This window comes from Sciurus carolinensis, chromosome 15, assembly GCF_902686445.1.
Source record: "Sciurus carolinensis chromosome 15, mSciCar1.2, whole genome shotgun sequence".
NCBI classification, from domain to species: Eukaryota; Metazoa; Chordata; class Mammalia; order Rodentia; family Sciuridae; genus Sciurus; species Sciurus carolinensis.
Window position 1 is genome coordinate 20,911,665 of NC_062227.1, and position 288,358 is coordinate 21,200,022.

At 37.7% G+C, this 288,358-nt stretch overlaps 2 protein-coding genes and 1 pseudogene across 4 annotated transcripts; 2 read left to right on the plus strand and 1 right to left on the minus strand.

Moving 5' to 3' along the window:
• Nucleotides 1-12,261: 12,261 nt before the first annotated feature.
• Nucleotides 12,262-12,931, minus strand: LOC124965333 (U11/U12 small nuclear ribonucleoprotein 35 kDa protein-like; annotated as a pseudogene).
• Nucleotides 12,932-14,092: 1,161 nt separating this feature from the next.
• On the plus strand, nt 14,093-228,186 carry LOC124965505 (contactin-associated protein-like 3). Of its 3 annotated transcripts, none has more exons than XM_047526489.1 (24): nt 14,093-14,252; nt 35,352-35,462; nt 48,999-49,192; nt 89,009-89,156; nt 108,583-108,786; nt 109,400-109,584; nt 110,785-110,928; nt 130,392-130,653; nt 134,919-135,065; nt 147,516-147,687; nt 160,669-160,775; nt 164,179-164,298; nt 176,381-176,581; nt 180,369-180,525; nt 185,576-185,703; nt 191,283-191,453; nt 192,941-193,159; nt 195,468-195,707; nt 196,265-196,495; nt 197,719-197,852; nt 198,526-198,613; nt 221,929-222,159; nt 222,381-222,452; nt 226,524-228,186. In XM_047526489.1, the coding sequence occupies exons 1-24, from the start codon at nt 14,168-14,170 to the stop codon at nt 226,712-226,714; spliced, it is 3,942 nt and encodes a 1,313-aa protein (XP_047382445.1). In that variant the 5' UTR covers nt 14,093-14,167; the 3' UTR covers nt 226,715-228,186. The 3 variants fall into 3 exon arrangements, with proteins under 3 accessions (XP_047382445.1, XP_047382446.1, XP_047382447.1); XM_047526490.1 differs by having other exon boundaries at nt 180,369-180,387; XM_047526491.1 differs by lacking the exon at nt 195,468-195,707.
• Nucleotides 228,187-281,671: 53,485 nt separating this feature from the next.
• Nucleotides 281,672-283,052, plus strand: LOC124965577 (alpha-1,3-mannosyl-glycoprotein 2-beta-N-acetylglucosaminyltransferase-like). The gene has a single exon (XM_047526616.1). The coding sequence runs from the start codon at nt 281,687-281,689 to the stop codon at nt 283,028-283,030; it is 1,344 nt and encodes a 447-aa protein (XP_047382572.1). The 5' UTR covers nt 281,672-281,686; the 3' UTR covers nt 283,031-283,052.
• The last annotated feature ends 5,306 nt before the right edge of the window (nt 283,053-288,358 follow it).

Here is a 288,358-nt window from a genome sequence, read left to right on the forward strand (position 1 = left end):
ATACCCTATCCAGCTTCTTTGAGTTAAGGCATGAAAAATTTTTATACCAGTTTATTTATCACATAACATTAGGAAGTCTCTCCATGTGCGCTTTGATTTCTAGCATTGATTTTATCCATGGCATTGGTAGTGCAAGGAATAGAAAGCCCCGTGGTCCATTTTCAGAATATATCTTAAATTGGATCCAATTATAGCCATTTAATTGTAGCCCTTCCATTGCCCACCTGATTTTAAAATCAACCAAATAGATTATAACTGTAAGGTCAGATGCCGGTGACCAGAAAGGAGTCAGACCACACGCGGCTGAACAAGGCTTTATTGGGGTTTGGCCCTCAGGCAAGATTCACTAGTCCCCCAGAGGGAAAGGTCAGGGTGGAGGGTCGGGGGAATCCCTGCGACTCCTGGGACCTTTACAGTCAGAAATTGGTGGGGGAAGGCTTGAGGGTTTAGTGTCCCCCTGGGGTTGGCTAGGGACTCCTTTGATTGAGGGGCGGTTGCAAGAAGCCACTAGGGTTTATCTGCTGGCATCTGATTGGTTGTTCTTTGACGTGCGTGGGGCTGTCTGATGCCCCGCCCCCATATAGCTGCTCAGACCGCCCTAACAATAACCTTGAACTCCTCCAATCAGAGTGAAGGACAGCACTGCAGGTAGGTTAAAGATGTAAGTAGGACTTCTGGCACAGGTGCTCTTGCTAGTCCAGTTTCTCTTTTGGCAGGAGTAAAATTGCCTTGCACACCCACCCACTCACCTACTTTCCAGCCGGGTTTGATTTTTTTTTTCCCCTTTCTTTGTGTGGCGTGTGTGCGTGTGTGTGTGTGTGTGTGTGTGTGTGTGTGTGTGTGTGTGTGGTACCTCGGTATTTCTAACAATTGGAATATTCTGGAATCATCCCCACACTGCTAATCATCAGGAGCCAATCTGTAGAGTTTTGGAAGCTGAATGTAGTCGACAACACCAAGCCTTTCTTGTTCAATTCTTTATTCTTAATTCTGAAAATTAAATGAACATCTTATAAGTAGATTGCAAGTAAATTTGCTTTCTCTGTACTAGGGTCTGAAGACTTGTGTTGCTGTGTGAACTTTGTCTTGTCTTTGCCAGCTGCCTCATATAAGCTTTGTAGGATGATGTTTTTCCCCTGACCAGTATCCACCTGGGGTCAACCCAGGGCTCCAGGCTGTATTGGTTACCCTTGAATAAAACCCTACCTTCTAACTGAGTGCTTACTCCCAGCTACCAGTGATACTGCCAGTTATCAGTGATGAGTTCTGCTTCCTCAAATGTTGAAGTTTGAACATTAGGGAAGCATGCTGAGGCAAGCCTAGAAAGCAAGTTTTATTTTAAAAATAGTAACACAGATTTCTCCTGAGAGGGAGAAGGGAGCCATAGCAGGTGTCCTGGTATCCCAAGAAGTGGGAGTGTCCTGTGCCTTTTATACATTTTAGGTTTTCTTTGTTGACCTGTCCTCTTCCCCCTTATCTCTCCGCTTTCTGCTTAAGCGGCTAGGCCCAGGAGATGCTGGTGGGATGGCCAAAAGTAAGAAGAAGATGGGCAGGGGGAAGGGCCAAATGGAGTGGTCCAGGCAGGCAGCAGCCCAGGGGCAGTAATTAACAACTTTTATAACTCTCTGCAGGGAGGAACAATTCTTGGGACAGGTTACCTTAGCAACAGGTTGAAGTCAGAGCAGTTTATCTTGGTAAGGGTGGAGGAAGGGCTCTGGAGGCATTAACATTCAATCCCCAGAGGCAGCCTTCAACTTCCCAGACCCAAACCAGCCTCCATCTTTGTGATCTGACCTGATTACCTATCTACGTTAAATGCCTGTCTTTAATTCTTGTTTCACCAGTTTGCACATTATAATTTACAAACCCAGCTTTGCTTCTTCCTAGTTGGAGATTAATTCTAGGATTTCCTTAGTCTGCCAGAACCATCGTAATCTACATGAAAGTTCCACAATTACTTCCTTAAGAAACTTCGAAGCACTTCTGATAGCAAACATTGGGCTAACAATTAGAAGACTTTGTTGTTGGGGTATGTAATTTCCTTGACTCTTTCATAGTATTATCTGGTTCATTGTACTGAGAGATGAAAGTTTGCCTTGGGGTTATCTGGTGTTCTGAACCAAATGTTTGTTGTCTTTGTCCCTTATGCCAATCCAATAATGAGGACAAGGTTTTGAAAAAGAAAAAAGAAAAAGGCTTACTGCTTTTTTTGCAAAGGAAAAACACAAGGGACTCCTCTCCCAAAGGCTGTTATTCTGCCCACCAGCAGGAACAGGGGACTTTTAAAGAGGTCATTCAATGTGTTCTCTGTTGGAGTTGTAATTCACTTGTTAATTTAGGAGACAGTCATTTCTGAGATCCTCTGGTACCATCCCCAAAGTATGGATTACTTTGTCCCCATGTGGGTGTGTGTTTAGGGACAGGTAATCCTGCTTCCCCTGAGATTAGGGATGGGGAGAGATTAGGGAGAAGCAGGGAGAGAGGAAGAGAAAGAAACATGTCAATTAAAAAAAAAAAAAATTAACTGTAGATGGACACAATACCTTTATTTTATTTTATTTATTTATGTGGTGCTGAGGATCGAACCCAGTGCCTCACGCATGCCAGGCAAGTGCTGTACCACCAAGACACAACCCCAACCCAAAGAAACATGTCCTTTTAATAAATAAGTTGCAGTTGCAGACAAATAAGGGCTACATTCAAAGCATAAAGTGGACCACCATTGCATTATGTTACAATAGAGATAAGAGAGGAGAGAATCTCCGTAGTACAAGATAATACATTAGGTGGTTAGGTATGTGAGAAATAGAAAGTGAAGGGTTAAGGAAAATAATATTCCTACAAGACAGCTCCCAGGGAAAAACAGAAGAACAGTGTGGCTCTGGAGGTGGGAGGAAAATTAGTCAAATGTTAAACCTTTCCCAGTAAATCCTTTTCCAGGAACAATAGGCCCTAAAAGGAGGCAAATGCTGAATGCTGGGCTCTGGACTTTGACCTTCCCCCATTGCAAATTAGTCCTGAATGGAGACACCATAAATAGTGAAACACTGGGAAACACTGAATCCCAGAGGAAGAAGAAAAGCAATGGGTGGGATTTGAGTATTCATCCCTCCGAATCTGAGCTCCCATCTCTCCCAATAACAAACTTTTTACAACTACCTTCCCGAGTTAAAAATGTTAACCTGCACAACTAGTTCCCTGACTGTCCAAATGGGATGTCTGCAGTCTCCAATGATTAATTCATCCTTATTGTAAACTACAAAACTCGGACTCTTTCGGCAACCTAAGGGCCATTTCCATACCCAGAAAATGAGCCCTTCTGTGCCTGATTGATTGACTCCACTGCAGAATAAAGATCATTTGAGGTCTGCTTCTGTCCCAGTTATTTGTATTTTCATTATGGTGCCAAAACCATGTTGGTTATTTTTGCTTACAGAAAGTCTAGGTGGTCCATTTTCAAAATACCTGTATTTAGCTTTAACTGTAAAATGACTTGGAATGTAAGAAAGGCAGTTACAACCAGTTAACACCAGTGTGTAAAAATTCACAGCACCGCCCCCCCCAACAAACGAGATTAGAAGGTAGCATCCCTTCCCTTGCTGCCCCCCATCGCCTGACAGGCAGAAAAAACTGTGTATGTGCCAAAAGGCACTCAAGCCAAGGGGACTTTATCACCACAAGAGAACAACAAGAGGTGGGACAATGGAAGGTATATTTCTTTAAATAACCCAATAGGACACAGTAAAACCTAGGTGACAGGAAGATTGTGTACCCTATAGTATTAGCCAATGAGGAACCAGCGGAGGGATCTTGAGCTCTAGGAGATAAAATGCAGTTGTACCCAATCTGTGTGTCCCTGGTTACCAGACACCTGACATTGCAAGACTATCATTAAAGCAGTCTTGATTTTTGCTATACTTGTGTCTCTTTGGGATTCGACAGGTGAGCATGTTTCTCACCTTATTCATGATTAATCTCTATTCTTTAAGCAACCCAATTCTTCCTATTAACTTAGCATACAGAATTCAAAGAACATCTCTACGTGTTTACTGCTTGCTTGAACAGTAAATAAACATTGTTAGAGACAAATGCTAGAAGAATGTGGCTATATAAGACAGTTTGCTGCTTTCACAAGACTAAGTCTTCATAGAACTCATTTTAAAGGATAGTTTGCTTTGTGTTCAAGTTCAAATTACACTCAAGCTGGTTCTGAAAGGGGAAGAATTGTTTTCCAGAAAATACAGTGGAAGTTCTGATAGACAGAAAATCAGTTCTCATTTTTTCTGGTGTGTCAGAGAACATTGTGTCTTTCTCAGTCAACAGGGAGGGAAAGCAGACTAGCTCAAGGGACTTACTAATGCTGAGAATAATGAAAGTCCCTCTCAGAACCTCTGCTGCTCAGCACCATTATCTTCCTAACAATTGAAAGGGGGGATATTTGAGAGGCAACGCTCTGGGCAGTTTCTGGCAAGCACAATGACTGAGCCTGAAAATAAAGGAGGGACTTCTTCCCATTTCAATTCACCACTCTTAAATCATTCCTTGAAAAATAGACCACAGCAACAACTTTAAAAAAAAAAATCTGATTGTATAATAATTTTTTCTTTTGATTTATATCAGAAGGTTAAAAATCAACATTATAGGGAAGGCATTTATTTAATTAGTACAACCAATACTCACAGTATATGGGGTAGACAATATTGCAATTTAAAGGGAGATCTACAAAGTCCTCTTCTAAGAGATCCATTTAGGATTCAAAGTAAGTAGGCTGACCAGTAAAATAGGATTTCATTTTGTACACATGAACCTACTCTGGAAATGAAAAATACAACCCCAAAAGGTTAACCTAAAACATATTGCAGAATAGCATCATATAGTAGTTACTGTAAACCTAATCCTGTATATGTATGAACAAGAAAGAAAGTCATCAATAATGACATCAGTGGAGCAGTGAATCAGTAGGGGGGGGGCAGGAGATTGAGTAGAGGGTAGTTATTAACATTTTCCTGTGCCAGTTGATACTTTAAAACACAAACATGCATTTCTGTGATAAGCTAAGAACCTCTTAAAGAGCATTTTTAAAAGCAATTATCTTTGCAAATGCTAAAACTTCTTACAATTAAAAAGCAAATAATTGGGCTTATGTCACATTTACAGTATTATCCACTGTCATTTGCAGGATAATTTGCCATTACAAAATAGATTCCATTTGCTTTTAAATCTGCTTGCATTATGCAACCATTATTCAAACTAAAATATAAAAATTTTAAGTATTTCTGTTCTCTAAGTCAAGACTAAACTTTACAAAAGCACAATGTTTCAAAGTTGCAGATAGAATTCTATATAAATGAAGATATGAGGAAAGTCGAAATGCAAGATGGACCCTTGAGATCTGTCCTCTTGAGTATTTTCCATGGCACACACCCTGTGCTAGTCCCTAAACTTTGCAGGAGACTGAAGCATTAATGTATTCCACTCCCTTGTCCTCCTCAGTTCAACCTCTTTTCAGGAGACAGTTCCATTCCTCCATTGAAGAGGCAGAGAGTTTCTCCCTGACTTACTCTGAGTAGAGCCATGTGGTTTGTTTTGGTCAATGGAATGCCAGTGGGTGTGACACAGGAAGAGATGCAGGTGGCCTTGAGTTTTTCTCCTAGGGCATGCTCAGGCTTACCTGCTGTATGGTGAGGCACAAGCTCAATCATTGCAAATAGGGCCATCTTGAGTCAGTTAACAACACACTATCCCTGGATGGTATGCGGGATGGAACTCCTGAGCGACCCTGGCTGAGCCAAGAGTAGGGTCTGCAGACCTGTGTACTAGTGAAGCCAGAATTAAGAACAGGTAGTTAGTGTAGAAATAGGGGATCGGGTCAAATAGGGGATCGGGTCAAATCGGGGAAATGGAGGCCATAAAGCCATCTGCCTGTGGAAGTTGGAGACTGCCCCTGGAAGAATGGAATGTCACCAAATTTACCTGCCTTTATCAAGGACTGCAAGCAAGGAGCTGCTAATTGGTGCCCCATGGGCCCTTATCTGCCTGAATCACCCTGGCCCTCCCCCTGCCCATGGTTTCTCACTTAATGAAAAACCAGGCCTAGTCACATAGGCAGGAAGGAGAGAGAAGGGGGGAGAGAACTGGAGAACAAAAGAGACTTTAATCTATAAAAGATGTAGGGTGAGCACACTTCTTGGGACTTTAGAACATCAGCCATGGCTCCCTTCTTCCTGCTGGGAGAAGTCTGTATTATTACCTTTAAATAAAACCTGCTTAATATGCTTGCCTTGGCGTGCTTCTCTAGTGTTCAATCTTCAACATTAGAAGGAGCAGAACTCATCACCGATAAACGGCGGTATCACTAGTTCCTTGTTTTGTTGCACTTAGAAGTTTGTGGTTGTTTCAAAGCATCACTGTGGTAGTACAGAAGTAGTGGATGTAGCTGGCTATAATTTTAAACTGTTGTTTGTCAGTAAAGTTTCTATTTTGGAATAATTGTGGTATTAGATGTTAACATATTTTTAGAGTCTCTGTCGTCTTCTCCTTCTTTTTTAAAGGCTTTAAGATGTAATTCATCTACCATACAGTTTGCCTACTTAAAGTGTACAATTCATTAGTTATCCATGTACTCAAAGTTGTGCATTCATCAACACCATCAATTTCAGAACACTTTCATTACTCCAAAAAGAGACCTCTCTCTCCTTAGCCACGTTCCTCCATCCCTTCCATTCTCTTTAACCCAGACAGTTACTGGTCAACTTCCTGTCTAACAATTTATCTTTTCTGAAAAGTTCATGTAAATGGAATCATGCAATATCTGGTCCTTTATGACTGGCTACATTCACATGTTTACAAGGCTTCTTTGGTGTGGAATTTGTCTCAGTACTATATTAGTTCCCCCATCAACACTTTAACAACTGAAACTAACCTTAAGATTTATAAATCCAAAATGATAGCTTTGCATCTAAAAGACTATTGTAAAACTTTTTTAGTGGTAATGTATGCATTAACATGAAATGTATCATTGTAATTCCTTCTAGATAAAATTTATGAGCATTAAGCACATTCACAGCATTGTACAACTTTCTCCACTATATCTTTCTACAACTTGTTCATCATCCCATTTATACCTTCTGTTCCCATTAAACAACAACCCCTGTTCCTTCTATTCCCAAGTCCCAATTGTTCTACTTTCTGCCTCTATGAGTTTGACTCATAGATATCTTCTGTAAGTGCAATCATAAGATGTTTTATTTTTCTTTTTGTGTCTGGCTTATTTTACTTAGCATAAAGTTTTCAATGTTGATTCATGTTACATTGCTTGTGGCAAGTGTCAGAATTCCCTTCCTTTCTAAAACTCATCACATATCTTATTGCATGAACAGACCACATTTTGTTTACCCACAAATATGTTGATGGTAGACTTTTGGTTTGGATCCACCTTCTGGTGATTGCAAATAATGCTGCTGTGAACAGTATTGCGTAAGTTTTTGTGGGGACATGTTTTCATTTTTCTATATAAAATAATTAGAAATACTTGAATGTTGATCTCTGCCCTCATTCTTGATACAGAGCTTCTAAAACCTAAAACCCTTATAGGTAAGAATTCCAGGAGAATCTTTTGTCTTTGACCCCATTTCCTGACACAGAACTTCTAAATTCCTTGGAATTTTCTGGGTGATAGAAATGTCTTATTTATTTATTTTATTATTTATTTATTTATTTATTTATCTGTTTAACAGGATTCTTGGTGGGCTCCTGGATAGGGGCTGGTCACCAGAAACACTGAGCTATGAATAGAAGTTTGGAATTTTTAGCTCCCTTGCCATTCTTTGAAATGGGAGAAGGGGCTAGAAATGGAGTTAATAATCTATTATGTCCATATGATGAAGTCTCCACAAAAATCCCTGAAGAAACCAGGCTTAGTGGCACATACCTTTAATCTCAGCATTTAGGGAGGCTGAAGCAGGAAGATGGCAAGTTTGAGGCCAACCTCAACAAATTAGCAAGACCTTGTTTTTGGAAAACAAAACAAAACAAAACAAAACAGTGTTGGGACTGGAGAGTGCTGTTTTTTAATTAAAATTAATTTTTAATTAATTAGTAAATTAATTGGTAATGAGGGTTGAACCCAATTAATTAAAAATCCCTAAAGAATGGGGGCCAGAGAGCTTTCCAGTTCGTGAACACATCCATGTGCCAGGAGGGTGGCATACCCCAGTACCACAGGGACAGAAACTTCTGCATTTAGGGCCCTTCTTGACTTCTCTCTATATGTCTCTTCATCTGGCTATTTATCTGTATCCAGTACCGTATCCTTTAATATTTGGTAATCATAAGTATTTCTGTAGGTTCTGAAAACCATCCAAGCCAATCATTAAATACAAGAAGAGGGTCATGGAAACTTGACCTATATAGCTGTTTGGTAAGAAGCACAGCTCAAAATCTGGGGTTTAGAATTGTTGTCTGAAGGGAGGAGAAGCCTTGTGGGACTAAGCCCTCAACTTGGGGGGCCCAAACCAGTTGGAAGGAGATGGTGTCAGAGTTCAGTTTAGTTGTGGAATATGCAACTGTGTTCACCAAAGAATGTGTTGCTGGTGGGGAGATGTCCCGTTACGCTTTGATTCTAGGAACGTTGGGTGTTGAGCGTGACAGATTGGAAACCCAGTTTGGGCTTTTCTATGTTCCTAAGAATAAAGTCTTTGGATTATATAGTAATCTTATAGTTAGCCATTTGAGGAACTGCCAGATTTTGACCCAGAGGACTTCACCATTTCATTCCCACCAGCAATAGTTGAGGGTTCCATTTTCTTCACATCTTTACCAATATTTATTATTCTCTCTCTCTCTCTCTCTCTCTCTCTCTCTCTCTCTCTCTCTCTCTCTCTCTCTCTCTCTCTCATGTCCTAGCATCCTTGTGGCCATTATCTCATTGTGGTAAGCTTCAATTTTCTTAAATTACAATTGGAGGATACACTACTGTCAAAGTGAGGTTCCAATGTAATTTAATAACAATGACAACAGTTCTCTAACAGTAATTACATTTAATTACATAGAGAGAAGTCATTTTATTTCACAGCACTTTGAGCCCTTTAACCAAAACCAGGAAAATGAAATTAATATAAATATAGTATTAAAATAAGTTGAGGCTGTTATATCAAATAACTGTATGTTGGGCAGCTAGTACGTAATAGGAAGGCATTGCTCCCAGTTCTGGAGGCTGGGGAGTTCAAGATCAAGGACTGCCAGATTCAGGGTCTGATTCAGGTCTGCTTCCTGGTTGATAGATGGTGTCTTTTAGCTCACATGGCACTTGATTTTGTTCATAAGGGTGGCACCAGCAGACAAAGTCAACTTGCAGAGGCCACACCTTGTAAGACCATCATGCTGGGGCTAGGATTCCAACATAGGCATTTGGGAAAACACAAACATTCAGCCCATAATAATATCCAAGTAGTAACTTAAAAGGAGGAAAAAATGCAAAAAAAAAAAAAAAAAAGTAAAAAGAAAAGAAAAAGAAAACAAAACCCCAGCAACTATTTTCTTGCTTTTAGTCTCTGCAGAATAAAAGCTTTGTTTAGTAGTAATTATAGCCTAATCAAATATTGTGTGTATTCAGTATATTTGAATCATGCCGTGTATTCCAGGTAAATTACACATCCAAACTAAACTCAATATTTTCTCAACCAAATTTTGAAAATACGTTTTGTATCTAGAGGAATACTGAAGATGATATCATTGCTAATTTCATACAGTAATAAAACAGACTCCACACTACATTTTTCAAGTTGTTTGAAAAGGCCAGTAAAAATAGAATATATACTTCTGGGAAAAAAGTTATTAGCTTTCCACCAGTAAGCCTGAGGATTTCAACAGATAGACTCAACGTTTTAAACTTCCTTTCAGTTGCTACTCAAACTGGTGTGACTGGTGCAGTGTGTAGACTGACATTTCATTTGTATACTAATTGCTCCATTTGGTAAATGAGATTTTCAATCCAAACTTATTTGGTGGTATTTCTCAAAATTTCTATATTGAAAGGCTTACCACTTATATTCTTCATCTATAAAATTACATTTAGAAACCTTTCCTCTTTAAGATGACTCAATATTCTATTTGTCAAGATTAGATTTTTATTTCATTTTGAATAAAAAGTAAGAACTTTTAAGGATGAACTCAACTCTTCTCCCTTCTCCCTACTTCCAAAGGAGTGAAAAAAAGAATCAGAGTCACCTTTTATGTCTTTCATACACTAGAATCTTACCCCTGGAATCTCCTGTGGTCATGTCAGTGACACTCTTTGTTCTGTGGTTGTTTAGAAGGAGGTTCTGTGTCTCCCTCCTTCTCTGGTGGACCTGGCTGAGCACTCAGTAAAGGCCAGTGGCTCTCATAGGTGGACACCATCAAGGACCACACTGGGGATGAGGTAGTGTTTGAGTGGAGTGCAGTGTTGGCCTGCCAACTCTGAGGTCCATTTAAATCCTAAGTATCCCTGATTCTATTCCTGCAGAATGACAAGAAACCTGCCACGTGTCTGTCTTCACATAGTCAAGCAAAATGTTTCTGTAAGCACTTTTCAAAATATCCATGCGGTATTGTTTGTATGCTTCAGGTTCTCAGTATGGGTTTAGCCTACTTATCTGAGACACCAGTGTCGATTACAGAAGGTCTTCCTGGGCTGGGTAGAATGGATTTGAAATAAAGGTGAGGTTAACTCTTCTCAGAACTGAGATTTATGTAATTGGATGCATCATCTGTTGGCTGTTAAAGCCCCAGCTTCCAAGGACTAATTATAGAGAACACAGCTCATCAGAGAGAACCCAAATAGATGTTGAACTGTGTGTTCCCTATCACGAAGGTGACTTTATTCTTTCTGGAGTCTGTCTATTGGTAACTATTCCCCAGGATTTGTTGCTCAAGGGCTTATAGGTAAAATTACTCTTAATAGAAATAATACTATATTTTATTTGCAGTATTTTCACTTTGAGAAGATTTAATAGCAAATTTTTTTCCCATTGTGAGAGTAAACTTAAATGCAGTTTCAGATTTAAATAAGACATGCAGAAATAAGAATCTATAGGAATAAAATTACTAAAGAAGAAGGAAAATGAGTGGAATCATGTTTAAACTGTGGAGAACCTTAAGAAAGTGCTTCACTGCAGTTGGTCAAGTTGATCCTTATTCCTCTCAGGGGCAGGTCCTCAAACCTCCTGGTGCCCAACTGTGTAAAGAGAACTGGAGACATTGGCCAGGAAATGCCACGTCTTCAGTTTCACTTGGGCAGACTGCATCTATAGTTCTCCTTATGAGTGACACTCAGTTCCAAGCATCAGCTTTCTTTTATTGGAGGCTCATGCCAATTTCAAATTCTTTCCCCCATTTGGTGTACATCTGACTTCCTGTGTGTGCGTGTGTGTGTGCGTGCGCGCACACACACACACACAAACACACATGCAGAGCTTGGTATATAGGTTTAAAAAAGTTAGACTTTAAATGCAAATCATTAATTTATGTTTGCTGCAAAAAGTTAAAAATAAAATATTCAGGTACTAGGACACAGAAGACACTGCAGAAGCATCTGATTAATGAATGAAACTCCTGGACTCTCCCAGGGATATTCTTGTCAGTTTTTTCCCCATGACTGCATATCACTCGTGTGGGGAACTTTCCCGATTCCAGGGCTGCTCTCTGAAACCCTGAGTAGCAGTTAAAGCAGATGGAAAGTTGGGATCAGAAGCTACATGTTTTGACTAAGCTCTCAGCATACCTGGTGTTAACTCTGTGGCCTTGGCAGTTTATTAAATCATCTTGTCCTGTGTTATTATTATTGTTATTTGACTACAAAATAACAATAATAAAAATACCTTTTCTGATTTGTTGTTGGGCAAGTATGATCCTGGTAAAATTTTAAAATCTTTTGAATTCTCTGCCCCCCCCCCCCATTATTAGTAAGTCTTATTCAACCATTAGACAAATGGTATGCATAAAGACCCAGCCATTCTTACTTAGTTGTCCCTTCTTTTGGGGGACTACTATTGCTGGGCCTCTACTTGCTTCCCACTCTGTCCTCTCTAAGGTCCTACTCTCTTTGCCAGTCATTTTCATGTCACACCTTGGCTGGTTGTCTTTCTTGACATCTCCTTCTGACTGACATCTGTCCTGGTCTGGATCCCTTGTCTAGGAGTCCTGGGTCTTTCAGAATCAGGATCACTTCCTCCTTTACCTTTTTCCCTCCTCTATAGAGGTTGTACTTAAGAACCAGCAAATTCATAGATTTTCAAAAAGGTCAACTGTTCCCTCAAAACTCTGCTGCCCAGGTTTCTCCTTCCCTAGTAGTTCCCACCCCAGATGTGGAGGGATCCACCCTTGGAGAATCCACCCCAGTTCACAGTCCATTAATATCTTGTGCAGGTCGACACCAGGCCATCAGCATCCAGGGAGGCTTTCAGCATCTCAAGCTCTTCCTTGTACTCTCTGAAGGTATAGCCCTTGGAGAAGCCCATGACCAAGTCCCTCACCACCTGGAGCTGCCAGATGTCACCACAGAGGAAAAAGACTTCCTTTAACCTCTCTTTTTAGTCTGCAAGTTTAGACTTGCCCCAAACAGGGTGAGGAGGGGTTCTCTTGTGACGTTTTTACTGGGGGCATATTGTGCCAGCATGGCCCTCCATACTGTGGTGGTGTGGCCTTCATCAAGGCTATCAATGCTGCTGGCTTTAAAAAGCAGGTCATGGGCTGGGGAGATCGCTCAGTTGGTAGAGTGCTTGCCTTGTAAGCACAAGGCCCTGAGTTCGATCCCCAGCACCCCAAAAAAAAAAAAAAAAAAAAAAAGCAGGTCATACTCCCGGGCAATGGGCATTCAGTCGTTCCTGTACTCATCGTGCTTGGGCTCGCAGAGACCCACCAGACATGCAGATAGATGCCCAAGATCTTTCATATTTTGATCACTGTGTATGCAGCAAGAGTGGATACATAGATATGAGGTGTCCCCCAAAAGCTCATGTGTGAGAGAATGCAAGAATTTTCAGAGGTGAGATGATTGGGTTCTGAGAGCCTTTATGTTATGGTTTGGATGTGAAGTGTTCCCCAAAAGTTCACCTGTGAACTTGTAGAATGAATCGAAATCCATTCTGCTATCACATATAACTGATCAGAACAAATAAAAACAAAAAACAAAACCACACCACTCCATTTCAACTGTAGGGTAAGAATTTTATTGGGTATACTCCTACTTGGTGACTTGATAGTGACGGTCAGTATACATCTAAAAAAATTACAAAATGGTATCCTGGGAGGAGGACTCTTAATCCAAATTCCACAACAGAATTGTACACTCTGTAGGCTCTCTCTTCACATTATTGTTTTCTTTGCCGAGAAGAAACTTTTTACTTTGTATCCATCCTGTTTATTGATTCTCGATTTTATTTCTTGTGCTTTAGGAGTCTTGTTAAGGAAATCAAGTCCTAAGCCAACATGATGAAGATTTTTGCCTACTCTTTCTTCTATTAGGCGCAGGGTCTTTGGTCTAATTCCTAGGTCCTTGATCAATGAAGTGGAGTGTTTTTTTAAAAACCTGGACCATGAAATGAACTGAGAAGATGAAATATTCTTCTCTGAAAGTTTTATCAAATGTAATAATTTTCTTCAAACCTCTTTAGTTATTTCTGTTCCAACCTCTTTTCAACTTAAAATATTTACAGACTTACTACCATCCATGCTCAATACTGGGTGGGACATAACGCTCCTGAACAAACACCACTCATCATACTTGGCCCCTTTAAATTGAAGAATATCGAACTGTTCTTCCTTTGAGAGTGGGAAACTCAAGATAAACTAGACAAGAAAGCGGGTCTGTAGCCATCCCTCCCAAGCAACACCAGCAGCCAGTTAGGTGTGATTTGCGGTCCCTGCCTGCACTTCCCTGAATCACCACCAGGAGTGCCAGCGGCACGCTGGGATCGCGGGTCCTGAGCAGCCTGGACCGCGATGCTCCGCAGGCGTCTGGGGCGAGGAGCGCCTGGCGGTGGATGGGTGGGTGAGGCTGCAGGTTCTACCTCCGCGCCGCGTCAGGCTGCGCGTGCTGGTGAAAAAGAGGAAAGGAAGGCGCCCGCTAGAAGACCTCAGCACCGAGCGGGATTTTGAGTGTGGGGTGGGGGAGCCCCAGAAAGTGGTCATGGACCCTGTGGCCGGAGCCTTGCTCAGGATGCTTGCTCTTTTGTCTGCGCAGACCTGCAGCACAGTGGTGGCGGGGAATACTTGTGAGTACAGCAGATCTTTTAAAACTTATATTGAAAACTTAGAAATTGTGTTGTTATTGTTAATAAATATTTACAAATGTAATCGCAGACCTGCGATTTAACGTTTCTGAAAACGAAGCGTTAAAAATATCTCCAAGTCCCGTCGCTAAGATAGGATGGTTTAAATTTGTTTTTTCTCTTGTGGCATCTGAAGCATGTTTTGACTTTTGTGAACCCAAACCTAGGCTGCTGTTTTGCGTCGTCTTTGAGTAAGCGCAAGTTCTAGTAAAACCTAAAATTAACCTGAGAATATTGAGAGGTGAGCGAACATGAGAGGAGCTTGCAAGTGCAGTCACTTATGTCGTTTCATTTTAAGTGCGTTTTCTAACTATGTTAGAAAAGGAAACAGTAGATGAACTGACTCTGTCCTGCATAGCGTACATCCTTTCAGTTGGCACTCTGCGGAGTAGGTCGGACCAGAGAACTCTGGCGCGGCGCTGGCAGGCACAACAGCAGGGTACAGGGGTAAATCTGGATTTTCCTGCCATGTTCTGGGAGACATCCAGCTCCTCTCCGAAGAGGGCTTTTGCTTAGCGGAAAAACGGTTTGTCATTGAGGTTGTTTTAAATGTTCAAATGCTTGTGTTTTGTGATTTGTTCTGCTTCTGATTTTTGTGGGTTCAGTGCAGTCATGTTGATCGTTCTGCTCTGCATTAATGCTATGATATGCTAGTCAAATGGATTAGCAGATCTCAAGGCATTTTAATCTGACAATTAAAAACAAAAGTTTAAAAAGTTTAAAAATTTTCATCACAGGACTTTTCTTTTCTTGAGGGATTTTTAAAAAGCCCCTCGTGTCCTTCACTCCCTCCTGCCATCGATCCTCAAAAATTTTTTAAAAAATATCGAGTTGTGGGCAGGAGGACAAATTGATGTGACTTTCAAGAGAGTGCTGGTAGGCATGTTCAGAAATTGACCTTGCTGCCACTTATACAGATTTAGCTTTGTCATCACCGGAAAGTTTAGCCTGAAGGGAAAAGCATTGCAAAGTTACCCTTCCACCTTTCATCCCTCTGCCAAATGGATTAACGATTTCATATTCACACATTTAAGGCCATAGTGTATGGGAGTCCCTGCAACAAATGAACATGCAAATACCGACCTGCATTTCAGACACTATTTTAACTTGGCATTGTGTAACCACCTCCGTTAATTAATTATAATGGAGCATTTACATAAAGCCCAATCTTTAGGTCCTGCAAGAAAGCATTTGTCATTTTGCTAATAAATTTAAAAAGAACCACAGTAATTAATTTACTTGTTGAAATGAAATGTCAGATAGTTCCACACACAGTCACTGAAGTACAGTTAAAAAGTAAGTCACTGGAGGTCACTATCACTTGGAGGAAATGTGGCTTCAGAAACCTTTGCCGTGAGAGGTCTTTGCTGCCTTTCCTGTTTCCTTAGTTTTAATTGTGTGATATTGACATTGTTAGTTTGTTTTTTTTACTCATTCTTTGTTTTTCACTGGTATTGCATCCCCTGGAACCCAAGAGGGTGCCCCCTCTGACGCTGAGCATTCTTGCTGAGGAGTCACATGAGCAGGTGCTCTGTGGGGAGGGCAGTACACCTGCCTGCAGTGAATGTGTTTCTAAGCTCAGCTCCCTGTGGCTGTCTGGCTGACTCTGTAAATATCAATGCTAGCTTTCATGTATCACCCTATTTTTATTTAGATGTATTTAATACTCAAACTAAATGTTAAAAAATAAATTTGCATTGCCACAAACATTTTAGATAATAAGGTTGATCACCACAGGGAAGAGAGGGCTACTAATGGTTCTTCAAATGTCAAGATTATATTTAAATGACTTGTGGTTTTAAAAGGTTCACAGAGACTAGAAAAAGTACATTTGATAATTCCTTAGGGCTCTCATTCTGATAGTATGATTTGTCGGAGTAGAAAAAATGGCAAATGAATGTTATTTATCTCACTACATAAGCTAATTAGATAAGCTAATAATTCTTCATTTTCGGAGTATTTGGGAAATATTTGTGTGTGTGTGTGTGTGTGTGTGTGTGTACAAGTAAAGCACTTAAAACTTGTGTTTGAAATCTGTTATTACCAAATCACGATAGATTATTCTCATGTCTGTGCCATTATGTGACAAGTTAAATTAAATTAGTTAATTAATTAATTAATTTTGCTGTACTGGGCATTGAGTCCCAGGGCATTTTACCAGAGCTGTGTCTCCAGCCCTTTTTATTTTACTTTTTTTTTTTTGAGATATCATCTCCCTAAGTTGATTTGTGCCTTGCTAATTTGCTGAGGCTGGCCTCAAACTTTTGATCCTCCTGCCTCAGGCTCCTGTGAGAAATTTTAAGGAGGAGTTTGCTGTCAGGGTGGGATTTCAGGTTCCAATATTAAGTCATGAACCTCAGTGTTGCTCAACATTTTCCTAAGAAGTGCTTTTCCTGTAGACTTTATGACTAAACTGAAATGTTCTCGAGCACCAACATGAAAGTAATGAAAAGTGCATATAAATGTAAAAAATGCATATATCTTCTTCCCACACAGACCAAATGCCATTTTTCCTCCATTCATAGCTGGTTCTCAGGAGGAAACCATTCTTCCTTGTGGGTCAGCTTGCATGAGGTTTGGTCATGAGAGAAGCTCTTCCAGAAAAGGACTTGCTGGAATTTGTGCTCACAGGGATCATGCACATTTTGACATGATCAGTTATTTATTTATTGATTTATTTAGGTACTGGGGGTTTAACTCAGGGGTGCTCAACCACTGAGCCACATCCCCAGCCCTTTTTAAATATTTTTATTAGAGACAAGTTCTCACCGAGTTGCTAAGTGCTTTGCTGAGTTGCTGAGGCTGGTTTTGAATTCATGATCCTCTGCTTCAGCCTCCTGAGCCACTGGGATTACAGGCAAGTGCCACTGCACCCAGCTTGATATGATACTTTTTAGTCAGTGGGCGATTTTGAGTCAGGAGAATTGTGCACAGGAAATAAAATGTTTCTAGGTAACCTGTACCATTAGCTTGTGCTTCACTTTTTCCTCCCCTCCCTTCTTCTTCACTCCCCTTCCTTTTTCTCTTTTATTTTTGTCTATATTGTGTCTGTCCCTGAGGATAAACAAAGTTGAGTGGGCTGCAACCAATAGTCTATGACATAAGATCTGATATTTTAAAAACATGAGCAACTGTCTGGGCTGCCTTCTAAAACTCTTTTAGTCAAGATGAGACTGTTTTATTTGGAGCTATGCTCTTGAAGGGAACTTCAGAGGAAATTTGAACACAGATTCTGAGTTCTGTTTTCTGTTTTCTGAAGAGGAAGTTGTCATTTACTTTACTTGCTCCTGGGAGACAGAAGTGGAGGAAGGCAGTAGCTCTCTGTTTTATCGTTTTCCCTTTGAATCTACCATTTCATTGTTAATTTGAGGGCATTTTGGAGAAAGAAGAAGGAAAATAATAAAATGTGCACATTTGATTGCTTGTCCAGCATTGTAAATCTGTCTCATGGATTGTCACTCTGAAGAATAGTGTTCACCCTGCCCCCATGTAGCAACTACACAGTTGGAATCTAACTCACAGCTGAATCATTGGCTCCATGTAGGTAAGCATAAGATCTAGTTGACAGCTGCTGCACCCCCATTACCCCAAAGAGGACTGAAGTACATGTTAACAATTTCATTCCTTAATGGTGATATTTGTTGAATGACCACTCACAGATCCAGGGAGTCAATTCAGTGGGTAGGTCTGATAATCGCCACACTTGTAATTTTTCTCCAGAAGCTTCCTTTTGCTTTTTCTGCCAGTCAAAAGTGCCCTTCATATTCCAAGAAAAAAAAAAAAAATTCTGACCCACTACAGGTAGGACATAACACTTTGAGTGATATCTCTAAGAGTGATAATGTTTTCATTCATTGATGTCTCCCCTCCTCCCCATGAAGTCCAAAAATCCACTCATGGAAATGTCCCTGCCCATAACTAGGGGTCCAGACCAAGTCTATTTTGTTGACCAACATGGGAAACAAATCTGTTTATGTAATAACTCAGTGCTTGACCTGAAGAATTAATATTAATACCTTGACTTGAAGATTTGTACCCTTTCTTCATTGAAGCCTTGGGTCTCTTCAGTGGAAAGCATTACCTTATATCATCTTTGATGACAGTATATTAATCCTATAAGTTCTTGCACAATATTACCAGTTTCAAGTGTAAATATCTACAGTGCATATAATAGTGAGACAACTGTAGTGTGTAAGTTATTCTTACCTGAGAACATGATCAACCTTAAATACTTGGTGTAAATCATGGGCATGCAGACTGGAAGCACTGAATAGAGCCTCCCACTGCTAGAAGTATAAAGTCATGAGCATTTATTTACATAGATGCCCAATATTGTCTTTGTCATACATCTTCTCCAAGATTTTACTTTTAGGAGTCGTCTCATTTAGTGGACATGGATTGTTTGTCCTTATTTGATAAGTACTGTCAACACTCTTTATTGCAAAAGGAACATGTCAATCTCAAGTAACACCTAAGAGTGCTAAGAGGATCAATGTAGTCTATAAAGAAATTATTGCCTTGGCTAACAGAGACTAAGGTTCTGCTGATGTTTTAACTGAGTCAGGCTCTTCTTGCCTTGGTACAATGTTAATGTTTGCCTACAGTGAGTTTGATCTGTCCAGTGAATCAAGCTGGTGTGTGTAGGAAGGCTCCCTGTGAATGGGAAGCCATGCTTTGACACAGGCTTTGGGAAAATCGCCTGGGACACAGGGATCAATGTTTTTATGGACATTTGAACTTGAAGTTTTTTAAAAAGAACTTTTGACAAACTAGTAAGCAGGCCCTTATTCATAGTACGTGAATGCATTTCTCAGAAATATGAAGGCTGGGATGTGTTAACAAAAGCATGTTCTCTAATAAAAGTCTGACTGCTCAACCCAGAACATTAGGTGAGGAGAGAGCCAGGTTTGGTGTGGTCTGAAGCTTGTGGTATTGTGCGAGACTCTTTAAGCAAAAGCAAACAAAATGCGTATAAGAACACATTCTCAGTGCCCCTGCCAGGCCTGGAGGGTGTTATGAGGAGAACCCAAGTTTCATGGGCCTTAAGGAAAATCTACTTCTCTGTGTGGGTTGTTTAGGAAGAGGAAGACCAAATCACTCCAAAGTACCTTATAAAGGACGGAAAACTCCTTAAATGAGTAATTGTTATGGTGAATTTTCTCCTTTAAATCAAAAACAGTTTGAATATAAAAATGTAAAATAGCTTAAACAATTTGGAAGTAAATGATCCAGGGTTTAGCTTCAGGTTTCTAAATAACAAAGATGAAATGAACTTTAGGATATTCCCCTCACTTATTTTTTTAGAACTTTTGAAGGGTTATTTCAACACACAAAGTTCTTTAGTGTGTCTTCTAAATTCTACCTATTTCTACCTGCCTCTGGGACCCACTGATAAGACGATTGCCTTAGGCCTCTGCTTTTGGTATTGAATAACTTTTTAAAAGCTGCATTATACATTTCTGCATATTTCTGAAAGGCATAAAACCAAATATAATATGTTTCTCTAAATTATAGATATGCATTTTTCCTAGTTTGAATTCTAAGGCATAAAATTATATGCTTTAATTTTTTTTTTTTTTAAATCATGTGTTAAGAAAAATTCTGTACCACTTGTAAATACTGTCAAAGAGTGTGGAATAGTGTGACCTCTCAGTTTTCTACAAGGGCATTGTTTAATAGGTATCTGTGATTGCTTAATTATCTAGGAGAATGCTCCCACAGCTGCCTTACTCATTTACTATTTGATGATAATTGAGACACTGAGATGTTACCTGCTAAATTGATGAGTGCATTTTTGCAGTATGAAAGATAACTATAAAGATATTAGTGTCCTATAGGACATTAATTAGCTTTTATGTAATCTAGCAATATCTTTTTCTTTTTACATCCTTTCAGAAATGTCTGTAAATTTCCAGTTTCTCAAAATGCTCTTCCCTGGATCATTTGCTAATAAGCTTACAAACCTTTCTATATTTGCTTAAGAATCAAACACTTTAAGTGTTTTTAACTGTTTAAAAGCTGTGCTCTGATGTGGGCAGTACATGTATCATTGTGTGATCGTAAGGGTGCTAAGTTCAGTTTGTTCCTGTACACTGTATATCCTTTCTTGTCCATTAGAAACTTTAATCTTCAATAATGCAATAGAGATCTGACTTGGAATAGAGGTAAAAATATTAGGTTCCAAATACTGGGTATTTTCAGTGTATTAGAATGAACACTAACAGAAGCATGAAACATTTGACTTTTAAAAATTGTTTCTATTTATATTGGTATATTATAATTATATTAGTGGAATTCATTGTGCCATATTCATATGCACACATATCATGATTTGATCAGTATTATTCTCAGTACCTTTTCCTCCATTCTTCCCTCCCCCATCCACTTACTCTATTCTACTGATCCCTCTTCATTATTTTTCAATTAGTGCATTATAACTGAGATTCATTGTGATTTATTTACAGAGGGATATAACATAATTTGGTAAATCTGTTCCCCAGAACTTCCCCATGCTCTCTTCTCTTCTCTCCCTCTCCTTCCCTTTCCTCTACTCTATTAGTCTCCCTTCTATTTTTTTTCACAAGATCCCTTTTTTATTTCTTTATCCCCCTCTCTAGCTCCATATGAGAGTCTGACTGATTTCATTTAGCACAGTGTTCTCCAGTTCCATCCATTATTTGACAAATGACATAATTTCATTTTCTTTATGGCTAAGTAAAACTGCATTGTGTACATACACCGCAGTTTATTCATTCATTCTTCTGTTGATGAGCACTTGGGCTGATTCCGCAACTTGAACTAAATCAGTGTACTATAGTGATACGTGAATACCAATGATTATAGCAGTGCAAAACATTTGGCATTTTAATTAGCTTAAAATTAGAAACTACCTACTTATTATATGCTCATTAATAGCACAGCAATAAAAAAGTTTCCTCCAAGATTTAAATCACAAAGTGGGGAAAAAGGTGTACTATCTCTTATCTGTGCTTTCATTAAATTTTTCCTGTTTACGTTTTAGGATAAGATATACTTGCACATAAGATGTGCATAGAGGCAGTGTCGGTTATATCTAACTTATGAAGAGAAACTTGGATAATGTTTAGTTTTTGACTAACAAACAACATTTTTGTATTTCTTTTGGGAGAATATTATGAATGTATCTGATATTTAAATTTATGAACCTTTCTAAATTCTTTTAGGATGTGACTTTCAGAAACTGTGTTGCTTATGGTTCCATCATCTGACTTAATGGTTATGTTCTCTGGAGAAGGAATTTGTAATACCATGTGATTCTTGGGGCTGGTAGACCTTGAACTCATCTCAGTTTCCATAGCCCTGTGTGGTCCCTGGAACTCTGGCTGAGGCTTAAATCTTCTTTGTAATGTCCCATTACTTGGGGTATTTAAGACCGAACAGAAAATTACTCTAATGAGTAAGCAAGCAGTGTAAGCCCTGCGTGGTGACCTGCTGCCTGAAGGCTTAGAGGGGGTGCTGCCTGCAGGACTCAGACTTAAGTCATTTGTTATGTTAACATCTAAGTCTCTGGGTAGCCTGAGAACCTGTTAAAGTTAAATTGAATATAGTATTTCTAGGAGTGGTGACTGATGGGCAAAGTGGTGAAATTATCACTGTTGTCAACAGAAATTAACAGGGGGAGAGTTCAAGATTAAAAGGGAGGCTTGTAGCTCATTGGTTAGTCCAAGCAGGAAAAAAAATAAAATAAAATAAAAAATAAAAAATTAAGAACTTTTGGTACTATTAATGCATTTTGGCATCTGGGGCCGTGACACGGTGTCCAGGTGAAGGCCACCAAGTTTAACTGGGGCCCTTTCAGGAATATGCAGACCCAGTGTGCCACCCCACAGTCAGCAAATGGTTCTCAGGCTGGGTTCTGAGTTCAGGTCCAGTTTGCTAGTGGGATCCTTGGGGATTCTGCTGTGTACCTGTGCACCTGTGTGTCTGTCTGTGTGTACTGAGGAGATGATGGGTGAAGAATGCTGTAGAGGGAAGCACAGCAGTCCACAGAGAGATCAGGTGTAACCTAGTTGAGTTCAGTAAGATTGTTAGTTCTCAATATATATTTGCTGAGGAAGTAAAAATGTGAATGATTGTCTCTCCTAAAATATCTAGCAAAGTTCCAAGATCTGACTTTCCTCGTCTGTGCTGTGTTGTGTATTCTTACCCAATAATTGTGACTAGAGGGTTTAGGCTTTCAACGCCCAGGGGTGGAGCCAGAAACTAATTTGTAATTTGAACCTTGACCAGGTGCTCACCTGAATCACCTTGCCAATAAATCAAAAGGCACCAACTCTTTATCCAATTAGTTTAATATCTATTATTAAAAGTATTTTGTTTCATATGACAGACATTTTGTTGTGTGTCTGTCACTCATGTTAAATGTAAACTTTCTGAAAATGGAACTGCATTTCTTTTTGTGGTGGTCTGCTGTTAGCATGAAGTAAGAGCTTATCAAATATCTTGAAGAAATTAGTATAATCATGTGCCCATAATAATGTTTTGGTTTATGATAAGCATATGTGCTGGTCCCAAAAGACTTTATTTGAACCCAAAATATTGCTATTGTGCACTATTTTACTGTACTTTTTCTGTGTTTACATACACAATTATTGTGTTAAAATTGGCTATTCAGTACAGTAACATGCTGTATAGGTGTGCATCCTAGGAGCATAGTATATGACTTAGGTGTGCAGTAGGCTAGGCAATCTAGGTTTGTGTTGATGTACTCTATGATGTTCACACAATGTTGAAATCTCCTAGCATCTCTCAGAATGTGTACCTATTGTTAAGTGATGCTGATTGATCCTTAAATATGCTCATTTGAAATTATATGGGAGATGGAGTTTCCATGTGTATTTCATAAACATTTAGGTTGTCTACTAAGAATCAAATTTCATATGAGTATCCCTCAGCCCTCCAGCTGCTGACTCATTTCCCTTGGAAATGTCAATTGACTGATTTTGAGGGTTTTATTTACTTCTGGGAGTGAAATGCATGACATGATTTCTGTTCTAAGAGCCTTTCTGTGGTAAAACTGAAAAAGGACAATGTCTGTTAAACCACCGCAGATCAAAAGGCAGGAAAGAGGAAGCCTTTGGGCAGGGATTATTAGTTGTATTGAGGGGGACTGAGGGTCCAAGTCTGAGCTGAGCCGGGTTGTATGCTCTGCATACTCTGACAAGGCCGCCTGGGATCGCTGTGTAACCAGAGCTCTCCAGGAGCCTGGTTTATAGTGTCTAGTTGGTACTCCAAGCAGCATCTAATCTAAGAAGGGAAAGCCTGAGAAGAACCAGGCTAGGACTGGGGACTGGAAAGGAAAATATATCTCAGGGCAGGGGTTATGCAGGTAGACAGAGGACCCATATAGTTCAGCATGGAGATGGTGTCCAGTATTGTCCTTGATACCCAGGAGGCTAAGTTCATTTGAGTCATGACCACCTCTGGGCATGGGAGCTGTGGACTTTGTTTCCAGTAGCCTGTCACAGCATGAAGAAGCTCAATTGTGTTACAGACATGACCCTGGGTGGGGGATTCTGAGTTTTCTTCTTTGCTGGTCATTGTCCACAAAACCATCACTGGCATGATTACATGCCTATGCTATTGCTTTCAGAATATCTATTTCCCAGTGTCTCTAATTTTATTTTCAGAATTGCATAGAATAAGCATAGTGGTGGTTGTAAAAATGATGATCCTATCAGTCTTCTTTGGAAATATGTTAACATAAGCAATGTACCATACTTGCCAATAGGTAGTAGGCTGGTGGAATTCTGGTTCCACAGTTTGTGCCAACTGTGTGCTCTCAGGTAACATGCTTTCCCTCTCTGTGTCTGTTTCTTCATCTCTAAAAATATAGAATATAATAGTAACCTCCCTCACAGACGTGTCAAGAAGGTTAAATTAATATGTAAACCCTCAGATTTTAGTTGTTTGGATCAACTTGTCATTATTGCTTAAATCTTCTTTCAACTTCACATACTTTTCTGTGAGCTGTGGGTCTTGCCAGGCCATTGTCCAGGTGTCTGTGTGAGGATAATAGGCCCTGGATACATGGACTGTTTGTTTTACCACTGGTATTTATAAAATCTTCAAAAGAACATATGGTATTTGGCCACCACGTGCTCACAGTAGAAACAAAACATTAAATGCATAAAGAAACAAACTACTTCACAGGAGAACTACAGGACGAGATCAAAATGGATGTAAATATTGGAAACAGATTTAGAATGCAAAATGTTTTATATGTCTAAAGAAATACAAGATAGGAATAATGAAAAGAAGAAATTTTTGTTTTACATAGTTTCCTTCTTATAAAGAAACAATCTTTATATGAAAATGATCAAGCAGAATTGAAAAAGAGCACTTTCTAGACATGAAAACATGAATTATTGAAATAAGGAATTCAGCAGATTCTGAAACAGCAGATTAGACATAGGTGGAAAACAGCTGATTGGAAGACAGATCTGAAATAAATAGCCAACATACACCCCAAAGAGACAAAGGAAAATATGAAAGATGGGTTAGGGGCAGGGTGGAGAGTGACAAGATCCATGCATCTTATTTGGGTTCTGGGGGAGTGTTATGGGGTAGAACTTAAGAACAGACTGATCACCCCTGAGAAGTCCAAATTTGAGAGTCTTTATTAGCCAGCTGGCTGACTGTCTCACACAATGCCTCAAAAATGGCTATTGGGAGAACAACACAGACCATAGGGTTGGAGGGGTTTTTAGACCATAAGTCAGTCAGTACATCAATCATAAGTGTCTGTTGCTATGATTTAAAATTAAAAACATCATGAGATCTGAAATCATTAGCAGAAGGGAGAAGTGGCTCAAAATGACCTTACTTAGATACAAATTAAAGAATGGTTACTAACATCTAGACAATCCCTGTTGACATCACTGTTGACATGATACATTGTTTAGGAAAATAGGAATCAAAAAGAGAACAAATTTTTTTTTTTTTTTTTTTTTTCCGGTACTGGGGATTGAACCCAGGGCTTTGTGCTTGCAAGGCAAGCACTCTACCAACTGAGCTATATCCCCAGCCCTGAGAACAATTTTTTATTATACAAGAATTGCCATTTCGTCATTTTGTATTGCCAACCATGTCATACTAAGCAACTGTTACAGGTACAGAGGCAGAGGATTCTCATGGGAGAAGCATTTCCTACGTAACATGGAGTCTCAGAACAAAATGAAGTTTATTTAGTCATTGCCCATATAGCCTGGCCTATAACTTTTCCATGGAGTCAAATCAGTCTGTCACAGGGAGGAGGAAAGACTTAATAGATGATCTATGGGAATTCTCATGATTCAAGTGGGTCACCAATCTTGAGAGTGAGGAAGGCTTTGGAATAAAAAGAAAACAGTGCATGCCACCAACACCACCATATGGGAATGATCCAAAACCAGAATACAAAGAAACTGTAGAAAGCAGCTTGAGGAAGGAATAACAAACACTGAAACACCCAGATCCATGAGCTCACAGAATTCTGAGAAGGAATAAATACCAAGGATTACAGACTTAGCTTTCAAGAGGGGTGGGAAGATAGTCATTCTCAGAAAAGTAAAATCTTTAAGACTTGAGAGGATGCAAGACCACCACCAGCCCTTCACAAAGGAAGTGCTAATGGATGGGAGTGGGCAGGAGGAAGCAATTACAGGGGCAGGTGTGTGTAGTTAGAATCCAGCAGCTGTTACACAAATGATACTCCTGAAAATCCAATTGCAAAGTTGCAACAATAGTAAAAGTGGATATACAACATCTGTGTGTAGTTGGTGGAATTAAAGGAAAGAAGACAAGACAAATCTAAGTGAACAACTGGAAATAAATGTGGAAAGGTAGTCAGAATGGAAGCATTTATGGTTCTTACATTATTTGGTGAAGGGAGTTGAAATTTGTTTGATTTTATGCTTTAATTGTTAGGCAGAATCAGCATACACTTTCAAGGAGGACCACTGAATAGAAGTAAAAAGAAAAAAAATTGAGGGGGGAGATTAAGGTCTATTCAAAGAAGGAAGAGAGCAGAAGGAAAATAACTGGTTAAGCTGGATGTGGTGGCACACACCTGTATCAAAGCAAGCCTCAGCAATTTAGCGAGGCCCTAAGCAACTCAGTGAGATCCTGTCTTTAAATAAAATACAAAAAAGGGCTGGGAATGTGGCTCAGTGGTTGAGAACCCCTGAGTTTAATCCCAAGTACCAAACAAACAAACAAATTTTAAAAAAATGGTTAAAATCGCCAGATAGGAAACAATTAAAATGAAAGAATAAGAATATTTTATATATAACAATTGATAAATATTATGCAGCCTCAATTACTTATGAAATGTTTATATCTAGACTTGACCATAAAGTTATTTCCATAAATTGCAAAGAATTAGGAACATTAAAATCCTAGAAAAACTTCCTGAAACTGGTAAGAGATAACGTGTAGTGATTGAAAAAGCTCTTGTTATGCTGAAATAGGTAAATGGAAAAAAAAACCCAACAAACAAAAAATACATGTAGAAACATCAAGGTCACATTTTAAACCAAAGATAGTGATCTAAACCTGTTTGCTATGAGAGAATGAGAGCTAAGTTTGACTTTAGCAGAGCAGTGATACCAGAAGCAAAAAGAAATGCAGAAACAGTAAATAGTAAGGGAAGATAACTTTGTAACTTACAGTCAAACTATTTATAATCAGCCAAACTATTATTTATAGTCAGTCAACTTATTATTAAGACCCCATGAACTGCTGGGGGTGGCTTAGTGATAGATCGCTTGCCTGACATGCATAAAGCCCTGGGTTCGATCCCCAGCACCGCCATAAGGGAAATGAAAACCCAAACCATAATGTCACTGGAGGGCATCTGAGGAGATCCTGAAAAGGGGGACCTTAATTCAGGATGACTGAGTCCTTGACAAACTTTGCAGAAAAGAATTTCAAAACATGTCATAGAGGGAGGAGCAGAGATTTATTCAGGAAAGCAAGGAATCCTTATTCAGGGGAGAATGCGGCTGTCAAGGGAGTGAGATGCACCTGTGGGATCTCAGGCTCTTCAACAGGAAACTTTGCGTGGGGTGGTATAGGAAGAAGGTATGTGAGGTGTGGCTGTCCTGGGATATTTATGTTGATATTGTCTCAATACATAACATTTTAAATGTATGAGTTTCTTAAAATATTGAATCTCCCTTTGCTTAATCTATTCTAAAAGGTACTTTCCATAAGTGAGTGAATTTCCCAGGAACCCTAAGATGTGTAGATTTCCTAGAATGACAGTTCTGGGGGAAAAAAAGCTGACTTGGGAAGTGACGAACCTGGGAGGAAAACTGACCTGGGGAGAGAAGGTATGAAGAAATTTACCACAAGGCATTGGGATTAAAGTAGTCTCCCTTTTCTTCCTTTTGTCTGCTTTCTATCTTTTATTTCTTCTATCTCAATTAGACGTTATTCAGAAATGCTACCCACTCATTACCCATAAATTTAATGGAAAAGAAAAGGGAGGGTGTACTGTAGAAAGAAGAGAGAATGAATCCAAAGAAAATGAAGTGGAAAAAAAACTTCTAATCAATAGTAGGCAAAATAAATTAATAAAACATAGTAAAATTTGATTAGGCCTAAATTAGTAGATATTTAACAGATATCTGAAAATCTCAGTTTTTATAAAAATAGGGTGTGAGATCACCCGGTGGGGAAGATAAGGAAGGAAAATAAAAGTTTATTAATATTCTTTGAGAACAGAGTAGATTTTACCCTTAGACATTTGTTTTAAAAAATTGAGATTTGAAAAAAAAAAAAAAGAAAAAAAATTGAGATTCAGCTTTGTGTCAAAAAAAGAAGAATGCTCAATAGAAAATAAATAAATGTGATATTTTGCATGCTGTTAAAAATCATACAAGACTTGTTTCCTGTTTAGGAAAAAAGTCATGTTTTGTTTCAATGAGTGCTTGTTGGTTCGTTTATTGTTCTTAAACCCTGAAATTGTGTTCATGTTGTAGAATGGGTGGATGAGGTCATTCAAGCGTGTGGATTTTTCCCAATCTACTTTTTTCTTTTTTTTTAATGGGGGGTGGGTAACTACAGATTGAACCCTCACTTAATCACTGAGTGACATCCCCAGACATTTTTATTTTTATTTTTTATTTTTGAGGCAGGGTTGCTGAGGCCTGCTTTGATCCTCCTACCTCAGCCTCCCAGAGCTTCTGGGATTACAGCCCTGCACCCCATGCCAGGCCCACAATCCACTTTCTATGAGGCCTATTGTAGCCAGGGAGGCTCAGCTATGGTAGTGGAACAACCCTGGGTGGATCTGTGGGATGCTTTTAATTTATGCTTCTACAGTCCTACTAGTGTGTTTAAGAAATTTCAATAATTACTATTGCTGGTAAATTACTAGAACAAGCACTTTTTTCTGTGAGTGATTCAAATATTTAATATATCATATTTATATAATATATTTAGTCTTTCATATAGTATTTAATATTTAGCATACTATAATATTTGAATATACATAATTATTATATTTAGTATGACATTATACTAAATTTAGCATAATTTAGTATAATTTTTATATTTTAAAAAATGGAATGAAATGCTAGATTATATCCTGCATTTTTCTGTAAAATACTGGAAGTCTCTTGAGGTTAGCAGATTTGTCAATATTTATACAGTAATTTTAAGGTTTCTTGCATTAGTAGTGCTTATAGGGTGTAGATTTACCTTTGAATATATTAAAGAAAAGGCAGTATCCACACATGGTGTTGCTAGGACAAAGGGACATTTCTACTGGGCCCTCTCAAGGTTCACTGGTATGCCCTGACAGATATTAAATGGAAAAAAGCCATACAAATTTATTAAGGTGCAAAAAGCGAAAACCACAGCATGGAGGTGGGGGGTGGTGTGGGGTAGGAATTGGGGAGGGAGTTGGGGGATCACAGGTGGGTGATTGTGTGATTATTCCCCTTCTTAATATCAAGCACAAAGGTATACACCCCTTTCTCTATGGAAGGTGGGATGCACACAGTCAGCAAGGATGTCTTGTGATGCAGATGGGGTCTTCCAGGCAACAACCACCTGTGTCCATCTGTCTGGGTCAGGTCTTAGAATCCCAATCTCTTCTTGCTGTGTGTAGAGACCTCCTAGGCAGAAAGGAGGTGGGAGATATAAAATGGAAAAATGTCTATGCACATCTGCTATTTACTAATGTAGATAGATACTTTTCTTTTTACAAAAGAATCACCTTTCAGAGTCATTCCTGTGATTGCAGAACCTGAAGTTTCTCTGAATATCCAATTTGAAATATGCCAAAGAAATGTTTTTTGGGGTGGGGTATTTTATTCTCCTGAGGGTCACTAAATACCTCTTGTGAATTTTTTTTCAGTGTTGTGGTGAACCCATGGCCTTTCCCATGCATTTACCCTTGGAGTTGTACCCCAGACCTGAATTTTAAAAATTTTCTTGTTACTGAGTTTAAACATTCAACCTGACAATGCCTTATTCAATATTAATCTAATTAATATTTATTTGGTATATATACACACAAATAAACATACGCTCCTTAAACATGAGTGCTTCCACTATCAATAGTGGACCATACTTTTGAATAAATATGAACAATTAAAGGAAATTATTGTTTTATGGAAATTTTTAGGCACGGACTCAAGTTTTTAGTAAGTCGCTAATATTTAAATAAAAATAATTTTAGGTAAATATTACCTGAAAGAACAATGTTAAAATCATTCATGCCTATGAAACAACAAAAAAAGAACAATGCTATAATATAATTATACCCAGTGACTAATGAATTAAAGCAGAAGATTCCCTAATGAATTAGATTGTATTAAAACTTTCAGTGTCATCTGAATCCAGATTTTGTAACATAAAATAAGTATGCTTTTTTTTTTTTTTTTTTTAAATTCCTTGCTTGAACACTTCAAAGAAATTACTCTCTTTTGTTGGAAAAGAATTCCCCTCCCCAGGAAGCCTAGGATGTAGGTCAGTGGTCAACTACTTGCCTGTCGTGCATGAGACCCTGGGTTCAGGTCCCAGCACCACAAAAATAAATAAATAAAAAGTTCTCTCCCTAACATAATGGGGAAAAGGGCATTTTATGGAGATTTGTTTTTATAAATACTTTTACTTGATATGTGGATTGATTGTACTTGCTGTAGGCAGGTGACACAAAAGCATACCATGGCCTCAGATTCAGCTTTTCCTTCCCTGGAAGAGAGTGACCAACCACCAAGACAGCCCCCAGGAAAAGCAAACACCTCATAAGAAACCAGAGCCTGCCCAGGCCCAGCCCAAGCTCAGCTCCTCAGAGGGGAGCCAGTTCTCCAGGAACTTGCTGAGATTTTGCAGCCAACTATCCCTGGCCTACTTGATCAGAGAAAAGAAGGAGGGAGTAAGGGCAAAACAAATGAAAAGTACTTCTACCTTGTAGATCAGTGTATATAAATAGCATATATATAGGTAGTCAGGAAATCTTTTGGAATCTCACCATTGTTTGTCTTTGCAATGGCATTTCATTCTGCTTTCCTATTTTATCATAAAGTGGTCTTTAGCTTTGGAAATTTTTAATGTTTCTTTAAATTCTCCTCAATTGCAAATGTTCAAATTACCAAATTATTTTTTCTAAGGCAGTGAAAAAAATTCTCCTACATCCTAAGTCTTGTCCTGAAAACCTGAAAATCCAACAGATGTTATTATATTTATGGATCCAATGTGACAGCACAGTTGTTAAATTTTTGTAAGTTTTCAAAGTCACTGGGATTTTTCTGAAGAAACACTTCTCTAAATAGAAGTGACTATCTGAATTTTCATATTATCCCTAGGGTTTAAAAAATCGCACAGCAATTTTCAATTATTCGGCAACAATGTAATAGAGAACTAGTTAATAATTTTGTCTTCAATTTTCCATGGAGAAAATTGAGGTACTCATGATATAAAAACTTTGTATAAAGTTACAGCGTAAGTTATTTCTTCACTAAAAAAAAATTCATGTAAACAAATATATGGAAAAGAATTAAAATTATATACTTGATTGCTTTGTGATCATTTTAATAATTTGAGTAAAGAATTTGAGAATTTCGTAGAATTCTACAAAAACTACAAACCATTTGTTTAAAATAGATTTTACCTCTTGAAATGATATTTAATAGTTAAATATTAATATTTAAGAGTTACATAGCAGGCATTTCTCCTGCTAGCAAGGTATGGATAGTTAAAATCTTTTGAAACTGAGTATTAAGGGCAAAATCATTACTAATATGAGTCAACAGCCAAACATCTCAGTTGTTTCCCAAGCATTAGCTTGATTGGGCTTTAGGGTTTTGCGTTTTGTCTTCACACTGCCCCACTCTACAGTGGTGGTGCCACCCCACAACCACAGAGCAGAAGACACCAGTATTATTATCTCTGTGCAAATGCACTGTAGGACATACCCTGGGGTTCACAGGGTGTTCCCCTGCACAGTCCAGGATCCATCAGTGCAGAGAAGTGGGGCTGCTAATCTGCATTTCCTTCTTTGGAGTTCATAGTCTGACTTCCTTGAGTGCACAAATACCCTGCAATCTATCCTAAGTGCTCTGGTTTGGTTGGGGCTCAGGGTAAGCTGCAGTTAGGAAGTCAGAATTTCAGATGAGGAGGTGAGGAGTTGTTAGTTTTTAAAATGTCCCAGGGAATTTATATTTGTTTCCAAGTTTGAGGACTATTGCTTTACTTGCAGGGTTTCCAGATCAATGAAAGGGTTAGACAAGTCAGAGGGCCCTGGGAGAGACTGAGCAAGTGCAGCCTCGGGACCCTCCCACCCTTAGCCAGAAGGTCTCTTGAATTCTGACTTGGGGAGCAGCATGATTTGCTGTATGGAAAAGGGTTCCTTGACTGTATGTGTCTGAGGAACTCCAGCTGGGTCTGTTTCCATGAATTTTCCTCCATAGAATTATGCAATCTTGACAGATCTGGAGGTGTTACTTTCTTGCCCTAAACATTCAATTTGTGGATTCCTTCTGAAAACTATCCCCGAGTATGGTGGGTTCTTGAATTTTACTGATATGGTTATTTAAGCAGGGTCAGGGAGTGTCTTTGGACACGAGTGCTCATGGGGCAATCTCTCCTGGTAACAAAAGAGAAGCCCTTTTCTTAAGTCTGTTCTACTGCCTTCTGCTGTCACTTACCCACCTGGAAAATTTAGACCTCCTGGTTCTCCTCTTATTATGATTTGGTGTTTTTTTTTGAAACTGGAGTTTGAACCCAGGGGTGCTTAACCACTGAGCCACATCCCCATCCCTTTTCATTTTTTATTTTGAGACAGGGTCTTGCTCAGTTGCTGAGGGCTTCATTCACTTGCTGAAGCTGGCCTTGGAACTTGCGAACCTCCTGCTTCAGCTGGGAAGCAGCCTATGAGTACTTATCTCTGGTTTCCAGCTGGAGCCATAGGGTGACCTTACAGTATTAAAAACTATGTCAGGGTGACATCCAATTTTAAATATAAGCAGGTGCTTCTGGTGTGAAAGTTAAACTTACATTTAAAATTGGATGTCAAGGCTACATAAAATTATAAGCACTCACTACCTGAGGAAACTGTCCTCACAGGATAATTTGTAGGATCTTAATATATGATGACTTGTTTCACCATAAAGAAAATAAACAACACAAATGCTTTTCATCCTTACAGCAACCATGTTAGTTGTGTGATCTTATTGTCTCCATTGTACAGATGAGAAAGTTGAGGCTAAGGCTGAAGGACATCCCATGATCAGACATTTGGGACATGCTCCCCAAACAGTGTCTGTGTGATCTGCTTCTGGAATCCGTGGTTGGTCCTCAGCAAGCAAAGGATTGTGGGGGGAGGGGCACCAAAGTGGTGAGAAGAAGAGGGAGGTGGGGTCCATGACTGTCAAAGGGATACTCATAAAGGAAGGCCTGCTGGAGCCCAGGCTGGGAAAGGGAACAGGCCTCTCATGTTAACCGGTTCATAAGTTAATCCTCATATGCCCCCCACCAAATGGTGTGATTTCCACTGGAGAGACCCCTTTGCATACAATAGGAATGACTCTGACTGGACTGATAATCTTGTACTGGAGAAATTTCCATGGTAACACTCCAGCCCACATGTAACCTTCCAGAATTCATTGAAATGCCCATAATGTCCCAGTAACATAATGACCCAGTAACACCCCAACCACTATCTGACTTCTTAACTGTTTTTTGTGCCAAGAATAAATCCATTCTCTATGAGCATTTTCTCAGAGTAATGCTTGTAAATGCTGAACATTTGCAACTGGCATTATATTACGGAGTAAAGCAATTATTGAAGTACATCCATGAGGATACTAGAAATTTTAATATGATAGGCATCCTTGGTTATTAATTAGCACATAAAATAACAAAATCTGGTAGTGAGCTTAATAACTACTGTTATTTTGAAGAGACCAGAGACAAACAATATTTCCAACCACAGTGATTGCTATAAAAATATGTGTAGTTTATGTTGATAACAAATGCGCAGGGCATGCTGAACCTTTGTGGCCTACTTCTGTGATTGAAGTAAATGTTGAGTTTAGTTAGAGGTTAGTGAAAATAAAGGTGCAATTGTTTTCTAGTAATGTTTGCAGAGCCCCTACATGGTGTCTGCCTCCTGTATTAAGAACCCTGAGCCATGTGGGGCACTCCTTCAAGTCCTATGAACAACCTCCTGGACTTTTGATTGGCATTCTAATGAATCTTTAGCTTAAGTTAGGGAAAATGATACCCTAAAATTATGGACTCTTCCTGCTTGTGGTTTTTGCAGATTGCATTCACGTAGGGGTTCCCCCCCCTATTTTTCAACACAGTGTTTATAATGATCCCCATAAAGACCTTTCATCATTTTGTAGAATGAATTCTTAGAAACCAATATATTTTGTTACCATTTGATATTCTTTCTTATTTTCTAAGTATGGCTGGTGTTTAGCTACAGCATTAGTTTTTGAATATTGAGCTACGGAACCATTTTTTGGACGTTTCTACTTAGGCAGTCACATCATCTGGAAGTGCTGACAGTAGCTTTTTGTTCTTTTCAGTTGATAATGCTCTTCATTTTCAAATTTTCTTCTGTTTACTGCTAGGGCTTTCAGTACTGAAAGCACCCAGAAAACCCACTCCTGATGCAGGAACTCACACAAGAGATTTTAATAAGCAGACGAACAGAGCGTCTGCCCTTAAGGGCGAAAGAGAAAGAAAGTGAGAGAGTGAGAGTCAGAGAGAGAGTGAGTGAAAGTGAGAGAGAGAAAAAGAGAGCAAATAGAAAGGGAGTTACCCTTAGATAGTGAAAGCCCGTGGGCTAATTGGACCAATGACTGACAAGAAAGTTAACATTCTAGATTACAAAATAGTGTGTGGGCAGAGAGCAGAATCAGGGGAGAAATAGCTGCAGCCTTGTTCCTTACAGGTACAATGATAACAGAAGCAGTGATGCCTGTGAGTCTTCCTGATTTTAAAGGGAATCCTTCTAATACATCACCATTGAGTCATGTGGGGACTAGCTAGCAAGAGCCAACCACTAACTTTTCATGAATTTTGCAAACTAGTGTTAAAATATAGTCATTATTTAAAATTAAATTACATAAATGTGAAACTAAAGCCAATCCTATTAAAAACACAGGTAATCAATTATCAAAACTCCCCTCTTACTACTTCTTTTGGGCTGTCTTGCTATTACCCTGTTCTTCAGTCTGTTTCCATATCTTCAGTGTGCATGGTGGAAATGCTACGTGGTGGGTGATTACATGCCTCCCCAGCCATGAGTTCAATAACATTACGCTGCAGGCTTTGAATTGGCCTTGTTGGGAATACTTACACTATGGACAATGACAAAGGCTGGAACCCAAGACTTTTATTTTTCTCATCAGCTTTTTGTTAAATATAGGCTAATGCACTTATGAGCAAGTCTGTGCAAATTCTAGCCTCTTAACTAAAAAAGAAAGGAGAGAAGAAAGAGGAGAAAGGAGAGCTTCTACCAGTGTTTAACCTGCATGTATGTTTTGCTTTTCCCTGCAGACAACTGTGATGCTCCGCTGTCTTCTGCCTTGTCCCGGGCATCCTTCAGCAGCTCCTCAGAGCTGTCCAGCAGCCATGGCCCTGGGTTTGCAAGTCTAAATCGGAGAGATGGTGAGTTAGCTGTTGTTTCTGCTCCTTCCTCAGAGAGACCTTTCATCCTTAGTTATTTTCCATTCCTGTAGTTCAAAAATTAATATTTGCATTTTAATGAATTTGAAGAAATTAGATTTTTCATGTTATCATTTGTTTGCTTTATTTTTGCTATAAGTTTATTTTTATGTTGTTTCAATAGCTTTCTTCCTTATTAAGGAAATTAAGTCAGAAGGGAATTATTTGGGGCTCTTCATTATTTCCATTTATACCATCTCTTTTTAGTTTGAGAACAGGCTATGGAAAGTTACTAGTCCAGTGAGCTGATCATGAAAAACTGAAATATATAAATAAGTAAATGAGTTCATATCAGAGCCACTGGGGGAAGTCAGCAGGCCACCACACAATGTCTCTGTGATAGGAAGAGTCCAGGGCCACTGTTGGGCAATGACCATCATCCTGGGACATCATATGGGAGACCAGGGGAAGGCTGTGCTGATAGTAGGGATTCCCTCCTTATGCAGTGTGAAGGAAGCAGCAGGCTTGCTTTTTGAAGGTGTATTGTTCCATCGTAGGACTCCAGTGTCATTGAGTAAATTATCTTTTCTGTTGCATGAGTAGTAGTTCAGAGGATTAAATCAGTGAATATAATTAAAAATAAAGTACTCTACAACCTTCTAAAGAGGTAGACTGATTTTTCTGTGAAAGGTGAGCTAATTCATTTAGGAAATACACCTTAAAATTAACTCTGCCCCTCAAAGTGTAAATGTTGATGATGTAGCCTTGGAGTTGAGTATTTGCTGCCTTTATGCAATATTTCAAAGATATGGGTTTAAGTATAGCTTGAGTTTCTTTATCCCTTAAATATCAAACATAGTACTTAGTTATCAGATACGTTGATGAGAAAGAGTTGACACAAGAGGAAAACCCAGAGAGTGAAGGTTGGACAGCATACCCATGATTGTCCACATTCATCTTTTTTTTTTTTCAATATGAAGAAGCATTCTGTGGCCTGAGAGTTGGGCTTGAAATATCATTCAAATAATTCTAGCATGACAGTAATAATATATTCTCATTGAAACCAGATTTCACCTATTATTTACATGATCAAATTACCATTTTTGGTCTTGTGGTTACTCTAATATCAGGTTAATATCTAAACTTTTCAGTGGTTGCAAAGATTATAATAACCAAATAAACACTCAGTTTAATTATTTTAAAGAAGCACAATGGTCTTGCATGTTTGTTTCTTATCTGTGGAGACACAAACCCATTATGATTTAGGCTCCACTGTTATGGATACTGTGAAGTTTATAAACATATGGAAGGAAAAGTCTCTAAGTTTAGGATCCACTTATTTCCATTGTATTTAATTTAAAAAGTTATTAGCTCAGAATTGTGAAATGGTAGTACAAAATTCATCTTGTAAATTCAAACTACTTCTATTACTTATTTAAACTAATTTTTTTGTAAGAGAGTAGCAATCAACTGATGAGATTTAGTGTTTATGGTTGCTCCTCTGATTGCATATAATGTGTGTTTCAATAAATATTCCTTGATAAAGCTAGCAGAGTTCAAACTCATTCCCGAAGTATGATTTACAAAGCTTAATATATCAACATTTCTTCTGAAGGATTATCTGTATTTTCTGTTTTATGTGTATAATTTTATTTTTTAAATTCATGCATTTTATGTATTCAGTTGTTTTCTACTGATTTATGAAAAGTAATAAAATATTTCTTAGCAACATTTTGTGACACATAAAGGAAAGGGGTCTTATGAAGGGTACTGAGAGACTGAATAGAGGTCTGGGCAGGTTCAGGTGTTTCCAGGGTCCAAAGGCAGAGAGGCAGCTCCCAAGGGGGTGAGCATCATAGCCAGTGATCTTGTGTCCACACTTGAGTCAGTGATTTTTATGAGCTCCCTATTGGAAGCACAAATTGTTAGAGATAGTAATGGATTAGCATTACCATACAACATAGAATTAAATACTCTTAGAGTTCATTTACTTTTTTATTTGTTCTTTTTAATTGTACATGACAATAGAATGTATTTTTTTTTTTTTTTTTGTGGTACTGGGGATTGAACCTCCAGGGCCTTGTGCTTACAAGGCAAGCATGCTACCAACTGAGCTATATCCCCAGCCCAATATAGTACAATGTATTTTGACATATTATACATACAGGGATAACTGTCGCCGCCCACAGCAATAATTGCGCGGGTATTTATCGGAGGTGGACTGAAAATAAACTACTTTTCCTATATTTACTAATTTATAGAGGAAGAGAGACTTTGAGAAGAAGAGATGCTTTGCTTAGAGGAAGAGAAACTTTGCTTAGAGGAAGAGAAACTTTGAGAGAAAGATAGGCTTTGCTTATAGAAAGAGAGACTGTGCTTATCAGGAAGTTTTGAGAGGAAGGGAGGCTTCTACGCTTATCAGAGATCTATTTCTTCTTAGAATTGCGTCCCACATCCTTCGAACTAGGTGCTATCTATCAGAGGGCTAGCTGCTTCTTCTAGCTGCTTCTGCTTACTGCTGCTCTTGCCTTCTGCCTACCGCCCGCTTATATTCACTCCAGGAGGTGGAGGGCGGGGCCTCGCCAGTTGAGATCAGGCGAGGAGCCAGCTGCCCTATCACGGCAAAGGTTAAAATGAGCAGGCCTGAGCAGGAGCACTTGGGAACACCTGTGCACTCGTTGTGTGCATGAACTTAATTGAGTACGACCAATGACAAACCTGAGTGTGCTTATGTTAATCAACTTCCTCACTGCCAATGTGATCAAAGCAACCTCTGGCTAGCTCCCAGGCGCCATCCCGGTGCTGTCCGCGCTGCATAGCCCCCAACAGATAACAACTTACCATTCTTCTGGTTGTACATTATGTGGGATTACATTGGTTGTGTATTCATATATGAACATAGGAAAGTTATGTCTGATTCATTCTACTGTCTTTCCCATTCCCCTTTGTCTAATCCAGAGTACTTCTATTCTTCCCTACCCGCCCCTCCCCTTATTGTGAATTAGCATCTGCATATCAGAGAGAACATTTGGCCTTTGTGTTTTGGTATTGGCTTTTTCACTTGAATGAATGTCCAATTCCATTCATTTGCAGGAAAATTCCATAACTTCATTCTCCTTTATGGCTGAGTAACATTCCATTGTGTGTGTATGTGTGTGTGTGTGTGTGTGTGTGTGTGTGTGTGTACACACCATATTTCTGGAGTCTATTTTAAAAATCTCTGCTCATGGTGATTCTTCTGGAATTCCCATTTAAAAGCCTGAGGTTGGGTTCTGAGTATACATTTAACACAGTGACCCTGACATAATATGCTTTACCTTTTTAAAAAAAATTTTTTTAGTTGTACATAGACCTTTATTTTTATTTATTTATTTATATATGATGCTAAGAATGGAACCCAGTGCCACACATGCTAGGCAAGCGCTCTACCACTGACTTACAACCCTAGCTCTGCTTTAGCTTTTTATACCAAGAAACATAAACTGTTGAAAAGTGAATACCTCAAAATGCCTGTACTAAATTTTTTTAAATTAATAGATTTTTAAGAAGTCAAACTTATGACTAATTAAGAAAATTCATGTCATTAGATATGGATGTAAATTTATAAAAAATTGGATTTGTACACTTTGTTGCCATCAAAATTAAATTTATATTTTCTAAAATCAAAAGAGTTAATGTCTCATATAAAAGCAGATTGCTGAAATTTGCATTCTAAATAAGAACATGCTATAATATTAATTTTCACTTTTTTCTTCTCAATAAGCTTCTTACAAAACTTTGTACTCCAAATTTATCCAAAAATTAAAAAGTAAAAAATAAAAAATAAACACCCAGAAAACTATCTCCAAAAGTAGCCTTGTGAGCCTTTCATTCCACATTTTGCTTGTGCAGGGCGTCTAGGGACCTTGGATGAAGCTGGCTCATAGCATTCCGGATGCTGCTGCCTTCCAACCTCAGTACCACCTCATCCTGTCAGTCATGGGGGCTTTAGGTACAGGCTTGGAGACCAGAGCCATGATCTTGGCAGAGGTGGTTGAAATTGAGTAGGAAGAAGCATATTCAGGTTTTTTCTTTTGTGCTTCCCCAAAATGCTTGCATAAATGCTCCTTTCCAGGAAAAGACTGCTCTGTTCACAACTCAGATGCTGAGATTATGGGCTCTAAAGCTGAAAATGGCCACCTGCATGGGAGACCCCATTGGAGACAGTGGAAATTGTCTATCAAAAGTGGCAGTGAGAATGCAGTATCATTTATTGTACAACAAAAGTAGATGGAGATAAATGGAACTGATTGGCTTGTTCCTTTTTTCCTTGTAATTCTCAGCCTTACCAATGCTGAGCCATTGAGCACATTTCCACCCAACATGGACTGTGCTCATCTGTGAGTGGAGTCAGGAAAATATTTGCCTAATACTTCCAATGCTATTCATTGCTGAGCATTGTGGAAACTCTTGGTAACACTTAGATACTTATTTCTCACTTCCATACAGTTAGTAATATACATTTATATTATGGGGCTCAGGAAGATAAATAAGAAAATAAAAGTGATTAGATTGGGGAAAATGTTTAGATTTGTCCTTAAGATTCTAAATAGCTCCTTACAATATGGGATTTGACTATTTGAATTCTGCAAACAGCTTATGATATAAAATTCATTGACTTTTAATCCAAGAATGTTTAAATAAACTTGAAAGAGTAAATAATAGTTTAAAATATCTGAAGTATGTCAACTCCTGATACAAATCAGAATGTTACTGAATATTCAATGCAAATCTTTCTCTAACATTTTTTCATATAACCTAGTTTTTTTTTAATATAGGATTTTTTTTTACCTTTCCACATCAGATGCTTAGTTCTGTTTATTTGTTCTTCCTGAAAATTTTAGACCTACAAGGGCCAAGAGATTTCCTATTTTTAAGTTATCATTTTTTTTTCCTGAAAAAAATTTTTTTTTAAACCCTGCAGATGCACTATGGGTATGAAGTGCTGTAGACAGGCCAAAGGTAAAAGCATGTGTGTTAAATATGTCCATGTGCTGGTGCACAGAGTCCTGTGTTGGCAGCTACATAGCTTTATTTATTCAGTTTTTATGAAATGCTAGATGGTGGCACCTGGGAGGAAAAACTCTGAAACAACAAGGATTGAACAGAATCTGCCCTGGAGTCATCACATGGAAGGGAAACACTCACCTGCTCAGGTTCTTTTCTGCTCCTTTTCTAGCTTCAGAGCCTCCATATTCTCCAAAGCCTAAGTTACCAGAGGAGACAAACAATGAACCAGACATGTTTTGTTTTCAGTGTTGTCAGCATCCTTCAGGGAGGTTGTGTTAGTTGTGGTTTTTGTCTACCAACTATGCCTAATTATAAAATTACCCCCAGAATCAAGTTCTGCTGGATTCAATTGCTTCTTTTGGATGGTTGAGCATCTTCTGGGAATGCTCAGATTTCTTAGTGCTGTTCCTTCTTTGCAAGATGGTATTTGGATGCACAGTACAATCTCCTGTGCTTGTGGAACTGTATGGTAGGAAACGTCCTGGTGTGTGTCACCTCCTCATGTTAGTCCTTGACTCTTGCTGTGTGCTGAGGAAGTTTGTCTGGCTTTAACCTTGAAGACAAGTTGACTTCTGCTCCTGAAGTCTGTGGTGGACTTCCTAAGTGTTCCCAGGGAACAGTCATCATCCTGTGCTGAATGTGTCCCCTGTCACTTTACTTCTTGCTAATGGTGTAGCCTCCCTGAAGTCTGTGAGTCTCATTTCTGGCCTGAGCAGCAAATCAGGACCTTGATTATGTGTATTTTGCCCCTGTCAAGTTGATCTTTTGTATAGATTCAGTTAGACTCAGCTCATTTCTTTGGCTCCTTTTGATGACCTATTAGGAATTCTGGGTTACTGTGAGGAAGGGAAAGAACATATTGATGGATTTGTCCTGACAGCTTAGGCTCAGAACTGAACTATTACTTCCACCCACAGCTCAGCTGCCATGACTAGTCTCTTTGCCCTGTGAAACCACAGGGGACATGGAAGAAGGATGTTTTATGTGGCCAAGGAGTAGGAAACGAGGATCTGCAGACTCTCTTGACTTGGCATTGTCCAACTTATGATTTTGCTATTTTACTGTGGTGTGAAAGTGATATGTGTTCTGTAGAAATAGTACTTTGAATTTTGTATTTCATTTTTTCTCTGGGCCATGTGATCAAACTATGAGGGTGAACAACCATACCCTACAGTATGTTCTGATATTTGGTAGATTAGGTGTATTCAATGCATTTTCTATTTACAGTATTTTCAAATGACAGGTTTATCAGGATATAATGCCATGGTAAGTTGAAGAGTACCAGTATTTAGCAAAGGGTGGTAATGGCTGATGACTACCTTAACCCCTACAAGGTGTTATCCCTAAATTCCACATGGAAGCAAAGCAAAAGCCTGCCTATGTTTTTAAGATATTCCTCTCACTTTTTTGATCCTCTGATCCTTTGTTCCTGAGCAAGGATTGTGGATTATTGTCCCACTATGTGCTTGTCATCACATCCTATTTTCCTCTTCTCTGGGTTGTTCTTTACTCTCCCTGGCTTCTCTTGGGCTTAAAAGTATAATGATCTCTGGAAAGTAGCATTAACTAAAGGAGAGGAATGAAAAATAGAGCAGCTTATTTCAAAGTTTTTTCTGTGTATATACTCTGCTTGATCAGTTTATGATGGTGGCCACAATTTTGCCATGAAAGTTTTCCATTTATGTGAAAGCAAGTAGTACCTAAGGCTTACTTGGTACCTTCCCAAACGGTGTCTGGAGCCCTTCTTAGGGGCAACCAAAATTTATCCTATTATATTTTAACTTTTTTTCATGGTACACTCTGAGGTACATTGAATACCAGGTCAACACAGATCTTGGAGATGTCATTGTTTCTCTCTAGCCTCTTCCTTTACCACTTGTTCAGGAGTGCACATAAGAAAAATGGATCAACACATAGTAGTAACAGGTGTTTGTGTAGAAAGAGCTACAGAAACAAATGTCAGATGCTGAAAGGGCACTGAAAGTTGTCCCTGGGGATGCTGCACACAAAACTTCAGGGAGCCAGTGGTGACCTCTCACGATGTGATCACAAGCCAGGTTCCTTTTGCCCACCACACAACATACCAGTCACCGAAATGAGTTTTGGAAAACAGCAAAAGTTTATCCACAATTTGGCCAAGCATGGAGGTAGAATACCTAAGTCTTAAATCTGCCTCCTGGAGGATAGGGTTTGGGGATATTTATGGGATAAAGAAGCAGGATATTTAAGGTGTGGGTGACGGTGATTGGAGTCCCAAGTAATCAGTGGTTTTCACTGGTATAATCAAGCTTCATGGCTCCTCCTGGGATGCAGGCTCAGAAAATGGCAGCATTAACATGTTCTGAGGGTGGAGGTTTGCCCTCCTGACATTAATAGGCAACCCACTGCACACATGTACAGGCCTCTGGGTAGAGTCCTTGATTTTAACACAAATAAACTTCACATGCCTGAAAAGTAACCTTGGTAGCCATTATCATCATAACTCCTATGTCTGAGGTGCTAGTTACAGCAGGGGTAGTGGGAGACTTAATAGTATTTTGCTAAGCTGAGTATCTTCCAGAATTAGTGATTTTTAAAAGTTAACTAAGAAAGTAACTAAGCAGGGAGTACAGGTTCTCAGAGTCAGAGAAATACAAGGGTTGATTAGTATAAATGAGACTGGGTCACCTGTGTTTATTGTTGGCTAGTAATTGTCAAAATCAGGATTCTTTCTTCGCTGGGAGTCTTTGTGACAAACTCTTTGAATGATCAAATTTTTGAGAATGATGGGGTAAAGGGTAGGAAGTGGTCTTTAATGGAGCCTTTGGCGCTTCAGAAGATATGTATTTACCATCTTAAACTCTTCTTTTAGTACATGCCCAGAGGGTGATTATGGCCCACTTACCAAAGACTTGGTTTTAAATGTACTTACATATCTTTAATATTACTGACATTTAATGAACATCTCAGATTGACCAATATAAAGTTATTTTGAATTTATTTTTGAGTTGCTTAATTGCAGAGCCACTGCAGAGTGCATCTGCACTTCATAAGGAATTGTTTTACAACTAGGTGTCTGGGAAACTGCAAACCAGCTGGGCTTCTGGAAAATTGTTGGAAGCATGGAAGAAGTGAGTCAGAGCACACCTATATGGATCCAGAGGAAGGATTCTGCGTTTTCTATACCCTCACAGCCAGAAAGGCTGCATGTAGATAACTGGAATTGTTTCCTAAGGAATCAAAGCTAAAGCAAATGCTTTAGTAAATTCCCCTCAGCAAAGTAGGCAGGGTCATGTGCAAAAACCTCAAGGTGTAAAACCCAGAGATCTCTGAGGTTTTGAGCAGGGAGCATCACAGTGCTGCTTAAGTCTTCCCGGGGAACATTTCCCACTTCCCTTATCTTTTTCCAACTCACCCTGGTCATCTAGAACCCCTAATGAGACACCTGTGAATTCAGGTGCAGTTAAGTGAGGAAAAGAAACAATGTTAACAGTGACCTGCTGGGAAACTTACCTTGGCAGTAATGACAAATTAGCATTTATTTGCGTGACCTCTGGATGCCCTGAAGATGGGCAGGTCTTTCACTTCACATTAGCCACTTGGCATTTCTCCCTTTGGATATCTCTCTGCTCTGCCTTGTTAAAATTTGAGGAAGGCATGCCCTAATTTTCACCTTTCACCTGAGCATTCCCCTCTTCACAAAACTGACACTCTGACTTGTTAGGGCAGTGTATGCCTAAATGCCACCAGAGCAATGGTTAGTGTCATTACTATTTGTGGCCTGGGTAATGAAGGCAGGGAGGCTCCTGGGCTTGTTACATGTTTGGGCTAGTTTTGTTTTCTTTATTTTCTCATCTTCTCCAAATTAGTCAGCACATTTGAGTCAGCTCTTGAGGACTCTCTAGTAAAAGTGGCAGGTGATTGATGACTAAGTCATGAAATGGCTGCAGATCACAGCATTTGGTGTGACCTCTTGATGTAATTGCAGCAAGGGCAGCAATACCTGCAGCAGGCAGCCTGTCTTCCATCAGGTGATGACACCTGAAGGAAAATTACCAGGCACTTCATACATCTATTGAATCTTCATCCCAATCCCAAAATAAACATCCCTTTTTTCTTATTGGGGGAAGGATGTTTTTGTAGTGGGTGACTTCCCAACATTGAGGACCTTGCTTTGTGCAATTGGGGCCCTGTGGACATGTTTTTATTTGCATAGATAGTGAGGTTTTTGTTGTTATTGCTTTTGTTTTGCTTTGTTTATTCAGCCAAGCTTTCTGTGAAGGGACTGAAACTAGAGAATAAGGAGCAGTGGACAAGCAGCCTGTGCTGTGGGAAATGGGAGAGCTGTGGTAAGGAGCACCTTTCTTGTGGGTTCAGGATTAGTCACTGTGAAATGGTAATTGAGAAATGCTGGTCTCCATTTCAGGGGCTACTGGTTGTTCCTTTGTGGTCTTCACTGAAGAGTTCCAGTGTTTGGTAATGCAGGCTGATAAGTTTAAGAACTATTGATGTTAACATCCCTAGTCCTCTTCATTTTTTATTTTGAGACAGTCTCGCTAAGTTACTGAGGCTGGCCTTGAACCTGTGATCCTCCACCTCAGCCACCCCTCCCCACAAACAATCTATTGATACTTGTTAGTAAGGGGGCTTCCCTCAAGCCCAGTCCTTCTAATTTTGAATTAATGTTTCGGTTTTTTTTGTTGGGCAAGAGTAGTTTCCAGTACTGTCTCAAGCTCCCTAGTATTCCTCAGGTCAGAGTTTGTATATTCTCCACTCACTCTCTTTAACACTTTATTGAATTTTAGAAAAAGCACCAACTGCCCCGCTACTGTGGACAGTGGGTGTTTTAGTCAACTTTTTCACTGTTGTGACTAAATGACCTGACCAGCACAACTGTAAAGGAGGAAGGGTTTATTTGAGGGCTCATGCTTTCAGAGGTCCTAGTCCATAGAAGGCTGGCTCTGTTCCTCAGGGCTCAAGGTGAAGTTGAACATTATGGTGGAAGAGAATGGCAGAAGGAAGCTGCTCACATCATCAGGAAGCAGAGAGAGAGAGAGTCTCCACTCTCCAGATACAAAATATATACCCCAAAGCCATGCCCCAATTCCAGTCTCCTCCAGCCACATCCTACCACTTGAATTAATCCCTAATGGGTCTCTTACAACCCAATCATTTCTCCTCTGAAACTTCCTGTATTGTCTCACTTGTGAACTTCTGGGACCCCTCACATCCAAACCATAACACCGGGCATGCACAGAAGTCCAGCAGTTCAGCATCATTGCCTGCAGGAATCTGGGGTTTACCTGGGACTGTGTTTTCCTGCTGACATGATTGCCTTTTGGCAGGGGGGGTGTTCTGAAGTTTCAATACTTTATCAGGGAACCCCCATGATCAAGTTGCTTAATTTGGATACCAGCAACACCTCCTCCCCACAGGTAAGGGATGTGAAATGTTCAAGGTAGATTCCGTGCAGATGTTGAAAGCTGGCCTGCAGGGATGGGGCTGCGTTTGGGGGAGAAGCTGGTCCCAGGGCTGCATGCTGGGAACATGCTGATATTTTTCATTTGGCTGTGCTATTCTACATGGTTTCCCATGTTAATTATATTTCCTGGCTTCCAGAGGGAGAATAAAAAGGACAAAAAGATGGTGAAGTGAAAAAAAGAACTGTATCCTTAATATGTTCTTGAGAACTTTATTACTAACTAGTATAAACTAGAATACAGGAAAGTTAATAGTTTTTTAGAGGTCAGACTAAGTCATCTAAAATTTCAAGTGTAGAAATTTTTAACATAAAAGAATCAATACCTAATTTCTAACATTTAAAAAAAATAGCTATAAAATCAGAAACTGTTGCAGTAGGAATGTTACCCAGGATTGTCAGTTAACTCTCAGATACAACCAGACAGACTTCACATTTACCAAAAGTTTTATCAGAAAGTTTGGACAGACAGTAGGAGTAGGCAGAAAGGCAATGAGTGATGACTCACCTTGTCATGAAAAGCAAAGACTGAGAACTCATCATGGGTTGGAGGACTCTAAGGAGACTCGATGATGGCATTTAATGTAGGATCCTGGAGTAGAGCCTGGACCAGAGAGAGGGAATGAGTTGAAAACTCAGGCAACCAAAATAATTTGAGGTCTTGTTAATGGCATTGTCCTGCTGATCTCCTGAACATAATTATTCCATCATGTGACTGTTGCTGAGAGTAGATTTTAAGTCTTCTTACCACAAAAGAGTTAGTATTTTGGTTATATGTATGTACCACAAAAGACTTAGTATTTTGGTTGTGTATATGCTAATTTTATGATGTAGCCTCTCTACCATGTATGAATATGTCAAAATGTGTGGGACACCATAAGTAAATGTAACTTTTATTTTTCAGTAAAAAATAATAATATTGTCCTAATGTTAGTATCTTAGTTTTGATCAAAGTGTTCTGGGGAAGGTAGTTAGTTAATAAGGATATGGAAATTGCCTATACAATCTTTGTAATTTTTCTGTAAATCTGAAGTTATTTCAAAGTAAAAATATAGAAAATGCACTAACTACAGAACAACCATAATTACAGCTGGGAGATTAAGGATCAAAGAAAAAGACATTTTGCTTAGGAACATTTTAAATATTTGAAGAAAGATTTATTGCTGCAAATGAGGAAATCTTAGAAGGAACCTGGGTTTAACAATCTGTAAGCTTTATATTTTCCTGGAGGAATAGCAGCACATGCATGTAGCGCTGTGCACGGAGGATGCAGTCAAGAGGCAGGGCTCTGCATGTTCCCACCTGCTCCTCCAGGAGTCCTGATGCAGGTGCCAGATAATCCCAACTTCTGCCTCATAAGCACATTTACTTATAAACAGGGCATGGGTGTCAGCGCTAGCAGTTGGTGAACTGACACATCTCAAAAATAAATTAAGAATGAATGTAATCTAAAACTGTCAGTTAATATCAGAGCCTTGACTTAGGTATGAGTATTGGGAGAAAATTAGAAAAAAAAAAAAAGCATTTTTTTCTATTAGGGGTCATTGACAAGACATTGCTAGTTTCTAGACATTATTAGAAAGATGATTTTCAAGCTTATTTCCACATTTTTATAATTACATACTAATTTGAAAATCATAAAATTTAGTAAGAAAAATCTGAGTCTAAATCCATGGATTCCTTAACTATAGATTCAAGCAACCTCCAGTCAAAAATTGAAAAAAATAGTCCCGTATATGTATAGACATTTTTTCTTATGATTTCCCCTCAACAATACTGTGTTCATAGCATTGCATTGTATTAGGTATTGCAAGTGACCCAGAGATGATGTCAGTGATGTAGAGGATTTAAAGGATATAGAGAGTGGTTTATATGCAAATACGACATTATTTTATATAATGGACTTGAGCATCCTTGGAATTTGGTATTCAAGAGGTCCTGGACCAAGTCCCTGGTGGTATTGATGGACAACTGTGTACACCTCATATTTGTGTTAAAATGGAAGAATAAAATACATCAACAGTATATGCTTGGGCACCCCTAATTCTTCTATTTTAGCAGGTACTGGACACAACATAGCACAGTCATTTCTGTTCTGTTCTATTGTCTTGAATGCCTGGGAAACACTATCCTTCCAGAGAGGGAAGGCACCACTTGCCTGGTGGGGCTCTCTCTAAACCTTGTGAATCGCCCCTCAGAACTCTTCCTTTTCTGCACAGAAATCTCCTTCACTCATGCACCCTCTACCCTCCACTGCACTTTATTTCCACTGTTTGTCCCATGAGTTTGCAAGCATCTGAGTGCTTCATGCTATCACCATCTAACTATCCCAGCCATCAGTATTGTGCTTCCTAATACTGGGAATCCAGGATTAAGATTTTTTAGCTGTACTGTGGTCTGGATATTTTTCTTCATGTCCAGTAAAGGGCAAATCATGCATAAATCCCAGTAAAGGCAAGAGTTCCAAGGAACTTTGATGTACTGTTCAATCCTGTGTTGAGTTGACTCAGCTTCTACCCAGATTAGCGTTGAACTAGTAAACACCAGAAAGCCAGGGTTTAAGAGCTACAGATCAGAATGGTTAATGTAGGCTTCATGAATTTACCCTTCCTGTGGTCTTTATTGTGTGTGTGCATAATTATGAGATAGTATATGTTTTGTAATTTGAAACTATGATTTTTATGTTTCATTGATGTTCACATTCTTAATATGCTTTTTTGAAGTTTTTAAAAATTTTTATTTGGTGTACACAGAGCGAGTATGTTTTCTTTCATTGGGTGGATGTCCTGAAATAATCCATTCAGGGAAGTTCACTTAGTCCAACTTAATGAAGCCTATATTCTTTGCACTGATGGAAACAGTGGTGCTACATATTGAAGCCATTATTTCCAGATCAGAGTGAGAACCCTGGTTGAATTTTTCTAGTTCCTCTAGTAGAGCTGCTAGGGACCTATCTTGCTTTCAGGGGTACAATGAGGCAAAATGCTGGATTTTAAATATACCATTTTTCTTATTTCCATTTCCATGAAAAGGAGCTGGTGGCTGGACTCCATTTGTATCAGATAAATACCAGTGGCTGCAGATTGACCTTGGAGAGAGAATGAAGGTCACGGCTGTGGCCACCCAGGGAGGATATGGGAGCTCCGACTGGGTGACCAGCTACCTCCTGATGTTCAGTGACAGTGGGAGGAACTGGAAACAGTATCGAAGAGAAGAAAGCTTCTTGGTATGTTCCTCTGTTGGGAAACATGGTTTGTCAGAGTATGAATTTTGCCAGTTCCTACAGGTTGCTGCTATCTATCATATCATCTATAGAAACAGAGCCTCCAAAAGCACCTTAATAAGCTTTCAAGTACATTAAAGACACAAGTGGCTTTTAAAAACACATTGCCCATGTTTAATTAATAAGTAAAAGTAGAAGAGTTTTATAATTCAGTGAAATACTGAGAATGTCCTCTCATCATTCCTTTTAAGTCATGTTGAGTCTAGGGATCAAGAAGTCGCTTAGAATCCGTTTAATTTTGTTCAGTTACTCAGTAGTTTGCATTGCTTTGGCATTGTTAAATCCAATAAATTCATTCTTCTCTGACCTCTGATTAACTGAGATTTCTAAGAGACACTTAAATACATGTAATGGAGGATCTCCCTATGGAGGATGTGTTCAGGGACCTAGGTTGCCCTTGTCATTCAGGACTCTTTGAGAGTCCTGGAAATCATAACTATTTTCAGTTATTTAAAATGGTATGATAAGTGACTTTTTTTTTTTTAAACTTCTGAGTACATGTTGATGCTTCTTTTAAAAGATTTAAATTTTGTTTACTTAACTTTTTGAATATTCCAATAACTCTAGTTTATTACAGACTTATTACTTAGTGTGTCAATTTTACTGTGCTCTGAAAGACAGACTGTAAAGGGAGAGTGTTGGAGCCCTCTGTACAGTACCTGTACGTGGCTGGTGGAGCACCCAGTGGGGGTGTAGATTGAAGAAGGTTTGTCAGAGGGAGAAGAAATTGCTTTTTATTGAAAATACAATTTAGGTGGTTGCCAGTGACTGGGTGAGGGGAGAAGTGGCAGCTAGTGTTCAGTGGATATAGTTTCAGTTTGGGAAGATGAAAAATTTTCTGGAGATGGGTGGAGGAGATCCCTGCACAGCAGGGTGAATGAACTCAATGCTACAGAACTGGAGGCCTAAAAATGAGTAAAGTGATGAAGTTTGCACTAATGTATAATTTACAACAATAACAAGATACATAGTTTAGCTTCGTTTAATTCAGGCTAAGGATATTGGATAACTTTTTCTTTTTCCTCAGTTTCCATGGCAAGAGGAAGGAGGTTAGCTTAAAAGCCACTACTTCTTAGCACATCACTTATCAATAAGGCTATAAGGCCACAGAATGATTATAATCCTGGGGTAACAAATTGTCCTCAGTAGAATTTTGTTAAAATTCTGTTACTTATTATATATAAATAGATTGTGGTCTTTTTTTTTTTTTTTTTTTTTGACTGTGGTCTTTTTATCTCTGAAACTCTTATTAGCTTGGCAGTAAATGTTGGTTTTAATTGAATCAAGAATAGTTCTCCGTCGGTGCCATCACTGGTTGGTGGCAGTCACGGAGCGAGCTGGCAGCTAAACCAGGCTGCCTACATCACGGAGGTAATCAGCGGGCAGATAACCCACCCAGCCAGCAGGCCAAGGACAGACGTCATAACTGAGTGACCCTGCCTGACCCCTGCAACTAGTTCGGTGCCATCACTGGTTGGTCGTAGCTGTGGAGCGAGTGGACGGGAGAGTCAGGCCTCTTTCATCGGGGAGGTAGCAGGTGGGCACCCAACCAGCCTGCCTTGCTTAGCGGTGCAGCAGGTAGCCAACCTGCCCAACCACCAGGCCAAATACAGACGCAACCACTGAACAACCCCGCCCAACCACCACACTGTGGTTTGTCGCCATCACGGTATTAGCCAGAGGCTTCTTTATAGGCTGGTGCAGGCATTTTGAGATACTCCTGAGGGCGTGGCCATCATCATTGGAAGGGCAACTCCCTTCCTGAGACACCTACAGGAGGCTAGAGGAGCTTTGACAAGACCCAGGAGCCAAGAAGAGGAGGTATTGAGACACTTGGGACCAACTCAGAGCCACCAGGGAATATACCCCACCAGAAGGCCACCACCCATAGAAGGCCAGCTTCCTAGTGGAGCACCACATTATCAAGTTCCTCCAAGACTTCAGGCTACTGAAGGCTAAGAGGTGAGTTATTGGAAATCTACACAGACAATATTAGTCAATAGAGGAAATCTGTAATATCCCAGAGTTTCACTACTAGAGGGGTAGATACCTGAGCAATATGAGAAAACGAGGGAAGAAAATGTCCCAAATGAACCTAGATGGTATAGCAATAATATCCAATGACAGCATGGCAGAAGAAATGTCAAAAAGGAAGTTCAGAATGTACATAATCAAAACGATCAGGGAAGCAAACAAGATGAAAGAGCAAATGCAGGCATTGAAGGATGAGATGAAAGGGCAAATGCAGGAATTGAATGATTGCACCAATCAACAGTTAAAAGAGCAAATACAGGAAGCAAAAGATCTTTTCAATAAAGAGTTAGATATATTGAAAAAAAAAAAACAGAAATCTGTGAAATGAAGGAAACAATAAACCAAATTAAAAACTCCATAGAAAGCGTAACCAATAGGATAGAACACCTGGAAGACAGAGCCTCAGATATTGAAGACAAAATATTTAATCTTGAAAACAAAGTTGATGAAACAGAGAAGACAGTAAGATATCATGAACAGAATCTACAAGAACTATGGGATATCATGAAAAGGCCAAATTTAAGAATTATTGGGATTGAGGAAGACTTAGAGAAAGAAACCAAAGGAATGAACAATCTATTCAATTAAATAATATCAGGAAAATACCAAATCTGAAGAATGAAATGGAAAATCAAGTTCAAGAGGCTTATAGGACTCCAAACACACAAAATTACAATAGACCCACACCAAGGCACATTATAATGAAAATACCTAACATACAAAATAAAGACAGAATTTTAAAGGCTGTGAGAAAAAAGAATCAATTTACATTCAGGGGGGAACCAATACGGATATCAGCAGATTTTTCAATCCAGACCCTAAAAGCTAGAAGGGCCTGGAATAACATTTTTCAAGCTCTGAAATAAAATGGATGCCAACCAAGAATCTTATACCCAGCAAAACTTACCTTCAAATTTGACGATGAAATAAAATCCTTCCATGATAAACAAAAGCTAAAAGAATTTACAAAAAGAAAGCTGGCTTTACAGAACATTCTCAGCAAAATATTCCATGAGGAAGAAATGAAAAACAACAATATAAATCAGCAAATGGAGGAACTACCCTAAAGGAACAACCAAATAAAGGAGAAATCAAGTCGTGTCCAAAAAAAAAAAAAAAAAATGAGCCAAATGACTGGGAATACAAATCATATCTCAATAATAACCCTGAATGTTAATGGCCTGAATTCATCAATCAAAAGACATAGACTGGCAGATTGGATTAAAAAGAAAGATCCAACAATTTGCTGCCTACAAGAGACTCATCTCATAGAAAGAGATTCCCACAGACTAAAGGTGAAAGGATGGGAAAAAACATACCATGCACATGGACACAGGAAAAAAAGCCAGAGTATCCATCCTCATATCAGATAATATGAACTTCAAGCCAAAGTTAGTCAGAAGGGATAAAGAAGGACATTTCATACTGCTTAAGGGAAGCATAAATCAGCAAGACATAACAATCATAAATATCTATACCCCAAACAGTGGCTCATCCATATATGTCAAACAAATCCTTCTCAATGCCAGAAATAGACCACAACACAATAATACTAGGTGATTTTAACACACCTCTCTCACCACTGGACAGATCCTCCGAACAAAAATTGAACAAAGAAACCACAGATCTCAAAAACACAATCAATAATTTAGACGTAACAGACATTTATAGACTATACCATCCAACAAAGAGCGAATACACTTTCTTCACTTTCTTCTCAGCAGCACATGGATCCTTCTCTAAAATAGACCATATATTATGCCACAAAGCTACTGTCAGCAAATACAAGAAGATAGAGATACTACCTTGTATTCTATCAGATCATAATGGATTGAAATTAGAAATAAATGATACAGTAAAAAACAGAAATTACTCCAACACCCGGAGATTAAATAATACGCTATTGTATGATGAATGGATAACAGAAGATATCAGGAAGGAAATTAAAAAATTCTTAGAGGTAACTGAGAACTAAGAAACAACATATCAAAATCTCTGAGACACTGTGAAAGCAGTACTTAGAGGAAAATTTATTTCATGGAGTGCATTCAATAAAAGAAGAAAAAAATCAACAAATAAACGACCTAACACTACAGCTCATGGCCCTAGAAAAAGAAGAATAGAGCAACGCCATAAGTAGTAGAAGACAGGAAATAGTTAAAATCAGAGCTGAAATCAATGAAATTGAAACAAAAGAAACAATTGAAAAAATTGACAAAATAATAGTTGGTTCTTTGAAAAAATAAACAAAATTGATAAACCCTTAGCCACACTAGCAAAGATAAGAAGAGAGAAAACCCAAATTAGTAAAATTCAGAATGAACAAGGGAATATCACAACAGACACGATTGAAATACAAAACATAATTAGAAGCTATTTTGAAAATCTATACTCCAACAAAATAGAAAATCTCAAAGACATCAACAGGTTTCTAGAGACATATGAATTCCCTAATCTGAACGAGGAGGACATACACAATTTAAATAGACCGATTTCAAGTAATGAAATAGAAGAAGTCATCAAAAGCCTACCAACAAAGAAAAGTTCGGGACCAGATGGGTTCTCAGCTGAGTTCCACAAAACCTTTAAAGATGAGTTCATTCCAATACTTCTCAAAGTATTTCATGAAATAGAAGAGGAGGGAACCCTCCCAAACTCATTCTATGAAGCCAATATTACCCTGATACCTAAACTAGACAGAGACACATCAAGGAAAGAAAATTTCAGTATATCCTTAATGAACATTGATGCAAAAATTCTCAACAAAATCTTAGCAAATTGCATACAAAAATATACTAAAAAGATAGTGCACCACGATCAAGTGGGTTTTATCCCAGGGATGCAAGGTTGGTTCAACATCAGGAAATCAATAAATGTAATTCACCATATCAATAGACTTAAAGTCAAGAATCACATAATTATTGTGATAGATGCAGAAAAAGCATTTGAAAAAATACAGCATCCCTTCATGCTCAAAACCCTGGAAAAAATAGGGATAGTGGGAACATTCCTTAACATTGTAAAGGCCATCTATGCTAAGCCTATGGCCAATATCATTCTAAATGGTGAAAAACTGAAAGAATTCCCCCTAAAAACTGGAACAAGGCAGGGATTCCCTCTTTCACCATTCTATTCAACATTGTCCTCGAAACTCTAGCCAGAGCAATTTGACAGACGAAGGAAATTAAAGGGATACGAATAGGAAAAGAAGAACTCAAACTATCCCTATTTGCTGATGACATGATTATATTTTTAGAGGAACCAGGAAATTCCACCAGAAAACTTTTAGATCTCATAAGTGAATTCAGTGAAGTAGCAGTATATAAGATCAATGGTCATAAATCCAATGCATTTTTATGCATAAGTGATGAATCTTCAGAAAGGGAAGTTAGGAAAACTACCCCATTCAGAATAGCTTTGAAAAAAATAAAATACTTGGGAATCAATCTAACAAAAGAGGTGAAACACCTCTACAATGAGAACTACAGAACACTAAAGAAAGAAATGAAAGAAAACCTTAAAAGATGGAAAGATCTCCCATGTTCTTGGATAGGCAGAACTAATATTGTCAAAATGGCCATACTACCAAAAGTGCTATACAGATTCAACGCAATTCCAATTAAAATCCCAATGATGTACTTTACAGAAATAGAACAAGCAATCATGAAATTCATCTGGAAGAATAATAAACCCAGAATAGCTAAAGCAATCCTTAGCAGGAAGAGTGCAGCAGGGGGTATCGCAATACCAGAATTTCAACTATACTACAAAGCAATAGTAACAAAAACAGCATGGTATTGGCACCAAAATAGAAAGGTAGATCAATGGTACAGAATAGAGGACATGGATACAAACCAAAATAAATGCAATTTTTTTATACTAGACAAGGGTGCCAAAAATATGCAACGGAGAAAAGATAGCCTGTTCAACAAATGGTGCTGGGAAAACTGGCAATCCATATGCAACAGAATGAAACTAAACCCCTATCTCTCACCCTGCATAAAAACCAACTCACAATGGATAAAGGACCTTGAAATCAGACCAGAGACCCTGCATCTTACAGAAGAAAAAGTAGGTACAAATCTTTAACTTGTTGGCTTAGGATCAGACTTCCTTAACAGGACTCCCATAGCTCAAGAAATAAAAGCAAGAATCAATAACTGGGACAGATTCAAACTAAATAGCTTTCTCTCAGCAAAGGAAACTATCAGCAATGCGAAGAGAGAGCCTACAGAGTGGGAGAAAATCTTTGCCACTCATACTTCAGATAGAGCACTAATTTCCAGAATATATGAAGAACTCAAAAAACTCTACACCAATAATACAAATATCCCAATCAACAAATGGGCTAAGGATATGAACAGATACTTCACAGAAGAAGATCTACAAGCAATCAACAGATATATGAAAAAATGTTCACCATCTTTAGTAATAAGAGAAATGCAAATCAAAACTGCCCTAAGATTCCATTTCATTACAATTAGAATGGCGATTATCAAGAACATAAGCAACAATAGATGTTGGAGAGGATGTGGGGAAAAAGATACACACATACAGTGCTGGTGGGATTGCAAATTGGTGCAGTCACTCTGGAAAGCAGTATGGAGATTCCTCAGAAAGCTTGGAATGGACCCACCATTTGACCCAGCTATCCCACTCCTTGGCCTATCCCCAAAGGACTTAAAATCAGCATGCTACAGAGATACAGCCACAGCAATGTTCATAGCTGCTCAATTCACAATAGCCAGATAGTGGAACCAACCTAGATGCCCCCCAATTGATGAATGGATAAAGAAACTGTGGTGTATATATATATACACATACCATGGTAATATTACTCAGCTATAAAGAATAATAAAATTATGGCATTTGCAGGCAAATGGATGAAATTCGAGAATATCTTGCTGAGTGAGATAAGCCAGTCTAAAAAAACCAAATGACGAATGTTCTCACTGATAAGCGGATGATGACACATATATGGGGTGGGAAGGGGGCAGGAATGGAGGAAGGAGGGACTCTATAGAGGGATAAGAGGGGTGGGAGGGGTGAGCGGGGAGAAAAAAAATAACAGAATGAATCAAAAACTATTTCCCTAGGTAAATGTATGATTACACAAATGGTATGCCTGTAGAAACAGAGAAACAAGATGTATCCCATTTGTTTACAATAAAAATGAATTAAAAAAATAAATAAATATTAAAAATGAGGCTCAAAAAAAATGGTTCTTCATCAATAGATCAAAGTGCGAAATAGGTTGTAATTTGTAAAAATTTTTGGCACCTACAGAAACAGGTGCCAGGTATATGTTCAGAAGTAGATATTAGTGTTGAACTAATTTAAAGAAAACCAAGTTCATGCCAGGGTTGAGATAAACATTGATTAAGAATGAATAACATGGTTGGGGGCATTACTTAGTGGTAGAACATTTGTTTAGAATGTTTGAGGTCCTGGTTTCAATTGTTGCCTGTATCACGAGAAAAAAAAAAAAAAAGTGGAGTAAGAGTTAAAACTTAATGAGGTATCTGAATATCAAAAACTTTGGTTCTAAACTAAATACAGGGGCTGGGGATATAGCTCAGTAGGTAGAGTGCTTGCCTCACAAGCGCAAGGCCCTGAGTTCAATCTTCAGCACCACAAAAAATAAAAAACAACTAAATACAACTTTTCAAATTAAGTAAGTCATAGATAAGGCATACTTATTCTTATATTAAATCATGATTGCATTTTTAACCCCCACTCCAATTAAGTGACTGAAAAGGTGAAAATTCTTGTTTTCCCCTTAAGCCAGAGGGAAGTCATATCTAAGTGTCACCCTGTTCCATTTTGATTGCAGGTTAGGTGCCCCTGGAGAGAGTGTCAAGAATAGTGGTGTTCATGGTGGTTGCTCTCTAAATGCTTCTTGAATTAATGAATTAACTTCTGTCATCATTTGGTAGTTAGATTGCCTGTGAAGGATTCATATTTCAGAATCCATTGAAAACTGGGATCAGTTGAAAATTGATTTTTTCATAAAATTATGCAAAATATAATTGCCATACATGATAAAAAGAATAAATATGAAACTATAAATAATTTTAGATGAAAATATATTGAACAAGAACCCTGCATGTTTTTTTTTTGAATTATGTTCTCACAATTAAGAAAAGTTGATAATAACTTAGCAAGCATGTGAAAATATTTTAATTTCCAAATGCTTCCTATTAAATGATTTTTAAAAATAAAAATGGGGGGAGCATTATTAACCTAGACCTTGTGTGTGAGGACAATTCTGCCAACCCCTGTCCTTGGCCAGCATTGTATGTTTAGGCTGTGCTGTAGAGTGGTATCAGGAGCTGCTGCTACTGTTCCCAGGGAGCTTGTGCAGAGACCCTAAGTATGCTCTGTGCATCCCCAGCACTGCATGGTGGGTGCTTGATAATAAAATGTTTGCTTAATTAACAGACGGGTGAAATCTATTATTCTAGATCCCCAGACCCAATTAAATTCCACCTGTTCTGCCTTTTTCTAGCCCTTTACCTCAGCTTTATTGGTCTTAGAATCCCAGTGTAGAGTTTTTCTCCTTGCCTGTATTTTGAGCTTCTTTAAGAAAGATGCTCCATCCTTGCATCTTGTGTCTCTGTCTCTGCTATGGTTTGATGGTATGGCCTCCATCCCTATATTTGAAGATGCAAAGTTATGGTCTAACCTAAGGCAACAGGTTCACTCTTTGGTGAGTGTAAAACCAGTAAGTGCACCAGGAGATAGAAAAGTGAAGGAAAGTTTATTACTTGCATCAAGTCTAGAGAGCACTTGGGATAGCTCCCACAGCAGCACCTCCCCAAAGGAGAAAAGGGACTTTTTACTGGGGAAACTCATATGCAGGGGTGGACTATTCCCAAGTGTGCTTATTCAGAGATTATGCTTCTTGAAATATTTCTTCCTCATTGATGGTGTTTGGGAATGCCTCCTGGGCAGAGAAGTTAGTATTGTAAGGAGCAAAGTTTACTCTAGATCACCTGTAGGAGTGAGGATTCAGTTACTCTTTTGATTTGGGATGGTTCCTGATGGGTGTCTCTCAAGAACCTTATCTGAAACAAAACAAATCTGAAAGAAACTTAACGATTACCAAGCATAGGTAATTGTCTCTAAGAGTGCCTGCGTGGCAGCTTCCAACACTGTCACCAGGTGGGGACTTAGGTGGTTAAATCATGATGGCTCCACCTTCAGGAGTGGGATTAGTGCTCTTATATCCCCTTCTGACTCTGCAGGAGGGCGCGTTGTCACTGAGGAGCAGAGCTTCACCAGGCACTGAGTCTGCTGGCACTCTGATCTTGGACTAGAATATTTACTATTAAAAAAATTCCTTGTAATAGTCACAACTTTAGAAATATGCATTTATTAACTTTGTCATTGTATTGGTTTTCCGTTGCTACTGTTACAATGACCTGCAATCAGTGGCTTCATTCAAAACACCATTATTAGGTCATAGCTGACATCATCTAATGTCTGGGTGAATGTGGATGACTTCTAGTGTAGGTGTCAGCAGGGCTGCTTGTTTTGTTTGCTTGTTTCTTTTGCTGGAGGCTCTGGAGAAGAATTACTTTTCAAGTTGTATCAGGAATGCCCTAGAACCTTCCCCAGGTTCCCTGGTTCACTAGGAGGGATTACAGGGTTCAACATATGATTGTATACATGGGTACAGTTTACTTCAGCTCAGGCACAAAGCAAAGTTAGTAAAGGCAAGAAAGAGGCACCTTGGGTCTAAGACCGGCACAAACTCTTCCCTTGTGGTGCACTGAAGTACTTCATTCCTCCAAAAGTGGGTGATAAAATGTGACCCTCCAGGAAGCTCATTAGCATTTTGTGGGGAAGAGTCATATAGGCAGCCTCTGCCTTGCACATACCAAAATGGATTCCCAGAAGGAAAGAGGTATTGAGTGTCAGTCACCCTGATTGTACAAACCATTCAGGTCTAGTCAGCCATCCTCATCCTTGGGATTGTGGGAGTGGATTCAGATGCCAGCCGACAGATCTGCTCTGCCATCGCTTGTGCACCCCTCACTTGGGACTGGACTACTATTACTCCTTTCAGTTGTAGGTCTCATGGACACCAGTGGGGTGGCAGATCTCTCAGCTCTAGATGTTTCCCCTTATTCCTTCTTCTTTCCTAGTGACCCCTCCACAAGTGACTGGTGGCGACCTTTGCATGTTACAGATCTCGGGGTCCTCCTGTTGCATCTCCTTGTCTTCTTCTGCTAACAGCTAGAGAAGGTTTTCTGCTTTGAAGAGCTTATGGGTTTAGGTTGGACCAACATAGTCCAAGGTCACCTTTGTCAGTCATGTGTAAAAAGTCCCTTTTTCTGTGGTTGTTTCATATCCACAGGTTCCACACACTAGAATCTGTGGGGCCATTCTGCACACCATATCATATTTACACATCCTGATCGTGATTTTTTCCCTGCATTTTGTTTGCTTCCTACCAAACAAACATTTTCTGCTGGATCTTAATATATTTACAAATGTTGTATGAAATAATTTCAAAGTGGTATCCAAGCACCTGCTCAGGGTGGGTGGGGTGGGGTCATCCCCCCTGACTGGTTGCTGGTCAGTGGTTTAAAGCCTCATTGCCCTAACCTGTATCCCAGGAGGAAGACTGTATATTCATTTCCTCCCTGGGACATGAACTCTCACACGGTTTATAATAAGGCCAATTAAATACTCATTGTCCAGCTTCAAAGTATCTTGGATACCCTTTTTGTCCTAGTTTTTTTTTTTTTTAATTTTTTTTTTTATTTTGGTCCTTTCTATGCTCTGTGCTAACTTTATCTACTATTACATGCCAATAATCTCTTCTCCACAATTCCAAAAAAACCATTGGAAAAAATGTATCATAACTCCAGCTCCTTACTGAAAAGGGGCACTATTAGTGGCCTTCATTTCTGTCACTTAGGCAGGTGTTCCCATGTTACTATGTGTTTGCCTTTGGGATATTAATTGGTACGTAAAACACAAGATATGCCTTTCTAAATGCACAAAAATTTCAAAACTGACACCTGGGTAGTCAGTCCACTGTTCAGGGGTTTGGGCCTGAGGGACCCTTATGCAAAGGGACTTTTTTTGTTGTAAAGCATTTTTTTTTTTTTTTTGATCGGTGTTCTGTTTCATGTTATTTTTTTCTTGAGAAGTGATTCCTACCATGGCTGAACTGCATTTATATCTGAAAACAACCAAATAAACTGAACATATTCAAAATTATGGAATCTATTCCGAAGGGAAGAGACCTTTCTTTTTTTAATTTTTTTTTTTTTTTTGCAGACTGCATTTTGATTTACTGTACACAAATGGGGTACAACTTTTCATTTCTATGGTCGTACACAATGTAGATTCACATCATTCATGTAATCATACATGTAGATAGGGTAATAATGTCTGTCTCATTCCACTTTCTATGTAAGGGAAATTTAGGAATGTGTCTTAAGTTATGGGAAAGCCTATACCTTCTTGTACCAAGGGACACAGTATGTCTTAGGATATTCAAGCTCATTTGATATGTGGATTAAATGTCCTCATTTGAAATGTTCTTGAAGAAGAGTCAATTGTTTAAACAAAGTCAAATGAACCATTATGGCAGAAAAGGCACATTTCCTAGAAGATGTGACCAACTGTTTTTTGGTTTTTTTGTTTGTTTATTTTTTACTAGCAAATTGGTTTAAAAAGCATGCCTTATTTCATTGTGCTTTGCTTTATTGTGTTTTGCAATTTTGCAGAAATTTCTTTTTCTTTTCTTTCTTTTTTATACAAATTGAAGGTTTATAGCGACCTTATGCTGAACAATTCTGTAGGCAACATTTTTACAACAGTGTATGCTTACTTCCTGTGTCTGTGTTACGTTTGGGTAATTCATGCGGTATTTCAAGCTTTTTCATTATGATTTCATATGTAACACAATCTGTGATCTTTGGTGTCACTATTGTAATTGTTTCGGTGCAGCATGAACTGCACTCATGAGATGGTGAACTTAATAAATGCGATCTGTGTTCTGATTCTCCATCAAATGGTGTTCCTCATCTTTCCCTCTCTGAAACAAAAACTTTTATTCTCTGAAACAAAAACATGTTTAAATGTAGTGGTAATAATTCTGGTCATAATATTAGCAATACCTTGTATTTATTGGGAATTTACCACATACCAGATATTGGTAAACTGCTTTACAAATCTTATTCTCATTTTCCAAATAAAAGATGGCATCATTTGTTTACAAAAATTAGGGCATTTAGTAAATATACAATGGCCTCTTAAGTGTTTTAGTGGACTGGATGAAAGATCAGTCACAACATTCCCTTAAACCAAACCCTAATCCACAGCAAGACCCTAACTCTCTTAGTTCTATGAAGACTGAGGAAGCTGCAGAAGAAAAGTCTGAAACTAGCAGCATTTGGTTCATAAGGTTTAAGGAAAGGAGCCATCTCCATGGCATGAAGGTAAAGCAGCCAGTGCTGGTGGAGAAGCTGTAGCAAGTTACTCAGAAGATCTAGCCCTCAGAAAGGTAGCTACACTGCACAGCCTTGCAGTGGAGAAAGAGGATGTCTAGGACTTTTAAAGCTAGAGAGGAGAAGACAGTGCCTGGCTTCAAAGGGCAAGCTGACTCTCTTTTTTGGAGAGTGATGCAGCAGTAATTTAAAATCAAAAGCCCATTCTCATCTACCATTCCAAAAATCTCTACAAAAGAAACGACGTAGGTAACCAAGGAGCCTGCTACTCAGGAGGTGGTCCACAGATCAGCAGTTTCACCTGGGATATTGATAGAAATATTGAATCTCAACCAATACCCTCATGTGGCTAGACAGTCACTTCTCCTCTTCAGCTATGAAAGTCCTAGACATTATCTTCTTCTAGTAGAAGACTGTCTACAATGAAAAACTGTTGTGAAGTGTAGCCACCTTCATCAATTGTCTTGGCTAGATCTCAGTAACTTGCTCCAGATTCTACATCAGCATTTGCTGCATCTAGCATCATAATCTGGGTTCTGATTTCTCCATGGGGTTCAAGTACAAGTTAGACTATGAGAAGCACTGACCTAGACAATCTAAGTTTCATCTGTGGGAAGGATTACTCTGCCCCACCTGGATCCGAGAGGATTGTGCCACCTGCTTAAGCAAGTGGCTTGTTCTCTGCATGTGTTACTGGGAATGGATGATCCTCTTTGCAGCTGGACTTTAAGACTATTGCATCTATGGTCTTGCAAGAGTTATTGACCTAGTAGGACAATGCCTAGTGTGCTAATTCCTTATCCAGTGTAATTCTAATTGCTTTTATCAATAAATAACAACTAAATGAGTTTGTCCTTTCAGAACTATAATATTTCCTGAGTTTCACATTCTATATTAAGCAGGACTTTCCTCTTTCCATTAATGCCTCATCAGAACTCTAATTTAGAAGGTTATATTCCTGTGAATTTAGATTGAAAGCTATGATTCAGAATGTATTGACAACTTGCAATTTAAGTAGGGTTTTCCTTCTGCACAGACTCTGTGGGAAAGAGGCATTCTTCCAAGAAAAGACTGCTAAAAAACACATCTAAGAAAAATCAGAAATGATTTTAAATAACCACAAGTTCTATTATAAATAATTCTATTTAATAGATTTCTTTTGCTTTGAAAAAATATGTATCAGTAGATCCTTAGATGAAAATAAAATAGAAATAGCAAACAATTTGAAACATTTTTTAGGGAAAAAAATTCCAAGCTTGAAAAAAGAAAAATGGAAATGTAGACTAATTAATGAGGTTAATTAATATTGTATTGAAGGAGATGTGACAGTCTTACGGTATTCTAAAAGATCTCAAGGGTGACTCCAAAGGTGTAGAGTAGAAGAAATGACAATGAAAAATTGGAAGCATGAGGGGTGGAATGGGTGCTTCTGTGTAACTGCAGTGCTTTGTGTATTAAATGTCTGATTCTCCCTGTTAAATCTAGATTGCAGGTATATGTGTAGCTGTTATTTGGGTGCTTTAAGACATTTGTATAATTCAAAAAGCTAATCAAGAATGTTGGATTTAGGTTTAAAAAAACTGTGGATATTTGTGTCAATAGGAAGAGCATATGACCCCAGTGAAATAAAAATAAAGAGGATAAAAATGGTGTCACATCACAATACGAACAACTTGAGAATCACAGATGAGAAACAAATGTGTGAAAGAATAAGACATTCTAGTAAGGATGAATCACCTTTGGAAAGAGGAGGAGGGGAAATTCATTTGACAGCTTATTCAATTATTTATGTATTGTTATTGTATATTACCATAACACACCTGTTTATAATTTTATTGCTAATGAGCAGATGACTCAAACAGAGCCACACCCCATGTCATCTAGGAAGTTGTATAGAAGGGTTTCCAGGGTCTCCTGGGTTAGGCCTCGCTCTCAGAGACCTATCCTAGGTCCAAGTTGTGCAGTTCCAAGTATGGCTCCAAGACTGGCTGGTTTCTTGCAGAACAGCAGCAACACTTCAACAGTTCTATGTAGTCACTTTTACGTACTTTGGGTCATCTGCTCCCTATCATATGCCTTACCACATTGGAGGTCATTGGTCCCTTGCAGGATTAGCTTTGTCCCTCAGACAGCCTTGTTGATTGTACATACCATGGTGGACTATAATTGCTTTTTCTATATGGTTTCTTCCCCCTGGGCTCTGAGAGCTATTTGATTAGGGATAATAAAACTTCAGATAGGGCCAGCTCCATTATAGTTTCTCAATAAGGATTTGTTGGATTAAATTAAGGAAAAGACCTCAATCAAGACAGGTAGTTTAGGGAAAGAGAAAGCTTGCCAACCACATGATACTGTTTCTGGGGAAGAGGACTCAATCATTAGAAAACTCACAGCAACTGAAAAGGTTGAAGAAAGTGAATGGACCTTCAGATCTGTAATCACAGGATAATAGATGACTCCCCAGGGGCCATTGATTCTGTAGCACCTGCCTTCCATGATGATTTCTGCTCTGAGCAGATTTTTGTTCTTCCATCTATTATATCCCTCCCCAGTACATGAAACTGCTCAAAAGCCTTTCTCTTTGTACAAAAATTGCTTAGACAGCCCCCTTTCTACACCTAAAACCTTTTTTTCTTTTCTTACATGGTACTCTTTTGCTTTTTTTACATAAATTCTGGAGTCAGCGACTGTGGCTTGTTTATATTCTGTATCTATGTACCTGCTTCATTGCTTTGCAAATGTAATAATTTTGCTCATTTGAACTGTGTTTTCGGGGTTGGGGTGAGGAGTGATATGGTAGGCAAGAGGAAATTTAAATATGTAATAAGATAGGTAACAAATCTCAAGATATTACAAATTACAGCTTCACTTTTTATATAATGAAGTGGTTGCTGAATTGGTATTACTAGAGACATATGGAAATTAGGATGTACTTTATAGAGAAGATGAGTTATAAACAATAACATGAGTGGAGGCTGGCAGACTCACAGGAGAGAAAGCTTTAAAATTAGAATTTTTTTTTTTTTATTCATTTGGGAGAACAGGCTATTGAGATTCTTCTCCTTTTAAGGAAGAAAATGAGTGATGGGAAAATTAAATTCTTAGCAAAAGGGTGCTCAGCAATGCACATATCAAAAGGCAGTGTGGAAGAGCTGGGTTTTGTGAGGGTGGGAGGCAGAGCAGCATGTCACAGAAATTTTTCCTAAATCACTGCAGTTTTGAGGGTTCCAGCTCTTGAGACTTGTGTGTAAAATTCTACTGCTTCCACATAATGCAAATATATCAAATGCGTAAGTATGCAGGGTATTGAGGGATGATTTCCTGACATAGAAGATACAGGTGTTTTGGTGTCAGACTAATTGAGGTCTTGAGAAAATGCTCCACAGTGTAGGTGTAGTGGTCAGGACACTGTTGTGTCCACAGCTCTTGATAACTCCTGTAAGTTAGGGACCCCACAGAATTGACACCACTTGGAGTTAGAATAATCTTTTGCCTTTAATGCAGAACACACCTTATAAATTTGTATAGACATAAGCATAATGAAATAAATGATATAAATTTGCAAGGGATGATGACAGCACTTAAGTATTTTTTAGATATAGTTATAATCTTAAACACATAATATGATGAGAATTTCTGATGAGCAAGCCCTAAACTTTCAGAGTGGAAAAGTCAGGATGTCATTTGGAAAGCTGGATGTCATCAAGCATGCTTTAAAGTCTCAGACTATGATATATAGTAGTTTAAACCAGGGGTTAACAAACTCTTCTGTAAAGGGACAGATAGTAAATGCTTTTGATTTTACAGATCATACAGTGTCTGCTGTGACTACTCAACTCCATGTTTGCAGAGTGAAAGCTGCCACAGCGATTTGTGAATGAATAGGTATGGTCATGTTCCAGTAAAAGTTTATTTACAGGGCTGGGGATATAGCTCAGTTGGTAGAGTGCTTGCTTCACAAGCACAAGGCCCTGGGTTCAATCCCCAGCACCACAAAAATAAAAAAAGTTTATTTATAAAATCAGACAGCCCCTCAGTTGGTCCTGGTCTAAAGGTTGCTTGCCCTTGGTTTAGAATATTTAATATGTAGCATTGTAGGGATCCAGCATTATGTATTTTTCCACATGACCACCTGATCTTCTGTAGGTTATTTGTGGAACAATACTGAACATCTGTTCAATGGGGGTCAGTATTGACACGGATGTGAAATGGATCTGCTCACTAATTTGGAATAAGTTTTGCCATCGAGTGCTGTTGTCTTCATGAAAGAGTTGTGTTACTTAAACAAGCAGTGTTGCTTTCCCAGATTTTTTTTCATGATGAGATAAGATACTAGGTTTGTGCTTCTGCCATTTTTCTTAACATACTCCCAGAGGGGATCAATTTGGAGTTTTCCTTACTTCTGAGAAAATAGAAAAAAAAATTAAATGGTATGCCTTATGGCCTTTGAAAGATGCAATTCTTAGCCCTCCTTTCTAGTCTCTGTCTTTCCTTTCCCAAGTAATCAAGTGCATTCAGTTAGTTAGAGAAGGAAACAATATGAGAGGCATAGAAATTAGAAATCAAGACAATTTATTATTATTTGCTTTTTGAATCTCTCTCTCTAAAAGCAAAGTAACTCACTAATGTAACTTTTTTTTTGGTGGGGGGGACTGGGGATTAAACTCAGGGGCACTCAACCACTGAGCCACATCCCCAGCCCTATTTTATATTTAATATAGAGACAGGATCTTACTGAATTGCTTAGTGCCTCACTGTTGCTGAGGCTGTCTTTGAACTTGTGATCCTTTTCCTATAGCCTCTCAAGCAGTTGGGATTACAGGTGTGCTTCATCGTGCCTGGCACTAATGTATTTTTTAATGAAAGCAATGCAGGTTAGTACCACAAACACTTTGAGAAGCACTGGTCCACAGTTTCAGGTTGGTGGGTGCATATGTTCACAGCAGTGTTAATATGGTTCCTGTTCAGTAAGTTTATAATATTGTTCAGTAAACTAGGTAGCCATGATGGAAAACAGTATGGAGGTTTCTCAACAAAATTAAAAATAGTATTACCATATGACCTGTAATCCCAGTCCTAGGTATATGTCCAAAGGATTCAGAATCTGTATGTCAGAGGGACATCTGCATGCCTATGCTCACTGCAGCATTATTCACAACAACCAAGATGAGGAATCAGCCTAAGTGACCAATGGCACATGGGTGAATGAATTTTAAAAATGTGGCACATTTACAAAGCGGAATACTATTCAGCTTTAAAAAGGAAGAGATTTCTGTCATTTATGAAAACATGGATGAACCTGGAGGATATTATAGTAAGTGAAATAACCAGGCACAGAAAGAATATACTATGTAATCTCACTTCATAATATGAATTCTATGTAGTCAGATGTATAGCAGGAGTAGAATGGTGGATACCAAGGACTGGGTCGGGAGAGAGAATATGGAGATACTGACCTAAGGGTATGATGTGCCTTCCCAGTGCAGTGGGTACACCCCTGTAATCCCAGGTATTCAGGAAATTGAGACAGGAGGATTGCCTGGGCAACTTAGTGGGACTATGTCTCAAAATTTCAAAGGGCTGAGGATGTAGCTCAGTGGTAGAATGCCTAGTTAAAAAAAAAAAAAAATCAAAACTACTTGCTGTTTTCATTAGACAAGAGAAATAAGTTTTAAAGAGCTACTGCTTAGCATGATAATTATAGTTAATAACGATATATTGTACATTTCAAAATTGCTAAGATAATAAATTTCAAAACTTCCCAGAACAAAAAAGCATAAGTAGGTAAAGTGACAGGTATGTTAATTAGCTCAAATTAATCATTTCACATTGTGTGTGTCACAACATGTAATTGTGTCTCATAAATATTTGTAATTATTACTGTTTTCTAACTAAAAATAAAAACAAAACCAAATTTTCTTCCTATTTAGATATATTAGCTAAAAGATTAAAAGAAATATAAATCTCATTTGTAATAGAATAGCAAACAGTCAAATGAACAAGAAGTATTAAAAAATTTAAAACCATACTAAGGAGCATTAAAGAAACTGGAACTAAGCCCTATCCCTCAATATTTAGACTTGCTGCAATAATGATGTGCACTAAAGTGGTCTCCAAATGAAGTGAGATCTTTCTGAAATTCATCTTGAAGTGCTTTCATGCAGAAATAGCTAAGACTATTGCTAAAAAGAATATTAACAAAGGGAATTATTCCCTTATGTAAGGAAAATATATTACAAAGTTTAATTCTAGCTAGTCAGCACTAATTCAAATTAATAATACTAACATTGGCACATTAATGCAAATATTAGTAAAGAAACAATGAAGTTTATTAATAAATACATTGATAATTAGCATATAATGTGCCATTTCAAGTCAGTAATAAATCAGTGACAAAAAGGATTATTCAATAAATGATACTGGAACAATGAGTTAGCTATATGGAAAAAGTGTCCAAAACTGGGTCCCTACTTTATACCTTAAATAGAGAGAAAATGAAGTAGTGACTTAAAGCATCTACAGAGAGGACAAGGCTCTGTAATACTGGATATAACATACCTTGCTGGGCTCCTAAGATGGAATACCCAGGTGCCACAAAATAAAAGACTGATAAAACAGGTTCATTTAAAACTGCTATGTGGAAAAAAAATGCTATCAGAAATGTGGAGAACTTTTAAATGTATATGACAGAGCCAATTTCCTTAATTTATAAAGTACTGTTATAAATCAGTGGATAAGATAAAAACTATTATTGAAAAATGGACAAAGATAGAAATAGGCAGTTTACAAAATGAATAAAGAGGTCTGTAAATCTGTGAGAAAGATATTCATTCCCTCTTACACATGAAGAAATGCAAGATTATATCAGTATGCTGCACAAAATATTTGCCAGTATGCTTACTTCAGACAGTGCTTTCCCAATGGTGCCCTAGTAAAAACTGCCTTTCATTTTAAATTTGTGCATCTTTTCGATAACTCAGATTAAAATGTGAATAGCACATGAGATCTATGATATCACAACATATCAAGTAGCATAAAACTAAGGTTGAAAAAAGCATCAAGGAGAATTATGAAATAAACGGGAAGTCAACATAGCTGAGTGCCTAGTGAATGCTAGAGCCCATACTCTGCTTTATGCATATTTATTCCCCAAATCCTTACCCAGGCCCTGCTATGTAAGAATAAGGGAATTGTGAAAGAGAGGACAACAGTTGTACACTGTCACCCAGCTGACTATGAAATCACAAAGACTGAACACAGGCCATCAGCTGCAGGACCCACACTCAGACCACCTCATCACAGCCAGCATGGGGGACTCATGTCAGAGATGCAATTGTGATGGTAAAGGTAAGATGATCCAGCAAGGGGATTCTCTTCATCAGGGCACAGGGGAAGTAGGTTCTCTCAGACAATGTTGGCAGAGACATAAAATGATCAAACCTTTTCAGGGCTGTTTCTATGAAATTAAGTTAGTGTCTAAAGGCACCTGTAATTCAGTTCTTCAAGAGATGATAATCCAAAAGGACTATTTTTTGCAGGGCTATGGATTTAATCCAGGACCTTGTGCATGCTAGGCAAGCACTGTATCACTGAGCTACACTTCCAACCCCAGACTGGTGTTTTAAGTCCCCTCAAGATACCATCTACACTGAGTAACACACCCACTGCTTTGAAATTAATCACACAGGGACACTCAAAGAGGTGAACAGAGGGTGCCTGGACAATACCAATGGCCTCATAATTTACAGTCATGACCCACCTCTTGTAAATAGATGAGCCACATGACATATCATGATGCCTCCATTTTATGGAATACTGGAATATGCAGTTCTTTTCTGTGAAAAGATTGAAGTAAATATACTGCTAAATGAACTTTGAGAATCATTGGGTAAAGCACAGAGAAACAATGAACTACATTGTGCTACCATTTGAAATTCTCCAAGATGAACGTATACCTATATGTGCAACTAAATGTATGGAGTATTTCTGGAAAGATACATAAGAAATTATTAATGGAATTTCTTGTTCTGGGTGTAGAAGTAGAGGTTAACAATATGAAATTATTTCCAGTTCTAAACTACATGCATGCATTACTATTCAATTAAATACTAGGTTTTGAAAGAAGAAGAAGAAAAAAAAAGAATACTAAATAGACTTTTTAAAAATTATAGCAAAAGTACATTCAATTTACTATTTCAGTTTTTTTAAAGTGTGTAGTTCAGTTGTGTTAAAAATGTTCACATTGTTGTGCTACAAATGTCTGAAACTTTTTTATCTTGCAAACTAAAACTTTGTACCCACTGAACACTTATTCCTTCCCTCTATCTTTTGGTAGCAACCTTTCTACTTTGTTTCTATGATTTTAAATACTTAATACTTTCCACAAGTGAAATCATACAGAGTATATCTTCTTGTTAAAGACTTATTTTGCTTGATGTATTGTCTTTAAGATTTATTCATGTTATAGCATGTGGTTGGATTTTCATTTTTTATAAGGCTACATAATATTCCACTATATGTATATACCACATTTTCTTTATCCATTCATCTTTTTATAGATAATTTTGATTATTTCTACCTCTTGGCTACTGCAAATAATGCTTTGGTGCATATGGGCATACAAATATCTCTTTGAGATCTGGCTTTCTTTTTATTTTAAATATTTTTTTAGTTGTAGATGGACCCAATTCTTTATTTATGTATTTTTATGTGGTGCTAAGGGTTGAACCCAGTGCTAGGTGAGCACTCTATCTCTGAGCCACAATCCCAGCCTGAGATTTGACTTTTAGTGCTTTGGGGATATATACCCGTAATGGGATTGCTGGATTATATGGTAGTTCTTTTTAAATTTTTTGAGGAACTTTCATGTTTTCCATAGTGGCTGCATTATTTTGCTTTTCTTTTCTTTTTTTCTTTTTTTTTTTTTTTTTTTTTTGTGGTGCTGGGGGTCGAACCCAGGGCCTTGTGCTTGCAAGGCAAGTACTCTACTGACTGAGCTATCTCCCCAGCCCTATTTTGCTTTTCTATCAACACCATGTAAGGATTATAATTTCTATTTACTCTTCCCATAAAAGTGTTTCATTCATTTCCTTTACCTGCTCAAATACAGTTAGTAATTCCTCCTTATCCATGGTTTCTCTTTCTTTGTTTTGTTACCATGATCAACTATTTCCTAAAAATATTAACATTTATCTTTATTCTTTGAAGAGAAAGAGACCACAATCATGTCCATAATTTTTATTATAGTATATTGTTGTAATTGTTCTATTTTATTATTAGTTGTTGGTAATCTCTGGCTATGTCCAATTTAGAAATTAAAGTTTATCATGATTATGCATGTATAGGAAAAATGTAATATAATTAGGGTTTAGCACTCTCCATAGTTTTGGGCCTCCTATGGGGTCTCTGAATATGGCCCCTGCTGATTCAGGGGGATTATTATACCTTTAGGATATGTAGGGAGAGGCAAGCTGGACTCTGACTTTTTGTTGCATGTTCTTGTTGAATTTGCCAGAAATGCAAGACTCTGGCTGCAGTTTATCCAGGCCAGGTGTATTTGGAACAACAGTCTGGGGAGGTGAGGTGCTGTTGCCCCTCAGATGAAGGGCAGGCCTGCTGCTGGTGTGGGAGCAGTACATCCTATGGCTCAATGCTCCTCTGCTGTGGAGCACCCTGCTGTGTGCACCAGCACCCATGCTGCACTCTTTGGGTCATTACTTAGGGAGGCCTGGGGACCCCACACAGTCTTCACTGAGCCGTCTCCTCTGTTGTGTGGATGGCTTCTAAAATGCTGCCACTCTCTAGATGCTTTCCTAGAATGGCAGAACTCCAGCTTCCTAAGTTTTCCTTTCTGCATCTAAAGCACTTTCAATTATTTTTTTTCCTCTGGGTCTTCCATGCTGATCCATTCCCTCAAATTATAACTTTGACGTGAAATTGTCATATGTAACATCTGTGTGATAATGACTAGAAGATATATTATTTCTACTCTTTTTACAAGTTAATAAATTAAAATTAAATTAAGTGGATAAATTAAAAAATCTCCTTGCTTTTGAAATTGTCAGTTCAATGAGGATTTAGTCATGAGTTTTCTTCATATAATTATAATCTAAATCATTTATTTCTATAGTGAATATATTCCTAATACAAGTTTTTTGATAATACAGATAAAAATAAATACCTCTGCAATGTAAGAAATATTTTTTTAAAAAAATTACCGCATTATCATTGTACATATTACTGGGTCAATTTGACATAATTATACTAGCATGAGTAAAATTTGCTCCAATTTAGTCCCCAGTACTTCTCCTTTTCCTCCTCTCTTCTCTCCCCATTTCCTTTTCTTTACTCTACTGGTTTTCTTCTATTTATTTATTGTTTTTAAAAAGTAATCTTTACAGATATACATAAAAATATTTTTCTTCTCGAAAGATAAAAGGACAAGCCCTCTAGGGATATGTCTGGCTATTATGTCTGATGTGCTGTCTTCATAAGTACCTACAAGGACAGCTCCAGGACAGCAGCATGCCATTCACCTTCCATTCATATTCCCAAGTACCCTGTGCTCCCTGTGTATTGATGATTGGCAAATCTTCCTTTCACTTTGTCCTTGAGTCAGGACACAGCTCTTCCATAGCTAAGAACTGGGAAAGAACACAGTTTTGACAAAAAGACTCAAAGATCAGGGTACCTTTCTAAAAGTAGCTACGAATAAGAAAGGAGAAGGGCAGGCAGAAGAAATGCCAGATCTTGACCTAACAATATGTCTGCAACACACTGAGTGATGCTTAAGATAAATCACATTTCCTGTGCATCAGGCAGGTGCAAGTTTGTTTGAATTTGAGCTCCTCTCTTCTACTTTATATTTCTTTGATGTTCTTAATCATTCAGCCTGAGTGGCCTATGTTCTTTTGAAATGTTCAAATTTTAAGAATTCAATACAATTCTTTTTTTGTAAAAGAGATAGCAAAGAAAAATTGTGTAAGCCATGGAAAGAGACCCCTAGGGAACTTTCCTGCTATTCCCCAGCAAAAGCTACTTTATTAGCTAAAGTGACCACCGTGGGAAAATTCCAATGTTCAGAGTGTCTCATGTGTATTGCAAAGACGTTTGAAAGCTATCAAAGAGATCCTAAGAAATGAATACAGAATTGCTATGGTGCTATTTTTTTAATCTGTACATTTCTACCCGAAGAATGAAAGGGTTAGTTAACTATATCTCCATGGTGTTCTATCCTTAAATTAGGTGAATAATAGGTATATACAATCAGTTTCCAGCAATACCCAGACTTTATTGAAACACCTGCCTGTCAGTCAGAGCAATGATTCTTTTTAAAATGAATCTTATTTTTAAAAAAATTTGTTTTTGTAGTTGTTGATGGGCAGCATGGCTTTTTTATTTGTTTATTTTTATGTGGTGAAAGATTGAACCCAGTGCCTCACACATGCTAGACAAGCACTTTGCAACCGAGCTACAGCCCCAGCCCCCAGAGCAATGAATCTAAAAACTGAAAAGAATTAGTTCTGTCTCTGTTTCCTAGGAGTACTGTAACAAAGTACCAGAAACTGGATAGTATAAAATGACAGAAATTTATTCTGTCATGTTTAGAAGTCCAAAGTCAACCTGCAGGCAGGGATGTGTTCCTCTGGAGGCTTACTGGAGTGTCTGTTCTCTCAGTTTCTGATGCTGTCAGCAATTCTTGATTTTCCTTGGCTTGCATATACATTACTCCAATCTGTCATCTTATGACATTCTATTTGTGTTACATCATTGTTTTAGTCAGCTTTGCTTCACTGTGACCAAAGGACCTGACAAGAGCAACTTAGAGGTGGAATAGTTCATTTTGGCTCATGAATTCAGAGGTTCAGTTCATGGTCAGCTAACTCCATAGCTCTGGACCTGAGACAGGGCAAACAACATGGCAGAAAGGTGTGGCAGAGACACAGTAATGAGGAAAGCAGAGGGAGAGCTCTAGACACCAGGGAAAAGATACAGAACCCAAAGGCACATCCCCCAGTGACCTACTTCCTCCAGCCACATCCTGCCTGCCTACAGTTACTACCCAGTTAATCCATACCAATGGATAAATCCACTGATTAAGTTAGAAAGGTGAAATCTAATGATTTCACCTCTGAATATTCTTATATTGTCTTACACATGAGGTTTTGAGGAATGCCTCATATCTAAACCATAACATTCAACCCCAGGCCCCAAAGCTCAAACCCATGTCACAGTGAAAAATATACTTTGTCCATTTCCGAGAGTCCCCATAGTCTTAACAGTTCCAGCATTTCCAAAATTCTAAGTCCAAAATCTCATCTGAAACTCAAAGCGAACTCATGAATGTTTTTTTTCCCCTGTAAATATCAAAGGCAAGTCACGTATCCAATATATAATGGCATAGAGTAAACATTTCCATTCCACAGGAGAGTAAAGGGACACAGATAGAAGGGATGGGAACAAAGCAAGGAAAAAATCCACCTGGGCAAACAAGTCCTGTAGCTCCATGTCCAGCATCTGCAGCACATGGCACCATGATTCTCTCCAAAGTGTTTGTATAGCTCCACCCCTATGGGCCTTGCTGTTTGCAGCCCACATGGCCTTACTCTTTGCTTATTTCTGATTGATTCCTACAGCTTTCCTTAGCAGATGTCCCATACTACTGGCATCCATTAATCTTGAAGGTTTCCGCTGCAGCTTTGTCTTCCTTTTCACATATGGATGCATCATCCTCTCAGGGGCAGCCCACTGGGACTCCAACCCTACTACATTTTGCCTTGTCTTCCAGATCTTCCTTTGAAACCCTGGTGGAAGCTTCTATGACCCCCTAACTCCATCATTCTGCAAAAAAAGCACCACATACTTGAAGCCAAGGTTTGCCACCATCTTGAGCAGTATCCAAGCCTCATAGAATGCTGGCTGCAGCAGCCTCTAAGTGGCTGGGCAACTGAGCATATTGAAACAACTTCTTAGGCACCCCCTGTGCAAGAAGGATCCCCCCAAGACTTTTCAACAAAAATTTTTTTTTACATTCTTGAATCTGAGAGGGGGTATAGTCTTGCCAATTCCTGAGCTGCCCTCAACATATCTTTCTATATTTTCTGTGCCAATTACTTAGCATCTCTTTAGTGACTTTAAACTTTTTAACAACCACAACTTCCTTAGCCCAAGTTTTACTCACACTGTTCTGTCCAAAGTCAGGTTTTCAAATCTGTTTGCTTTGCTTTTTGCTCTGATTATCACAGTAAAATTGACTAAAAGCCACCAGCAATATCTGTGCCACCACCTGGATGCTGCACCGCCTTGAAATTTCCTCTTCCAGATTAATTTCCTTTAAGTCTCAAAAGGTAGCCAAGTTCTTTGCCAAACTATAACAAAAATGGCCTCTGGTCAAATTTCCAATAGAATCCTCCTCCACTGAAACCTCAAGAACCATCTTTACTTTTCATAGTTCTGTCAGCATCCTGGTGTTTTAAATTGCCAGCAGAATCACCCATTAAGCTCTTTTTACAGTATTCTAAAGCTTTTATAGCTTGCATCTCTAAACTTTTCAAAATTCCTCCCACAGCAAACCCGCTGAAAAGGTTTCTGAACCACAGGGTCACATTAGTCACAGAAATAGCCCCACTCTCATTACTGTTTTAGTCAGCTTGTTGTCACTGTGATCATATGACCTGACAAGAACTAGTTAGAAGAGGAAATGTTAATTTTGACTCATGGATTCAGAGATTCAGTCCATCATCGGACAACTCCATAACTCTGGGTCAGAGGTGAGACAGAGCATCAAGATGATCAGGCATGGCACAGGAAAGCAGATCATGACATGATAACCAGTGGGGAGAGAGAGACTAGCTCACCAGGGACAATATATAAATCCCAATGGCACACCCCCCAGTGTTTCTTCCAGCCATATGATACCTGTCTACAGTTACCATCCAGCTAATTCATATCAGTGGATTAATTCACTGATTGAGTTAAGACTTTCATAATTTAATCATTTATTTCATCTCTGAAATTTCTTGTATTGTTTCACACATGAACTTTTGGGGGACACATTCTATCTAAACCATAACAATCCTCTTCTCTCTCTTTTTGTTTCTCCTTTTCTTATAAGTGTTCTAGTTATACTGAATTAGGGCCCCCCCCCCCCCCCAATCATCTCATCTTGATTATGTAGGCCAAGACCAATTTTCCAAAGAAAGTGACCTACAGATTCTTGAAGTTGGGATTTTTTAAAGATGTGACTATGTTTTTGTCCTTAACAAAACTCTTGTTGAAGCTTGGTCCTCAGTATGGTGGCTTTAGGCCTAAAAGATAATTATATCATTAGGAGTAATTAATGTTTTTCTTGCAACAGTGAGTTCTTGCTCTCACAGGACTGGATTAATCAGTGAGAGAGGGTTGAGGGTTTGTTCTAAAGCAAGTTTACTCCAAGTGTTTTGGCCCTTTTCATGTACCCACTCATCACTCTCCTAAGTAATACCATCCTGCATGTTATAATGTAGCATGACTTGATCTTGTACTTTCTAACCTTCAGAATTGTAAGTCAAAATGAACATCTTTTCTCTATGAATTCTGTGGTCTTGGACACTCTGTTACAGCAACAAAAAATAGATTAGGACAAACTCTCTGCAAAAGCGAGGCACTAAGCAACTCAGTGAGACCCTGTCTCTAAATAAAATACAAAATAGAACTGGGAATGTGGCTCAGTGGTTGAATGCCCCTGGGTTCAATTCCTCCATACACAAAAAGAATCAACCAGGCAAAGGAAGAAAAGATGAACTGAGGATGCAGGTGAAAATTTGGAGGACAAGTCCCACCTGCAGAAGAGAAGGAAGTTCACCTGATTGCTGCTGCCTCACTTCACTTGCCCTCCCAGCTGGTGGTCAAAGAACATGACTAGACTAGTTCCTTTCTGTTTATAATTCACTATATCATTCTCAAATTTCATTTCAAATTTATTTTCTCATGTACACTTAATTTGCAGTTGAACTTGTTTTGTTTTCTTTCTCCTGATTTTAGCTTTATTATTCCAAGTTACTCCTTTACTCAGGTACCATTTTCCTTACTAACACCATTTTATGCTGGATGCCAGAGGCTGACTTTGTAGCCCTCATACCTGTTCCATCTATTTGGCAGCACCATTGTGTTCCCAAGGGAGTCAGTCTAAATGGCATTTACCTTGGAAAGTGCTCTGTTTTGATTCACTGACTGATTTCAGTGGGAGGCACTTTCAATCAAAACCAACTGACTATAGCTGGTGGGCATAAGCAACCAAATCATAAGATAGGAGGCTGTGGATCCTCAGCTTTGCTCTCAATGGAATCCTGGGTCTGAAGCTTTCTGTTTTTTGTTTTGTTTTGTTTTTTGGTAATTGTTATTGAACCCAGCTGTGCTTTCACCATTGAGTTACATCCCCAACCCTTTTTATTTTGAGACAGGGCTTCACTAGGTTGCTGAGGCTGGCTTTGAACTTGTGATTCTGCTCCTTCAGCCTCCTGAGCCACTGGGATTTCAGGGGTGCACCACTGTACCCAGTGCTTTCTGTCTTTTAGCTCTTTATTTGGATTAATGATTCAGAGTTTATTATTTCATTAGTTTAAGATAAAAAGGTATTAGTAATGGCAATGCGTAGAGGAAATATTGGGACTCTCACTGTGTGAAGTTTTGTTTGGTGAAGAGTCTTTTGTTCACATACCTGGTGGGGAAGTAAGATGAGGCCATGTGTGCTGCCACTGTGTGGCTCCAAATGAAGTGCAATGGCAAGTGTCTTTTGTGTCGTTGGTATGCAAACAGGGATGAGGACAGGTGACAGAGGCCCAGAGCGCACAGGTAGTCTGCATTTATGTGACCAGGTGGTTGGGGTCTCATCACCACAGGAATTGTATTCCAGAAGTTCTGAGCTTCTTTCTGTATTGCTAATCACTGCGGGCCTCATTGGCAATCTTCACATTAATAAAGATGCTCCTTTTGTAGATTATTTTTTTTTATTGTGGTAAAATGCACAAAATGTAAAATTTACCATTTAAAACCAACTTTAAGTGAATAGTTCAGTAAAATTAAATACATTCTCATTGCTGTGCCATCATTGTCATTATCTATCTTCAGAACTTTTTTTTTCCCCAAAGTGAAAATGCATGTCCATTCAATACTGACCTTTCTTTCCTGAGTCCCTGTGATCACCATTGTGCTTTCTGTCCCTATGAATTTGGCTGCTCTTGGTACTGTGTAGGAGTAGAATCATATGGTATTTGTCATGTGATGTTGGCTTATTTCTTTCAGCATCATGCCTTTCATGTTATTTATTCACTATATTTCTATTTCCCTCTGTCAGCTCTGTTTAATATGTTATTTTTCAAGGTACTTTTGGTAATAAAGTTTTGGCATGATGTATTTTTATTTTCATCAATCTTATTATGTTTCTTTTTCAATTTCTTCCTTGACCCATTGGTTGTTTATTTAATGACATGTTGTTTGATTTCCACATATTGGTCAATTTTCCAGTTTTCCTTCAATCATTAATTTGTTTTCTTTCCATTGTGATAAAAAGATACTTTGTATGATACAAATATACTTTGAATTTTTCCAAATTTATTAGTTGTTATCTTATGACTTAACTTATGGTCCTAGATAAAGCTGCATGTGCATTTGAGAAAAATGTGTATGTTGTTTTTGTTGGGCAGAGTGTTTTCTGTATCTCATTAGGACTAATTGGTTGATGATGTTGTCTAAGTCTTCAAATTCATTTTGATCCTGTCTTATTCTGTCCATTAATGAAAGTGTGCTACTGAAGTCTCCTCCTTTCTTTTGGGATGTCTTATTTCTGTTCAATTTTTGTTCTGTTCAGATTTTAAGTTTCTGTCAATGTCAATGTTTGCCATTTAATTTGAAGGTTTCGGTGTTTGCTACATATATATTTAGTATAATTGTTATATCATTTTGGTAAATAGTTCAGGTTATCTTTATATGATGTTCTTTTCCTTTTGAAACAGTTTTCAGCATAGTCTATTTTTGTCTGGTGTTACTAATAACCAGTCCTGGCTCTCCTTTGCTCCAAATTACATAAACTATCTTTTTCTATCTTTTCATATTCAACTTGTGCTTGTATACTTGAATCTAAAGTGAGTTGCTTAAAGGGGATATAGTTGAATCCTGTTTGTTTTTTTAAACCATTATGATAGTCTATATCTTTGGATTGATTAATTTAACCTATTTTTATTTAAAGTAATGACTTCTAGTGATGGGCTTATAGTTGCCATTTTGTAATTTGTTTTCTCTTACAGTTGTTTTGTTTTATGCCTTTCTTTGTGTTTGAGTTTTTGTTTTACATAGCTTTTATTCCCTTCTCATTTGCTTTTGTGTAAATTCTGTAATGTTTTGTGATTATCATGGATATTACATGTAGTATCCAAAAGTTAAAACAACCTACTCTAGCTAGCAATATATCTCAGTTGATAGAGTGCTTGTCTTACATACACAAGGCCCTAGGTTCAATCCCTAGCACCACAAAACAAACAAACAAACAAAAACAAACAAACAAACAACTATTTTAAACTGATATGAGCTTAGTATCATCACATACAAAACTCTTCATTTATAGTTCTGCCTCCTTACTTTATATTATTGATGTCACAAATTATGTCTTTTGAATTTTGTACCCAACATAGATTTATAACTATTTTATGTTTTTGTCCTTCAAATCCTGTCGAAAAATGAATTGTAGCTATAAACCAAAATTATAGTAATAACTGGTCTTAGACTTATCCATGCCATCCATACCCAGTTGTGCCAGGGCAATGGGGTGGGTTGCAGACAGACCAAAGAAAGTGACTGAGAACAGCATGGGAGACTTGTGGTTCACTGGGGAAAACTTTCAAGAGATCAGTGACTGCTCTAAAAAGAGTTCCATGTCAACAGACAGACAGCACCTCTGCCCCTCACAGTGCTTTGCCAGCTAGTGTCTTTTCTCTCTCACTGGTGGATGGATGGACAAGTGATATATATCCACAAAGCCCTCTGTTCCAAGTCTGTCCCAACTCAGAGAAGGGTTTTGTATGTTAAGCTGCAGAAGCATTCCATAGCTTAGCTTTCTGACTAGCATCCCCAGGATCAACTGTCCTGGTGTACATGCAAGAAAATAGCTTTCTACAGACAGCTCAGGTGTGTCCCACTTCCCAGTGTGCACAAGAGAAAGCCAGAGTCCTTTGAGATACTATACATCTGGACTTTCCAGCTCAGTCTTGGTCTCATTGTTCCCCTAACTTGGCGAGGTATTTTGGGAACAGATGGGGGCATTCAGGGACATTGTGTATTATTGTACTTCTTTGCTTTAGGGACAATGCACCATGTTCTTACTTTCACTGGAGAACTCGATACTTTTGTATGGCTTTGAGTTACTGTTTAGTATCCTTTCATTTCAAATTGAAGGACTGTTCAGCAATTTTTGTAGTGCAAATCTAATGATAATGAACTCTTTCAGCCATTGTTTATGTGAGAGAATGAGGCAGGAGAATTGCAAGTTCAAGTCCAGCCTGGCCAACTTAGTGACATCTGACTCAAAATAAAATTCCAAAAGTACTGGGCATGTAGTTCTGTGGGAGAACTTTCCTAACAAGAATGAGGACCTGTTCCATCTTAAGTATTGCCAAAAAAAAAAAAAAAAAAAAAAAAAAGGAAAGAAAGAAAAGCAAAACAACTTTGTCTAGTAAGTCCAAAACCTACCATTTCAGGAGATTTATTTTGTTCCTTTGAGTGGGCCAAGTGTTATTGTTTCTTTGTATGTCTTGTGATCTTTTGTTGAAAACTGAGTATTAAGAAAATAGCCACCACACTGGTTCCATGCATGAGGAGGCCCTTACCAGCCAGCCTGCTTGTGCCTTCTGAGAACTCTTATGCACTAACTTACCTGCCCCTCTCTTGCCTCCTTCACACACCCATATATCATCTCAGCACCTTCATGTGCCTTTTTTTCCCAGATACTGCATATTATGCAGCTGCTTCCACCCTGTTTGAATTTCCCTGAGAGTCTAACCCTTCTTCTTTTAGGGGCCTTGAGCTGGTCTATCATATTCCTCAGTCAGTGATCTCCTGCCTTAGGCATCTGTAGCTCCTATCAGAATTTTTTTTAATGAATTGTAACTAATACTTCCAATGGTTTTCCCTATTTGGAGCCACTTCTGGCTTTTTGAGATCTTCAATTTGGTACTTTAGGGACCAATTCCTCAGACAGGGTTGCAGATCAGTCTTTTTTGCTGTCTCTGGGAAGGAACTGATGATTCATCTGCTAATTTCCCCAAAGTGCCCTATGCTGCAATGGGGAGAAGGTAGGGCAGGGGCGAGTAAAAATATAAAAAAAATTCTTACCATTTTAAATTCAACTTCTTTTAAAATTTCCATCACTCTTCTGTAAAGTTATTTTAGTGTTTCTAGTTGTTAGTGTTTCTATGAGAGATCAAGGGCCTGGAGGTTGCTTGTTCACCATCTCATTGCCATTATTCTCCTTTATTTTATTTTATTTTATTTTATTTTATTTTAGTGGTGCTGGGGATTGAACCCAGGGCCTTGTGCTTACACGGCTAGCACTCTACCAACTGAGCTATCTCCCCAGCCCCTCCTTTATTTTTAAAATCAGCTTTTTAATAGCAAATCTGTTGCAAAAGGTGCTCTGTGTGTATTTTAGTATTCTAAGATTTTTATTTGCCTTGTTTCATGTTTTTAAAAAGGAAACAAAAATATAGATTCCAGTCACTGCTGAATGAAAAGGGTCTTTGCTTTGCTCACCTGTTATGTGCAAAGAAGGCTTTTTGGCCTGCACATGGGTAACCATTTTTACAGAGAACCAGTGGGCTGTACTTATAGAACAGCTCTACTTCCTCCATTGAGGGACAGCTCAGTGCCTCCAGATGCTGTTGAAGAGAGAATGTGTTTCCACAGAAGACTTAAAGGGTACTGAAGATGCTCACAGTTACCCAACCCTGAAAACCTTCTCTTCCCCACTTCTTCCCTATCTGTGCCCATTTTCATGACCTACATGTACCATTATCTGTCAGACTTTCTTGAGGGGCATGTGGTTGTGACTAAGTAAGACTCACTAAATGACCCATATCTTTTTTTTTTTTCACTTCCTTTTTTTTTTTCATTCCAGTATTGAGGATGAATTCAGGACTCTTGCTTTACCACTGAGCTACATCCCCAGCCCTTTTTATTTTAAGACAGTCTTGCTAAGTTACCCAGACTGACCATAAACTTGCAATACTTCTTCCACAGCTACATGACCCATCTCTGCTGGGTCATGTTCCAAAACCCCAGTGCTGGATTCTTAGGCAGAGTCTGCTGGCAACTGCAGGTCATTAGGATTGAGTGACCCTGTTTGGGATGACCTCTCAGGCCCTGGCCCACATGTCTTCCCAGCAGAGACATGGAATGGGAAAGTCAGGGCTCTTCTAAGAAGGAAAGCCTGGCTCGCCACTCTTACAGGTTGGGGAAGGACCAGGGGCTGAGGGACCTGGACAGGCTCTGCAGGGCCCAGGAGATGAGCCTAGTCACAGAGGAGGCAGAGAGTAGGCTGGCCTGCACCCCTACCCCAGGAGGAAGGGTGGTTACCATCACTTTGATTTAATTGTAACTGTTTTAGAAAAGAAGGTAACACAAAAACACAAAACCCATTTGTGTTCCAGGGGTCAACTGAATAGCAGTTTCAAAGAATTGGTGTGTGGTCTCTGTTGTCACCCTTATTGATTGTTCATTGTCTCAGCTTCTGATAGTGTATTTGAAACCTGATACTGCATTTATAATAGGAATCTTCTGTTATTCTGTCTTTTGAAACAACCCCTCTGCCCTGCTCCCTGCAAGACCCTCCTTCAGTCCCTGCCCCTGCAGGGTCTTTTCATGGGACCAATTCTGCCTTTGTCCCTCCAGCCTGAAAGACTCCCTTGGCTATGCCTTGCCTGTGGGATACAGACTCCCTTTCTTCTTTTGATATTTGAGAGTCCCAGTCCTGTGGCCCTAACCCACCTCCCTGGACTCAATTTTCTCCTCGATCTCCTTTCCTAAATGACAGCAAGTTCCAGCCAGCGTTCTTTGGTTTCATCTCTTTCCCTGTCTCAGTGTCCTGCACAGAGATTTCTACTGCCTGAAATTTCCTCTCCTTTCCAATGTGTAAGCTACACTTTACTGAAGTCCTAAGTCCTGAAGTGGGGAAGGAAGCAGGGCAACCTTGTCCTCTGTGGAGTGTGGCCTGACCTCACAGCAAAGGTCATCTGTTGCATTTCAGTCACACCTCTGATGCTGTGTTGTGTGTGACTTCTCATCTGCCTCAGACACTAGCTGTGGCATCCCAGAGCTATGTTCCTTTGCCCATTTCTGTGCCCAGAGCATATCCTTACCCGTCAGCCTTTGCTTAATGTTGTGTATGAAATATTGACTGCATTTCTAAATGTTAGCTGCTTGCTTTTCTAAAAGCAATGGTTCACTGTGTATAGGGCATGTTATATCTTAATTCTTGGACCACAATGGGGAGCAGCTGATACACAACATTTCACATTAGTCCTAGTATGAAATCGCTAGATTGTTGCTGAAAGGAAAAGGACAGCAATATTAACAGAATGATGTTTAATTCACAAAAGACTGAAAAGCAGTAAATGAGATAAGCATATGATTAATACATTTAACAAGCAAAATTTTGTAGCTCCCTTAGAGTATTGTGGATCACTTATATTCTCTTTGAGCAGGTTACTCTTTAAACTGCACTGATGGTGTCTACATCACTGGGACAGTCATGCCTCACAAAAGATGTTTCTGGCAGTGATGGACCATGTATGTGATAGTGGTTCTGTAAGATTATAAGGGAATGATGTGGTAGGTGTACTAACACAATGCATTACTCACATGTCAGTGCTAATGCTCGTATAACAATCGTACTGCACTGACAGTCTTATGAAGGTATAACACATATAGTTATGTAGAGAGCATAATGCTTAAGAATGATAACCACTGAGTTACTGGATTATGGAATCCAGTACTATAATTTTTATCATTTTAGCATGTACTTTTTTGGCTTATATTTTTTAAAAGCTTACTGTATGACCTATTAAGTTGGCAGCAACCTTATATAGCTCCTGCCTACTGTGTCTCTTAGTGGTATCAAGTGACCACATCAAGAATTGTCCTACATCATCTATTTGTGTAAATGTACTCTGTGATGTCTGCACAGTGATGGAATACTCTGTGACACATTTTTCAGAACATGTCCTGATCCTGTAATGATGAATGACACTATAGTTTATAGTTCATTTTAATTTAGTCAACTGAGGCTTAAAAATCATACACAAGTATGTGTTGAACCAAGGTCAACCTAATTCTCTTCACAGTAATACAAAAGGTGATAGTGGGAAGTCTGATTGTCTTTTTCATACCAAAATTATATAAGTGAAATTACATTTACTAAGGGGAGGGAAAAAAAAGGTCTTTTAGTAAATTGTAAGCACTAAAAGGGTCCAAGGGAGGCATGTGGACAGTTTTATTGTCATATTCACTTATGCATGACTGAATATCTTTGACATATCTTTTAATTCATGTCAAAAAAGTTATTTGATGTTAAAAAGAAGGTTGCAGAAGATGTCTTCTTCTGCCTAAATTACTTGTGTGAATTCCTCATTTAGTGCTTTTTTTTTTTTTTTTTTAACACAGTAGGTTTCTGCTAGTCATAAACCATGGCTGATGATAATAAGCACCAAGGCAAATATGGGATCGTAAATAAAGGTGGGGCTGAGAGAACCAGAGCTGTAGTGAACCAGTGCCTAGGAGGCCACCTCCCTGATACCTTATTTGATATCTGGGAGTCAGAAAAACCTTCTAGAAAGACTGTCTAGGAAAACATCTAGTCTTCCCAAATGGCATGTATTAGAATTAGAATGTTTATTTCCCATCAACGTCAGCTTTTTCTTTTCAGTCTCCTCCTTATTTTTCTTGCTTGGACCAAGAGAAATTAAGACCTTATTCCCATATTACTCAGTATAGTTCCAAAACATACCTGCCTTAGTTCCCTGTAGATTAGAAAGTGAACTGTTTTCTGTTAGCTGATGGTGAACTCAGCACTCTGCTGAGATTCCCAGGTGCCCACCAGCACATGGAAATCTGGGCCCTGAAGCACCCAGCTGCTGCTGATTTTCAAACTTAAGTGTATATATTATTATTACAGGGAGATAACACTTCTCATTTTTGCTGTCATTCCTTCTTTCACAATGTTCTTCCTTTGCTTCATTCTATGGAAGTCACATGTGTTTTTACACAGAGGGGAAAACACTATTGCATCTTCCCTGGGGGTGGGGACAGGAGGTGGGTGTCAGGAAAATCAAGATCACCTCTAGTTTACCCCAAAAGGAGATTAAGAGATTAATACACAGAATCAGAACAGGTCAGGAATTCTGAATTAGATCTTCTGGCTTAAACATATATATATATATATATATATATTTTTTTTTTTTTTTTTTTTTTTTTTTTTTTTTTTTCCTACAAAAAAACCTATTGTCTCACTAAGTTTATACAGATTTCAAACATGACAGAAAGCTCTGAGAAACTCAGTATTTGAGCATCCATTGCTGCCTCGTCAGAGTCAGGGCACTGCCCAGGAGAGGGAGCTTAGGGGCAGCTGCTCTGAGCATTCTCAAGGTCCTTAGTCCCCTTATTCACTTACTGTGATCACAGGACCCTGTGGGTGCTCCCCTGGTGTCCGGGGCCCTCCTAGTGTGTCCATTTTAGAAACCAGGAATCTGAACAGAGACCTCTTGGGGCCTGTGATCTGAGGCACATGGGACCTGAGGCAAGATCAAAGACAAAGGCAGAGCGAAAGAAGACAGAGGATGCTAGTTGGCTGCAGTGAACCTCTGAGCAGTGGATAGTAAATGGAAAATGGCCACACTTGCATTGGAACATCTACTACTCCAGGAGGGGTGGCAAAGTGATGTGCTAGGAAGTGAAATTGATCAAATTATGTGCATGTATGAATATGTGACAAGGAAGCCCACTATTCTATATAATTTTAGTGCACCAATAAAATTTTTTAATAAATAAATAAAAATAAAAGATAGCAGTCAAAGTTTTCCCTTAAAGTCACCTCTTAAAAGCCACTATAAAAATGTTTAAGAAAAATAGCTCAGGACAGAAATATAATAGAGGTTGTGCACATGCAGGAATTTATCTGATCCTAACAAGTCTGATGTGTGAAGTGTGAAGCAGCTTTTATGTTAGAAGCTATAATTATAAATTGTTAAAATACCCACTTGATCACACTACAGTACATTTTTATGGGTTTAGCTGAATGCTCGCTTAAGATTTTTCTCTGAAATGTACCCAGAGAACAGACAGTTGTACAATAAAAGTGAAAAATGGTTAAGACCATAACACCATCTTAGAAAACTTGGTATGGAAGCACTCACCCAGCACAGTCTTTCTGCATGGTGTACATTCTGTCCACAGAACTAGCCTGAGGCAAAATAGAACATGGGTCACAGAAAGCCCTTTGTCATTTCATCTCCTCAGAAATGAGCACTTTTTTTCTGATGCATCCTGTCAGTTGGTCTCAGGTGGGAATAAAGGATTCTGGAAGGTAAGCTCCACTAGGAAAGCAGCTGCACCTGCCATGCCTGCCTTGGCTCTGTAGCCCACTCAGCACCTGCCCAAGATGGTCACTATGTGAATACCTGTGGAAGGGTATATGGATGTGAGACTCTAACCTGTGAGATGCCACAGTTTTGCTAAAGACTGTTGATGATCGAAAAGCTTTCAAGACTCAAGTAAATAAGATTTGAACATCATGATAGCCCCTCAGACACTGTAGGGCAGAAGCAAAGGGACATTTGGAGACTGGCCATCTTTCCGTGTACTTCAAATCATACATTGTGATGGGCCCGGGAATTATACAGTGGATTTTGTTAATCTGTATATTCCTTCCTTCCTTCCTCCCTCCCTCTTTCCTTTATTACTTTCTGTTTCTTGAAGTGACATAATAACTTTTTAAAAATAAGTTTTATATCATTTTTGATTGACATGATAATTATACATACTTGTGAGTAGAGTGTGACATTTCCATACATATATGTATACTTTGTAACGATCAAAACAAGGTAATTGCTGGGTGTGGTAGTGCATGCCTGCAATCCCAGTGGCTTGGGAGGCTGAGGCAGAAGGGTAGCAAATTCGAAGCCAGCTTCAGCAACTTAGCCAGGCACTAAGCAACTTATCAAGACTTAGTGACCTCCAGGCTCTTCTTGTGATTCTGTCTCAACATAAAAAAAATATATATAAAAGGGCTGGGGATGTGACTCAGTGGTTAAGTGCCCCTGGGTTTAATCCCAGTACCAAAAAAAAAAAAAAAAAAAAAAAAAAGAAAAGAAAAGAAAAGAAAGAAAGAAAGGTATGGTCAGTGTTAGTATGAGGCACATACTGTGGTTCTTTTCCTTCTTTCAGTCCAGCACATATGAATTAAATTTGAAGAATTTCTGATGCAGATGTCTCCAGATTTTATAATGTTTTTCCTTAGGACTTTCAACTTTATGATGGTGCAAAACTGATGTGCATTCAGTAGAAAATGTAGTTTGAATTGAACTTTGATTTTTTTCCCCCCCAGGATATGATATTGGTCCATTATTATTCACAGTGCTGGGCAATGACTCAGTTATTCATGTATCTCATGGGGAACCAATCAACTGCAGTGTCCTGAGTTGATACACTAAGTTTGGTATTTTTTTCAATGTACAGTGGATTCATTGGGACATAGCCCCATTGAAAGTCAAGGAGCACTGATCTTGCAACAATGCCATTGAGTGCCTTCCATTTGTTAGAACTGAGCTGGTCATGGATGGAATTTAAATCACCTGGGAAATAAGGAAGACATAATCAGTGGTGATGAGTTCATGGCATGCATGCACCAACAGGACATGCATGCACCAACAGGACATCTGTACTTTGTGAAGTGCTGGGGATATGAGTGTGATGGGTCAGGGCTCTGAGAAGGGCCTCAATGATCAAAGGCACTCTCCAAATTACCCCAGATTAATCCACATGATAAGAGAAATAAATTTCATACATTTTAGACCATATCAATCTGAACTAAAAGCAAAATTGCATTACTTACAGACAGTGGCATTTCTCAATGAGAAACTTTCCTAAATTTTGTCAAAATATCCTAATTTATATGTTACTATAGTCAATATATAGAGGAAGCTAATGGGAAAATGCTATTGTCTAAATTGTTATAATGCCCTCAAAAGTGTATGGACCTACAGTTCGATGTTTTGTTTAATTCTGAGAAAACAGTTCCTTCAAGTTGCCCTTAATATGTGCACACTATTAAACACTCATTTAAGGCATTCTATTTTATAATGCTGAATGCACTTATTTTTTCCTTTTGTATAACTTTTCAAATATGGGGCCCTAATTCATTGTTCAGAAAATAGATTTATGACCATATATTAAGTTACACACACTTTTATTTGCAACATTTTTAGTATTGTTTTTAATACAAATACTTTACTTTAAATATATGGTCTTGATGCATTGGAAATATTTTTTCTAGCTTCATTTCTATGTACAACCTCTTTGCAAGCAAACATTAGTTTTTCAAATGTCTTATAAAATGTTTTCCTCCTGATTGGGAAGGGAGCAAGTACTGAGAAACCTGAGCTATTCATTTTCTGCAGACTAAGGGAAATCTGTCTTCTTTCTTGGTTTAATATTTCCAGCAGGAGGTAAAAGTAAGCAGTAAAAGCCTCCAACTTAATATTGTATCTTAGAAATGCTTTATTTTAGCAATATTCTAATAATGCAGTTCTTTAAAAAACATGATGATAAGAACAGGTCAATCACAGAGGCATTTAGGATGCTGTTTCCTATATCCACATTGGCCCTGGGTTTTTTATTATCCCCAGGGCCAGGCACTGTGGGTTTCCTGTATTTCTGTTGCTATGCTTGAAGATTAGTGAAAGGGTTAGGGGATGAACTACTCTCTAAAAGCAAGCCTTTAAGAGTAGTATGTTTATAACTGGTTTAATTGTGCTGGTGAACTTTAAACTATCCTTGAAATAAGGGACCTTGGGCAATGGTTACTAATCCAAGGACTAGGGAGGTGGTGGGGGGGCGGGTGTCACATCTGTTTAAACACTAGCACCTTTTGCATATTAACAAGGTGAACAGGCATTTCTCATTGATGAAGAGACAGCATTTCACAGATATTTTGATTTCTTTCTCTGTTTTCTCTCAGGGTTTTCCAGGAAACACAAACTCAGACAGCGTGGTGCACTACAGACTCCAACCTCCCTTGGAAGCCAGGTTCCTGCGCTTCCTTCCTTTAGCCTGGAACCCCAAAGGCAGGATTGGCATGCGGATTGAAGTGTATGGATGTGCATACAGTAAGTGTCCTTATCCCTGCCTGAAATCAGTGTCAGAGTGACATATTGTAAAAGCTACATTGAAACTGGATGCAACTTTTCATGCACTGCTGTTGGAGTAGAATTTTAATTTTTTTTTTTTTTTAAGCAGAAAGCCTCCATAATGTTCTCTTTCTTTCTTTCTTTCTTTCTTTTTTTAATACGTATTTTTTGTTGTAGGTGGACATAATACCTTTATTTTATTTTTATGTGGTGCTGAGGATTGAACCCAGGGCCTCATGCGTACTAGGCAAACATCCCACCATTGAGCCACAACCCCAGCCCCCTCCATAATGTTCTTTGAGATATAGTTGACTTTAAAGGAAGACTTGAATGGAGCTTTATTTACCTTTAGATTTTCAGAGATTAGCCAAATAACTGTTTCAGAGTCAGCACTTAAAAAAACTAATGATGTTCAAATCAATAACAGCAATTTACTGTGTCTGATGGTGCTGTTTCTGATACTGAGATGGCCCTCAGTGTGGGACACACAGTGACTGCTGGATGCGATGATCCTGTCTTCCTCATACCCTAGGATGACTCAGTTCTTCCACTTTTCTCTGTTTGCTTCCCTGTGGGACCTTTTTATTAGTATAGTACCTTGCAACTTAATTTGCTTTTAACTTGGAAATGTCATTTGGGTATTACTTTTCCCTCTTTTCTCAACCAATGATAAAAGTAGTGAAATTTGCAGCCAAGATGATTGTGAATCAATTATATTGTTGCCATTTTGGTATTTCCTAAATTAACACAAAAGGAAAAAAATTATTAACAAAAACTTGTCTAGAAAATGGGGGACTAACCCAGTGGCTTGTTTTTCAGTCAGGTTGGCCTTCCATACCATGTACCTAAGCTATTACATATTGAATCTGCATTTAAGAACAGATCTGCATTTTTTTTCTTAATTTGATTCTCATTACTACTATACTACACATGTAGTCATTTCCTTATTCCCTCATTTAGCATATAAAAATTTATTGGACACTGACTGTTTGAGAGAACTGACTGCTTGAGAGAACTGCCTGACATGGGGTGCAACGGATGATTCTAAAATTATTCATTTGCTTTGTCAAAGTTTTATGAGAAGTTATAAAATTATGCGAATCAAGTGAAAGACATGGATAGTTAGGTAAAAGCTGGGGAGGGTGCTGGTATTAGTCAACTTTCTATTACTGTGGCAAAAGACCCAAAATAATCAAACTGAGAAGAAGAAAATCTTATTTTGGCTCATAGGTTTGATACCGCCGTTTACTGGTGACAAGTTCTGCTCCTTCTAATGTTGAAGATTGAACACTAGAGAAGCACACCAAGGCAAGCATATTAATCAGGTTTTATTTAAAGGTAATAATACAGACTTCTCCTGGCAGGAAGAAGGGGGCCATGGCTGATGTTCTAAAGTCCCAAGAAGTGAGCGCACCCTACATCTTTTATTGGTTAAAGTCTCTTTTGTTCTCCAATTCTCTCCCCCCTTATCTCTCCCTTCCTGCCTAGTGACTAGGCCTGGTTTTGCATTAAGTGAGAAGCCATGGGCAGGGAGAGGGCCAAGGTGATTCAGGCAGATAAGGGCCCAGGGGGCATTAATTAGCAGCTCCATGCTTGCAGTCCTTGATAAAGGCAGGTAAATTTGGTAATCAATGGGCTCCAGAGATCCTTGACATTCCATTCTTCCAGGGGCAGTCTCCAACTTCCAGAGGCAGATGGCTTCATGGCTTCATTTCCTCGAATTGACCCGATCCCCTATTTCTACACTAACTACCTGTCCTTAATTCTGGCATCAGGTTCAGAGGTTTAGTCCGTGATCACTAGGCACCATTGCTTTGGGACTGTAGCAGCACACTCCATAATGGTGGGGAGTGTGTGGTGGCACAAGGTTACTTACTTCATGGTGGCTGGGAAGCAAAGAGAGAGAAAGGAGTGTCCTGAGTTTGCAATATCCCCATCAAGGGCACGCCACAATTAGCTTAACTTCTTCCCACTAAGCCCTACCTCTCAGAGGTCCTACCACTTATCAAAAGTGCCAAGCTGGGGACAAAAACTTTAACATAGGCCTTGGGATGACATTCCAGATACAAACCATACATAGCCAGTGCTCATGGCAATACAAAGTATGGGAGCAGGAATTTAAGGGTTCTGTTAGTGCAGGAGGCAATGGCATTGTGAGACATAGTGAGCTGTTGAACATTATCCTATTCTCTTTGGGAACCTCACACAAAATGAGTGGTTTTAGAAGATTAGGTTTACCCAAAGAGCTCCATCTCAGGGTGAAACGCTGTGTTAATCTTGGCTTCATTTCCCCTTCTTGGTAAGCTCATATACATGTCCCTCTTATCATTCTAGTTTTCTAACTCTGCCACTGCTTTCCATGTTTTCTGGAAGCATTTAACACAGACACTTTGTGTTACTGTCAAGGTATTTTCCTTCTTGCCATTGTCATTTCCTTCCTTCCTTCCTTGTGTCTCTTGGATTTACCAAGGTGCTCCCTGATAAAGTGTCTGAGAGGCCTGATATTTAGAGGGTCTCTTGTTCCCATAAAAGTAGCCTCTGCCTTCTCCCATTAGTTTCGAAATGGATTCAGGTTAACTGGTTTCAAAGGAGAACATGTTCTTTGATGGGGATTCGCCATTAGCTTGATTGATTTGCCATTACTCCAGCTCCTTGTGTTAAACATTTGTACCAGAAAGACCAAAATTGTAAGCCTTATTCCCTGGAAGGACTACAGCTGTCATGGCACCTGTGTACACCACTAAGATCAGCAAGAGGAGCTATTGGTCACAAAAATACAGGCATAACAACCACTACCATTTGTAAAACAGCCACAGTACATCCTTGATTTAGTAGTGCTTCTGCCTTGTCTAGTTTTTATTAGTAGTAAGAATAATTATTCAAACACAGAACTTTGCATTCTCATTTTGACTATAATTTAATACAATACAGTTTATAACCAGAAGTGATAGTTACTTTCATTTCAATTTGTATTTCCACTGCTGTTTGTATTGCAAATAACATCTAAATTGCTTTTCTTGGCATATAATGACTCTTAGATGCAAATTCTCTTTTCAGTTTCATTTCTTTAAATCCAACTTGCAATGCTATTCATTATTCTTTTAAACATTGTATGTTTTCAGGGTTTCCTGGTTTGGTATGTGCCTCAAAGGCCCTTCTACCATTTCCAAACCAAGGATGAGGCAGGGAAGGGGTGGAAGTGCTGTTGTTAGAGTCCCCTTCTCTGGCAGCCCCATCTTTCTAATTTCAGCATTCCCTACAGACTTGTCCCTGACTGTGTATTTCACTCTAAAATGTTCTGTCTTTTGTTTGTCATCTAATTTCACAAGGTTTTAACATTAATGTATGGTCTGAGAACTCCAAATCCACATCCTTTGTGATCCTGGGCTTTGAAGGTCCGCCCTCCCTGGCCTGCATTCCTTTAGTGGGGTTAATCATTTTTTCCATCTCTTCTGCCCATTATTTTCTGCCTTCTTCTTTGACTTATAGGGTTCCTCTTCAGTTTCATTCTCTAGTGATCCTGCAGCAATGTGTTCTTTTCCCAACAGGTTGTATTAAACTGGTTCCATTATTTTATCATACTTTTATGTTTACTAATGTGCTTATTCTTTGAATAAGTCCAGGAAGGAAGAAAGCATAAAATTGAGTGAATTGCTGGGAACGTGGAATTGATAGATGCAGAGTTGGTGAGTCCCCTGGGGTTTGAGTCTGTCATTCATGTATTGATGCTTCCTGCCTGTTTCAAGTCAGACATTAAGTATAGAATGAAAGCCTATAATTCCAGTGGCTCAGGAGGCTGAGGCAGGAGGATTGCAAGTTCAAAGCCAGCCTCAGCAACTAGCAAGGAGGCCCTGTCTCAAAATAATATAAAGAGGATTGGGAATATGGCTCAGCAGTTAAGTGCCCCTGGTTTCAATCCCTAGTACCCAAAAAAAAAAAAAAAAAAAAAAAGAATAAAATGAATGGAGTGGAATGTAATTAGCTGTTTTTTTAATTTTAAAATATTGACTATTATAGTGAAAAAAATTAGACTTTAATAGTGTCCATATATATCAATATTTGTAATGCAGTCGTTATTCCATAAAAATAAGGAATGTGTATTTTGAAAGTTTCAAGAGAGTTTTGAGAGAAGAGAGTACATACAGAACCTCCTTCTTTCTAGTACTGGCCCTCCTCTGGGTGGACTTGAGTTCTGAAAATTCTTTAGTAGGAATATAACAATATGGGATGAGAGTAGAAGTAGTTCCCTTCATTGATGAAGAAAAACTTGGAAGCTAATAATGATCTTTAGTCTTTAGAGAATCCTGGTCTAGGTTGTCCAGGCCTGTTGTAGAAAACATACAAAATAGTCAAATTAAGTTAGAAGAAGTATTATCTCTATTCAGTATGGTATCTACTTATGGAACATTTACTCTGTGCAAGTCACCATGCTAAGGAAGATCCATAAGGCTTGATTTTTGCCCTCCAACTGCTAAGGAGCCTGTACAGGAGAGGAAAAAAGTAGATTCCTCAGAGACAGGCTGAATACAGGAACAGGCTTCTGATTCTTTGTGTCACGGTATAAATGGAAGCTATATTTTGATCTAAGAATAAAAATGATAAATTACTCTGAGTTATAATCATATAGCCTTAAGGTTTTTATTCAATGTTAAGTAGAAAAGTACTTACTCTAAAAATCATATGAGACAAACAGCCTCTCATATTTTGGGGCATAATAGGCCATATTTTAATGCTATTTTAATTTTTCTAATTTCTGTCACAGTTATTGCACAATTCCAAATGATGCATTTTTAATTTCCTCCTAGATTAAACTTGTTAGCAAGCTATTAGATCTAAAAAGAGTGTAACTAAGGATTTTGCTGAAAGTAAATGTTGAAAAACATTGACAATACATATTTAATAAAGTACAGTGGAACAGGCAAAGTTGGATTATATGATGACAGCTAAATTAACTTAAATGCATAATAATTTTTAGCATTTAAAATGCTACTTTTAAATATCATAAATTACTACCAGAATTTGCAGTCTGCAATAATCTCTGGATCTCAGAGTTAGATAATAGGTCCAATTATTGAGAAAATAGGTGATCTATGACTAGTGAAATTGTTGCCTTACAAGTACTTACTGGGTCCCAGATTGCCTTCTTGACCTGACTCATCTCAGCCCTAAAACTGCTCTTCCTCTGGTATTCCTTATCTCTGTTAATGATTCTGTCCTTCATCAGGAACTTACACTATAAATATGGGAATAATCCTTGACAAATCTGTGTATCAGCACATTCAGTGAATACCAATTCTGAACAGTGTATGTCCAAATTATCCCCTAAATCATTTCAGTTCTCTCTAGGACAACTCACCACACATCCAGACTCTCCTGAATTACCACAATTGCTTTCCAATTTTAATTTCCTTGTCTCTACCCATTAGCATATAATATTTCTTACATTGCAACTAAGCTATCATGAAAAATGTGTATCTTATTAAACTGATTACCTCTTTACAGTCTTCCACCTCCATTGCTTTAAGATAGCATCCACATTTCTTAACGGGACTCAGCAGATGCTAAATGACCATGCCCCTGCATACTTCTCTAGTTCACCTCTTGCCATTCCCACATCCTGCTCCCTTCCCACCAAGGCTTCCTTTTGACCCCTGTGCCAAGTACTCTTATCACTCAAGGACTCTTCACGTCTAGTTTACCTGGTTTGACTGCTGCTTTCCAATTTTTCCATCTGTCTACATCATACCATTCGGATCTCTGCTAAATGTCACTTCCTCAGAGATGTATTTCCTGACTTTGAGGGTGAGTATGGTTCCTCCCTATTCAGCTGCTGACTGCTCAGCCAGTCAGTTGTTACTGCCCAACAGGTATTGAAATCTCAGGCTGAGATATTAGATTTTTTCATGTGCCCTACTCCCCATCCCAGGTAGAGGATTAGTGCTAACAAGAGGTAGAGGCAGCCTCTGGCTACAATGACATAGACTCCCACAATTATTACTGAGCTTCAAAAGATTTTCTTGAGCAAACGCTTCTTAATTTATTGTATGTCTTTGGTCAGTTTCCATATTCCTTTGCTACTGTTTTTGACCATCCCCACCCTCAGTTTTATCATTGCTTTTGTGGGGAGAGAATTTGATGGGTACAAACCTGTACCCCTTCACTTATCTGTTAAAAAAATTTAAGTGCATACATGTACATGCACACACACACACTTACACAAATTTTTATGTTGTGTATTCTTTTTTCTCTGAATCATTTTTCTTCTGCCCCAATGACTTCTTTTAAACATTTTTTATAGTGTTGATCTGTTGAGGAACTCTTTCAACATTTGTATGTTTGAGAAGTCCTTATTTTGCCTTCATTTGTGCAAATTATTTTCACCCAGCACAGATTTTGAAAGATTTGTTTTTCATTCAAATCATTTCATTTTAACAGGGAATCTCCAATTGTTTTTAGTTCCTATCATTTCCAGCATTCTGCATTCTAGCATTCTACAACCATTTGTATTGATGTTGCTCTGACTATAAGATATAGTTTTTTGTTGTTGTTTTGTTTTCTAGCTTGTGTTTAAGATTTTGAGAAATTTGCTTCTGTGCTTCTTTTTGTTTTCTTCTGTTTCTTATGTTTGGGGCTCATCGGGCCACTTGGACCTGTGGGTTCAAATTTTCACCAAATTTGAAAAGTTTCAGTCATTGTTTCTTCATATATTTTTTCTAATCAATCCTCTCTGTTTTTCCTTAAAGGACTTAATTATAACACATTAGTTATTTGGATTTCAAATTAGTTGCACTTTACTGATGCTCTGTTCTTTTTTTTTTTTAATTCTTTTTTTTTTTTTAATTCTTTTTTTTTTTTTAATTCTTTTTTTTTTCTTCATTTCAATTTGGATTTTTCTGTTGTCTTCAAGTTCATGATCCTTCTTCAGTGTTTAATTTCCCTTGAATCCCATTCAGTGTATCTTTTATTTCAGACCTTGAGGTTAGCACTTTTTTAGGTAACTTTCATGTATCTACTTAATTTTTTTTTAACAATGGAGTATAGTTATAATAATTACCTCATTGTCCTTCTCTGGCAATTATATTTGTCAGCTCTGTGTACATTTTGCTTGGTAATTTTTCCTCATTAGGGTCATGCTTTCCAGCCTCCACATGTCCTCCCTTGACTGCTGAATGTTGTGATTTTTATTTTGTTGGATCCTAGATATTTTTGCATCCTTATATTATTTTACTTCATTCAAAGATATTGAATTGTACAAAGTCAGTGCTTCAAGGTCTTAGCCTCACCAGGGCAGTGTTTAATCTGGGCCAGTGACTCCCCACCACTGAGGTTACACCCTCTGAATACTTGATCCAGAACTAGTGAGCTATGCAGTCTCTGTTCCGGATGATCACATAAGCCCCATGCCCATCCTTTGTACCTGGGAAGCACAGCTTCCAGCTAGTCCTTCCAGAAGCTTCTTTTCTCAGTCTTGCTGCATTTTCTTAAAGGTACATTTGTCAACATGCAGCTCATTGCTCTGAGAGTTGTGCCGTGAACCACCTGTGCTCTTTCGAAGTTCATCTTTCTCCTCTCCTATTCTCTGCCCGGGATCTCTAGCTGCCCCATTCTTACCAGATCCTTCATGCTCTTCTCTACTCAGGAAGGCTCTGGTCTCTGCCTCAATTTCCCCTTCCTGCTCCATTTCCTGGACACTATCTGAAGGTTGTGATCCAAGCAGTCATAAGGCTCATCTTGTTTGTCTCTCATCTCTTATGCATTTTTCTCTCTTTTGCTGCTTAATAGCAAATGTCTTGAAAACCATTGTTTCATGTTATTTTTGATTGTTCCAAGTGCAGCGTAATACCTGTGTTGCCACCCGCGGCAACAATTGCACAGGTATTTATCAGAGGGGCCTGGAAATAAAATATTTTTTTCCTATATTCACTAATTCATAGAGGAAGAGAGACCCTGAGAGAAAGATAGGCTTTGCTTAGAGGAAGAGAAACTTTGCTTAGAGGAAGAGAAACTTTGCTTATCAGGAAGAGAAACTTTGCTTAGAGAGAAAGTTTTAGAGAAAGAGGCTTCTACGCTTATCAGAGATCTATTTCTTCTTAGTTCTGCTGCTGCTTCTTAAAGGTGCGTCCTGCATCCTGTGAACTAAGGGTGCGTCTACCTAAGGTGCTTCTTAGTGATGGGTCCTGCCTATCTGTGATATGCAACCTAAAGATGTGTTCCCAGTTCTCCGCTCTGCGATCTGCCTTCTGCCGCTGCCTCTACTTCTCTCTGCGAGCTACTTCTATCTGCTTGCCGCTTCTTCTTCCTTTCTGCTAATGGCTTCTACTCCGCTTCTTTCTGCTAGCTGCTGCTCTGCTTGCTACTGCTCCTTACTGTCGCGCCCCCGCCCACTGCCCACTTATATTCCCTCCAGGAGGTGGAGGGCGGGGCCATGCCAGTTGCAATCAGGAGGAGCCAGCTGCCCTATCACAGCAAGGGTTAAAATGAGCAGGCCCAAGCAGGCGTGCTCGGGAACACCTGTGCATGCATTGTCCACGTGGAATTAACTGAATACGGCCAGTGATAAATCACCTGAGTGTGCTTATGTTAATTAACCTCCTCACTGCCGTTGTGATCAGGCGCCGTTCTGGCTGGCACAGCTCCCAACAAACCTGTTTTAAAAAAGCATTAAATAGTCTAAGAAAACTTAAATATTTAAATACTTAAATGTTCTTGCCCCATCTTGGTCAAAAGCAAAAGTCCTAAAGGCAGTTTTTAGCTATGGTCACATCTCATTTTCTTTGCTCAATGCACCAGTAATAATGATGTAACTAATCCCACTGAGGACTTACCATGTTTGCACACTCCATAGACATTAACTGGTTTAATATTCATGACTATTCTGTGGGGAGGGACTCTTTTATCCCATTTGGATGAGGGCACTGAGGTAAAGGAGGTTGAGTGAGTCTTCCAAGGATAGCTCCAGAACCCACTCTTTGAACTACTACACTCTATTTGTCATTGTCATTGTTTAGAATGGCTTTTTGAGGATTAAGAGAGTAGAAATGTGTCAGCACACATTTAGCCTCACTACTGGTTAGATGGATTCCTTTCCCTAATTGATTGCTACATGCAGGCCTACTTTTTTTTTTTTTTTTTTTTATTTATTTATTTTTTTTACGTTTACATAGGGTAATGATGTTTATTATATTTTTCCCCTCCCCCCCACCCCTCCCACCCCTCCCACCCCTCTGTTCCCTCTACACAGTCCTTCTTTCCTTCATTCTTACTGCTCTCCTTAGCCTAACTCTAAACCTAACCCTAAACCTAATGCTAGCCCGTCCCACCCCCCATTATATGTCCTCATCCGCTTATCAGCGAGATCATTCGTCCTTTAGTTTTTTGAGATTGGCTTATCTCACTTAGCATGATATTCTCCAATTTCGACCATTTGCCTACAAATGCCATAATTTTATCGTTCTTCATTGCGGAGTAATATTCCATTGTATAAATATGCCACAGTTTCTTTATCCATTCATCAACTGAAGGGCATCTAGGTTGGTTCCACAATCTGGCTATGGTGAATTGAGCAGCAATGAACATTGATGTGGCTGTATCTCTGTAGTATGCTGATTTTAAGTCCTTTGGGTATAGGCCAAGGAGTGGGATAGCTGGGTCAAATGGTGTTTCCATTCCAAGCTTTCTGAGGAATCTCCACACTGCTTTCCAGAGTGGTTGCACTAATTTGCAACCCCACCAGCAATGTATGAGTGTTCCTTTTTTACCACATCCTCGCCAACACCTATTGTTGCTTGTATTCTTGATAATCGCCATTCTAATTGGGGTGAGATGAAATCTTAGGGTAGTTTTGATTTGCATTTCCCTTATTACTAGGGATGTTGAACATTTTTTCATATATCTGGTGATTACTTGTACATCTTCTTCTGTGAAGTGTCTGTTCATTTCCTTAGCCCATTTGTTGATTGGATTATTTGTATTCTTCGTGTAGAGTTTTTTGAGTTCTTTATAGATTCTGGAAATTAGTGCTCTATCTGAGGTATGGTTGACAAAGATATTCTCCCACTCTGTAGGCTCTCTCTTCACATTTCTGATAGTTTCCTTTGCTGAGAGAAAGCTTTTTAGTTTGAATCTATCCCAGTTGTTTATTCTTGCTTTTATTTCTTGTGCTATGGGAGTGCTGTTAAGGAAATCTGATCCTGAGCCAACAAGTTGAAGATTTGGACCTACTTTTTCTTCTATAAGATGCAGGGTCTCTGGTCTGATTCCGAGGTCCTTGATCCATTTTGAGTTGAGTTTTGTGTAGGGTGAGAGATAGGGGTTTAGTTTCATTCTATTGCATATAGTTTTCCAGTTTTCCCAGCACCATTTGTTGAAGAGGCTATCTTTTCTCCATTGCATATTTTTGGCCCCTTTGTCTAGTATGAGAAAATTGTATTTATTTGGGTTTGTGTCCATGTCCTCTATTCTGTACCATTGATCTACCTGTCTATTTTGGTACCAATACCATGCCGTTTTTGTTACTATTGCTTTGTAGTAGAGTTGAAGATCTGGTATTGCAATACCCCCTGCTTCGCTCTTGCTACTGAGGATTGCTTTAGCTATTCTAGGTTTTTTATTCTTCCAGATGAATTTCATAATTGCTTGCTCTATTTCTGCGAGGTACATCATTGGGATTTTAATTGGAATTGCATTGAATCTGTATAGAACTTTAGGTAGTATAGCCATTTTGACGATATTAATTCTGCCTATCCAGGAACATGGGAGATCTTTCCATCTTCTAAGGTTTTCTTGAATTTCTTTCTTTAGTGTTCTGTAGTTCTCATTGTAGAGGTCTTTCACCTCTTTTGTGAGATTGATTCCCAAGTATTTTATTTTTTTCGATGCTATTGTGAATGGGGTAGTTTTCCTAATTTCTCTTTCTGAAGATTCATCACTTATGTATAAAAATGCATTGGATTTATGAGCATTGATCTTGTAACCTGCTACTTTACTGAATTCACTTATGAGTTCTAAAAGTTTTCTGGTGGAATTTCCAGGTTCCTCTAAACATATAATCATGTCATCAGCGAACAGGGATAGTTTGAGTTCTTCTTTTCCTATTCGTATCCCTTTAATTTCTTTGGTTTGTCTGATTGCTCTGGCTAGAGTCTCAAGGACGATGTTGAATAGAAGCGGTGAAAGAGGGCATCCCTGCCTTGTTCCAGTTTTTAGGGGGAACGCTTTCAGTTTTTCACCATTTAGAATGATATTAGCCATGGGCTTAGCGTAGATGGCCTTTATAATGTTAGGAATGTTCCCATTACCCCAATTTTTTCTAGTGTTTTGAGCATGAAGGGATGCTGTATTTTATCAAATGCTTTTTCTGCATCTATTGAAATAATCATGTGATTCTTAACTTTAAGTCTGTTGATATGGTGAATGACATTTATTGATTTCCGAATGTTGAACCAACCTTGCATCCCTGGGATAAAACCCACTTGATCGTGGTGCACTATCTTTTTAATATATATTTGTATGCGATTTGCTAAAATTTTGTTGAGAATTTTTGCATCGATGTTCATTAAGGATATTGGTCTGAAATTTTCTTTCCTTGATGTGTCTCTGTCTGGTTTAGGTATCAGGGTGATATTGGCTTCATAGAACGAGTTTGGTAGGGTTCCCTCCTCTTCTATTTCATGGAATAGTTTGAGGAGTATTGGAATGAGCTCTTCTTTAAAGGTTTTGTAGAACTCGGCTGAGAACCCATCTGGTCCTGGACTTTTCTTTGTTGGTAGGCTTTTGATGACCTCTTCTATTTCATTGCTTGAAATTGGTTTATTTAAGTTGTGTATGTCCTCCTCGTTCAGTTTAGGTAGTTCATATGTCTCTAGAAATTTGTTGATGTCTTCAAGGTTTTCTGTTTTGTTGGAGTATAGATTTTCGAAATAGCTTCTAATTATGTTTTGTATTTCACTCGTGTCTGTTGTGATGTTTCCTTGTTCATTCCGAATTTTAGTAATTTGAGTTTTCTCCCTCTTTCTCTTTGTTAGTGTGGCTAAGGGTTTATCAATTTTATTTATTTTTTCAAAGAACCAACTATTTATTTTATTAATTTTTCCGATTGTTTCCTTTGTTTCGATTTCGTTGATTTCGGCTCTGATTTTGACTATTTCCTGTCTTCTACTACTTTTGGTATTGGTCTGCTCTTCTTTTTCTAGTGCTTTGAGCTGTAGTGTTAACTCGTTTATTTGTTGATTTCTACTTCTTTTTTTGAATGCACCCCATGAAATAAATCTTCCTTTAAGTACTGCTTTCATAGTGTCCCAGAGATTTTGATATGATGTGTCTTTGTTCTCGTTTACTTCTAAGAATTTTTTTATTTCCCTCCTGATGTCTTCTGTTATCCATTCATCATATAATAGTGTATTATTTAGTCTCCAGGTATTGGAGAAGTTTCTGTTTTTTATTCTGTCATTTATTTCTAATTTCAATCCATTATGATCTGATAGAGTACAAGGTAGTATCTCTATCTTCTTGTATTTACTAACAGTAGCTTTGTGGCATAAAATATGGTCTATTTTAGAGAAGGATTCATGTGCTGCTGAGAAGAAAGTGTATTCATTCTTTGTTGGATGGTATATTCTATATATGTCCGTTAAGTCTAAATTGCTGATTGTGTTGTTGAGATCTATAGTTTCTTTATTCAATTTTTGTTTGGACGATCTATCCAGTGGTGAGAGAGGTGTGTTAAAATCGCCTAGTATTATTGTGTTGTGGTCTATTTGATTTCTGGAATTGAGAAGGATTTGTTTGACGTACGTGGATGAGCCAATGTTCGGGGCATAGATATTTATGATTGTTATGTCTTGCTGATTTATGCTTCCCTTAAGCAGCATGTAATGTCCTTCTTTATCCCTTCTGACTAGTTTTGGTTTGAAGTCCACATTATCTGAGATGAGGATGGATACTCCAGCTTTTTTGCTGTGTCCGTGTGCATGGTATGTTTGTCCCCATCCTTTCACCTTTAGTCTATGGGAGTCTCTTTCTATGAGATGAGTCTCTTGCAGGCAGCATATTGTTGGATTTTTCTTTTTAATCCAATCTGCCAGTCTGTGTCTTTTGATTGATGAATTCAGGCCATTAACATTCAGGGTTATTATTGTGATATGATTTGTATTCCCAGTCAATTGACTCATATTTGTTTTTGACATGATTTGGTTTCTCCTTTATTTGGCTATTCCTTTAGGCTAGCGCCTCCTGTTGCTGATTTGCATCGTTGTTTTTCATCTCTTCCTCATGGAATATTTTGCTGAGAATGTTCTGTAATGCTGGCTTTCTTTTTGTAAATTCCTTTAGCTTTTGTTTATCATGGAAGGATCTTATTTCATCGTCAAATTTGAAGGTAAGTTTTGCTGGGTATAAGATTCTTGTTTGGCATCCATTTTCTTTCAGGGCTTGGTATATGTTGTTCCAGGCCCTTCTAGCTTTTAGGGTCTGGATTGAAAAATCTGCTGATATTCTTATTGGTTTCCCTCTGAATGTAATTTGATTCTTTTCTCTCACGGCCTTTAAAATTCTGTCTTTATTTTGTATGTTAGGTATTTTCATAATAATGTGCCTTGGTGTGGGTCTGTTGTAATTTTGTATGTTTGGAGTTCTATAAGCCTCTTGTACTTGGTTTTCCATTTCGTTCTTCAGATTTGGGAAATTTTCTGTTATTATTTCATTGAATAGATTGTTCATTCCTTTGGTTTGTTTCTCTAAGCCTTCCTCAATCCCAATAATTCTCAAATTTGGCCTTTTCATGATATCCCATAGTTCTTGGAGATTCTGTTCATGATTTCTTACCATCTTCTCTGTTTGTTCCACTTTGTTTTCAAGGTTAAATATTTTGTCTTCAATGTCTGAGGTTCTGTCTTCCAGGTGTTCTATCCTATTGGTTATGCTTTCTATGGAGTTTTTAACTTGGTTTATTGTTTCCTTCATTTCAAGGATTTCAGTTTGGTTTTTTTTCAGTATCTCTAACTCTTTATTGAAATGATCTCTTGCTTCCCGTATTTGGTCTTTTAACTGTTGATTGGTGCGATCATTTAATGCCTGCATTTGCTCTTTCATCTCCTCCTTCAATGCCTGCATTTGCTCTTTCATCTCCTCATTAGCTTCCCTGATCGTTTTAATTACGTACATTCTGAACTCCCTTTCTGACATTTCTTCTGCTGTGCTGTCATTGGGTTTTATTGATATAGTATCTAGGTTTGTTTGGGACATTTTCTTCCCTTGTTTTCTCATAATGGTCAGTTGTCAGTGGGACCCTGAGATATTGCAGTTTTCCACTATTGGCTTATAGTGTCCCAGTAGGTTTCCAGTGTATCACCTCCCAGCCTTCAGTAGCCTGATGTCTTGGAGGAATCTGATAAAGCAGCTCATTCGAAGAATACTGCCCCTAGCCCCCTACTGGTTCCACGTTTTGGAACTGGCTCTGTGCGGAAATGCTCTCACTGTGGGCCTGCACCGTGCAGCTGGCCGTGTGGGAAGAGCCCACTGCCGGAGTGTGGAAGACTACCTTGGGAAGACTCAAGCTGCCCTGCCCGGCTCTGCTAAGCCACCTCTATCTGGGCCTGCCACCCGGGCCGAGCTTTACCCAGTGGGCAGACTCACCCGTGGCTCCACTTCAGTCCGAGTCTCTCAATGCCTCCCCTTCTTAACTCCTGGGTTGTGGAGCGACTGGAAGTGCAGTCTCCCTCTAGGCCGCCATCTTGGATCGCCCCGTGAAGAGAGCCCGCAGCCGGAGTGGGCAGAGCCGCCTGAAGAGGTCTCCGGCTGCCCTGCCCTTATCCCTGAGGCTGATTGCAGATCGAGGCTCTCCGCTGGTTCTTTGCAGGAGTACACTGCACTGCAGCGGCTCCGGGACTCGGAGCCCATGCAGGCCTACTTTAATGTTTACTGTTAGAGACTGAAACATAAAAATTTAATTTATTTAGGAAGTTGTTGATTATAAACTGAAATCACAAGTATTTCCTCCTGCTCTTTTTGGAATGTTGATTTGTAGTCCTACAACTGAGAAACTATCACTCCTACCTTGCGTGTGTAATAACTAGCTTCTGTTTTCAAATACCCCAATGATTAAATAAGTTGAATTATATACAGAAACACTTTTATGAAGACTCTTGTAACAGCCATTTTAAATGGGATGCTAAAGGTAAATGGATGGCATTAGAGAATATCATGCTAGGTGAAATAAGCCAATTCCAAAAAACTAAAGGCTGAATGTTTTCTCTGATAAGTGGATGTTGATACATAATCGGCGGGGGTGCGGGTAAGGGAAGAATGGAGGAATATTGGATTGTGTAGAGGGACATGAGGGGAGGTGAGGGGGCTGGGGGGAAGGAAAGATGGTGAAATGAGATAGACATCATTACTCTATGTACTTGTATGATTACACGAAGGGTGTGACTCTACATCACGTACAACCAGAGAAAAGAAAAGTTGTACTCCATTTGTGTACAATGAATCAAAATGCATTCTGCTGTTTTGTTAACAAAATAGAACAAACAATAAAAAAATAAAATAAATGGGATGCTAAGTGATAATTTAATGTATTGTTTGGATATTTTCATCCACATATTATAATGGATTATTTGTATTGATTATAGATATGTAAAGTTTTACTTATTTAATAGTTCAACAGCAAAAATTTTATAATAGTGGATTGACAGAAAAAAGGGCATCTTACATAATTTAATTCTCCAGGTAACATTGAGATCAGTGGCACAAAGATCAAGGAAGATAATACTTAGCGAATGGGTAAGTTCAAGGGACCCTGCCTGGGGTGGCTCCCCCAACACACTCTCAGAGAAGTTGTTGCTGTTGGCTTATTGAGTGAAATACTTTCTCTCCCAAATTATGTGTTTTTTTGTTTAACTTTACATTTATTTTTAATTTATTGCTTTTATAAATTCTCTTTCAGTATTTAATGCTGATTTTTAAAAATTACTTTATATTTATTGACACCCTAATTTGTTTTCAAATATTCAGATCTATTTGTGATCATTTTTAAGTAGATAACATTTTACCAAATGATTACCTTTGGTGAGGTCTATAATAGTTTCTAATGTAACTATTTCTGTTATAAATCATCTGTTGTGATAATGTGTTTTCTTTTATTATAAACTTAAAGCCATGAATGGCTATTTTCTGATGCATATTTGCTAATTTTATGTGAAGGGTGTATGATTGGCAGGTCATCAAGATTACTGTGATTTTTTACATTCTTCATTTCTGGACACTGTCACAAAAGGAGAGCCTTTCTTTCTCATGCTTCTTTTATAACAGCTATAAGCTGTTTCCTTATTGCTATAGTTTCCTTAGCAACCATGTAAGACTTGAAGGTTTTCCCTATGAATTGTATTCTTTCATGACAGTACTTTCTTAGTAAGAGAATTGTTTGAATGAGAGAATTGTTTGGCCAGCATTGTGAGTGGTGACACAAGCTAGGCGCTATATCATATTACTTGAATGGGACCATACTTTTGGAATGAATAGAATTAAGTCAAAAGGATAGAAGATGGAAAAGATGAAGTTTTAATAATAGAACAAAATTGTAAATATCCTACAAAGAAGAATTTCAATCTACAGAAGCCTATGTATCAAGGCCAATGTTTCATGTTATACACAGAAATACATAGCCAGGTGCTAAAATATTGACCAGTTCTTTACCTTATCAAATATATATTCCAATTATAGTCATAATCAGAGTGTATTGAATTATGCAGTATGGAGGTGAACAAAAATAATTTCCAAGGTCCTAAACAAAATGGGGTTTCCACTGAAATAAAAATTGGATGCCAAAATGTCTGGTTGTGAGCTGATTCTTATCACTGCCATCTCTGAACAGTCAGCACCAGCCCAGAAACCATCACTGGATACTTCTATAGAGCAGGAGCAAGGAACTTCCGGAAAGAGCCTGATATTCAGTACTTCAGGCCATGCAGGCCATGTATGCTCTCTGCTTCATATCTTTTGTTTTCATGTTTATTTTTAACAACCCTTTACAAATTAACTTAGGGGTCTGTACAGTAATGGCCTTGAGTGTTATGCAGACAACTCCAGATACAGAGCCTAATATTCCAGACTTCAAGAAGCAGTTCCAGAATTTTGTCTATCATTTTTAAACCCCTTAAATTGAGGTTAAGTTATTATCCTTGAAGATTTTAAACTACTAGGCCTGTTTCAAAGATTGCTAAGTATTTTTGTTAAACTCACTTTGCTATGTATGTATATTCTAATTTGGTCACATAGTAAGCTTAAAATCTCTTTCAGTGTACATTTTGGATTTTCCTTATAAGATATATTTTGGTGATTAACATATGGTTAATTGGTCTAGATAATATGTTAGACATCACATTAGAAAATAACTCAAAGCATTAGTACAAAAGGTTTGAAGACCATCGTATTGTGTCTCGGTTACCCAATAAAATTTTCACTACTCCATTTTGCCTGCATCTTCCAAGAAATATATTTTAGGGGGTTTTAGGCTGTGGATCTCAAAGAATGATCACCAGCTTGAGCACATGGACACCAGGAGGGAATTTGTTTGAAATGCAGATTCTCAGGTTCTACCTCAGATCTGTTCAGTCAGAAACTCTGGGCTGCAGTCTGTTTGCAGCAAACACTCCAGAAGATTCTGGTGTTTTAATCATTTAACTTGTGCAAAACCATGGTGGCAACAGGGAGGATGAGGGTAAAATCCTTTTGACCAAAATAATCTTGGCAAAATCATGTACAAAACAAAATTTCCTTGTTTGCTAACTGCAAAAGCAAGCCTTAGTTATTTTTAATGCAGCCAATGACATACATATGAATATGTACTGCTAAAATGTGAAATCGTTTAAATTCTTCATTATCAGGATTTCATTATTATATTGCCATCTAATAAGCTATAGAACTTCATTTGAACTTGACTAGTTATATTCTTATCAGGTGTGTTCATTAATTATGAAATGAAGAGTAATTATTTGGTTTACATGATTTCTAGACAATGCAGTGTTGATATATTACACACTATACATGTGAATTGAACTTCTGAACTATAAAAAGGTAGCTATTCAAAATGGATGATCTTTTGAGTTGTGAACATAAAAATATATGTTCATGTGTACATTGGCCACAACTTTCTGTGAAAGTAAATAACTACCACTGGTTTGAAAGACCCCAAGTTCTTTTATTGTTTGCTTTGTCTTCATTTATTACATATGTATTTTTTAAAGACAGTTATCTCTCCATTCTTTAACTTGTGAAATATGAAAAATATAAGAGAAGATTTTTTTCCTAGGCTAAACGCACGAGTCTTTTAAAAATTAATAATTAATCAATCATTGTTTCCGTACTAGTGATTAAACCTAGTGTGCTCCACCACTGAGGTACATTCCCAGCTGTTTGAGACAGGGTCTCACTAAATTACTCAATTTCAAACTTGAGATCCTCCTGCCTCAGCCTCCCTGGGATTATAGGCCTGTACCATGGTGTTATACTGTATGAACTCCTACACTCTGGTAGCAATTGTTTTAGACAGATGTTATGTGTATGTGCATATGTTGTGCTTGGGATCAAACCCAGGGCCTTATACATGTTAGGCAATCACTTATAATGAGATACACCCAAACCCTGTATATTAATGATAAAATTTAACTTTTCTGCATGAACTGATACAAGTAGTGTTGATACCAAAAAGATAAAACATCATCACTTAGTTCAGAGAAAAATGGCAGCATCCCAGTGGAATGACTTTCATAGTTATTGCGGTACAACATATAATAGGTGTGCCCTTTTGTGATCTGACTTAGCCACAATTTTGAGAAGAAGTACACACTAGTATTAGCATGCTCTTCAGATGAGTTTAAAATGGTATTTAGTGTGTCTAGGATGTGCATTCATGAGTTTTATGATGGGTCACAAGTATATTAAAGTGAGAACTGTTAAATGTCTAAACCACTGAGTCACAAACAATTAAGCCATTTACATTGAGTGACACCTTTTACCAGTGAGTGAGAAGTATTGTATCCTTTCCAAACACTGGTAGTGCTGAATGAATGTGAAATATACAGGGAGACGTTGTGCAAGGGGGTTGACTTCAGCTTCTTCCCCAATCCTCACTTTTTATAGAATGAGAAAAGCAAACACAAAGATAGGTGCAATTGGAAGAAGAGGAACAAAAATACTTCTGGATGATGTCTTTTTAAAAAATGTCAGAAAAAGCAAACAGGGGAGATGATGTCTGTTAACTCTGGTATCAAGATTAAGTGGGCAGTGGATATTTCCACCTATGTTAAGCAAACCAGAAATAGACTACATATGTACATGTGTGTAGTGACATACATTTCAATGCAGTAATGAAAATATACCAAGAATCACTTTTTGATGTCTTCCATTGTAGGATCTGAGATGGTTAATTTTGATGGAAAAAGTTTCTTGTTGTATACAATTAATCAGAAATCCATGAATCCAGTGAAGGAGATTATTACTTTGAAATTTAAAACCACGCAGAGTGATGGGATTCTACTCCACAGAGAAGGACAAAATGGCAAACATATCACCCTGGAATTAGTTAAAGGAAAACTCATCTTGTTCCTTAATTCAGGTAAAAGGACCAGGAATTGGTTTTAAAAATCTGATTACTTAAATGAAAATGCTTTTTATATTTAATTTTTTTCTTAAGCAGTTAATTTAAACTGAAACTAATCCATTTAAGAATGAAAGAAGGCCCTATAAATAATTCCTTGGAGTGACTGGTATAAATGAGAACTGTCTAAGCAAAGGGAACATGTTCATCCTACAGTTGTGTAATTTTACATGTTTACATGTTTATCTTAACCATGTATTTATGTAAACAGTATTATAGTTTGATAATTGTATAGAACCATCATCAGCTATTCAATAAATAACCTAATAAAACCATAAAGACAAGGATGGATCATTGTGAAGTTTTGAGGTAGTAGCATTAATTTTCTTCTTTCCTAAGAAGAAAATAGTTTCAAATTAAATGAATGTCATCAGAAATAAGAAGAACAAATAAGATAGAAGTTGCTCAAAGATCAAAAGTACATTGTGTTTAGGATTAACATTAACTAGCTACCTACCTCTTTTCATAGGAGGACATAAGAAAAGTGTAATTGCTGTGACAAACTTCCTAGTAGAAACCACAGTATTGACTAAGTGGAATAATACTGCATTGACTTTTCCTCTCTTTTCAGGTGATGCTAACCTGCCCTCCCCTGATGCCCAGGCGACCCTCACCTTGGGCAGCCTGCTGGATGACCAGCACTGGCATTCTGTCCTCATTGAACTCCTCAACACACACATCAACTTCACAGTGGACAAACACACTCACCATTTCCAGGCAGATGGAGAGACCAGCCTTTTAGATCTTGATTATAAGGTGTGGACATGATAGATTTTAGCACTTAAATGCAATATAACCCTCTAGAGAAAGTACTTCTACATTGAAAAATATCTATCCTCTCCTAGGAATTCAGAATCTGGTGGATTATTTCCTATGGGTCATTATCACACAGTAGGCACAGTTGAACACTGCTTATCAACAAGGGTTCATTCTGAGAAATGCATCTTTAGGTGATTTAATTGCAATATGAACATCATCAAGTGTACTTACACAAACCTAGATGGCTATGGCATCACTGGGCACCATATTTGTGTGGGATGCCCATAGATGTGAAGTCCACCATTGAAAGAAGTGTTGTTATGTGGCACATGACTATACAGATATACACTATTGAGACACTTTATCTTATGAATGTAAGTTCTGAGATGAGAATAAGCACTCATGCCATGAAGTTAGGATGTTTTTGGATGACAAGCTATAAATAAATAAAGCAAGCTATATTTTAAAAGACATTCTTTTAGATAATTCTTCTACTTTATACCTGATGTTTTAGACTGTGAGTTCTGGAAATTCCTTTTTGCTTATAGGAGAGTCCTAAACCAGAATATGTGGCCTGGGATAACTTGGAGAAATAATCAACAAGTAACTTGATGTACTAACAGAAGAGACAAATGCTGACAAATAAAAACAACTATTTCTGAAGCCTTAACAATGTTAGCATGTTTGACCAGCATCCTAAGGAGAAACTGTCCTGGTATACAGATAGCACTAACTAGTCCTAGTTCCCTGTGTATAAGAGAAAGCCCAGGTCCTTTAAGATAATACTATCTGGACTTTCCAGCCCAGGCCTACTCTCAGTGTTCCCTTAACTTGGCAAGATTTTTTGGAACAGAAGGGGGGGCATTCAGGGACCTGGAGTTTTACTGTTCCCCTTTAGGGATGATACACTTGGATAAGCTGTTATACAGATCACCATGGAAATAGAGATAGGATAGTCTCATCTAAAATAATGACAAGAATCATATGACTAGAAATTGTAATAAGGGAATTGAGTCTCTCTATAATAAAGACAATGATAAATCTGCATGTTAAAACTTCATTTGAAATTAATATGACAATGTAATGTGCAAAAGCAAATTTGAAGACAATTATTATATCTGTAAATCAATAATATTTAGGGCAGATAATCAGAATATAATTAAACAATATTATTTATATCATTTTTTTCTTTCTAAGATCAGCTTTGGAGGAATTCCTAGACATGGAAAATCAATGGTGCTCCCACACAAAAGCTTTCATGGGTGTTTTGAAAATCTCTTTTATAATGGAGTGGATATCATCGATTTGTCCAAGAAACACAAACCAGAGATACTCATCATGGTAAGAAAGTCCAAATGTGTGCTTAATGGAGAAGAGAGATGCAATTTGTTTCATTGATTTAGTTTTAAAATATATTTCTTCTAAATGTACAAATTGTACATGTTTTTGTTATGTTTGATATAATTTTTATACATGTATAAAATGGATGTGTAATGTTATAAAATAATGAAGTGTGATCATCTAACAGTTTTTAATACACTTTTTGTGGTGGTAAGAACATTTAACCTGAGATCCACTTTCTTAACAAATTAAGTGTGTAATAACATTTTAACTATAGGCCAATGTTGTAAAACAGATCTCTAGAATTTATCTTTCATAACTTAAATTTTTCATGAGTTATGTGGCAAATCCCCATTTTCCTCTGCTCTCATTCTCTGGTAACTACCATTCTATTCTGTTTCTATGAGTTTGACTGTTTTAGATACTCTTAACTAAATGGAATCATGTAGTATTTGTCCTTCTGCAAATGGCTTATTTCACTTAGCATAATGTTCTGCTTCATCTATGTTGCTGCATAAGGCAGGATTTATCCTAAAAAGGTTGAATTATATTCCATTGTGTGTGTGTGTGTGTGTGTGTGTGTGTGTGTGTTCTATATCCACTCATCCATTGATGAATGTTTATATTGTTTCTACATTTTGGCTATTGTAAATAATGCTACAGTAAACATGGGAGTGAAAAATATTTTGAGAACCTTATTTCAGATCTTTCAAATAAATACCTAGAAATGGAATTGTCAGGTTATTTGGTAGATGTCATCTTCATTTTTTGAGGAACCTCCACATGACTTTCCATAGTGACTGTATCATTTTATATTCCCATCAACACTTTAGGGTTCCTTTTTCTCCACATTTTCACCAACACATTTGTTTGTTTAGATTTGTTTAGCTATCCTAACAAGTGTGAGGCGATATCCTATAGTGTAGATTTGCCTTCTCTTGATAATTTGCGATGTTGCTTGCATTTTCATAAGCCTGTTCGATGTTTCTAGGTTTTCTCTGGAGAAATGTCTATTCAAGTCCTTGGTCCATTGTTTCCCCAGGCTACTTATTGTTTTGCTTATGAGTTTCCGAGTTCCTTGTATGTTTTGGAATTAATCACTTTTCACATATACATTTGGTAAATATTTCCTCTCCTTCCACAGGTTACCTTGTCACTCCTGACTGGTTCTGCAGCACTGTTTTTAGTTCGAGGTACTCCTACTTGTCAATTTTTGCTTATATTGCTATATTTCTAGTGTCATATCCAATAAATAATTGCCAAGACTGTATCATAAAGTTTTCCCCTGCTTTTTCTTATGGTTTTGCAGTTTCAGGTCTTACATTTACAATGCCTTTAATCCATTTTGAGTAGAGTTTTGCTTATGGTGCTCAACAGGGTCCAATTATATTTTCTGCTTGTGAATATACAGTTTTCCCCATACCATTTGTTGAAGAGACCATCCTTTCCCTGTGGTATATTCTGGGCACTGTTGTGGAACATCTGTTGCCTGTATATCCATGGATTTATTTCTGGTCTTTATTCTTTTACATTGATTGATATATCTATCTTTATGCCAATACCATTCTCTTTCAATTTCTGTATCTTTATCATAAATTTTAGATAAGACATATGATGCCTCCAGCTGTCTTCTTCTTTCTCAAGATTCTTTGGCTATACAGGATCCTTTATGGTTTTATATGAAATTTAGAGTTGTTTTTTATTTCAATAAAATATGCCATAGAGAGGAGATCCAAGATGGCGGACTAGAGGGAGGCTGCATTCTTCTTGCTCCATAACTCGGGTTTCAAGCAGAAGAAAATTTGTTTCTCTGTGAGGCAGTCTTTGCTGCTCATCGATCCCCTGCTGTTTATCCCATTTGTCCACCTCAATCACTCGCAGTCTGCCAGCATATTGACTACTTTTTGAGTGCAGATTTCTCACTGTCTGCTGCCTATCATCCAACATTTGCCCGTTTGCCTGACTCTCACCTACCCATCACCTACCCAATGAGGTCCACCTGCCGATCATCTGCTGGTAGCCTGGAGATCACTGCATACAGCCAGCAGATCACCAGCTGCCTGTGATTGCCTGGAAGTCTACTGTCACAGTACCCAGTGGTTTGGTTACATGTGGCTGCCACCATTTTGGGAGAATAGCCAGAAACTGCAGGACCACTGGCCCAACTGACTGCATCCCACCTCTAGGATCTTCTACTCTAATGACCATACCCCACACAAACTCAGCACCCACACCACGTGATTTGGAAACCAGTGCTTGAATTATCCTGGAAGTGAAAGCTGCCATATTTAGGTGGGGCAAATTCTGTCCTGAGACACTGCTGGAGACTGGAACCTCATTGTCAGGTACCTCTTATGTATCAGACTACAGAAGACTGGGAGGTTTGAATAGTGTATGACTGTTACAGTATAAATTTTTTTTCCTCCTTTTCGAAAATTTTGTTTTTATTTCTTTATTTTTCTTGCTCACTCTATTTTCTGATTGTTTACCAATTTCCTCAGAGTCTCTTCCTCCCTTTTCTCATGCTAACAACCAACTTCTTTTGATTACACTTTCACTCCTATAATCTAGAACTTCTATATACTCTTTTCTTATCCCATTAACAGTTACAGCCTATACCCCTCCCCATCCTTTTTGTCCTTCTTTAGAAACTGCAGACCTCATTGGAAATTTATTTGTTATACTGTAGATAATAATTGAACTCATTCATTTGTTTTTTTATGACAATAGGGACTCTTTGGTTTAGGGCTGCATATTGTCTGTACTGGGTGTGGCTAATATTGATCTACGTTGTAAAGAAGAGGTTTTGGAAACCTGCAGGGTCACTATAAGCCTATAGAGGGAAAACTGCAATACCCCAGATCTGCACTAGTAGAGGGGAGATACGAGAACAACATGAAAAAACAAGGGAAGAAAGAGTTCCAAACAAACCAAGATTCTATATTAATAGAATCCAATGACAGCATCATAGAAGAAACATCAGAAAAAGAGTTCAGAATATACATAACTGAAATGATTCATGAAGCAAAGGAAGAGATAAGAGAGCAAATTCAGGTAATGAATGATCACTCCAATAAGCAGTTGAAATAGCAACTACAGGAAGCAAAAGATCATTTCAACAAAAAGAGAGATTCTGAAAAGCAAAACAAACCAGAAATCCTTGGAATGAAGGAAACAATAAACCAAATAAAAACTCAATGGAGAGCATAACCAACAGATGAGATCACTTGGAAGGCAGAACTTCAGACAATGAAGACAAAATATTTAATCTTGAAAATAAAGTTGACCAAACAGAGAAGATGGAAAGAAATCATGAATGGAACCTCCAAGAACTATGGGATATCATGAAAAGACCAAATTTAAGAATTATAGGGATTGAGAAAGGCACAGAGATGCAAACCAAAGGAATGAACAGCCAATTTAATGAAATATTATCAGAAAATTTCCCAAGCCTGAAGAATGAAATGGAAAATCAACTACAAGAGGCTTACAGAACACCAAATGCACAAATTTGCAACAGATCCGCACCAAGGCACATTATAATGAAAATGCCTCACATACAAAATAAAGATAGGATTTTAAAGGCTGTGAGAGAAAAGCATCAGATTACATATAAGAGGAAAACAATATGGATATGAGCAGATTTCTCAACCCAGACCCTAAAAGCTAGAAGGGCCTGGAACAACATATTTCAAGCTCTGAAAGAACATGGTTGCCAACCAAGAATCCTATACCCAGCAAAACTAACCTTCAGATTTGAAGACAAAATAAAATCCTTCCATGGTAAACAAAAGTTAAAAGAATTGACAAATAGAAAAACTGCACTACAGAACATTCTCAGCAAAATATTCCATGAGGAGGAAATGAAAAACAACAATGTAGGTCAGGAAGGTAGGAACTACCTTAAAGGAGAAGCCAATCAAGGAGAAACCAAGTCAAGTTAAAAACCAAAAATGAGCCAAAAATGACTGGGAATACAAATCATATCTCAATAATAACTCATCAATCAAAAGACATAGACTGGCAGATTGGATTAAAAAGCAAGACTCAACAATATGCTGCCTTCAAGAGACTCATCTCTTAGAAAAAGACATCCACAGACTAAAGGTGAAAGGATGGGAAAAAACCTGCGAGGCACACAGATTCAGTAAAAAAGCATGGGTTTTCATATTTGTATCAGATAAAGGGGACTTCAACCCAAAGTTAGTCAGAAGGGATAAAGAAGGACATTTCATACTGTTTAAGGGAACCATAAATCAGGAAGACATAATGATCGTAAATATATATGCCCCAAACAACAATACATCCATGTACATCAAATCCTTCTCAATTCCAAGAATCAAATAGACCACAACACAATAATTCTGGGTGACATTAACACACTGCTCTCACCACTGGATAGATATTCCAAACAAAAACTAAACCTAGAAATCATAGAACTCAATAACACAATCAATAACTTAGACTTAACAGACATATATAGAATATCCCATCCATCAATGAGTGAATACACTTTCTTCTCAGCAGCACATGAATCCTTCTCTAAAATAGACTATATGTTATGCCACAAAGCAGCCCTTAGTGAATGAAAAAAAATAGAGCTACTATCTTAAATTCTATCAGATCATAATGGAATGAAATTAGATATCAATGACAAAATAAAAAACAGAAAATACTCCAACACCTGGAGACTAAATAATTTGAATTGATTGAAGCATGGATAACAGGAAACATCAGGGAGGAGATAAAAAAAAAAAATTCTTGGAGATAAATGAGAATGATGATACAACATATCAAAATCTCTGGGACACTATGAAAGCAGCACTAAGAGGAAAATTTATTGCATACAGTGTATTCAAGGAAAGAATAAAAAGTCAAGAACTAAATGAACTAACATTACACCTTAAAGCCCTAGAAAAAGAAGAGCAGATCAACACCAAAAGTAGTAGAAGACAGAGAATAATTAAAATCAGAGCTGAATTGAATGAACTTGAAACAAAAGATTGATAAAACAAAAAGTTGATAAAGCAAAAAAAATTGATAAAACAAAAAGTTGGTTCTTTGAAAAACTAAACAAAATAGATAAACCCTTAGCCACACTAACAAAGAGGAGAAAGAAACTCAAATTACTAAATTCGTGATGAAAAAGGAAATATCCTGACAGACACCATTGAAAACATAATTAGAAGCTACTTTGAAAATGTATACTCCAATAAACTAGAAAATTGACATCAACAATTTCTAGAGATATATGATCCTCCAAAACTGAACCAGGGGGATATACACAATTTAAACAGATCAATTTCAAGCAATGAAATGGAAGAAGCCATCAAAAACCTACCAACCAAGAAAAGTCTGGGACCAGATAGATTCTCAGCTGAGTTCTACAAGACCTTCTGAGAAGAACTTATACCAATACTCCTCAGAGTATTCCATGTAATAGAAAAGGAAAGTACCCTTCTAAATTCATTCTGAAAAGCTAGTATCACTCTGATACCAAAACCAGACAAAGACACATCAAGGAAAGAAAACTCTAGACCAATATCTCTGATGAATATAGACACAAAAATCCTTAACAAAATTCTTGGCAAATCGCATACAAAAACATTTTTAAAAGATAATGCACCATGATCAAGTGGGGTTCATCCTAGGGATGCAAGGTTGGTTCAACATTCGGAAATCAATAAATGTAATTCATCACATTATTAGACTTAACGGTTAAGAATCATATGATTATTTCAGTAGATGCAGAGAAAGCGTTTGACAAAATACAACACCCCTTCATGCTTAAAGCACTAGAAAAAACAGGGATAGTGGGAACATTACCTCAACATTGTAAAGGCTATTTATGCTCAGCCCACAGCCAACATCATTCTTAATGGAGAAAAACTGAAAGAATTCCCTTTAAAATTGGAACAAGGCAGGGATGCCCTCTTTCACCACTTCTATTCAACATTGTCCTTGAAACTCTAGCCAGAGCAATTAGACAGACCAAAGAAATTAAAGGGATACAAATAGGAAAAGAAGCACTCAAACTATCCCTATTTGCTGATGACATGATTCTATATTTAGAGGATCCAAAAAACTCCACCAGAAAACTTTTAGACCTAGTAAATGAATTCAGCAAAATAGCAGGATATAAAATCAACACACATAAATCTAATGCATTTCTATTCATAAGTGATGAATCATCTGAAAGAGAAATGAGGAAAACAATTCCATTCACAATAGTCTCAAAAAAAAAAAAAAACCTTCAGAATCAATCTAACAAAAGAGGTGAAAGACCTCTACAGTGAAAACATTAAAGAAAGAAATTGAGGAAGACCTTAGAAGATGGAAAAATCTCGATGTTCTTGGATAGGCAGAATTAATATTAACAAAATGGTCATACTTCCAAAGGCACTATATAGATTTAACACAATTCCAATTAAATTTCCAATGACATTCCTCATAGAAATAGAGAAAACAATCAAAAACTTCATCTGGAAGAACAAAAGACCAAAGCAATCCTGGGCAGGAAGAGTGATGCACAATACCAGATCTTAAATTCTACTAGAGAGCAGTAGTAACAAAACAGCATGGTATTGGCACCAAAATAGGCAGACCGATGGTATAGAATAGAAGATACAGAGACAAACCCACATAAGTAGTTATCTCATTTTAGACAAAGGTGCCAAAAACATAAAATGGAGAAAAGATAGCCTCTTCAACAAATGGTGCTGGCAAAACTGGCAATCCATATGTAGTAAAATGAAGTTAAACCCCTCTCTCTCACCCTGTACAAAACTCCACTCAAAATGGATCAAGGATTTAGGAATTAGACCTCAGACCCTTCACCAAATAGAAGAAAAAGTAGGCCTGAATCTTCATCATGTTGGCTTTGAACTAGACTTCCTTAACAAGACCCCCAAAGTGCAAGCAATGAAAGCAAGAATCAATAAATGGAATGAATTCAAACTAAAGAGCTTTCTCTCAGCAAAGGAAACCATAAATAATGTGAAAAGAGAGCCTACAGAGTGGGAGAAAATCTTTTCCACACACCCTTCAGACAGAGCACTAACCTCCAAAATTTATAAAGAACTTAAAAAACTCTACACCAAAAATATGAAGAACCCAATCAATAAATGAGCTAAGGAATTGGACAGACACTTCACAGAAGATATACAGGATATCAACAAATATATGAAAAAGTGCTCATCATCTCTAGTAATTAGAGAAATGCAAATTAAAACCACCCTAAGATTTCATCTAACTCTATTTATAATGGCTATTATCAAGAACAGAAGCAATAATAAATGTTGGCATGGATGTGGGGAAAAAGGCACACTCATACATTGCTGGTGGAGTTGCAAACTGGTGCAGCCACTCTGGAAAGCAGTATGGAGATTCCTCAAAAAACGTGGAATGGGTCCACCATTTGACCCAGCTATCCCACTTCTTGGCCTATATCCAAAGGACTTAAAATCAACATACTACAGTGATGTAGCCACATCAATGTGGGGGAAGGAGAGGTAGTAGACTGAGACAGTATTACGCTATGCCTATTTATGATTACATGAATGGCATGAATCTACATTGTGTACAACCATAGAAATGAAAAGTTCTACCCCATTTGTGTACAATGAAATAAAAATGCAGTCTGTAGAAATAAAAATTTTCAAAAATGCCATGGGGATTTTGGTAATGAATGGATTGAATCTGTATATGCTTTGGATAGTATTGGCATTTTAATAACACTGTTTTATCATCCATGAACATGATATATATTAATGTCTTCTTTTTTATCTATGATTTGGAGTTTTCTATATACTCCAAGTTTTTATTTTTTACCTCCAGTTATATTTACCCTCAATATTTTATTCTTTTTGATGTTACTACAATGAGATTGCTTTCTTAATTTCTGTTTGTCACTTTGTCATTATGACAATGTGCCTGTGATAATCAGTTTATAAGGATGAAAGTTTTATTTTGGCTCATAGTTACATAGGTTTCATTCTGTAGTCACTGGACCCTGTTGCCTTGGACCTTGGACCCTGCAACCCTTGTTGCAGCAAAATATATCATGCAGGATGATTTGGCACAGGAAGCCTGTTTGCCTTGTGGTAGGTAGTTAGCAAAGAGGGAGAAAAGAGGGGCCAGGGTCCCAATATCCCTTTCAAGGATATACCCCAGGAACTCAACTTTCTTCCACTAGGCCCCACCTTCCCAAGGTCCCACCACCAGTCAGTAGTACCACAGACTGAGAATCAGGCTTTTAATACATGAGCCTTTGAGAACTAAGGGTGGAATGCTGTAGGTATAGGGGCCAATATGTTGAAGGCTTGATCCCCAGCCTGTGTCACTACTGGGAGGCAGTGAAACCTTTGCAGGTATAGTTTCTTGAAAGTAAGCTGGGTCACTGAGGGCACATTGAGGGAGAAGTGGGACTCCAGCTTCTTCCTATCTCTCTTTTTGCTTCCCAGCCACCATGAGGTGAACAGGCCTCCTCATTCATGTGCTTCCACCACGATATGATATACTTTCTCACTAGGACCCAAAGCAACAGGGCCAAACAACCATAGACTGAAACCTCTGAAACTGTGAGCCAAAATAAATCTTTCCTCCTTATCGTTGTTTATCTCTGATATTATCACCTTGCCAGAAAACTAACATTTTCCTTAGAAATACAGTAGATTTTTGTGTGTTGATTTTTTTTTATCCTGCACCTTCACTGATTTTTTTTGTTACTTCCAATTTTTTAAATATTTAGTACTTTTTATATTTAAGACCTCAGCTATAAGGAGATAATTTTACTTCTTCCTTTCCAATGTGGATGCTTTTATTTATTTATCTTGCCTAATTGGTGACTATGGTTTTTATGAAGATGTGGGCTACAAATAGTAAGAGTGGGCATCCTTGCTTTGTTCTTGATCTTCAAGGAAAAACTTTTATTTTTTTACCATTGAGCATATTAGCTGTAGGTTTTTCCATGCATGGCTTTTATTATGTTGAGGTAATATCTTCCTAAGAACAGGAAGTTGGAGGGTTTATCATGAAGTGGTGTTGAATTTTCTCAAATGCCTTCTGGCACCTATTATATTCAAGCAAATTTTTAATCCTTTGTTCTATTCATTTAGTTTATCACATTAATTGATTTTCAAATATTGACCCACCCTTGCATCCCAAGAATAAATCCCCCTTAGTCATAATGTGTTTATTCCTTTAATTGTGTTGTTGAATTCAGTTCTCTGTATTTTTTTGTAGATTTTTGCTTCTATGTTCACCAAAAGTATTGTTTTATGGTTTTGCTTCTTAAATCTTTTTTTAAAAAAAATTTTAGTTGTCGATGGACATTTATTTATTTATTTATATGTGCAGTGCTGAGAATTGAAACCAGTGCCTTAAACATGCTCAGCAAGCGCTCTACCCCTGAGCCACAACCCCAACCCTTAAATCTTCTTTAATATTGATTGTAGGAGCATTGCTGGTCTTTGCATGAGTTTGGAAATGTTTTCTTCTATGTTTATAGATGAGTTTGAGAAGAATTGCCTTCAATTCTTCAAGATTTCTTTAGTGAGAGATTTGGTCATAAGTTTAATATTCTTACTCTTCTATTTATAGGTCTATTAATATTGTCTCTTAATCACTTGGTGTTAATAGTTATGTCTTTGTGGGAATTCATGCATTTCTTCTATGTTATCAAATTTGTTGGAATTTAATTGGTCTTACCACATTCTTAGAATCCTTTATATTTGTGTGTCATCAGCTGTAATGTCTTTTCTTTCATATCTGATTTTATTTATTTCAGTGTTCCCTTTTCTCTTGTGTAGCTAAAACTTTGTGAATTTTCTCTATTTTTTTTCAAAAATCCAAATCAATTTCATTAATTTTTCTGTTCTCTACTTCATTGATTTCTAATCTTTATAATTTTGTTTCTTTTGATGATGGTGGGTGGACTGTGTTTCTTTGTTCTAGTTCTTTGAGGTATACAATTAAGTTTTTGTTTTAGATCTTCCTTCATTTTCAGAGCAGGCTTGTATTGTTATGCTCTATTCCCTAAGTTATGGCGTGGAGTGTTCTCATTTTCATTTGACTCATGATATTTTCTAATTCCCCTTACCATGTCTTCTTTGATGTACTGGATTGTTCCAGAAAGTGTTGTTTACACTCAGGACTGGCAGCACATACTTTTAATTCTAATTCTTCAGGAGGCAGAGGCAGGAGGGTCAGAAGTTCAAGGCCAGCCTGGGAAACTTATCAAGACCCTGTTCCAAAATTTAAAATATGAGTGTAACTTTCCCCCCACATCCTCGCCAACACGTATTATAGCCATTCTAATTGGTGTGAGATGAAATCTTAGGGAGTGTTGATTTGCATTTCTCTTATTAACTAGAGATGTTCAACATTTTTTCATATATCTATTCATTGCTTGTAAATATTCTGTGAATTGTCTGCTCTGTTCCTTAGCCCATTTATTGACTGGGTTATTTGTAATCTCGGTGTTAATTTTTTTGAGTTCTTTATAAATTCTGGAGATTATTGATCTGTCTGAAGTGCCTGTAGTAAAGATTTTCTCCCACTCTGTAGGGCTCTCCCTTCACATTGTTGATTGTTTCCTTTGCTGAGAAAGAGCTTTTTAGTTTGAATCTATCCCATTTATTGATTCCTGCTTTTATTTCTTGTGCTTTGGGAGTCTTGTTAAGAAAGTTTCGTCCTAAGCCAACACGATGGAGATTGGGCCTACTTTTTCTTCTATTTGGTGCAGGGTCTCTGGTCTAATTCCTAGGTCTTTGATCCATTTTGAGTGGAGTTTTGTACAGGGTGAGAGATAGGTGTTTAATTTCACTTCATACATTGCTGGTGGGATTGCAAATTGGTGCAGCCATACTGGAAAGCAGTATGGAGACTCCTCAAAAAACTTGGAATAGAACCACCATTTGACCCTGCTATCCAACTTCTTGGCCTATACCCAAAGTACTTAAAATCATCATACTACAGTAATGTAGCCATATCAATGTTTATAGCAGCTCAATTCACAATAGCTAGATTGTGGAACCAACTTACATGCCCTTCAGTAGATGAATGTATAAAGAAACTGTGGTATATATATACACAATGGAATATTACTCAGCCATAAATAAGAATAAAATTAAGGCATTTGCAGGTATATGGATGGAGTTGGAGAATATCATGCTAAGTGAGATAAGCCAATCCCAAAAACACAGGGCCCGAATGTTTTCTCTAATAAGTGGATGGATGATATATAACGTGGGTGGAGCGGGTATGGGAAGAATGGAGAAAGAGCAGATTGTGTAGAGGGAAATAAGGTGTGGGGAGGAGGTGTTGGGGGGAAGAAAAGATGGCAAAATGAGAGAAACATCATTACCCTATGTACTTGTATGATTACACAAATGGTGTGACTCTACTTCATGTACAACTAGAGAAATGAAAAGTTGTACCCCCTGTGTGTATAATGAATCAAAAAATAATAAACAAACACTCCGCTGCTCAGCCTCTCCCCAATCCTAGTCATGGATTAGAAATAACAATAAGAACTTTAGAAGTAGAATAATAAGAAATGTTAAAAATATCTACAAAACTACAAGAGTTGACAGACATAATCAACGCCAAATTACATGTGAATATTGTTTGACTGTTTTCTAAATGCTTTTTCATTTATTATGTCATTTGATCATGTAGTAAACCATATAAAACCAGTGAAAAGTGTAACACTAAGACCTCAAGCACAAATAAATGGAAAAAGAAAGAAAGGAAGGAAGGAAGGAAGAAAGAAAGAAAACAAGCTCTGGGGATGTAGCTTAGTGGTAAAGTGCTTGCATTACTTATATGGTGCTCTGGAGTCTATCCTCAGCAACAAAAAACAAACAAATAGAAAAAGGCATATTGTTTAATTTTTACACATTTGTGAATTGTCCAGTTTTCCTTCACCTGTTAAATTCCAGTTGTGTTACATGGTGATCAGAAAATAACTTTTATAAGAGTTCAGTCTTCTTAAATTTGTTATGACATGTTTTGCGACCTAGTATGTGATCTATCCTGGAGAAAGTTTCGTGTGTACTTGAGAAGACTGTGTATTCTGCTACTGTGTAGAATGTTCTCTGTATATCTATTTGGTCTACATTGTTGTTCAGGTATGTTGTTTCTTTTTTCTATTTTCTGAGGTGATGTTTTATCCTTTATTGGAAGTTGGGCATTGAAGTAGCTTACTAATATTGAACTGCTTCAGTTCTGTCAATGTTTGCTTTATATATTTGGGTTCTCTGATGTTAGTACATTTATTTTTATAATTATGGTATCTTCCTGGTGAATTGACCCTTTTATTATCCTTGGATGTTAAAATTTTGTCTCTTCTGACACTTTTTGACTCAAAATTCATTTTGTCTGATACATATTTAGCTACCCCTGCTGTATTTGGCTTATAATTTGAATGGAATTTTTATCACATTACTTAATTTAGGAAGACTTTTTTTTTTTTTTTTTTTGCGGTGCTGGGGATCAAACCCAGGGCCTTGGGCATACAAGACAAGCACTCTACCAACTGAGCTATCTCCCCAGCCCTGAGCTATCTCCCCAGCCCACTTAATTTAGACTGTATCTGTTCTTATATGTAAACTTAAGTCTCTGTTAGACAACTTATGGCTGGATCTTGATTTTTCATCTGTTCTAACCACTCTTGTATCTTTTGGTTGAGGAATTTAATTTATTCATAGTAAAGTAATCATTAATGAGGAAGATGAATATTTTTGCTCATACATTTCTAACACCAAATGTGTGTGGTATCTTTCCTTCTAATGCCAAATTTATGTTGCCTTTTCTAATACCAGTTGTCTAACTCCTGGACACCAGCTGTGTATCCTACAATTCAGAGCAATTGTGGTAGTTGGTATCCTGAATTAGGGTCATACTCCACACTCTTAAGAAATCAGTCTTATAAGACTGTCCTTTCTGTTTTGTTTTTTTTGTTGTTGTTTTTTTTTGTGGTGCTGGCGATTGAGTGCAAGGCAAGCACTCTACCAACTGAGTTATATCCCCAGCCCCTAAGACTGTCTTTTCTTAAGATGACATTTACAAGTATCAGGTCTCTGGGTTACCCATACTTTTGTCAGAGTTGCCTCAAAGTCAGTGCCCCCAGTTCAAATTACTAATCTGCTATAATAGCTCACAAAACTCTGGAAAACACTTTCCTTGCTATCACCAGTTTATTTTAAAGGCTACTAATAGGCAGCCAGATCAGGTACATAGGATAAATTATGAAAGATTCCTAAACACAAGAGCTTTTGACATCATGTTTGGAACATACCACACTCTTGACACATGGATACTTGCATGCTCTCCAAACCCTTTTGTTTAGTGATTTTTATGGATGTTTTGTGACATAGGTAGATAGAGTAAGCCATTAACCCTTGGTGATTAAGTTCAACCGTCATCCTTTCCTGCCTTCCTGGACTTTTCATGCAGAAATTTTCATGCCTCTAAGGATTCCGTGGTCTTCCTGGCAAACAACTCCTATCTTGTAGGTACATAGGGGTAGCCCTCAGTCACTAGCCCTCTCGTGAGCATGCAGAAGGCACTTAGACGTTCAGAGATTTCAAGGGTTATAGGAGCTATATGTTAGGAACCAGGTACAAATATCAAATGTTTAATTTTTATTGTACCACAGAAAGACATTTACTAGCATTTTGTTAAAAGTTTGCTATCTTATATATCTTTTGTCCCTGTTTTCCTTTTATACTGTCTTCCTTTACATTTTGTTGATTTTTTATAGTGATATGCTTTGATTTCTATCTTTATTTTACATATTTTCATTGTGAGTACAATCAGACTTACTGAAAACATTGTATAGTTTTAACAGTCTACTTTAGCTAATAACCTCAATTGCATATAAAACTACATTATTAATTCTCTCCATAGAATTTATATTATTAACATCATAGTTTATATCATTTTGTATTGTATAACCATGAACATATTTTATATAATTGATTTTAAAATTTTGACTTTAACTTTTATACTAGAATCGAAAAGTAATTTCCATAGAACTCTTACAGTATTGTATGCATTTACTTTTAACAGCAAATTTTATACTTACATGTGCATTGCTGGTGCTATTTAGCTTTGGTTTGTTTCAAACTTGAAGAATTCTCTTTAACATTTTATGTAAGACTGGTTGTATAATGATAGACTTCTTCAGCTTTTTCTGAGAATCAGAAAATTCAAATTCAATTTTAAAGGACAATTTTGCAAAGTATTATATTCTTTTTTTTTTTTTTTTTTTTTGTGGTGCTGGGTATTGAACCCAGGGCCTTATGCTTGCGGGGAAAGCACTCTACCAACTGAGCTATCTCCCCAGCCCCAAAGTATTATATTCTTGGTTGGCAGTTTTTTACCACTCTGTATTTTTAAAATATTCCACTGCCTATTTGTTTGCAAAGCTTCTGCTGAGAAATCCATTGACTGTCTTGGGTAAGTTTCCTTGTATGTGATGTGTTCCTTGTCACTGGCTGCTCTCACAGTTCTCTTTGTCTGACATTCACAATTCAATTGTAATGTCTCTCACTGGGAAATTCTTTGGGTTCATCTTATCTGGATTTCTTTGGAATTCATAAATGTAGAAGTTCCTTTTTTCAAATTCCAAAAGTTTCTTCCTTTATTTCTTTAAGTTTTTGTCTCTGTCTTTTCTTTCATGAACATTCGTAATTGTACATATTGGTCAACTCAATGGTGTCCCATATGTCACCAAGCTTTCTTCATTCTTTTTCACTCTTTTTTTTCTATTTATGTCATTGACTGGCTTATTTCAAATGACCTATCTTCAAATTCAGTGATTCTTCTACTTGATCTAGTATGATGTTTTAATGTAGATTGAATTTCTCTATTGAATTTTTCATTTTAGTTACTGTTTTCTTTCTGGGCCAGACTTCTTTTGGTTCATATGTATCTTTGCTAAAATTTTCATTTTTTTAATGCATTTTTCTCCCAATTCATTTTGAACACTTTTCCAGGTATTTCATATATTATATGTCAGTAAAACTGGGGTCTTGAAGTTTTATCTTGTTCCTTTTGGAGAGGCATGTTTTTCTACTTGTTCATTTTCCTTATCTCTTAGTGTTAGTACCTGCACACTAGAAAAAACAATCACCTTTTCCAATCTTCATGAACAGGATTTGTATATAAGACCCTCAATAGGAAGCCCTGCCAGGGTCATTTCAAACTTTCTATGTATGTGTCTTTGCTGGATTTATTTGTGTAAATTCCCAGTTAGGGAATTTGCCTCTTTATTTTTTTCTTTTCTTTTTGAAATTTTTTTTTAGTTGTAGATAGACACAATACCTTTATTTCATTTCTTTATTTTTATTTGGTGCTGAGGCTGGAACCAGTGCTCTACCACTGAGCCACAACTGCAGTCCCTCTTTTCTTTTCTTTTCTTTTCTTTTCTTTTCTTTTCTTTTCTTTCCTTCTTTCTTTCTTTTTTTCATGAATTTAGAATTTTCTGCTGCTTCTGGTTTGTCTGTGGAACCACTGCTTTTCTTTTCTTTTCTTTTTAATTTTTTTTAATTTGTTCTAATTTGTTATACATGACAGTGTAATGCATTTTTACATTTTCATAGATCATACATAAATGGAGTGTAATTTCTTTTTTTCTGATTATACATATTGTAGGATCACATTAGTCATTTTGTCATATATGTACATGAGGTAATAATGTCTGTTTTACTCTATTATCCTTCCTACCACCATACCTTCTCCTTCCTTCACTCCCATCTACTTAATATAAAGTAACTCTGTTCTTCCCTATCTCTCCCCGCATTGTGAATTAGCTTCCACATATCAGAGAAAACATTTGGCCTTTGGGTTTTTTTGGGTTTGGCTTATTTCACTTACCATGATATTCTCTAACTCCATCCACTTACCAGCAAATGCCATAATTTCATTCTTCTTTAAAGCCCAGTAATATTCCATCATATGTATGTATGTATGCATATACATTTTCTGATGCAACAGGACACCAGGACTCCTTTAAGTTCTCAGAGGGACACATTCATCTAGATTATACCAGGTCTCATTCATCCTCTGAACATGGTGACACTGAAACCAGTTCTGAATGTTTGGCATGTTTCTTTCTTCTCTCTTCCTCCCAGAGATGAGCCAGTCTCTGGGATTCTCATTGGTTATTTTGTGCTGAATCAGGAGAGAGGCTCTGGCAGATGACTGCATGGTAGTCCAACCTTTGCCTTTGTTCTCAGTGGGCCTCATGCATCTAGAATATGCTGGGTCCCATCAGTGTTCTAAGACAGGTGAGATAAAGCCAGTCCCTCAGAGAGCCTCTGAAAGTGTTGGAGCATTGCACACTTAATCCAGCTCTCTTCTTCCAGAGAAAAACTGAGATTTCGTGATTTCTTTATCCACTTTATTAAAAGGAAGACAGGCTATGATAATTACTTACATGATAGTTCAAGGGGCCACATTTTCCCCCAGTGGCTAAAAGGTATCTAAAATATGCCAGGCACCCTCAGTGTTCCAAGGCAAAACAGGGCAGAAACCAGTCTCTCTGGCAGCCCCTGAAAAAGTTGGAAACTTGTACGTACAGTCCGATTCTTTTCCTCTCCAGGAACTGGAATTTGGTGGTTTATACCTTCTTGCTTTTCTGCTTTACTGAAGTTGAGGGACTATGGCAGGTGCTTGCTCACTAATCCAAACTGACTTCTTTGTTCTCAGTGTCTTCTAGATGTCCATAGCGTGCCAGCTTCTAACTTGCTTCAAAATAGGTGAGAAGGAACCAGTCCTTTGGGCAGAAGCCATTTCCTGGAAAATTTGAAATGTTTGACAGGCAGTCCATCTCTTTCCCTCCCCATGAAGAACCTGGGATTTTGAGGTTTCAGCAGTGTACTCTGTGCTGAGCCTTGGGGAGGGACTATAGGGAGTACTTGCTTGATAGATATCCTCCATACTGCTCTTTTTTATTCTTAGGGTCTCCCATCCAGGGTCCCTTCCTGTCAGGGCTCGGATTCAGGCAAGAAGTAAACCAGTCCCTTGGGCAACCCTCAGGAGCATCAGATGTACATTGTACATCAGGTGGACATTGGATGTATAGTTCAGACCCTTCTTTTCCTTCCGAGGAAGCTGGGTGCTTCAGTTTCCTAGGGCTCCTCTGGCGCTGAGCTGGGAAAGGGTTATGTTGTAAGGGTTTTATGGATTTTGCTACCACCATCAGTAGGCTAGTTTTGTGCTTTTTCCGAAATCCGGTTTTTGATTTTTGACACAGGGACTCTTTCTGAGTGTCTTTGTATCTTTGTGTCCATGGGGGAAGGAAAAGCCAGAACTTCCCATATCATTTCTCTGATGTCACCTCCCAGTTTTTCTTTCTGCTTGGCTTTTTTGTTTTCCTTCTCCCTTCTTCCTACATAGCTGCATTTCCTCCCAACACTGTCATGTTACTGGGCATCCAGCATAATCAAATCCCATGTAGATCTGTCATTGGCTCATATTCATGCACATATTTATTAATACCTACCTATCTGAATCTGGCAGTATTTACAAATATGTTTTTCTGCGTCTTCTGACTCAGTAACACATTTTGGGAATTTTTTCTGAGTTACCAGATTTAGTTCTATTTTATAATGGCTATGTAACATTCCATTATGAAAGTGTACCATTATTTTCTTCTTTTTCCTACTGAGAGTAGTTATCTCTACTTTTTCCTACCACAGGCATTTGCCCGTGTGTTTTCAGATTTTGAGGCTTTTATTTTGATAGGATAAAGTTTCCGGAGTGAAATTTCTTAGCCAAAAGGTTTTTCATAGTTTTACATTTGAATAAATGTCTCATTGCTTTCCCCAGGCTGTAAGAATATAATTTACCCACAGAATGTGACAATGCCTGTCCATCATGTCCCAGCCAGCCACATGTGTTAAGCATCGTTTACACTTTCCCAGCTCAACTGAGTGAAGGGATGTCTCTCTCCTAGTTCATGTTTATCTGAATATTGGCAAATTAATCTTCATGTATATTTATTGTCTAATTGAATTAACTTTTTTGATCATTGTTCATTCTTACTTTTAAATTTTTTACATTTTCTTCTCAGCTTATAATAGAGCATTGTATTGATAGATAACCCTACTTTTTTCAGATTAATCAATTTTGTACTTGATATTTTAGGATGTATTGACTATATAATTTTTTATTTGTTTATGAACAATATACCTATGTATTTTTTCATAGCTTTGGGGTGTTCAGTCTTACTTTGGTATGCCTCTAAAACCACAGCCTGTATATAGTCTCATGGATTTTATTACAAAATTTTAAATTAAATTTTTTTTATTTAAAGTCTTTGATTGTCTGAAACATATTCTTTATGTGTTATGTGATAGAGACAAATTTTTATATTCTGCCTCCAGATACCCATTTTTTCCTGTGCTGCTTGCTATTACAGCTCTCTCCACAATGATTTGAATCATGATCCTCAGAACATACTAACTGTGCATATATTCTCCAATCTTTTTGTGGCTGAATTATTCTGTCCTCTCATTTGCCTAATTGTCTATATCAGTGCCACATGGTGATTTTGTAGTATGTTTTGGTATCTGGTAAGTTACATCTCACTGTTTTTCTCTGATACATTTTAGAAAGGAAGGGCAATTTTGAGACATGAATTCTTCCATGTGAAATTTGTGAAAATTTATGCAATTCCGGGGGAAAAAAACTTCTGAGTTTTATTGTATTTGAATTAAATTCTTCAAACCCTTTGAATAAAAATATATTTGGTCCTGGAACAAAAGAGGTAATCCAGAAATTAAAAACCATCTTTTAAAGCAGAAGTACATGAAACAAAAGCATGCTTGTAAAGCAGGTTAGACCTCAGCTGGGGCTACTAAGTGGCAATGTGGCCTGAGAGTCTGTGAGTGCTTCAGAGAGGAGGACAGCCTGCCTCTTGGGACATCTGACCTCACCCTCAACTTTTTCTCAAGTCATGTAGAGGCACACCTCCTACCTGAGAAGATAAAGAACCCATGGTCTGAGTGACCCCATCATGAACTCATTTACTTAATCAGTGCAAGAAAGGAATGGTTCTTGGAGTAGGTGATCCTCAATGCCATCTTCCCATTGGATAAGGACATCTAGACAACTCAGGGAAGGAAAGTTGTCTCATTTATTATCCCTGTTCAGCATACAGCTGGAGGTAGTGTGGCTTGAGATTCTTTTTCAAATGGGGAAGAAATAGGGAAGATGAAATTTTCCTATGATTCAGACTGAGAAATACATTTGCTCAATTATAACATTGCCTTGATTTGAAGGACCTATCTGGGAAATATCATGGATTTAAATTTGACAGGGAAGCCTAATTTTTAAAATCCTAGTGTGTTAGAAGATGGACCCAAAGCTTTAAATCTTGGAAAGTCAATTGTTAATGCACTGAAAGTGTCACCACCACACCTTCCTAATATCCTACTTTACTGTATTCACAGGGAAATGTGTCCTTCTCCTGTTTACATCCTCAAACCGTCCCTGTGACTTTTCTGAGCTCAAGGAGTTATTTGGCTCTGCCTCACCCCTCAGGAGTGAACTCTCTGGCCATCTCTTTCCAATTTCGAACATGGAACAGAGCGGGGCTGTTGTTGACAAGTCAGTTTCTACACCGGTCAGGGGCTCTTGTCCTTGTTCTTAGTGATGGGAAACTCAAGTTGAGCCTGTGCCCACCTAGCCAGCCAGTGAGAGCCATCACAGCAGGTGAGACATTGCAGGTGTCTTTGTATGACCATCAACATCCTTACCCATAAGCCTGAGAGCAGTCATCTCTGAAATAAATAAAAAAATTGAAACAATGAGATATTCATAATCCCACTAGAACTGACTACAGATTCCATTTTCCATTTAAATGGGGGAACTCTAGGTTGATTACGGGTGAGTACTGTGACATAAGTTTGTCTACAGGAAAGTATGGTGTTACAGAGTTTAAAATATGACTCTTATTATGTTAAGTTGAAGGTTGGTAATCAGCTTGGAATACTAGGAGACATTAGCCTAATCCTAGGTAGTTTTGAGAAAATAGGTGGATCACTTTTAACTCTTTCAAATCTGTACACTTGCTGATTATCAAAATACAGTCTGAGACTTAGAATAGTATGACTTATGATTTTTTCAACTTTACAATGGTGCAAAAACTATATACACTTAGTAGAAATCATACTTTGAACTTCTAACTTTTAATTTTTACCTTTTCACATGCCAGTCAGGTATATGGCAGGATGCTCTCTCAATGTTGGGCAGCAGCAGCAGCCAGCCACATCTCCTAGTCAGCCCTGCAACCACAGAGGCTAACAACCAACACTCTGTGGTGTTCTTTGAGGCCAGTGGGTTTTTTGGATACAGGCATTTGATAAATTAAATGAGATATTCAACATTTTATTATAAAATGGGTTTTATGTTAGATTATTTTTCCCAACTATAGACTAAGGTATGTGTTCTGAGCATGCTTAACAAAGGCCAGGATAAGTTACAATGTTCCATAATAGGTTAATTAGGTTTGCTAAACAAATTTTCAACTGTGATATTTTCAACTTAAAGATGGGTTTATTGGGAGGTAATTCCATTGTAATCTGAGGAGTGTCTATAATTTAAGTTTCCCCCTTTTTTCAGAACAGCTATCTCGGGCAGAGGTTACTTGTTTTGGATGAAATGACCTATAACTGGTAGAGCATGTTATCTTTGAACATTGGGGACCATTTTGCATATAAACATTGATGGCAGTTTTAATTCAATTGGAGCCTGGGCATGTCACTCCATGAATGTTGAATATGGAAGGAATATTTTGCTTATGGTCTGAAAAGCTGGGAATGAAAATAAATTTTTTCTTTCCTTTTTAAACCAAAAATTCTTACCCACCAGCATGCTGAGTTTCCTTGTGAACTGAACTGAGGGCATTAATTCAGTCAGTGTTAGCGTTCCAATCTGTATATAATATTAGCTGGAACTGTTTATAGTTGTTTTCACATGGATATGGTTACACACACACACACACACACACACATATATGTACATATGTATATGTATATATTTAGACACATACATATTAATTGAACTTTTTTTGTTAGCCAGCACTATTATAGAACCCCCTTTTATTTTTCTTTTTTCTTTTTTTGCGGTGGGGCTGGGGTTACTGGAGACTCTGAACCCAGGGCCTTGCACATGCTGGGCAAGTGATCTACACTTAGTTAGACCTCCATCTAGGTTGAATAGCTTTTTAAACTTTTAGAGTGCAATATGTACTATTTTTCCCCTGAAACAAAGTAAAGGTAAATTTCTCATGATATTTGATTGCTAAGTTTGAAATAGATGAAAAATAAGACAGATCACAAAATTTTTACCACAATTTTTAATTTAGAAGCATTGCATGGAAAGACCACAGAGATTTTTTTTTTATTTTCTTCATTTTGGTTTCTTCTTCTAGCTCTAGGATTATAGACTTTGAGAATTCTATTTCAGAGTTAACTTCATCAAATATGTTTTATCATCTAGCCCAAATCCTCTATATTCTTGTTTTCAGTTGTTCTCACTCTCTAGGGATCTATGACTATGACTTTTGGGGTCACATTAGAAATATGACCTACATAAGAGAATTATGAGTCCTAGTGGGAGATCAAGCAGAAAGAAAAAGCTGGTTTCTAGATCAGTTGCAGGATTTGGATTTATGTGCTCATTTGGGCAAGGAATGCTAAAATATGATATTTAATTAGATGTAAAACTGAACTTTAGCAGGAAGAAGGACCACATTTTATTTGGGGATTACATCTCCACTGTGCCATAAAATGACTTCTGATTCCTGTAGGTTGATTTATATTCTTAAAAAGCTGTAACCAGTGTGTACCTTGATCATTTATTAGATATATTAGTTAACTATGTTGGGACAGTCCCTCAGGTGGTAAGATTAGACTCAAGCAGCTTTAGCCACATGCTAAAAATCAATTATTCAATAATTTGTTGTTTTTAAGTAAATAAAGCTTTTCTCTGGGTTCCTCTCATTTCTACAAAGACAGTTTCTAAAGATCCCAACTACTTACTCTCCCCTCAGGAAAACATGCATCTGTTCCCTGCAGTGATGGGTGCCTGGTCTGCTATAGAGGAATGTAACGTCTTATCCATTGATGTTAGACTTGGTCAAGTGACACATTTGGTCAATGGAAGTGACATTGACACATTTGAGTAGAAACTTCAAGAACCATAGCAAGACTCTGCCAAGTGCTCTCTTCTCTAAGCCATGAAGAGATGTAGGCCACACATTCAAACTTGGTCTTAAGTGAATAGATCGCGTGCCACAGAGTAGATGCAGATCCTGCTTGCTTGGAAGAACAGAGTGAACTTTGGTTTGTTAGTCACTGACACATGGGTTGTTTGCTGCCACAAAATACTCTAGTGGAAGCTAACAAAAATTGCCTTGGGTGATGTCCTAGGATTCTTGCTATTCACTGATTGATCTCCTGTGTGATGGTATGAATTTTCGTTATAAAGCCTGGTAATGGAGTCAGCAGGAAATGCTCCCATCATACTCAGTTGGTTGCCAGTCTGCGACAACTCACCTGCTCCATCACTTTAAGAAGAATAGATAGTTCATCTTATGGAGTCAAGAGACTGACTGCTTGAGCAAGAACTAATGTTTGTATTGAAAAATAACAGTCTAGTTATGGCTAAATATACTGTAGCAAATTTGGAAAAGAGAATGTAAAACTGACATGAAATGAAAACATAGTTATCTCATCCAAATATTTAAATTTTTAAGAATATTTCTTCCAATAGCCTGATGCCTTAACCCAGGCTTGTAATCCCAGCAGCTTGGGAGACTGAGGCAGGAGGATTACAAGTTCAAAGCCATCCTCAGCAACTTAGCAAGTCCCTAAACATCTTCGCAAGAACTGTCTCAAAATAAAATACAAAAAAAAAAAAAAAAAGCAAAAAAGGGTTGAGGATGTGGCTCAGTGTTTAAGTACCCCTGGGTTCAATACCTGATGCCAAAAAAAGAGAATATTTCTGCCAACTTTTTTTGTATGCTCATACAAAGCTTGAGCATGTCCACACATACCACATACATACACACACATTTTAATATGCTTTTTTAGCTTTACATTTTATTTTATGAATTTCTATGCCTAATTAGTGCCTAAATTGTTATTTTTGTGAATATTTGATGTGTTTGTTATACCTGAGCATATCATTTTTCTAAGTCTATTAAGATTATTATAAAGAATAACAATACGCGAATGTAAGAAAATATTTTTATAATTTGAAATATTGGATAATATTTGTACTTCTCAACAGCTTAAGATATTATTTAACTAGATGAGTCTAAAATATGCCCTGTGTCATGTCATTAGAAATGTTTTATCATCACAGGGTAGTTCAGGGTCAGTTGTGGAAAGTGTGTTACACCAAAGCCCTAGAAATGGAAGAAAGTAATACTGTCTCCTGGTATAGAATATAGGACTATCCACTCTGCTTTTGTCTTTATCCCTTTCATTCTCATTTCTTGATCTTCTCCTTCTCCCTCCCCCATACTTATCTGACTTAAATGAGTGAAAGTGAAAACAGCACTGGCAATGGGTATGTAGACCATAATACTCCCAACTGAACATAATAAGTGTTGTTAGAACATAAATAAGAACCAGACAAACCAATCCATAACCAGGAGACCAGAGACAAAGACCCCTAACCCAACTCAACAAGCCCCTGTCCAAGATGACATGGAGAATCCCTTCCTCTTGAGTAAAAATTATCAGGCTACCCACTCACCTAATCACCTTCTTAGGATCTCCTATAGAACCCCAAATCTTTCCTTAGCCTTTCCCTTTCTTCCGCAGAGGTCCCAAACAGAAAAACGAGATGGGCACTTGAGGCGGGATGTGGTGGTCTTTGACATGCAGATTTGCCATTTTCTACATCCACTGTTTTCAGGTACTGGTCCTGTACTGGGGTCCCTTATAACCCACTTCGTTTACCTCTAGGTGCTGGATTAAATGATGGTCAATGGCATTCTGTGTCCTTGTCTGCTAAAGGGAATCACTGGAGCCTGAAGGTGGATAGCAATGCATCCTCTGCTGCCCATTCCCTACGTGGGTGGGTTGATTCTGCTGATACCTATTATTTTGGGGGTAAGTAAAAGGAACAGGCAATATTGTTAATCAAATCTTCTTTATCTTTATGGCTTCTTAGAACATAGGATTGATATTGCTAAATGAAAACATATTTAAGAATGATTTTTCCCTTTCAGTGATAGGTCAGTTGGGAATGTTGATGGACAAAGATTGCTGGGGTCCAGCCCTAGCAGGGGTCGGGGGTCCTCGGTGGATGGGAGGCGTCGGCAGTGGAGAAACAGCACACAGAGACACCAAGTGTTCTGAGGCTGAATCTGTCTTTATTTTTTCTGCCAGCCTTTTTATAGATATTTTTCTTTAGTAATGATTATATCATTTTTGGTAGTTTAAAACTGCATATGGGAGTTGCTTTATTCTGACTGCTGGCTCCTCTTCTCCCTGGAGGCCAACTATCACAATGTATCCTCAGCAACACCTGAAAGCTTGTTGGAGCTGCTCTCTCACTGCCCCTTACTTTCTGCATCATGATCTACATGTGATCAAGATGCCCAGGTGGTCTTCAGTACTTTAGAGTTTGAGAAACCATCTATACAGAAGGGCACTATTACTTACCCCAGAGCAAGATGTTAATTGTCTATTAATTTTTCTGCTCTTGCTTAGCAATGCATTTTACCAAGACAACCAGGCCATATCCTCTGGGCTCCAGTAAATGGAGCATTTGTTTGCTGAATGGAATTTAGTTCATCCAGGATCCCTTCAGCCAGCGAGAGAGTGCCTCTGAGTGTAATGAATCTTTATCCCTGAGGCAGTCAAGTGAAAAATTTTTTGCCACTAGAAGCTTGGACCTGTCAATAGTCAGACTTATTTCTAACCTTGGCTTAATGCCTTTCTTGATATTATTCCTGTTTTGCATTTTATAGTTGTTTCTTTCTAAAGTAGGATTGGATTCATGATGGAGATAGGTTTCCAGCCCAACAAGAAAATATAAAATCCTCTCTAAGAATTGACAATGGGCACACAAACCATGAATCCAGTTGTTTAATCTTTCAAGTTTCCTAGAACAACCATGACTGCAAGAGGTAAAATAGTGTCAACACCCTTAAACAGTGGACTGTGTGCTTTCCTTGTTTGCTAAATATGGTACATCTCTGACTTGGAGAGGGTTTTACGAGATGTTTGCTATTTATGAAGGATTTTATAGCTCTGCAGAGAAATAAATTCCTTCAAAACCAAATTGAGAATTTATCCAAGAACTGTAATTCAAAAGGTAAAAGATTCTGAAGCACTGAAAGGGATAGGAAGCAAAATCCTGGCTGTAGTGTTTAATGATATAAAATATACTGGAGAAAAATGCTTTCAAATCACAGAATCATCTTTTACATATTCAGAATATGCAATGCACAGAAACATGAGAGTAAGTACTTTCCATAAATATATACACACTGATGTGATAGGAGTTGTTACTAAGAAATAGACCACATCCACACATTTATACATTACTAATTTTCTTAAAAGAATATACATTTACTCACCTTGGCAGTCTATAGAATGCAACATTACGATACTTTAGAAGCTTTTCTTGCTTCTTTCAAATATTATCTTGCACTTTGTAGATTTATCATCTATGTAAGTAATTTTAAACAGTATTTTGTGCTGGTCCACTTTTAACTTTATACATAGGGTAAGACATACATTATTCTTCCATGACTTCCTTTTATTCTTCTCCATTACTTTCTGAGATTCAACCATGTGGATGTGAACTGGAAAACTTAATTAATTTTTACTGATGCATAGTTTTCAATGAATATTTTATCTATCAAGGAATAGATAAGTTTACTTATCTATTCCACTGTCTTATTCTACCATTGATACATGGTTTGATTGTGCCCATATTTACTATTTTTTAAAATCTTAATATTCTCATACAGTTGTTAAGAATCATCTTGTCAGTGATTTTTAAAATTTTCTTTATGCACCATATGATGGTCCTCAAATGTAGAGTCAATTCATTGAAGCAGAAGTGACATAATGCATTTTAAATGATATGTACCAGTTGTAAAGTTACATTCGTTAGAACTCACATAAGTAGTTCACACAGACCCAACTTTTGGTTCCACCAATATGTTTGAAGGGACCCTAGAGATCTGGAGTTAAAACAGGACTTTCTCACGCATTTTCATAAAATTGTATAGATAAGACAAAAACTTTCTTGCTAATATAGTTCTAATAAGAAAATGTTTTCTTAAGATGAGTGAAATTATAGATTTTAAACATCTCAGCAGGGAGTGGAGCTTGATAACTTTTCTTCATTATGACTTTCCCAGTTTTTCTGTTGTAATTGCATATTGGTACTTAGTTGCAAAAATAGTTTCAGAATTTGTGATCATAGCACTTTATTCCTAAGAAATGTATAAATGTAGAGTGACTTCTACATGCCTGACTGTAAATACCCAGCCAATTCCCACAGTATGATTTTAGCCACTATTTCAAACTTAGTCCCTTATAGATACTATGCCAATGTAAATGCATTGTTTTCCCTAAAGAAATAATATATAATATTTTACAAACTAAAGTACTGCCTTCATCAGGTAAAAACACACATGCAAACAAATATCCAAATATACCAGTTTGCTGATTTTTTAAATAGAAAGTATCTATTATTTGTATTCCCAGGAAACTCAGTAGAGCAGATGTAGGGACAGTAGACATGGAGTTCTGGTCTTCAGTAGATTTATTATATGCAGAACTTTAATGCATAGGTGTGCCAAGTTGTTCTGGATGAACTGGGGCCACTCAGCTTCATCTTGAGTGGAACTCGACCTTGACAACCACAGTGTCAGGGTTATTTTATGCAATCACAAGGGTAGCTGGTATCAGAGTCTGTTCATTTAATTCTCTTCTTAATTAGCGTCCATTGGTGCCAGAATATGCTTGATGCTGCACATGGAAATTTACTTCACTCAGTTTACACTCTGTCACAACAATTGGTCTAATGAAGTGTTCCTGGGTCCTCTAAGTGGAAGTCAATTAATGACATCGATTCTTCAAGGAAATCAATATACTGTGATTTGAGACACTCCATAACCAATTCTCTTCCCCTTTATTTCTTAATGTAGGTTTAACCACTTATTCCCAATTATGTTATAGCAATAGTCAACCAAATTTTATTACAGTACTTCACCCTAAAAACATATATGTGTGCCTTGCTATTTTAGTTAGGGTGACAATAAATTTATTGTCCAAACCAGGACACTTCAGAGAATGAGAGGGTTGATATGAGTAATTCTGAAAGGACAGCAGCATAAACCAGGCCTTCTGGTTGCATGGAACGATCTACTTTGCTATCTATTATATTTTGATCTGGAAGTCTCAGTGTACAGCTTTCTTCTTGTGAGAGGGGTCCGCCTGCTGAACAGTGTCTTAGTCAACTTTGTGTTGCTGTGACCAATAACCTGGCCAGGATAACTTCAAGGAGGAAGAGTTTATTTTGGCTCCTGGTTTCAGAGGTTTAGTCATGATCAACTGACTTCACAGCTCTGGGCCCAAGTTGAGGCAGAACATCATGGTGGAAGACCATGACAGAGGAGAGCAGCTCAAAGTTGTCAGGAAATAGTGAGTTCTGCTTACCAGGGACAAAATATGAACCCCAATGTCACGCCCCCAGTGATGTACTTCCTCCAACCACACCTTACCTGCCTACAGTTACCACCCAGTTAATCCATATCAGTAGATTAATTAATTAATTAGATTGCAACTCTCTATCATTTCACTTCTGAACATTCTTAAATTGTCTCACACATAAGCATTTAGTGGATGCCTCATATCCAAACCATAATAGCAATATTTTTAATTTTTCACATTAGAACTCTGATTTAGTTATCTTTTTTTCTTAGACCCAGATTTGTGTGTGTGTGTGTGTGTGTGTGAAGTGTTCTTCAGATAGCAGTTTCACCATAGCATATTGTACTTTTGGTGTCTGCTGTTGAGGGTGGCTAAAAGTTAAGCTCATTTAAATTGTCTGTTATAGGATCTTTGTACTATTAAATAAGAGATTTTTTACCACAGAGCTGGGAATACTAAATTATGTTCAAAGGTGCCAAAACTACCATGTGTGAAACATAAGGAAGCCACTCTGTAAGGAGGTCTCACCCTGCTGGCCACTTTCTGGTACAGTGACATAAAGTGCCAAGTGTTCTTGTGTTCCTCAGAGGTACTTAACCATGATGACTCTCCTCAATAGTGAAAGATACATTTTATTATTTAAACAGTAAGCATCCACTTCCCTACTTACACCTTCTATCTCAGATGAGGTCCCTAATGAAGGAACCTCCACCATTTTACCTTTTATATGGGCTTTTGAGAAATCTTCTTCATGGCCAAATGAAACATTCCTGACTTTTGCTGACTTCGGATCTTAGTTTCCCTTCCTTTCTGCTTTTCTCTCTGTTATGACTAGAGAGCCATGCACCTAGTGGCTTGACCTTCTTTTTCTTTTAAAGTTCTACATTAAGAAACATTTATTGTAATTACTTGGCTTTGCTGTAATTTTATTCCTAAAAGAAATAGATACCACATTTTATTTTGGAATAGTTTGAGGCCTATGATCTACATAAAAGTGAAATAAGCAGAAAAGAAATACTAGTGATTCTACAGAAATATTTGACTTAATGTTCCCATTACCTGTGCAATTCCCATCAAAATTCCAATGATGTTCTTCATAGAAATAAAAAAGCTGTCATGAAATTCATCTGGAAAAATAAACCCAGAATAGCCAAAACAATTCTCAGAGAGAAAAGTGATGCAGCAGGCATCACAGTACCTTACCATAAATTATACTATAGAGCTGCAGTAACAAAAATGGCATGGTATTGGCTCCAAAACAGACATTAAGACCAATAGTATAGAATAGAACACAGAGAGACGAACCCACATAAATACAGTTATCTCATACTACACAATGGCTCCCTAAACATACGTTTGAGAAAAGATAGCCTCTTCAACAAATGGTGCTGGGAAAACTGGAAATCCATATGTAGCAAAATGAAATTAGACCCTTGTCTCTCACCCTGCACAAAACCCAAAGTGGATCAAGGACCCAGGCATTAGACTAGAGATCTGTGCCTTCTAGAAGAAAAACAGGCCCAATTCCCCAACATGTCAGCTTAGGAACCAACTTCCTCAACAAGATTCCTAAGAGGGGGACTGGGGATATAGCTCAGTTGGTAGAGTGCTTGCCTAGCATGAAAAAGGCCCTTGGTTCAATCCCCAGCACCACCAAAAAAAAAAAAAAAAAAAAGATTCCTAAAAGTGCTAAAGGTAAAATCAAGAATCAATAAATGGGATGATATTAAATTAAAAAGCTCCTTCACAGCAAAAAAAAAAAAAAATCAAGAATGTGAAACAAGAGCCTACAGAATGGGAGAAAATCATTGTCACATGCATCTCAGAGTTAATTTCCAGGATATATAAAAAATTCAAAAAAAAACTTAGCATAAAAACCAACAATAATAAAAAACAAAAAACAACAAAACAAATAACCTAATGAATAAATGGGCAAATGAACTGAACAGATATTTCTCAAAAGTACAAATGTCCAACAAATATATGAAAAAATCTTCAACATCTCTAGCAATTAGAGAAATGCAAATTAAAATGACACTGACATACAATATTGCTCCAGTCATGTTGGCAAGTATATGGGGGGAAAGGTACACTCATGTATTGCTGGTAAGATTGCAAATTGGTGCAACCACTTGGAAAGCAATATGGAAATTACTCAAAAAACTTGGAATGGAACCACCATTTGACCCCAGTTATCCCACTCCCTGATAGATATCCAGTGGACTTAAAATCATCACACTACAGTGACACAGACATATTCATGTTTATAGCAGCTCAATTCACAATAGCTAAGCTGTGGAACCAACCTAGGTACCCTTTAACAGACGAATGGATAAAGAAAATGTGGTATATGTACACGATGGAGTATTACTCAGTTTTAAAGAAGAATGAGTTTATGACATTAGCAAGGGAATGGGTAGATCTGGAAACTAACATGCTATGTGAAATAAGCCATTTCCGAAAAACCAAAGGTCAAATATTTTCTCTGATATGTGGAAGCTAACCCATACAAGGGGGAGAGAGGAAAAGTAGAAATTCAGTTGATTAGACAAAGGGGAATGAAGGAAAGGGAGACAGGATAGGAAAAGGAGAAACAGTGGAAAGAATCCAAAATAATTTTCCTTTGTACTTACATGAATAACCATAGTGAATCCCACCATCATGTACACCCTTAAGAATGGGGTACTAATTAGAATAAGATATATTCCATGTTTATATAATTATATCAAAATGAGTTCTACTGTCATGTATTACTGAAAAGAAACAATAAAAAAGTTTCCATTCCCTCTCCTAATGCTCCAAATAAATTACTCTAAGTAGAAGACATCTCTATATTGATGTATCATTTCTTCCAAATGTATCCAACCCTTCAGAAGTTCTTTTACAAATTAAAATAAATGCATAAAATAAGTAACATAAAATAAGAATAAAGGAAGGCTAGAGTTTAAGGAATATTTATGATGTAACATTAAGTTTGGAATATCAGTCTTTTTAAGGTTAATTTATGAGATTTCATTGTGCCTGTCAATCATTTTAAACCAGATGCAGGTCTTAGCTTGTTTTCAGTTGTATTTGTCAGGATACACAGTATTTTTAAAAGTCTCAGACACTATGAGAAAAGTGAAAATCAACTATGTGCATTTTATGAAAATCCTCAGGTTGAAAGGCAGTACATATTGTGCCGGAATAAGAAGAGACTAGATTTTAATTTCCTGCTCTTTGAAAATGCATCAGTGATCTGAAGACAAAAGGACAAAGAGAAATAAATGAAAAATACTTGCATATAGTGGTTAAAATCTTTACTTCATAAAATCGTTTGCCCAATTTGATTTTAAAGGTCAAAGAGTGATTGCAGTCAGGGTGACTCCGCTGGACGGTATGTTCTCAGGGCAGCCACTGGGGGCCCAGCAACCTCACTGGAACGCCTAGGCCAGGTGTGGCTTTTTCAGGCAGCGCCTGGCATGCTCAGAACTTCTAACAGCTTCTTGGTGGACAAGTTGGAGTTATTATTCAAGGCTTGCTTTGCTTCTCTCATGAGTCAGAATTATGTCAGTGGCACCATCAGGAAGAATGTTGAACTGGTGTTTTCCAGAGTAACCAGAAGTTTCTGAATATTGTGAGACAGAAAGTTTTTTCCTACAGAAAAGATTGCAGTTGTTTACCCAGAAACCAAAGCACGTTATCACAGAGTGCGTCTCAAAGCTAAGGAATGAATTTCAGCAGAAAGATGAGCTGGTGCAGAAGCTCTTGACAGAGCTGAGAGGTGGTAGCAGGTGCTGGAGGCCATCCACATGTGGCACAGAAAGCCCCCTAAGTCCCTATGGGTTCCGTGGTCTACCTAGAACAGGTGTCTGGCAGTATGCCTGTGCCTCATGCGCACAGGGTACCCCCTGCAGATGTTCCTCTGTCAAAGAATGACTTGGTGTCAGTTTTGTTTCCACCTAAAAGTTTTCCTGTATTTTTATGAACTGTTAATTACTTGAGTATTTTATAAAATACCTATAACTTGATAAACCACATGAGTGTTTGTTTGTAGCAAAGTTTAGACTGTTCGTGCAATGACACAGATTCTTAAGGGCTTCTATTTGTTTTTAAAAAAGTTTTCTTTTTTTTTTTTTTGTATGTCTTACTCTTTGTCTCCAGTTGCTAGTTTGTTATGATCTGAGGGGAAAAAAGTAATCACAATAGTCTGAGAATCAGGGGAGAAGGAGTTTGATTGTAGGCCTTTTTCCATAACTACCTGTCCATGGTAGCATAGAAAAATATGTAAATTTGCTGTTTCGAGATTCTGAACTATCAAGAAAAGCAATTGTTATGGTTTAGATGTAGTGTCCTCCAAAAGCTCACATGAAAGACAATGCAAGAAGGTTCAGAGGAGAGATGATTGGGTGGTAAGAGACTTAACCTAATCGGTGAATTAATCCCCTGATAAGGATTAACTGAATGGTAACTGAAGTGTTATGATGTGGCTGCAGGAGGTGGGAATTGGGCCGTGACTTGGGGGTATATATTGTATCTGGCCAGTGGAGTCTGTCTTTCTCTGCTTCCTGATCACCATGTGAGCTGCTTCCCTCTGCCACACTTTTCCACCATAATGTCTCACCTTGAGCCCTTAGGAATGGAGCTGTTCCTTCTATGACTAAGACCTCTGAAACTGTGAGCCATCAAAATAAACTTTTTCTCCTCTACAGTTTTCTGGTTGGGTCATTTAGTCACAGCAGTGGAAACGTTGACTAAAACAGCAATTTAATGCGATGTTAGTAAAGATTCCAGAGCATTATAGAGTGCACATATTTTGTAAATGGGTCACAAAAGAGTTAAAATATGCTAATTCAGTGTAGTAATGTTACCGTAGATCCTTAATTTGATGCTGCCTTTTACTTGAGTAAATTTATTTTTTTGTGTGGTATTTACTTCTTTTGAGAGGAGCTATATTAGGATATGATATGCTAGATGCCTTGCAATAATGAACTAGTGTGAATAACAAAGCAGAACCAGTCTCCCTAGCATGACAGCTGGGACACCAGTGAAGCATGAGGGGCAAAGCTCACTGTGATTCTTTTATTTTTGAGTTTTGTTTTGTTTGCTTGTGTTTTCGTTTTACTTTTTGTAGAAGAGACAGTTTACATGAAGGAAGATTCTTGCCCATGGATTTGATTTCAAGGGACTAGGGCCTCGGGATCCAGGGTAACCAGCAGAGTGATATTCAGCTATGTGACCTCCACAGAGAGCATGGGCAGCCTCCATTGGGGAAGGTACTTGGCCCTCTTTTTGGAGGAAGTTTTCCTTTCTCTGTTTTATACACCTCTTATTGGACTGCATCCCTTCACCCAGTACAAACACTCTTCTGTCTTCTGAATAACCAGTAGGTCTGTGAATCAGTGTCTTGGTTCATTTTGTTCTCTCCAGCCTTGAAGATTCTTCCCCAATATACGCAGACATGCACTCATGTTCTTGGTCTGTCCTGGATGCCATCTGGTCCATGAAGCCTCCAAATACCCTTCCCACTTAATCCTAGGGTGCAGTACTTTATTTCTTCTACTGTCCTTGCTTGGTTCTCTCTTGTGGGTTAGTGAATCCTATCTCTTTCTGTACCCCATACTTCATTGTATGCCCATAGAAATTAGGCATTGTTCCCCTTGAAGATGTAAAACCATATATTTTATATGATACTTTGGTCTCACTTCTTTCATGATACTTATTACTCATTTCTTTTTGAGTGCTATGTGGATAATATTTGGCCTATGGACCTATGACCTATGATTTCCAGGCTCAGGCCAGCTGATCCTCTCAGTTAGAATGTATAGGTAAAAGTGAGCTATGGTAGTGCATACCTATAATCCCAGTGGTTCCAGAGGCTGAGGCAGGAGGATCACAGTTTCAAAGTAAGCCTCAGCAATTTAGCAAGGCCCTAAGCAACTCAGTGAGACCCTGTCACTAAACAAAATGTATAGAAAAAGGGCTGTGGATGTGACTGAGTGGTTAAGTGCTCCTGGGTTCAATTCTAGGTACCAAAAAAAGTATAAGTTAAAGTCTTTAAAAGTTATTTTAACTCACATCATAAGGGTTTAACCTAGTCATCTCTTGCTAATTGGAAGCTCTGATTGGCAGCTTTAGGTTTCTTGATTAAAAATCTTAAGTTTGGGGTACTCTTTCAATGATAAAGGAGATTTTGTTTAAAAGATTGGAAACTGTTCTACTTGGTGCTTAGTGAAAATATTTTGAATTATTGTATGTGCAAGTTATTATCATTTCTTTTTAAAATATATTTTTAGTTGTAGATGGATACAACACCTTTATTTTACTTATTTATTTTTATGTGGTTCTGATGATCTAACCCAGTGCCTCACACATGATAGGCAAGCATTCTACCACTAAGCTATAACCCCCAGCCCTGTCATTTCCTTATATTATTTCAGAAAATGCCTGTCAAATAACAAATTTTCCAATTGAAAAAGTAAAAAAGTCTTAAAAATAAGACTATAAATATCAGCATTAGAACTCTGTAATATTTAAATCATTGGAAAACACATAGCAAAAAAAAGATAATAATTAAAATATAATATCTACCAAGTTAAAAAGAAAACAGTTCTGGAAATAATAAAAATGAAACAATTTTGTAAAGCAAAGAATAATGTTCTCCACTATTTTATTAATATTTTCATTTATGTTATACTTCTCATAAAATTTACAATTTTTAGGATTTATAGCAGTCTTTTTTAATGCATATTTTCATGTGCCAATATGAAAATACTTGAATTGAATATTGAAAGTATTCAATTCAATAAATGCTTTGTAATTTTATTCTACATTTTTGTAGGTTGGGCTCCCCAGGAAGTTGACTCTGAAGGAGATTCTTACACAGGTGGTTTAGTGGGGAGAATTATTGGGAACAACCTTGGAAAGTTGAGAGAGTCACTGGAGATGGATGAGGGACAAAGCTGAACTATAGTAACACTGTTACAACAGAACACTCAGAAGACCTCAGGGAGACTTAGCAGGAATGCTTCTTGGGGATATCCCACCTGAGCCAAGGAGTTCAAGCACCATATCCTTACACTACATTATTGGATGTTGGGTAGCCCCCAAGAAGGCTGTCACTGGATGCTTGTGGGATTCCCTTCAGCCAAGGCAGACCCTGGGGAAGGCCCACCTCAGTCCTGAAAATGTGCCAGGGGTGAAGGAACTGGGCTCTGTTTTGCAGTGTCCACTTTCCCAAGGGGTTACCTTATACAAAAGCACTTTTCAGGTACTGAATCCTCTTTCCTTTTCTTTTACATCCCTCTTTTTCATTGCTTATCTTGCAGTGTTCAAAGCTAAAATCTGAGATTGTTTGAGAGGAAAACTGAGTAGAGGGTGAGATAATACTCAAGTGCCTGCTGTCTCCACATGGGCTACTGGATGTGCTGTGGACTCTTCTTACTTTGATTTGAATTTCAGAGTCATGTCCTTGCTCTTAATTGTTATAAGACCACTGTTATTGTTTTAGTCAACTTTTTTCATTACTGTGATCAAAAAACTGATAAGAACTATTCTAGAGGAGGAAAGGTTTATTTGGGGGTTAATGGTTTTAGAGATCTCAGTCCATTGATGACCAATTCAGTTGGTCTGGGCTGGAAGGGAGCAGAATATCATGGTGGAAAGGTGTGGCTTGAGGAAAACAGCTGGGGACATGGCACCAAGAAGCAGAGAGAGATTGCCTTTACCACAGACAAAATATGCACTCCAAAGGCATGCCCCCAAGGACCCACCTCCTCCAGCCACACCTTTCCAGTTTACAGTCACCACCCAGTTAATCCATATCAGAGGTTTAATGCACAGATTAGATTAAGACTCTTCTAACCCAATCATTGTACCTATAAGCTTTCGTGCATTGTCTCACATGAGCTTGTGGGGGATACCTATAACTAAACTATAACAGTCATCTTAAGAAGTTCAGGCATGAAATAAAACCATATAGGAAATGCAGTTTGTAATTTATAGCAAACTGATTAATGATGGGGATGGCAGGACTTGTAAAATTTAACTGTTAATATTGCCCTTTTTTAAATGGACTATTATAGATGCTAATCTTTCTATTTGCAATGCTATATCATTGTAAAATACTTGTTAATTTTTTTTTTTTTTTTTTTTTTGCGGTGCTGGGAATCAAACCCAGGGCCTTGTGCTTGCAAGGCAAGTACTCTACCGACTGTGCTATCTCCCCAGTCCTACTTGTTAATTTTTGTTTGTTAATGTTGAAAAATAATGTTGAAAGATATTTGACTAAAGATATTTGATTAGAGAAGTCAATATAAGTTATTGTTAGATTTCTCTGACCAATTATTATACAATATTATTATTAAAGTATGTGTATGCATACATGTGCAAATGCACCTGTTAGAGCAGATATTTAACTTAGTGTTTAGATAAGTTCAGCATATCTACATCAATATTCAATTTAAAACTACTTTGCAAGCATTGACTTAGCCAGTACTGATATACTGTAATTTTCTTCTGACACTACTGTCACATGTCTTTCAGTTTATGTGGTTTAGTATCATGCTAAAAGTAGTGATTTCTTATGTTGTTTTGCTCAAGTCAAATGTGCAATAACTGCTTGCAGGATTTTACATCTTTTCTTCCTCTCGTCTTGTCTTGTCTTGTCTCTTGTCTTATCTTCCCACAAGCCCAAATATAGTGATTTATTTTCATGCTCTACCTTTACCAACTTTTCTTTTTATCATCCCTCTACCATCCTCCTATCTGTGACGTTCCCAAGGTGGCTTAGAAGTCTAATCCTCAGCTGTCTGTAGACAAGGGAAACAGCAGTCTTTATGCAATAAATTCTGTGAAATAGCTCTGGTACAGTTGTTGATTTTCTCCTGTCTTTGTCTCTGTATTCAGGCTATCCTGACAACAGTTCTGGTTCTGGATGTGAAAGTCCCCTGGGAGGGTTTCAGGGCTGTCTGAGGCTCATGTCCATTGGTGGCACAGCGGTGGATCCTATCTTGGTACAGCAAGGGGTGCTGGGGAGCTTCAGCGACCTGCAGATAGACTCCTGTGGCATCACAGACAGGTAGGGGGCCATCCTAGGTCATTACAGCACACCTATTTTTGTTTTTAAATTAAAAACACAGGAACAACTGCAAAAGCACACAGTTTTTCATGCTCTCCTTTACAGTAGGCTTACCTCTTAAAGATTCTACCACTTCCCACTATCTGGGGACTGAGTCTTCAACACTTATACCTTTGGGGAAGATTTAAGATCGAAACTATAGCATATTGAAAAGAAGAAAACAATGTCTTTGGTTTTAAACAGTTGTTCCTTTCAAACAACAGTGGCTTGGAAGACACACTCATGAATTTTTCTTTCATACACCTGTAAACCCCTTAAAGTCTTACAGAGTACTACTGATGCTCATAACCATTGATGTGAATAAATACTGACAAGTATAGATATTCTTAAAAATTGTTCCATTACAGAAATCAGATTAGACTGTTCTAAAAAGATCAGTGAGGGCCAGTAAATCAAAGTCATATAGAAAAGTCCCTTTTCTATAGGGAAAATGAGAAGTAAATCTTGTTTCAAGAAAGGTTGAAGCTTCAGGGATTTTTAGCAATGTTGTAAGTGAAATAAAGAAAGACATTCCCCAGTTGCCCCAGAGCTGAACACAGCACCAGTTCAATGAAGATGATAAGAAAATGTTTACCACTATAACATATTAAAATTGTTAAACATTATAATTGTATTCAAGTAATTTTCTTAATCGTATTACCTAACTTTTAGTCATTTTGGCTATAAGAATCAGCTTAGCCATATAGACTAAAAGGTTTTTTTCTGTAGTATGTATACCCAGTTTAATACCTTCTCTGAAGTAGTGTACAAAAAGTTTATATTGAATACATAAACTAATTTCTTAAATCTTTCCATATCCATGCCTTTGAACCTCTTGAAAGACCACACTGTGTAAAATACTTTGTGCAAAAAAGTCTACTCTAAATTTACCATTAATTGAAATTCCATGTCATATCCAATAAACTTTAAGTCACAATTGCAATTTGGCAATGTGTTCAAAGACCATAATTCCTGGTACATGAAACACTGACTCATAAGAATTGTTTAAATGCAGATGTTTATGTTGATATGTTTACAATTTATTCTTCTGTAGTGAAATCAAAGATTCAAAGAATTTAGTCAGAACCCTACAATCCTGATTTTCAGATTACGATTTTTGGGGGTGATTGCAAAGAAATTGCCACCATTCTTAAGTAATAACTGCAGCCAGTTCTGACTCCTGAGTCTCAGTGTCAGGAGAGGATCTAGACATCAAATTATGGGGTGCTGATTTCCTTTAAGAAACCATTTCATTACTTGAATTTCACTTAGAGGATCCAGGAACACTTACTTTATTAGTCCAGGTATTGCTACAGAGCATGGATTAGCTGAAGTAAATTTCCTTGTTCAACATCATAAATATTCTGGCAATGATGGACACTAATTAAGAAGAGAATTAAATGACTAGAAACACTGATACCCACTACTGTTGTGATAATATAAAATAACACTTTCATTGGTGTCTTCAGGACAGAGTTCCTACCCAGAGTAGCAACTGTCTAGTGGGCTAGAGGTCAAAGGTTGGAAGACTTTTCACTGGCAGTTGCCTAAGTTATAAGTGCAATCGTGAAGTTCACAGGAAGTTGTTTTAGTATCATCAGAATTACCTTACACTGTATGGTATAATCTCAATATTTACCTTACCTAAAGAATCTGAGCTGGGCACAGTGGTGTATACCTGTAATCCCAGTGGCTCAGGAGGCTGAAGCAAGAGAATCACAAATTCAAAGGCAGCCTCAGCAACTTATTGAGGATCTGAGCAACTTAGTGGTACCCTACCTCAAAAAAAAAAAAAAAAAAAAAAAAAAAATTAAAAAGTTGGGGGTTAAGCACTCCTTGGTTTATTACCTGGTACCAAAAAAAAAAAAAAAAAGAATTTTTGTATTTGTGTTGCCTTAAATATATTTTTGCCAAAATAATGTACATATAATGTATGTATATGTATACATATTTATATATATGTCTTATATGTCTACATGTAAATGTCATCAAAATGGGAAGATTTTTCCATATCATGCTTAAAAGTCTTTAGAAGTATGTAAGTATGTACCTTTCTTTGGAGAAGTGTAGAATATTAAATTATCTTTATGCAAAAATTGAGGTTAATGGCTACTTTCTAAATTGCTATGAAAATAGCTGTGGTACTTTGTATGGTAATATAGTCACTAATTGTAATTTTTTTATGGTTCTGATGGTTTAATGTCTAAACACATGCCCTCATTCTAATAAAAAGCATTCATTTTTCTTGTGTTCTTTAGGCCATATCTACTAATGCCTATAAAATAGATTTATGTCCAATGTACTATAAAATAGATTCGTTTAAAAACAGGACAAAACAAACATCCCCACCCCAGGCTCTCACCAGCCCTGTGTACTGCACCAGAACATCCACCCAGATCACTGCTCTGTCTGCTAAGAACAGTCAGATTTGCTCATGTACAGTCATGATTTAGTCTAATAATGCAGGGGATTTCATAACATATCCATTTGGCAATGAAATTAATAATTCCTGATACGTAGAGCATTCCTGACTCAAATGACACAACAGATTATGAAAAGATGTTCATAATCTGACAGGATCATCAGTATCCTTCCTGAGCCAAACCATGATGCATCTACATGGAGTGATCTGTCTTCTAGTTGCTCCAAGAGATGCTTTATGGGGAAAATGGACAGTTGCTTTGGCATGCTGGTGTGTTAGCTTTGTGTCACTTTGACCAAAATAACCACAAAGAACAACTTAGAAGAGGAAATTTATTTGTGCTTATGATTTCAGAGGTCTTAGTCCATGGTTGGCCAAATCCATTGCTCTGGCCCTGAGGTAAGGCAGAACATCACAGTGGAAAACTGTGGCAGAAAAAAGCTGCTGAGCACATGGTAACCAGGAAGCAGAGACAGAGGGAGAGAGAGAGGGGAAGGGACCCAAGACAGGTACCATGCAAGGTCATGTTCCCAGTGACCTCCTTCCTCCGGTGAGATCTCACTCCGGTAGTCCATTCAGATATCAATGGATGAATCCACTGATGAGGGCAGAGCCCTTTTTTTTTGCCTAAAAGCCTCACCTCTGAAACTTGCTGTTTTGGGGACCATGCTTCCAACACAGGAACTTTTGGGGACATTCCAGATTCGAACCTTAACAGGCTTCAAGGATGACAGTAGTATATTGTATATTGTACATTATGTTGTATATAATATTGGGTTTTGGATATTAGGATTTCAATTTCCTCTAACTTGGGCCACAGTGTTTTTTCCTATTTGCTCATCGGGCTACAGTCCCCACCTCTTCCCTCCTGCATGGTCTCAGGCTGAGTATTCATCTTCTCCATGCCAATTCTAACAGCACATATTGAACATCGTGTTTTTTATAGAAAATAGAAATTTTTTTTTTTGTCTAACTCATTTTTTATTTTTTTTTATTTAACTTTTAATACAAACTGCATTTTGATTCATTGTACACAAATGGGGTACATAATTTCATCTCTATGGTTGTACACAATGTAGAATCTTACCATTCAAGTAATTATACATGATGTATGAGGTTTTAAGCAACTTAGTGGGACTCATTCCATCACATTTCATATCCACCTCCCTCTCATTTCCTTCTACATATTCTAAAGTTCCCCCATTATTCTCTCATTCCCCACCCCGCTACCCCCATTATATATCATTCTCCACTTATCAGGGAAAACATTCAGCCTTTGGATTTTGGGGCTTGGCTTATATCACGTAGCATGATATTCTCCAATTCCATCCATTTATTTGCAAATGCCATAATATTATTCTTTTTTATGGCTGAATAGTATTCCATTGTGTATATATACCAGAGTTTCTTTATCCATTCATCTGTTGAAGGGCACCTAGGTTGGTTCCACAATCTAGCTATTATGAATTGAGCTGCAATAAACATTGATGAGGCTGTGTTACTGTAGTTTGCTGATTTTAAGTCTTTTGGGTATAAACCGAGGAGTGGGATAACTGGGTCAAAAGGTGGGCCCATTCTAAGTTTTCTTAGGATTCTCCATACTGCTTTCCAGAGTGGCTGTACCAATTTGCAACTCCACAGCAATGTAAAAGTTTGCCTTTTTCCCCACATCCACGCCAACATCTGTTATTGTTTGTGTTCTTGATAATAGCCATTCTAATTGGAGTAAGAGGAAATCTTCAAGTTGTTTGAATTTGCATTTCTTTAATTACTAGAGATGTTGAACACTTTTTCACATATTTATTACTTGCCTGTGTGTTTTCTTCTGTAAAGTGTCTGTCCAGTTCCTTGGACCATTTATTGATTGGGTTCTTTGTATTTTTGGTGTAAAGTTTTGTAAGTTCTTTATAAATTTTGGAGATAAGTGCTCTATCTGAAGGGTGTGTGGAAAAGATTTTCTCCCACTCTGTAGGCTCTCTCTTCACATTCTTGATTGTATCCTTTGCTGAGAAAAAGATTTCTCCCAAAGCACAAAAAATCAAAGCAAGAATCAATAAATTAACCCATTAATTGATTCTTGCTTTGATTTTTTGTGCTTTGGGAGTCTTGTTGAGGAAGTCTGATCCTAAGCCAACATGATGAAGATTCGGGCCTACTTTGTCTTCTATTAGGGTCTCTTGTCTAATTCCTATGTCTTTGATCCATTTTGAGTTGAGTTTTGTGCAGGGTGAGAGATAGAGGTTCAATTTCATTTTACTACATATGGATTGCCAGTTTTGCCAGCACCATTTGTTGAACAGGCTATCTTTTCTCCATTGTATGTTTTTGACTCCTTTGTCTAATATGAGGTGGCTATATTTATGTGGTTTTGTCTCTGTGTCTTCTATTCTGTATCATTGGTCTGCCTATTTTGGTGCTAATATCATGCTGTTTTTGTTACTATTGCTTTGTAGTATAGTTTAATGTCTGGTATTGTGATACCTCCTGTTTCACTTTTTCTATTCAGGATCATTTTGGCTATTCGAGATCTCTTGTTCTTCCAGATGAAGTTCGTGATTGCTTTCTCTATTTCTATGAGGAATGTCATTGGGGTTTTAATTGGAATTGCATTGAATCTGTATAGTGCCTTTGGTAGAATGGCCATTTTGACAATGTTAATTCTGCCTATCCAAGAACATGGGAGATCTTTCCATCTTCTAAGATTTTCTTCAATTTCTTTCTTTAATATTTTGTAGTTTTCATTATAGAGGTCTTTTACCTCTTTTGTTAGATTAATTCCTAAGTATTTTATTTTTTTTGAGGCTACTGTGAATGGAGTGGTTTTCCTAATTTCTTTTTCAGAGGATTTGTCACTTATGAATAGAAATGCGTTAGATTTACATGTATTGATTTTATATCCTGCTACTTTGCTGCATTCATTTATTAGTTCTAGAAGTTTTCTGGTGGAGTTTTTTGGATCTTCTAAATATAGGATCATGTCATCAGCAAATAGTGACAGCTTTAGTTCTTCTTTTCCTATTTGTATCCCTTTAATTTCTTTGGTCTGTCAAATTGCTCGGGCAAGTGTTTCAAGGACAATGTTGAATAGAAATGGTGAAAGAGGGCATCCTTGTCTTGTTCCAGTTTTTAGAGCGAATGCTTTCAGTTTTTCTCCATTAAGAATAATGTTGGCTGTGGGCTTAGCATAGATAACCTTTACAATGTTGAGGTATATTCCTACTATTCCTATTTTTTCTGGTGTTTTAAACATGAAGGAGTGCTGTATTTTATCAAATGCTTTCTCAGCATCACTTGAAATAATCATAATCATATGATTCTTAACTTTAAGTCTATTGATGTGGTGAATTACATTTATTGATTTCCGGATGTTGAACCAACCTTGCATCCCTGGGATAAACCCCACTTGATCATGGTGTAGTATCTTTTTAATATATTTTTGTATGTGATTTACCAGTATTTTGTTAAGGATTTTTGCATCTATGTTCAGTAGGGATATTGGTCTGAAGTTTTCTTTCCTTGATGTGTCTTTGTCCGGTTTTGGTGTCAGAGAGATACTAGCTTCATAGAATGAGTTTGGAAGGGTTCCCTCCTTTTCTATTTCCTGAAATACTTTGAGGAGTATTGGTATCAGTTCTTCTTTAAAGATCTTCTATACAAATCATATCTCAATAATAACCTTGAATGTCAATGGCCTAAATTCAATAACCAAAAAACATAGACTAGCTGATTGGATTAAAAAGAAAGACCCAACAATATGCTGCCTTCAAGAGTCTCATCGCATAGAAAAAGACATCCACAGACTAAAGGTGAAAGGATGGGGAAAAACATACCATGCACATGGACCCAGTGAAAAAGCAGGGGTCTCCATCCTCATATCAGGTAAAGTGGACTTCAAACCTAAGTTAGTCAGAAGGGATAAAGAAGGACATTTCATACTGCTTAAGGGAAGCATAAAACAGCAAGATATAACAATTTTAAATATTTATGCCCCAAACAATGGAGCATCTATGTATGTCAAACAAACCCTTCTCTATTTTAAGAATCAAATAGACCAAAATACATGAATAGTGGGGGACTTTAACACACTGCTCTCACCACTGGATAGATCCTCCAAACAAAAACTGAACAAAGAAACTATAGAAGTAAATAATACAATCAATGATGTAGACTTAATGGATATTTACAGAGTATTTCATCCATCATCAAGCGAATATACTTTCTTCTCAGCCACTCATGGATCCTTCTCCAAAGCAGACCATATGCTATGCCACAAAGAAGCCATTAGTAAATACAAAAAAATAGAGATCCTACCCTGTATCCTATCAGACCATAATGGAATGCAAGTAGAAATGAACAATAAAATAACAAACAAAAACTACTCATACACCTGGAGACTAAATAATATGCTATTGAATGATGCAATGATAACAGAAGACATCAGGGAAAAAATTTTAAAATTCTTAGAAGTAAATGAGAACAATGACAAACATATCGAAATCTCCCGGACACTATGAAAGCAGTACTAAGAGGAAAGTTCATTGCATTGAGCGCATACATTAAAAAAATAAAAAGTCAACAACTAAATGACCTAACATTACATTTCAAAGCCCTAGAAAAAGAAGAACAAATCAACACCAAAAGTAGTAGAAGACAGGAAATAATTAAAATCAGAGCTGAAATCAATGAAATTGAAACAGGAGAAACAATTCAAAAATTGACAAAACAAAAAGTTGATTCTTTGAAAAAGTAAACAAAATTGATAAACCCCTAGCCACACTAACGAAGAGAAGGAGAGAAAAAAACTCAAATTACTCGAATTTGTGATGAAAAAGGAAAGATCACGACAGACACCATTGAAATACATAACACAATTAGAAGTTACTTTGAAAATCTGTACTCCAACAAAATAGAAAATATTGAAGACCAACAAATATTTAGAGACATATGAGCCTTCTAAACTGAATCAGGAAGATGTACACAATCTAAATTGATCAATTTCAAGCACCAAAATTGAAGAAGTCATCAAAAGCCTACCAACCAAGAAAAGGCCAGGACCAGATAGATTCTCAGCCAAATTCTACAAGAAAATAGAAAATTTTGAAAACTACTATGAACTTAGAGTTTTTTATTTAAAAAAAATTGTATCCTAGAACATTTTAAGGTAGAATATGATATTATTTATTCCTTTAGCAATCATTTTCAAATCATTAAAAAGTGTGGAATGTACATAAGTAAAAAAAACCAAAAAACAAAAAACTTTTTTTTTTTTTTTGATGGTGCTGGGGATTAAAACCCAGGGCCTTGTGCATGCTAGGCAAGCACTCTACCAACTGAGCTATATTCCTAGCCATAAGTATAATTTTAAAGAGTTCCAAAACATCAGAAAGGAAAACAATGAACTGTTTTGTTTTGTTTTGTTTTGTTTTTTCAAATTGATGGTAGAGGGGCCTGACTCTGCACCCAGTCCGGCCACCCTCATGGGTTCTGAAGCACAAGATTTGAAATGCCAGCACCCTGATGAAACTGTGCCTTGTTACAGCCTAGGAACTGACACACTGGGTCCAGGGGCTGCTGCTGTTTTTTGTCAAGTGTTTTATTGAGACAGGGTCACATCAGTTCATTTGCATGATGTCCATATCCACTTTCTCCTAACAATTGCAGAACTGTGTGGTTATGACAAAGAGAATATGGCCCACAAACATACAGTATTTACTATTTTTCTCTTTGGAGGAAAATTTGGCCAATCCCTACTGTAGTAAATAGAATGAAGTGGAAGTTGGATGGGAGGGTGCTCTGGCACCATGTGAAGACAGCTTCATTTTGTGTTGGGTCAAGGCAGGCTGTCCAAGGAGAAAGAAGAGATGCCTGAATGGGACAGAAGGTGGATAAGTCAGTCCAGTTGGGAGTGGGCAGTAGAAATAACAGTCTTGTGCCCAAATCCCCAATGCTAGGGGGAAATCTGACCCCTGTGTGGATGGCTGGTGTAGAAATTCTGAGTTTGAGGAGATCAGGGAGTGTTGGAGATGAGGCTGCCTCTCCAGTCATGGGCTACATCAGGCCAGAGGCCTGGGTGCTAACTTGAAGACTAAATATTCATCTGAGGTGCCCTGGGAAATTGCTGAAGAACTTGAAGTTAAGAAATCACTTGTGTGTGTATAAGCAAGACTCTGAGCACAGGTGACAGATGACCTGGGTCCAGGAAGCAAGAGAGAGACAGTGTGTGTTTGGAAGTCAGGAAACCTGGTTAGAGGCTGCTGTAGTTTCTCTCATGTGAAAAATGAAGATGAATTGAAGTAGGGAACCAGGAAATGAGAATTATTTACAAACTCTTTGGAGAGCAGAATCACAAGTTGATTCGCTGCAAGCCTTTGGGGTAATGATGAGGGAACAGTCAAGGCTAATCCCATGCAGACAGCTGGATAAAGGCTGGTGTCCCTCAGTGGGATGATAATGGGGGAGAAGCAGGATATTTGGAGGGACAGGACCAAGAGCTTTAGCTATTAAATCTTGATAGAGTTGGAGGACCACAGAAGCAAACAACCTTAAAGTTGAGAGGAGACTGTGACATGTCACCTACTGGAGCTTTCACCTCAAAGCAGGGATGTATTTTTTAGCTTATCGTTAAGTGAAAATGATCCTGCTTCTACTCAGTTTTTTGCAAACAAGACCCCTCTCTGCCTATTGACAAAATAGTTCATTGGTGATGAACTGAATTTTTTCCTCTAAATTCTGAATGTGTCTTTTCTGCTGTCTTAGAATTTTCCATTGTTATAACTGAATACCACAGATTGGATGTTTTACAAAAAATAGGGATTTAGGTGGGTATGGTGGCATATACCTGTAATTCTAGTGATTGGGGAGTTTGGGGCAAGAGGATAGCAAGTTCAAATCCAGCTTCAGCAACTTAGCAAGGTCCAAACAACTTAGTGAGACCCTGTCTCAAAATTTTAAAATAAATAAATAAAATTTTTAAAAAATAGAGTTTTATCTAGCTCACTGTTTTGGAGACTGGGAAGTCCAAGATGGGATAGTCCCATTGAGTGAGGGACTTTTTGCTCCATGAACACATGGTAACACAGCAAATGTTCCATCTCTGGTCTCTCCTCCTCTTCTTACAAAGCCACTAGTGCCATTGTGGCAGACCCACCCTGAGGACATTATCTAATCCTAATTACCTCCCAAGGACCTCACCTCCAAATACTCCAACATATAAATTTGAAGATAAAGTTTCTAACCCACGAACTTTTGGGGTACGTGTTCCAACCATAGCAGTTGGTCTCCCACTTTAAGCCCTGTAACTATCTGCTGAATAGTTAAACCGACTGCCAGAATCAACTCCTCATCAGGCTAAAGACCCTGCTTTCTTAACGATTTTTTCAAACATTAAGTTGTTAGGAATATCTGAATCCTTGTTTCCCTCCTCTACATCAACTCTGGTTGACATCTTCTTGGAATCTAGATGTGTCCAGGCCCATGCTGGGTTTGAAGGAGCCATGAGCTTCCTTTTCATGGATACTGTCTGTTCTTGGAGCAGACTGATATTACCTCACTCTGTGTAAGCAGAGCCAGGATGCTGAGCACATGGCTCCCCATGAACCCCACATCTTTGGGAGTGATCTATATTCAAGTTAGGTAAGACACACACAGATGTACCTGCACCCTCATACAGATATACTCAGGCATGCTCATGTACAGGTACACACTCAAGCACACTCACACACACTGATATACTCTCATAATGGGCACACAGTCACATATAATGGGTACACTAACATTCCAGCACATGCTTGTGTGCTCACACAGGCACATACTCACATGGTGGGATACACTGACTCGTTAATTTCTTCTTATTGCATCTGACATCTTTCTCTGGTCTCTCTGTGGACTAATGATCTAGTCAGGAATGTAGGAAATGGGGTTATGGGAGAAGCCCTCAGGCCTGGACAAGGCCAGTAACTGTAGCCACTGAAGTAAGAGCTACAGAGGCCTAGGGGTTGGTGGTTGAGGAAAGCAAGTTGGCCTGCCCCCAGCCCTGGCAATGAAGAGATATCATTGTTTTCTCCTGTGAAGTGCACCCTCCAACTCTTAGCACAGAACCTTGCTTCTTTCCCTTGAAGCCTGGAAGGACTCCCAGCAGTGTTCATGTGTGTCCTCTTGAAAAAAAAAAAAAATCAGTCTTCTTTCTAGTGTCAGTGTCCCAAATGGCAAAGGAGTAGTATCCCAAAGTTTCTATTCCTTCAACTCCTTGGAAGAAGTGGACATCAAGCTCAAGAGGATAATTGCGTGCAGTTTCGTGACTTCTCCAAATAGTTGAGGCTTTTGTGTTCCATGTTTTAATTCCATGAGGAGATGGACTGTGGGCCTTGCCTGGACTTGGACACTGTTCTTCAAAGTCACAGTCTTGTTCTCCACATTATTGACAAGTGAGATCACTCCTTCACCTTGTTCCTCAGTCACCATTTTCATAATCCTGCTCAGTCGGCCATAGAAAATCAGGATGGTGGTATTAGGGTAAGACATTCTCCTCCCTCACCTCCTCCTCCTCAGAGGAAACCCATAAGGACCAGGCCCCAGATCCAGGATGTTCTCCGCTTCCCTGTTCCAAGCTCCCAAGACTGGCCTCCAGATGAAGAGGAGTTGTCATACCGGGTCTGGGAAGGCTTCCACCACTTCTCATATCTAAGCTATGAAGAATGGCTGCTTCATCATCCTGGCTAGCAGTACCTTGCTGGTTCTACTGTGGATCTGCAGGCTAAGAAGGTCCCTCTAAGAAGGTCTAGTTCTGGAGAACTAGAGCTGAGGGATGGAAAGACCAGAGCTCCCGCCCCAAGCTGTAGCTCTCCAGTTAACTTCCTGAGCTTGGCATTGACACCACTTGTATTATCTATGTAGAAGAAATAAAGTCCAAACTATAGAGAACAGCTAAACCAGACTAGAATTAGTTCAGGTTGTTTAATGTTTGGTACTAAATGTGTAGCTTTCTGCATCTCTACTATATTTTCTTGTTTCCTTCCACTGCTGTGTAATTGATCTGCTGACTTGCAAGGTATGAGTACCTTATCCTCAGCATTAACTCTGTAAAGTAAGCTGAACAGGATTTTGTATGAACCCATAGAATAAAGTGACCCTCACTGGTACAAAATGATTATCATGTCCTTTCAACATTGACTGCCTTAAGATTGACAATCTATTTTTTGAACTCTGTCAGAATTTATAAATAAGCATTATCCCAGTAGAGTCTCAAAATCGAATACATATTTCTTAGAGTAAAAACATTTTTGACTGTTTCTTGCTTCTGTTGATATTGAATATTTTTCCCTTTTTTTTTTTTCAAAGAAAACCAAAAGTTAAAGAATTGTGTTTGGTGACATCTACAAGAATTTCAACATTTAGAAGTTTAATTTGTGCAGTGTTAGAGGGGAAAGAAAGTAAAATAGATATTTCTTTTTATCTTTTGGTTTTTCTACTTTCCACCTGATGGTGTTTGTTTTACATTTTTGATTTGCAAATTGGACACTGGAGTAGCAGAGCAGATTGGACAGAATAGGAGCTGCCTGCTTCTCCTTGCTGTTCTAAGTGCTCACATTCTATTGTCCTTTTTTTTTTTTTTTTTTTTTTTTTAATGTTGGGGATTGAATTCAATTCTTGTGCATGCTAGGCAAGTTCTCTACCACTGAGCTATATCCCCAGCCTAGCCCTATAGTGTCTTCTTAGAAGCAAACATTTTACTCTGGCTGTGAATCTCTCTCTCTAGCAGTTGTGTGGAATGAACTGAAGTGAAGAGGGAATAAGAATAAATCATGATCTCATAAACTGTTTCAGATTTGTGAACAAGTCTGTATTTATCCATGAAAATTTGTATGCACTTAAAGTCATGATGGACATCAAAAGAATTAAAGCCAATGGTTTGGGAAATGTAGGCAAATTAGAAAATAACACATGTCACAGATTTTTGTGCTTTTAGCCAAAAAAAACTTCATTGTTCATACATATCAGAAATATATTTGAGGTTTACAAAAGAACACTTTGTCTGGTTACTCAATATTATGTTGTTGTTAATATGTCCCTTTGGTCACAGTTGGTTATGCACCCAACTTAGATTCAAGGTGGAGATACAGGCTGTACCTGTGGATGGAAACATCTGCTGTGTCACATCACAAGGGTGCAGAAGGACAAAGGGGAAATGTATGTCTATCTATGGTTGTTGCAAGCAATTTATATCCCAGTCATGTATGAAATCAATCTTATGTTTTTATGAGAAGCAAACAATTTTTTCTGATAAAAAGAGAAGTGTTAAAAACATATCTGTCACAAATGCATGAGTATCTACTGCACTTACTAACTTGAGGTTGAGTGTTAGGTGACCTTGAGGACAGACCCCCCTCCACAGTCTTTGGTCCTGTTGGTTGAAATATTTCTGTTGACTGTTGTCCTTCATCTTTTCCCTGTACTATGCTACTATGAGATGCACAATTTTATTATGGCTAAATGTGGGAAACAACAGTGTGTCTGTCCTTTAGGTGTTTGCCCAGCTACTGTGAACACGGGGGTGAATGTTCCCAGTCCTGGGACACCTTCTCCTGTGACTGCGCTCACACTGGCTACGCGGGAGCCACCTGCCATTCCTGTAAGCCACACAACCCACTGACTCTTTCTGTTCTTATTTCCCACTCATTATTTTGTGCATATGTGTTTGTGTCTGCGCACCCATGTACCAGAAAACAAGAAGCTTTTACAGACTCATTTTTGGCTGGTTTATTTTTGATCAATTTTATTTCCTAATAATGTTAAAGTAGCTTTAAAAATTCATAGTATCAAATAAAACAACATAGAGAGAAAAAAAAAAGAAAATAACCAACAAAGGAAAAATAAGTATAGTAAAATAAAATATAATAGGCAGTTAAAAATAAACTATCCCTAACACAATGTGTAACACAATGTATATCTTGGGCTGTTCCTCAGTCTGGGTGCACATAGAGTTCTCAGTTCTTGTCTTACAAAGACAATGTAAGCCAGGATGTCAATATGAAATTGAATGAGGACCACCTGAGAAGTAACAGATGGGGTGCAAATGTGGCAGTAGTTCTAGAAAATGAAGAGAAAACAGGTACACTTTCAGGTCTTACCCAGTCTCGCTGTTATTTGATGGTGATGGAGATGGAAAGAATTGGCACATCTGCAGAATTTACCACCTGCCTGCCCAGTTTTAGTCCTCTCCATATTTTAACTCCTTGAATTCTCAAAACAACCCTAGGCGGTAAGAGTTATTATCATCTACACTTTGCACTTGAGGGAGGAAGGAGGCTGAGGAGATTGAGAGCAGACTCACAGCTCTGAGCCTAGAACCAGGTCTGTCAACCACCACCCATCTCATTCCTCAAGAATTATTCTGTCAGTTTTCAAGCTAACAAAACATTACTGATCGCTAATCATTAGCTTCTGAAGCATATGACAGAGCCCATGAAGTACTCATGTTTTTCTAATTATTAGCTTTTGTTTCTATTTGTTTTAGAATTTTTGTTTTGTTTTGTTTTTTTTAAATTTGTGTGTCACTCCTGATGTTTGGAGTCCCATCTCCATAGCACTTCCCCTCTCCCTTGGTCTTTCAGAGGAGGAGCATGACATTTCATGTCTGCCTCCTTCAGTCCCTCCTGATGGGGGAATACCAGCATTGTACCATTAAAAAACCTTCCACGGACCTGGCACAGTAGTGTACACCTGTGAGAGGCTAAGGCAAGAGGACTGCAAGTTCAAGGCCAACCTTGGCAAGACTCTCAGCAACCTAGTGAGACCCTGTCTCAAAGTAAAAACTAGAAAGAACTGGGGATATAATTTAGTGGTAGAACGATTTTCTACAAAGAACTGGGGATATAGTTTAGTGGTAGAACAATTTTCTACCATGTGCAAGACCCAGGACTAAGGGGGGGAAGCAAAAAAGAAAGAAAACTCTTCCATGTGAATTAATTTTATTCCAGTATAAACTGTGAGATATACTGTAGAGAATGGATTGTCATAAATCTAACTTTGCAGGAACTGAATCTCAGGGAGCTAGTGTGGGTTTGGAATGAGATCCCTGAGCTCCAGATGTGGGAGTTCCACAGAGAAGCAAAAGGAGGTACTCACCCCCTACATATCCAGTGATAAGTTCCACTTGCATCTCTATTGAATTGTACATTGCTAGGTAAGAATTTGCTAAGGAACACGTCCTTTGAAAGGGGATGGACATCTCACCTTGGAAATCTTGGGCAAAGGATTTGGCCACAGTCACAGAGTTAAGACTGAGATAGTCTCTTTTACTTATAGTATCCCCCATCACACTAGAAAAGTGTCTTAGACAAAGCAGATGCTGACTAAATGTCTTTGTTATTGGTAGCTGTATTCTAAACATAATTCCAAATAACACTGAAAAGAAAAACGTGACTGATAAATATAAAGGGTCTTCTCCCTGTAGCACATGATTTGGTTTGTTAACTGAATTGGTTTTTATTGTGAATCTTCTAAGGATATACTAAAAGAAAGTTGGATATTGCCAAACCAAAGTCATGCGATCATGAAGCCATTATTTTTGGTAGGGTACAGGACAGGGATTGGGGTTCCAAGTATAAAATTAATGCATATATACATTCCCATTTAGATTAATTTTTTTTCCTAATCATTCTTTCTCTTCTTTTGTTCTTCTACGCAATTCATATGTGTATGCATCACTGTGGGCTCTTTTCCTAGGGGTTATTAACATGTTCATTTATTTATAGAAATGTAAATATAAGTAGCCAAAACCCAAGCATAACGGGAAAACAATCCATGTTGTCTGTACTTCCATCAGTTGGAGATGGTACTAGTTGAACTCTTTATTTGAAGGCCTCTAATTTGACACATTGGACCCTTGATGATATTGTACAAAAGAACATTTTCTTTTGTAATATCCTTGAACTAAGCAGACATTTCTTTGTCCTTCTTATTCTGTGAGATGAGAGAAAAATAATATCTATACTCCTTCCTGGGTCATTCTTAACTATTTGAAATGGGAATATATATGTTTTATAATATATATATGGGTTACATATGTACATATATAACATACATAAACATATATACATATACAAGTACTATATAAGTAGATACTGTGTATGTTTGTATACACACACACACACACACACACACACACACTCAGGAAGAGAAAGAGAGCAAGAGAGAGAGCCATCACTGTGAAAAGGCCTAAGTTTATATCAGTCCTACTAGGATCTGTGTGGATACCTCATGTGATGTATTTCTCCTGGCAGTCAATATCTACATTTGAGACTTTTTAAAGGGTTTTCCCAACAAGGCAATATGTGACTCACACAGGAGATGTCACTAGGTTGACTACTCATTTAAAATTATGCTACATATCAATTAAGTTTACCATCTCAGATTTTAATCACTTGCCTTGTACACAGCAAAGCATTTGTTATACAAATTAAAAAGTCAATCATGGATTAGAATAAATTAAAATTAAAAAGAGACATCGATATTTTGATTTTATAAATTTCAATTTTCTTGATAATCATTTGCAAAGCATTTAAGGAAGTGTCTTTTAGGAATGAACTTAAAACGGCACAAAGAGTTGCTGACGTGTAAAATTCAACTCATTGAAAAAAATTTTAAATACAAATTGTTTAAGTAAACAAAAGGTATTATTACTGAGTAAAGTTTTTTAAAAAATAAATGATTATTAGGTAACAGTAGTATTTAAGCAGGTACATTTGAGATGCTTAAATATTATGAGGTAGAACTCCGATTAGACTAGAATAAGTTCAGTTTGCTTGATTTTGAAAACAAAGATTCCAATTCACAGTGATATCCCCAAATCTTTCACTCTGTGCCTCTCAATCTTCTTACTGCCTGCTTGAAATGGAAGAACACTCTCCTAGAGAACATGTGACCAAGGATGATGCAAGATGAGCATCATGGGAGAAAAGTCCCACACGATGAGCAACATGGGGGGGCCCATTCCCCTGAAGCCCCTCTGTGACACTGTGTCTTCTTTGCAGCTTTGTACGAGCGGTCCTGTGAAGCCTACAAGCACAGAGGAAACTCTTCAGGCCTCTACTATATTGACTTAGATGGAAGTGGCCCTCTGGGACCAGCTCTTGTGTACTGTAACATGACAGGTTTGTTAAGCTATTCTGTAATAGTTAAATTCCTGTGTGTGTTTGCTGTGTGCAAAACCAAAATGAAGAAAGTCAAACATTTAACTTGCTTATTTAAGTTGATATGCTTCTTTAAATGTACATTGTGATTGTAATTTGATGGCCAAGAAGTGTTAAAAATGTTATGAAACAGTTAAAAGGTGGTGGTTAAAAGTTGTGTTCTTATTTTCTGGAAATTCTCTTCCCTTGTGAAATAATTACCAATTAGTCTTTGCTTATTAGTCTAAAGCAAAAAGGATGAATGATTTTTTACATCAATAAATGTCAAAGACTTCAGAGAATGTTCACTTTTTTATGATGATGAAGATGGAGCTTGCAGCCTCACACCTGCTAGGTAAATGCTCTACAGGTGAGCTTCATTTCCACCAGTCCTCTATTCATATTCTAAATTTATGAAAATGTCTCTTTGCTTTCTTTTGTATCTTTCTAAAGCATTTTATCTTATTCTGGATTTATTGAGGTTTAATTCATAAATAAAATTATATCAGTTTTAAAGTGTATAGCCAGATGTTTTGAAATATGTATACATGATGAAATGCTTGCCCTTGTTAAGCTAATTAGCATAGCCATCACCCTATGCCATTTATAGTTCTTTCTTTCTTTGGTGAGACAGTTGAGATCTACTATCTTAGTAAATAGCAAGTATAAGGTACAGTGTTGTTATTACAATCACCATACTGTACATTATAGGGCTTATTCATTCTTCATACCTGAAACTTTGTACCCTTTGACCAATATCTCTCCATTTCACACCTGTCCAACCCCAGAAACCACCATTCCACTCTGTACTTCTAAGACTGCCTTATTTAGATAAGCACATGAATTTTTCTGGAAGATAATAGATGTTTCTAAATTATATATACTTCATGTAACCATGTATTTATGTGCAACAGTGTTTAAGGAATAGCTTCTTTACTTAGAAAACCAGTTATAAAATAATAGTGTGTGGTGGATAGCAATAAATACATGTAGTACACAAATCCTTGACTCCTTGACATCTGCTCCTACAAGTACAGGAGCTCAAAGGACTAAATTGTGAAGTCTAGAGAATGACAACTACCATAACTTAATTGGTGTGAGCCTCTCTGAACATACAACTCTCTTCATTCCTCTGTAACTGTATCTGTGTGCACCTCTCCTCAACATCATTTCACTGAACAAAAGGGGACAACCCTCCTTTGAGAAACTTTCTGTATTACTCTAGTGCTCTAGAAATAGGTACTTCAGCCTCTGCAGAATTAGACCCTATACATTCTGAGATAATGTTCAGAAAAAAATATCAACTCTAGATGATACTAAGCTAATTATGACTTAACTATAATTTGGTATCCCTATTATTACTACCATATACTGCCATGATAAAGCTGCAATTTTCACAAGAAGGGAAAAATTAAAAATTTATGAGGGCTTTTAAGTAGCTTAAAAAAATCCCAATGTAGTTTTTAGACCTACTACCTCTTCATAGGTACAACAAAGTCTGAACATTTTGGTGTGGTTAATGGTACAATATAATCAGAATTAGGTTAGATTTATCTTCCTGTTTGAGAATGTATCAGCAAAGTGAGAGAGCTGTCAGGGCATTGCTATGAATGTGGGTACAGCAAGTTTTAGGATTTGGGACAGCATTTTATCATTCATTAAAGCAGTGTGATTGCAGAGAGAAATGCACTGGCTTAATTTAACCTAAAGATGAGTGATCAATAAAATATGCGTGAAAACAGCCAAGGAGATCTTCTGAGATATTGTCAGTGCCAGTGGTGATAGCAGGCTTCCAAGTTACTCAGTGTCTTTCTTATTTTGCTTTCATTATTGTGGATCAGACAGGAACAACTAAAGCTTTAAAAAGATAATGGCATCCCAATAATACATTTCTCTTTTATTAGTTAGGTGCTTAATTATCACTGAACTCTAGGGCATGTTAAAGATTTTCATAATTTTGTGTTAACCCTGTAGGCATGGTTCATATCCACTGAAAAATCCCAGGATCCACAGAAAAGTAGAGAAGATCCCAAGGACATTCCATGATCAGTAAGGTTTTGGTATCTGTACCTGCTTTGCTAATGAACTGTTAACAGGTGCTATAGTTTGGGTCTTGAAAGTCTCAAAGGCCCATGAATAAAATCCTTCATCCCCAGGCTGGCACTATCAGGAGTTGGAAGAACATTATGGAAGTGGTCCCTAGTGAAGATCTTCATGTCACAGGAGACAAATAGTGAAACCCCAGAAGATTGTGAGACCCTGGTCTCTTCTTCCTCTTTTGATTCTTAGCTAGATTACAGCAGTTTGGTCTGCCAGGCACTCCCCAGTATTGCCATCTGGCACACCCACCAGGCACTCAAAGTATTGGGTTCTCCTAATGTTAAACTGGAAACCCCTAAACTGTGAGCCCCAGTGGACCTTTACTCTTTTAAGTTAATTATGTCAGGTGTTTTATTGTGGTGACAGAAAGATGACGAACACAGCGGACTTGGTAAGGCCAAGGTCACCTTTATAAAGAAAGACATTTGCTGCCACAGGGAAGACTTGGAAATTGATTTCTTGACTGTCCACAGTTTATGGTTGTAATAAACAGAAAATGTTTAAATCATCATAGGTGAACATGTGGTTCAAGCCATGACAAGATAGTTGTACAAATTTATAAAGTCCCTTTGGATGTATGACTGGTTTAAAGGCATTTTGTTTTAATGCTTAATCATGAGGAATGTACTAATTTGATGCAAGTAATGTATTTTTATTCTTTATAATTGCCGTTACCCTTCCAAGGCTGAAACTTAGCAACTCCTTGCAGAAGGTAGAAGTAGTTACAGTCAAAATGGTAAGAAATGAGGAAAAAAAAAAAAAAGTAGATGCACAACTTTTGATTTCAGTTATATATAAGCTTATTTTTCTTGCCCCAAGGTGATAAAGGATGTCTGCCTATGGGAGAGAAAATGCAAAATCAGCTTGCTAACACTGTGGTCAATTTATTCCCAGGGTCAAGGAGTTGAAAACTATCTGTTGAGTATATCATTTCCTTCCCCAGGTTGACCAGAAGAAACATTCTTGAAAAGATACAATACAGAGGAGTTGCAATAAAGCTTCTAACATTTGACATGTGTTTACTGAGCTCTACTATATGTTAGGCATGCTATAAACACTGCTGGGAGTGAAGCTGAATAATATCCCAGCACTGTGGAGTACACATTTTTGGGTGGGGAACCAGACATTATCATGGTCAGTGAGTCACATGTGCAGTGCAGCAGAGAGCAGCAGGTCTCCTGAAGCAAAATAAAATGGGAAAAAGGGATTTGGACTACTGATGGGTGCATTATAAATTTGGATAGAGGGATTGAGAAAGCACTCAGTTAGAAAGTTCCATTAGAGCCAAGTTCATGAAACAGTCCAGCTCTGAGAAAATCAGAGAAAGAATCTTCAGACAGAGGGAATCAATAAGTGCAAAAACCCTGGGACCACAGGGTGCCTGCAGTAGGGAAGGCTATGGTGGAATGGGCGCAGAAGGTGGGTGTTTTAGGACAACCCAGTCCTAGTATATGAGAACTGGCCCCAAGGTGCCCTGAGACCAGAGATAGAAGTGAGGCCAACAGATCCAGGACTGTAGGGTGCAATAAATTAGAGAACCTACAGAAGTGTGATCCTGGGTGGCAGTGAGACAAAGTAGTCCTCAGCTATTTGGGTCAGAGGAAGAGACATATATATCTGTCAGGACAAAAGTGACTTCACCAAACCAAAATGTACCTGGCTTATCTTAAGCTAGGAATCAGGCACATTCCTGGTGCCAGGGTCTAGTTATAAAGTTCTACACACAACTAACATGTCTATTTATAGTATACTGGGTTAACTATGCAGGAAAACCAAACTGGGGTCAACTTGAGACTGTCATGGTGGTTATGATTCAAGATGGCTGCAGTCATGTTAATCCATATAGCATCCCTTCCCTCTTGTCATGTGGCTATAAAGGGGCAGGTTGAGGATGCACATCAGTAGCATGGTTCATGCTTTGAGCCATCATGTTATGTCTTTTCTGGAAGCAAGATCAGCTAACGAGTTGCTCTAGTTATTGAGCCAAGTTGAGCATTTGTAGGCTAATTTGGAGCAAAAGAGAAGGTAAGAAATACTGGCATCAGAAGCAGTGGACCAGAGGTCAGTTCAGAGAAAGGGAGGAACCAAGAACAAATGACTCCATTGTCTTATCTGAGTCCAGGTGGATACAGACATATCAAAAGAGATGGAGAGCACTTGGGAGGGAGCATATTTGAAAATGAAGCCAAGGATTCCAGTTTTGAATATATGAACTATGGATCTGTTGCTAATAAGAACATGTAATATATACTCTTAAAACCCGGAGAGTAGTCATGATATTCTTGGCAGTGGGGATTTTTAAAAATATATATTCGGATGTGACTTTATGACTTAATTTATACTGACCAGCTGGCTCCCACTGCTTGTAACCTCAGTGGTGGGTGAGGGGGCATATTGAATTATAACTGAGTACTGCTTCTCCAGCTTCCCTCATGCTCGTACTCCGAGGGGCACCTGTGCTTTCTGCCAATGGCTTTTGTGCAGCATCCTAGGACAGGCTATATTTTTTTAGCTTCCCCAGAGATTCTCACATGCACACAGGTCTAAAAACTACCATGCTGGAATCAAGGTTCTTTGATATAAGTGTGTTTAGCCTACCCTAATTTTGTCATCACCAAAAATTAAAATAGAAAGGCAGCAAAGGTCAACACAGAATGAGAAAATAAAGCCTATGCAGATGCAAAACCTTGGTGCAACTACTCATTTTGCTACCTAAACAACTCGTCTGTTATCATTTATGTAGTTTGTTGTAGATCCTGCTGAGGCTGTCTTTCATTCGCAAATGCAACAAGAATTGTTCACCCATATTAAGATAAAATATAAAGCATTAATTCTGTATATTGTATAAATTCTGAACTTTTGAAATTTCATCTTTGAAAATCTTAAGAACGGCATACGTGTACATATGTAGAGATTTATGAACAATATGAACAATAATTTAGTGACCAATATTGCTGTATAAATTTTTATCTTCAAAGAATAGTAACTGTGAGTGTTTTCACATTACATTGCAAATGGACAAACATTAAGTACAGATTATTGTTTCATAATGCCTTCTGCATAATTGTTTTGTATAGAAATTTATCATTGCCTAATTCTTATATTTTAAAATATTCAGAAATTAGTATATTCTTGTTGCATGTGATAAGAAAAATTTTCTGAGGCATAAATTAGATTTGAGGTGGAACATCAGGTGGATCATGGAACATAGAGGGGGCGGAAAAAAAAATAGGACCAAGAACAGGAGTTAGAAATGCTTCAGCAAAAATGTCCAAATAATATTAAATAACAAGAATTTTTATTAAACTTAAAGCCAAAAGGAAAGCAGTGTGGTATTGACAGGTGAACACAGAGGCCAATCCAAAGACCAATAAATATCTTCAGAAACTATGCAAGAAAATATTTAATTGAAAGTTTTAAAAATGCAGAATGTTCCCAGGGAAAATACAAGGAAGGAGAAAAAGCTATAGCTAAATTGTCCTTAATATTCACTATTGTGGATGAGTCACATGAGGTGCCCTTTGACAAATCTAGTTACCACTGAAAAAGGGAGAACTAAATTCTTGTTCTCACAGCCTGGAAAGGTTTCCAATGTGCAAAGCTTACCTTCCCAAGGATGCTACAATCCCTGTGGACAATTAAATAGTCTCTAATTATTAGAAATAGTCAATAACACTTTGAAAAATATGCAAAAAAATCAGAATTCTGAATTAATGACAAAAATTATATTGTTGGTAAAAATCTGGCACCATTTGGAAAGGACATCTTCTATGTATTTTCATACCTTTAGTACAAAACAACCAAATTAAAACAAAAAAGTAAACTAGTCTCAAAGACCTGCTGATGAAATTATGTTGACAGATAGATTCCCTTTCTATGAAAAGAAATAGAATGGAATTTTTTTGATGAGAAATGCGGTTTCCAATGGCACTCTCAGCTGTGCCTGCCCTAAACACAGTGTCGCTGTTAGGTGCTCAGACACTCTGGTAATCAGGTATTGCATCATGAGGACAGTTGAGGCTCAAGAGAATGGTGTTATAGGAAGGAAATGGACATATCTGAATTGTAAGCTTCACTCTTCATTCACTTAAGGGTCATTATTAAGTAAAACAAGGATTATTTGGACACAAGCACTGACACCATGACAGTTGATCTGATATTCAAGATGGCTACTAAATGACTTATTGGTGTGTAGCATATACAGTGTGGATACTCTGGACAGAGGGAAGATTCGTGTCTCAGGCAGGATGGAGTAGGATGGCATGGGATTTCATTGTGTTACTAAAAATGGAGTGCAATTTAAAACATAAATTGTTTATTTCTGGAATTTTCCATTTAGTGGTTTTAGACTACAATTGACTGCAGGTGATTGAAATAATGATTAGAATGTGGGTAATTGTGTAACAAAAGGAGTCAACTCAACTTCCTCACATACAATTTATATTATAGTTTTTTAAAACCTATAGGATGAGTGGTGTTAGACTTTCTGCTGTATTTTTTAATTTGTTTATTTTTACAGACTTTTTTATTTCTTTCACCTCTATCTTCTTGATAGTATTCCCTTCTCTACTTAATCAAGCAACTTCATTTTTAATTCTCCATTTGATTCACACATTCATTTAATCATTCCACAAGTTTATTTTATACCACAAATTTCCACATACTATGCTGTTTAAGAAACAAAATGGAAACAAACTGTTCTCCTAGATCTTGAGTTGAGTAAGGTGAATACATATTAATTCAGTTAACTCAAACATGTCAGGAACATTATACATTTTTGCATTTGCTATATCCATACAAGCTTCACTGTAAGAAATTTGTTAACAGAGGCCGTGAGTGTGGGTTCAGTCACAAGTGAACTGCTAGTGAAGGCACCTTTGCTGCAACGGGTATTTTCATTGGTCGGACAGTGTAGCAGTTGTTTCACCGCTCTATTTTTTCATCACGAAAATTGAGGTTGGCAATATTCATAGTGTCATTGAACATTCATTGTATTTTGTTTGCAGATATTTCTTATTATACAGAATCTATAATGTTGAAATATGAGGAATTAAAAAATAGAGAAGTAAAGAAAGAATTGCTACTCTAATGACTTTCCTGTACCATGACCCCACATCTCTTTTATACTGGCATTTGCCTGAAAAGAGCCCTTCCCTCTTCCACTTGGGGCAACTTACTCTGGCTGGCTTTCTATAGCTTCTAACAGTAGTTCCTACACAGGCATACCAGTGTATCTGCAGATAGGAAATGCAACAGCAAGTCCCTTAAACTACACACGGAGGGGAGAAATGCAAATGCTGCAGGGAAGTTTATTTTGCTGTTCTTTCTTCCAACAAACAAAATGCCACAGTCTTACCATGAAATGAGACTTGATGAACAATAAAAATACAAAGGCTCAGAACCTGGCTAGGTCAGCAACCTGCTTGATAGTTGCCTTAACATGTCTAGAATGATAACTTTGGGTCATTAGATGCCTCTTGACCCAGTCTCTTCATTTACTAAACATAGAAAATGAGGCTCAGAGAAATTCATTTTTTCACTTTTCCAAGATTATAGATAATAAGCCATAATTTCTATTGACAATGACATGGTTTTCTGTCCATATCTAATTTTATAAGTGTATGCACAATTTTTTTCATGAACAAATGATTTTGCTATAGTGCCATGTGGTAGGTTGAAATTCAAAGGGAGACACTAAATATAGCATTAACTGAGCATTTGGAAAGAGATCAAGCACATATATGATTGCCTCAAGAGAGCAGAAGTCCTTCCAAGTGTGATAGTCGATGCCTACATGTATGAATGAGCAGACAGACACCCATAATTTTGTTCAGTGTGACTTATTAAGTGAAATGGCCACCCTTTGAATGTCCATGGAAATGAGGCTGTGCAGAACAGAAAGCTTTTGAAGTGGATTTGCAGGAGAGAGCTGTTGATGCTGTTGAGTGATAGGGATATCTAGGTACATCTCATAGCATCTTCCTGTGTTGAAAATATTCAGGGAAATCATGGAAAATCCCAATACTCCAGAACAAGATGGACAGTCCTTGTAGGGCCCTAAATAAATATTGATCTAGAAGGACTCACAATTGTGGAGCCATGACAAGTGCTACCCCCTGGGCTTTCCCAGGACTTTGGGGTCAGAGCTGGGATCTGATGGCCATCACTTGGAGCCTGAAAGCTATCACTTAGAGCTGACAGCCTTTCAACTGAGTAAGGCACAGATACCAAATCATCCTTGGTTTTGACAAATGGACAACATGGTAGGACCCAGTGTCTTAGTCAGATTTTTCACTGCTGTGTCTAAATGATCTGACCAGCACAGTTGTAGAGGAGAAAAAGTTTGAGAGCTCACAGTTCCAGAGGTCCTAGTCAATAGAAGGCCACCTCCATTCCTCAGGCTTCGAGGTGAGGCTGAACATCATAGTGGAAGAGTGTGGCCGAGGGAAGCAGCTCATATCATCAGGAAGCAGAGAGAGAGAGAGAGAGAGAGAGAAAGAGAAAGAGAGAGACTCCACTCTCCAGATACAAAATATATACCCCCAAAGCCACGCCCCAATTCCAATCTCCTCCAGCTATACCCTACCATTTCAATTAATCTAGCCATACCCTACCACTTCAGTTAATCTCATCAGGGATTAATTCACTTATTGGGTTAAGACTCCTAAACCCCAATCATTTCTCCTCTGAACCTTCCTGCATTGTCTCACATGTGAGCTTCTGGGATTCACCTCACATCCAAACCATAACACCCAGTAATTCTGAGATTTAGGGCATAGACAGGAATGGGTCTTATATGTCTTATAGGTGCACATGAATGTCCATGATCTAGTTTTATTGTTCTATTTCATACTGGAGTTTTGCAATATGAAATGCAGGATAGGGCTTAGTTGTAGAAGGTACCTAAGGAAGCCCTCAGACCTCTGCCATCTTTGAACATCTTTACTAATTCAGAAAGCTCAGTGACTAGCACTTAGGTTGCCTAGAAATGTATGAAGTTGATTCATTTTGTTAAGTTGGCAAGTTAATTTTTCCAGGCCTCCATTTTCTCATCTGTAGAGTAAGAGAGTTAAACTGAGTAAAAGATAACAGCCATCTCTGAATAGGAATATAGTGGAGGAACTTCTGAGAAAGCTGACATGGGACTGCACTTCTCATAGGCACAATACAGTGACCAACTTTTCCTTGTAGATGCAGGATGGCTGCTAGTGATTTTATTAGTGTGTCCTTATTCATGAAACTGAGCATAATTTTTCTGACCAGTTCTTTATCTGAAGATAGATTGTTATAAGATACATCATTTAGACACAATGCTGTCCCAAACTTCTCTAAACTTGGATATGTAGGCAGCTGGGCTCATCTCCAAAGAGGTAGTGTGTAGGCATGTATTGGACTTCTTTTGTAGGCATCTTCTCTTGACTCAATTTCCAAAGTGACAGAATTACTTTCCATGAGTGACAGATCTATTAATTGTAAAGACATTGAATTTTTCTTAATGAGATCTTTCTTCTTTCTTTTTGGGGAGGTGGATATGAGCATAGCAGATGTGCTTTGGATGTGTAAAATAAACATGTTTTTTGATCAAGTCACTTGTTTTCCTGTAAATGTTCTTTACATAGCTCAAAGGTGTATTACTCAGTGTGGGATGTTTCAAAAATTGGAAAGCAGGCATACTTTAGCAAAGTAAACAGAAACCAAGGGATATTATATGATACAGCGTCAGTGTTGTTTGTATCTGGCTTAATCACACCAAACTATGAAGTTAAATTAGCTGCAAGTTCATTTGCCTGAACTTTAGAGGGTGGGCTAGGAACTGCCAGTGGTCACCCTGCATGAGTGCAGATGAAAGGGGCTCTGGCAAGTTGGAGGAACATGTTTTCATGTGATTTAAGGATAGTTCAAAAATCCTTTTAAAATTTGTCCACGGTTACAATTAATTTCCTCAGTTCTATTTGGCTATTCAGACTACAGAGCAGCTATTTATTGTTCCAAGGTGGTGTTCTCTTAAATTCTTTGGTCTGTTTCCTCATCCTTGAAAACTAAGGTCATATTATGTGATCTCAAAGTTCTCTTATAGGTAATAGATTTTGAGATTAGTGAAAGTAATGTGTTGTGGAATATCAAAGCAACATGGTGTGTCTTACTCGGGGTCTTTTAAATAATCTCACTATAAAGGGAGAACATTTAAATTACGATTTTTTTTCCAGAAGAATACTTAGAGAGATTATTTTCAATCTTCCCTTTTGTACTTGAAGGAGATTTCTTTTGTCATGTGTTAACAAAGCAAGACCATAAATCTATCACACTGACCACTAGCCCATATGAACTGTTCAGGCACATCATTTTTCTTTATGTCATAAACCATGAAAATAAATGACAATATGGCATTGTAATTGATAAGCTCTCAAGCCTCTCACAGTTAAATCTTTTACACTGTTAAATCCTTTTTGGGGTGGAGTAGGTAATTACAGAAAGTAAATGCTAAGCTCACTTATTTAATTTTTCATGAAAATGTTGAAATGCAAATTGCCCAGTGAAAATATGATTAAAGTTGAAAAAAACCAACTATGGAATTCAAGTGATTGTAGGAATGCCCACAGCCAACAGAGAGGGGGTGACCTCTTAAGTCTTTTTTTTTTTTTTCTAATGCCATTGAATATAAAATGGACATTTGTCCTCCCAGTTCAGTTTGTTCCTGTCTTGCTAGTTTGGGGATATTTTGTGACCTTGCTCTTTGTATGCTTTGAGTCAGAATTCTTTTCCCTGGTCCTTGGAGTTCTTGGATTTCTGGTGGTATCTGCTGCATTCCAGGCCTATAAACAGCAATGTGGCTGTCAGATTTGTCCTTGCTACGTGGTATGGAAGATTAACCAGGTACTAAGTCCCCACAGCGGGGGCAGGGTCCTGTGGGGACTTCTCAGGAGGTTCCTTTTGTTTTGATTTTTAAATCTTGTTCATGTAGCAGCCATTAAAGAGAGTAAACATAAACTCTACACAACTGTTTTGTGTCTTTGGTAACTTGGAATTTTTCTGAATATATAGAGAAACTCATCCTTTTACCAAGTTCACATTATATGGAGGTGGTCATGTGACGATGTTATAGAGAACAGTTAAGGCAACTTCAAGTCTGCTTTACACCACTGAATAGGTCCTTTATACCATGGAAGCTTTTATGCTTTTATGATGTAAGATGAATTGCAGGAAAAGTGAGAAAAGTCAAGTTTTTCTTCTATAAACATTTTGGAATGTATTTTAAGTTTTTCTAATTTCCTTCATTTAAAAAACAGGTTTTTCTGAGAGAAATATGTCAGAATTTGTCAGCTGACATTTGTGTCACCATGGTTATTACCCGGAATAGATATATTAGATGCTCAAATGTCTTGTGTATTTTAGTGTTTGACCACAGAATGAGTTGCTGACACCCTATTAGTCAACTTTAGTCAAAAATATTTATTTTAGGACTGTGGCTGTAGCTCAGTGGTAGAGCACTTTCCTAGCATACAGAAGACCCTGAGTTTAATCCCCATCACCTCGAAAGAATGATTTTGTATAATTTTTGATGATCACAAATGTGTCTATTATACATACATTTGATTATCTAATAAAAAAGATACTCGATCTGGAAAGGACTATGCTTATTAAAAAGAAAAATATTTATAACTTGTGGTATTATATCACAGAAATTCAGCATTGGTCCTTTTTACCATGTTAACTAAATTATCAAACAGATTTCACCAGAGATAATTACTGCAGATACACAGTAATGTAAATTTCAGTAAAATTTCAAATTTTAATATTGATATCTTAAGAATTCCAGTTATGTTGATCTTAATCTCAAAGAGATCTGAAGATTTAAAAAAGCCTTAATTCAGATAAGAGATGCTTCTGATTTTCATACTCATTTCAATCATTTTAGCCAAGTCATGTTCTGCTCCCTCCCTCCCAACCTCTTTCTGCCCATAAGACTCTGCATGGACTTCGGTGCAGCACAATGGCTCCCACCTGTCCAGAGTCAAAAGCTCTCGTGGAGAAAGCCCACAGCCTGTGATTTTCAAGTACATGGCCAGCATGGACCAACTCCAGGCCCTAATTGACCAGGCGGACCACTGCCAACAGGACCTGGTTTTCCACTGCAAGAAGTCAAGGCTCACCTTGACTCACCTTGGTAAGTCATCAGCCATTGCAGACTTTAGTTCCCGGGAGCTTGCAGCAAGTGGCTGCAGATTCATGAAACTCCTGTATTCACAGCACCAAGATCACAGCCTGGAAAGTACAAAGATGCTTTTCCCTGGGGACAGAGAGCCAGGGCAATAGTTGCTGCTCTTTGCTGAAAGCTGTGAGTGGTCTGAAGTCTCTTCCCCGCCTAACTTGGGCAATTGAGCAATAAAGACCTTCTGATGAGGTCTTTGGAATGCAGTGTTCATTCACTATGTGGGGCAGTGTTGCCTCACTTATTTTATTTCAGAAAAGATTGCTAACAGCAAGGCTTAGTTATTTGAAGGTGATTATTCCATGAGATTCTCTCTCAAACTGAATGCAACTAGTGTCTTGGATAATTGCTAATTAGAGAACAGAGTTGGTATCCTACTGTTCTTTTAGGACTCAGTGTAATTCTGCAGATGGCTGATTATTTATTTTTAGTCTATGCTGGGTTTTGTATCTTCTCCCCTTGAAGTCATTCAGATTTTGAATATGTCCAACCCTGCTGCCTTCATGAAACCTCATGGTTTTCTGGAGGCTGGTTTGCCTTCTCTGATCAGGCATGCTGGGGAGTGGTAGGCAGAGTTCTCTGAGGTCATGTTTCAAGTCTGTCACTCAGCAGTTGTGGGTTTGGGCTATCCTTTTATCTTTCTGAATGGTCAGACCTAAGACACCCATCTCTCCAATACTTAGTAGTGCAGCATCTATAAATCATGTGAAATAAATGCTGCTTATTCACAGCTCTGTGGTATATTGAATTTATAGTTAGTGCTGGGAGGCTTAGTACTTATTGTCAATCCATTGCTACCATATAGTTCATTGAACTAAGATTGTATATTCCCAGAAAGATGAGAAAGTTGGCTCCTGGACAGTAAATCAGTGCCATAGAACAATCAAAGTTGGGTCATTTAACCAGAGAAAATGGAATAGTTTTATTTTTTTTTTTTCCCTGACTGTTACTTAACCAATAACAGTCAGAAAAAAAATCATTCAGTGAGTCAGGGAGTAAAACTCATGTATCCCCAATATATGGTCTATTCCAGAAGTAGAGTACTGCCCAGTAAAGAATTCCTGCATGAAGGGCTGGTGTGTTTCTGGTGATCAGCAAGTGTTTATTTAATTGTCACCTTCTCTATATAAATATTTAGAACAACAAGAGTGACACAAACAAGTATTTCTTTGGGCTTAGGAGAAAAGATGGACAGAGAAAAGAATTTAAAACTTGTTAAACACTTTCTAAAGAAAATAAAGGGAATACATTATATGCACTCAAAATATATTGAATTTCTTACATGCTGTCTCAGGAGAATTTTTAGTAGACACTTAATTCAGACAAACTGAGTTGCAGATACACGTATCTCCAGAAGTTCTAAACTGATGATAAGATAGGCAGCCGGTGTGACCTAAAATTCATTCAAATCATTGCATTAATTGGCACTGTATCATAAAAAGATGCAAATAGGTGTACAGAACATGGATGCACTCCTTTGTGCAGGAGGAGTAATGCCAATCAAAGCCTTCAACTGGAGCCTTCATTAGAATGTTGCAGAGTGAGAACATCACAGGATGACTGCAATACAGGGAGCAAAGAGTGTCAGCAGAGCTGGGCAAATGGCATTTGAAATACAGTTCCATTTTATTTCCAGAAATTTTTATGAAACAAATTCTCAGAAAGTACTGGGAAATCAATACCTCAATTAAGCGCAAGAGGAGCATCAAGACCAGGGCCATAGTTTAGCAATTTTTGTTTGTTTGTTTGGTTTTGCAACTGAAAGTTTAGGCACCGAGAAGGTGAATCTTTACAATTCCAAATAAAGAGCCAAACCATGTCATAGGGGAAAAATAAGAAAATAGTATTAAACATGTGTCTCTAAGCAATTTTTAACACACAATAGGGAACGTCAGCCAGATGTGGTACATGCCTGTAATCTCAGCAGCTCTTGAGGCTGAGGCAAGAGGAACTTAAGTGCAAAGTCAGCCTCTGCAAAAGCAAGACGCTAAGCAACTCAGTGAGACTCTGTCTCTAAATTCGGTACAAAATAGGGCTGGGGATGTGGCTCAGTGGTTGAATACACTGAGTTTAATCCCTGGTATTCCCCCCAAAACAGGGAATGTCAGTGTTATAAAGACACTTTTTGTCTTCCAGCATCTTCCAGGTCTTTGTATTAGAATGTTTCAGGGGACCTAATCATGGGTTGCTAAAAAGGAAGTGTGACAGTGTTGATGCTGTGGGAAAGTATTCAGTTACCACATTGTGAGTGAATGCCAAGGTGACTGAGAATTGTACCTGTGGCTGAAGAGAATCAACTCAGGGCCAAAATACTTGAGGAAATAGAGCAGTGTATCTTGTCCATTAGTAACTTTTCTATTCCTCTTCATTTCAGCCTCTGATTCCTTTTGATGTGTTTTTAAATCACTCCCTATACAAATCCTCTCTGTCACTCAAATATATCTTGAGTGGAGCATTCTATACCTTTAAAAACACTCTTAATTTATAAATAAAATTATAAACTCCAATATAAACACAAAATTATCCATTTATATATAAGGATTTCTTTGCTGTTCAATCTATGAAAGAATAAATGTTGAAAAATTATTTTTAAATGGAATTTTGAATACATCTATAAAATATCTGTTAAAAGTTCTGCCACCTAGAGATAAATTTGTAACACATTTTAAAAAGGAAAAAGATGGTTGCTACTGATTCTTTGCACATGCCTCATCCACTGGTCCAGAGCTAGGTGGTGATAAATGCATTTGGTATGTTTGCAAGCTGAGGTGTTGTCAGCAGTAGCAGAGGGCTCCTCTAACAGGGAGCCATCAAGAGTTGTGCTGCTTGTGAGTTAGGGAGAAAAGAGGTCCCATTCCAGATTCTCAGTAGTAGCCTAATGGTGACAGCTGATGGGTTCGAAAGAATATGCTGAAAAGGACAAGCATCTTTGCAACTGATTTAATGTCGCTTCCATTTTGCCTCTGATCCTGCTTCTCTGTGGAGGGGGAAAGTACCTCTCTCCACCTGCAAGCCACCCATTTTCTGGTCAACCTTACCCTCACCTGGACTGGTGACTGCCAGTGTCCTTAGCATTAAGGTGAGGCCCTTAGCATGGAGGTGGCCTCTAGCTCTGTGGCTGAGTTATATGGTGGCCCTGAGGAGGTAGTACTGGAGGACTGAGATGTAGTTGGCTCAAAGTTGTCCTAAGATTCGTGTTCGAGTATGAAGGAGGTGAATCTCTATAGTTTCCAAATAAACAGCCAAGCCATTTAGTAGAAGAAAAAGCACAAACATGTGTCCTGAAGGAATTTTCAACACACAATAGGAAGTATCATTGTTATTTTAACTAATAAAAAAGGTAAAAGAAATCATATTTTGCATAATAACATTCTTTCATGGTATTTTAGGATCTCAAACAGATTTCAGGTTCAATGTATAAAGTAGTCTGGTTATTATTTTAGTATTCAATTGTATTTTGAATATTATTTCCTGAGAAATAATATAATTGGAATCTTCAAGTGAAATTTGTAAATATCATTCTTATATTCTAATAAAAGAAGAAAACATGGTAACAATTCTCGATTTTAAAAAGTTTTTTAAACATTCAAAAGTTCTTTAAAAAATTCTCCTGTATAGAGATAAATATGTGATCACTTCTAAAACAGTCTATTTTTTACATAGAGGGGAATAAAGGAATGATATGGGGAGGCAGGTAGTGGGGGGCAAAGTAGGTGTCACCTTTCTCATACTTGTCTTTCAGATGGAACCCCAGTGAGCTGGTGGGTTGGAAGAACCAATGAAACACACACTTACTGGGGAGGTTCTCTGCCTGATGCTCAAAAGTGTACTTGTGGATTAGAGGGGAACTGCATTGATTCTCAATATCACTGCAACTGTGATGCTGACCGGGATGAATGGTGATTTCCACATGCTTTCGCTGTGCAAACTGTAATTTTTTTATTGCTTAAACTATGCACCTTAGGCAGAAATAAGATAAGAAGGTACAATAAGGACAATAAAGAATTCCCTAAGAAGTTAAAGAATATGATTTGATGTGTATGATATCATTCATCTGAGGCCTAAAATATCAAGATGTTGTTTCTATGTTATTTTTCTAATGAAACAAAATGGAAATACAAGATTAATGTTTCACATTCAGTGGAAGTAAAGTTAAATTGAGTGTCCATGCCTGATCTTTAGTTGGTTTTTGACCCCTTAAATCCTTAAATGGCCACATGAGGAAAACCAGAAAAGGCCTCGTACCCATGAAAGGGATATATGGAACTCTAAATTTTCCCTACAGTTGGAGGTCTCAAAAGACTACAAACCCAATGAAAAGGTGAACCAGAACAAATCTTCCAGTTAGCACATGAGATAGAAAAAATTAACTTTCCGAAAACTCATGTCTAGACATGTCCTCACATTTTTAATTCAAATTTGCAATACATAGATGGTCTCAGAATTAAATTACCATGGCCAGAGGTTGGTAGCACCAACAGCTTGTCATAGAATTACAAGATATTCTTACTGCAGGTCTGCCCTCCTCCTTAGTGCAGGCGTCACAGGATTCTCACAGATAAAATGCCTCCAAGTAGAAGCACACATTCCAATATTACAAAACACAAAAGAAAGTGAGAGGCAGAAGAAACCACAAAGAGGAAAATTAGAAACTTAAACGTCCCAGATAAATATAATTAGAAATGTAAAATAAATGTGTGAGCTGTTTGAAAAGTAAGCAATGGAGCTGGAACATGAGACAATCAAATATTATTAATGAAGATAGTTGCAATTTACAAAAGAACCAAACAAATAATTGGATATGAAATTATTTTTTATGAAAATTTTTAAGACTTATTGGATCAAATATTGAACACAAATGATTTGAAGGCTGGCGAAATGAAAAATACATGTAAACAAATTCCATGGATTGTAGCACAGAAAGAAACAAATTGGGAACCTCGGAAGGGGTGCAGAGGAGAGGAGTGGCGTAGAGAAGAGAGAACACGTGTCTGCCTGAAATTTTTAAAGAAGATGTGACATAATTAGGAAGATTCAATATTAAATAGCTAAGAAATTTCTAGACTAGAGAAAATACTGAATTACCATGCAGGATAAATAAAAGCAAATCCATATCTAGACATACTATGGTGAAATTAAAGAACATTAAAGAAAATGTTGAATGGAAGAGATGGAAGACTTCTGAAAGGAAAGAACTGTGGAGCACAAACACTCTCTTCACAGTTGGAAATAAAATTATTATTCATCTCAAAATTTTCACTCAGCTGCTGTTTTCAAAAATGAGTGATAAAAATGAAGATCCTCACAGGCAATCAGATACTGAGAACTTTACTGGCAACACACCCGGCAGGAGGAATTTCTAAGAACAACTTTCAAAAGGAAAGAAAATGACCAAATAGGGAAAGTCTCAGATGAAAAAGAAATACTGAGAAAAGATATTTGTAAACTCAGAGGCCAAAAAATAAATAGTAGAACTCAAGAACATGTAGCTCTATTCATATATAGCTGCATTTCATATATAGCTACATGGAATTAAAACATGAGAAAGCAATCATCTAATCTATTAAGGAAGATGATTGTAATTGACAGAATAACCAAGAGAATGTTGAGAAGTGAAAATATTGAAATTTGAACTTGGGGTATTAGCATTAAATTGCTTCAAGCATATGCATTAGATTTTTAAATGTAACCTCTAAAAGAATAAATACAGAGACAATAAGTTCAAATCAGTAGAGGAGGGTTGGGGAGATAGCTCAGCTGGTAGAGTGCTTGCCTCGCAAGCACAAGGCCCTGAGTTCGATCCCCAGTACCGCAAAAAAAAAAAAAAAAAAAAAAAAATCAGTAGAGGAAAGAAAGGAAAAACTGGGGAGGTTGGGGTTGCAGCTCAGTGGTGGGATGTTTGCTTGGCATATTAAAAAGGAAAACAAGGAGGCAAGGGGGGAAAAAAACAATTTTGCAAGCTCAATTAATCCAAAAGAAGATAGGAAATGAGATTTAAAAAGAACAAGCAGCACAATAAGATCAGAGTAAGATCACAGTCATGCACAAAGAAAAGAGTATGATGAAAATCTGCATTTAAATCTAGACATGTCAAACTGAATGAAAGCAAGCATATCTTGTCTGCACACACAGAAATAATGTAAGTGAAATGGTTAAAAAAATATGTTTATCAGGAAAATATGCACAAAATCAAGTAAATTTAAAAATTCCAATTTTGGACAAAGATTATACTTTTTTAATTTTACCAGAAATAACTAAGTTATAAATTTGTACACTTCTAATAAAAATGACTCAAAATTATTTAAAAAAAATAATTGACAGAACTGCAAGAAGAAATTCACAAATTAACTGATAGGAAAAGGTTGAAACTCACATCTGTTAGTAATTGGTAAAGCAGGCTGGAAAATAATTAGTAAGAAGACAGACTATTTTAAAACAAAATTAATAGCTCAATTTGTTATACATATAAAACTAAAGAATGCATCATTTTATCTAACGTTTTGCAAACTGGTTATTCAGTATTCAGATAGCAAAACTCAAAACCTTTTACAAGAATTAATAGCATATGGACAATTTCTCTGATCACAATGCAACTTGGTTAGAAATGAATAGTAAAAATATTAAAAATACATATTCAAAAGTACAATATTAGAAACAAGGCAATAAAGATTATATTATTCATGAGAAATAAACAAAAATCCCCAGAAAATTATTAAAATTAATGGGAATCTAGTAAAGCAGCTGAATTTGAATTCCTATGAAGAACATGACTCCATAAGAGAATGTTATAAAAGCTATTTGCATAATCAGCAAAGGGTATGACAACTTGGAATAAAGATGAAAAAAAAATGTAAGTCTTTGATGGAAAAGATAGCATAAACTTGATCATGAGAATTTAAGAGGACCTAAATGAATGGAAATAAGATTCTACTGCCATGCATAAGAAAACTGGATACCTCTCCCTCAAGTGCTTTCTTTGATTTAATTCCAGACAAATGCCAAATATTTGTTTATGATTTTTTCCAACTTAGCTCTAAACTCTATATAAACAGTGAGGGGAAAGAACCTAGGATCACGGTGAAGATGGAAACTAGGTGGGCAGACCGACTTCCCCCATAGTCTGGTGGTACTTTTTAACTTGCTGAACACCTGATCTATGACAAACCAGATGTTGATGTACTTGTTATAATCTGCTTGTGTGTTTTCTGCTTAGCAGGAAACATAGGGTCTTACTTATTTAGTCTAATATTTTGAAATGAATTGATTCAATAAAACTCTTTTTTAAATTACAGGGTATTCATCTCCTATTTTTCATAACACCATATGCACTACCAGTTACTTTACTATTTTAAACAGGATTAAAGTTTTAGTAATTTTAACTTTCCTATCTCAAAAGAATATTTTGTGGCTAAATAGAATTGGAATGATTAATAAATTACTCAGATTCATTTCTGTAGAGCTATTAGGTTGAACCATGTTAAATTCCTGGAATTTTTTTTTTTTTTTTTTGACCTGCAAAAGTGTTATTTTTCTATGCTTCAACTTGTATATTCTGGAGTAAGTGAGAGCTTTGTAATTCTTAGGAATTAAGACTTACTAGTTTCTACACAGATATGGGACATCAAAAAGATAAACTAGATAAAAATTTACTTGTCCATAAATTATAAATGCATATGTAATTAAAGTATACAATAAAAAGTACAGACAGCTTACAAGGTATAGGAAAATCTTATTTTACCCAGAGGGGAAGTTGTTGATCACCAGCTTACCATCCAGGGACTCTGGCTCCTATTCTAATCGTTTCTGTATTAGAAACATAGATATTAATGTTTACCCATATACTAAATTACATAATAATAATATCACTGCTGCTATTATTATATTGATAGTATCCACAAATTTCCTAGGGGTACTGATAGTTTTTTTTTTTTATGTCCATATCCCCAACACACAGATTCTGGCAGATAGAAAATGTTGAACAAGTGTTTGTTGAATGAGTGGACGATGACAAAAGTTGACAAAGCACTTTTCATACATTATCCCACGTATTAATTTTGAGCATATTATATCTATCCTACCTTCATCTTGGTTTTGAGTCAGTATAATTTTTTTGTTTTTAAGTTTATGACATCAGCAAGTAGGAAAGTACCTAATAACCATAATAGGAATTTTTAAAGCTTTAGTACAAGAGTCCCCCCATATCCTGAAGACCCCAATTGAAGCCTGAAATCACACATAGTACTGAACAAAGTATATGTACACACAGTATATGCACAGGTAGATGTACATGTACTATGTTTACATATATACATGCTGTTTTTTTCATGTGTATAAAGTATATTTTTGATAAAGTTCATAAATTAGTCACAGTAAGAGATTAATAATAATAACTAATTGTAACAATATACTATGATAAAAATTAAGTGAATTTGGTTCTCTCCCTTGAAAGAGTCAAAACAAATAATATATTTCAACAAGGCAGACCATGGGTAATTGAACTTGCAGAAAGTGAAACCACGGATAAATGGAGACTATTGTAATAAAATGATGAGGATTGAAATTCTAAATCTTGTCAGGTGTCTTTTGTCTTGTTTGTATTTGTGAAGGTAGATTGCTCTTCTTTGCATAAGTTCTGGATTTAAATTCTACACAGTGGTTGAACTGGACAGAATCTCATGAGCCACTTAATTACTTTAAGAATGTAACCTCACACCTGCACCCATGACCACATTTCTGAACTTGTCCACTTCCTTCTCAGTGGTCAGGTGCATGAACAGTGATCTCCTATCCTCAGGTACATGCTTATGCTTTTAAGTGTTAAGATGAGCAGTTTGATTTCCCTAGTATATGTACTTACAAATTTGCTTAATACCTCTTGAACTGCAATGAAAAATTATAATTTCTTATGTTATTCTGAATAATGTTGAGATGGTTGTGTTTATTTCCTAGGACCAGTGACACTGGAGTCCTTTCCCATAAGGAGCACTTGCCAGTCACTCAGGTTGTGATGACAGATGCAGGCCGGCCACACTCTGAAGCAGCTTATACCCTGGGGCCTCTGCTCTGCCAAGGGGACAGTAAGTAGCAGTCAGAGGGGCCTAATAATACATGGTCAATGTTTTATGAGAGATTAACTTTTTATAAAAAGACTATCTGTTTTAGTCATCTGTATTTCATAGGAATATATTAACAGATAAAAAATGTAATTATATTGGAGAAAAAAGATAAATTATATTACTTTTGGGTAATATAATCTTTTGAGAAATATAATCTCTTTTGTGCTGTATTTATTTATTTATTTTTTTATTGTAAACAAATGGGATACATGTTGTTTCTCTGTTCGTACATGGAGTGAAGGCATACCATTTGTAAATCATAAATTTACATAGGGTAATGTTGTTTGATTCATTCTGTTATTTTTTCCCTTCCCCCATCACTCCCACCCCTCTTTTCCCTCTATACAGTCCTTCCTTCCTCCATTCTTGCCCCCCTCCCTAACCCTAACTCTAACCCTAACACTAACCCCTCCCACCCCCCATTATGTGTCATCATTCACTTATCAGCAAGATCATTCATCCTTTGGTTTTTTGAGATTGGCTTATCTCATTTAGCATGATACTCTCCAATTTCATCCATTTGCCTGCAAATGCCATAATTTTATCATTCTTCATGGCTGAGTAATATTCCATTGTATATATATACCACAGTTTCTTTATCCATTCATCAATTGAAGAGCATCTAGGTTGGTTTCACAATCTGGCTATTGTGAATTTAGCAGCTATCTCTGTAGTATGCTGATTTTATGCCCTTTGGGTATAGGCCAAGGAGTGGGATAGCTGGGTCAAATGGTGGGTCCATTCCAAGTTTTCTAAGGAATCTCCACACTGCTTTCCAGAGTGGCTGCACTAATTTGCAGCCCCACCAGCAATGTATGAGTGTACCTTTTTCCCCAAATCCTCGCCAACACCTGTTGTTGCTTGTATTCTTGATAATCGCCATTCTTATTGGGGTGAGATGGAATCTTAGGGTGGTTTTGATTTGCATTTCTCTTATTACTAGAGATGTTGAACATTTTTTCATATGTTTGTTGATTGCTTGTAGATCTTCTTCTGTGAAGTGTCTGTTCATTTCCTTAGCCCATTTGTCGATTGGATTATTTGTATTCTTGGTGTAGAGCATTTTGAGTTCTTTATATATTCTGGACATTAGTGCTCTATCTGAAGTATGAGTGGCAAAGATTTTCTCCCACTCTGTAGGCTCTTTCTTCACATTGCTGATAGTTTCCTTTGCTGAGAGAAAGCTTTTTAGTTTGAATCTATCCCAGTTATTGATTCTTGCTTTTATTTCTTGTGCTATGGGAGTCCTGTTGAGGAAGTCTGTCCTAAGCCGACATGTTGAAGATCTGGACCTACTTTTTCTTCTATAATCTGCAGAGTCTCTGGTCTGATTCTGAGGTCCTTAATCCATTTGGAGTTTAGTTTTGTGCACAGTGAGAGATATGGGTTTAGTTTCATTCTGTTGCATATGGATTTCCAATTCTCCCAGCACCATTTGTTGAAGAGGCTATCTTTTCTCCATTGCATATTTTTGGACCCTTTGTCTAGTATGAGAAAATTGTATTTATTTGGGTTTGTGTCCATGTCCTCTATTCTGTACCATTGATCTACCTGTCTATTTTGGTACCAATACCATGCCGTTTTTGTTACTATTGCTTTGTAGTAGAGTTGAAGTTCTGGTATTGCTATACCCCCAGCTTCATTTTTCCTGCGAAGGATTGCTTTAGCTATTCTGGGTTTCTTATTCTTCCAGATGAATTTCATGATTGCTTGTTCTATTTCTATAAGGTATGTCATTGTGATTTTAATTGGAATTGCATTCAATCAGTATAGCACTTTTGGTAGTATGGTCATTTTGACAATATTAATTCTTCCTATCCAAGAACATGGGAGATCTTTCCATCTTCTAAGGTTTTCTTTAATTTCTTTCTTTAGTGTTCTGTAGTTCTCATTGTAGAGGTCTTTCACCTCTTTTGTGAGATTGATTCCCAAGTATTTTATTTTTTTCGAAGCTATTGTGAATGGGGTAGTTTTCCTAAATTTTCTTTCCAGAGATTCATCACTTATGTATAAAAATTATGCTGTATTTAAATAAGACGACAGCTGTAAAGATTAATTGAATCATCAAAATATTTGTCACTTGGTTAACAAACTTTTTCTTTCTTTCTCTTTCCCCCCCCCCCCCATACTGGGGACTGAATCCAAGGGTTCTTTCCCACTGAGCCATGTCCCCAGCCCTTTTTATTTTTTATTTTAAGACAGGGTTTCAAGTTGCTGAGGGTCTCTCTAAATTGCTGAGGCTGGCATCAAACTTGCAATACTTCTGGCATTATAGGCATGTGCACTGTGCTTGGCAGCAAACTTTTAATTCTTTTAAATTCCTTATCTAAAATACTTGGGACCAGAATCATTTTAGATTTCAGGTTTATTATTTGTTTCTTTTTTTCTTTGGATTTGGGGATATTTGCATATGTATAATGAGAAATCTTGGGAATGAGACCTAAGTCTAAACAGTAAATTCATTCCTGCTTTTTATATACCTATGCACATTGCACTGATTTCACACATTATTTTTAGTTCACCTGCATTTGAATGCAACTCATCACATGAGGTCAGGGGTGAAATTTTCTACTTGTTTTGTCAGTAGTCAAAAAGTTTATGATTTTGGTTCATTTCAGATTTTGGATTATATAATTAGGGATGACTACTATGTTCTAAGTACAAGTACTTTGATGAATGCTGATAGGCCTAAAACCCAGAAGATAATGAGAAATTGAAAGGGCAGAGGCCATTATAGGCAGAATACCATTAGGTATTAATTAATCCTATTATGTATTAATTAATTCTGAATGTTACCCAGGAACCTTGATGACCCTAACTTCCTGAAAAACAAAAGATAAAATGTGTCAATTCCCATCCTTTTATTTTCTCTAAATAAACTCCATCAAGGCTTCTCCTCCCTCACTCCCGACAAACTGCTCTGTTCCAGGTAACTAGTGTGACCCTGATGTTGTTAAATCCAATTATTATTTTTCAGTTTTCCTCTTAATGGACTAGCCAGCCACTTTGGACTCCATCATGATTCACTTTTTAATTCACTTTCCTTACTTGGCAGCCAGCATAACACAAAGTCCTCATTTCCCTCCTTCCCTCTTTGCTTCCTTTTTTCTACAGTATTTATCTCATTATCACGTTAGGATGCTCTTGGTTCCCCTCAACCTTGTCTTTCTCAGCATGAGACTGATTTCTTCCCATCAGTCTCCTGGCTTTAAATACTCAGTGATCCCATTGATACCTTAAGTCCAGTCTCTGAGCTTCAGATTTGTGCATCTGACTGGACGATGCGACTCTGCTTGCATCTTGATATGTACTTCAGTATAACCCTGACAAAGCATGAGAGTGAGAAAGAAAAGCATTTCCACAACCTTCCCTACTTTGGGGCACAGCAATTCCATTCTTCTCACTGTCCCTTACACTGAGACCATTGGTCACTTGTACCTTCTCTCTTCCTCTCACACTCTCATCACAACTCACATCCAATTCATCAGCAAATCCTGATGATGCTAACTTCAAGAATGGATCCAGAATCTGACCACATCTCACCATCTCCATTGCTCCCTGACCTAGATTGTTTTTCCATTCAAGAAATGTTCTGCCTGCCTGTCTCTGTTCACTCAGGCTTGTTCTGAGCACAGCCACCAGAGTAAATGCCATCTCATCACGCCAGTGCTCTGCCCAGAACCCAACAATTTTGCCTGAATCAGAGGAAGAACCAAAATACAGTGTCCACCAAGGCCAACAGTGACCATGCTGACCTCTGAGACAGGAAGGTCCTGGTGGGGCCTATGGGACCAAGGTCCTCCATGGGACCCTGCACAAGGGATTGCTCTGGGAGAAAGTCCGAGTGTTTCTGAATGTTATGATCAACGGTCTAGATAATAAAAATTACATGTCAAGGTGTTTTTCTGAATCAATTGATTTAAACATGGTATCCTGAATTATCAGGATAACTAATGCACCATAATAATTTAGATCATGCTAGCATTTATAATAAAATTCTTAGCAAACCAGAAACAGAACTTTCTTAGCCCAAGAAAGAATATCTACACAAAATAAAGCTAGCATGTAATTAATAGTAAAAAACTGAATTCTTTTTTCCCCTGAGATTGAGAACAAGATAAAGTTATCCAACTTCATCACTTATATTCAACAATTCTATCATAATGAAAGTCCTAAGCAGCACAATTATGTAATAAGATAAATAAATATGTACAGATTGGAAACAAAGAAAATTCTACTCACAAATACATATTTTTATACATATATGTATATGTGGAAAATGCTTTTCTTTCTTGCTCCCATGCTCATATATATATAACTATTTTCACAGAAAATCTCAAATTTAAACACATACACATACACACACACAAACCCTACTGGCATGTAACAAAACATGTTAACTCGAAATCTATAAAAGATTGAAGACAAGAATCAAGTAATGTAAATAAGTGAGGAGACATACTGTGTCCATGATTGGAAAACTCAACATAGGAAAGATGTTGAATCTCCCATACTAAGCAGACATTTCATCAGAAAGAAAAAAGAATGGCACAGATGTACATGAAAAGATCTATAACATCAACCATTAGGGAAGGCAAATTAAGCCAAAAATGTGGTACCACAACACTCCAATGTGAATTGCTAAAAAAATAATAATAATAAAAAAATAAATAAATAAAAACTGACAATATCAAGTGCTGGTGATGATGTAAAAACAACCAAATCTCTTATACATTGTTGATGGAAATAACAAATATACAGCCTCTCTAGAAAATTGACAGTTTCTTGTAGAGTTACATACATACCTACCATATGATCCAGAAATTCCACTATGGGGTATTTACTAACCTGGAGGAATGAAAACTTATGTTCATCAGAAAAAATGTACACAAATGTTATAGCAGTTCTGTTCCCAAGTCTGAAAATGATGCTCGTTGTTCTTCAGTGTGGTCAAACTATATAGCCTATCCACTTTAGGGAAGTCAGCAGGAGAAAGAAGCAGATATTGATATGTACAACAGCATTAGTGGATCTCAAAGGCATTCTACTGAGTGAAAGGAGCCAGTCTTGAAAGGTTACGAAGTACCTCACTCCGTTTATATGACCTTTGGAAAAGGCAAACTCTAGAGACAGAGAGGGACTGCCAGGGGTTAGGTATGAGGGAGAAAGAGTGATTTTAGGGGGATAGAAGGAAGGAAATTTCCCAATTTTGGCAAAAGTAACACAAATTAATGCATGTGTTAAAATTTAAAAAGGGTCATTTTTACTCCTTAAATTATAAGTAAAATTGTGCTTAAAAATACAGACCATTTCTGTAGTGATTACCCCTCTACTCAGTTATCCATGTACAGAATCTTAACAATCTAAGTAATACCACTTGAATATTCATGTCATGGCTTCATGTCCCGAAGAACCTCACAATGAAGACTTCCATGAGTAAGTAATGCATTCAGTGGTAAAAACAAATGCTAGAAACATAAAATGCAATTGTTTTGCTATTACTTTCACTCGTGATCATTTTTTTTTCTTCTTATAAACAGATTCGTTTTGGAATTCAGCTTCCTTCAATACTGAGACTTCGTATCTTCATTTCCCTACATTCCGTGGAGAGCTCAGTGCTGATGTGTCCTTCTTTTTTAAGACAACAGCTTCTTCTGGGGTGTTTGTAGAGAACCTGGGCATTACAGACTTTATCAGGCTAGAGCTGCGCGGTGAGTTGCCACTGCTGACAAAGCCACAGGATGCTCAGTGATGAGCAATAAATCCATTAGTATTCTCATTCCTAATCTGCTGCCATGCTTCCTTATTAAGTATATTTTTATAAATACTAAAACTCCATGATTTTAGATAGTCATCTTAAAAAGTGAGTGTTCTATCATTTTAACAAAATATCTGAGCTAATTAACTTAGAAAGGTTTATTTTATCTCAAGACTCTAGAGGTTTCAGCCCAAAATAGAGTGACCCCATAGTGTTGGACCGCTAGTGAGGGCAGCACATCATCATGGGAGCATATGTTTACCTCATGAGCCAGGAATGAAAGAGAAAAAGGAAAGGACTAGGGCCCCATACCCTCCCAATGACATTAAGACCTCCCGGAAAGGTCCTGCCTCCCAAAGGTTGCACCACTTCCCAATAGTGCCACACTGATGGCCAAGGCTTTAATAACACCAAGGCCTTTGGGGCTCACTCACCCAAACCATAACAAGTAAAGAGTGAAACAACATCTCATTAGACATACAACATACTGCTACCTTACTTCTGTGTGAAGTCAGGAGATCAAACCAGACTGGTCAAGTAACTAATTTCTACTAAATTAAAAATTAATTGATTGCATTAACTGGTCACATTATATAGTCATATATGCAAATCCTCATTTCTTATTTCAAATCTTTATTTCTTATTTCTTTTGTCAAATTTTTCACTTAAAGCTTTTTAAATCATATGAAATTTAAAATCACCTTTAAGCAAAATCTTTTATATATGAAGCCAGATCACCTGCTAGATTTCTTTCTATAGGTAAATATCTCTGCTGTTTAGAGCTTAGCAAGATGAATAATAAACTGTGTTTTAGTCAGCTTTTTCACTGCTGTAACCAAAAGACTTGACAAGAACAATTGGAGGAGGAAAAGTTTATTTGAGGGCTCATGGCTCAGTCCATAGATGACCAACTCTAATCTTTGGGACTTGAGATGAAGTACAACATGATGGCTGAAGAGAGTGGAGAAGGAAAGCAACTCAGGACCTGGTACTAGGAAGCAAAGAGCTCTACTTACCAAGAACAAAATATAAGCCCCAAAGGCATGTCCCCAAGGACCAACCTCCTCCAGCCACACTCTACCTGCCTACTGTTACTTATTATCAGTTAATTCCTATTAATGGATTAACACACTGATTAGGTTAAGGCTTTCATAACCCCATCACTTCACCTCTAAACCCTTTCGCATTGATTCACACATGAGTTTTTGGGGCACATCTCATATCTAAACCACAACAAACTCTGAGGAAGAATGTATTAAAATCAGTTTTGTTTTTTTTTCTCTAGGATTCAAATTTATTTTTCCCTCTTCACCAACCCCAAGTAATACTTTCTTGCATCACTGTCCTGTTCATTATGAGCATGCCATGATACTGTTCTCATGTCCATTCAGGACTACATTTTCTTCCTTTCTAATTAACTTTCTTATCTATGCTTTCCAGCTCCCACAGAAGTGACCTTTTCCTTTGATGTGGGGAATGGTCCTTGTGAGGTCAAAGTATGGTCACCCACCCCCTTTAATGACAACCGCTGGCACCATGTAAGGGCTGAAAGGAATGTTAAAGAAGCATCTCTCCAAGTGGATCAGCTCCCTCAAAAGTTTCAGCCTGCCCCCACTGGTGGGCACCGCCGCTTGCAGCTCAACAGCCAGCTTTTCATTGGTGAGTACTGTTGGTTTTTAACTGATCTGTGCTTTAAGTGCAACTGGACTAAAAGAAAATATAAACAAACAAACAAACAACAACAACAACAAAAAATAGCAGTGATAAGCTGGGCTTGGTGGCACATGCCTGTAATTCCAGCGACTCAGGAGACTGAGTCAGGAGGATCACGAGTTCAAAGCCAGCCTTAGCAACTTAGCAAGGCATTAAGAGCCACTCAGTGAGACCCTGTCTCTACATAAAATATAAAAAGGGGCTCAGTGGTTAAGATCTCTAGGTTCAATCCTCAGTATAAAAAAAAAAAAAAAAAAAGTGATAATAACAAACAGCAATGATGACAGCAGAGACTGCGGCACCATTTGCAAGACCTTTGTACTTAATATTTAATATATCCTTTCACAGATGCTTTTGCACCCATTAGTGACAAGATAATGCAGCCTCAGAGAGATTGACCGACTTGAACCACAGAAACCCAAACTGACCCAATTAGAAATCTACATGTGTTGGGCTAATTTCCAAATTTATACTCAATGTGATAGCCAATTTGCATTTTCTTCAGATATTTCTCAACAATACTATTTTATAGAACATTTAGCCATTTTTATCCATTTCTTCTATTTCACATCTCAGTGGAATTAGAGAACCTGCCTTGCAATTGGGACCAAATCCTCCAGGGCACCCTCTAAAACAGACTACAGGAGACCAAGACACAGAAGTCATCTGGTGTGTCTGTCCCTGGCACGAAGTCTACCCTTCTAGCTCCTAACTTCCTTTGTCCTAATTCGCCTCTGCTTCTCTATGTTCACACTAGCCATGTTCATGACCATGTCTGACTTCTTTATTCCTCTGCCTATTCTTTAAAGATTACAGCTCTGACTGTGCACAGTAGCACATGACTATAATCCCAGTGATTTGTGAGGCAAAGATCACAAGTTTGAGGCCAGCTTCTACAACTTGGTGAGACCCTCTCTCAAAATTAAAAAAAAAAAATTAAATTAAATAATAATTTTAAAAAGAGCTGGGAATGTATCTCAGTGATTAAATGGTCCCTGGTTTCATTCCCAGTATAGAGGATTGGTGGGGAGATAGCTCTGGACAATGGGAAATCTTCCCTGTATTTTTTTTTTGTTATTTTATTTTTGTTTGTTTTTCCCAAAGGAAAAAATGTTTCATTACATTATTTTTCAAGCAACTTTATTCTAATTTGGAAAGTAAGCAGATGAACCAAGTAGCTCTCAGTCATTTCTCATATCTTTTAAAGTAAATGAGAGCAAAGTCCAATAAAACAAATATAAATCACAAATTAATAAGCTGGAAGATACCTACACCACGGAGGGTCTAATGCTATTCAGTGAATTCAAGTGATTGTGTATGGGAGGGTGGGGAGTATATAACCCATGATTCCTTAAAAATTGATGTCAAGCACAATTAGTTCTTATTGGTATAAAGCTTCACTTCAAATCATCAAACTACAGCTCAGTTTAAATGATTTTATTTTCTGATTTATAATCCTAAGGATAATTAATGAAATTTCTTGAAGCCAAGTTTGCATGAAATTCACTTAGAATTAGCATCCCTACTAGGGTAAGATTTCTAATGCTTTGAGAAGCTAGTTGAAAGTTCAGATTTGGGGGTACCCTAGATATAAACCCCACATCTGTGTTTTTTAACAAGCTCTGCAGTTAATACCTGTGCTTCCATGTTTGAGAATTATCACCTTATACTCACATGAGACATAAGAAAAATGCAGCAGTGCATAGTGTTCAGGTTATGTTACACCACCATGACTCTGAAGTACTGGGGTCCAGCCAGTAGGCCTAGGGTCCTTGATCATAGTTTCAACCTAGTATCTTCTTTGTTGCTCCCTCCTCAGTTCCTCTTCACAACTTTAGTGCTGAGAGCTCTTCAAATGAAGAAGTTCATATATAGAGAGATTTTCAGCTATATAACCTTTCAAGGCACATCATAGTTTTTATAAATTTAAGCTATTTAAAAATGATCAGGGATCTTTATTTTGTGTTTATAAAGGAATAATGTAAACATCTTTTTAAATGTAACTTGAAAAAGTATTTTTAGAATATTTACTAAGTTCGACTTTTAAAAGTATATTTATATTTGTGGTTTGTTCAGTACCGTTTAATAATTCTCAACATTTGGTCACAGTCTATGTTTCCAAAATTGCATTTGTTTAGAGAACATTTTTAAAGGTCCTGGTTTTTGATCTTCTCCACAAGGCCTCAGGTGGACAGTGTCGACTTGCCAATAGCACAGGAGGAACTTGCTGCCATTTGCAGTGTTTCCCTTGCAGGTGGAACGGCCAGCAGGCAGAGGGGCTTTCTGGGGTGCATTCGGTCCCTGCAGTTGAACGGGATGGCTCTGGACCTGGAGGAAAGAGCCAAGGTGACACCAGGAGTGGAGCCAGGGTGTTCAGGACACTGCAGCAGCTATGGACACTTGTGTCTCAATGGTGGGAGATGCCGAGAAAGGCACAGAGGGGTGGCTTGTGATTGTGCCTCCTCTGCCTATGAGGGCCCATTCTGCTCACATGGTGAGTGGCCAAGAAGCAAGTTACAGGGATAGCATGAAGAATGTTCTGGCATTTGATGCTACTAAGAAAGGACAAAGCAACTCTATGTGATGATTCGAAATAGTTTCTGTCCCAAATCCTCTGTGCAATTTGGGAAAAGATACGAGTCGTTTTTGAGAAGCCAGTGACTTCCTCTGTTAGCTCTGATAGCAGGCATTTCTGGACTACCGTAGTGAAACACCCTACGGAGAGCAATAACCTCTGAATCATACATTTAAATTAAAGATTTAATTTCATGTAAATCTAAGATGAAGCATTTTGAAGGCAACAATAACATATTCATTGTTATAAATTCAAGTTATGGGAGTAAGGGAGAATGAGTTATCTATGTGTAATATTTTATTAGATAAATAATACTATTAAAAATTGTAAGAGTAAATGAAACAGCAAATGAAACCATAAAATGCCATTATAATTTTCTCTCTTGGGATATTGAGGGATTAGAGTTTTTTTTCAAAATGTGCATGAAGCAAGCATATTGTCTTGCATATTGCTAACATAACAAAAATCTTGTCCAGAGATTTCTGCCTATTTTGGAGCTGGTTCCTCGGTGATCTACAGTTTTCAAGAGCATCACAACTACACCTTCAATGGAAACTCCAGCTCCTTGGCAGCTTTATTTCATGAGGAGCTAACACTAACCAGGGAAATAGCCACCTTGAGCTTCCGAACTACAGGGACTCCCAGCCTACTGCTGTATGTGAGCTCCTTCTACGAGGAGTACCTTTCAGTTATCCTTGCTCCAAATGGTGAGTATGAGAACCATGAGACTGAATTAGAAAAGTGTGACTGTAAAGCCACGGGCCCTTTTCAGTGATCCAGCCACAAACCAGGACATTCAACACCATGCTCCCAACTCTGGATTTACTAGGGATGCCTTATTTTTCTTTATAACCTCAAATGTTTATGGCAAAAGTTAACATTTCAACAATGAAATTAAGATGCCTTTCTCCCATAACCGTTAGATTATTTTATGGGTTTGGTATGAATCTGTATCTCCTATAATTGCTAGGGGACCTGTGCTTCTGTGCATGAATTATCTAAATGAGTTTTGTAGTTCACTTTGAAATAGCTTGTTTAATATGTGGAAAATATTTCCACCTCCTTCTAAGAAAAAATTAAAGAAGTACTTAAACCATAGAAAAGCCAATATCCATATGCATCAGATAAATACTATGGTTCTTCATCAGTAGTTGAGAAATCGCTGGTGTCATGTGTTTATGAAAAAGTTGAGAACGACCCATCCAACCCAAGCCTGCTAAGGCTTTTCTAGGAGTGTACAGTTGAAGAACAAACAACCTTAAACTAGTTTCATGGATATGTATAAACCATAGGATTCATATACCTATATTCAATACCTATAAGGTATTAAGAGAATTTTGGAGCTCCATCTGTGAAGGAGCACAGTTCGTAAAATGAGAGATTTGGATACTGCAACAAATCACATATTTCTATTTTCCCTATTTCTTTGTTATGGCACAAACATTAGGGAAAAAAAATCCTGATCATGTAAGGAAAAAATTAATTATGAAAATGTCAACAATACATTAAAATACAGTGAAATCAGATTAAAAGAAGTTCTAGAACCTGAACATTAATGCAGTATTACAGTTTTACCATTTAATAATATGAATATCACATTAATAATTGACTTAGAGCTTTGATCAGAGTTCTCATATGCTCAACTTATACTTTTTCATTTAGTTAAGAAAAATTGAGGATCTTGGAAAGGAGACTGCTTATTATAATCCGTTTGATATTAATTTTTAAAATAGTAATTGGATTTAGAATGTGGCCCTAAAATAGCTCATAAATGATCACTTTTCTAGGAGAAGTGTATATTGCTCCACCAAAAATAATGCTCCATGGATTTCAAATTGTATTAAAAAATTTTTTAATGTGATTTAGAATCTGCATGGACAATTTTTGTAAAATTTTGGTTAAAATTGTATTTTTTTTCCCCTGTCTTTAGGAAGTTTGCAGATCAGGTATAAGCTAGACAGACACAAAGAGCCAGATGTTTTTAACTTTGATTTTAAAAATCTGGCTGATGGGCAACTTCACAATGTGAAGATTAACAGAGAAGCTGCAGTGGTCTTTGTAGAGGTAAGATGGTAAATCCAACAATGTATGACCTAAGGCAAAATTTTGATAATACATCTTAATAACAAAAATATACACTTAGTACTATTATTCTCTAAGTCTTGTACAAACATGTAATTGAAGTGTTTTGTTTAGCAATGAGATTATCAAAGCTCTTGTTAGTAAGCACTAACAATTTAAAATGCAACTATTTAAAATGCAAGCCGTCCTCATGTTTTACTTGACTTGATAGAGAAATACCTAATTTATAATAGTGAATGTTGACAAACCCATTCCCACTTTACACGAAACAACATGCTATAGCAATTTAAACACAAGGAAAAGGTCAAGATATTGCTTAAAATGAGAATATATTTTTTAAGTAAATAAATTAAACTTTGAGATTTAAAATACCTTATTGCATTTCCTGATGTATCACTTACAACTACTTAAACCATGAATAAAAATAGAGGGACAGTGAGGATAACTGGAATCCGATGTATTATTGAAATTGTTTAAGAAAGAGTTTTCTCCATTCTAAATAATCTATTGTTTGAAGTTGGTTTCTTTCACCTTTCTGATAACACTAACATATCACTTATCTTTGTCATTTTTCTTGGCCTGCCATTGATTACCATCCTCTTATCATCCAGATTGCTCACATTTCTCTGTCTGCCTCTTGTGGACTGTTTAATAGGTTAATGAGGATGCAAGGAGACAAGCCACCCTGTCGTCAGGAACAGAATTCAATGCTGTCAAATCCCTTGTGTTGGGGATGATTTTAGGTAAGTGGAAGAGTGTCTCCCCACAAGACATGGCTCAGAAGCACCGAATTGCAAATGCAGGAAGCTTTCACTAAGCTGAAAGAGGCTCCTTGTCATGTTCATAATTTCCAGTGAGTGATAATCAAGGTAGAAACCATACTCTTGTCTGTGTACACCTGTAGTCCTAAGTGCCTCCTGCCAGAGGAGCAGCAGTCTTCCTTGAAAAACTCTCCCACTCCTAGTCCCTCACTTGGCAATCAGCATGACATTAGAAACTTGGTATTTTTCTAACAATTCCAAAAAGCCAAAATCAAAGCAAATATTAAGTTTGCAAATTACATGCTATTCATGAGCCAAATACAGAAATCATTTAATGATAGAACTAGATAAGACTAAGAGAAGAGAATTGTGGGTTGCAATGATATGTGTCAGTTACTTTCAGCTACTCTTGTGAAATCACAGCCTAAATATCTCACAGATATTTTTTTGCCCATGGTTATTTTCCATAAAGTCATCAAAATAAAAGCATACTTTACTAATTAGGCATCAAATTCTTTGTCTTTATTTTTCTTTTTTCAACTTGAATTAAATAGAAATAAAAATTAATTTTTACAAGTTATTTTAAAGGAAGCATTATGAATCCTAGTGCTCTCTAAGTGTTCCTATACACGATAAAAACAAATGTGTGAAGTTTAGATGGTGCAGCCTAACTGACAGCTCTGTGCTGGTCACATGACATTAAAAATAGAGATTAAGGGTTGGGGTGTGGCTCAGTGGTAGAGCAGTTGCCTAGCATGGGCAACACCCTGAGTTTCATCCCCAGCACTGCATGCACACACATACACACACACACACACACACATGAGAGACATTAAGTTTATTGAGGAGGGTATGTGAATTCTTTCTTATAAGTTTCTGGAAGAATTGATTGGAGAATTTCAGGTCAAAGTGGTGATTCTGCATTGTCATCACAATTTCAAGGTAGATAAAGAATCTAACTAGTCCTGATGTTCTATTAACAGGACAAACAGCTTGCAGTGTTGTCTTTTCACATGATTTGTTACTCTAGCCCTACTTCTTATGTGTGGAAATCTGACTGAACCAGTTAAAACAGGAACAAAAATGATGATAGTTGTTTTACATTCTGTGTTGGGAGATGTTCATTACTGTTGCAGCCTGGTGTAGAAGTGCCCCTAGTTATTTTCCTAGTCTCTAGCAAACTGGCTCCACTTCCTAGGCATTTCTGGACATCCGTGTTTTCATGATATTAGTATATTTTTAATTCCATTTGAAAGTGGCATAGTATAAGAAACCAGAAGGAATTGGAGAAAAAGATGAAAGAAACTGGTCCAACTGTCAGCCATGGAATAACAGTACAGTTAGAGAAGGTTGTGAGATTCCAGAAAGTTCAAAGGCAGTATTGAGTTTTAGAAAACAGTGGTTGGAACCCAGTTTTCAGCAGTCAGCTGAACTATAATTGTTTTTAACATGCTGGTGAATGCTGAGATAATCAAGGAGTACAAAGCCTCAGGTAGGTTTTTTAAAAGAGCAGAATATTATACATTTCAATGTCAGTAGGAGGCTGAATCTTGAATGTTCTCAATACAGTAAAATGTTTGAGGTAATGGATGGGTTGGTTGAATTAATTTGGTCAGTCCACATTGTAACAAAAAATCATAGCATCACCATTTTGTATCTCATTCATACACACAGCTATAATTTATCAATACGTATATTTTTAAAAACATACAAGTAGAAAAGACTTTGCTTCTTCTTTAAAAATTTGCTATTGATCTTTACCCTCTGTCCTGGCTTGTGGTGACTACATTTAGTTTGAGAGAAATGAGAAATTTTTCCTGTGAATGGTGCACCATTCCTGAGCTGTACTTTGGTAGAGTAGATGTGTTCTGTGAGTGCATAGGTGGTTCCTATCTGCCCTCAGTGAGCCAACTTCTCTTTATTCCCAGTGCTCTCTAGGAATAATAAGTCTGCTTTTTTCCAACCACGAGGACAGAGTCAGTTGATAAACAAAACACACACACACACAATTAACTTCCTGCCCTTCGTGTCTTCAGTGCCTGACAGGAGAAATGAGTTGTGTTCAAAAACGTCCATAGGAAGTTGTCTTCTGTAAATGAAATTGGCAAAGGAATAGTTTTAAATAGAATTTAGCTTCAGTTTAATGTCTATAAAGAAAGATGCAATAGATTATAGAAATTAAGAAGTGAACCATATTAGATGAATAGCATTCATATTAGTCAAAAAATAGAATAAATTTTATTACCTAAACTTTAATTTTCCTACCAATTAGAATGTAGAGGACAGTGGCACGGGACCAAAAATGTTAATGTTTTTATTTGAGTGATATATTCAATACCATGTCATTTCAGGTTGTAAAAAAATAAAGTTGAAATTTGACAATGAAGTTTATAGCCTGAAGCAATTGATCTAATAAAATAAATATTTCATTTCATCTCTATGGAGAGGCATGCATCTTGAATTAAAGGCTAATACAAATTTTTATGCTTTAGATAACTTTAAGATGGCTTCTGTTCCAAGCTGCTACTTTTACAAACTAAGGATGATCACATTTTTGTTCTCAGATTTGGAGACAGCGAGTTGTCTTTAACTTAATTAAATTAATTTCATTAACTTAGAGTGAAATAGACCAACAGGTAGACTAAAGAGAGAACCATTCATTTTTCAAAAAGTCATACTAAATTATGACAAGTTATTCAATACTTATTGTTTAATTAAAATTTTAAATAGAAAACAATTATATAAGTGAATCAGGTTAAAAATGGTGTTTTGAAATTAGTATACATTGTGGAATGGCTAAATTGTAATCAACATATGCATCACCTCACATACTTATCATTTTTTGTATGGAAAATGCTTAAAATAGACTCTCAGGTATTTTATTTTATATCCTTTCACCAACAGCTCCCTAACTCCCATCCCCACCAACCCTGGTAACCACCAGTCTGTCCTCAGCTCTGAGTTCAACTTTTACATTTCATGTACACATAGTGAAATCACCAAGTGCTTTTCTTTCTGTACCTGGGCCTTCCTGGTTCATCTATGTAGTTGCAAATGATAGAATTTCCTGGAATCCAGATAGAGCTATTAGTAAGACAAAGGAATAAAAGGCATCCAAACTGTAAAAGAAAGACATTAAATTGTTTCTGTTTTCAAATGACATGACCTTGTATTCAGAAAATCCTATATATTACACACACAACTGCTAGAACTGGTAAACAAATTCAGCAGTTGAGACTGAGTGGTATTCCATTGTGTGCATGTTCCACATTGTCTTTATCCATTCATCCCCTGATAGACACTTAGGTTGATTATATGTCCTGGCAATTATGAATAATACTGCCATAAACATAGGAGTGGAGACAGCTCTTTGGCATAATAATTTCTATTCCTTTTGATATATACCCAGAAGTAGGATTGTTGGATCATATGGTAGTTATGCTTTTAATGATCTGAGGCACCTCATACTGTTTTCCAGAGTGGTCACAGGTGATTTTTATTTCTACCAGTAATGTACAAGGATTCCCTTTTCTCTGCAGTCTTGCCAAAATTTATCATCATTTGTCTTTCTAATAATAATCACACTAACAGGTGTAAGGTGATATCTCATGTAATTTTAATTTGCATTTCTCTGATGATTAGTGAAGTTGAGTGTTTATTCGTATACTTTTATTCATAGGAATGTCTTCTTTTGACAAATGTCTTTACATGGTGTTTGCCCATTTTCTAATTGTGTTATTTCTTTTCTTCCTCTTGATTTGAGTTCCTGGTGTGTTTGGGGTATTAGCCCCTTTATCAGATGCATACTTTGCAAGTGTTTTCTTCCATTCTGTAGATTGACTCTTTGCTGCTTCCTTTACAGTACAGAAGCTTTTTGGTGGGTGTACCCCACCTATTTTTGCTTTTGATACCTATGCTTCTTAGATCATATCCAAAGAATCAGTGCCCAGAATGTCATCAGGAAGCATTTTCCATATTTATTCTTATACTGGTTTTATAATTCTAGATTGGATGTTGAACTATTCAATCCATTTTGAGTTGATTTTTGTATGATGTGACATGAAAGTCTAGTGTCATTCTTCTGCCTGTGGATATCTAGTTTTCCTAACACCATTGTTGTAGAGACTGTCCTTTCCCCATTGTGTATTCTTGGACTCTTTGTCAAAAATCAGTTAGCTATAAGTACATAGTTCTGGGTTCTCTGTTCTGTGCCATTGGTCTGTATGTCTGTTTTTATTCTAGCACCTTGCTAATTTGATTACTATACCTTGTGGTATATTTTAAAGTTAGGTAGTGTGATGACCCCAGGTTTATTCTACTTGCCTAATATTCCTTTGGTTATTCCTGATCTTTAATGATTCTGTATAAATTTTAGGGTTCTTTTCTATTTCTTTAAAAAATATCATTGGACTTTTTATACAGATTGCATTGAATCTGTGGACTGCTTTGGATAGGATGACATTTTGGCAATATTAATTCTTTGAATCCAGGAATATCAATCCAGGAATATCTTCTTTAGTTTCTTTCAAAATATTTTATGATTTTCAGTATACAGATCATTTACCTCCTTAGTTAAATTTATTCTTAAGAATTTAATTATTTTTAGATATCATAAATGGAATTTTAAAAGATTTCTTCTTCAAATAATTTGTTGTTTTGTGCAATCTACTGATGTTTGCATGTTGATATTGTATCCCTAACTTTGCTGAATTTGTTTACCAATTCTAGTGGATTTTGGGTGAGTCTACAGGACTTCCAAAATATAAAATCATGTCATCTGCAAACAGGGACAGTTTAACTTATTTGCTTTCCAATTTGGATGCTTTTTGCTTTGTTTTTGGTTTTTGTTAAGTTTTCTGGGAGTTTTTATGGTTGTTATTGTGTTGTTTGTCTTGTACTAGGGATTAAACCCAGGGGTGCTTTACCACCAAACTGCATCCCAAAACCTTTTTATTTTTCATTTTGAGACACAGTCTCAAAATCTATTACTTTCATCTTGAAAAATTCCCTTTGGCATTTCTTATAAGCGAGGTCTTGAACTTGCAATCCTCTTGCCTCAACCCCCAAGTAACTGGGATTACAAGCATGTAGCACTGTGCCCACCTAAGTTTCATGCTTTTTATTTCCTTCTCTTGCCTTATTGCTCTGGTTAGATTTCCACTACTACGTTGAACAGAGGTAGTAAGAGTGAGCAGTTCTCTTGTTCCTTATTTTAGAGTACTAGCTTTCAGTTTTCTACTCTTGAGTGTAATGGAAGCTATGGGATTATCACATATGACCATGATGTGCTTTTTGGTTCCTTTGCTTTGTAATTTCGGTAAGACTTATGTAAAACGTAGTGATAAGAATCTATTTTAGGCTGATAGCATCTTGACTTTGATCATGTAAGGAAAGCAACATTTTTATTTTATTTCCCCCCATATTTTATGTTTTAATGTCCCAAATTTACAAATTTTTGTATCCCTTAACAAATTATTGTCACTTATTATTTTAATTATTTTATCTTTTAACCTTCATAGCAATGATAGGTTATTTATATACCACCATTACAGTATTTCTAATTTGTGTACTTACTTTTACCAGTGAGTTTTATACTTTCATATGTTTTTATGTTACTAATTATAAGCTTATGCTTTCATCTTGAAAAAAGTCTCTTTGGCACTTCTTGTAAATCAGGTCTGGTGGTAATGAACTGTCTCAAATTTTGTCTGGGTATATCTTTCTTTCTCTTTCATTTCTGAGTAATGGCTTTTTAGGGTAAAGTATTCCTGTTTGGCAGTTTTTTCTTTGAGCACTTTGAATACATCATCCATTCTCTGTACTTTTTTTTTTTTTTTTGCTGAAAAACCTGCTACTAGCCTTAGTGGAACTCGCTTATATGTGATATGTTTCTCTTCTCTTGAGGTTTTCAGGATTCTCTTTCTCTCTGGCTTTTGGCATTTTGACCATAGTGTCTTGGTGTAGGCTTCTTTGGATTGATTCTATTTGGAGACCTTTTACATTCCTGTACCTGAATATTTTTATCTTTCTCCAGATTTGGAAAGTTTATGGCCATTATTTCCTTAAATAAATTTTCTGACCCTTTGTCTCTTCTCCATTTTGAGCTTCTATAATCTGGGTATTTGTGCTTCTGATGCTATGCTATTTTATATATTATAGAAGCTTTCTTCATCTCTTTACATTTTCTTTTTTATTTTCAAATAACCTGTCTTCATGTTTACAGATTTTTTTTTTTGGTCTTTAATATACACTTATATTTTAATAGACATTTAAATGCCTAGCACAAAGACACACACTGTACCTGCCTCCACAGGATTTTCAGTATAATAGGGAATGTAGACATAAAATAGCATCCATGTCCCGCTGGGCATGGTGGTGCACACCTGTAATCCCAGTGGCTCAGGAGGCTGAGGCAGGAGGATTGCAAGTTCAAAGCCAGCCTCAGCACCTTAGCGAGGCCCTAAGCAACTTAGTGAAACCCTGTCTCAAAATAAAAATTAAAAAGTGCTGGGGATGTGACTCAGTGGTTTAGTACCTCTGGGTTCAATAATCCCTGGTACAAAAAAAAAAAAAAAAAAAAAGAACAAAAAAGTCAACAACAAAAACAAAACAAAAATAGCAGCCATGTACAATTTAACTTATTGCTATTATTATTTACCCTGATGTATTTCAGAAAAAAATGGTCGAGACTCAACTTCCAGGATGGAGGATCTAGCCCAATGGTAGAACACTTGCCTAGCATGCACAAGGTACTGGGCTCCATCCCCAGCACTGGAAAAAAAAATCATTTTAAATTAATGTGTTCTTACTAAAAAAAATATGATACTACATGATTTAGTAGTTTTACCTTAGGAATTTAAGGTTGATTCACCAGATAAAAATCACCCAATATAATATACCATGGTAACAGAATAAAAGACAAAAACCACAGTACCACTTCAGTGGACACAGAAAAGGCATTTGAAAAGTTCAATATCTTTTTATAGTAAGAACACTGAACAAACTAAGAATATAAGAGAAACTTCGTTGCCAGGCATTGTGCCATAAAGCTGTAATCTCAGCTACTTGGCAGGCTGAGGCAGAAGGATCACAGATTTGAGGTCAGCCTGAGCTGACTCAAATAAAATAAAAAGTATTGGGAGTGTAGCACTTGATCAACATGCACATTGAATACCCAGTACCTCAAACAAAACAAACCAACTGAAAAGGAAAGAAAGAAAAAAAAAAAAAAACTTCCTCACATGGTTAAATCCATTTACAAGAAACGCATAACTAATGTGACACTGGACATTGAAAGATGGAATCATCCTTCTCAGGTCAGAAACAAGACAAAGATGTCTGTTGTCATGGCTTTTAGTAAAGATTATAGTACAGGTTTAAACCAGGGCAATTAGGCAAGAAAAATAATAAAAGCATCCAGATTAACAAGAAAGAAGTAAAACCATTTTTAGAGAACATGATCTTAAAAGGAATCTACAAAAATAATTATTAGAACTACTAAAAAGATTCAACAAGGCTTCAGTATTCAAGATCAATATACCAAAATCTAGTGTATTTCTGCATACTAGTAATGAACAACATGAAATTGGAATGGAGAATAAAATATCAATTCCATTTAAAATTGCCACAAAAAAATAGCATTATTTTGTTAGGAATTATTTAAACAAAAGAAGTTCAAGGCATATCTACTGAAAATTATGAAGTAATGTTTATAATTATAAAAGACCTTCATAAATGTGAAGACATCCTGTGTCCAGGAATTGGAAAGCAATCTTACTAAGAAGACACTATTCCATGAATGTATGTATCCTTTCAACACAATCCACATTACAACTTAAATGACTTTTTAAATAGAAATTGGCATGTTATGCTACTAGCCTTATTGAAATTCACTTATGTAATATGTGTCTTTTTCTGGAGGCTTTCATTTATAATAAAAATTCATATGGAAGACTCAGGATGTAACTCAGAGTTATAGCACTTGACTAACATGTGTGAGGCCCTGGGTATAATTTTCAGTACTGCCCATAAAAAAGAAAAGAAAAATAATTCAAATGGAAATGGAAGACCTTGCTAATAGCCAAAAGAAGAAGGCTAAAGTTGGAAGTCTCATTATTCTTGATTTCAAAATTTAGTATAAAGACACGGTAATCAAAACTGTTGTAGTTGCAAGAGTAGGCATATGGATAAATGGAATTGAACTGAGAGTTAAGAATAAACATCATCATTCATGATGAGCTGACTTTTTTTTTTTTTTTTTTTTTTTTTGGCGGTGCTGGGGATTAGAACCCAGGGACTTATGCTTGCAATACAAGCACTCTACCGACTGAGCTATCCCCCCAGTCCTGAGCTGACTTTTGACACTGGTGCCAGGACCATTTAATGGGAGAAAGTTATCTTTCATGATGTTGTTGGACCAGTGATATATGCTCATTAAAAAAATAAAATAAATAACAGAATGAATCAAACAGCATTACCCTATGTAAATTTATGATTACACAAATGGTATGTCTTGACTCCATGTACAAACAGAGAAACAACATGTATCCCATTTGTTTACAATAAAAAAAAAAGATGCTACCTTATACCACATGCGAAGAGTGATACCATATGGGTGATAGATCTAATTGTAGGAACTAATTCCATAAAGCTCTTTGAGCAAAACCTAGTTGCACATATATAACTATGGATTAGATAAAGTTTTTCAAAAACTTTGTAATAGATAATGATTTCTAAAAGCAAAAACAAGGAAAGATTAAATTGTACTTGATTAAAATGAAAAACCTTTGTAATTCAAAAGACACAATCAAGAAAGTGAAAAGAGAACCCACAAAGTGGGGTGGGAGGTATTTGCAAATTATGTATTTGACAAGAGATTTTTCTAACTAATAAAGAACTTTTACAACTAAATAATAAATGATCAAATCCAAATTTTAAAATCCTAAAGAATATGAATAGACATTCCTGCAAAGAAGATATACAAAAAGCTCACATGAAAAGGTGTTCAATATCATTAGTCATAAAGGAAATACAATTGAAACTACAATGAGATACCATTTCATACTAAACAGGACAACAAGTATTACCAAGTGTTGTGTGAAAATCAAAACTCACGTACATCCCAGTGGAAAACAGTTTGACAGTTCCTTAAAAAGTTAAATACAGACTTACCATTATGATCCAGTCATTCCACTCCTGTGTGTATAGTAAATAGATAATTGACAATTTATGGCCATACAAAAACCATGTATACAGATTTGCATGCAAATATTACTCATAATAGCCAGAAAGTGGGAACAACTTATATCAGCTGAGGAATGGATAAACAAAAGTGGTTTATCCATACAGTGGAATATTGTTTACCTGTAAAATTAAACAAAGACTAGTATGTGCTGTAGCATGGATGAAAACAAAGCTGAGACACAGAACACAAAAGGCCACATATCATGATTTCTTTTGTAATAAATATCTAGAATAGGCAAATTCATAGACTCAGAAAGTAGTTTGGGTTCATCAGGGTCTAGAGAGACAGGATGGGGAGTTACTGACAATGTACACTGGTTTCTTTGTGGATGAAAAATAATTCTGGCAATGCTCAGGGTAAATTTTATGGTATGCCAATTCTATTTCAATAACAAGAAAAAATTGATTAGAGATTTACCAAAGTCTTTTCTCCTGTACACTTACCCTGAGAGAATTAGAACAATGAGCCATAATTGGACATTTGTCCAATTTCAGTGAGTTTGTTTAGGAACAGGATGGGATGTAAGAAAGAGAAAAAAGAGAACTGGAAGCACTTGGAAGTTTATGGCCACTGGCGTGCAGCTAGGGAGGCTGTATAAGCCCATGTTGCAATTTTGAGTAGAGGTCATGAGTTACAGGCAACAAACACAAAGAATAATCATGCTGCCTTGACATAGGGAAGACTAACAAAAGATTGCATATCATTACAAGAGCTGGTAATTACTTAAAAACCATTCTTTCAGAAAATTCCTGATGGAATTGCTTACTACCACAGAGCCATCAAACCACCCGATTTCTTCCCAGGCATAGCTGAGAGTGTCAGGGGTAGTTTGATGTGGTGGTGACAGATAGGGAGATGATTTACTTCTTTCTGATTGAATATCAGAACTTTCCAACCTGAATTATCAGGAAGACTAAAAAGGTCTGTCTGGTAGTCATTTTCCAATTATGGCATCCTTTATGATAAAAAGAAATTCACTCTGTTTTATCAACTCCAGAATAAATTGCAGGTCAACATTTACATTTTCTCATTGCTTCCATTCATCAAAACATTTTTAACAGTCATCCATGCTGTCCCACACAGAAGTAATTCATTCATTTTCATTGTATGTAGGCTTTCATTATAAGAATATACCACTATTTATTTATCCATCCTCATGGTGATGCACACTTGGATTGCTTCCAGTTATTGACTTTTAATATCCTGCACGGACTTTACAAATAAACCTCTGTCTACAGCATATAACTTTCAGAAGCACTCACTATTCATTGTGGGTAGCAGAGAGCTCTTTGTACACATTTTTAATTCTTTGTCTTCCCCTTTTTAAGAGCAGAAATCGTCTCACATGTTGCAATGTGTAACTTACATGATAGATTTTGAAGGCAAAACTACCCAGCACCTCCAACACTTGAGACAGTAGAGAATGTTGAATTTTTGAAAATTTAACTGGACTTTCAACATTTCCTACCAGAGAAGTATTTTTTTTTTTAAGAAAAAGGAAGACTAAATGAATATGTATTTAAAGTGAAAGAGAGATCTTCTCAGAATTGTAGTGAAGTGAACTTTATGATCAGTCTCTTAGTCCACCCTTTCCTAAACTTTGCTTTCTTCGTGGCCCACTCAAACCATGTTCCAGGTCTCCTTCTTACCTAGTATGAAACTGCACCTGTCTCCAGATTTCATGTGGTTATACCCGTGTTCTCAAGATGGCAGCTGAGCACATTTCACCAGGATGTGGCAATGACTAATAATGCACTAAGTATTCTCTGAAGTTCCTTCCCAAGTTTCTTTTCCCTTCTTTATGTTTTAATGAGAAGAAAAAATTTTGAGTCAAAAGTAAAGAACCTTAATGGTGGAATTTCAGGACTTAGCTAATAGGGGAAACACATGTGCACTCTGTTTAATAACAGTTCTCTTCACTCTGATGCTGACCTACTTTGGGATGATGGCAGTTTAGATTATTACACTTGTGCTCCTGGGTAAGGAACTGCTGTGCCAGCCCAGCAGCAGGAGCAGGGGAAGATGTAAATGATCGCTGTGGTGAGGATTTTGCCTGTGGGCTGGAGGAGAACAACAACATAGCACCAAGGGAGTACAAGACCTGTGGGTCCCATGTAAAGTGTGGCCTGCAGAAAACTGAGGAACATCAAAGGAAGGTCAAAGATGCTCAGTCTGACTGTACCCATTCCCATCAGGCCATCTGGAACTGAGGATGAGAGACAGTCTGTGGGCAAGTCCCTTTTTTTAACAGAGTCAGAGAAACTGTAACTTCCATATTGTCAGGACTTGTATATCATATAAGATCCCCAACCGTGGAATCCCAGTAAGCAGACAAATGAATAAATAAGAAAGTAAGTAGCGTCATACCTAACAGCAGCAAAGCTGTGGGTGAGGAGGAGGAAAAATAAACAGCAAATAATATTTTCTATGCCAGAATAGATTATTAAAGAAGACAGAAAACAATAAGGATGGAAATTGGAACTGAAGGAGATTTTAGGCAAAGAGAAATAAATACAGATGGGGAATTTAAATTAATTTTCAAAATTTCACTGGATGATCTGAAGAAGATGATCACTGATTATCCTTAAATAGTGGCCTAGTATATCATATAGATAAAATATCCCAGATCACAGAGCAAGAAGATTAACAGAGAGAAAAATAAGAAGTACATGGGAATTTGATCTAGAAAAACCTAACTTGGAGATCTAGAAAGAGAATTTAAAACAAAGGCATTAATATATTTTAAAACCAGGCAACTTCTCCAAACTAAAGAAAAAAACAGAATGGTAGATTGAAAGGGCTTATACCAGTTCTAATGAGAAAAGATAACATTTGGGAAAATTCTGATAAAATTACTAAAGTATAAAACAACAAAGAAAAATCTTCCAAATTTTCTAGGCAGAAGTTTCTACAATGAAACATAATGATTTTATCATCAGAAGCCAACATCTCATTGTAGTAATGGAATAAAACAAAAAGATGAAGTAAAAATGTTATATTACTAGTAAAAATGGGCTGCAGCTCAACTATCTGCTATATTATTTATCTAACAAGGTTAAAAATGTTATTTGAGGGTAACAAGGATGGACTGAGATTAAATATTAATGATGCATTCTCAGCAAAATACTAAGTAATTACTTCAGTCTAAAACTGGACAAAATCATGACTTCACAGTAGGAAAATGTGAGGGAGCCAGAAAACAGCATAGGCAGCAAACCTGTCCAGGCGAATTTATACCTCATATACACATAACATTCAGATTTACAGCTAATGATCAATGCTGGGCTACTAGGGTACTTATAAATCCACCCCACACATTAATGCCCACAAATATACATACATATGTACAAATGTTAAGTGAAGATTCTTGAAATAGAGGCAATTATAATGCATTACCTATGTGTCTTTCTTCAGTAATAGCACTATCTGCAGAAATAAGCTCAGTTGTATTTAAAAAACAAATTTCACAAAATGAGTGTGATTTATTAATTAGCCTAGTATCTGCCCTAGATACTTTCTAATTGCCCTAGCTTGATAGAGCTCATGTTGGTTTGAACAGGAAAACAAATATTGAAAATATTCAAACTTCCTTGGGTTTTTTTTTTTTTTTTGCTTAATAACTAGGATTTTTAATTGAATTTAATATATTTTCAGTAATTTAGCTTTACCAAAGAAGTTCTATGTTGCTGTTGCAATATTTTCCCATTTATTTCTTATTGACATACTTTTAAGTATTTCAAGCAAATATTCTTTCTCTATATATTATCAAATTATAAAAATGAAAAATAAAGTCATCTTTAAAGAACTCTCTAAATTTATAATATACTTTGACTTGAGTTGTTCCAAACTTACTTTCTATTAGTATGCTTGAAATCTACCAGGAATTTATCTCACAAAATTTCTTTGATGTCTCATATAATCAGCCTGATGAAGATGTTTCAGAAAGATGTTTATTATGATTATAATATTGTAAACACCATGCCCCTAATTTTAATCGCTTTTAGATGTTTTTTACACACAAACATTTACTTTTGCAAGTCAGAAATCACTGAGTTTTGTAAGCCCAAATAGCTCCCAACATACTTTTTTCTGAAGAGACAACTCTTTCAAGTCAGAAGGAATAAAAATACAAAAGATTGGGCTTTCAAGAATGACAGACTAAAATAATGAAGCAAAGATTAATAGGAATGAAGAGGAAGACCAATAATTAGATTCAAGAAGCCCACCCCATGAATAGGAGATTCAGAGTATGTAGTTTAACAGTAAGGTTACCTTACTGTCAATCTAAAAACAACAACAACAACAACAAACAGATTCTTCAAAGAGTAGTGGTATTTCTTTGGGAATAGCATTGCAATCAGAGTAACACAAAGCCACTGCAAAGGGACTACACCTACAAAAGTAATCTAGGAGCATTGTCAAGGAAACTTAGGGAAGGAAATGATTTTAAAGACAAAAACTGAAGATTGCATCAGATATTTTGGAACAATAATCCTTGGGTACTAGAATTAATAATGAGAGTGGCATCAGTCTGAGGTTGAACTTGGTGACTTTGTATCCTTGCAGAAGTTTTTTTTTTGTTTGTTTGCTTTGTTTTTTGTATACTTCTGTGCAAGCATGTGGTCTGACAGTCTTTAGTCATAGTTCCTAAAAGGCAATCTTCATAATGAAACCTTCATAAGAACCCTTGTTTCATCATCTTTCCTCCCTCCCTCCCTCCCTTCCTTTCTTTCTTTGCCAGGATTGGAACAAGCAAATCCATTCTGATTCTGACAATTTTCACCTTTCTTTCATGTTAGTGATACCGCCATTTACCGGTGACGAGTTCTGCTTCTTCTAATGTTGAAGATTAAGCACTAGAGAAGCACGCCAAGGCAAGCATATTAAGCAGGTTTATTTAAAGGGAATAATACAGACTTCTCCCGGCAGGGAGAAGGGGGCCATGGCTGATGTTCTAAAGTCCCAAGAAGTGAGCGCACCCTACATCTTTTATAGGTTAAAGTCTCTTTTGTTCTCCAGTTCTCTCCCCCCTTATCTCTCTCTCCTTCCTGCCTACGTGACTAGGCCCGGTTTTGCATAAGTGAGAAGCCAAGGGCAGGGGGAGGGCCAAGGTGATTCAGGCGGGTAAGGGCCAGGGGGCATTAATTAGCAGCTCCTTGTTTGCAGTCCTTGATAAAGGCAGGTAAATTTGGTAATCAATGGGCTCCGGAGATCTTTGATATTCCATTCTTCCAGGGGCAGTCTCCAACTTCCAAAGGCAGATGGCTTCATGGCTTCATTTCCTTGAATTGACCCGATTTTCTATTTCTACACTAACTACCTGTCCTTAATTCTGGCTTCATTCCCCCCTTTAGCTATAGGAACTCCTAACTGCTTTAAGGAAAAGGGGGCGTCGGTCGTTCTGGCTGCTTCGAAGCTGAAAGGGGGCAGCGAGGGGTAAAGCAGTTGAGTTCCTTTTTTAAAAATCGGGTCAATCGAGGGGTCCAAGGTAGAAGTCTGGTTGGGGAAGAGCAGGTTGTAAAGTCATCTGGGGGTGGGTGCTTCTATGATAGAAGAACAAAAAGACATGAGTACTGAAATGAGATTAGTACAAAGTAAATGTTGCAGCATCTGGAACATGCCACTGAGTATCATGAAAATGACAGAAGTCAATCTCTCACCAGGCGGTGGAAGAACTGAGAAATTGTTCCCATAACTAGGCCTAGCAAAGGCTGGAAAGGACAAGGCCTTTATTTGGGAACTTTAACATTGTCCAGGTTATCAGGAATGTAAACACAACATTTAACTCTTAATGTCATAGATGTCCCAAAAAAAAACAGTTAAGCTATACTTAATGTCATCTGATTTTTGTAAAATATCCCTTTATTGGTATAACCTGTGTTTAGTAGAGAGCTCTATACTTCTGTTACTTAGGGATAGCTAATCATATGAGCAAACATAGGTTAAGTCTACCTGTGTAGCTTAGGAAGGTCTGCAGGCCTTAAACTGACTAAAAACTTCTGACTCTGGCAGTTTCTCTTGATAGTTATCAGGCACATTTGCTGAAGAATCTTTCTTTCATTTGTAGCTTCCAGTCTTTATTCTAGTGGGCTAATACAAGTGTACATCTTAAGTTACATTTAACTATTATTTCTTTTAAATGCCCAAGAATGACTATATTTTGGTTTTAACTGTTTTGCTGGGTGTCTAAGATCAAGCTGGTCAAATTGACCTGGTTCCTGTCTTGTTAAAGAGTCAGCTGATTTTCCACAGGGGCCACTCATAGAGAACTTAAGAGCAGCTTCTTAGCTCCACCAGTGCTATTGGTTAGGTAGGGTCTCCTTGATGAGGTGACTTCCTTTGGAAGCATAAAGGGATGTCTCCCTTTTTCCATGACCCTCCTTTGCAGCAGATGCACTGAGTGATTTTTCATCCTCTAGTCTCAACAATCTCCTTGATCAGGAGGTTGTGTGACACAGAGTTGCAAAGCTCCTTAGAGAAGTTCTCTCGTTCGTGGGTTCAGGCTGACTGAGGACAAAAGATCCAAATACTGGCCTATCTTGCCTTCTGTATTTAATTCTAATCTCTAAGTTTGATCTTAATCATCCAGCAAGCCAGTCTCACCAGTCATAAAGTAAGAGTACTGGGCCTTAACTTTAATGTCCATAACTTTACAGTTATTTACCCTTTTATCTAACTGGAGTCTGCATTAGTTCTGGAAGTTACCACTATCTGTTAGGTGATGGCTTATTATCACAAGTTACCTAGGTTGCCTGTTCTTGAAGCAGCTACTTCTGCAAAACATTAACAGGTAACAGTTTTACAAAATGAAATTAGCAAGAGTAAAAATATATTCTGCTTGTATAATAGCTATCTTGAATTTTGACTGAGAACCACATTATATTCCCTATTTGAGATCATAGTAATTTTACAACAAAAAAACAATCTTTTGATTATAACTTTAAATAAGCTGAAGTCTGACTTATTTTGGAGTCACTCTAACATGCAGTAAGGTGGGAGGCAGAGCCTTATCTCAGGTAAGGCGTGGCTCTTTACAAATCTTAAGTGTTCTAATTCTGATGTTGATCTTTGCTTCTTCCTTAAATATCATTAAGTAGTTTACATATACTGTTTCTTGAGTCTATACAAACTTTATAATTAACACAATTTAACATTGTATCTAAAACATGAATCAAAGAAAGGCTGAGAGAGCTTTCAACTTTCCTTTCGTATGTCAAAGTGGCAAAATGTTTTCATGTTTCAGAATATTAACCTTTAAACAAGTCAGGCTCTAACTTTTATAAATACATTTACATTTGAAATTCTTTTTCTCAGTGTAAAAAGTAACCAATTTTGCATATACCCTATTGATAACAGGTCCTATAATAGAACATTAAATGATAGAAATTAATCCCCAATAAAATTTACTCTTTATAAGTTTAAAATTACCATTACAGACAAGTTTATCTGGAGAATAGCAGCTTGATAAATTTCCTGCTTTAAAACTTGTATACCTGAAAAATATGAACACATTTAATATACAACTAGTGACCACTTCACAATTACCTTGACACTTTTCTTACCAAATTTAGTTTTTTAAGAAAAATGTAGACTCTGTAACACAGTATAATACTCTAACAGTTGTTTAACCATAATTGTATAAACCCCAATTTTTAAGACTAATTGTTCTAAAGAATAAAACTTAATAGACACAAAGTTAAGAGTGAATTAGTGTTTCTAAGAAATCCTTGCCATTTTACCATATAGATTAAACTTTGGTTTATATCAGAACATTAGTATTTCACCTTAGGAAAAACCTTAAATAGCTTTAGCTGTTTCACATACATACAACCAACTTAGTTACACGCAAACTTGTTGAAACTTGCCCTTTACTTACACAGACTTTCTTAGCACTTACTTAGACCCTCATGTATTTCATCACACAATCACTTTCTTACACAGAAACATTTCCTTTTCCCTTTTACTAAATATATTTCCATACCCAGAATCTTTTATTTTCTCTTTCCTATTTGTTGACCCCTTTTTGTTCACATTCTGAAACAACTCTTATGAAATTTCTGAATTTAGATAAATTACTCTATTTTAATAAGATTAAATATTTTGTTGTTTATAGTACTCTAATTGAAACACAGTTAAACTTTTGGGACCCTTTGTATATAGAATTGCACTTGTTAGGACATAACTTTTAGTAACCTTGTTTTTAGTTTAGTGATGACACAAAGCAAGTTTAAACCCTTTTATTTACTAACCTATCCTATGAAAACACCAATAATATTTAAGTATGATACCCCATGGAATTTAAAGAGTTAAGAGTACTTGATGTTATTTAACAATTAGCATTTTAACTTTGAAAATTAATCAGATGTCTCTACAAACACATTTGAGTAATCCCATACATGTTAACTCTAATTCACTTATTCTGTAAAAACCAAGAAAGCAGGCAAGTGTCCTGAACAGTATTTGCTATCTCTTTCCTGTTGAAGAAAAGTCCTAGAAACAATTGATATTAGACATTTTATTAACATCAATATTTTATTAGATTGACCACCTAGAGACTTGTGAGTTATTTTCAAAGACATTTTACTTTCATTAGTTTACCCAATTTGAATTGAACCTTTAAATCACGTGAATTAAAAGTATTTGGATCCATTTTTAAATTTTAATTTTAGGAGCGCTCAGTTTTGATACAGACAACACCAGACAGCACGACATACAAATAACACAAAATCAAAGGCCTTGTAACTTTATAGGTGAATCTCCATTGCAATGTAATAGATGTTCAAAAGCTGTAGTTGAATAAAAAAATAGAACTTATCAAAAAAATCATGAGCTCAAAAAATATATAGAATTAAAAAAAACAAGAGTCCTGGAAAAATGATACGGCCGTTAATTACTTTAGTAAGGCACCATAAAATTTACTTTTGCTGGAGTTTAAGTAAGGCTCTTTTTTACCTTTTTTTTCTTTGGGTTTGAGACCGGTCTCCTACTGAGCCTTTGGGCTTCTTTTATTTACATTTCAATGTAAGCCTTGACTGAGATCTGGAAGGACCTAACAGATTTGAATAGAAACCTTGTGCCTAAGGCACTTTAGCCATCTCATCAGTACAGGTTGGATGTCAAAGAAAATTATGAGACCTTATTTTTCATTTCTTTTGAGAATGAAGCTACTTTACTAAGTTCCTCACTGAGATATGCCATTGGTTATTGAGTTGCCTATGGCTGCCTATCCAGGATTTATTTTCCCCTTTTGTGACAAACAGGTTAAATCTTGCTTCATAGGTAAGCTGAGGACAGGAGCTTGAAGTAAGGCCCCTTCCTGGGGCAGAATATTGTCCTATAGTGGTTATTTTCTGTAGTATTGAACCTGTTGATGACATAATTAAGCTTTATTTTTTTGAGATCTTATAATTCCTATTAGCTAAGAAGTTTAGGAGTTCTGCAATGGCCTTTTGATATTCCTCCTGGGTGGAGGCACATAAAGTATGTACTTTACTTACTGGAGAACAATCACAGAATGTTTTATCTCTGAATTTTGTTAAGTCCTTAGCTAAGGTTTGTCCGGAACAGGTGAGGGCCATCTAAATCCTGAGGCAATACTGTCTAGGTTAGTTGAGATACAGTATCTGGTTACTCAAAGGCAAACAAATTGCTATTCAGAGTCTAGCATAAACAGGAAAAACCATCTTTTAAATCTAACAGTAAACCAAGCAGCAGTTGGAATCCAAGATAAAAGTGTATGAATTAAGAAATACAGGGTGGGGGAAATTACTGCTTCATTATTCTAAGGTCTTGGACTAGGCAGTTTGCTTTTTAACTCCTAAATGGGCAAATTGCATGGGCTATTGCAAGGCATTAAAAGTTTCTATCAGTTTGAATGATCTTTAATAAGTCCTTTTTCTTGCCTATATGTTCCCTTTTTTCTTTTGATGTCTATTAAAAACAGAAGATGCAAGCTGGAGAAGATCATCTGAGGATTGATCAGGGCCACGTGCCAATTTTGAAATTTCCTCTAAATATTTGGGGCTGACTAAATGATAAATTTATACTTTAAAAGTAGGTGACCCTTTATGGATTCAGGATTCAGAGTGGTGTGCTTTCTTATTGCTTTCCTAAGTCTCTCCATGAAAATAGCAGGATTTTCGTGAAGGCTGCATAATAGTTTTTTATGCATCCTACTCATTATTTGAATCCCAGTTAGGATGGTTTCTGGGAACTGCCTGTACTCTAGATGGTTAATAGCATAATTTTCCAGGTGAAGTCAAATACCTGGCGTAAGTTTTGTAACATCTCAATATTTATTAGGATCCTCCAAAAGCCTCCTTAAATTTATTTTTGCCTATCTTAAGTTGGGAGGGTTCCCTCAATTTTCCTCCCTTAGTGGGCGATTCCTCAAGACTTTCTCCTCTCATGGTAGAGATTATTGCTGTCAAGCATGGTAACATATGAAAGGCACTTTTCATTTGCAATTTAGCAGTATGCAGGCTAGTGGTGAACCTGGCAATACTGTTGAGAGAGAAGCTCCCATCTAAGTGGAAGAAAAGAAAAATAGACCTCAGGCGCCCGTGCCGGAGACTATGTGCAGGGACGTCTCCCTAAGTTTGAGCTTCAATCCGGTCCAGAAAACCCGTCTCTCACCACCTGGCTTTGCCAAAGTATTTCTGGCCTCCTTTGGCAAAGTGCTGGGGCTCTAGTTTGCCCTGTGCTAGAGACCCTTGGAGGATTCAGACTTAAGGGCATTACTGCTTTCCTCCCTGCCACTATAAACTCCTAATTATGAAAAATGATGACAAAAGTAAAAAGTGTGCCTTTTGCCTATCTTCTTGCCCTGTAGACGAAAGGAATCTCCAGAGGGTGAGGGGACATCTATTGGTTGTTAGGCGTATAACGCCCTTTGCTTGGAGGGTCTCATGGGAGGGGTTTTTAAATGCCTCCCTCTTGCAGCTTAAAGAGAACACAGTGAGCACATTTAAGCATGGGAACAGTAATGGGGAGACTCTAGATAGACTAGTGAAGGCTAACTATGTGAACAAAGGGAACCTGGGCATTTTCATACTAATCATCCCAGGCCTTAATCCTACAGCTTGAATTCCTAATGTCTGACCGGCAAGGGAAGGGGAGCATCCAGGAGGGAGTGGATTTGCGGGAGTGTTGTGCACTGTGCGGCCCATACAGAGGCAAGGGTGATTGGCGCTTTCCCTCAGTGCCATTGTCTACTGATCAGTCTGGATACCCTTCAGGGCTGTCGGGAGGGGGAGTCTGGAGAAGGAACCTTTGGAGTCCACCCGAGAGTAGCCCGGGCCGAGAACCCCGCAGTTGCTCCAACCCTTCCTCCACCTCCACGCATCCTGGTCAGATCAGGACTAGGGACACTGTGTACTTGCGGCAATTGCGCTCCGGGCCTGGACAGAAAAGTAGGAAACGGCTTCAGCAGAGCCCCAACATGCCTGCAGAGCAGGGGATTGGAAACTTGCCTGGGCCGGGAAACCTCTCACCCGAGTCTTAAGAATGGCGGCTGCACTAACTGCATTTAAGTAGCCGACGGGTGCCCATTTTGCCCTCCAAAAATAAAGATACAGAAAGAAAGATGCACCTCAAACAGATGTGGGGTGCGTGGAGAGAGAAGCTTACTTACCTTGGCGTAAATCTCGGTGGGACCTCCAAATCTGATACCGCCGTTTACCGGTGACGAGTTCTGCTTCTTCTAATGTTGAAGATTAAGCACTAGAGAAGCACGCCAAGGCAAGCATATTAAGCAGGTTTATTTAAAGGGAATAATACAGACTTCTCCCGGCAGGGAGAAGGGGGCCATGGCTGATGTTCTAAAGTCCCAAGAAGTGAGCGCACCCTACATCTTTTATAGGTTAAAGTCTCTTTTGTTCTCCAGTTCTCTCCCCCCTTATCTCTCTCTCCTTCCTGCCTACGTGACTAGGCCCGGTTTTGCATAAGTGAGAAGCCAAGGGCAGGGGGAGGGCCAAGGTGATTCAGGCGGGTAAGGGCCAGGGGGCATTAATTAGCAGCTCCTTGTTTGCAGTCCTTGATAAAGGCAGGTAAATTTGGTAATCAATGGGCTCCGGAGATCTTTGATATTCCATTCTTCCAGGGGCAGTCTCCAACTTCCAAAGGCAGATGGCTTCATGGCTTCATTTCCTTGAATTGACCCGATTTTCTATTTCTACACTAACTACCTGTCCTTAATTCTGGCTTCATTAGTACAATGAGAGAGGTGACTTTAGGTACCCCAACACTCAATACAAACTTAACACTCAAGAAAACTCAGTGACTTGAGATGGCAGTCGGTTATGGAAGTGCATTTTTAGCTTGAGCCAATGCATGCAATCTTTCTGAACAGATGGCTGTTCTGTCCTCATGAGTCCACACTTTGAGAGTGCCACATTGTAAAAATGATTTCAATAGCTAAACTATCCACAGAAAGGTGAGTTTTATGGTGATGGGACTATCTATTCCTCCAATATAAAAATATATTTCAAGTTTCCTGTGTAATAGACACTAAGCTAAATGCTCTGGTGAGGCGGGATTAGAACACAGAGCAATGGGTAATCCAACCACAGTTACTTCCATAATGGATGACTGGGGCAAGGTGGGCAGCAATGTGGTCAAACTCAGTGGCCTTAGGGTTTTAGTGCCTCCTTTCAAAAGCCAGCTCCAGCTGCTTACTGACAATATAGCAGCAGGCTAGTCATGAAATCCTGCTCAAAGTCCTTACTCTCCTTTATGATGGCGAGAACACTTTCTTTTTCACAGCATCAAGAACATAATACATATCCAAATTAGGTATTGTCATTTATAGCATGTCATCAGGAAATGGAGACAAAAAAGGAACGCTCCTCAGAAACCCAAATCAAAAGAAATAAGGATTGTCCTATGAGAGTTTAACTGCATTAAGACAGAATGGATCTGAGATTCTCAGTGTGAACTTAAAGATTGCTTATTAAGCCAACCAAAAAGCATTTGTTGAAAATGTATGTATGTGCTATGGAAAAATATATGAACTCATAAAAGTAGAAAGAATAGTATAATGATCCCCATTTACCAGTCCCTCCATATGAGTAATTATGAACATATACAGAATACACTAACAGAAAAGATAAACATATATTTGTTGAGAAAGGGGTTGAATACAAGAGGCAACAACTTTATCCTACAAACTTATGCTACAAATTTCTGAAACTTCAAGTCTTCAGTTATAAAATAGGAATAAAAGTATTCATTGTTTTATGCTGCAAATCACTTAGCACACTTGGTAAATTCCTGACAACTATTTATTCATTGATTGTTAGAATAAAGGAGAGCCATCATGTAGTTCCCCCACAACCAGCCTCCAAAGGGAGTTTGACATCAGATATCAAGCTCTCACAGCATATTGACGTGGTTTCCTCTTTACTGTAGAAGATGCTTCTCTGCCTGACATTTAAATTTTTGAAGTTTACATATAATTCCCCTTGTTCAGATTCCATGCCTATTGGGCAAGTGGAAAAAGCAAAACATAATCACCGAAATTCGCAACCTCAAGTTTGGCTTCGGTTGCAATTACTGTTAGGTCTTACAAAACCCAACCTTCGAGCTTGTGGTTAAAGGCGGGCGGGTCCTGGAAGGGACAGACTGCAATCTATGGAAAATGTAATGGAGACCACATTGTGGAGGGCAGCAGCCTCTGGTTTGAATAGTCAGACTGATAAAAACTACAGTATTTTGCAGAGAAATTTCCAGAGTGTCCTCAAATCCAAGCGACATTCCGCTTTACCCAGCTGGAGTAATGGGCATAAATTCCATCCAAAAGCATTGTAATGATCATTAGAAAGTGGCTGAGCAACTCGCCTGTGTGTAACCGGTGGCTGCCTCTAGGGAATGTTTAGGAAATGGACCAAAGTTACCACCCTGCCTGTTAATAACTCAGGTCACTGGTAATGACTGCAGTATCTTTTCTTAAAAATGAAAAGAAAAGGATTGGAAGGGAGTAGGTCGCTCATGTGCGGATGCGAGGTGATCCCTTGACCCTGCGCCCTAACGATGTGTGCACTTCTTTTTCCCGCAGAGCCCCAGGGCGCGGACCCGGACACGCGGCGGGCGGCTGCGCGCGGCTTCACTGGCTGCCTCTCTGCGGTGCGCTTTGGCCGCGCAGCCCCGCTCAAGGCGGCGCTGCGTCCCGGCGGACCCGCCCGGGTCACTGTGCACGGTCAGGTGGCCGCCGGATCCAACTGTGCGATCGGAGCAGGGCCAGGCTCCGGAACACGGGAACTAGCTCCCCGACTCTCAGGTGGCACAGGTGCGTGGATCATCCGCCGCCTTTGTGCTTGCAGTGTTTCACTACTGCTATATCGCAGATTTCCTTAGTCCTGTTTGTTGATTCACCTGCTACGTATCTGACCTTTCCCTCTCCAGTGTTCTTCCTTTCATGTTTATTTCTCCCACTACAATTGTTTGTTCTTCCAGTTTTTGTGAATTACTCTTTTCTATTCGCCTCTATCCTCCCTTTTTCTACTGTAGGCCATTCTGGACCAACTGATGGGGGAGAACCCTTAATTAATACAAACAGAAGTGACTCTGCGGTCATCGGAGGTAATGCGGCTGTTAGCATAACCCAGAAAACATGTATAGCAATCAGGACAGACTACTGGGGTCAATGGCAGGCCTTGTAAATTTCCAGATACTTCATGTAACTTAACCGAATTCAGTTCCTCAGGAGACAGGAAAAAGAACTGATGATTCCACTGAAGTACACTTTCTAAAGAATAACTGACATGTTGTAGAATATTGAGAAAAAATAACTATCAGTGTACTATTCCTTGGGAGATTACATATACTTTTAAAAAGCCATTTCTATGGCTCCTTGCAATTGATGCTGAGCCTTCAAATCGTTATATAACACCTAAGACAGGAGTATTGCCAGAAGTATAGTTTTATGTTTTTAAAAAACAACAATTTGGATTGTTTAGATACTTCAAGCAGTGTGTTTTGGTTTTAATTGTATTTTTAAATGTTTGAGGAGTAAGGGGTTAAGAGTTCCGTGGCTATTTCAAATTGAAGAAGTAAAAGCAAATGCATCTTAATCATCTTCCTGACTGTGTAAACAATGTAGTGACTAAAACAGAATTTATTCAAGTCTAACTCAAAAAATGAATATGCAGTTCTTCCTTCTTACCACAGAATTTTTAAATTCTTGTATGTGTGTTGGAGGGGGAGTATTGGGGATGTGCAAGTCTTGGACCAATGTAGGCAGGTACTATTCTACTGAGTTATCCTGTTCTAATTGTTTTGATTCTATTATTAAAATGTGAGTCTGTGGCACACTCTGCTTAGTGAGTAGGAAGTAAATTATAATCTATTCCTTTGCTTTGTCAAATAAGGTTCATCAAAGAACTGGATGATATCACTTGGTGTCCAGTGCTCATGTGACTGTACACCAGCTCAGATGGGATCTATACAGTTTATCTGTATTCATCTAGATGTGTCAGAGAGTTAGGAGAGTACTCAGACACTTTAAGTTCTCTGTATGGATATTAACATTTCCATCCCTATCTCAACTACTTTTATTTTTGTAATGATTGAAGTATGGGGGATTTATTTACTATAACCTCCATTTTCAATTCCAAGAACAAAAAAAACTCATAAAGTTTTATCATGTATATCTAAAAGCTTTATTTTATATTAGAAATTAAATTGAATAGTAAGACCAAATCATTTCTATTTTATTTTAATGGAAAGAATCCATTCTAATGCAAAACTAACTTAACATAAATGTGTTTTACATTTTCAAAATAGGAATCCAAGTCAAAATACTTGCAAAATTTCATACTTTGTGCCTTTTTATTAAAAAGAGCAAAGTTAATGTTCATTCTAATAATAGCACAAAATATCAGGCCTTTGGATGTTTAGAGATTTTTCTTAAATATCACCGGCAAGATTTCAAAGTAAATGAGTTACACCGGTTTGCTTCCCTTGAGCATTCCTACTTAGCTCCTCATAGATGGGTGGAGAAGGAGAACCCAATGGTCTCAGGGACCTGACAAGGGGAGTATATCAGGCTCTGTGATCACTTACTTAAACCTGCCTTTCATTTAGGCAGTGGCTTATGGCTGAATGGTTAGAAGACCACTGGGTCCATTGAGCTCCAGTGAACTAAGTGCTTCATATAGAATTTTCAACCCTTTCTTTAACTGAACACAGACTAGACTTATATGGAAAATACCTAATCCATGTAAAGGATTATCACAGATAAATTTCTCTATGATCTGCATTTTGACATCTTTTCTTCCTCTTGCAAACAAAAGGAACGAGTATAGGAAAAGAAAATGAACCCCCCCAAAAAATACATATATATATTTGTGCCTGGTAAACCAAAGATCACAGAGGGCTTCTTACCAAGGGACACTTACTGTAGATAGATAGATAAAGATAGATAGGCAGATAGATAAAGAGACAAATGTATAGATAGACTGAGAGACAGGTAGACACAAGCTTATATCAAAAATATACTAACAGAAGTTGCTGATAGGCAGCTTATGAAATACATTGAGTGATTATTCATATAATTTTAATCTTTGGGTAAAGACAAGTTATTTTTGGACACCATTAAACTTAATAACCAAGCCATAGTTATCACATATATAAAGACCCTAATATATTGATGGGTTCCTGTAATGTCATAGTAATTATAATCAAGTAACCCAATCATTGTTCTGAGATTTACCAGTCTTTAACATTGCAATTGTATATATTTCTCCTTAAAGCAAAGTCGTATAATAAGCATAAAGATAACTAAAGTAATGTGATTGTTTCCTAAAAAATATATTGAGGGGCTGGGGAGATAGCTCAGTCGGTAGAGTGCTTGCCTTGCAAGCACAAGGCCCTGGGTTCGATCCCCAGCACCAAAAAAAAAAAAAAAAAAAAGTATATTGAACATAATATTGTTATGAATATTTATGAATATACACTAAATAATGAATGCACTACCTCCTCTGAGACTTGTCCTTAGGAATACCTTTGACCAGTTAGTTACACCCAATTAAGCTTTGAGGTTGTTGGGCTCCATTACAGTTGCTGATGTCTGTCCTAGAGTATGAAAAAGAACCCTTATTTTATAGTACAAATATTTTTGTATAACTAGGCAGGCACTTATAGAGCACTTGTTATATAACATTTGCTAATTGGAGGTATTAATTAATGCCTGTGCCAATCATCCTTAAAGTACATTGAGTAGTATAAGCTTTTTACGTATTTATTTCAATATAGACTTGATATTCATTCTTTATTACTAGGATAGCTTGAGTAAACATTCCTATGGTATAACTTCATGGTTCTCTATCCTTTCAGCACATTAAAATAATTTGACAAACATTTTGTAAAAAACTGAATATGCAGGCCTCCCACCCGTAGTTTCTTATTTGTTCTATGTTGTACAACCAGAGTTGAGGACCACTGGCATAAATGATGTTTGCAATATTTAAAACATTTCCAAGAGATGTTAAATAATCTACTTTACATATAACTGAGCCATATCCTCAACCATTTTTATTTATTTATTTTTTTTTTTATTTTGAGACAGGGTCTCTCTAAGTTGCTTAGGGTCTTGGTAGGTTGCTGAGGTTGGCTTTGAACTTGTAATACTCCTGCCTCAGCCTCCTGAGCCACTGGGATTACAGGCATGTACCACTGGCCCCAGCCAATTATATAGTTTTTAATAGCATGGTATATTCGTTTTTTCTGTATGGCAAATTACCACACCCTTAACTACTAAATAGAGACTGCATTTAGTCCATTTATACCCTCTGCTTACAGTCTCCTGAGATGCAATCAAGTGGCAGACAGGGCTGGGTTTTCATCTGCTGGTTCCACTAGAGAAGAATCCACTTCCTTGGTAGTGTGGTAGTTGGCAGCATCTGGTGTCTTGCAGCTGGACTTCTGAGAAGTCCTGGTGTCTTGCCGGCTATTGTCTAGAGGCAATCTACAGCACCTAGAGGTCACCTACTTATCATTTCCCTGGCATGGCTGCTTTTCTCTTCACAATCAGAAGGAGAGAGAAAATTCAGCAAGACAGTTGCTACAATTTTGTAATCACATAATCATGCACACACCCTGGGGTACATCCTGTCACCTTTGTAATATTGGCACAGGTGCCTCACATAAACAAAGGAGATCATGCAAAGGCTTGAACCCCAGGAGCTATGGGCCTCACAGAAATGAATGACATGCTTATTATATAACTAATTCAACAGCATATCAGTATCAAAGTAAATTTTTATTAAAATATTTGTACAAAAACAATTACTCTATGATGATGAGGCTATGCCCTCTATTTTAACATAATTAAAATTTGCTGACTTTTTAATGTGAAGTAGGACATAGTCTAAGAGGTCTTGTTATATTTCTGCATTTAAATGTGAAGGCATTAACTGAAATCTAATTATGATCTACATTTAAGATCTGCCAAAATCTGCAGGGATTTACATGTAAACTTAATGTTATAGTACCATTTGTCTTCAAAATTTATTATATGTGTCTATATATACACATATACATATCTACATATATGTATTGATATACATGATATTTTACAGTAGAGATTCTGGTGAGGTTGAAATTGTAGTTTGTCTTCTGACTTTGTATTTTTCCTTTCTTTTCTCTCACCAGGTGTGGTAGCCGTGGTGATATTTATCTTGCTCTGTGTCACTGCCATAGCCATACGCATTTATCAACAGAGATGGTTATATCAAAAGAATAAGTCAGATATCTCAAAAGCTGGAGACAATGCTGAGACTCTGAAAAGTGAGCTCAACATGCAAAATACCATCAGTGAAAGTCAGAAGGAGTACTTCTTCTGATCAGCAGTTGTGGTTTACTTATCGTGTGACAATATGACTTTCTTGCTAAACCTGGGCTCTCATGGGTGAAAACCCAGCCCTGGCCCTCAAGGTCTGGCCAGTGGGCATGCAACACTACCAACCTGCCCACCCCCAGCCTCAGACAAGGTGCCAGGAATCTCTGCTCAGGGCCCCTCCGTAATCTATTTGTGTAGCAGTGACTTAAGTGCAGTCATTAATCACTGTGTGGCCCTTTCTGACTGTTCTGACCTGTTCTTCTAAAATTGAAATGTTATTTGCCTAATGACTGTAGGTTTTAAAAGTGAACAAGGATTTGAACCATAGCCCTACTCTCTTAAAAACCTGACAAGGAAATTTGTAGTCAAAGTTGGACTCTGGTGTTTTGTGTTATGCAGAAATCTATCTTTTCCTTTTATTGATCACCAGCTGACACTTGTAGAACAGGAAATGCTTCTCAGATGGTCAGAGCAAGGTTTCCATCTTCCTGTGAATGAGAACCCAGTGGCCAAAAATGCATTAGATACCTGGAGAGAAAAAGAAAAACAAATAACCTTTTTGGTCTAATCATTTTTACATTTTAATGATGAAATAAGTGTTGTGTGTCAGCTCTAAAATTTTGCTATTGAATTCAATTATGAAAAAGAAAACTAATATGTAGCAAAATATGTAGAGGATTTTGATATGCAATAATTTGCTTCTTTACTTTGCAATTTGTAATTATAGTCTTTGTAGAATGAAATGATTACCTAATGATCTCACAAAAAATGTGTATTTTCTAACTAAACTTAGCTCAGATATAGACACTATATTAACACAAGTGTATCTGTCCTTCATCCACATCTGACCAAAACATTATCCTAAATTTATTTCCCTCAAGTATGAGGTGATCAGGTCAGTTTTTCTTGATAGTCCTATGGTCCTCTTTTCCTGAAAGTTATCACAACAATTCTTTGGTATCTTCCAACTTTCTTTTTGTTTATTAAGGGAAAAGTCATATTTTGAACTGAAGTTCTACAGTCCCTTTTCTAGATTTTGAACTGACTTAGGCAAAACTCTCCCTTCCTTGAATTACTGTCTTATCCTGTTACTGTTTGGAATATCCTCAGAGCAATGCTTATTTATGTTAAGGGAAGATGATCTGAACTAAACCTGTCATTCTAGTCAAGATTCTAGGTTCCTGGGGTCATTTTCCATTACAGCACCCAAATTTACAAGTTCATTTCATATTAGGGTAGATTTGCATACGAGAAGAACAAGGCATTCATATGAACTATGAGAATTGTTCCAGTCCCTACTTTTGTCATTAATAACCACCTGGAGCAACATGTGTGTTCAATAGCCATTTATAATAAGAAGGTGCTATATTCTCCATATCCAACCTGCCTTGTGCCTGCCAGGTGTTAATTAGATGGCTTCTTTTATCCAAAACAGGACAACTGGCTATATAAATTTAGCCATGGTACTACCTTTGAGTGTACAACTAATATATTGTGGTTTTTTTAAAATGGAAAAAAATATCCTATGTATTATCTTTTCGCAAAAACCTGTCTTTTCTTATGGTTTCCTATTAGTTTTCTTTGAGTTGTAACTAATTTAATACAACATGTATTCACTGTCTCAGTTTCTATGGGTCAGGGGCAAGACATGGGTTAACTGGATCTTCTACAAAGCTGCAGTTAAGTGTTAGCCAGGGCTGCATTCTCATATGGTGACTCAGCTAGGGAAGGATCTGTCTCCCTGTTGCCATGATTGTTGGAAGCATCCAGTTCCTTATTGCTGTTAAATTCATGTTTTCTTGCTTTTTCAAAGCTGGCATAGGAGACCAACTCTAGAGCAGGCCTGCTAGTGAAAGAGAGATTTATGTAAAACACTGTAACCAAGAGCATGTATCCTGTACCTGTGCCATAACCTCTTCCTTAGAAGCAAGTCATAGATCCTGCTCACATTCAAGGGGAGGAGGATATATAAGGCTCATGAACCAGGGGGTTAGGAAGCACCTTAAAGTCTGCCCACCACAGAACTATGTCTATATTGATATTTTCTTAAATGCTGAGGAGAATTTTAAGGTACAAATGGTCCCTGACTTACGATGGTTCACCAAAGGATTGTTTAACTTCACAATGGTGTGAAAATGATACACATTCGGTAGAAACTGTATTTTAAATTTTTAATTTTGCTCTTTTCCTGGGCTATCAATATGCAACATGATACTTTCTTGAAATGCTGAATAGCAGCCATGACCCACTGCTCACAGTCAACCACATGATCATAAGAGGAAACAACTGGTTATCTATTGTGTACTGTGTTACTAAGCTGCTGTTGGGTAGATTAGGTACATTAAGTACATTTTCAATTTGTGACATTTTTAACTTACAATGAGTTTATTGGGGCATAACCTCATCCTAAGTCACGGAGCATCTTTATAATAATATATGAAAATCCCCCTTGGAGAATGATGGACATACTTTTTTCCCCAAAGGCCCATGAATGTTGGGGAAGGATTCAGCACAGAAATATGGACTCTATTTAATGCATAGGTGAGTGTTGGCATCAAGGAATCACTGTAGTTTTGATGAGTGATCATCTTATGTGCTAAAAGAATTCATCACTTTGGTAGTTGGAATTTTACAGATTTATTGAGAGTGAACTATACTGCACACTGCTCTCTGCTCTGAAGAGAAACAAAATTGTTGCACTCAAAGTAATGCATGTCTGCTTTCTCTTATTGATTTTTAAATTTTACCTGATTATTTGTTAATAAAATAACATTTTTAATTAAGCTAGGAAAATATTTCTAAGAGAAGTTGAATGAATTATGAAATTATATTATTTTCCCCTTAAATATTAAAATCTGCAGCTATATACATTCTATAGTGGTATGTTTATTATTTTATACCTACTGCATATATAGGTAATATTAGGATCTGCTTAACATTTTCATAATGGTCTCAAACACAAAGTAAATGCAAAAAGTAGACAAATGTTTACCAATTACCACAAATTAAAATGCCTATGAGAATAGAGATTTAAACCTTTGCATTTTTGCTGAAAGATAATAATTTATGTACTTAAAATAATATTCCCTGTTTAAAGATAATTATGTTAAAACATTCATATATTTTTCTAATAAACATTAACCAGTCCAAGTGAATGGCTTATCACACACCCTGGCCCACAGCAAATGCTATTATTTTACTGCTGTCTTGTATTAGTCCGATTGATACTCTGGAACTCTAGAACATATAAAACCAGCTGAAATAGAAATCAGAATGATTTTTTTTTTTTCAACATGCACAGATAATCCAAATAGTTTAGGAGTTCTGGAAAAAAAGCATTGGTTGGAATGAATTTGGGGCACTCTTTCCATGCCATTTGACCTCCATGCTAGAAACATTTGGGCCACTCTACCTATGAGTATGAGGAAGTAATGGAAATAACAGGTATGGTTCTCCACATCAGGAGGAACTCACAAATACCCCAGACCCCACCTGCCAATCGAATTTTGAGTCTGCCCAGACTGGGAGAGGGAGTGAAAGGAAACACTGCAGTTCTGCCTAAATCTGAACTGACTGGAGTTGAAGGAATTCCTGTTGGGACTGTGGTACCAAGGGCAGGAGAAAAGAGGTTTAGATGGTGACTAGTCCATGACAATGTACCAAGAAAGTGATGGCCTCTCAACCAAGACCCAGGTCTGTCTCATTACAAACCTGCAAATAGATTTATAAAAAATTTAGCAATGGCTTTTTTATTTGATTTTATTCTTTGAGCATTTTAAGTTCTTCTGAATTTCTTTCATGATAAGTACAAACAATGAATTTTCTTTTTTTTTTTTTTGAATTTTCATTTTTTTGGCATAGTTAACTTTCCATACGGAAACTTGTCTGATCTTGCATTTTTACACACTGTTCCTGCTCTGGCTTTGTGTTAAAACTCTACCCAGGGTCTCCAGCTCCTACATTGCTCCTTCACTACACTCCATTATCTTCTTGCCCCACAATAAAAGTTACCATGGAGGAGTTCATTTGTATTTGTACATCACATTTATTTTGAAGAACTAGGTTCTCAGGATTTATTTTAGAAATTCTGCTATTGCAAGAATTCATCTGTGGTGTAAAAATGCTTAAAACTCAATAGATTTAGAATATATTAATATGTAAATTAATACACAATATATATTAATTTTAGTATGCATACATATATACATAAGTATACATGTATATGTGTGTGTGTGTGTGTGTGTGTAGAGTCAAGCACTACATTGTGACATTTTTAGTCAATGAGGGACCACATGGTTCCTTAAGATTATATCACCTAGTGACATCATAGCCATCTAAAGGTACATATTGTATTTTCCATTTTTGTTTCAATAATGAGATTCCTGAGGCAGGCTACTTTTAAAGGAAAGTGGTTTGTTTTGGTTCATGGTTCTGGAGGTTCAAATTCAACGTGCCTGTATTACCTTGAGATTTTTGCCAGCAAGCCATCACCAGATAAGGCAAAGTATATATTGCAAAATCTAAAAACCTGAATAAAACAACTTGATGCAGTTGTGATGGATGATTCCTTGTTTTTTAAAGCATATTTCATTCTCTGATGGTTAAGAATGGAGTATGTTTTGAGAAATGTGTTGTTAACCATTTAATCTTTATGTGAATATCATAGAGCATATGTTATAATTTGTCCCCCCAAAGTCATGCTGACATTTAGTCCCTTCTGTGAGGTATGAAGAGGGTGGGACCTTTGGAAGGTGATTAGGATTAGATAACATCATTAGGGTATAACCCGCACTCATTAAATTTTGGTGGTTTTATAAAAAGAGGGAGAGCTCACAGGAGGTGGATACACATGCACCTGCACACCTTCTGTTGCCAGAAAGTGCAAGAAAGGAACTTTTGTTTTAATATAAAAATATTAGGTGAAAATGCAAGTGTTATATTGAAAATTGGACACTGATCTACTTAAACAATCTAACTGTGAAGAGTGAACTAGCTGGTTTCATTCAGTAAAGCCAGTCAACCAACTCTGGGAAATTTTATGTTTGTTTCTCTTAAAATTTCCAGATGGTTTCTGAGTGAGATGAAATTATATTTTAAAACAATAATAAATTTATTCCTAGAATATATTTAGAGTAGGAAAGGACATGTATATTTAGAAAGAAAATTGGTTTTTTCTTGTGCAATTTAGAAAAGACAAGTTACAGTGGCCATTTAGCATGCCAGCTGCCACATAAATTAGATTCTTTCTTTGATATCCTATGCTAGTGTGATGTCAGCATTTTCATTTGAAAAGAGAATGTTTATTAACTTGTATATGAAAAATAATTTCTTTGGTCTAGACTTCTATTCTGCTGGTTCTTATTGGGAGAGTGACAAGCAGGCCAATTTGTGATTGGGGTTCCTTTGTGTCTTAAGGATTGTTATTTTTAATCCTGTTTACAGATGGCATTCTAAGAACTGAAACTAAGTCAAAGTGGAATGGCAGATAACAGAAGTCTCTGTATAATTTTTTGCCTGAATTACACAGATCTGTACTTAAAAAAAAAAAAAAAAAAAAAATAGAGTGAATTTGCTTTCCTTAAAAGAAGAATGAGCTTAATTTTGGAGAGTAAGGTTACTAAAGCAAAGGTACTTGCTGTCTTTGGATTGAGGCCTCTTTGTGCTGTTTCAGGGGATATGTTCCCTAATGAGAAGCCTATGAGAGTTTTTAGTTGAAGAGTTAGGGTCATACAGACCTAGGAAATTTCCTGCAAATCTGTACTTCCTTCAACCTCCCCGGCCTGTAAGGACTCTAGTAGTACCTCCCCCCATGTGACCTTTGCAGGACTGCCTGTAATACAGTATTTATACAGTAGCTGACACATGACCAGAGCATATGCACAACATAATATACACAAGAACACAGTTTATTGAAACCTGAACCTGAAAAACACCATGTCATCTTAATATATTTTTAATGTGTCTATGAAGTTATGGACTTAGGCCCTTAATGCTCTAAATGTGTCTGGTTCTATGCAGAGAATAACATTTCCCTTTCTTCCTAGAAAAGTGCTGTGGGCAGTTATGAAAAAGGGAAAAATCCAGGATGATGTCAGAAATTTGTAATACCTGGCATGATATTTTTTCCCATTAGTTCAATAATGACAACTGGGATAGGACACTAACCAAACCAAAAATGTTTTGAATTTCTGTACTTAGTTTTGATGCTGATGGAATTGTGGGCAAGTGAGTAATGAAATAAAGGCTGAAGTGTACATGCTTCATACCTGTTCCAGATTTAAGCACACCTGTGCATGGCTATCTAGCCAGAAAAGAAAAAGGTCAGAAAATGGTCATTCTGGTTATTCTGTTTTATTTAAAATGCATGAAATGTAGAAATGAGACTTGTAAAAAGGTGCAGTAGATATATGTTTCCATATTCTTCCCACTAAGCAAAACTAAAAATCACAGATTTTTTATATTAAAAAAAAAAAAAAAGACAACTTTGAAAGGTAGAGAGGATGCCACCCTAGACTCTCAGGACCTAAGGAATGACATGGTGTTGTGTTAAATTAGGTAAAACAAAATATAAACCTAATTTATGCTAGATTTGTAGTTGAATAACTAGAAAGAAATCTGGAAATTTCAATAGGTTCAAATTTTTTAAACACCCTGTAAGAGTGATACCAGCAATGTGAGAGACTAAAACTCTTCAGGCCCTGCTTACTCACAGAGACACCGGGTTAACAATGACCTGTGGACCAGGATATTTTCTGGTGTTTTTGTGTGACCACACATGCCTCACTCCCTATAATGTGCAATCAGAAGGAACAACTCCTCATAATGAAGCTCCTCCTCTGGGTTGGAAACAAAGTAACAGATCATCTGTCCATCATTCTGGCATGTCTAGAGGGAATGGTTTCAGTTTAGTCTGACTTGGAGTACTGACAGGACTAGTGGCATAATTTGGAAGCCACTAGAAACAAGCATGCATGTAGCATTTTAGAACTGATGTTCATAGGTAGTGACTGGAGGCAACAAGAAGTCAGAAAATTTGGGGGAATTTCTAAAACCTCTAGCCAGGCTGATTGCTGAAAGTCTTAGTACACATAAAGTGAAAATGTGTTTTGGGGAGAGGAGGTTAATTTTTAAAACTCCAATCTTAGTGAAAGTTTATAAGACCTACAAAAGAAGCAGGGCAGAAAGCATGTCCAATCAAAGGACAGTATTAAACTCTAGAAACTGACCCTAAAGATGACATATATATCTAAGACCAAATCTAATACCAAAGAACTTAAAATAACTGTCATAAAGATATTCAGTGAATAAAAAGAGAAGACCATAAAATCAGAAAAACCATGCATGAGCAAAACGAGACTATCAACAAAGAGAAATTATCTAAAAAAGAAGAAGAAGAAGAAGAAGAAGAAGAAGAGGAAAAGGGAAGAGAACTTAAAGGACCAAAGGGACATTAGAAAGTACACAAATATATACAATAGGGAATTCTGAAGAAGACATAGAAAAAGGTACAAAAAACTTATTTGAGGAAATTATGACTGGAAATATATTATCTGAGAAAAGAAATGTACATACAAATTATAAAGCTTAAAGAATTCCAAAGAAGATAAACACTTGGGTACATTATAATCAATGTGTGCAAAGTTAGAAATCTTGAAGACAGCAAAACAACTCATGCTTACAAGAAAGCCTCTATGATATTATTGATAGATTTTTGAAACCAGAAGGAATGGCATAACATATTCAAAGTACTGAAAGTAAAAAGTCAATCAAAAATTTTATATCTAGAAAGGCTATCCATCAGCAATAAGGGAAGAATTAAGATTTTTACAGATAAATGAAAATTGAGGGAATTTATTACTATTAAACTTGCTTTATAAGAAATTCTAAATTAAGTCTTTCAAGCTAAGAAGAAAGGGTGGTAGAGACTAAAACAAAGTCATAAGAAAAGGTGAAGCTTTCAAATAAACATAAGTATGTTGATGAATGTACTATGCTACATTATTTTAATGTTGTGCATAGAATATAAATGACAAAAATTTACAGTATATAAATCCATGTTAATAGTTATATAATATATGAAGATGTAGTTTGTGACACTGATAACAAAGTATATGAGGGTAAGAGGCAAAAATAATTTTCATAGACAACTGAAGTTGTCATTAGCTTCAAGTAGACAGTTAAAACTTATCAAGTGCTTTATGTAAGCCTAATGGTAATCAAAGAAAATATCAAAAGACGTTACCCAAATGAAAAAGGAATCAAAATCACCATCAATAACAAAGGACTTCACCAGACACTAAGCCTGCCAGTGTCTCGATCAAGAATTTTCCCACCTTAGAACTGTAAGAAAAAAAAAAAAAATTCTGTTTATAAATTACCCAGTCTGGGGCTGGGGAGATAGCTCAGTCGGTAGAGTGCTTGCCTTGTAAGCACAAGGCCCTGAGTTCAATCCCCAGTACCCAAAAAAAAAAAAAAAAAAATTTATAAATAAATAAATAAATAAATTACCCAGTCTGAGGTATTTTGCTATAACACAAATGGAATAACAAAATGTTCTTTAATTAATTTTCTTATATGTGATATCAGTATTAAGATTATATGAGAAATTATCCATATGTCAATGGTTTTAAATATAGTAAATATGTAAATAAAGCAAAGATGTGGCAAAATGTTTTTTTTAAGGAATCAGTACATATCACTATGAAAAAAAAATTTAACTCATGAAAGAACATGAGAGAGGAGCAAGAGAATAATAAAACAGGAAACAACACACAATGGCAATGGCATGATTTTATCTTTCAATAATTACTTTAAATGTAAAGGGTATTAAACTCTAATCTAGACATAAAGTGAGTGACTAGATAGATTTTTTTTTTAAATATCTAATGATAACTGCCTATGAGCGATATGATCATATAAAAAGGTGGAAAAGTACTTGACAAAATATAAGATCTTTTTACAATAAAACCCTCAACAAACTAGGAATAAAGAGTAATTTCTGCATGTTGATAATATCTACAAAAACCTGAGAACTACCTTTATACTTACCACTGAGAAATTAGATACTATGACACTAAAATCAGAAAGAAAACAAGAATGTCCCCTCATCACTGCTTTTCAACATTATACTAGGATTTCTAACTAATGCAATAAGACAAGAAAAGGAAATAAAAGATATGTTGATTTGGAAGGGAAAAATAAAAGTGTCTTTTTGCAGATGACATAATTTTCTATTTAGAAAATTAAGAATCAACAAAAACTATTGCAATTAAAAAAGAATTATAACCAGGTTGCACAATATCGGGTCAAGCCAGTCATTTCAGACAGAGTTAAGATGTAAGTCAGTCAGTTTTTTTCTATATCAGCAACAAGTGAAATCTGAAATTAAAAACAATACCATTTACATTAGCACTGTCTTTGAGTTATGAATCTAATAAGGTATATATGAGAATTGTAAGAGGAAAACTACCAACTCTGATGAAAGAAATTAACGAAAAATGATTAAATGGAGAGATATCCTATTTTCATGGATAGAAATACTCAATAGTGACAAAAATGCCAGTTCTTCTCTATTTGATATTCAGTGCAATCCCAAGCACAATTCCAGAAAATTTTATTGTGGATATAGGAAAATGAATTCTAAAATCTGTATAGAGATGTGAAAAAACTGAATAATCAATGTGCAGAATGCTAGAGGAATGCCACAACCTGACTTTAAGACTTACTATGAAGCTATAATAATCAAAATATGTCATGTTATTGAAAGAATACACAAAGACTAATGGAACAGAACAGAGAGGGTAGAAACAAATCCACATAAATATTAAGCAGGAAACAACAAACATAATGGCAATAGTATGAAAAACCAAGGCTAGATATTATAGAAAACATAGTTTCATTTCTTCTCTTTTTCTTTTCTTTTTCTCTTCTCTCATTTTTTTCTTTAGTACTTAGAAATGAACCCAGGGGCATTTATCACTGAGATACATTCCAGCCCTTTTAATTTTTTATTTTGAGACAAGGTCTCACCAAGTTGCCCAGGCTAGTATCAAACTTGCAATTCTCCTGCCTCAGTCTCTTGAGTCACTAGGATTAAAGACATGCACCACCAAGCCTAGTCAGAAAAGAGAGTTTCTTAAACAAATGATTTAACTGGAATAACTGGAATCCATATGCAAAAAGAAAAAAATATAGAGATAGACCTCACATCCTTCACAAAATTTACTTCTAAATTGATCAAAGGCCTAAATGTAAATTGCAGAATTATAAACAGACACAAGATAATATGGGAGAATATCTGGATTTCACTGGGTTTGGTAATGACTTTTTAGATACAATACCAAAGGAATGATACATTTTGAAAAACTGATAATATGGTCTTCATTAAAATTAAATTTTTCTTTCCTGAAAAAGGCAGTGATCAAAGAATTAAAGACAAGGATAAAAAGACTCACGTGTTAAAGAATGCTTAAGACTCAACAATAAGAAAACAAAAACCCCAATATATGAAAAGATGTCCAACATGATATGTCATTAGTAAATTGCGAATTAAAGCAAGTCAACACACAAACCCACCTATTAGAATGGGCAAAATCCAGAATACTTGACATCCCCAAATGCTGATGAGGATGTGGAGCAACAGGGATTCTCATCTATTGCTGGATGAAATGCAGCCATTTTGGAAGACAGTTTCACAGTTTCTTTTTTTTTTTTTTTTTGTTCTTTTTTGTTATATATGACAGTAGAGTCTATTTTGACATATTTATACAAACATGGAACATATCTTATTCTAGTTAGGATCCCAGTTTTACAATTTCAAATAAAACAAAATATATATTTGCCAACAATCACACTCTTTGGTCTTTATCCAAAGGAAGTGAAAACTATGTACACATAAAACCTGTACACAAATGGTCATAGCCCCATTATTCATAACTGACAAAACTTAGAAGCCTCCAAGATGTCCTTAAATAAGTAATGAATATGTAAACTAAGGCACATCCAGACAATTAGGTATTACTGAACACAAAAAACAATGATCCATCAATTCAGGAATAGACACAGAGAAACTTTAAATACATTTTGTATGTCTTCAGGAAAATGAAAATTAAAACAAGGAGTTACCATTACACACATGAGCCAAAATCCAGATCGCTTACAACATCAAATGTTAGTAAGCAAATACATGGAGCATCAGAAACTCTCATTCATTGTTACTGACACAGCCAGATACTTTGGGAGATAGTTTGATAATTTCTTTAAAAACTGAACATACTCTTTAACATATAATCTAGCAATTACATTCTTAGCATTTATCCAAGACTAAGAATTTTTTTTTAAAGATTAACAAATTTGATAAAACTTAACTAGAATAAGTTTAAAAAAAAGACAAGATTCAAATAACTAAAATACTAAAGAGGAAACATTACAACCAATGCATAACTTATCTACACAAAGAAATCCTGTACCAAAATAGTTATAGCAGCTTTATTCATGATTAACAAAACTTGGAATCAATAAACATGTCCTTCAGTAGACAAATGGATAAATAAATTGGAGTATCTCTCGATAACGTAATATTATTCAGCACCAAATATAAATGATCAAGCCATGAAAAGACATGCAGGAAACTTAAATGCATACTACCCAGTGAAAGAAGTCAGTCTGTAAATATTATATGCTCTGCAATTCCAACCATATAACATTCTGGGACAGGAAAAACTCAAGATGTTAGAAAAAATCAGTGACTGAATGGTAGGCACAAGAGAGGGACAAATGGTTAGAGTAGAAAGGATTTTTTAGAGCAGTTCAAGTATTCTGATGATACTATACTGGTAAATATGGTCAACCCCATATAATATATGACACACAATAGTAAATCCTAATGCCTATTATGAACCTTGGGTAATAATGATGTGTCAACAAAGGTTTGTCAATTGTAACAAATGTACCACTAACAGTGAATGTAGATAATGAGTGAGATTATGCATGTGTGGGAGTAGGCAGTACATGAATAAATCTCTGTCCTTTTTGCTTTAAACCTAAAGCTGCTCTAAATGTAATCTATTAAAAATAAAATATGAAATCAGTAATTAATATTATAGCTCAAGAAACTAGAGAAAACAAACAAAACCCAAAAATCTATACCCAAAGCTAGCAGAAGGAAATAATAAAAAATTAGAACAGAAATAAATAATAGAGAATAGAAAAAATAATCAACAAGATTAACAGCTAGTTTTTGAAGATCAGCAAGTTTGACAAAATCTTAACTAGACTAAGTTATAAAATAAGAGAAAATTCAAATAATTGAAATCACAAATGAAAGAAGGGACATTACAAGCAATACCACAGAAATAGAAAGGATGGAAATGGAATACTATGGGTAATTATATGCCAACTGCTTGAATAAACTAGAAGAAACATATAATCTACCAAGACTGAATTGAAAAAATAGCAAATTTTTCTTGAAACTAGTAAGAAGGTTTAACCTGTAATCAAAAACTTCCAAACAACAAAACTTCAAGGGCCAGATAACCTCTCAAACTCTAAGATTCTTTTTATAAATTTATGTCTCAGGTATTTTGTTATAGTGATGGAAAACTGACTAACACACTGGCAAACTGAATTCAACAACCCACTAAAAGATTTATGCTTCTTTCAGGATTTTTCTTTAACTTTGTAGTCATATAAGAATATGCTTAGGTAAAGGTTTTGTTTGTTTTGCTTTCCTTTTTTCAATTCTGTTTGCTGTTCTCTGAGCTTCTTTGATTTATGGTTTGGTAGATGACATTAATTTGAAGAAAATTCTGGCATTATCACTTTAAATATTTCTTTGGTTCTCTTCTATTCCATTTGCATTACCCATCTGTTCTGTTTTTGCATGCTGTTTACTTTATTAGAGGGCTGAGCATGTTAATCATAGTTTATATTCTCAGTCTATTCATTCCAACATCCCTTTCATGGTTGCTTCTAATGCTGCTTCTATCTTAAAATGTGTCTTTTTTCCTTTTATTATACCTTCTATTTTTTTTTTTTCTTAATAGTCAAACAAGATGTGCTAGGTAAAAGGAACTGCTATAAATAGCCTTTAGTGTTGTGAGACAGCTGAAGCACTCCATACATCTGTGGAAGGTTCCATTAGTGAGTCTGTGCCTTGCTCTGTAAACTCCACTGACCCTCACACCTTAAATGGGACAAAATGGCTACAGGGGACTGAAATTGGGTATTTCTTTTAAAACCCCATAAGGCTACGTTCTGGTTGGTTTCTCCTGAAGGAAGACCTTGTTGAAAAGAAAGGTGTGTCATTGTGTATTTCAAAGTGTTTTCTTTCCCCCTTTCCCTGTCAGAAGCATGTAGTGTTTTTTCTCTGATAATGACTCTGAGAACATGGTTGAACCCCTATAGATAAAACTTGCAAACCACAGGTAACCCAATGACTGGGTATTCCTAGAGTTTTAACTCTCAGACTTCTTTACACTGAGCTCATAGAAATTTCTAAGTTGCAGTACAGCCTTTCCTATTTGGCACTGGATCCCATGAGATAGCAAGCTTGTATGTTTTTGTTGTGGTATGTTGCTATTATCTGTATCTGCTTATTTGTTTCAACTTTGAGGTAGGTGTTTTTCCTGTGATCTACCTACTACTAAAGATACATGAAGAATTTTTTCTTTTTGGTTTGTTCAGATTCTTCCTTGTTGTGTGTGTTTTTCATCATTATAATGTGATTATAATGAATCCAAAGGTCATCTGAAGTACCAACATGGCACCTGAATCAGATCAAGCCAGTCTGGAATTCTCCTGGTGGGTGATAACTGGGTGGTCTACAGTTGGAAGCACATGATTACCCGCACCTCTCACAAACAAACAACATCTCTAAGCAATCAGAGCCGATAGGCCAACTGGCTATCGGCAATTTGGAGGTTGAGGGTGGCAATATCTGTAGTGATTTTTTATTTTAGTTATTGTTCTTTCGAACTCCAGAATCTCTACCAGTTCTTATTTATAATTTCTGTGTCTTTATTGATTTTTCTACTTGGTCAGATATCATTTTTAAAAATGTGTACATGTGATTTGCATGGTGTACATCTTTACATGGATGTATACAAGTTGATTTAAAATATTTGTCTATTGATTTTAACACCTAAGCCATCAGGATGTCCAACCCCAGGGCTGAAAAGGCGCCAGCCTACTGCTTTCTGATCCCAAAGAAAGACTGTGGGAGACTCAATGGAGAGGGTTGCAACATTTTATTACTCATGCACTCCTTGATGGTGGCAGAATGGAGTGTTGCACCGTGTCTACGAGCAGGGGCAATATATACAGGACAGACTGCTAGTCAACTGAGCATATAGGTTTCTTCATGTTTTATAAGGACTTCATTGTCAAGGTCATTCTGCTTTAATACCTAAGAAAGACTAGAGATCTAATCCCTAACACATTCCTGGGAATCCCTCTTAGTTCATCTTCAGAAATAAGACTTCCATTTACTGACTTATGTTTACCCCAACATGGGACATTATCTATTTTGATTTCTTTCCTGTTTCTTCATATATCTCATAATATTTTAATTTGAAAACTGAGTACTTTAGATAATATTCTATAATGACTCTGATATCAGAGCCTTTACCCTGACCTGAATTTGTTTTCTTTACCAGGTTTCTGTGGTAGTTTCTCTAATTGCTTCTTATTTATTTTGGATACATCTGTTGACATAAGAAAAAACAAACCAAACTCAGTTACTCCTGCGGACAACACAGAGCACTTGTGTGGCTTCAAAAGTAGTGATTCCTTTCCACCAGAAGTCAAGAAATTAATTCTGCAATAGTGGTGGTGTCCTCTCATTTCATTCTGTTCTGCAACTACCTCCAGTTAGATAGTGGAGACAGTGCCAGAACCCATAGCATAGAAAGCAGGCTGTGCTCTACTCTGAGTTACTCCATTATGTATACAAGAGTGGTTTTCAGACTGTGCCTAACCCTAATCCATTTTATAAAGCAATAGTTTGCTATGAGTTACTCCATTTTGAGTCCAAGTGTCAAGGTAGAATGCTACCTGTTTTATACAAACAATCACCATCTGCACAGCACAATCATAAAGCGCAAACTGATAATAAATTGTTTACAAAAATGGCCACCTGTGAACTTACTAAATTAAATAAAAAGTACATGGATGCACAAGGCCATCAAACTCACATCAGAAAAACTAGGCCCACCAGCACATCAGTCTCACCAGAGATAACCCCTTTACCTGAAACACACAAAAGGGGAGATACCTAGGATCATGATATGGCAGAACATACTCAACAGATGGATCATCCAACCATTTGGTGAATGCCTCCTGAAGCTGACAGGGAATACCTGACTGTACCCAGAGCTTCAGTTCAGCTTGGATTTTCCTGTTTGACACTTCAACACTGCCTGCCAGGCCTAGAATAAATTCCTTGCTTTCACATCTTTGTGCCCAAAGCAAGTTCTGGGGCTTGAGTGTAATCTTATCTGACCACCTGCAGTGACTCTTTTGCAACTGAGTTAGCTCTCAGCCTTTGCTTCCCAGCTAGCCTTTTTGGAACTCTGCGGCTGCCTTAACCCTTTCTTGGCCATTCTGTGTCTCTATATCATTATATAAAATATGATGTGTGACTTGAGTGTTGGAGATATTAATAATTAAAGTTGGAATAAAAGAAACTGTGATTGCTTGTCTTATGGCTACCAAGTGACCCATGAGTACTGGGTAAATCGCAACCAATAAAATTGATCAGTGGATTAAAAGCAGATTGAAAGGAAGAGGGGAGGGATGGGAAGGGGAGGAAATTACTGAATTTGACAAAATTATGTTATGTGCATGTGTAAATATACCACAGTGAATTCTAACCTAATGTGTATCTATAAAGCACCAATTAAAAACAAATAAATAAATGAGCAAAACTAAGGCAGCAGAATAAAGGAAGAGCAATAGGGAAAGGGAAAAGGGGAAAGGGAAATGAGGGGGCACCAAGAGACTGAAATGGAGTAAAGTCCATACACGTATGATTGTGTCAAAATGAACCCAACTATTATATATAACTACAGTGTACCAATAAAAGCAAAAAGAATAATAAAAAAAATTGATGTAGCTTGTGAATTTATTGTAGAAAATTATAAACATATCTGGTCTATGTTAATGGTGTAGTCTGCTCATGGTACACAGTTTGAAGACTCAGTCGCCTAGATCCCCCCCTTATAGTTTAAATGCCAATTGCAAGTCCCTGTTTATTTTATCCATGTTTTTGACCAATCAGCTATAAATCAGAGTTCCTAAGGTCTTCTCCTTAAATTTAGTTAATTAGCTGGAGTAGCTCACAGGACTTGGAGAAACACTTGTATATTATTGAGAATACTAAACTGGGTTTAGATGAACAAATGTGCAGTATAAGGTATGGGAGATTATAGAATTTCCATGCTTTCTCTGGGAGCAACACCTTCCAAAAAACATCCATATGCTCAGTTACCCTGAAGCCTCACTCTCCTTACAGAAGGTTGAGAAATGGACCTGAAAATCCCAACACTGGAACCAATGCCTGGAAAAAGTGGACAGCCCCCATTCTAAAGCTACTTCAGGGCTAACAGCAGTCAGTTAATTCTTTAGCATCAAAAAAGAAGTATAAGGCTTTGGAGATACCAAGCTATTCAGGAGCTGTATGCCAGGAAATGGGGAAGACCAAATATATATTTTACAGTGTCACAGATACTTTTCAGGACAAATTTTGAAAATTTTATATTCCCAGCATTGTGTGCTATGAAGTTTTCTGCTCAGTTATTTTCACTTTTAAAAATATTTGTTTTTAGTTTTAAACCTGACTTTCCAGGGGTCACCCCTGATCAGTATGATTTAGTGATCAACCAAGTGATCTATCTGTATTTCTTTCAATGCTTTGTGTCTTTTTTCTTACACTCTTGCCAAGTATATCTGTGTGGAGTGTGCTTTTACACCTTAAGCAGTTTACGAGACAAACTTTGGTTTTACTTCTTGCTTATGTAGTGCCTCCCTTTCAACCAGAAGTGAGTGACTGGTGCCTTGTCTCCTCCTAGATCTTTCCTGAGCTTGAGCACTGTTTCACACCTACCTGTACTAAGCTTCTGAGATACTCAGGAATACATGTAGTTTCCTATGATGATCTTCTCTCCTAGCATTTCTTTTTAAAATCCTGGCCAGGTTTATTTACCAAGTGATAGGCAGTTCTAATGTACTTAAAAGAAATCTATCTATCTATCTATCATCTATCAGTCATCTATCATCTATGATTTTGTTAATATGCTGAAGGCAGGGTTTATTTCCCTTTACTCAATCCCCTCCTGCTGTTCTATCCCTGAGTTTAATCAAATAGCCACAATATTCTGGGAAAGGAGATTTTTTCAGAATACTGGGAATACAGAAAAATGTTTGTGTGTGGGGGGGTGTGTTTTAATAAAGTTCCTTCTCTTCTGTTGGATTTAATTGTTACATTTCTGACACCTACCATTTAATATCAACCTGCACCAGATCTAGCTCAAATTGTATATTAGAGTTAAACCAGGTTTCTTCCATCAACAATTCAAAGAATATTGCTGGAGATGGGTGAACAGGACATGTGTAATGGAATTCATTATTTTATACCCTCAAGCACACATCTTTATGATTTGTACTTAGTAGAAGTTCAATTCATGAAGAACTACATATGGAAATAGAAGTAGGCAATTATAACTCACTGCAATAGGTAAAATAAGCAAATCCTCATGGGGTGAGAATGAGGTAGAACAGAAAAAATAAGAAATAGGTAGAAAAGAGATAAAGGAAGGACAAGGAAATAAGATTTTAATTCAGAAGTTCTGCATATTTTTCCAGGCATGTTACTCCCCGTGCCAATCTCTCCTGCAAATAATTCCAAATCCCTGGAAATATGTATGTTTACCTATGCACTGATAATTAGCCCTGCCAAATAAATATTACAAGCAAAAAAAGAGATAAGACATCTTGAAGAACCTATAATTTAGAGGACTTTCTAGTATTATCTATTGATCAAATAATGAAGACCACATCAGCCTAAGGATCGAGTGACTGACCAGACCACCAAAAACTGCCCTGAGATCAGCATAATGATATCATTCCTATACACTTTTCTATACCCGCTCATCTCCAAGTTTCCTTTAAAAGAAGAGCCAGGAATGCCCCCAAACTGAACCTCTCACTCAGATGACCCACATTCTCCCTTGAATGAGTATCCCCTGCTTTACCCCCAAAGGTGGTTCTTTCTTATGATGATCCCTCTTCTCCCTTAAACATGTATGAAGTTTCCTAAATATACCCATGTCTGTGACTCTGGTGCATGCTCAAATTCTTTTCCATCACATATGCCAAGAACCCTGCTGGTCTTAAGTAGAGTACCCCTTCTCTCAGAGAACTCATTAAACACTGTGTTGGAGACAACTCTTCTCCTGTGACAAGAAGGGCATGCCAACAAGAGATTTGCCTTGAAGGCATCTTGCAAGTATGGTTTTATCATCAGAGAAGAGAGAGAACTTTGGAAGAAGGTACTGAGGAATTGTCAGAGAAGCAGGGAATCTGACTTAGGACAATTGGGGTCCTTAACATATATTTTGGAAAAGAATTTCAGCATATGTCAGTAAAGGCACAGAGACTTTAGGAAATCAAAGAATACATATTCAAGGGAGGGTGTGAACCATCTCAAGATGGGGGGGGGGGTGTTTGGGGGGTTTCAAGATGAGGGGGGGTGTGTTTGGCTCAACTGTTAAAGAAAACTTGATGGGGGATGGATATGGGAATGTATGTAGGGATAACAAGTCTGGTGATTACTAGATGTTTAGGTAGTCTGTACATTGTCAGGATCCTTAAACTGTCATGGTATTCATTATCTAATCAATAGATAGGCTGGAAATTTCTCTAAATTTTAGGTTTCTTAAAGTGTCATATCTCTCTTAATCTTTTTATGGTGAATTAATTAACAGTGCACAAGTTAATTTTCATAAGTGGCTGAATTTATGGTAATTTTAAGATTAAAGAAATTTGGGACAGGCCAGGGACAGAATAATTTGGGATGTGACAGGCCTAAAAATCTATATGAAAACTCAGATTAAGATTAAATTACCTTTCCTTTTTTTATGTGTCCTCTCTGTTTTTTATTTCTCATATTCTACCTCAATTTTAAATAGTGATATTTTTGCACATCCATAAACCTGTTGATTCAATCCAATGACTAGAAAGACTCCAGGAGAATGGGGACATCCCTGTCCCTGGGATGTGTAGTGTGGGTACCCTTGGGCATTATCAGAGGGAATTCCCTGCTCACCATCCTACTGAGAACTTGAATTTACAAAAACACCAATAAAGAACCTCCTGAATTGAGAATAAATGTAATTCTCTGGCGCCATTATATCACTGACATCCATTTTACATGATTTCCATAAACTTTCTGCTGATTCTTATGACATTCAAATTCCCATGAAATAAGAGGTGATACCCTACTGGGGCTGGGGATTGCTGAGGTCTCTGCATGCTCCCTGTCAGGGTGTTGCTTATCTATCTCAGGCTAGTGCACATAGAGTAAAGTAGTTACTGGTCAACACAAAGCTGACCTTCCACTGTATAAACATATTTTCTTCTCCATGTTCTCCAAGTCATGCCATTTTATTCTTTTTCCTCATGAGAAGGTAAAAACTGCTATTCTTTTTTTTTTTTTTTTTTTTTTTTAATTCAGTATCGCACAATTACTAGTAGAGAATTTATATTTTATGTTTGGTCTGGTTTAGTGAGCTTTTTTTGTCACTATCACCAAAAGACTTTACAAGAACAAGTAGAGGTGGAAAAAGTTATTTTGGTGCTCGTGATTTCAGGTCTCAGTCCATAGATACCTATCCATTTGTTCTGGGGCCAAAGTGAGGCAGAACATCATGGTCGAAGTGTGGTGGGAAAGACAGTTCTGGACATGGCCACCAGGAAGCAAAGAGAGAGAATACTCCACTCACTGGGACAAAATATATACCCCAAAGGTACACTCCCAATGACCCTCCTTGAGCTACACCCTACTCACCTTCAATTATCACTCAATCCTTATCAAGATATTAATTCACTGATTATGTTAAGACTGTCACACCCAATCATTTCTCCTCTAAACGTTGCATTTCTTCAAACATGAACTTTTGGGAGATGCCTCACATCTAAACCATAAGAATCTGTAAAATGGTTTTTCACAATAGCTACTTAAACTCTTGTAAACCAAATCATGTCCATGTCACTATGACTGTTCCCAGTCACCATAAAAAGAGTGGTCACTTTACATTTCTGATCTCAATGGCATTATTGAGTTTGGTTTATGTACATGGTGGTTTTAATATCATTTAAACTTAAGTTTGTGTAGTAAATTTCTGGTCACAGTGAACTATCTATTTAGGACACAAGGGTTTCCTTGCAAGGATCTCTGAAATCTTTCTAGCCCTTCAGCTGAATGTGTAATGTGATCTTCTTATGAAGACACTACAGGTATCCAAAGGCATTGGTGTTAAACTGTGTCAAAGGTTCATCAGTTCAGAATTGGAAAAAATGAGTAAAGCACGGTTTTTTTTGTCATCTCTCTCCCTTCACTTTAAAAACATGAGTTAATAATGTCTTCAGAATTTTGTAATGAGAAGTCACAATGTGATAAAGAAGTGATATAAAGAAGTGCTAAATCCCTGGGGGAATGGAGAGACTGGTCATTGTGAGTTTGAATTATGTGGTCTGCACCAGTGTGCATATTTCATAAATCATAATCCACAGAGCCTACAGCTAAACTATGCATATGTAATGGTACCTTGCTGCTAACATCCTTTATACACTCAACTCACATCAAATCTTTAAGTTTCTTTATTCAGCCTGAGGATACTATTCTGGGAGGAACAGCATGGTGCCTTCCGTGGCGAGAGTGATATGTAAAGAAATTAAAATTATCTTCCACTAAAGTGACCAGTCCTACAAGTAGAACTCTTCTGATGTGCCATCTGGAATTGTGCAAACATCTGTGGTCCAAAGGGACCTCAGCAGATCCTGGAAGATTTTAGATGGTCTCTATGGGAGGCTTCATATCCTACAGTCACTTACCCATCATCTTTTTGCATGGTGGGCAGGCAGACAAGACTCACTTATTGTCACAGCTGCTCACTTCTACGCTGGCCACCTGCTGAGAGCTCAGCCAGGAGGTTGAGGAAGACAGGCAGGAGAGAGGGCAGCAGATGCAACAGAGCATCCTGATAAGGCCCACTCATTAGCCTGTCTGTGGTGGGAACAAAGTAGGTAGAATGAATGCATGCTTCAGTGGAAAAGTACTCATTGCCTATGTTGTACACCTTTCTAGGTAATCTGATCCAGATTCTATAAGAGCTGTTTTATAACTCTTCAAGTTGTGGATACCTGATAGCAATGCAGAATAATTCTTGTCCACAGATACTATAGATACGCAGATGAATCGTGTCTTACATAGGAACAGAACTTCCCCTTCCCTGCAAAACAAAAACAAAACAACAACAACAACAAAACAGTTGGCACATTCTGTGATCTCATCTATTCCCTTAACTAATGAGGTAAGTAAAATGTTTAACTTGTTTGTTTTATATCTATAGCAGAATCTTGATCCCTTCCCCCACTGTTTTTTTTTTTTTTTTTTTTTTTTTTTGAGATGCTGGAGATCAAACCCAAGGCTTTGCGTATGCTAGGTCAGCACTCTAGCACTGAGCTCCACCCTCCCACCAATCTCCCATTTTGAAAATCTGTCTCTAAGAGTCACCAGGAGATTTTGCTCAATATCATGGGGAAGTTTGTCTGTCCTGCCTCCCTTCTTCTTTTCTCTAAAAAAATTAAGCCATATGTCACCCTACATTTTTTACATAAATTATTTCAGTTGAAGCCAGAGAACACATATCAAATCTGAGTCACTTTGTGCTGTAAAGAAACTTATTTCCAAGTGCATGAAGATGAACTGTTATTTTTATCATTTCCTAGTTATTATTATTATTTATATTCTAAACCCAAAACTAAAAACTAAGGTTTATTTTTGTACAATAAAAAATGTATGATAAATTACATAAAAATTATATAAACATTCTGAAATATTAGATACTTCGAATACATTCTTTGATGTCAAAATTATATTTTTTGTTGTTGATATACTCATTCTTTATGTAAATATAACAAAATTCAAAGCATATCAGAATTGTCAACTTTCAAAAAAACTTGGGATCTATAAATAAATAATCAAATTATTTGTATTTTCTATTTAGTGTTACTTCCTACTTAATACAGTATTATAAAACTTTCATTACTTGGGAGGTGGGAAAGCAGTGTATAAACAATAAAGTGAGACTTGGAACTGAAGGTAACATGTACATTTTTTAAGAGCATTATTGTCCTCCTTAGCTATTGGACTGAGTCATGCATTATGCAGTACATTCAATTGCTAGTGTTAATTACAGCCTGGCTTGTTTGCTTTATTATGAATAGTTTGCATTCTACCTTCTTAAATAGTTTTTTTGCTTCTGGAGAATGAGTAGTGCAGAGCTGTAATTTCTAATGAAGCTCCTAAGTATTACCCATTCTTCTAAATTATTTATAGTATGCTCATTGGATGCAATCTGGATTAATTAGATTTTAGGAAAACTCCTGAGACACTTAAATAACAGTCTTACCAGGCATCTGAAATCTAGGTAGACCAACACAGAAGCTAAACTCTAATGATGATATTTACATCCTCTGACTCATACGTCCAGAATAACTTGCTTACCAGATTCTGATTGTCATTTTAGGTTCTGGCTGCCCCTTTTAAGGTTCCTTAACTGGATCTCCTTCATTTGACTGTAGAATGTCAAAGCCCATGAGTTTTCTATAATTATACTCTCTGGATGGGCAACTTATCTACTTCCCTTGCTTTTCAATAACAACTACCCTCTGCTAATCCCCAAATCTTAACTTTAATTTTAATTTTTCCAGACAAGTGGAGTCATTTATATGCCAAATAGACAGTTTGAAATCAAAAAGTTCCAAAATGGAACTCTCAATTTCCAGTGCTGGCTTTTCCTTGGTATTTCCAACATTAGTCAGTATCACTGACATTTACAGTTACTACAAGTGGAGATGGGTTCATTTTTCTTACACATAAGTGCCTGGCTCACTGAGATCCCAGGTATGAGAATGGGCATGGCATGTAGTAGAGGCTCGACTCACTGTCATGGAGTAGATGAGACCACAGTCTATGAAAGACAGGTGAAGGGAGGGTTCTTTACCCCATTGAGTGGTGTCCTTTGATTTGAGATAGGGTATTTATTTTATGATAATAGTCAGAAAAAGGGAGAAGAACATAAGGGCACACATAAATGTGTTGGTTGTACTACTAGAAAAGATGACAGTTTCTATCTGACATCTTTTATTTTCAGTGAGGTATGGGACCAAAGTCAACTTTAGATAAGAGTGGCTTTGGGCTGCAATAGTTGAATAAACTAGACAAAGAAACTCCCAAATGGATCAATGAGTTGGGCCTTGCTATGGTTTGAATGTGTCCCCCAAAATTTCATGTGTTAGAAACTTTATCCCTAAACATGTATGTTAGTGATATTTGGAGGTGGGGCCTTTGGGAGGTAATTAGAATTAGGTGAAGGCATAAATGTGAGGCCCCCATGAAGGCATTAGTGACTTTATAAGAGAAAGAAACACTCAAACTAGCATACTTTCTCTCACTATGTGATGCCCTCACCAGGTTATGATGCAGCAAGAAGATCCTTGCCGGGTGTTGAGCTGATTCCATTGCCTCCAAAACTGTGAGCCAAATAAACCACTTAAAAAAAAAAAAAAGTCAATCACCTGGTTTTTAGTATTTTGTTATAGCAGCAGAAAGCAGACCAAGACAGGTCTGAAGAAAAGATGTGCGATCACTTCTTAGTATCATTTATGAATGTAGAGATTCTTGTTTGGAAAAAATATTCCACTTGATAATTTCGAACATAAGTTTATCTTTTAAAAATCCAAGAAAAATCAAGATTATGACAAATTCACAAACTTAGGGGCTGCCACCACTCAATCATCTGGTGGAAATGGCAGAATGAACATATACACGTGTCTTTCCTTTCTGTCACAAACCTACATCCAGGACAGAAAAAAGTATACAGAGGAAAACTTACCTTTTACAATGATGACTCTATCACTGGGGCTCATCCACTGATGGGATTTCTGACAGTTACTGTAACATAAATGGCAGCATAACAGTCGAGCAAGGTGGCACACGTCTGTAATCCCAGCAGCTCGGGAGGCTGAAGCAGGATGATCAGGAGTTCAAAGCCAGCCTCAGCAACTTAGCAAGGCTCTAACCAACTCAGTGAGACACTGTCTCTAAATATAAAAAGGACTGGGGATGTGTCTCAGTGGTTAAGCACCCCTGGGTTCAATCCCAGGTACCAAAAAAAATAATAAAAAATAAAAAATGGCTGCATAAGGATGGATGTGACCTCATCTAGAAGCCTCAGTCTAGAATTTACACCATGACTGGAGGGAGGTCATGTTTTCTATTCAAGGGATAATGGACTGTTCAGAAAATTCCAGGAATGAATAATGAAGTTAAATATAGCTTTTATATTCCTAGTTAAATTTTCTGGTATTATGTTGATGAAGATAGTGGAATAGTAAACCATAATTGTGTGATTGTAAACTGGACAAGGTAGATGGTTTTGGTTTTTAGGGGTCTGACTTACAGAAAGGTGATAACTCATCTGTAGAACTTAGGGGTATGCTCAGCTTCTGTGAAGAGAGTTCCCATGAAGACTTCTAACTTGGGGAAAAGATTTTTGGGGCAAAACTTCTCTGTTCAGACAGTAAGAGAAGAAAAAAAATAACCCCTTACCCTCCCTGATTACCACTTAGGAGTAACTTGGGTAGGAACTTGGGGGCCATTATCTTCCTAATATCTGATTTAACCTCCCCTAATTATCTGGAAAATAGTATATTTCCTCTCTCTGGTAACATGCTGAGCAAATGCAAATTTAGTTCCTCTCTTCTCAACTTGATTTTTAATCCTTGATTTTAAAAAATAAATGTTCAACCAGAGAACACTGGATAATGAAGAAAAGATGAAAGAGAAATACCAAGGTAGGGAAAATGAAAATTGACCCCCTAAGGAATGATCAATAATTCAGGGAACAGAAGAGAATTGTTTCATTAAAAATTCTAATTAGTATCCTCAAAGTTATTCATGTATTGCACATATGAAATCCCTCTCTGAAAAAAAGAGAGTAAGCAAATGAACAAATTAGAAAATTAGAGTTACACTCGGAAAATATTTTAAAATACAAATTCAGTAGTGAAGCTGGAAGATAAATTTGATTCAGTTGCCCACATTCACCTCTCACTGACAATAGAGAGGCCAAATATGGAAAATAGGAGATCAACTTAAGAGGTAACAATGTTGAACTTATTTTAACACTTTGCTCTTAGGTAGTTACCAGGGGTAGTTGGAACTTTCCTAACTTGTTTGTGTTCTGGGAAATGTCTAACCTCAAAGGATCACTCTCACCTTGCCTATCTGCTTCTGAGAAGAATGAATGATAAAATGCTTATGTTTTATTTTTGCTGTTTTGAATTACAACATCTTCATAAAATTTTAAAACACACAAAGACATAAGAAGATTGAGCAAAAGAGGCATCTTTAAAAACAAAGCAGAGTCTGTACCACAGAAAATAGAACTGAGAGGTTGGGTGACTTTGTTAATTTGTTGAAGTCACATTAATCTTTGTTAACCAAAAAAAAAAAAAAAAAAAAAAAGAATTAGAAACTTTACATGAACAAAATTTGAAAAAGAAAAGGGTGATTTAAATTTAATGCAAATTAAAATGTGTATTTTGCATAAATGGTCAAAGATTTGTCTGTTTTTCATTTCTTTAATGAAATATCTAAGAAAGCCCAACTTTATAAGAGATATATTTAGCTCACAGTTTTTAAGGTTCAAGAGCATGGCACTGGCATCAACTTGGTTCCAGTGCTGGCAGAGCACCTGCAGAGCATTCATAAGACCCTGGGTTTGAGCCCCAGAAGCATAATAAATAAATAAATAAATAAATAAATAAATAAATAAATAAATAAATAAATAAATAAATAAATAAAAATGTAAAGTTGTGTATATAATCACTAGAGAATAAAATATGGTGTAATATAGTCCAGGGGGGCTGTACTATCTTCTCAACAATTGTGTTATGGTTTAGATGTGAGGTATCCCCCTACAGCTCATGTGTGAGACAATGCAAGAGGGTTTAGAGGTGAAGTGATTGGGTTAAGAGAGCTTTAATCCAATCAGTGCATTAATACCCTATAGGGATTAATTTAGTGATAAGCAGGTAGGGTGTGGCTGGAGAAGGTGGATCATTGGGGGCTTGCCTTTGTGATTTATATTTTGTCATGGTGAAGAGAGTTCTCTCTCTTTGCTTACTGGTGCCATGTCTCCAACTGCTTTCCTCTGCCACATTCTTCCACCACGATATTCTGCCTCATCTCAGATCCTGAAGAAATGAAGTCAACTATCTATGGACTGAAACTATGAACCCCCAAATAAACTTTTCCTTCTCTAAAGATTAACAAGATAAAAGCATAACAAATTAATTTAACTAGAATTTTATGTGACATAGGAAAACTTCTAAAATAAAGAATTCAAGATCCAAGGGAAAAAACAAGGTATATTTTTATGACTACATTCCTTGAAGAATGGATAGTTGTGTAGAATTATGGATCAACAAAAAGGGTGTGATTGAGTAGTAATAAACCAGGGGCAACTCAGCAAGGCCTGCTTGTTTAGATTCTTGACTGTGTCCTTGTAGGGTTCCATCTCCCCCATACTCCTGGAGAATGTATGGGGCACCTGTCACAGGTGTCTTCAGTGGAAAAGGAGAAGAGGGTCAGAGATTTCAGGGTTTGCTTCTGGGAGGTGCGGTGGGGGGGTCAGTTTCTATGATTTACTACAGGGGACAATGATGGGCAAGAGAAGTTCAGAGACCTCTTGCTTTTGTAGCTTTTCAGATCTCCTTCAGGTCAAAATACTTAGCATACCAATACCAAACTTCAGGATATCAGGTTTTGAACCTTAGCAATGGTTTTAAAGCATTCATTTCATAAAATGCTTGCAAGGTAAAAAAAAAAAAAAATCACATATACAGTACAGATATAATCTAAATATGTATTAAAGAATATATTTAATTTGTTATCAATGGAGAAATTAGGTAGATAACCCAATTTTAAATTAGACACATTTATTCATCAGGAATATTGAACTGAATTGCCAGTGGAGGCAATTCCACAATTCTTCCACAATGGAGGAGTCAACTGAACCTCTACCTGTAGTAATTTATTTGCACTTCCATAGACAAGAGTTATTTTGCATTGTTCTCGGTTATCTACAACTTTCTGATTTGTCTCAAATAGTTTGAAGGCATTGAATAGCACAATAGGATCAGATAGCCTGGAAGGATGGCAAAGATTCTTTGCTGAACCAATATAGTCAGAATGAACTTTGGACCTTCTTCTAGACCCATCTGTGCACTTTATAAAATCCAATCTTAACCAAGAACCTTAGAACCCCAGATTCTTCATCCTTCTATACCCCAGGGGATGGTTGATAACCCTGACTTTTTTCCAAGAATTCTGTTAGATCGTTTTATGGAGAATCCTTTTTACTCATGATATTTGTTTTCCCTTAGTGATTGTCCATCTTTGGGCTCCCCTGCTACTGCTGGGCAGAATAATATTCCCACTTATCTGTGCTCTATTAGAATTTGAGCCCCATCTCTTTCCCTCACTACAAAATCCCATTGTCATGGTCCCTATACCTATGGTAATACTACTAAGTAAAATCTTTCTTACCGTGTTTTAAGAAGTCTCCTTGAATATTTTTTTTTCCCCTTAACAAAGGCCTTCTTTATATGATGCAGTTTTTCACAACAGCACAAATTTTTACAATGGGCACATCTGGTAGAAACTGATGTAGAGAAGAAGACCTGCAGAGCCAGCATGACCATGGAATCCAGAGCCTCTGGTTCTTGCAGTATTGCAGAAGGATTTCAGGCAAGTTGCACACAGTAGCAGTCAAGAGTTTATTTGGAAAAGTGAGAATGAAAGAGATAAGCACACAGTACAGGCACTGAGTGGTCGGGACCTTCTTTAAATAGTGTAGCCCTTATGGAATCAAGGATTTTTAAGGGGTTTGAGTTTTTTGTCCTTGTTCTATTCTCTTCTACCCTCTTGGTAGAGACTTTGATGAATTTCCTACATGAGGGTCTTGATGTCCTGGTCACAAGGGATGGTTGTGATATGTTTTCAATGCTAAGGGAGGGTTCTGGCAACCTAGTCTCAAGAGTGGTAATGTGGTCTGGAACCAGTTGTTCCCTTAAAGGATTATAATTAATTATGACTGAGGGAGGATCTGAAATACCAGACCCCACATTCCTGAAGTTTGTCTGCTCTGATAAGGTTTCCCATGATTTTAAATATAGTCCCTTTAAGGGATTATAATTAAGGATTGGGAAAGGTTGGACATTTTAGCTCCCTTTCTCCCAATACTTGCCTTTCCAATATTACCCTCGGTGATCTCAGTTTTGCAACTCATGGATTTTCTTAATGCATGTGTCTGATGTCTTTGGTGAACATTACTGCCAAGCCTTGACCTTCCCCTACCTATCTGCTCCCTGACTCACCTACCTAACAGAGGGACTGAGAGTAGGGATTTATGAGTTTGCTTTCCATTACAAGCATATCAGTTTAAATATATAAGCACACACACACATATATATACATATATACTAAATATATATAAATATATATATATGACTAACTCTAAACACATCACTGGAAAAAGAAGGAGAGTGTGCTCAATAATGTTTTATAAGTATATTTACCTATTGTTTTAGTCAGCTTTTTTGCTGTTGTGATTAAAGGACCCAGCCAGCATAACTGTAGAGAAGAGAAGTTTCATTTAAGGGCTCATGGTTTCAGAGGTGTTAGTCCATAGAAGGTTAGCTCCGTTCTTTGGGGCTCAAGGTGAGGCAGAGCATCATGGCGGAAGAGTGTGTCAGAGGGCAGCAGCTCACAAGGTCATCAGGAAGCAGAGAGCGAGGTCTCCACTTGCCAGATACAAATAAATACTCCATAGCCATGCTCCCAATGAACCACTTCCTCCAGCCATACCCCACCTGCCTCCAGTTATTACTCAGTTAATCCCATCAGGGACTAATTCACTGAGTAGGCTATATTAAAGCTATAACTCAATCATTTCTCCTCCAAACTTTTTGCATTGTCTCACAAGTGAGCTTTCGGGGGACACCTCACATCAAAACTATAGCACTTACTTATTTACTTGCATAATTGTGAAAAGATTTGGTATAAAAAGTCTGAATGTAGAAAATAAGAAACAATGGAAACCTTATCTTATACTTTACAGCTGAAAGTTTTTAATGCAAAGGTAAACATTACTACTAGAGCACTCTATTGTATTTTTCATATCTTTTCCTAAACAATTAGGAACAGAGATAAAACTGTAAACAAAACAATGGTGTTTTAAATCTCTTTCTTGTATACCTTTTCTTTGTGTGCATTTTTCTATTATATTAAAGAATTGTTTGTGAACTTTACCTATGTGATTAAACAATTCAGTTGATGCAAAGAAAAACAGCAAGCATCTCCCAAAGCAGTGAAAATCTTGTAGCTGAGCTCCAGAGTTGTCATTAAAGAATCCAATAAAAAGACCTGCTAGAACAATTGCAAGTTAGGAATTGAGATTTACAGGAGCATTATTGCATTTTCCCAATGCTTCTTTTTATTCTAATATTTCTCCCCAGACCACAGATGAATGTTCTGTTTGAGACAAGAAAGGGCAATTTTGAATATTGCTTGGCAAGGTATTTTGTAAGGTATAATGAGTAGTCTAGGTGAAAGAAAAAAGGAAGGAAGGGAGGGATGGAGGGAGGCAGGAAGGGAAACTTATAAGGCTAATTCTAAACACATCATTGGAAAAAGAATCAGTGTGTGTTCAATAATGTTAATTACTGTATGTACATGGTATGGCTACTCTTCTTGTCCTCTAAGATTTTCAGCAGGATCTTGGAGTCATTAGCCATGTTTACTCATTTGCCATGCTTTAGGGTACCTAGTTGAGTTAGGTAAGATGTAAGTGTCTTCGTGTCAAAAACTCTTCATTGCCCAATAACAGATTCAAAGGCAGATTCTCCTGGAGGCTCAAGCCTCTGTTTGGCCTCAGGTTTCTTTCAAAGTCTGCATCTAAATCTGTATTGTTTGCATTGTGGAGGACCTTAAACTGCTTATACTTCAGGCCCTATAGAACTTGGAATTACTTTCCCATAATCCAGCTAGAAAGTCACCGTCCTATTATTACTCTTTCTACTCCATTTCATCTCCAGAGCAAACTTTTTGCTCCTCTCTTTTCTTCCTGCCATCTATTTTATTTTTATTTCAATTAGGTAGAAGAATACAGTATCAATTTTTCCCTGAATTAAGCTCAGAAATCAAAAGATGTGAAAACATGGAGATTTGAGGACTTTGAACTATGCATGTACTAAATCACTCAGAAAAATATATTTGGCACTGATTTGGCATGTGCTGAGCATTAAGCATGGTCCCATGCATCAAAGGGCAGGTCATTGGGTAAACAGAAGTGAACTAGTGTTCTCACCTTGTCTTAGAACTCTGTGGAAATACATATGGATCTCCACAAATGGGAGCCAGCAAAAGCAACTTATTAAGAGCTTACTATATAGCAAGGCGTTCAACCATTGTCTTTTGTGCAGGCAGGGATGTGGCTCTACAGTGGAGAAAGGTAAGGCTCCACGTGTGCTCTGATTGGAGGCTGTTGGCTTGGGGAAGCTGGAGGTGAACTAAGCAAGGAGGGTACATTTTAGTGAACGGGAAGGCACTTTTGGGTGAGAAGCTAGGAGTTGGGTATGGGTGTGAGAGTCAGAGTTTTATTGTCACATATGGTCTGGTCATTGTTGGTATGTTCAGTCCTTCAGCTATGAGAGCAATGATAACAACAATAAACAAATGATTAATGCCAAACCCTTTATAAAGCACGTTAAATGGATTGTCTTATGTAAGGAAACAAACAATTTTTGAAGGTAATTTTACATCATATTTGTATTAAACATGGGGAAGTAGGAGCTTAGGGAGGTTAACCAAGCTCACAACTATAGAGAATCTGCACAAGTAACCTTCTTTTCATTACGTGCAGGAGCTAAGAGGATTTTTAGTGTTGGGTGAAATATATCACATTAAAGGTGACTAAACAAGGAGACGAAAGCTGATGGTCATTTAGAATCAAAACAGGTTGTGAGACTGTATATTTCAATAGCCATCTCACCAATTAAAATATGCAGTTAGATTTTAATCTATATGAATTAATATGCTCCAATAAAATCTGGTAAGAATACTAATTTACATACTACCTGCAACCTCCTACATACTATTAGTGTAATTTTAGAAAAGAATTTAAGTAATGAAAAATATTTTTCTTTTGAGTTGAGCTGTAATTCACCATCTTTCCTAATAATAATATTTGTTATTTGGGAATTATTCTCCCTGGTAATTGTCGCGTCCCCTCTGCCCGCAGAGAGAGACACGGCAAACGTCTGAAGCTTTGGAAGTTTATTGTACACAGTCTTCCTTCTTTTCTGTCCCCTTCTCTCGTTCTCTTTCCCTCTCCCGCACTCCACTCCTCTCCCGCTCGGCTCTCGCCCGCTCCGGCCGCTTCTTCCGCTTCTCGGCTCTCGCCCTCGCTCGCACTCCCTTCTACTCCCGGCTTCAGCTACTGCCGCCGCGCCCAGGAGGTTACCAAGCTTATATACACTTCAACCAATCAGGGGAGAGTACACGAGATAAACGCGGACAGCTGCAGGCACAGGATGGGTACATGAGGGGGGGGCATGCTCTAATCACATCGTTAACTAGCCAATCATTGGAATTCGCTGGTTGTTTACTGTATAGCTGGCCGCTTTTGGCTCAGCGTCAGGCGCCATCTTGACCATGTCTAAGGCCGGGGGCTCTAGAAACCCCGACAGATCCCCCTTCTTTAATATTAAACTAAGGCTCGGGACCGTGTCTGTCTTAGGCTGAGTGTTCAGCATATGTCCTTACCCGTCATCAGAGCCTGCAGAGCATGCTGCAGCTCCTGTCTTAGGTCGGTACACAGCCACCTCCTTCATTACCCATCTTTGACTACCGATCCAGCGTCAAGAGCCATACTAATGGGGGGCTGTCAGCCTTTAGGGCGGTCATGGCCTGATGGAAGATAATCTGATCTTTCTATCGGCTAGCTCGTAGATGCATGCCAAAACAAATGGAGAGAAGGAGGCCAAGGCAGAGGAATACTATCCCAGCTCCTAGGCCTGCCCACTGTTTGACAGATCTATAAGCATTAACAAAATAGACTGACAATTTTTCTAGGTAACCCAGCCGCGGTGCTGAAATACAGTACGGGTAACACAAACAGCTCTTAGGGAGTAAACGCATCCCAGTCCCAAAAGTTCTTGCAAAGTATCCACTTGTTCTTGTAATAAGTCCATACTCCAATTTGCAAGAAGTAAACTTGCAGTTAGATGTTGGTTCAGAGTCTCTACAGTCTGTAAGGCTGCAGCTGTATTTTTGGCCAAATGATCATTGTTACTGTATGATTGTGTCATTGCTGCTACTGCAGAGACTATAATGGTAGTGATCACGGCTACTGCAATGCCAAAGCCTCTTCTGTTTCTTGACAATAGCACTGGAAATTCTGTATCTGCAACAAAAGCTAGGACTGGTAGGAAGGTAGGAATGCGCATCAGAATCCAGCACTGTGAGAGATATTAGTAGTGTTAGTTAGCAGAAACATGAAGAGAAGAAATACACAAGCTGGCATGGGAGGAAAGGTAATATTTCTGGTATAGTTGAGGTCGGCAGGACAAGTTGTCCTACTCTGGGTCTGATCAGCATGATTCCAATGGCAACGTGCAAAGGTTCTTCCTGTTAAAGCAAAGAAAGGCTAGAGATCGGTGTATCCTTGTCACCAAAACGGCACGACCTGAAAAATGACAGGCTTGTAGAGAAATTGGTGAAAAGCAAGAAAAGGAAGGATAAAAAATATGTTAGTCAGAAATGAAAAATATGGCCAGGCTAACAATGGCCCATAGGTTCCGGGTTTGCCTTTCCGTCTGAGTTTCTGTTATTGGAGGAAGGCTCAGACTTGTCACCGTGAGGAGGAACAGCATCACTTGCATGTTGTAAAACTCTGACCAGCCTTTCTGGAATCCAGACCGGAGTCAGTTGATCCTGTGGGAAAATACAAACAGACCCTCGGACCCAACGAAGGACTGGATCCGGTCCTTTCCAACAACCTGTCAGGATATCTTTCCATTTTGCCCATACTTGAGGAGTATTATGGGGATTATGATGTCGATCAGCTGCAGAATGGCCGTCCCTATCCAGAGTTAAGAAATTTAGAATGAAAAGAACTAAGTTAAGTTTATCTTTAGGAGACTTGTAGGAGGCACCTATTCCCCCTTTTTGTTTATTTAGACAATTTTTTAAAGTAAGATGTGCTCTTTCCACAATGCCCTGTCCCTGAGGATTATAGGGGATGCCAGTGACTGATTGGATGTTAAATGTTTGTAAAAACAACCGAAAGCTTTTGGAAGTATAAGCAGGACCATTATCTGTTTTAATGACTTTAGGTATGCCCCAGCCAGCAAACGCTTGTAGGCAATGTTGAATGACATCTTTTACCTTTTCTCCAGAATGAGCGGAAGCCATAATGACTCCTGAAGCAGTGTCTACTGACACATGTACATACTTAACAGTACCAAATTCAGGAATATGGGTTACATCCATCTGCCAAATATGACCAGGTAGCAGTCCCCTGGGGTTAATTCCAAAGGATTGTACTGGGATTAAAGGAGCACAATGTTGACAATTTTTTACTATTTGTCGAGCCATACATTTAGATATAGGAAATTTTCTGCTCAAAGTAGTGGAATTTACGTGAAATTTTTCATGAAAGAGTTTTGCCTGTTCCTCTATGGAAAAGACAAAAATTGATTTAGTGGCCATCTCTACCAAGTCATTAGCTTTGGCCAAAGGTCCTGGTAAATTAGAATGAGCTCTAATATGTCCTACATAGAATAGATGTTTACGCTGTAGGATAAGGTTTTGTAGCGTAGTAAAATAAGAAGCTACCGTGGACATAGAAGAAATATGGGGTACCGTTTCAAGAACCTGTAAAGCGTTAACGATATATAAGCTATCAGATAGAAGATTGAATGGCTGATTATCTGCTAATTTAAAGGCTAATATTACAGCTGCAAGTTCAGTAACCTGTGCGGAGTTGGGTGGAACTATTATGGTGTGAAGTTGTTTACTGATAAGTACTGCACCTACTCCATTTTTGGAGCCATCAGTAAAAATGGTTACACAGTCTTTAAGAGGCTGGACACTAGTCACTTTTGGAAAAACTATGGGAGTATTTTTACAGAATTGAATCCAGGGATGTTGGGGGTAATGGTTATCGAACTGAGCTGAAGTGGAACAATATAATACTGACCAATCATCATCATTATTAATTAGCCATTTAATTTGCTGAGTGGAATAAGGAGTTATAATAATAGACGGATGGATTCCAAAAACAGTAATGCAAGATTCTATTCCCTTGAATATTACCTGAGCAATAGCTTGGGGATATGATTGCAATGTTTTAGCCGGAGAGCTAGGGAGATTTATACTTTGCAAAGGTCCTCCTTGCCAAACTATGCCAAAAGGGGTATGTTTCTCCGAGATTATGATTAAACTTAATGGTTGAGTAGGATCACAACGATCAACGTAACACTGCTGAAGTCTATTCTCTACTAGCTGCAAGGATATCCGTGCTTCGGGAGTAAGTTTCCTAGGGGAATTCAAGTCAGGATTACCTTTTAATATATCGAATAAAGGTTTTAATTCCCCTGTGGATAATTTTAAATAGGATCTGATCCAGTTAATGTCACCTAAGAGTTTCTGAAAATCGTTCAAGGTATTCAATTGATCTGTCCTGATGGTCAACCTTATTGGTCTGACTGTAGTAGCAGTGAGCCTTGTACCCAGATATTCTTGGATCTCCTCTAATTGTAATTTTTCAGGGGCTATCATTAGTCCTCTCTTTTCTAATGCTTGAGTCATAAATTGTAATGCTTCTAGCAAAACTTCTTTTTCTGGATGGCAAATAAGTATGTCGTCCATATAGTGATAAATCAACAATCTCTTAAACTTTTGTCTAGTAGTTGTTAACGCTTTATCTATGTATATTTGACATATAGTAGGACTGTTAGCCATACCTTGAGGCAACACAGTCCATTCGAATCTCTGGTCAGGCTGAGTGTGATTAAGAGAGGGCAAAGTAAAGGCAAATCTCCAACAATCATTTTTGTGTAAGGGTATAGAGAAAAAGCAATCTTTTAAATCCAGAATAATAGTAGGCCAATTTTTTGGTAGTGCAGTAACAAGAGGGAGTCCACATTGGATGGGTCCCATAGGGTACATTTGTTCGTTTATGGCTCTTAAATCATGTAATAACCTCCATTTTCCTGATTTTTTCTTTGTTAAGAATATTGGAGTATTCCAAGGAGAGGTAGAATGTTGTAAATGACCTGCTTGTACCTGCTCTTGTACTAACTTATGAGCTGCCTCTAGCTTTTCTTTTGTTAGGGGCCACTGTGGAATCCAGCGAGGCTTATCATCTTTCCATATTATAGGGATTGATGGTTTATCAGTGGCCCCTAGGAAAAACCCAATCCATGAGAATCATTTTTTGGTGGAGGCAAAGGCAGTGGTTGGGTAGATCCTTGGCTATGTCTTCCTAATCCTTTTTTATCATCATAATTCATATTTTGTAACATATTTCTTACAGGAGTCCCTTGGTAAATCTGATCAGTGGTGAGTTTCATATCCATTTGCTGCAGGACATCTCGTCCCCATAGGCTAATAGGAACATTACAGACATATGGCTGAAATATTCCTGTGTGTCCCTCTGTATCTTTCCACGATAATGAGGAAGCACTTTGATTGGGGCTCTCTGCTACTCCTAAGACTCTCAAGCTCTGAGCTGCTGTGATCAATGGCCAGTGCTTTGGCCAGACCATTGCACTGATAATACTTTTGTCTGCTCCCGTATCTAATAAACCTGTAAATTCCATATTTCCCACTTTTAATTTTAGGAGGGGTCTCTGTTCCATATCCATAGTAAGGTTTATTAAAGTGGTTCCTGTTGATCCAAAACCTCCTTGTCTTTTATTTGTATTTTTACTGGGCCACAAAGAATGTTGACTGGGCAATATAAGCATTTGTGCAATGCGATCCCCTGGAGAGATGACCGTAATTCCTTTTGGTGAAGAGACCAAGGCTTTTATTTGTCCAGTGAAATCAGGATCGATAACCCCTGGGTGTACTATAAGTCCTTTTAGTAATAGTCCTACACTGTTCTGTGGGATTTTTTCATGCCAGTCGGTATCAATCATCTGCACCCCCATATCTGGGGTTAATATGAGCCTGGAGGTGGCACAGATGTCCAATCCTGCACTCCCTGAGGTGGCCCTGCGCTCCCCTTCTCTGTGGGAGGATACCACCGTCGGGGAACTTGTTGAATTACCCCGTATATTTGTTGCGGGCCCCAGGGAGGGCCCTGTCTCCCGTTTTTTTGAAGTCCAGGATTCGACCCTAGGAAACCATCCTCCCTATCTCTAATAGGCTGACAGGCACTATTCCAATGACTTCCTCTTCTGCATCTTGGACATAGCCCTGGGGCATAAGGTGTAACAGATTTTACTATAGTTATCTCTTATCTTTTGTTAGGGCATTATCTCCTTGCTGCTGATTTTGTGCATCTATTGAAACGTATTGGCCTTCTCCTATTAACATTTCTATTGAGAAACCTTGCCGCTATGTTTCTGCAAGCAGTTTCAACAGCTGAGCTCTCCAATTAGCCATTGTTCTCCAAATAACACTGCTCTGTATAGCCTTAACTGCCTCTTTAAAGTTTTTCTAATGGTTGATGGTATCTCCATTTGCTCTTCAAATACAGGCAGGTTCTACAAATTTTGAAGCTCTTTTTATTAGTCTTAGGTTTCTCCTACCTTTTCCCCTTGTTCTTAAGTTTTCACTACCACTTGGTCATTCCTTTTTGGGGGTTCTTTATGTTAGACTTAGTTCCCCTTTTTCCCTTGTTCTTAGATTTTTTGAGCAATTATTTTCTAGGTCACCACCACTCAATTTTTCCTCACTTCATTCTCTTTAAGCGTTCTTTTCTGTTACTATTAGACCCTGTTCATGAAGATTCCCCTTGTGGCACACTGAGCAGCTTTTCTTACTTAGCTGTTTTTTTTTCCCTTTAATGGCGTCCCATTGTTTTTTAATAATTCCCTGAGGGGTTGCTGCATTCAGACCCCATTGTTACTAATTTGAACAGCTTTAGTTATGGCAGTTACAATAACAAGCAGTGGCCTAGCTGCCAGGAGCAACGAGATTACTGAAAGGAAAACTATCAAGTGCGCATTAAAATTTTTATAGCGGCTTTTCACGTACTACCTAATTGGACCGCTTCAAACGTGCTTCTACTTTCACTTTAATTAGACCGCATTCCACGCGCCAGGACCGCTGATGGCGTATCCCGATACCGGACCACCTTCCGTGTGTCCTTATTTTTATTTTAATTGGACCGCATTCCGCGTGCCCCCAGGACCGCTGATAGCGTATCCTGATACCCTTTAACTGGACCGCATTCCGCGTATCCGGACAGTCGCTATACCGCGAACGTCGAGGCGCCTCTCCTTTACCTGTTTACCTTTTTTGACTTCTTTATAACCGGTTTAGCTTGTTAAAAAAATTTTAAGATATCTTACCTTGTCCTTTTTATCCTCCCGGGTTTCGGCACCAGCTGTCGCGTCCCCTCTGCCCACAGAGAGAGACACGGCAAACGTCTGAAGCTTTGGAAGTTTATTGTACACAGTCTTCCTTCTTTTCTGTCCCCTTCTCTCGTTCTCTTTCCCTCTCCCGCACTCCACTCCTCTCCCGCTCGGCTCTTGCCCGCTCCGGCCGCTTCTTCCGCTTCTCGGCTCTCGCCCTCGCTCGCACTCCCTTCTACTCCCGGCTTCAGCTACTGCCGCCGCGCCCAGGAGGTTACCAAGCTTATATACACTTCAACCAATCAGGGGAGAGTACACGAGATAAACGCAGACAGCTGCAGGCACAGGATGGGTACACGAGGGGGGGGCATGCTCTAATCACATCGTTAACTAGCCAATCATTGGAATTCGCTGGTTGTTTACTGTATAGCTGGCCGCTTTTGGCTCAGCGTCAGGCGCCATCTTGACCATGTCTAAGGCCGGGGGCTCTAGAAACCCCGACAGTAATTTTCAATTAGAAATAAAAAATTGTTGAAGGAAGCAATTCTTTAAAATAACTTAATATTTCTCTAATAGAATTACTAAAAAAATAAAATTCAGTGTGTAAGATTCGTTGAATGTGTTACCTGGCTGCACAAGATCCTGCCTGGGGAAGAAGAGTTTAGGCCATAACATCCTCTGCTCTAGAAATATTTGGAGTCAAATGGTAGGAAAATAGGTTGTTTTCAAAACCAGCTTTGAAAGTAGACAAAAGAAACTTGATTGTTTCAAAAGTTCTATCTATGGAATCCCTGAATAGTTGCAGAACTATTATAGGAAAAGTGGAGGGAAGTGACAAAAGGCAGGAAGTGTGCATATGCAGATCTAGTGAACCTGTGTTGGACAGGCCTGAGTGGGTCACCTTCACTCCCACCTTTTTCAGTGCCAGTCAGGGTAGGAGGTTCTGTTGTGCCCAAAGGCTCGAGACCCCACAAGGACCACCAGAGACCACGATCAATGCAAGCAGCAAAGAGTCATTTATTAGCAAGTTCGAACCTGGTCCTCTGCGTCCTTAACCAGTGACGCTAAGAGAGGCCCTGAGCCCTCGTTAGCAGGGTTTTTATAATGAAAGGTAAGCAGTTTTACAGTGTTCTTTTAATTGGTTAACATTTGAACAGCTAAACATTAGTCCTCCTCTGGTTGGGTCCGGCCAATCTATTTGATTCTCATTGGGTCCTGCCAGAACTGAACAGTCCTAGTGGAAGAAGGGAGGAGGGAAGGGGTGAACTATGCAGGAGATGAGTCAGGGCTAAGCCCCGCTCCCGTCCTTGACGGATAAGGTCTCCAGGCAACCGCACATTCCTTGGACAAATATCTCTTAACAACCTTGGTAAGCACAGGGGCCCAGCAGTCCTGTTTGTCCTTGAGACAGTTAGCAGCACAGATACCACCCTGCTCTCAACAGTTCCAGCCTCCCCAGCCTCCACTTTGAGCATGAGGAAGCCATTCCCAACTTTAGATGGGAAGGCCCAAAATTCATTCTGTTTGAATAATGCAGTTCTCTAAAAGGACATCTCTAACATCTGACAGGGCTTAAAAACAAAATGAAACAAAATTTATTTGAGTAAACTTTACTTTAGGAATTTGAACTACTCTTGAAGTAGCCAAATGGTGTATTGTGCTTGTGCTTACTTGGTGATTAATAGTTATAGAAGCAAGGTGTCAGGAAATATTATAAATGCCTTGAAACTGAGTGTCTTGACAGCACCTCCTTTGGGGTTACCTCTTGTTTTCATTGCTTTTGAGTTATTATATACTCTGTAGGTTACAGGAAAATAAAAGCAATGCAAATGATTTCTGTCCATAGACATGCAAATGAATTGTCTGGTGGGAGTACAATTGATAACTGCCCTCCTTATGAAAGTAGGCCAGTTTCACATCTTTCAGGCAAATTCATTTCTGCATTTCTAATGGCCTTATATTGTCTGCTCTTTGGATTCCTTTTCAAATTGGTTTTAACATCTTGCCAGATTCCTCATTTATTAAGGAGCTAAAGAAAATCTGTGACACACATTTTGTATTTATGAGAACTACCGTTTTACTTTTTTGGGGAAATTATTCCTTAATGAAGGAAATATCATGAAAAGGGAGAAAAATACCCTTTTTGATGGCATTACTATATAAGTAGCTGCATTCTCTTGAACTAAACACAGGACTTGAGTCTTTATAGTTACAGATAAATGAAAATAGTATATTTATCAAACAACAAGTAAAAATATGCCTCTGAAGAAGCAGACCAAAGCATTTAAGGTAAGAAGATCAAGAACACATCTTTTTAAAGCAATGAGTCCTATGAGTGGACAAATGGTCAATAGAAAATCTATACGGTTGTCTAGATCCAGCTGCCTCTGACACCAGCACAACCCAATATTCTTCCTGTTCATAGCACATTTGTTCAATTTAATGAAATTCAGACTGCTCTAGGATGTGCTGTAAGCATCTAGTATTATTTTTAGAAGTTAAAAACTCAAGGAAAATAAATTATGTTTTCTTCTTCAGTGCCATGAATTTTTATTTTAGTTTGAGATGTCTTATTTTAAACACATTAAGTGCATGTGACTATGCATTGGTTTATACATCACTGTAAATAATGCATGTTTTAATCTATGGAATAGCCAGGAAAGATGACAGTTTTGGCTCTTTAGTCAGGAAGAATTATCAGTTATGGGAGATTTATCAGTTATGGGAAAACTTAACTGTTATGGGAGAACAGATGTCTCTGAAGAAGTGTCTGAGAAGTTCCTGGAGAGAAGATGGGACTTGACTCAGGACCAGCAGGGTTCTTGGCATGCAGACAGAAAAGAATTTGAGCATGCACTGGTCAGAGACACAGAAAAAAGTTTTATTTAGGGAAGTACAGCCCATTCAAGGGAGCATGTGGGCTATCTTGAGAATGAAAAGCCTTGGGGAAAAACAATGAATACACATTTAAGGGAGAATGTGAGCAATCTCCAAGGGAGAGACAGCAAGCCATGGTCTGGTTTGTTAATATTTATAGAGGGACTAGTTTCTAGGGGCTAGAGTAGAATAGGAATCAGGGCAGAGTTACACATTGTCACATCAGTTTTCCCTTTCTTGTGCATTGCCCTTTCATTACTTTTTGAAGGCAAGGGCATGGGCGAAGCACGCATGCTGGGTAACTCAGGAGTTGCAACTGTTGATGGGTGTTGTCTGCATTTCAGTGATCAATGGGCATTTCCTGCATTCCATGAAAACTGATATGCTCACTAGACCACCCCTCACAATAACTTATATAAACCAGTCCCTTTCTTTGTTCAGTGGCTCATTTTCTACCAGGAAAGTGGGCCCACTGGCGCCATTTCATTCCCGCATCCCCTGTTCTGGTGTGAAATTTTGTTCCTGAATAAACAGCTGAGATGATTTGTGAGGATTGCATTCTGCCCAGTCTTTTTTTGCTAACACTCAGTTTCAGTTCTAACAGTCTTGAATCAGTCCTGTCACCATACCTTTTTGGTCACTTTTATTAACACCATAGCAATTCATATTTTATAAACAGAACCAGTTTGCAGTGACTATGATAATGTTGATATACAGTTATACTCAAGGAAGTACTGATATTGGCATGAGTCATTAACTGCAATGATACGCACACTACCTTCTAGGTTTGACATGATGCCAGTGTTAGGTAGTAGTTAGTGATAAGCAGTAAATGCATAGCAAGTTTACTAGTTTAAGTTACTCTTAATGTTTTCTTTACATTACTGCCAAGGCAGATGAGTAAATAACTTGCAAAAAACCTGTAGATAAAACATCAGGCACATAGACCTTAAGAGCAAGCAAAAAGAAACAAAAGGAGCTAATTGGGGAATTAATTGGGGAAATACATCAAGAAAAAAATTTATGGCACTAACTCTTGGCAGGGACCATATAGGTCAAGATAAAACTAGGAGTGATGGCCCCAAGCGTCTCCTTCTATTTCAGCAGGTGGGATTGTTTACTTGTGCAGGCACAGTAAGGTAACCTCTGACCTGTTGCATTAACATAACACTAATTTGTAGATGAAGCCCCTGAATAATATGGCTACCACGACTGTTCCAGAGAGGACCAACTAAGGTCAAAAACTTCACTACCTGACCTGAAGAAGGAGCTAAACACCTGATTGGCAAATAGTGCCGAAGGTGTTCCCTAGTTCGCAAGGTAAATGTCAAGCTGTAATAAATTTGGAAACAACATTGTTCCCTTTGTCATTCTCTGCTTGGAGATGGCCAACTCTCTTTCTCTGCTTGAGGTTTACGTTACCTTCATCTTATTTCACTTTAATCTCTTCTATAATAAAGTTCTCTTGAATGGCTTTTGTTACCTGATTTTAAATTTTCTTTTGTTGGAATACATGGCTTTGAAGCTTCAGATCCCCACTATGCTGTGACAGTAGTATTTAGAAGAGTGCATTTGGGTGCAAGGTGTTCATTCACATATTTTATGCTTTTTTTTTTTTTTTTTTTTTTCAAAATGTTGGGATGAACACAAGTCAGTGCCTAGAAGTCTTATTTTTCCTGAAGGTGACCTAAGAAGAACTCCTGAGAATGTGTTTTGGGGACGAGGAGTAGGGAAACTGACTACTTCCATTAGCTCCAATCTTTAGGTGGGGATCAGAGCATAATGGCCATGGTTGTGAAGTAAACTCTTATGAAACATCTAAAGAAGCCCATATATTTAGTTGGCAAGCAACCTTTTCTACGTGTCATCCCCTGCTTGTAGGGGAGGAGATTTTTCTGGCCTGACACCTCCCAGGAATATGTGAATAATAAAAATGTTCCAGCTCTCTACATTGAGTCCTCCAAGTATTTTCTTTGGGATCAAAAATTAGTACACAGGGGCCTCTGCAGAAAGATCTTGGCAAAAAAAAAAAAAATCACTGGGTATACCAGCACATGCCTGCAATCTCAGCTGAGGCAGGAAGATTGCAAGTGTAAGGCAAGCCTGGGCAACTTAACCCTGTCTCAATTAAAAGGTTCAGAGGTATAGCTCAGAACACAGTAACACACAGGCAGATAGACAGAGAGTCACACACACACACTCACATACAAACACAAAAGAAAGAAACTATCAAACTCAATCACTTAAAAGGCATGCCTCTGTGTTTGTATAATTATGTACAGGATAGAAAAGATTTATTTAACATTCAAACCAGCAGATAATCTGTATGAAAATTATTTAATTCCATTTAATTATCTCAAAATGATTTAACTACAGGCTGAACTTAGGAAGAAGTGGGCAATCACAAAATTTGTCACAGAATCTTCATGAGGAGCAATAATTCATATACTATTTTAAACACATTTTCTCATATGTTAGACAGATAAATGGCATCCTACTGGTATCAGAAAGGTATATTGGTGAGCTTAGGTAGTGGAGGGGATTCACTAAATTAAACTCACGTTGTGCTATTTAACCAATACCAATCTTGTCTTCTTAGCTTCCACCTGTTATGTAAGTAGAAAATTCAAAGTTCGTTATTGGATAGTCTAATCGATGTTACTCAACACCCTGTCCAATTGATGTCTGGTCTGCTCCTGTGTTCACATACTTTAGGCAGTGAGGCAATGTTTAGTCTCATAATAGTTTCTCTTCCTCACATATCTGCTTGTGTAAGGGAGGAGCGTGGTTACCCTATGCCTTCCTAGGGTTGTGGGTATGTGGGTTGGGACATCATTGTCACTGTCTTAAGGTTTACAATGGGGCATCTACAGGTATCTCTGTGGGCCCAGTTCCCTGGTAGCTTGTAGTGTGGAAGTCTGAGGCTTTGCCACACTTTATGGTCTATACTTGGTTCCAGGGAATATTGCTGGCTGGTGTCAGTCATATACACATTGCTCCTGCGTGAGCTTCCTTTCACTTTTGCTGACTAGAATCCTAACACTGATAGGGGACAGATAGAAGTGAATGGTGGGAATACCAGGTTAAGGGAATAATTCTATAAAATGGACCCACTGTGCTGACTCCCACATGCTTTTTTTTTAAGAAACAAATTACCTGCAGCCCTGCCTGGCTTAAATGGACAGAATATGTCATATTCCTCAGCAAACTACCTGTTATCTGAAGGAGAAATGCAGGCCCTAAATAATGTCAATAAGAGGAACCCAAGTTATCTTGAATGGCAGACTTTTGTGACTCTTTTCACAGACCTGATCTCAGAATTCAGGGAGATAAGAATAATTCCCCCTAACCATAAAATCTGTAAGAATTTGTGGTTAAGAATCTATTTTAGAATCAGTCAGCATGGGCCAAAACCACCTAGAGTTCCTATGGCAGTGGGGACCTGAAAGTCTGATGCTATCTTACTGTCAGTCAAAAGTCAAGAGGTGAACCTGGGCAGGACTCTCTGGAAATTTCTCTGAGATACCCAATAAAAATGGAGTACAGGAGGGGCATGCTGTCCCTCTCCTCTCTGAGAGAACCAACCCACTCTCTCCCTTGAGGGTGTCCCCTGTTCCCTTCTAATAAACTCATTGCCTGTTACTCTGAGTGACACGTTTGAAAACATTCCTGACTTGATCACAAGAATCAAGAGTCGAAGGGGAATTTTTGTTCTATCTCAGTTTCTCAGAAAGTCCCAGCCCTGTAACAACACTTTGCTGTTTAACCATCTGCCCTACCATCTAGGTTTTCTATCCCAATTTCTGTTTTGGAGTCCTCATTTCCAGCCACACAGGTCTGTGACCACAGAACCCACCTAAACCAGGCCAACAGACAAAGTCAGTTCACTGTCTGTCAATCTACCAATTGACTCATTTGCCCAATGTGCTTCTTTTAACCCTTGGAAGTTAGCTCATTTTCCTGGTACCTTCATGTGTATGTTAAAGAATAACCAATTTACTTGCATCAGCTCTCTGCTGTTGTAGGAGGAGGCTAAAAAAGAAAAGGACAAGTGGATGGGACATAAGATCAATTCATTCATATGAATGTATTCTTGAACAAGATTGTTTCTTTGGAATATATTCTTTTCATGAATATATTCTTATCATTAATGAATGCTTATTTTAATTCTATTAATAAATAATGTATGTGTTAGGAATATATTCTCAAAGAACATTTTTTTTACACATATATTTATTCTTGGGTACATTCATGAATATGAAGAGTTTCACATGAATACACTCTGATGAATGAGAATGTATTAATGAAAAGAGGGTCATAAGCATTCATCCTGTTCAATAATCTTGTAAGAATCTTACTATACTCTGGCTTTCTTTATATTCATAAATCTCCAGGTCCAGGTTCAGGAGGCCCTGGCAAACCAAATGTTCCTTAAAATGCTGTTAAGAAAGAAATATGAAAATAGTCCAATTAAAACTAAAAAGTTTAAAGAGACCAGTGAAGCTGGGGCATTGTTCAGGGGATTAACAGCTTGTAAGGTCTCTATGTTAAGCTGAGTTTTCTGGTCACCAGGAAGGAGGGTCCAGGGAATTCTCATGGTGGTCTTTCTTTGCATTCCACAGAGAAAAAGCTGAACATTTCCTTATTCCCTTTCTTTCCTTCCTTTAGTGACATTCCTTACATTCTCTCCACTCTAAACAAATGGAGACCAGGACCAGCTAGGGTGAAGTTCACACACTCATAAAGTGAATAGTGCAAGAATAATTTTTAAAAGTGGACATCTCAAACCTTATGTCTAAGCTTGCACATCTAGGTATGCTCTACTCTCCCTGTCCCCCAGAGAGGACACTGTTATGTATTTGATGCACCTTGGTTTGAGAATTTTCAATGACATTGCTGGTTTTTCAGTATGATATATATTACTGTAGTTTTCTTTCAAGAGATAAAAACATGTCATCATTCTAATATTCTTTGAATTTCTCCATATTTTGTAATATAGACCTTTTTTCATTTCTCTGACATGTTGATGTGTGTCCCCAACAGAAACCCCTCTGAAACACTGAGAAACATGACATCCTGAAACCACCAAGACAATGCACCACATAAAATTTAAACTATAACAAAAAGTTGTGTACATTAAATGTTAATGATACTGCTGATACTGCTGTTTATCGATGATGAGTTCTGCTCCCTCTAATGTTGAAGTTTGAATACTAGAGAAGCACACCAAGGCAAGCATATTAAGCAGGTTTTATTTAAAGGTTATACAGACTTCTTCTGGCAGGGAGAAGGGGGCCATGGCTGTTTTAAAGTCCCAAGAAGCGAGCGCACCCTACATCTTTTATAGGTTAAGGTCTCTATTGTTCTTCAGTTCTCTTCCCCGCTTATCTCTCTCCTGCCTACAGGACTAGACCCTGGAGTTGTTGGTGACATAGCAAAAAAGGTGAGCAGCAGATGGCATGAGGAGGGCCAAAGTGATTCAGCCAAGCAAGGGCCCAGGGGGCATTAATCAGCAGCTCCTTGACTGCAGTCCTTGATAAGGGCAGGTAAATTTGGTAATCAATGGGCTCCGGAGATCCTTGACATTCCATTCTACCAGGGGCAGTCTCCAACTTCCAGAGGCAGATGGCTTTCTTGGTGTCCATTCCCTTGATTTGACCCGATCCCCTATTTCTACACTAACTGCCTATCCCCAATTCTGGCTTCATTAATATGAATATTTTCATTTGACTTCGAAGGAAAATCAATTTGAATTACATGGAGAATAGGGATAAACAGAGGGATATGATGTCAGACTATGAACAAGGATTATTCTAGAAGGCAACCAAAAGTTAGGCTGAAACAAATTCTAGGGAGAGAAAAATGTGCTTATTTGGGGGAAGGTGGCTTGCTGCCATTCATGTAGGACCATTAGACACACTGAGGCACTGAGGATACTTCCCATTAGATACACTAGTTTTTAAGTCAAGAAATCCATTTTCTTCTATACTGTATCCAGAGTGTATCAAGTTATCAGAATTTATGGTGCTGTACAATGTGTATGTGTGTATGAGAAAGAGAGAGAGAGAGAGAGAGAGAGAGAGAGAGAGAGAGAGAAAGGACTTTGCTTAGGTATAACTCTGGTTATATCTATAGGCATTTATCAGTGGAATAAATCTTGCTGGAGAAATAATTATTTTTTATTTTGAAATTTAACTGTAATTCTTTAAGGTCCTAATATGCTCATTTTGAGTTTTGCAGAGGTTATTTGGCCTGTCAACCCTAATTTGTTAATCCTGGGCAAGAGGATTTTCTCTTATTTTGTTATTATTATTTTCATTAGAATTAATGTCACTACTTCTTCCTGATCATGTTTACATTTTAAAAAATTGTTCCCCATTTTTTAGAGGTTATATTTTTTTCAGGCTCTATTTCATCACTGCTGGAATTAACTGGAGAAAGAATTTGAGGGCTGGGGATATGGCTCAGTTGGTAGAGTGCCTGCCTCAAAAGCACAAGGCCGTGGGTTCTAATCCCCAGCACTAAAAAAAAAAAAAAAAAAAGAATTTAATTGATTATGGTTCAGCTATGTTGAAATACAAATGAAGCTACATGGACAGAGGTACACAGTCTCTGGAAGAAAATCAAGACAAGATAAACTGAAAGCACCCAGAAACCACTCTGGACGCAGGAACTCACAGAAGAGATTTTATTAAGTGGACAGACAGAGTGTCTCCTGCAGGGTGAAAGAGAGAGAGAGAGGGAGAAAGTGAAAGTCAGGAGGAGAGAGAGAGAAAATGGCGGGGGCCTTTAAGTAGTGGAATTTCGTGGTCTAATAACGACAGACCAATGATTGGCGAGGAGGTTCTGGGCTAACAATCTGGACGAATTACTGGCTAGGAAGTTTGTGAGCTAACAATTTGGGTTGTAAAGTGGTGTGGGGGAGGCAGAATAATGGCGGTAGCAAAATAGCAGATCTTATGCCAACATAAACTACACTTTAGGTAAGCACAAAAGGATTTTTTTAAATAAATGAATTATTACCTAATGAGAGTAAAAATGGTGGTTTCTGGAGGTTGAAAGTATTGGTAGGAGGGAAGTACAAAGATGATGGTTACAGGTATCAGGGTGTAGCTGGATAGGGTGAACAAACTTTAATGCTCTGGGGCACAATAGGGTAATATGGTTGAGGTGTTTTAGTTGTATATTTCAAAAGAACTATTTTTCTGGGGCATTCCAAGAAACTGATTCTTGTGGTCAGGTCAGAAAGATTTCGGACATGTTGCTCAGAGTAACAGGAATGAGTTTATTAAAGGGATAGGAAAAGGGGAAGGGGACACTGTTAAGGAAGAGAGTGGGTCCTCTCAGAGAAGATAGGTGCAATATGCCTTTCCTGCACTCCAGTATTATTGGGGATCCCAGAGCAGTTTACAGAGTCCCACCCAGGTCCACATCTTGACTTTTGACTGAGAGCAGGATGACATCAGACTTTCAAGTCCCCACTGCCATAAGAATTCTGGGTCTTAGGCAATATGTTCTGTATCCGGTTTAATTCTGATTCTTGCTAAAAAAGAATGATCCAGATATTTTTACTTTCATTTCACTGAGAATGAGACTGTGAATCTAGATAAGTTAAATAACTTGTTTATTGTCACTTGGCTAGAAATTAGCACTCTCAGAATGAAGCCTAAATCTTTTGTTTTCAAAATTCTTGATCACTTAATGTGACTTGTCATGTACATATCAAAGCTAAAGATTTTTTTAGACTTGTCCATTTTTATAATAACTTATTAATCTTATCACTTCTTCATTTAGTTGACAAAGCACAAAGATAATTCTTCAAACAAGACAGAATTTTAGTCCTTAAATTCATCATCAGAATTCATTAAATTATATTTTATGCTTCTCTATAAAGACTCTCTCAGAAAGAAGTATTATGTACAGATTATTTAAAAGAAAACTGTAAAAAGTAAAATTAGTCAAATATTTAAGATATTTTTCTGGATAACTTAAGAGTAGTAGCTATAAAGCCCCAATTAAAAAAAAAAAAAAACTTTAGAATTGTGCTCCCTTTGAAAAATTAGAATATTTACTCTTCTTTTTTTAAATTTATTTTATTGTAAACAAATGGGATACATCTTGTTTCTCTGTTTGTACATGAAGTAGAGGCATATCATTAGTGTAATCATACATTTACATAGGGTAATGGTGTTTGATTCATTCTGTTATATTTTCCTTCCCTCCCACCTCTCCCACCCCTCTTTTCCCTCTATACAGTCCCTCCTTCCCCCATTCTTGCCCCCCTCCCACCCCCCATTATGTGTCATCATCCGCTTATCTGCGAGATCATTTGTCCTTTGGTTTTTTGAGATTGGCTTATCTCACCATGATATTCTCCAATTTCATCCATATGCCTGCAAATACCATAATTTTATTATTATTTATGGCTGAATAATATTCCATTGTATATATACACCAAAGTTTCTTTATCCATTCATCAATTGAAGGACATCTAGGTTGGTTCCACAATCTGGCTATTGTGAATTGAGCATTGATGTAGCTGTATCTCTGTAAAATGCTGATTTTATGTCCTTTGGGTATAGGCCAAGGAGGGGGATAGCTGGGTCAAATGGTGGTTCCATTCCAAGTTTTCTAAGGAATCTCCATGCTGCTTTCCAGAGTGGATACACTAATTTGCAACCCTACTAGCAATGTATGAGTGTACCTTTTCCCCCACATCCTCGACAACACCTATTGTTGCTAGTATTCTTGATAATCGCCATTCTAATTGGGGTGAGATGGAATCTGAGGGTGGTTTTGATTTGCATTTCTCTTATTACTAGAGATGGTGAACATTTTTTCATATATCTATTGATTGCTTGTAGATCTTCTGTGAAGTGTCTGTTCATATCCTTAGCCCATTTTTTGATTGGATTATTTGTATTCTTGGTGTAGAGTTTTTTGAGTTCTTTATATATTCTGGAAATTAATGCTGTATCTGAAGTATGAGTGGCAACGATTTTCTCCCACTCTGTAGGCTCTCTCGTCACATTGCTGATAGTTTCCTTTGCTGAGAGAAAGTTAGTTTGACTCTATCCCAGTTATTGATTCTTGCTTTCATTTCTTGTGCTATGGGAGTCGGATTTGGACCTACTTTTTCTTCTATAAGATGCAGGGTCTCTGGTTTGATTCCAAGGTCCTTGATCCATTTTGAGTTGAGTTTTGTGCAGGGTGAGAGATAAGATTTTTATCTTTTTTTTTTGGGGGGGGGCAATAAGTCCTTTATGTCATTTAGTTTAGAAGGTAGGTGTGGTTTGAATCCTAGAATCCTTGTGAATACCTGTCACAAGGTACAGGCAGGGCAAGTTGGGTTAGGAATGTGAAAGCCCACCAGTCCCTGAAAACGTGATAACTAACCTGTATGGTCATCACAATGCAAGGGCCACCTTCCTGGTATCTCTGTTCTTTAATGGGTATGGTGTGATATGCACAGATGCCCACTGTGCTAGCATAAAACGAGTTAGCACCATCACATGGAGATCAAGGCATGCTGTGTTGTAGAAAGCAAAGAAGAAGGAACCTGAAGGAAGCATTTAGCATGATATTCATTCATCATTAAATGACTATTAAAGTTTTTCCAAATAGCAGACTTTCAGCTTACACGAGGAGCTGGGAGTAGAGCTTAGTGGTAGAGCACGTGCCTAGCATATGGGAGGCTCTGGGTTCTATCCTGGCACTGAAACAGACTGAAGATGGGAGTGGTCCTCTGAAATTAAGAGCAAATTCCTCAAGTTGAGAGTGAAAGTTGAGAGGCCACCTGCCCCGTGGCCACACACAAGACAAGGAAGCTGAGGATGGAGGCTGGCCCCTACCCTGCTACCCTATCACAGGCCAACTCAATCTACGTGTGCATGTTATATTTCTGCCTTTTTACTCACTTGCCACCTCTTTCTCTCTCTCTCCCCCTGGTAGCAGGGATCGAACCCAGAAACACAACCACTGAGCCACATCCCCAGCCCTTTTTATTTTTAATTTTGAGACAGGGTCTCCCTGAGTTGCTTAGGGCTTTACTAAGTTGTTGAGGTTGGCTTTGAACTTGTGATCCTCCTGCCTCAGCCTCCAGAGTCCAATGTATCACCATGCCCTGCCCCTCTCTTTTAAAAGCTTTGCTTACCCTTTGAGATACAAAAATTGGAATCTTTTGAAACAATGTTTCTTCTCTCTTGCTTCAAGCTGGCTTTGAATAAAAACTATTTTCTTCCCAAATTGACTTTGAATAGTTGTGAAACAGCAAATGGAATAACTTAGCCTACCCACTTCCTCCCAGTATTAGTAGGGCCCAGTTACAGCACCCTGGACACACATAAATTATGTTAACAAGAAGCGTTGTAGATGAGGTCAGAAGACAGAGTGGGTTACAAGTTGTATGATGAGAACCTTGAAGACCAAGGTAAGGGAGTATGGGTTTTCTTATTACTGTTGTAACAGTTAGAGATTTTGTTGTTGTTGTGCTGGGAATTGAACCCAGAGCCTCATGTATGATTTCTAAGCGCTCTAACATTAAAGTATATCCTGCCTTAGTTGAGGAGATTTAAGTAGCAAAGTATAACATTTTTATTTTCAGTAAAGTAAAACAATATTAGGATTGAAGTTTTTATACTTGCAAAATGAACTTTTCAGAGAATAATTTAGAGTAAATGTTGTAGAAGAAAACAATGTTATTAGTGGATACAAGCTTTTAAAATCTCCCTACTTCAATTTATATACTAATAAAAATTTATATTAATTAAATGCTTTAATATAAAAAATTTTAAAAGATTTTTACAAAAGAGGAGAAAATGTAGTAAAAGTATTTTGTGTTATTGAGGTGAGATTCTCTAATTAAGACCCTAAAACCCTAAACAGAATAAAAATATAGTTAGATTAGACTACATTAGAATTGTGGCTCATGGCCATGACAGATGAACTTAAAAGAAAGATGTTAGATTGCAGGACCTCATGCAATTCAAGTAGGCAATTAATACAAAGAATTCCTGCAAATCATCCAGGAAATCTGTTATGGTTTAGACATGTAATATTTCTCAAAAACTTATGTGCAAGACAATGTGATAGAGTTTAGAGGTGAAAAGGTTGGACTGTGAGAGTCTTAACCTAATCAGTGCATTGGTCCACTTGAAAGGATTAACTGGGTGGTAATTGTAGGCAAGTGGGCCATGGCTAGAGGAGGTAGATCACTGGGGGTGTGCCTTTGGGGTATATATTTTGTCCCTCCCTAGGGAGTGGATGGATTCCCTACCCTTTTGCCCCCATTCCTGGGGCCATTTTCTGAGCTGCTTTCTTCCTCCAAACTTCCATTATGATGTTCTGCCTTATCTAGGGCTCAGAACAAGGGAGTCAGTCGTCTATGGACTGAGACCTCTGAATCCATGAGTGCCAAGTAAATTTTTCTTCTTCTAAAATTGTTCCTGTCAGGTCTGTTGGTCACAGATATGAAAAAGTTGGCTACAAAATCTAGTAGAAGAATTAAAAAAAGATATGAACAGACATTGTAGACAGGCAAACTGAAGAGACAACAAGCATATGAAAAACAATCTCACAAACAATCCCCATCCTACAAATGTATTCCCATTATAGAATGATGTGTAACATCAAATAATGTTGTGTTGATTAGAACATAGGGCAATAAGAACTTTGACACATCATTGGTGAAATCATGACAAGGTCTAACCCCTCTGGTGAGCCAACTGTCACACCTGGTCAGGTTGACTATTTAACCAATGGCCTGGCTGACTATTCCACTACTGAGCCAACAGAGGCCACAGAAAAAAATTGTTCTTGTTTTGTTATGGTTCACTGGAATTAATGGATAAAATTGGGTCTATAGAGGCTAAAGAAGAAGTAATAATAGCTAATAATCATACAAACTTATTATTTGCTAGGTATGTCCTAACATATTTATGCATAACAACCATTTACAGTTAATTTTTCAACATCGTTGGTAAAGACACAAGAGGTACAGAGAGGTTAGAACAGTAACTCAGGGCATTTAGCTGGTGAGCAGGCCAACCCTGGAAGGCATGATGGCTCCAGGTCTGCCCTTCAACTATCTCAAGGAATAACTGGAGGTACAAATAAAATGGGAGTCAATCTTAAAAATATAACTTAGAGGGCAAATGAGTTTATAACACACTGCTATCACACTACAAAGTGAATATACACAAAAGGATACTCTATAACTTTTGAGACTGAATTTATTTTGAAATAAGCCCAAGATTGGTTTCTGTGTGGAACGTGGAGAACTGTCAAATGGGGGTGGGATAGAAGAGAAAGAGAATAATGAGAAATAAAGCATGATGGTAAAGACAGAATGTGGTGGACGGGCCCAGGTGGTCCCTTTTAGGGCAGAAGCTTAGGCCCAGTTCACAGGGTCCTGCTCTTTCCTGCATGGTAGCTGCTCTGTTCCAAGACCTGAAAAGTGTTCAACTCCTCCATTGAGCTGGTTGATAAGGTCACCACCTGATCAGAGGCTGACAGAGGTCAGGGAAGTCTGGAAAACTCCAACTTTCTGGAGTTTGGATCATGGCCGCTAATGTGGCAGTGACTACCATAGGCCCTGGCTTAGTGCTATGTGCCTAGAAGAAAGGTGGTCCCTGGTACAGTTGGCAATCCTGGAGAAGATGTGTGAGGAGATGGAGAACACCTCCCATCAGGACATCTCTGATTCATGGGGCCCAGGGAGTGTTCAGAGAGATGGAGTGGACTGTTCCTGCTTTAGGAGGCACAGTCACCATTTATAGGTTTATATCACCTTTTATAGGAGGTGATGCCAGAGGAGAGACATCAGGTCAAGAAAAAAAAGGGGGGAGGGGTTAGATCATACTGAAGGAGACAATACTCCCACAGCATACCCATAAGAAGACTCTGAGGCTCTTAGAAGCTGCAAGTCATGCTATAAATGACCTGTGCTATAAGAACCACCTGAAGAGATGAGAGACAACTGCTTTCCTCTTATGCCTTGGCATGTGAAGATCTCTCTTGAGGTGAAAATAGTACAGGCCAGTAAGTATGGATCTTGGCCAAAGGTGGCCCAGGGATTTTAATGTTGTGTCTCCAAGGGAGATCACTATACATACAAAGGGAATTTGAATCTATTGATCATCTAGATACATACTATTAAAAATTCAATGATACTTCCTGCAGCATCACAAAGCACAATTTATTTCAGATCCATTGTGATAGTTGTAAGGTCACTGAAATATGGTCTTACAGCATAGGAGAGAGATTGGCCTCAACTCCCAATCATGGGCCATTAGAAATTTACACCCAAAAGATCAGGGTAGGAATTGGTGGACAGAAAATTATTAAAACATCAGGGATAAGGAGGATTCTGGCTTAACCAATCTAACAGTATTGTTGTTGAACACAGGCTGGCATGATTAGATATCACCTGGGGGATGGTGGAGGGGAAAAAATTCAATCAGATATCAAGGATGATCAGATACTGAGGGTGGGCCATTCTCACTAAACTTACTTAGCAGGGGGGGGTGGGGCCCAGGCGCGCGGTGGGGACTAGGCCCAGGGCCCGGACTTCGACCCCGGGCGGGCTGTGGCACCCGGCTGGCACAGGGTGGGCGGGATCCAGGTTAATACAGAAATCAGCCTTCTGGGCCATGCGGGTTCTAAGGTCTGTTTCTTCTCACGAATCCCAGCAGAAGACAGACGGACCAGTCCTCAGGGTGGATGACTTCCCCTGCCTGAACAGAAGATGGGATAGTACCTGGATTCTGCCCATCACTACCCTCTGAGCTTAGTAAACCAGCTGAATGAAGGGATGTAATAGACCCCTGGGAGGGACATTGAAGTCTGCAGTGTGGGGGGGAGGGGCTTGGACACACCCCTTCCCCCCAGACTCCTCCTCCTCAGAGTTCTTTCAGCCATGGACTTTGGAACTGGATAAGAGGAAAAAACTGCACTTTGGTGGATCTGATTTGGATTCCCAGTTTTGAAAATGGAGTGTTGGATGGGGATTTCATGATCTCCAGAGAAGCAACTGAGAGAAGAAAGGTACATGGCTGCTTCCTAGTCCCATATTCTGGAGGAAGCAACCCTAGAACTGGGCAAGAGAGCCAGGAAACCAGGCAGCCTTGAGTCCTCTGTTTGCCCACCCTCCCCTGTGGGGGCCAGGATGCTGAAGAAGCAGTCTGCAGGGCTTGTGCTGTGGGGCGCTATCCTCTTTGTAGCCTGGAACGCCCTGCTGCTCCTCTTCTTCTGGACACGCCCAGCGCCTGGCAGGCCGCCCTCGGACAGTGCTTTTGATGATGACCCAGCCAGCCTTACCCGGGAGGTGACCCGCCTGGCTCAGGATGCTGAGGTGGAGTTGGAACGTCAGCGGTGGCTATTGCAGCAGATCAGGGAGCACCATGCTTTATGGAGCCAGCGGTGGAGGGTGCCCACTGTGGCACCTCCTGCCCGGCCTCGTGTGCCTGTGACCCCACCGCCAGATGTGATCCCCATCCTGGTCATTGCCTGTGACCGCAGCACTGTCCGACGCTGTTTGGACAAGCTGCTGCATTATCGACCCTCAGCTGAGCACTTCCCTATCATTGTCAGCCAGGACTGTGGGCATGAGGAGACAGCCCAGGTCATTGCTTCTTATGGCAGTGCAGTCACGCACATCCGACAGCCTGACCTAAGCAACATTGCTGTGCAACCGGACCACCGCAAGTTCCAGGGCTACTATAAGATCGCCAGGCACTACCGCTGGGGGCTGGGACAGATATTCCATGAGTTCAAGTTCCCAGCAGCTGTGGTGGTGGAGGATGATCTAGAGGTGGCACCAGACTTCTTTGAGTACTTCCAGGCCACTTATCCACTGCTGAGGGACGACCCCTCTCTCTGGTGTGTATCTGCTTGGAATGACAACGGTAAGGAACAGATGGTGGACTCAAGCAAGCCTGAGCTGCTGTACCGCACAGACTTTTTTCCTGGCCTGGGCTGGCTACTGTTGGCTGAATTGTGGGATGAGCTAGAGCCCAAGTGGCCTAAGGCCTTCTGGGACGACTGGATGCGCCGGCCTGAGCAACGGAAGGGCCGGGCCTGTGTGCGCCCTGAGATCTCAAGAACAATGACCTTTGGCCGTAAGGGTGTGAGCCACGGGCAGTTTTTTGACCAGCATCTTAAGTTCATCAAGTTGAACCAGCAGTTTGTGCCCTTCACCCAGCTGGACCTGTCATACCTGCAGCAGGAGGCCTATGACCGGGATTTCCTTGCCCGTGTCTATGGCGCTCCTCAGCTACAGGTGGAGAAAGTGAGGACCAATGATCGGAAGGAGCTGGGTGAGGTGCGAGTGCAGTACACAGGCAGGGACAGTTTCAAGGCCTTCGCCAAGGCTCTAGGTGTCATGGATGATCTCAAGTCAGGTGTTCCCAGGGCTGGCTACAGGGGCATTGTCACCTTCCAGTTCCGGGGCCGCCGTGTCCACCTGGCACCCCCACAGACTTGGGATGGCTATGATCCTAGCTGGAATTAGCAGCTTTCCCTCTTTGGTTCCTTCCTTGCCATATCATGAGCTGAGATAGGATAGCAGTCCCTGGGCTGCATCATCCTGTCTGTGTTTTCCTCTTGGGTCCATTTTATCCTTTTTTTTTTTTTGAGTGGCATTCAAGTGCACAAATGATAAGGTGAGGGTTTATTCTCCCGTTCTCAAGGGAGTCAGATGGGGAACCATTCTGGGGCATGTAGGGGGGTATTAAGCAAGAAACCACTGTGTGGTAGTGGGAGACTTGGGCTTGTTGGGACTAGGAATGTCTATGTCCTGAGTTTTCTCCCAAGTCTTCTATAGAGAGGTTGGCAACTAACTCTCTTGATCAAGCCTCTTCTGTCAGCCAGGGCGTGAGCCCTCCTGTGCTATTCTCCTCCTCCACCTACTCCCAATGTGGGACTGGGTTATGTGAGAAGGGAACATATTTGTGGCCAAAAGGAGACTTAACAAAAAGAATTTCATTATGAGGGGTAGGGTAGAGAGTTATTTGCCAGGGTTTACTGCCTCCAGCTTCCAGCTCTCTCTCCTTACCCTGACTTCCTCTCAGCTCTTCATTCCCTGCAGCCTAACAATTTATGATTTCTAAGATGAGAAGTGGAAGAGGGAAGAGCAAAACCCTTCCTTAGCTCATGTCAGGGCAAAGGTGTAGGAGGAAGCCTCTGTGAGACTACCTTCTTTTTGCTTCAAAGAGACCCTATCCTTCCCCCTTCTTTTAAAAATCACTCCCTTCCCTGTTGCTTTAGGAGGGTTCCATGCTGGCTTTGGTGGGAGACAAATGAGCTCTTTGTGTCCTTTTCTCCCTGGGGTTTGGTGCACACCTCCCCCTTGAAGGCTTTGGCTTCTGGTGGCTCTCTCTGTGTGAGTTAGAGTAGCTGAGACCAGGACAGCCCTATCCATGGATCAGATTCTGCTGAGCCGCCCCCAAATATTGTCATGTCCTTACAGATCAGGATGCAGATGGCAGGTTGGAAAGGAATTTGTGTGTTTTATTTCTTGCCTGACCTCCGTTTCATGGAAGAAAGTGGAATCTACAGAATTATTTTCAAAAATAAAGGCTGAACTGTCTGAAAAAAAAAAAAAAACTTACTTAGCAGGGTTCTTGGCTAAAACATACACAGGCAGGAGCCTGACTAAAGTTTGGTCAAGCAAAGAATCATCACATCTATCTTCTATATATCTTCTATCTTTCTATCTATTTAATCAAAGCTGAAGAAATTTCAGTGATTCCATATTATGCAATTTAAAGAGGATCACAGAAAATATTAATATTTCTTTATTCCTTTGAATTGCTTCCTAATTTCTATAAAACTCCAAACCTAAAGGTATTTGTATCAACTTCCTGGTATAAACAATTCCTGGTATAAACATAAGACCTTGTGTTCCCCTAATGTTCCATCTTTCATGTGTTCCTGAAGATATTTGTATCATTTTCAGATATTTCAGTATTTTTAACCTGCAGGCAATTTTATTTTTCCTATTCTACCTAGGAGACTCTCATCTCTTGTCTAAAAAATAACTGCTTCCACTAATGCTTAAGATGTTTTGTTTACATTGAAAAAGAACATGTTTTAGAAATATTTCTTCCTCTCTAATGATGGTATCATGGGATTTGCTATTTCACATATTTTTCTGGGATAACAACCAAACAGAATTTTTACTAGGTTCTGGGTTGATTTATTCTGAACATAAATTTGTATCCCATAATTAATTATTTATAATTTAGGCTATATACTTTAATTTAAGAAGAATTTCATGGGACTGACTGGAAGTATAACGCTGGTAAAGGGCTTGTTTAGCTTGCGTCAGGCCCTGGGTTCAATTCTATCACTGCAGGAAAGTAGAGAGAGACAGACAGATAGGCAGAAAGAGAAAGGAAGGAAGAATGGAGGGAGGGGAGTGGAAGAGAGGAGAAGACATTAAAATAAAAAAATATAATATGGGAAACATACTTCAGTAAAAAATAAATACATGGGGCATTCGGAAATATCAAATGCCAACTTAACAATATATGTTTCCCTAAATTTATATTCTTGTAACCAGACAATGTGTAATAAAGTTGACTCGTGTCAACATATATAACACATTTAGTGTTAAGCCCTGATATTAACCCTAAACCCTCAATTTCTTTTTATTCCAGACTTGTCCAAGGAAAGCACCTGGGCTTTCCTACTAGATAAATGGACAACTATTGTGTCCAATTTTAGATAAACATCTTTAGTGTCCTATAGCACACATTTCTGTAACGAGTTTTTCAGTGTCGTGCAAAACAAATAATCTTAAAAAGCCATTACCATTATGTGCTCAGTGTCCCCTGAGGGTTACTCTGTTTTTCTAGCCTGGCAGTTATGTCTAAAAGAATTGTGTTAACATGGACCAGGCTGGGGACCTAGAAAAAAGGATTTAGACTTGCTGTGAAAAATGGACTCTGTGATGAATTTTCTGGTTTGATAAGCAAAGCAGTATGAGTATATCACCTAACATAAAACTTAGTGATTTGAAATAAAGCAAATGTATTACCTAATTTACCAGCATAATCATAACACATACATTGTATAAATGGATATCAGAACACTGGCTTGCCATATGGTGCCTGGTGTTCAAGATTTGGGATATACACATATACAGATAATTTCTTTTTTGCATTTAGCATTCACCCTCTTAGATGACCAGTGCCCTGCTAAACTCATGCCTGTCAGGAGTACATGTCAGTCACCTAACTCAGAGTCCTTATTTGACCAGTGGGGTCCAGTTTCTGTGCACTAGACACTTAGTGAGAAGTCCATTCTCTGGGCTACCTGCCAGTCTTCAGTAGCCCATTCCTGTTCCCTTCCTGCATGAGGACTCTGCTCTGCTGATTTTTCTGTTTAATATTCTCCACCACACTATCCATTCCTATCCATCTTCTGTGCTGATTACCACCCTCTTACCTTCAGATGTTGCTCAACAGTCAAATCTCATGGCAGCCTTTCCTGACCCCTAAGTCCTGCTTATATAAAACCATTCTGTAGACTCATGTCTTTTCTATCAGAATGATGGTCTCAGTTCCCTGGAGTGATAAGGTGATGAGCATTAACCTGTAGAAATGAAAATGCATGCATCAGTGAACAAATAGATTCTTAAGACTTCTATGAATATATAAGACAGAAGTGGAGGTCAACATGAGAACTTTTAATATGCAGGTAAATATAATTGCAAATAGTAACAACAAATCTAATATGTTGGGCTGGGGAGATAGCTCAGTCCGTAGAGTGCTTGCATTGCAAGCACAAGTCCCTGAGTTCCATCCCCAGCACCACCAAACAAAAACAAAAACAAAAACAAACAAAAAACAAACAAACAAAAACTAATATGTTGCTTAAAATATCCCCAGATGCTATTCTAAACATATTAGGTATTTCAATTTATTAAGTCCACATAACAGTTCTATGAGGTATGCTGTTATATTTATTCCTTTTTCATAAATGAGGAACCTGAGAGAGGTTAAATAAATTGTTAAAGGTCACTTATATTTAGGTAGGCCTTGTACATTATTGGATGTAGTCAAGTTTTTCACATGGGAAGTATTGCATTTGTTATTATAAAAATTTGTGCTGGGAATATGGTGTATGAGGTCTTTGGTCTTTTGGCTTGCACTAAACCCATGGGAACAGGTAGTAAGATGGGACAGAGATGGCATCTCCAGAGATGCTGAGCTGGTTTCTGTGTCCTGTGTAAGCCTGTTGAGAAGGATGAGGACAGGATGTGGATGTGGGGCCAAGCTTTGGGTAGCAAAGACAAACTAATTCTTTCTTGGGGGAAGAAATGGTTATGATCTTTAGAGGACTAAAGCCCAGGGGCGGGGGCAGATTTCATGGTTGCATCTTTCCCTTCTTACCCACACACTCTCTTTTTTCTAGTTGATTGGATGTCAGCTTCTCTGTTTTCTACTTTAAGCATTTACATCACTTGGGAGCACGAGGGGTTTCCATCATTAGGTGAGCTAGAAGAAATGTGGAAACTGCCTTGGGGTTTCAGCCGGCTTTATTTCCCCCTCCTGTGCATCCACAACTCAACTCAGAGCATGCATTTTCTTGTGCATTTACTCCTCCCTCATCTTCTTCTACTGCACAGTTAGCTTCAAAAAGGTTCAGATTTCATCTTCATTAGTCACTGTGTTCTCTATACCTATAAAATGACTGGCCAGTAGCATTCTCTCCGTAAATACATATTGAATAAACAAATGAATGTTCCTTAATGCAGTTTGTTGAGTGGTTGATCCCATTCTGCACTGGAAGTAGCCCATCCTGTTTGCCACAGTCCCGACCATTACTGTTGTATTTCCAAAACTATCAGTTGCCAAATTCTTTCTTCACGTGGGTGTATATGTGTTTTCATGTTAGGGCTTTAACCCAGGGCCTCAAACATGCTAGGCAGCTTTTACTGCAGAGCGATAACATCAGCCCTCTGTTCATATTTTAAAATACATTCTAAGAAACCCGCTGGAAGTAGTGTTGGCAAAAGTGAGCCAGATCTTCAGAATGGTGCCTTGGGAATTATAACAAAATTATTTACACCTAATTCCAGCTAGATTAGCTATGCCTCGGTGAAGGGCAGAATACTGGCTAAATACTAGATGAGATTTTTAAACTGGAGTCAAAACTGACTTCAGGGGCTTTGTTATTAGGCATGCATTTGTTTCTTTTCTGTTCTTCCTGATCTTTGAAAGACATCTTTATGCAAATACATGTTAAATTAAAAAAAAAAAAAAATGTTTGGCCCCAGACAACCGTTGGGCTGCCTTTGGGGCCACCCTACAGTGTCAGGTACATATTAGGAGCTCTAGACTGGCGGCATATGGAGGGACCTACAGCACGGAGAAATTACCTGGCAGCTCTCAGTGCTCTTCTGAGTGGATAGGGGAAGGCGGCAGGGGTGGGGCTGTTTGCTCTGCAGAGCATGCGCAGGAAAATCATGAGGGACCCTCTCAGCAGGTCTGTGAACTTGAACCCACATCGCTGGAGAGCTAAGACGAGACCAGGATCCAGGAGGGTGGAGACTTATTAAGACAGAATTGAAGACCCCTGGACAAAGCTCACAAGGACCTGGCAGGTGCAAGATAAAGAAAGTGAAAATCTCATTGTTATAATGTAAATTTCTTTGATTACCAATGAGTCTCAGAACATTTACAATATACTTGTTGATAATTTAAGTTTCCTATTTCCTTTTTTAAATGCTTTTTAATTTTTATTTTTTTGGTACTGGGGATTGAACTCAGGGGCACTTAACCACTGGGCAACATTCCCTGTCCTTTTTATTTTTTACTTGGAGACAGGGTCT

Coding starts and splice junctions, on each gene's coding strand:
- LOC124965505 (XM_047526489.1), top strand. CDS start 14,168: ATGGACCCTGTGGCCGGAGCCTTGCTCAGGATGCTTGCTCTTTTGTCT. Junction 89,157..108,582: donor AGTGTATGGATGTGCATACA/GTAAGTGTCCTT, acceptor CTTCCATTGTAG/GATCTGAGATGGTTAATTTT. Junction 222,160..222,380: donor CCGACTCTCAGGTGGCACAG/GTGCGTGGATCA, acceptor TTTCTACTGTAG/GCCATTCTGGACCAACTGAT.
- LOC124965577 (XM_047526616.1), top strand. CDS start 281,687: ATGCTGAAGAAGCAGTCTGCAGGGCTTGTGCTGTGGGGCGCTATCCTC.